Below are 288358 nucleotides of genomic sequence, written 5' to 3'. Positions count from 1 at the left end.
TATGCTACGTTGCGTTGTTAGTTGATCAGTCATAGCTGTAGCTACGGATGTGCCTGCACATACCATAGTATATAAGGGCCGTCAAGGTAAAAGAAATATCCATTTTCTAAGATACTATATTTTGCGATATAAGGATTTAAAAGGTTTTTTTTATTTCTTCAATAATCATGAATCCTAAAATGTTACTTATAATTTTTCAATTCATTGAAATAACATTTTATTTGATTTTTAATAAACTAAAAACCTTATAAAACGAACACAACAGAATGTTACGACGAGATAGTGATTAGGATCTAATTATCATTATGCATTCTCGAATGGAAATTTCTGGCCACGTCTATGTGATCAGTTTGTTAGTAAAGGTTTTCGTATATAATAATAGTCTTACATCCTGTAATATAATCTCTTCTATTTGCAATGCTTCTACGGGTTAGTCCATACAAATCAAATTTAAGTAATCAATTAGACAATGACTCTGAATATTCTTTGTTTCAGGAAATGTTTAAAAGCTTGTATCATACATCATTGTCGCATCTGAACCTAGTAGCGTATTGTTAGATTAGGTAAGGTATTTCCCTTTCAGGGTGGATATATTCAATATGTGTATAAGATAGCCTTAACACTAGGATCCTGTGAGCCGCTCGCGTGAGCTGCACCTGCTAGCTTTATATTGTCTTAAGTGTACGCCTTCACACATGCGCTTCGATGCGAGCGAACCGCGCTCTGAGCTGCTTATGAAATCACCCCACCAGTAGTTTTCTCGAGCGGGCTGCAGGCGGGGAAGAAAATAACATGTTGTCTTATAAGAGCCCTTCACACGTGCGCGTGAACTTAGTTGGAATAGAAAAAAGTATTCAAATATTTGTTATTTTAATAACACCTCTCAATTACACAGGCCTTTCTTCTCACAACCATATACTCCCAGTGATTACAGCAATATCATTTTCTGAAGATGATTGAAGTAGGGCTGTTCCGATAATCGAGTAATCGATAACAATTCGATAAAATTTCAAAACCGTTTCATCGATAAAGAATTTTAATTTTATCGAATTATCGAACTTTCGAGACTCCCGAAATGTTTGAGACTCTCGAAATGATCGAGACTCCCGAAATATTCGAGACTCTCGAAATGATCGAGACTCCCGAAATGTTCGAGACTCTCGAAATGATTGAGACTCTCGAAATGATTGAGACTCCCGAAATGTTCGGGACTCTCGAAGTGTTCGAGGCACTCGAAATGTAAGAAACATTAGACAACTTCGAGACACTCGAACTGTTCGAGAATCTCGAATTGTTTGAAAGCAGAAAATACAGAAATATATCACTATGATCGCATTTGTCGAGTCGCTTGAATATTTACAAAAGTTTGGGATTATCGGAGTGTTCGAAAGAAACGATGTATTCGAGGTTATCATAGTTGTATATAATATGTATTGCATATATTCAGAGTGTTCATTTTAAAACTTCTCTCCTTAGCAATGTAGTGAAGGAAAGGTTTTTTCCCCACAGATCTGTACAAGGTTTAAGCAGTCTGTCAGAAGAGAGAAAGAGGAAGAGAAAACATGCATCACCCGAATGGAATTGGAATCCAAGACAACATTAGTCTACTAATAGTCACTTTGCCGATTGCGCCAATAAGGGGGAAGGCAGAAAAATAATTTTACATGTGATTTCGACAATAGCAACTTTGCAATAACTTATCAGATGAAAAAAGTTGTTTGACTAGTTTGGCTGCAAGAAGAAATCATTGGAGAGGTGAAGGAACCGAACTGTTCATCACTACTTTTGATAATACCCGAAATTTCGATAATACTCGAAATGTCGATAATACCCGAAACTTCGATAATACTCGAAATGTTGATAATACCCGAAACTTCGATAATACTCGGAATGTCGATAATACCCGAAACTTCGATAATACTCGAAATTTCGATAAAACCCGAAACTTCGATAATACTCGAAATTTCGATAATACCCGAAACTTCGATAATATTCGAAATTTCGATAATACCCGAAACTTCGATAATTTCAAATACTCGAACGGTTTCGAGTAACCGATGACAACTCGATAAATTTTCACTCCCGAAGTTCGATAGGTCTTCAGCCTTATCGAACACCCCTAGATTGAAGTCCATCATTAGCGTTAACCGATACAAACAGTATACTAGATTTGACATAAACCTTTCCTTCTTGAAAACGACAAATGATATATTTGTGTCATCTGTAATCAGCAAAATACTGTTTTGAAAATGTGTTTCTAATAAATATTATAAATATCCTATTTGTATTCTTACTTTAACGTCACAGCTAGTCTCTCTATTGCAGGAATACATTTTCTCATTTTGGTGTCACTTTGATGAAATGCACATTTTATACTGTTATACAGTTTGTCAAACGAAAATATACAGTAGAGATCCTGAAGTAATTGAAAAATTTACTTTCATCTTCTCTCAGTTTAGGAAAGAGACTGTAAAAAGAACCTTCTTCCAGATTTGATCGATCTATACGACGAATCCACATTGTTCTATATCTTTTTCTGGCAATTTATCGCCAAGATTAAAACTGCAGCTTCTTTGGCTCCAGCATGACTGCTATTTTGGTATCACGATCTTTTGAGCGGCTCAGATATGTTCATTCCTTCACACTACAAGTTCGCATGAGCGGCTCACAAGATCCTAGTGTGAAGGCAGCCTAAGTCAACTGTATATTTCAAACATTGTGTCCATCTAAATTTAATTTAAACAAAACCATAATTTTTTCAAAAAAAAAAAAAAAAACTAGACTTCTTACATACAACCTGCGACATAAAACTATATTTCAGAAATTAATAATAAATTTATTAATATTATTATTAATAATAATAAAGCAAGTTTAAGGATATTAAGCCACATCTCCCACAACAAAATACGAACGATAATGTCTTACCTTACACTTAAGTTTAAACAATTTTTTATTAATCTCGAGTTTTTACTCCTTAATATTGATTAATACTTTTATTAATCATTCTTTGAGGTTTTCCTGAAAATAAGGCTTAACCACAAAATAAGATGTGTAATTTTTCAGATTACACGTAATCTAAACCCAATCCTTAAAATAGTTCCAGTAGTTGCAAGAGTCGAAATGAGAAACTTTATTGTAACTTAATTATATTTTTATATCTGCAGTTACTTGAATGTTACATTTATCATCTATACATTATTCTTACACTTTTTAAAATATGGTACGTTAATATTGATATCAATGGCGAAGTGTTATCAGACAAGTAGGGTAGGCTCGATGAACTAATAACTCAAATAACATGTAATGTATCATAAAATGTTTAAAATTATAGTCACAATTCTATTTTCCTTATTGAGTTAAACAAAAGAAACTACCAAATCTATTTTTTAAAGAACTTTCTTAACTGTATTTCTAACACTGTTTAGTTAAATTTATGTGCATGTATACATAGTAGTTTTATTTATATAAGCAAAGGTAGACGGAAAGTAATCTATTATTATTATTATTATTAGTATTCAACAAATATTTACGTGGAGGAAAACACGCAATGTGTGTTAATGGAATATTCTTATTTACCTCCACTGATACCTCCCAACATGTCAGGTATCATGTTGCGGTAAAATTCGAATCATCCTATATAATATAAAATTAGGACTGTAGGTAGAAGTGCATTTTCTGGTGTAATTTTTGATTTTGTCGTATTTAGTGTCAAGAAAAAAATGGTGTATCTTGGTTAGGTTAGGTTAGTTCGTAGAATTGTAGTATATTAATTTCTGTGTCAACATTGTATGTTTTCCTGTGTTTTATGATTTTCTTGTGGTAAATATTCGTATTTCAGTAATTTTCATTTCTTCAGAACATTTTCCTATCGAATTTTGCATTTAGAAGTCATCTATAAGAATTTTATAATTTTCTTCGTAAATTTTTGTATTTTAATTTCTAAATTCTATATTTTGGGGCATCTTAACATAAATTCTCACAAATTCCTGTAGATCGAACATTGCTTTCCTCTACATGCATCATCTGACGTAAAAGAAGAATTATCAGGTGTCAAAAGTTAATTGGTCAGTACTTTTCATCTTAAATCACGATTTGCTCATCTTATTGTTGTCGAGATTTATCAGCCAATCCCTGTAATCTTCTTTGTGAGCAAGTCATGTAAAGCAGCATCCATAGTGTATGACAGAGCTTTATCGTTGTGAATATTTTTCGGCGAAACATAAAAGCTTTTGGATTATTTAAATAGAAGAACTAGTTTAGAAAGGGAGCCAAAGTAGTGAACGTTGAAATTAGTTATAAAAAAGCATAAAAACCGAGTGACGCAACAAAACAAGGGTAAAATTGAAAAGTGTATTTCAACGTATTGCACAACAAGGCGCAATGGTAGTTTGAGGTCGTATGCATACAATGGCATTGGTGTGTGTGTGTGTGTGATTATCGTAACTCTTCACGACGAAGAGTGGTACAATTTTTTGTAAATGATGCGGTGATGGAGTTGAGTCGATTTTGAGTTTAACGTCCCGTTCAGCAGCGAGGCTATATGAGACGTGGACTTACTGATTAACGTGGAATCCGAACCACATGAGCTCCCGCCGGGAATCGAACCCAGGCCTCCAAAGGCGCGTACGCTAGCCGTTTAGCCACGGAGGAGCTCGATGCGGTGATGGAAGTAAGAAAGGAAACCAGATGTGTGTAACCAATATATATGAAATTTTAAATCCTGAACTGGTAAGTGAAGTTACGATTTCGTCCGTCCCTTGACAGATTCTGATGTCCAAAGGCAATCGAAGTAATGGCGTACGAATAAGTTCTAGCTCTACAGATCCTCCCTTCAAAATCTGGAGTTAGTAAGTATGGTGAATGTTTTGAAGATGCTCGAGTCAGGTTAGTGATCAAAAGTGATTTCCTTGCACATTACAATTTGGGTGACATTTTACGATTGAGGAGTGAAAATGTTAGCGATGGCATCAATTTGCACTATACCTGAGTAATTTCTTCGTTCCCTATAGAGCTGCTTTTCCGGGCATGCACATGTAAACAAACAGTTTCTCTTTGGAAAAGAGGTTATCCAAAATTACGTATCATATACGAATTTAGTAATATCTTTCGTCTCAGTATGCGATGTAGAAGGTAAATAAATCCATATAGTTTTAAAATTCCTATACCACATTTTAGGCTTGCATAACATTAGATTTTTTTAAAAATAAGAAGTACGTACCAAATTAACCATATAGTACAATAATACATACAAATTAAAATGAGACTTCGGTAGTAACGTATTCTGAAATGCTATAGTTCAATTTTTTAAATTATTATTTTAGACGTTATCAAAAGAAATGAGATATGTAGTCGTGTGTACAGTTGCACCAGTTCACTGAGGGTACTGGGCTCGCATCCCGTCTCTGGTATTCAATTTTTTTAAATCAAAGTTTTGCTGTTCACCTTAAGAAAAATTTAAAAGCTAAATTAGAGAAAGTAATCAAAGTTAGGCCAGAGTAAATATGCTCGTTCACTTTTTCCGAGACGTCCTCACCAGCTAATAATGTGCTGATATATAATGTGATTTTTTTGTTTTGTTTATGTATGTACTTGTGCGTAGGTTAAGTTAGGGTAAGAATATAATGTTGATGTGTGCTGATACGTAATAAATATTTGTGTAGCAGTTGAGTATTCCTGCTTAATAAATTTGTTCTGAGTAAAATATAATTTGTGTAAAAGAAGCAATGTAGCACACAAAATCAATGAGTAGGATGTCTAATTCCCTGCATTAAAAATATACTGAGAGTTTGTTGCTGATGCGTAATAATTTGTAATGAAAGTAATTAGTGGTGACGATGTAGTGGCAAGGTAGATCGGTTGAAATATAAGTAAACATTCGTTGTGATGAACGCATTGAAATCACAAAATTTTTCACAGTAAAATATATTTGTAAGATTGAATACACTAAATGCAATGCCAAAAGAGATGATGAACATGCAGTATATAATACCAAAGAAATGTAGCCTAACTGTACACATTATTATTTAAAAAAAAATCTTCTTGAAACACCAATTAAATGAATAAGAATCGGAACCTATTTTATTTCAAACAAATACAGAGAAAAACCAGTAATTTAGGGAAATCTAGATACGTTTGAACAGAAGTGGTACAAGGGTAGATTCAGTAACAATGATCTGTAATGATTACAGAGCAAAGGTCAACAGAAAGTGAAATGGTACAGATAACGTTTGAGGGGAACCCAAAAGTAGACATAACAACCTTTCTAAATTTTTATTTTTTTTTTCTTTCGGTCGTTGCGCAGAATTATTCAAAATTTTCACACACCACCCCCTTTTGAGTTCAGCGTTCCCACATGATAGTGGAGTGCACGAATGTTTTGTAAGTTGCCAGACGCACTTCTGTGGGGGCCCAAACAGACCCTTGACTGGTTAAACTTGCAATGCATTTGGGCACACCTCAATCCCGGGAAGGTGAACGTCATACAATACACAAGTCAGATGCATAATTACATTATTTATTTGGGTAGTTACACCACTACAAATATTTTAAAGTGCAGTTCATATTCTCTTCTGTCTGGGATTTGCAGGGGGATGAGGGGAATTTCCTCCTCACTTGCTACTTTCATTTCCTGCATATTTGAAAATGGAGGGAGAGAATGTCAAATTTCTTGGATAAGCGTTTGTTACTTGCATCTCTCACTTTAAGTAAGTACAATACTGCGTTTACTTAATGTATCACGTGATAATGACTTCACTAGAAATGTTAATGCTCAGAAGGAACTTACTTTGAATCAGATATTTAATATTGTGTTGTATGGAGTGACATATTTAAGGGGATGGCTTCCGAGCTTAAGCACTCACCGAAATTTTATCGCAAGTTTTTATTGTTTTATAGTACATATTACAGAATTTTCACATTTTCAGGAATAAAGTTAGCAAAGCCCCTTGCGAAACAAGGGAAGCCTCCCGAAACAAAATCGCAAATACTCCACTGATTCTATGAATTGAAAACTCAACTAAAATTACACATAAATATTATTTTATCCTGTACGGTAGCGTTTGGTAAATTTATATATATGTATTAGACTTTATCAGACTTATATTCTACAAGCTATTATGGTCCGGGCTCCATGTAGGAAGAAAAACAGCTATTCTGAATAGCTCCTGAGAGTATGTACCTAACTTAAGCAAATTATCACTAAGAGAAACATTATCACTATGCACATAATTGTACATAGAAACTTCTTACTCTGTGTTAAGAAAATCATTTTATAACATATTAGCATTGAAAGATGCCTTCAACGCTAAAGCTAAACTCCCACAGGCGAGCCTTCGCGTCTTTCCAACAATACGTGCAATCACCAGTGATAATAGATTCGCTTCCTGAGCAGCATTGCCCGTGAGCCCGTCTAGCGAGTTTGTGAGGCTCAGACGGAAGGGTCTCCAAGTATTTCCAACCTACTATTTTGTTACCGAAAAAAACAGAAATGTTGAAGTATTGACTTTATTTTATAAGAAACCAAAGATAAAGAAAATATATGGTAGAAAACAGGGTAGGCCCGGCCTTAGAGCCTCACAGAACGCTTCGCCACTGATTGTTATTAGCCCAACAAAATTTATTTTGAGCATTTCTCGTAATAATCAGAGAGCGCATTAGTAACGGTTACGCTCCGAGTCTAGTTTTGCTAGATATACAGCATTTTGCAGATTTTGCAGCATTTTGCAGATATACAGCATTTTGCATTTGCTAGATATACAGAAGTCTGTGCTCCACGTTGAGTGATATTCTCTGATACACAACCTGAAAATAAACATTAATACACTTTATTTTCTGGGAAATACGGTGTTAAAACAGCATAAATGTCAGCTAGTATGTTCATGTTCCTTTAAGTATTTCTATTGTATTACAACAATAAAATTTATTCCTAGATTTTATGCTTATAATGTTTACCTTTTCTTAACAATGTTCGGCCTTTCACAAGAATTTGATACTGTTCTTGTCTGTTGACCTGTTCGTTGAAACTGTACATGTCTCTCTGGATTTAGCGCCTTTTCAAAATCAGTTTCCGATGATTGTGGAAAATGATGAACTTTGTTATCTCGGCAACAGGTCTTTGAAGGAACTACAATATATGCTCGGAATATTTTCGCAAAGGATTTGAGACATTTCCACAAAAAATCCAGTAGTTTAAATGTGAAGAAAGCAATTACTTCAATTCCGGATATTAAACTGCAGCCAAGAAAGAGACTTACAGTTCCTCCAAATGAAGCTAGAAGAAGCAATATACAATTTAGTATTAATAACTAGTTGAATATTGTCTGATATTTGCAGATAAACATAAACTCACTTTGATGTTAATGAGATATGTTTCAGCAGAAGGAGATTGGGCCAAAGGGAAAGAAATGATGACATACTAAAGCTATTACGTGTACATCTTAAGTGAGGAAGTATATCCTAGACTCTTAGAGACTATACTCCACGTCACCCGAATTGGCGTATTTGCGTCAGCCAATAAGCTCGCAGTGTGCTGTTACTAAATATTAAGGAGGAATGGTTACATTCCTTCCTGAAGGTTTGGTAACAGCGGACTGTGAGCTTATTGGCTGACGCCATACGCCAATCCGAGTGACGCGGAGTATAGTATCGCAGCAAAAGGAAAATATAGTAGGTATGTGCTTTCTCTCTTTAGAATCAGAAACTTAAAACGGAAAATCCATTTCCTACACATTATTTTTCTTGGGTCCTGAAAGTAGGGTTATATACGTACCTAGATATATACGGTGTTCCTAGACTTGTCACGTTAAGGTGTTCTGGAGTCACAAATATTCTGCATGTGTTTTGTGTTCTTTCATTGAAATGTAATAATAATAATCTACATTAATCCGACAACTACTCCATGTGCCCATTATAAATGTATGCTAGACGTGTCAATAGATAAAAATAACTTGCCGTATTGCTAAAATGTTAAATCAAGCTATTAAACTGTTTTCCTAAATATACGTATCACCTGCAGTTTCTTGCATGGATGGCAAAGAAACTCAACTGATGATGGAAGAGTAATGGCCTAATTGGCAATAGCTACTAATAGTGGTTTGGGATCAACACACAGACCGTCTATATATCTTCATCAGTGACATGCTAACCAATAAAAGTCTTATTTATGCAGTAAAATGTCATACATGCTTTTAAATCGTAATTTGATGTACTTTGTTTTTAGCATGAATTAATTTCGGGTATGGGATATATGTGACCACACTCCGTACACTGTGGTACTGTAGAGAGTTCTACGGGTGATCAGTGTCAATATCAGTTCTCCGGGAAATTGAGACTTCGATGCAGAGTTGCTTTTACTATTGCAGAAAGAAACAAAATGCCTAATAGCACTAAGGAAATCAGCTCTATAAATCCTTCTGTAGTAAAGTATTGCTTCAAACTACCACTTCCTCATTTAGTAGTAGAACAGTACAGTTTTGAATGTGTACAACCTCTGCATTGTAGATCAAAGAACAAAATGACGAATTCACTGGAATTCCTGATCTATTGTCTCAGAAATGCACTTCAATATATATTTTTTTCAGAGTTTAGATCTACCTAAATCGCTGCTTGACACTCGAAAGCAGTAAATGCATCTTTTGTCATGGAAATCGTTAAGAATATTGTTGCCTCTGCGGAGCAAATTTTCCTAAACGTGTTCATAGTAAGTAACTCTTCCTAAGTGAATCGCTTTTCCGCATAAATCTGTAATATTAGGTAATTTATTGGAAACCATTAAGCAAAAATAAATTATATACACCTTGCTTTACTTTTACGCTAAGCTTAATGTGAAAACTACAATTAGCCTGGGATCTCAATGGTGAACATATTAGTGAAAATTTCACTAAAACCGATGCAGTACTTTTTCCATTAAATGAATAGGCACATTTGATTCTGAGTTGGTACTAGGGGAATTAGGAGAATCGGTTAAGAGATTATTTTATTTTCGAAGCATGTGTTATTTTATCACGACGTGACGTTTCTCTGACGAATTTAAGTGTATTGTTAATAACCAGAGAGCAACAGCATTGCACGGTTCTGATGAACTCTATGTCACGTGATTGCATTCCTACTAGTTGCCTTCTAGTCAGAGGATTATTATACACCATCATAAACGTATATATACATTAGGGATGGCCAATTCCGGAATTTTTACTTTTCGGAATCCGGAAAGTAAAACCGGAAAATTCCGGAATTCGGAAAAATTCCGGAATTCAGAAAAATTCCGGAATTCGGAAAAAATCCGGATTTCGGAAAAATTCCGGAATTCTGAAAAATTCTGGAATTCGGAAAAAATCCGGAATTCTGAAAAATTCCGGAATTCGGAAAAAATATTTTTTCTTTTTGTAATCCTAAGAATTTTGTTCAAATGCAAACGAACAAATTTCCTTTTTGTAATCCTAAGAATGTATGATGCAAGTTAAGCTGAAACTTACATCCTAAAGTATATACTACTCAATCTTCCCATGGTTAATGAGATGTAGTCCAAAAGTACGATGTACTCCTAATATTTAATTTTTGTTTTACTGTGATATTGTCCAGAGGTAAGACATATATCACACTGAGATAAACAACTTGACATAATGAAGATGTTATCATACGTAGTTTTCCAGAAAATCGTGAGAAACGATTTTTTATGAAGTTAAAATATGCGTCGCTTGTTGCCAGTGTGATGCAATTGATAACTTTTATGCTGGAATAATCTTATTATTATTATTATTATTATTATTATTATTATTATTATTATTATTATTATTATTATTATTATTATTATTATTATTATTATTATTATTATTATTAATCGTTTATGTACTGAAAAAGAAAAATATGAACCGTTAAGTAGTAGATTTTATCTGTTGTTTTTTGATATCTTCTAACAGTAATAACAAACTGCTTGTAAATACGCAATGATTATCAAGGACAATGGCATATTAATGTAAGGACTACTCTGCAGACTAGCAATAAACAATAAACAATAACAGATAAACAATAGTTGCAAAAAAAAAAAGTAACTAACTTGGACATGTCAGAATGTTCGCGAGAATATAGGGACGCATTGAGACTCTAGCAAAGAGCGTTGTGTTATTATTACTCAAAGGGTCGTACGATGGAGGCATTAACGCTAATGTTAATGGCACTAATGAGCACTTACTTGCTCTAACGGTTAACCTCATTTTTGAGATGATTCTTAGAAGTGGGCGTGTTGGCATGCAGTTAGAAGACATATCCATTATTTAAAAAGCACACGTTATCTGTGGAGTACTAACGATTTGCGTCACTATCGAACACTAACATAGCACTAGCGACGTTTAAAGTCGAAATTGGAGTCTGACATAAGTGGCTTGTCAACTTCACGGACATTATATTTTCCTTGAATGCGAGAATTTTGCGCCCGGGAAATTTGCGCCCTACCATAAAAATAGGAAAAAATGCGCTCGCAATATATTTGCACTGGGATATTTGCGCCCTACCGCAAAAAGAGGGGAAAATGCGCCGGCTAAATATTTGCACTGGGATGTTAGCGCCCTACAATTCAACTTATTTTTGTATTGTGTAAAGTAACTTCCACTCACATTTGAACTAGGCTTGCCTCTCATCGTCTCAGTGAGTTACTCCATCCGTTATAATATTCCGAACAAATGAAAAAAATACAATTTTAGTTCACTAAAGGGCAATCCATACAAATACAATTTTTCATTATACTACAAAATTTACAATAAAAGTATAAATGACTGATATATAATTATTTATTAATATAATCAAAGAGTACAATTTAATCTATAAAAGGCTGTTTGGCTCTACCCAGATATCTCTGTTCACAATCCTTGAGAGTTGTTTGGCTTTTCAGGACACAAAATATAGAAAAGAAAATGTAAAGTGAATGTAAAATCAGTTCACTAATATTATCAAGAAAACTATGTACAGTGTGTTTACTTGCTGGAATTACACTTCAAACACACAATTGCGTTCAGTCGTTCTTTCAGAAAAAATGTTCCGGGGGGCACACTTAGTATTCCGCAGGGGGGGGGGTCACTGCTGGTACTATTCTATTTATTATTATATTATAGACGTATTATTTTGGTCTCCTCCGAGGGGGCACTCTGAGAGCTCTGGGGAGGCCAGTGTTCCCCCAAAATCATCTCTGGAAGAAGCAGTGATTGCGTTGATCCGTTGTGTTCTTTTGGCTTATATTGAAGTTTCTTGTCCCCTTATATAGCCACAATGAAAATAAATCACAAATGGCATGGTTGTAGGGGGAGGATTGTTTATGCTGTAATGTCAGCCCCCCCGAGCAAGTGCGTAAGCTCCAATAGGTTCTTTTATTTCGCAAGGCTCAAACTTCCTGGTGGAGGTACATCGCAGACGCAATTTTCCCTGTTATTGAGGTAGGGCGCAAATTTCCCAGACGCAAAATTCTCGACACCGTTCGAATGACCTCGGAAGACTATATCTTTTTCAATACTTTTTTATATTTTTTACTCGAGATTTCTTCATAGCTTCTTATTAAAATACTAATATATCCTCATTTTATTGTCCTAACCAATCAATATGGGTATGTTGTCAGTAAAATATTTAGATTGATCGAGCCTCTGGTGTGTAACCACAGTATTTCATATCATCCCTCCATTAGAAATCTTGGCTAAACGAACCAATATATGTAGCCAATAAAATAGTTTAGAATGATAGAGCCCCTGGAAATAACCACAGTATTTCGTGACAGACCCCCCCTTCCTATTACCACATTCTAGCTACGTGCCTGACTCAGCTAATTCTCTACATTCTTTACCAAGCACACATTTTCTAAAGCGGAAAATACTCTCTAAATACCTAAGCTCATTATTTCCAGCAGATGCACAAATTGGGTAACATTCTGTCTACATGAATGTTATATATGTCGACTACTGGAAACCGCTTCTCGCTATCTATTACCATATTTACTATATAATGATTAACGTTAAAACCGGAAATGGTTGATTTGTACCGCTTCCGGTTTGAATATTACATTCATCAGGGAACTCGATTCTTAACTATTGACTGTGTACATCGTGGCCAAAATTGATTGGTAATCCATCAGATAGTTCTTCAGACTGTTTGTTCCACTGACGGACAGAATGTATATATGGCTATAGAGTTTTGATAAACTAAATTCGTTAATGAGTGATGATGGAACAAATATAAGAAAGGGAACCAAGAGTAGGCCTACCACCGGAAAAATTTTCGAACACAAAATTAGCCATCGAAAACCCACATGTCCTGGGTTAGAATACCATAGATGAAAACTCTACCACTGAGTCATCAATCACCCGCTTATTAGTTTTATTAATTATTATATTAATATAAATTAATGAATGCCTGCTTATGTTAATTATTGAACAATTACATTGTATACTTCGTAAAGTCAAAAATTATAAATTTGTATTTACTGTACATACAGTGAGCGCAGAAAGTGTTCGTACACCTATGCTATTGAAACTAGAATGCCTGCGAAAAAGAAACAGAAAATTTAAGAAGTGTAATAACACACACAATATGAATAATGAAAACTAAGCTTTATGAATATATCAATAAAGAACCACAAAGACAAGTTTAATGGTCAGAAAGTAAATAAATTCCGTAGAAAGTGTATAGAGTAGACGCAAAAAGAGATCGTACACCTGACGTACGAATACGAAACAAAGATACCACAACTGGGGTTCACTAGTATTCACCTGAGTATACACCTCTGTATAGCTTGACGAATAACAGAATGAGTTTAGTTGTGAATAGGAGTGAAAAAACTGCACGGTGGGCTGTCAAAATGGGAAGCAACCGAACAGAAACAAATGAAGAGACAAGAAAAGTAATTATTAAATTGCATAAGAAAGGTACGTATTTGAGAAAGATAGCAAACCTTGCAGACAGGCCTCGTTCAACAGTACAAACAATAATTGCGATGTATAATGTTTCTATCACTGTGCGAAAAAAAAAAAAAAACTGGAAGACCAAGAGTGTTGAGTGAACAAGATAAACGTTACATTATTAGGGAAAGAAAAAAGGTTCCGAAAAGTAGTGCTGTGCAATTGGCAACGGATCTGGAAACACGCGGTGTTAAAGTATCAGCCAGTACAGTGCGGAATATTTGCAGGGTATCATGGTCGGATAGCCAGGAAAATGTTATGGGTGAACAAGACAAATCGTATAAAGAGACTAAAGTTTGAAAAAGAGTATAAAGATAAGGGATCAGGCTTCTTTCTGGAATAGGGTCATATTTTCGGACGAAAGTAAATTTAATCTTATCGAATCCAATGGGAGGCGTATGGTATGGCGCAAGGTGAATACAGAGATGAATACTCAAAATCTCGTCCCTAAAGTAAGACACGGAGGAGGGTCCGTGCTCGTCTGGGGTTGTATGAGTGCCTCAGGAGTGGGCCGTCTCCACTTTATCGATGGAGTGATGATCCACAAAGTGTATATTAACATATTAAAGGAAAATCTCCATAATAGTGCGCAGAAAACAATTTATTGTTCAGCAAGGCAACAACTCCAAACATACAGCGGAAAATACTCGATTGTGGCTACTCTATAATACCTTGAAACAGCTTCGCACACCTCCCCAATCCCCAGACATGAACCCCATAGAACATCTATGGTCTGTTCTGGAGACAAGAATCAGAAGTCACAGCTTCTCTACTAAAGAAGGCCTGAGAAAAGCTATTTAAGAAGAATGGAACATAATCAGTCCCGAAGCTACAGAACTACGAACTACTACAGGTGAAATCAATGCCACGAAGACTACAGACAATCATTAACGCACAGGGTAATCCCACAAAATATTAAATAACGTAATATACTTCATAAGCATTAATTCAAGCATAAGTGTACGATGACTTTTTGCGTTTACAAAAAAGGAATTCTCTCTTTCTTCTGAACAAAACAGTGATTGTCTTTGTTTGGCCTTTCTCTTGTATATAGAAATAAAATGTATGAATGTGTAGTCTTAATTCTGGTTATATATATATTTTCCACCTCCCGTTCTCATGCTAGCTGTTTCCAATATAAAGTATGCACGGTGTACGAACACTTTCTGCGCTCACTGTAGGTATGTTGACAATAAGCGAATGTTATTAGAATATTTGTTGAGATTTCTTTTCCTTCACTGCCTTTCGCCTGGTTAAAAAGTAGTTTGCAGTGCTTTGGAGCAGCTGCAGGTGGGAACGCGATAATGTTTGAGACATACCGGCGACTTTTTTTGTGTGAAAATAAGACCTTCCTCATAAAGCAGTAAATAACTGCAATAGCAATTGTCTACGTAAGTGATAAAGACATATTCAACTATAAGAAACTAATACAGTATATATATTCATTATTGTGTTTCTCTTTTAACAGCTACTAGCTAGGGATGGCCAATTCCAGAATTTTTACTCTCCGGAATCCGAAAAGTAAAATCGGAAAAATTCCGAATTTTTTCTAAATTCAGGATTTTTTCCGAATGTCGGAATTTATCTGAATTCCGGAATTTTTCCGAATTCCGGATATTTCCGAAATCCGGAATTTTTCTGAATTCCGGAATTTTTCCGAATTCCGGAAAGTAAATTTTCCGATTCCGGAAAACAAAATTTCCGGAATCCAGATTCCGGAAAAATTTGGCCATCCCTAATATACATACAATATTAACGTGTTATGGGGACAAACTTCGGGGGATGATTCTGCAAGTGGAAAGAAGACAAAAAGATCCCTATCAGTCCGTGAACGGTAGTGAGCGGTTTAGGAGTGACAGGCTTCCTAGCGCGTGGGAAATGAGTTTTCGAGCTAAATATTCAGAATATATATGCCCGTCTTAGTCTCATAACCTGCTCTTCTCAAAGATTGGCGTTTGCGAAATGTCCAATAGCGCTGCAAGGTATTCCTCACAAGGTGGAAGAGATTCTGGTCATATTGGGGTGTAAATGTGTACCATATAAGGGCAATGGATAATGGCCCACTTTCGTGTGAATGTATGTACGCTACTATTTGAACGCAATTCCCAAAGCGATGGCTCGCTCTTGAGGACCTGTAGTATGACTCTCGATTCTAGGGTCTCAATACCGTTACCTTTGGAGACATCTTAACATAGTTACAAACCTGTGCAACTGAAATTATCGTACATACTATTTAAAATTATCGATTTTCTAGTACAATTATCGTACTTCTTATTTTCAGCCACACTAACGAACATCGCTGTGTTATTACAATAATAATAGTAATGGATTATGTGCAAGTATGCAGTTTAATAAAGCTGCATATAAGATTAAATGTGAAAACTTACATACCTCAAGTGACTAGTACTTTTGTGGTTGAAAAGCTAACGAGCGTGTTTTTATGTGTCTGGTCTTGAGTTTGATTCTCAGAGCGGATATTTGCGTGAGATACAAACACTAGAAATGGTTTATCTCTCACTTTAAACAGTGTATCATGCCCCATACAGCGTAACTGTTAAAAAGTGGTGTTAAATTCTAATAAACCAACTAACTAAGCACCTAGTGGCGTGTGTAGGAGAATTTTGATATCCGTAGAAATATTAAAAGCATAATATTAAATTTATTTTATGATTTTAAAATGATGAACGTAAACCGTAATATTTTCAATATTCAGAGATATTAAAGATGATCCGAAATTAATGCTTCTTATTTTTTGTGTTGACTTTGTATGCCGAGCCAAATGTTGTTGGTGTGATGCTAATGCTTGAACCTTCCTCTTTTATTTGCAGCTGGTCCCGTTGTTCTGCGATAGTTGGTACCAGCATAGGAGTGTTCCAAAATGGAACCTAATATGGACGTGCGTATAAAACAATGATAGTTGATTGAATTCCTCACTACAGAAGGAATTGCACCGATTGAAATCCACCGACGCTTGGTAAAGACGATGCAGTAGACGTGAGCAATGTGAGGCGATGGGTACGGCATTTTGAGGGTGGTGAAAAGTGTGTTCATCAGAAGCCGGTCGACCCTGCACAGTTCTCATCCCTCACAATGAAGAGTGTCTTGCTCAACTCATCCGTGCTGACCGTCGGATAACGACCAGAGAATTTTGTACAAACCTGAATGTGGCGAACATTTTCAAAACTCGGAAGCTGTTGTCAAAGTTGTAAGCAAGTGGTTAGCGTCAGCTGGTTCCGATTTTTACATGTTGCATGGGATCCCGGGTTCAAACCCTGCTCCCGCCAAGTGAACTTTGTGGTGGACAAACACCGTGTGCGTGGGTTTTCTCGGGGTTCTCCCGTTTCCTCCCACTTTCTTCATTCCACCATTTCATTCATTTCTCATAATCACCGTCTCCTTTAGCCTAACAGGCATAACCGTGGGACGTAAAACTAAAGATTTCATTTCATTTTCCGATTTTTACAAGCGCGGCATGCAGGCTCTACGATGGGTTCCTCATTGATTTATAAAGTATTAATGATTGTACATACCTAAAAGATCAATCCAGCTAAAGAGCACGTCCCGTACGTATCTTGTTATAGGAAATGTTTGAATCTGGGCTTTGTACCAAGTATCTCTTTCCCTGGAAGGAAATATTAGGTAATTTATCTACTGAAAACGTAATTATTCATTACTTTCACTCTACTTACATGAAAAATGTACGTACATTTTTAGATAAACGTATGCATAATGCTTTATTACTAGTGTAGATACTCGTATTATAAGATAACTGTAAGTCATGTTTAGCTTCTGCAATTACATCAGACTCACAAAATGTCACCATTATTTTGTAGTAGACAGACTTGTGAGTTTTCGGCGAACTACTGCATGGACAATAGTAATTACAAGTTCCACAGGGATGTTCTGCACGACATTTTGATTTTTCCTCGTAATGTAATCAATATGGCTGCTTTTATACAATTCACATTTTAGAGTCTCCATTGTCATTAGTCGTCACAACGCTTCTTAAATTTCCAATACCACATAGTACATCTTCTTGGAAAAGTGTCATATTGTTATGTTGTTTGTATGCGCTTTTCGAAAAGATTTAAACTTTTTCTCCATCCCTACGAAGAATAGGGTGGATGGGAAAAAGCTGGAACCTGTACTGTTCAATAGCAACATCCGTCACCGATCATACAAGAAACTGATGAACACAGCTACATTTATAAGACAAATCGTGTTTATTACACGCATTCTGCTACACGCCACATATGAAGAAAATTCTAGGATTATCAGACAAGGCATTGGTCAAAGACGCCACCGCTAAACATGCTACTGGTCAGACAAACCACATTTACGCAGTAGTACCAGATTGTTTTACATGCATACCATTGCTAGTAGTTTGTCAGATATCCCCGAGATTGAGAATTACAGATTTTATTATGGTTATAATCTTATTGTTATTACTTTCGGATTTGTGAATTTTTGTATAGATAAATTAGATTGCATTAATTAGGAAGAGACCAATTCCTTGTCTTTGATGTAGAGCTATGATAGTTTTGTTAAGTTTTTAAAATAGAGTAAAACAACACCAGCATTTAGAAACTTTCCAGCTCAAACTGAATACTTGGTATCCAAAGATACAGTATATTTATAAGGAACGAACATCTGTAAGCAACGGAAATAAACATGAAAACAAAAAAAAAAAAAAAAAAAAGATAAGTTAGTCTATATAATAACTCCAACTATCCATTAAAGTTAATGAATGTTCAAAGCTTAAAATATTCTTATTAATTATCTTCGTTTTCTTTTGAAAAAAGTCTGAACAACAGGGCGTTTTGCCTATTTAGTACAGAGTTCTAATTAGGTTAGGGTGTAGGGTTTAGGTTTCTGGGCTTTCGGCATATATGGTCATGTTAGCCCGTCACGTCTGAGGGATGACGTCCCTCGGCGAGCACACTATCCGGAGAAAGGGAAGAAAGAAAGAATTGGGAAGAAATGAAGTGGTCTGGGTTCCATATGTTAGGTACCATCCCGACATTTGCCTGGTGTGAATGAGAAAATCCCAGGGAAACCTCGTTGAGGATGGCTGACCTGAAAAAGCTTTTTACACTTTTTCGACCGATAGTGTACACCGGTAATTTTTAATGGAAGAATTTTAATATGTGAACAATTATTTCTTATGACCTACTTAAACTTAATCCCTACAGTCATTCGTTAAAACAAAAAAGATACGTGGGGGTATCCAACACACATGGCTATGAAATCCTGTAACATTGATCATAACATTGATGTTAAGAAGGCTTCTAAAATACTTACATCGGGTATAGAGTGCCCTACAATGCCCTATAGTATTTGTTAATATGTCACGTAATTTAAAAATATAATTTGTTTTTATTTCTTATGAAAGTTCACATTCCCTGTATCATATTGCATGATCACTTATATACTAATGAATTAATGAATAGAACTTTATTTCCTGCGAGTAACATTATAACAACTGATATTATGGTGGCAACACAATAGTCTCTTCTCTTGACTTTCGAGGCTTGTACAATTGTTTCAAAGTCTAATTTCTATGCAACTGAACAAGTGATAATAATAAAACCACGATCACAGAATATTTTCTTATGATTGCGAAGATTGACAAACTAATAACTATCGTAATCGTGAAAAACAGCCTAGTACTACGCACAAACGTGAGTTGTATTACCATTGATCTATTTGACTGAAGGCGCTTATGACCAGACGCTTGTCTGATCAACCTTAAACCTTCTGCATGATGTGACGTGTTTGCCATGTGACAGCTATGACCGAATGTGTATGTGTCTTGTATGTCCGATTTTTTTATAAATATGGCTACGTTGACCAGCAGCTTATATGACCAATAATGTGCATGACAGGTGGTGAGTATGTCCAGTAACTTCTCTGACCATTTTTGAGATGTGGCGTGTTTGCCATGTAATGTCTGTAATCTGCTCCCAAAATTTAAAGATCAAAGATGACATCAAGTAAACTATTGAAATTTGACACCTACACAATAATAATACGAAGAACAACGGTTAAATACTTTCATGGTCTCAGACAGGTTAAGAAGGATATCTGCAGCTTCGGATACTTGTGCGACAGTTGTTCATTAAAATTCTTAACATTCAGAAACATGTAATACCCTTTTATTTGCAAGAAGACCCATTTATTATTTTTAGTGATACCATTCATGTAAAATAAACTTTGAATATTGCATTCCTATTTCAGAATTATTGATTTAAAAACATATAGATAGAAATAGAACATGTAGTTTTATGTTTCCTTCAAAATAAGAATGTCGCACGAATATTATCGTCGTTAGTATGAGTCGTTTATGTATGTTATTTTTCATTTCACATTCAGCTACAAATCTTATATTTTGCCCTGGGGTAATGGAATTGACATGTAGTATACAAGTCATAACTAACTAACGAAATTTTCAGAATCTCGAATAGATTCATCATATATTTCTGGAATTGTCTGTTTCTAGTTGTACTCTCACTTTAATGCACGATGATATGCGCAATTTAACTTAAATGAACTACCTTAATTTGTGAATTCGATAGATTGGAAACATAGTTATATATTTGAGTTTGTCCATTATAGATAGCTTTCCTCGATAACAGATAAGATTGAAAATTTGATGGAGATTTACCTTGCTGGTAATTATCCTTAAAAATGCCTGTAGATTTGGAGTATGTTGTACTATCTTGAGCAAATGGTGAATTGTTAAATGAATGATTAAATACGTCTAAATTCAATTAACTTCGTTGAAAACCAATCAAACTTATCAAATAACTGTTTGTAGAATTTAATATTAAATTAATATATTAATATTAACATTGATGTTAAATTAATATTATATATACAATATATATAATACTAATTTCATATTATATTGTATACATTATTAAGTATATTGTATAATTTAATATTTAATATTAATTTTGTACCGAAATAACGGTTCGTGGAGGATTTCAAACACCAAGAAATTCCTAATTTTCTGCATAGGATGGACTATATATTTTCAAATGTTCTCGCAACTTTAAAACTAATTGTTAAAAATCGTCAAAATTTTGTAACAGGCAAATATCGACAAGGGAACATTGTGTGAATATTTACAATGACACAAGCTCAGGAGCGTTGCCAATCCAACACAAAGTTGTTTGTACCTTCCTAAATGGCTACATCAGGTTATTGCATGCTTCAAATCTACATATGAAACGAAAATACACGATTTTGCATTTACTATTCAGTGTTATAAACTAAGGACCGTACAGTACCACAAACCTTCGTAATCGTCCAAAATTTGGAGGCTTCTACAACAGTAATAAGAGAACTGAGACGGACGTGTTAATATACAGGGTGTCCGAGAAGTCCTTCCCTGATTATAGAAATTGATAACTCAGGCTAGAAATACGATAGAAATATGAAACTGGTGTTGAATTGTTTACAAACTATAAACGTTTTGGTCACATCAGTACACTTCCACATGAGCACCCTTGGTAGCACGTAGCACATCTAGGCGATATTCAATTTCCATCCACACATTAGCCAACATCACTGGAGGGATCCATGCAACGACTGTGGTTATTCGTTGCTGCAGAGTTTCAAGATCTGGTACACGTGTTCGGTAGACCTCATCCTTGACATAACCCCATAAAAAGAAGTCTAATGGGGTTATGTCAGGAGAGCGTGGAGGCCAGCTGTTGGTCCATCACGACCAATCCATCGCCCAGGAAATGTCCTATCGAGATAGGCACGGACGTCCAAACCCCAATGAGGTGGTGCATCGTCTTGCTGAAAAACGACATCGGGGCGAAACTGAAGCAGCTGAGGAACAGCATACAGCTGCAACATATCCAGGCACACTGCAGATGTGATGGTATCCTCAGCGAAGAAGAATGGCCCGATAATTCGATCGTGCAATAACGCGCACCAAACATTCACCTTTGGACTGCCTCTGATGAACTCCCTGACCTCCCTGGGGGGTTCTGAACCCCAAATGCGTACATTATGGCGATTCACTACTCCACTGACAAAGAATGTCGCTTCGTCGGAAAAGGCAATTCGTCTGAGATAAGCATTATCATCCTCAATACGTGATAGCATTTCGACCGCAAAGTCATATCGACGTGTACCGTCGTTGGGCAACAAGGCCTGAACGAGTTGCACTTTGTAAGCACGAAACAATAAACGTTTGTGTAAAATGTCATGATAGAGCTTTTTAGCATCTGTAATTCACGTGAGGCTCTGCGCACTGATTTCTTAGGACTTCTCAGAAAAGACTGCCGCACAGCCTCCACCGTGTCTGCTGAGGTTCTTGGTCGACCAGACCTCGGAAGGTCAGCAACCGACCCTGTGTTCTTGAACTTCTCATACCAGGCTTTAATGCTCTTGACATCAGGTGGAGTCCTCCCAAATGTTGTCTGGAACTGTCTCTGCACCGTGGTTGGTGATCGTGTCTCATGGTACCACAGGACACACTGTGCCTTCTCCTGGTTGGTTGGCATGGCTTCTTGGGCTTCTTACTTACGTACTACAAACCTAAAACAAACAAAATTGAGACTTGGTAAAACAGAACAAACCTAACACAGACAAAAACTTGTATAGTTTTTAAACAATTCAACACCAGTTTCATATTTCTAATTAATTTCTAGCCTGAGTTATCAATTTCTGTAATCAGGGAAGGACTTCTCGGACACCCTGTACACTGAAAGTAACTTAGTGTACAATACTATGATTATGATATGATGGATTTTAACAAGTACGAATAAAGTTGCAAGGGTTTGGAAATTTTATTTTGTTTGAAAGTCTTTATTGCAAAAATGATTATGATTTTACCAAGACGATTCTATAAGTTTAACACTGGCTTCCTGGTACATATAACGATCACATGTTGGAGAGCAGAAACAGCCACTTCTTGATGCCTTAGTGTTGAGGATTTGATCTGAAATGTTCAGTAGTTTGTTAGTATCTAGTTCAGAAAGTTACATTAGTAAACATTTTAAAAAGATCTTGAAATTTTCATAAAGTCATAGCGAGTCATTGCATACGCTAGTCTTCAAAAGGTGATTTCTTAATAGGGATGCGCACGAGACAAGATTTGTGGCTGTCTCGTCTTGAAAATATGCTGTAAAAGTGATGTCTCGACTCGAAAAATGTATATTTCTCTATTAGAAGAACCGTGTCTCGACTCGAATTTTGTCAGGAAAATCCTGTCTCGACTCGTCTCGTGCGCATCCCTATTTCTTAAACTTTCAAAGGTTCAGTGTAAAGTTGAGATCGGTGTTATCGCATTTAGAATAATGATGCATCACTTTAACAGTTGAGAGATATGAGTAATAACATTGTTGTTAGACTCATTACTGCGTCGAAGCCTTCGGCCCACTGTTCAGTATAGGTTAATATCGTTTATGTATAATTAAAAGCTCTAATTAATTATATTTAACTTTTGTTTTGGTTTGCACACTAACCAACATGCGGTTGTACAAAATATAAATGCTCAAGTCTAAATATACTCACCTCCTTGTTCTAATAATAAACAGTAAACATTTTTTTTTATATAATCGCTCTAATTATATTTTGATACTAGCTGAACCTGTGCGCACTACACAGTACATCATTTCCATATGAGCATGAATCTCCTTGCAATTTCTCACAACATTTGTACATATTCCTTTACAGACACAAGTGAAGGACGTCTTGGTAAATATCAGCAAGGGGTGCCATAAAGGGGACTTTTTTTTCGATTATTTTTTCAATATCTTGCACCGTTTTCAAGATTGAGCCTACTTCTGGTTGGAGCTTCTAATTCATGTATGATCAGTGTTTTCTTTCTTCTTGCATACAATATGTAATAAGTAAATACATTACATACAGAATTAATTATAATGTCAGTGATATATGGTGTTCATTGGGCAAAACAGTCCAAACAATAAAGATTCATCTTAGACTGGAGAAATGGTTATCCTTCGTTTTTTATTATCATTTAGCCTTAAAACAAACGCCTGAGAGATATATAATCCTTGTATACAAATATGTGGTATTGGGAGGTATAACCCGTAGGATACGATACTTTTATTTCTTTAAAATTTCAACACTTCCAGTGTACTCTTAAAAATGTAATAAATAAATAACGGCTATTGTATTTAAAAAAAACAATTAGAAGTAAACAATCTACACAAAATTTGCAATCGATGAGTAAAAATGGTATCTTTCTAGAGCTTGTGGTTTCCGAGAACTCACTGTCGAAAGTATTGTCCACAAACATACAAACTTCCACAAACATATACATTTTTTTTACCACAAACATATAAACCCAACATTTTAATATATTATACAGTATTACTGTAAAAAAATACAAATATTTCTGTTCAAATTAGATATAGTTACGGCCCTTGTCAGTTTTGAAATAATTAAATCGAAACAATAAAGTTTTAAAGATGCAATTGCATGATCAATATAGGGGTAAATTAGCAAGTTGCCTGCACGCCGACATCTATTGGTATCAGGCATCACAACTAACGACACATATTAATGCGACTCTTTACTATTAGAAACATGGCGCACACAATGAAGGACTGAGGCATTTCCCTTTAGAATAGGTTCTTATTTCTAATAATTTTAACTCCAAGGCACAAATGTTGGGTGCAAATAGCCAACAAAGATCACACTTAAAATAATTGTCAATATTTGCGTAGTATAATTGCGTAGGTGTAAATAAATCAAATATTTTTTTATTGCATCAAGTAGTTATACATTTAAAAAAAAACTACACCTAACATAATTTGCCATATTTTGCGCTGAGAGTGTTTTCTTGTTTTTAAATCACTCTTAGTCAAAGTCATCCTTTCTCGTTAGTCTGGCCCTCAATATGTTTTTTGTTTTCCGCATAGATTGTCGTTGTCACTAAAAGATCATGAAATTGTGTGATTAACCGTGCTTCAACGAAGATTTTCACAATAATAATAATAATAATAATAATAATAATAATAATAATAATAATAATAATAATAATAATAATAATAATAATAATAATAATAATAAACAAGTAGCAGTGTTAGTGTACACCACGCGAAGGAGTTTGGTTTGTATTGCATGATTTTTCTCAATTAATATTCGAACCGGAAGCAGTAGTAAATTTCAGTTTTAGTAGAGAGATTATAGTGGAGAAGGATTATATTCCTCGGAGGCTTAATTGATTACAGAAAACAGATCTTCTGTGTCTCTTACAGTTTTTACTCTGTAACGATCACCGATAAAACCAGAAAGTTGACTTTCTGCCATTTGTTTTAATAACGATATTTGAATAGAGATGGAGTATATTTTTCAAACAATTGATTGCAGAAAACGGCTTTTCGTTACCTGTTACCATTTTAACTCTATAACGGTCAACGTTCAAACCTGAAGTTGTTACTTTCTGCTACTTCCGGTTTTATAAATAAATTAGAGTAGACATGTGAATATATTGATTATATATATTGACGGTTTATTGATTACTGCTACACTACTTATTACGTTTCTATTCTATGGCGATCAACGTTAAAACCGGAAGTGACTGATTTCTAACACTTCCGGTTTGAATAAAGGGCTTAAGAGAGAAGATGGTACCTACCCATAAAACGTTAAATCGATTCCAAAAGCCTATTTCTCTCTATCTCTGATCAATTTTGCTCTATATAGATAAATATTTAAATCGGAAGTTGTAATAGATTTCTACTATTTCCGGTTTCAGTAGAGAGTTAAGAATAGAGTTGAAAACGCGTTGTTTGGACGCTTAATCGATTGCAGAAAACACTTTCTCGGTATCTATCACCACTTCTGCTCTATAACGATCAACGGGAAAACCATATATGGTTTATTTCTACCACATCCGGTTTGAATATAGCCTCCATCAGAGAACTAGATTCATAAAATTTGACTTTCTACATTCTGATCAAATTTGGTGGTGACCAGTCAAGTAGTTCTCGAGATTTTTGCCTCCCGGGAGGACAGACGGACACACGGACAGTGTAAATATATATAAAGGAGTTTTGAAAAAAATAGTGATATGTTTCGAAAACTCATTCTAGGAAAGCATTCAAAATTTTATGGTACTGTATTATACAGATTTTTGTGTCAATTTGTATTATTGTATATGACAATTGTGACCAAATCTGTGCTATATACTAATGTGTATTATATTGTACTTCAAGTTCAAGTAAATAAAGGCATATGATATACTGTAATATAAATATTTTGTATTGACGTACTGTAATAAATACCTAGATATATCATTTAAGTTTTCCGAATATTATGCTATTTTCCCTATTTTGCCCGCTCTGTGAAAAAAAAATGCCAGATTTGTGAAAGTATATTCTAGTATACAAGAAGCTATGCATACAAGAAGCTCGGGTTAGATTTCGGGTGAGAATAGTGTTGATTTGGAACACAAGTTAAATTGTAGGTCAACAATATTGAAAAGAGAACTTGATATATTTCAAATAGAATGATTTGTCAATATATTTTGGTTAACATTACCTAGCGTTATATGAATTTAGGTGCTATAATAATGATGTATTGCAACACCGAGGAAAATATCAAATTTTTGGTTTCGAATCTGTACATTTCGTTACCTATATATATATATATATATATATATATAAACATAGTTGTTGTTATTTTTGATCCAGTGATACTGGGCATAGAGATGTTTAATATTTACTTTCTTTAAATACTCAAATACTAAATTTCACATTTGAAACATTTTAAATTTAATGTAGGGTTTTTCCGAGTTGTGTATTATTCTTGTTCTAATTAAGCGTGAAAGATATTGTTTTCTTATCAGAATATAAAATATTGATTGAATTGGGCAAGTTATACATACCTTTGAATCTATTGACACAACTTAATCCTGTAACATCACATATGGGTTTGTCTGCAAGAAGACAAAATATTTTCATATTAATAGATTCAGTATGTCGAAGTTCAGAAAAACATTAAATTATGGAAAATAAGTTATTGTACTATTTTGTATTTAATTTTTAACTGTAATCACCAAATCATTTAAGTTGTTTCGTTAAATGAAAAACGAATAGTATGTATGTACTTGCATGGGTCGCGAAAATGAAATATCTAAATGATAGGCCGTGATGCTGTCCAAATAACCTACCCACCTATACGTAAGATTCATGATATATAATTTACGCATGATACAATATTGTCTATTGGGAGATCCCTTAAGGTTAACCCCTTACAACATGCCATGCCATATATGGCACATACCATTTTTTTCACTTTAGCTTTTTTGTGATTTATCAAAGGCACCAAATGACTGTTTTCTCTGCTGTGTGAGATATTGACGTCTATGAATTTGGTGTTATGTGGCATGTTCTTTGTGAGTTGTAAGTGTGTTATATATGGCACTTACTTATTTCTCGTCGGAATTAAGTGAAAAATCTAAAATTCAAGTTTTAATTCATTTTTCAAGTTCCCATATGATGATTTCCAATACTAATTTATTTCGCTAAAAGAAAAAAAAATCATGCAGAAAGGGGTTTATTATCTTTTTCTAGTCATCTTATTTTGAGTTGTAGGATTGGGCGAAAAAAAACGGTTTGAAGATGATAATGGCGCTTGTTGGGGAATCTGAAGAGAAAATCAATAGGATCTTAGAAAGTTTGAGGAGCGGCTGTCAATAATATGGGATGAAAATAAATATTAAAAGAAGAAAAGCCATTGTAATTGGAACCAAGCGGTCGGTGTCAAATATAGAAGTAGGATGGGACAAAATAGAATAGGTCATTAGTTTTCGATATCTGGGTGATGATATGAATTGCGAACGTGAAATAAAAGCAAGGATAGGAATGGTGAAAGGAATCATTAGGAGGAAGAAAAGTCTATTTTCTGAGGCTTTGAAATGAAATGAAATGAAATTTTGAGTTTTACGTCCCACGGTTATGCCGGTTAGGCTAAAGGAGATGGTGATAATGAGTAATGAAGGAAAATGGTGGAATGAAGAAAGTGGGAGGAAACGGGAGAACCCCGAGAAAACACACGCACACGGTGTTTGTCCACCACAACTGCTGAGGCTTTGAATAAAGAGTTGAGAAAAAGACACATAAATTACTTAGTGTGGAATATTATACTGTATGGGACAGAAACATGGACATTATGCAAGAGTGATTAAAAACGACTGGAAATTTTGGAAATATGAGTGTGGAGAGGAATGGAGAGAATTAGTTTAATCGAGCGGAAAACGAATGAGAGAATGTTAGAAATGGTGGAGAAAAGAACAATTTTAAAGGTAATGGAAAAAAGGAGGAGAAACTAGTTGGTACATTGGCTGAGGAGGAACTGAATCATCAGCGACATGCTAGAGGGTATGGTGGCTGGAAAGAAAAGGAAGGGCGAAAGAGGTTATAATTGGTGAATTGATGGGCGATATTAAAACAGAAAAATCATACGTAAAGACGAAGAGGTTAGCTGAAGTCCGTGGAGAGTGGAAGTTTCTCAGTTGCGGCAAATGATCTGCCAATAATGACAGAATACCTATGATGATGATGATGATTTACCTTGTTCCGGAAACATATGTAGAGTGCAATTGCATAACTTCTTAACTGCATTTTTTCTACATTGCATCAAACATGCATTGTAGCCATAGAATGGGGAAACATCAAAGTGTTTTTCATCCTTAAAAATACACCTTCTCTGAGGAATGGAAAGGGATTTCACATCTGGCGTACTACGGATTTCGTTCACTATCACTTTTGATTCTATATTTCTTCTTATACCACTTGTTTTCATAGCAGCCGCATCGTCAATTGAGGGGACATCGTCCGCTTCATAAAGATATGCCTGGAACTACACAAAGGCACATAAATTATGAATACTATCACATATATTCAATTAAACAAAATATTCCAAGATATTCATTAATATTGCTTAGATACTAAAATTTGTTTGTTGGGTTAAATGACTTACTTTCAAATATTGTTAGATCTGATCTACAATGAAACATTATTTTGTATGAACTTAGGTGTTTCTTATAGTTCTCATGCTCCTAAAAACGATTTTGAACTTAGGTTTTGTCTACTACTTGCCAATTTAGAAATAATGTCAGAAATATTACTCCTTTGAAAATAATGGTTTTCTAATAGGAATTTTAGACTTTCAGTTAGAAAGATTCTGTTTTATTATAATTTCCTTAGATTCATTATTAGCACACAATTATTGTAATGATTCGTGTTTTCGGTTATATCATATGATGGTACCTCACGATCCACAAGTTTGGGGGAAACAGGGAAAATTCGAAAAATGTCCCAGAAAAATATACTTTTTAGCAAATCGGTGTCCCTGGAGGGGTTCCGTGGGAAGTATCTACTCCAAATATACCCAAATGTTGTTTCATATTTTGACTATACTTCTGAAAAGCTTCATTTAAGTACAGTTGGAAGGTGTGAAGGTAGGAAAAGTATTCGAAATATATAGTTTGAAAGCACGGATGATTACAAAGTTAATGATGTAGTAACCATGACTCTAAGTTAATTAATATGAGATACTAAAGTTTCTGCTTATAAGAAACGTTAGCTTTAAAGGATGAATTGAAATTTTATATTGATATTTTGAAATTGGATGGTGCATGACAGAAACTAAGTTCAGATTCGTTTCCAGAACCTTAAAAGAAATTTACAGCAACATATAGTTTCATGCAAAAAATATTTTAATGTTGAATTTTGTTGACTACTGTAATTTAATAATGCATTTGCCCAACTGTGGTCTCCAAGGGGCTAAAAATCATATAGAAACAATATAAAGAAGATTAATGTTCGATATTCTCTATCCTTACTGCCATTTCATCTATGTTCGCCGAGATTGTCATTTGTTTCCAGGTTGAGTCATATATATTATTTTTGTCGGCGCCACATGATCATGCGCGGTGAGCCATAGAAACAAGGCGAAGCGGAGCACAGTGGTTTTTCACTGTTAGATAATATTGAAGGTATTGCTCAACACATAGGAAAGTATTAATTCAAACTAGTGAATTTCACATTCCATCAATTTGTTTTTTATATTCTTCATACTTTGATAATACACAGAAAAACGCACATTGAAATTAAGGGGATCAGGATTCAACTGAATATCGCCAGAGAGAAGTCGTAGCAGTAGGCGACGGAAGTTTATTTTTCCTGATACATAGGTGGCTAAGCATTAGATCAGGGATGCAAATAAGCAACAAAATTTTACTAGCCCAAGAAAAAAGCTACTAGCCCACATCCCACAATAGAAATCATTTAATTATCTTTGGTATTATATTAAATACTCGCTCGCACCGATGAACCACTCGCCCCGGGCGAGTCGTTATTTGCATCCCTGCATTAGATGATCTTTAAAAAATTATCTGATGAAGAAAGAGTAATAAAAAATAAACTCTATGTCTCATGTTCCATTCTGTTACAAGTTCTGCACGACAGATTGAAGGGGAGCCTATATAAAAGAGAACGGTGACCAAATACCACTGTTATTTGCAGAAACAATGATAAAAACATAATCGGAAGCGTTTCCCACTTCGTGGTACAGTGAAAGATTATAACGAGATAACGAAAAACATAAATCTCTTGCATAGCTTATTATTTCATAGTTCATTTCAGAATCAATATAGGTATACATTTATTGTAAGCTTGTAGTATTTTTAACTGAAGATCTCTAAAACCGTTATTTTCTATAGACTAATCATTATCTATGATTAGTGAAGTTGGTATTAATATTTATATTCTATTTTTTGAGTATTGCATTTTTATTTGCATCCTGTCCTTAATACATTTTCATCCATTTTTGAATATTACATTTTCATAATTTAGATTACTTTCCTTATATGCACCTAGAGTGGACCATAATTGCTTGTATTTTCTTTCTCATAATTTGATATATTTTGCCAATCAGCTTGGTGTTACAAGAATTTATTGGATATTAAATATTTAGGATATTATGACCACTCAAGAACTAAATATATCATATTTATTTACCTGAAGATTGGCATTTAATTGAATTTGCATCGCGTGATCCATTTCCAAGCAAGATATGTTTTCTGTTCTCTGCAATTCGGGAAGTTTGTTCATAAAATATTTTTCTCTGTAAAGAAAAGATTATTAGAGTACTGCTGCCAAGTTTAAATTAAAAATAAAACTGCAAATGTGCCATTCTTTCCTGATAATTGTGATATATATATAAAAGCTAAACAAACAGCAATTTAGGTGATAGGATTTTCTCGTAGCTATTTTTGAAGTAAAATTAGAATTTAGAGTCACAATACTACTTGTAGGCCCTATTTGCAAAAGCCGAAACTAGTGCGAAATAGCTGAACTTATATATATATATATATATATATATATATATATATATATATATATATATATATATATATATATATATATATATATATATAGATAGATAGATAGATAGATAGATAGTGGCGGATGCAAGGGGGCTATAGGGACTACAGCCCCCCTTGACGCTGAGGTATATAGTGGATAAAATGGGCTTAAATCCTGCTTTACACTGGATAAAACGGCAAAATATGGTTTAGCCCCTCCCTTGATCATATCCCGAATCCGCCTCTGTATATATATATATATATATATATATATATATATATATATATATATATATATATAAAATCTAATATTTTAAGGTTTATTAATCCAGGCCTGGACAATTATTTAAATATATATGTTTATAGTTTATAGGGAGTTCTAATACTTACTTAATTTGTATATTTTATCTGTATATTTTTTATAATAATTTTCTTTTTACTGATTTATCTTACATATAACTTTAAAGAAAATATTTCTTAAGCTTTAACTCTTAGCTAGATACAGTGTGCCATTTGCTTTCTTAGTTAAGAACCGGATGCGTATTGATGAACTGAGAAAACTTCAAGGGGGAGGTCGGTTAGCGTCGGTTTTTTTCAAATTCTTAACGATCTTTATTTTAGCTGGGGATCTTTTCGTTCATGGATTCTGCCACGTGTGAGCAGAATCGTATTTAAGCGAGAGTGTTTGCTTGGTAGAGGTTCTTCTGACACTGGACCACATGGTTATGTTCAACCGAAGGTCCTAAGGTATGTCGCCACTATTGGATCAACCATTTTTTTTTAAAGCTATGCTGTTTAAGGCTAGCAGGTTAGGATGGTCAGTAGTAATGACCGTGGATAGGGAATAGGAACCTTTGTAGATATGTTAACGTAATCATTTTCTGAGAAGATTTTATTTTGTTTGTTAGGTTTTTGACTTTTCTCCTACCGAGAACATAGAGACATGAATTTACGAGTAGTAGGATTGAATTTTTGTAATGTGTTTTAACCTTTTGGATAGTTTAATTAAAGTTTTTTATTTGAACTCAAATGGTTTTGGGTTCGAGTCCCCTCTTGTCCGAGAGCTTGGTTTCTCGATTTTAAATTATTTGTTTTTTGTTTTCCCTGATCCAAACCTATGTTAGTGATTATCCCTTGTAAAAGAGATAAGTTTCTGGTCTCTTTTCAGAGCGAGACCTTTTTTTAGAACAGGGCGTAATTATTGGTAGCCAGTTTATTATCTCGTAGAGAGAGAGACTGTTGTTTAGGACAAGATCTATTTTATGGGTCAGTTTATAGTCTCAGAAAGAGGGGCTTTTATTTTCCCAGAATCTTACCTCTCACCTTGTAATGTTATTAGTTAGGTATCCTTATCACAGTTCTCTTATTTTCTGGAGTTCTGTGTAGATAGGCATTCAGTGAGCGTCAGTGTAGGATCCAGAAGCAAATTTCTACATAATGGAGGGTACATATGTGGAATAATAGTCACATAAATTATGCCTCCTTACTCAACCTCCTTTGAAATAAATAGTTTGTATATGTGTATGCAGCTGTGCTGACGAAGTCGGTAAGGCTTACACCTGCGAACTGGGAGGTCCAGACTCGATTTCCGTTGAGGAGGGAACTTTTCTTAGTTATATCATCGCTATCTGGTAATGTCGCCAAAGCGTTTACCTGTTTTCCTAAAATGAGTACCTGGTGAAAACTGAGAGCAAGATCGTATATTACATTTTTGGCCCCCCAGGCCATTAAAATATGCCGCCATTAAAAGATGCTGCGTAAGCCTCTCAGCATCTCCACCATGTGATTTTTTAAAATTAAAATTGATAGGATATAATTATGTAATTTAGATTTTATTTGTTAGTATTTGGAACTAACAGTACCTTGTATTGCACTTAAGATGTGTATGCGAGAGGTTTAACGATTTTGGGGATGTTTATTATTGCTTCTTTGTAATGGTTAAACAGAATTGTGATCAAATTAAAAACAATTTATTTAATTTATAAACGTGTATTTATGTTAAAGATAAATTTAGTGTAAATTATGTTGTTGTGTAGCCTGTCTGAAAGATATTAATTTGGCTGTGTATGTTACTTTTAATTTTATGTGGAGAGATTCGTGGTTGATAGGTAGATACATACCTTTATGCCGTGTAAGATTATTTGATGACGAAAACAATGTATTTAGGCCCAGCTTTTTTAGAGTATTTTTAAATTTTTATGTTAATTTTATTAATTATTAATTGAAGGTTTTGATGTATTATCGTTGTTCTTTGGTTTTTATTTTATACTATTAATTTTACTTCTTTTAAGGAAGTAATTTGAGACATATATTATTGGAAAGTGTTTAATTGCTATAATACAATTTTTATAATTTGGCTAAAATTTTACACGTGCTTTCAAATTTTTAAATGAAATTTTGATTAATCAAATTTTTTTAACATTATTTATTTTAACATCATATCAAAATAAAATATTTTTAACATGCTGTTTAATGGTTGTATTATTGTTTACAAACAAATTATACAATTTATTTACAATTACGTAACATAATTTTTTTTACATTAACATACATTTTTAAAAATACTGTTATAACACACAAATACATAACAAAAAAATTAAAAGCATTATAAAATATATCAACGCTTTGTTTTCTCAAACTTCTTAACATTATTAAATTTAAAAAAAAACTATAACTTCATAGAGAGCAAGATCGTATATTACATTTTTGGCCCCCCAGGCCATTAAAAAATGCCGCCCCCTCATCAATAAATACAAGTCTAGAAAATTTAAGGAAATATTTAGTTGTAAGTGGAAGAAAATAAAATATATACTATAAATATTTTAAAACACATTTTTCTGACTAGAACAAAATGAATTATTTAATAACTATACGATTTTTGTTACAGTTTCAAGGACCTAACGTCCTTTTCATCAGACATTGAGGAAAAAAGACATTGAGACATTTTTTTTCTCAATGTCTGATGAAGAAGACATTAGGTCCTTGAAACTGTAACAAAAATCGTATAGTTATTAAATAATTCATTTGTTCTGGTCAGAAAAATGCGTTTTAAAATGTTATTGTGATTATCCAGAACTATGGAATATATATACTATAAATAATAATTAATTTTTAGTTTCAGCCAATAAAATTGATTACTCGCCCATATATGAGGTAACTGCTGAAAAAGTTTCCTTTGCACTTTCTCTTGAGCACAAGTGTAATCATATCATGATAATGTTGTTCAAAATATTACTTTTGACCCAAACAAGAGAAGAGTGATATATTTAGAAATATAAATATCCAGTGCCATAGTATTGATTCATGTGTATGTGCATACTGTATTTCTCAAATGTTCAAAAGTGAAAAGAATGAAATGATTTTTTTAGTTTTATATTCAACTATAATACAAGTATTGATATTTAAGAGTTATTTGCAAAGGTCATTTTGTAAATTAGATTAGGCATAGTTTTAAGTACAGCACGGATTTATATGCAAAATGCATGTTTATAGTAACATGCAGAAACGTATGGAAAATGTTTTCTTCTTTCCGACAGACTTGCAAGGATTCGTTTGAGACGTATGTGTTCATGCATATAAGTGCATATTTTGAATGAATTTTGATGTGCTTGCATATTTCGTAAACTTTGCAGGATATTGCATATTTCCGAATTTTATGGCTGCATACTAGCATATTTTAGAGTATATCACAAGAAAGTAGATTATATTTAGAGGAACTGACTCACTTTGTAAGCGCAGATGTAGAATAAAATGTATAGAATAATAGAAGATTCTATACAACTACTTTTTAAATAGCATTATTATTTAGTTTTAATAACTGTATATTGAAACTATTTTGTTTATTACAAACTAAATACAACTATTATTTAAAAATTAATTCACAGGAAACCAGTTGAGTTTCTTCCCCTAGTCACTGCCTTAACTTAGATTTTAGAGGCGTTGTTACTCTGGCAACACTGTAATTTCTATGGATGGCAACACTGAACATCCTTCAGGTTCATATTTTCTATTGTAGAATAACATTTTCAATGATTGTGGTCAGTTGCATTTCATTATCTCTTTTCACTTATGAAAAAAAAAAACAAGCAAATGAAAAATGATAAATTTTGTATTATTTTTAGTAAGGCAGGCTCTTAATGGTGAAAAGATGGAACTTGAAGAGAACACAGGAACACTTTGGTGTTTTTCACATGTATCAGTAACTTCTGCTGATGTAGAAAGAATTGTTTTGACCCACAAAATGTTTCTTACTGATAAACATAGAGGGTTGACAAAAGAAAACCTAAGGAAGATAGTTTATTGCAACAGAGATCATTAAGATAAGATATTTTTGTGAGAAACTGACATTTTATTTTCTTAGTGTATATTTCAGTGCATATGTTAATTTTTTAAATCCATATTTTAGAGCATATTTTTGATATTTTTCGTGCACTTTTGCATGCATATTTTTGGGTTTGTTTGTGCATGGAAATCTGGGCTCTAGTTATAAGATATGAATAGGCTTCGGATTTTTAGGTCCCAAAAAATTCAAATTAGGATTTTAAAAAGTGCATTTTAGGATTTTATAGGTTTTTAAAAACACCGTTTAGGATTTTTAGCGTTATATTACTGAAAACGGAATATTACTACACTTTAAACACTTTGTTAGCTATTTCATACTTAAATGGTAACCTTAATTTAGTAAGCTTTATGCTAACCAGTCTTCTGCGTAATAAAAATAATAAAACTCTTCTTACCTTGGACTTTTTTGATAGCTGAAATATAGTTTAACATATGTATGGCCTGTCGTACTACAGTAGTAGTAGTAATAGTTTTTTTTACAAAGACACATGCAATGAAACAAATTACAAAAGACGCAAATTACCAAGAAGACGCAAATTACAAAGAAACATGTGTGAAGGAAACCTTGTTATTGCATTGTTGAAAACTGGTTGACTACGTGTTTGCAAGTATTTTTCAACTTAAAAATAACTATAAAGAATCATTTAGGACGTTATAGGTTCTAAAAGCTAATTAGGATTTTTTAGGTTCTAACCCCCCAATTAGGACATTTTAGGTCCTATAAAACTAATATAGTTCTACTTATAGCAACTTGAAATGTAAAGAAAACACGAATTTTTTGCATTCACCGTACACGAATAAAATAGGTTCGAACCTAAGAATCCGGAGCCTAGATATGAATGTATATGGTGTCAACAGGGCGGAAAGGGAATTGGCGATTGTTTTCTGTTTTATATTCTGGTTTTTGACTGAAGGGGATTGGGATTGAAGCAGGCTATGGTAACCAATCAGCATTTATTTATTTTTTCTCTGTCTCATATATAATATAAGCCACTGCCTGTTTATTCATAGTGTCTGATAAAGCCAAGTGCATAGTTGGCGAAGCTGTTACCCGCCAATAATTTTCATAATAAACGTATTGTTTTGCTGAAAAAGTAGTTTAATCAGATTTAAGCAAGGAAAGTTACTGTTCTCGATCTATATATAAACCTTTAGAAACGTGTGTGGCATGTAAACGCAACCAATCATTCCATTGGACGGTGTGGTATATGGACACAACATTTGGACACATAGGATGGATGTGGTTTACAAGCCTAATTTGTCAAATAAATCATTCTATGTATTGTAATGTATATTAACCCCTTACCGTATGCCGTGCCACATATGGCACATACCCTTTTTTCACTTTAGCTTTCTTTGTGATTTATCAAAAGCATGAAATGACTGTTTTGTCTGCTGTGCGATATATTGACGTGTATGAATAAGAGATTTTGGTGTCATCTGGCATGTTCTTTGTGAGTTGTAAGTGTGTCATATATGGCACTTACTTATTTGTCGTTGGAATTAAGTGAAAAATCTAAAATTCAAGTTTTAATTCATTTTTCAAGTTCCCATATGAGAATTTCCAATACTGATTTTTTGTCACTAAAAGAAAAAAAATATGCAGGAAGGGATTAAACATTTAGTTTTAAAAAATGTTTATTTTCATTACTTCTTCCGTCCCTAAAAAAAAGAGTGGTTTAAAATACACGTTCGTCCCTAAATGATTAAAACAGTCGCATGGGATCTAAATTGAATATTCCCAATGCGTAACTTTCCAAATTAAGTAATAATGAATTACGAAACAAACATTTTAAAATAAAGCTTTCTAATTGATTGTATCGAACTACGAAATTTAATGTTCTATACTTACTTTCCAAAATACTGTCCCACTGCTGAATTGAAAACATAGCAATAGCCAATATCAGAGTAAAATCGTTTGATTCTACACATTTCTTGTCTGTACTCTGAACCCCTTTGACCATATATATTATGGTATTCTACAGTAACCTGAAACAAGACAGAAAGTTCTTATTATAAGGTGAGTTTAAAGATACACTAGCCACGAACAGACGGGAGCGCGTATCCATCTTTCCACTGCATTCCACAGACCGACAATATTCATAAAGATGAATATTCAAACTTTTTGTAACAACATTCAAACGTTATTTGAAGAAAAATTGAATTAATAATCTATATAAATAAAAATGAAAATGGCTATGTTTTTGGACTTTTGAACCACTTTGAACTTTTGCACCACCCAATCGATCTCGATCAAATTTTCAACATAGATGATGTTCAGGCCTGGGATCGATTTTACTTTGACGATCCAACTTAAGGGAGGAGGACGAGAGAACTATACAAATATGATAAAAAAAAGATTGATATTAGTGCCGACTCCATAGTTTTTGAAGTCGCTGAGATGAATAGTGATACTTTCGATGCCCTTTAAATCCAAATTCAGCAATCAATAACAATATTTAAGTTTTATTTGTGTAGTTTACTTATTCTTTTCTGATTTTTCATTATACTGTTTTTGTTTTTTTCGATTTGAAAGCGCTTCAGTAATAGTAAAAAGTGACTGACTAACGGAACATATTAATTTTTCTTCTTAGCGTAAAGTGGGTAACTGATGCTAATTAGGGAATAAGCACCACTTTCGAGATATTTGCCTTTTGTTGTTAATGTCGGAAGCAAGATTCGAAAGAGTAAAAGAGTAAAATTACCTACCTTTTATATTGAATAAAGAAAATAATAATAATAAAAAAATGTACGGATTATTTTTTAATTGATTCCGTGATTGTAGTATGCGGGCAGACTACTAAATATTTTTCAAAAGCTAACAATTTTTCTTCTGCCTGTTTTTCGTAAGTGAAAAGAGATAATGAAATGTAACTTACCATAATAATAGATAAAGTTATTCTACACCCGAAAATACGAATCGGATGATAATCCAAGCTTTCAAGTCTCCTAAATTTTTGTAAATAACTATAAAAATGATCCTAAATTTCCAAATAAGTCAGATAATAACGATCACTGAAGTTCATAATTGAATTTTTGAGAACACGCTGATCCTAATTGATATATCTCATGACTACCTTTCCATTTCAAAAAATGTCACAGATTTCAAAATGGCAGATTTCAAGATGGCGGCGGAGGTTCGTAATCCACTCTGCGCATTCTTCTTTTACCAATATGCGAAACTACCACCGTTTGCATTGTCTATCTTTCATTATTTTTACGACTCAACAGTTTATTTGATATATTTCTATAACATAACAAAGCTCTTCTCCCACCAACTTTGACCCCATTCCCCTCCGTTTCTTATGGCGCTCAGTCGCTATAATTTAGCACATACACACATTTTCATATTATCTATCAGGCGCACTGTGTCTCATCCCGCAACTCTATTCATCCATTTGGATTCTTTACTTGTAAGATATGTTGAAGATCTTCTTATCATCAGAAAAAGTCTTATTGGACACAACTATCGAATTATGACCGTTTGGTCACTACAGGTCCAGATTTTTTAAAACAGCCGGGTATAACGATATTTTTTTTATTTCGGTGTAAATGAATGAAACTCTGATATGTAGTAGATCTCGTGATCCTGAGAAAAGTTGTCTAGGGCTTTCCAGGGTTTTCCTTTGTCCCGCAAGATGAACATGTGAATGTTGTCTATACTTATATGATGTTAGCCTCTACTTTCCCCATCCCTTTTCCCCTTGTGGGATCGGACTTTTCAGGGTTTCATACAATTCTACCAAAATTCCAGAGTATTCTTATCTTCTGCTGTTTTTTTTTTTTTAATAGGCACTGTAGTTGCTAAATGGTCACTGATTGGTGTTTGTATCCATTGAGATTTTTTCTCCGGATCACAATATCTACAACATATCACAGTTGGAAACAATTCCACCGAAATCCAGAATAACTTTACCTCCTGCTCGTTAAAAAAGTGGCCCTATAGTGGCCAAACGGTCAGTGATTGGTAGTTGTGCCTCTTCAGACTTTTTCTCAGGATAACAATATCTACAACATATCACGGTTTCAACCAATTCCACCGAAATCCAGAATGTTGTTATCTTCGGCTGTTTTCAAAAAAGGGACTTTGTAGTGGCCAGCCAAACGGTCAGTGATTTGTGGTTGTGCACATAGAGACTTTTTCTTAGGAACACCATATCTGCCACATGTCACGGTTTTAAGCAATTTCAACCAACGCCATTTTCCATAAGGATTGTGTGGGGTCCTTTGTCATTTTGTAGAGGGGGCATTGCCCCTGCAACCCTTTTCTCGCAAAAACGACAAAACCCGTATTTCCTACTTTGAAGTCATCTTTGGATCGGCAGAGTTTCTTTTTTATTAAGTGGCCCTTTTAATCAAGAGGACCCTTTTTTGAAAAGGGACCCTTTGCCCTCTCAACCTATTTTCCGAAAGAAACAAAAAATTCGTGTCCATTTATTTTCGGTCTAGTATATATGTTCCAAATTTTAAAAAAAATCGCATGAAGAGATACCCTTGTGAAGTTGTCTCCTCTACACTTTCACTTGTTGGACTTGACGGGTTTTTGTCCCAAAGTCTTCAATTGGAACGGAATAGAAAGATATGCACACCGTACACGACGCGGAATTCGACAAACGTGCAAGAGGTCTTCTTTTGTACGAATCACCTGTCGAAATATGTGCACTTCTCTCCGTTTCATTCCAATTGTCACGATTAGAGTTTGGATTCCAAGTTGGCATCCTTGTCACTCGTACATGACGCAAAATTAGACAACATGCAAGAGGACTTTTTGTCTTTGTTTGATGTTACGAATCACTTTCCGAAGTTTGTGCACATCTTTCAGATTCACTCTGTATATTCCGATACCAGCGCCCTTACCTATGATTGGTGAGATTCATTAACCCACAGCTTACAGCAGCACTTACTTCTATACTAAATGGTAAGATTTACTCGTCCACATGCTCAGCATTGCCTTTAAACACAAGGCAACTCCCTTTCCTATTATACAACAGTGGCACTTCTATGCGATAAGGAAGTGAAAGTATGGCGAGTATTAGGGAGAGCTGTTCATATTACAACAGACGAAATGCCTGATGTAATACTTCTACACTAGAGTCAACTAGTTTGTATAACTATCGGCGCAAATCTGTCTTCAACATTGGTGGTGTTGGGGGTGGGGAGGCGTAGGACCGTTCTCATAACATTTTTTAAGGGATGTTCAAAATAGTTATGAAGTTGAGAAACAATGCTGTGGAGGATGAGAGAGCAGAGTTGTCTTCAACATTGGTAACGGACAGATTTGAGGCTTATTCTCGGGGGGGGGGGGGAGATGAGTCTCATATTACAGTACATAAATCTGATTTCTGAGGTGAATCTGTTGTATATTATAGAGCAAGGGACATCAATTTTATGGCACTTTCCATTATGCGGGGGGACCAGTCCCCCCAATTCCAAGATTGGAGGTACATGTCCCCCTCATGCCCCCGGGATTTGCGTCAGTGTGTATAAACAATAGAAAGTAAGAGAATTCTTTCTCTTGACCATATAGGGATATGCAAACTCAATTAGGGAAGTTAACATTTAAATAATTTACGATAGCTTTCTAGTATTGATTGTATCGTATTAGGATAGGGAAGTATGAGGAGTGTATTGTTGGTGGGGTTGATCATTAATTGAGCCCTTCAGACGCCAAACCGATCAATTCCATCAAACGAGATTTTTCAGTAGTGAGTATTTTAGTAACTGAGATACAATCGTTCGTTGTATTCAAAGTCGTTCTGACTCGTGACTAGTGTCATACTAATATATTTCATGAAGTAGTCAGACCCTTAGTATAACGCTAATAACACGAGAAAATGACTCTGAATACGGCCCTATGTATTCAAATATGAGTGATCAGAACGTTTACGCATTCTAGTGGTAAATTGTTGAATTATGGACTTAATAGATTTTGACTCTAGAAAGAGTGTATCTTTTTCAAGTCAAAAATGTGTAGAATAAAATTTAAAAAAAAAAAATGGAGTTAATAGGTTTGGCTTCTAAACGCCTCAATTGTGTTTTACTCATTAAGAGGTTCTCATACACAGAGCAACGCTCTTAGGTAGAGGCAATCACCCCGGAAATTTGCAGATATCTACAATCATGCCAGAGTGATCAAGAAGTGATTTCTATCTCTCTTTAGATGTTTTATTAGTATTTTACTATTACATTATTCCTTTTAAGCCAGTCACACCCTAAGAGAGCTCAAATAGCTTTTTATTTATTTACTTATTTATTTTAACATTTTAGGGAAATTTACATATATTTGACGGATGACTATTCATACCTCTACAACACTCGACCTCAAGTAGAGTTGTTATTATCTGTTGGTACTGACAATAATGCTCAATTAAGCAAGGATTAAGCAAGGATCAATTTATTCAACTAGCAGAGTATCTTCCTTTAAGCTAACTAGGCTTCCTCTTTCTTTAACATCAAATTTTCAATATCTGAAGTCCTATGTTCGATTAATACATTTATATTTTTATTTTATTATTATTCTATCTCTATTTTTATCTTATACTGAGGTTATTTACGAGTATTTACGAATTCCGGGCACATACAAATTGGAATATCCGCTAAAAGCTGTTTCACAACAATTTATTTCAAAGCTTGTGTTTCACGTCCCACAGTATCTTGCAAACAAGCTGCCGTACCGGTTCTGGTATAATTTAAAATATAATAAAACACTGTTAAAAGTTTTCACACAAAAATAAATCTTTGTAATGACTTATGAAATTTGTTTATACTGCCATAATTTACGAAGTTCATTAATTTAATTGATAAATATTTACAGAAAACTTACCTCCGGCCAGAATTTTGCAATGTCTATATGCCTAATCTTTTCATCTTGGGAATATTTGGTAAAAGTGTCCAAGTTATTGTAAGAAAACATAAAGGCACTCTCTATTAACGTCTTCAGAATTGTCTTCTCTGTATCACTATAATGAGTGAAGTTCCTGTAATGTATGAGATATCAAAGCATTAGCAATAACACTGTAGCTTTTGATCCTTATTAAAAAAAAAAAAAAATACTATGCCAAATTAGACTTACCAAAGAGCGCACCCTAGGCCAGTTATACGTCAATAAATAACAATGCTAGAAAAAGCTTTTATAAATATTGTTAACTTTCGACGTTTATCTAGACTGCGTGGGAAAAACTGTCAGAAATTGGCAAAAATGAGATAAGTCAAAATTGGAGATTTATGCGACATGCTCCACTTCCGGTTAACTTGGTATAAGTCAATTCTAAACGTGAGTTAAATAATAGCTTGTTGGTGCTGTTGGTGTCAGTGATTCATACTTATTCTTGGTTAAATAAAAAATCGCCTCCTGAAAACCTGTTTTTTGACTTACAGATTTCTTACGCGCAGTCTAGACATATCCAACACTTAATAGTCAATGTACCACAAATCTAGGTCGTTAATTAATTTCTAGTAGTTTTGTTGAGCAAAGACTTGGCTGCATAGATTCATGCTGACACACAATCATAGTCAACGTCTGGCGAATAAAATCAGAAAATTAAACACACTGCTGAACAAGACTGCACTTATTTAATATAAAAACATATTTACACGTAACGTTTCGATCTTCTAGCCAAGATCCTCATCAGACTACGTTTAGCGGTCTTGTTCAGCAGTGTGTTTAATTTTATAGATTCATGATATATTAGACATGAATCTGCAGTTTAACTTTTGGATTTATTATTTATTTTCGAATAACACAACAGGCTACTGTTTAATTATAATATTCAATAGCAAATGTACTCTATATATTAGCGTACTAATGTATTCTACAGGAGAAAAAGGCACATACACATAATAAAATACGAATTATATCAAACCGGAATATAATTTGTCCAATTATATTTTGAAGGCATATTTATCAACATAAAAAAGCTATTAATGATCCAAAATTATGGCCCTTAATTACATAAGATGCAAGTCCTTTGTGCCCTCATCGATATGGTCCGACTTGTAATTAACCATATAGAAAGTACGTATGGTCACTCTGTTAATAGGGATATTCATGATTGATGTTTATATCAAGCTAATTCGAGATTGCAATGGGATAAAGTGCTTGCTCACACAGAAGTCTCACGTGCTTCCTCATACAGAAAGCTGCTTCCCTCGAAACCATTGATTACTTGGACAAAATGTACTAATTTCTTCATTTTCGTGCCAAATATGCCAGCAAATTATTCAACCTTATTAAAGTAAGCAATCTTGTTGCTCATATTGATTAAAAAAGGAAAGAAACTGCATTGAGTGGCAACTCTTGAGAAAAGTTTGACATCGGTGAGAATTAAAATGCTATCGCAGCAAACTAACGCTTCATACTGACCTTGCGATTATAGCCATCTAATGGTCTATTTGTAGTGCTAATCTTTGCTAGGCTATTTGTTCGTTCCATTAGTTAGATCTTAGAACTTGCGGAGGATTCTCTTCAAGAATCGACATCGGCCTCACTGTCCGAGCCGCACACTGTCTTAGGTAGGGCTTTTTTCTAACTTTGGTTGCCCAGTCCGCTCAAACCTGTACGGGGCGCTGCACTTTTAGTGTTTGCGACACGTCAGCCATTTACTAACTCCCTTAGTTGGTGAGGCAACACTTCGGTGTTAGCACACTCGCCTATCTATTACTCATCATGCCGGGACCTCCTAATCCCGCAGATAATACATCCGGGCGTCATACTCTCCCTGCAACTGTGATGGGGCCACCTCAGGATCGTCGCCCACGGCCACGAGAACGAGAACGCACCTCCTCTGGGGCTTCTTCTGTCTCTCCTGGTTCTCCTGTTCGAGATAGAGATCGTTCCCGATCACCGACTCACATCAAGAAGCTCAAATATACTGAGACTCTACTCAGTCCACCCAAGCCTAAACCCACACAACCATCAGTCACATCTGCCTCTACCTCATCCACTGAGGAGCCTATCATCATCGACAAACCATCTACTACTATCTTCACCATCCTCTTTACCAATTTAAAACCAGAATACTTCAACGTGAAACAAATGTACCTCCAGCTGACGTGCTACTGTACTCGTCTCGATCTTCAGCAACTTATAAAAACTCAAAATGGCATCCTACTGAAAACCACCAATCCTGGATTATATGACCACCTTATTTACAAAGTCGGACCAGCCATGTTTGGAACTAATGCTAAGATCGCCCTTCTGAAAACGCCCAATCAGAAAACTCCACCGCCACCACGCCGTACGCCAAAATTATCCGTGGTCATTCGTGGGGTCGATCCCACCCTAACAGAAAAAGAGATCTTGGAGGAACTGAAAGAGGACGGCTACCACCCAACAAGAGCTCTCCGTATTAAAAATGCCAATGGTCCAACTTATATGGTGCGTCTCCTCACGGACGACCAGACTCTCATTGATGAATTGCTACAAAATGGTGTCTATATATATCGCTGCCACCATCGGGTGGAAGCGTCACGCACTCCCCCGCCGCTTTCCTTACGCTGCGAAAATTGTCTAGCTTATAGTGCACATCCTACCAACAAATGCACCTCTCCATCAGTGTGAACATTGTAAAGGCGCCCATAAGCTCAAGACTTGCCCTAATCTCCAACAACCTGCTAACTGTAACACCTGTGGTGGGCCTCACCCTACTTACTCTTATTAATGCCCTCAGAAACCGAAGCCTTTACCCGACAAACCGGAAACCGTAGTGCCTCTCCGTATTCATCCGGCAACCCAGGTCTCTACTGGGACCCAAACTTTACTTCTACCGCCACCTACAGTTGAAACCATGCTGCAATTTATAACTCTCGTTCTCCAGAATAACTTTCCCTGTCAACGGGAAGCTATTCTCATTCATGCCACGAAAGCAGCACATGACATCTTCCATCTCCATATGGCTGCTACATACTCTGGTCTTTCAACTTACTTTCATTTCCATTCTGATACTCCACCATGAATACGCACACCCAGGGGAAACGGCCAATCAAATTACTATTTTCAAACATCTTGATCATTACGGACCAATCGAGTCCTTTTAGAAACCATGGCTGCTGCACATAACGTTGATTGTATCCTACTCAACGAAACTTTCTTAAAGTCCAGCGAACGTTACTATTTCTCCCACTATCATCTTACACGCGCAGATCTATCGAACCATCCAGCTCGCGGGGGAGAAGCTATAGCGGTTAAACACTCTCTTCCACGGCGTCATATTCTACCCCCTAATCCACAACGCTACTCTGAGCATGTGATCCAAACCATCTACTTTCCATCTACAAACCATCTATTATATTCACAGTTGCCACTATTTACGTCCGTTCTACCCAGCCGTTACCGTACCATTTTCTCACTTATCTTGACTTGAACTTCCGTACCTATATTCTTCTGGCAGATATTAATTACGCCTCTCGCACTGCGGAGCAGCGACAGCGATTTACTGATTTCCTAGCAACTACCCATAGCACTATTCTTCCCCTACCTCAACACACTCGACCAGCTAGCAATACCACCCCTGATGTAGCCATGGTATCCAATAATCTTTTATCTCGGACGTCCGTGGAAATTCTTGGTTCTGTGGGCAGTGAGCATCTACCGATCCTTCTGACTCTCACACAGACTATACCAAAAACTGATGACATCACTTCAAATCCTAAATATAACTTTACTGCAGCAAACTGGGATCGTTATCAAGAGATTATCACCAACGACCTCGGCAACCTCACTCCTACACTGGACTCCATTGCCAACGTCGATCAACTTTGCACTACACTTGAGACCGCAATCATCCACAGTACTGCATGTTCCGTTCCAAAATACAATCTAAGAGTCGTCCAAATCTCCCTTCTGGAGTATTAGATATCCTAGCACGATCCGATCAGTATTTGACCGAATATCACCGCACCCATGATCGTCACTTCTTACACTTACATCGTCAATTCCAGCGCATGGCAAAACATTATATTATTGCACGGAAGAGACTGAACTGGCGACTATCATGTAACCAGCTACGTGATGAGCGCAACCCAACTCGATTCTGGAACCTCTTCAAACGACTAACATTTCAGAAGCATAGACCACAATATCCGTTACTTACTAATGGCACTGCCCCTACTACAGACTTGGAGAAAGCCACTCTATTTGCAAACCATTTCGAAGCGGTTTTTACCACAAACTCTTCCCCTATCTTCACTCATCCTAGTGATCGGCACATAACTGCAGTCAGTGATCCCGAACAAGCACGATTTGCGCCAAACTTCATTCAACTCCCTCAACCCGACGATCCACTACTGGCACCCGTTACTTCCACCGAAATCCTAGAAGTCCTCAAATACCGCCGCAATACAGCCCCAGATAATGACAATATCTCCTATCGTCAACTTCTCCATGCGCCTGCAGTATTTCTGCTCTTACTCGCTCATCTGTACTCCACAATACTTGCGACTGGCTATTTTCCAACGGCGTGGAAGCTTGCTAAGATAGTGGTCTTTTTAAAACCGCAAAAAGACCCCTCCTCAGTGGCATCATATCGACCGATCAGTCTCACGAATGCTTTTAGCAAAACATTCGAACGTATTCTTATGAAGCGTCTGCAGCCATACATTACAGAAAGGGCGATCATTCCACCTACTAAAGCTGGTTTCCGACCTTCCTTTGGCATTAGCGATCAACTTGTCAAACTTTCCTCCTTACTGGTCAACCATTTTAACAAACGCCTCCCATCCGTCCTCGTATCACTTGATATCGAAAAGGCTTTCGACACTGTTTGGCACGCTGGACTAATCTACAAACTTACCTCTCTTCTGCCGTTTCCCTACGTGCGGATCATAGCTCAGTTTCTCCACCATAGACTAGCTTATATCCAGATTAATAATACCAAATCTCCAACCTTCATACTTCGTGCTGGCGTTCCCTAAGGTTCCGTGCTATCACCCCTCTTATATTTACTCTATGTCGCTGATATGCCTCAACCTCCGCCTCCAGTCCATATGCTCCAATTTGCCGATGATACGGCGTATCTCGCACTTGGGTCTTCCGTTGACCAAATTAATCACCTCCTTCAACGTGCGCTGGATAATCTTGTTGCCTGGAGCCTCAAATGGAAGCTTAAACTAAATCCAACGAAAACGCAGATGACCTTATTTGGCCTCAAGAGGAACAAGTTTTGCCCTACTCGCAATCCCGAGCGCCTCACGATTACCCTCTTGGACTCTCGTCTTCCGGTTCAGGATACTTTAAAATATCTTGGTGTCACGTTCGATAAACACCTAACATGGAATGCCCACCTTCGTACCTTGGAAGCCAACATCCGCTGACGCCTTAACCTCCTTCGACATCTAAAAGGCACTACGTGGGGTCTTAACGCCAAATTGCTTCTGTACACCTACAAGGTCTTCGTCCGACCAGCACTGACGCACGGTCATCTCGCCTGGCTATCAGCGACTACCAACTTTTATGCACGCATTCAAATCCTTGAACGCCATGCTCTCCGCATTGCATATTCTCTACCGCAGCAAACACCTACTGCAGAGGTCTACCGAAGCACCACTATCCCTACAATTCTTCCTCATCTCCGACACCTTCGCAGCCGCTACATCTTTCAGCGCATTACCAACGCCCATCCTCTACTTGACGAACTCTTGGAGCAAACACCTACGCAACCCAGGTACGCATACTCGCCTATCGATCATCTACTAGTCATTTACGAACAGGACAACTCCTCCGAGACACACAACCCACTTCGCCGTATCTATCACCACTATGACCACATCCACCATCCATGAACCCACACATGGATCTCTCTACAGTTAAGCTTCCACCGTCTGAACTCGACCACATTCCCATTCTATGCACCACTCCATGCTCATCTCTCATCGACTTTGCTTCTGCCACTCTATATTTGATGACCTATCTGCTTCTTAATATTGCATAATAGCCTGAGAACCATCTGATATTAGTTCGCCCAACTTTCTCTTATATCACTGGCCATAGAGAAGGCATAACCTTCTGCGGCCCGCCCATCTCATGATGGGAATGAAAGACGATACAAAAAAAACTAACGCTTGTAAGGGAAGTAAGTTGCAAGTTTGTAAGTTTGTCTGATGTACTATTGTGTATACAATGTTGGACAAGTCACTTGTAAAAATGTAACGCGTTACAAGTTACTTTACTTTCCCTTAAAATGTAACACGTTACTTGCCTCCAAAAGTAACTGTTGCCCTACTTCGAAAGTAACGCGTTACTTTTAGGTCCGAAACTTTGAATATGTAAAAAAATTCTTATTACTTCAATTTTTCATATTATTATTATTATTATTATTATTATTATTGCACATTTTGATTTTCCCTCATCATCGTAAATGTTTAGAACTGTAGGTTGTTAATAGTAGCGCTGCTATATCCTTTCATGCTTATATATACTTTATTAGAAATTGGATGTGCTTCGCTGACTTTATAAACGCAATATTGCGCGTTTTGAATCGTTTTATGTACATGCAAGAACAAATTCTTACATGACAGCTATATGAACATTTTCATATAATGTAACACTGACTAAAATGATATACTGTGTTAGAAAAAATGGCTCCTTATTATTATCCTGCTAAACTAATTATATAATAATATTATTGTTATGTAAAATTAAAAATACAGAATATAGAGAAACATTACACTACAACTAATAAAATGAAAACACATGAACATATGAACACTGGTGAATCAACCCTTGTCAGTAACTCTAAAATTGATACATGCTTTTTAAAGCTAGTTGTTTCAAACTCTATAACCAACGAGACTCTAGGATACGCAAACTGATCTGAAAGAACTCCAATATTACATACCATCAATAAACTATTTTCTACTAATAAAGTAGGCCAGCACATCAGAACACAGTTTATTCATATTAACCACTTAATGTATATCGTTAATTATAGCACTCTTGCTGTTGATAATTATTTTCCGCCGGGGTACTTCAGACACTTTACTTTTAAATTCTGTCCACCATCATCCTGAGCTTTTAAATAAAAGTATTCGTTTAAATGTTCGAACGGTAAAATATTTTCGTTCTCCATCTTTATAAAAATAACACCAATCAAAGTAAAATAGACTGCCATTGCATTCGTAGTTCTTTCACTGAATGTATAAATTTGGAGCTGGCAAAATCTTCCGGGTGCTTGCAATCAGTACAAGATTTCCCTGAGGTTATACTCATCTTCCAAAAACAGCAAGCGTCACTAAGACCTTATCTGTTTCTTTGTGTGTCGGTGACTGCCTGTCGGTCACTGACAGAACATGCTCCATTGTTCCATTCTGATAAATTTACTACAGGAAAACATTAGTTTCCAAAAAAAAAAAAAAAAAAAAAAATACATACATATTATAGTCAGGTCCGTATTTATAAATTGTGCGCCCCTGTTCTCTAAATAATTTCCACCCCACCTCCCCCCGCACAAACTTAGGTCTCAAACAAGGAAACAAGCCGTGATTTTGCAAACATACCAGCTCTTGTTGAGTAGCAGTTTAGGTATTACAAGTTACAAAAGTTAAAACGTAATTTCAAATGGCCTAATTCTCTCAATGATGATTATGTTATGGTGGTCTATCCGAAGGTCCCTGTGCTAGATGAACCCATGGTAGTATGGCATTGCCTTCCATGGGGTGATGATGACGTATTGAAAGTAAGACCTAGAGCCTAACTTGGGATACATAATATTTGTTTGCACCAGGAATAGAACCCGGGACCCTTGATTACAAGACAACGACCTTAACCACTTGTCCATTGGAGAAGCATTCTCTCAAACTCGTTCTCTAGAGAGTCATAATAGATAGTAAATGAAATTTTAATATGTTTTAAAGCTCTCAGAGAAATGATCCAATTGATCTGTTCCAGGTCCCTAGGTTACACGTGAGCTGAGACATGAGGGTGCAAAGTCCCCATAAAAATAACATGGGGGCATTTTAAAAATAATCAAAAACAACCAATATTAGAGTTGAATTCATAATTTTTGGGGCCGCTGAGATGAACAGTGACAGTTTTAATACAACTCAACTTCAAGGTCATAATCCATTCCTCAGGGAGGGAGCGAGATTTTAAAAGTAATTGTAAACGACAGATATTAGTGTTGAATTCATAGTTTTCGAGGTCACAAGTTTAAGAGGCCTCTTCCCGGCGAAATTAAAATACCGCTAATTTTACAGTAATTATGTGATATCTTCAAATAGATAAAATATGATCGAAATATGGAACAAGAGAGCCCTAGACAATATCATTTTACACGAGATACCGTTATCACGACTCACTTATCTGCTCTCGATTTCGAGCCATTTTGAAAATCGGCATTTATTTTCACGTTTGTAAACGGCTGAAACGGAAAGCCACTAGCTGACTTGTGATAACGGTACCTCCCGCAAAATAATATTGTCTAGGGTGCTCTTGTTCCACATTTCAATTATCTTTTATCTATTTCAAGGTATCACATAATTACTGTAAAATTAGCGGTATTTTAATTTTGCCGGGATGAGGCCTCTTAACGATATCAGTTTTCATGATGTTCAAGTTCATTAAGTTCTTGGGGTGGGAGTGGGAGACAATGACTTTTTAAAAATAATCAAATAAGCTAGCTAATTAGTAACTACTGTAATTTTACCGAATTTAAACACATTCACATATTTTCTCGCGCTTACGCGGGAGTCTACGGGTTGCTACTTGCTAGTTTTAAATATAAGTAGCAAGTAGCTTTATTGTGAATCTTTAAAAAATCCAAAATTTTGCCGCCCCCTATGTTCTGCCGCTCTGTGCTCGAGCACAGAATAGTACTTACCTAAATACGGGCCTGATTATAGTTATTCATTCGAAATGTAACGCAAACTAGGTACGTTACTAGGAAACGTTACTTAACAATTAACGCGTTACTTCCGTTACGTTACTTCCCATGACTGATTATATATATATATATATATATATATATATATATATATATATATATATATATATATATATATATATATATATATATATATATATATATATTCTTCCCTTAGTTAGTAGCAACAAAAGATTCACCTTCACATTATGGCTTCCCCTAAGAGCCTTCACTGTTTGCATTACAAACTATGAAAGGTTATAGCTCGCGATACACCTTTTATTTGAGTGATGTATCGTCAGGACATGGATTTCTTCTTGTTATTTATTAAAATTATTTTCCTGACCGAACTGCCTTAATTCATTTAGATTCTCAATTAGATTCCCAATTCCGTCACTATGTTGGATCAACGCCGACAATTGTATGGTGCAATGGGAGTTGAACCCGGTACCACAAGCTACCCTTTCCACTTCGTAAAAGATCAAAATATCATTTACCTGTTTATAATGTTATTGATCTTTGGAGAATCAAAATGGTCATGAGGACACACTGCCAATGCTGGTAAATCTATTTCCCAATCTCGTGGGTTCTTTTCAATATAGATATAAGTGGGATTGTTCTCGAATGTTTGCCACGAGGAAAGCGTTATCACTAAGGCACCAAAAGCACTTATGGAGACGGATATTATCCAGAATAATCTGAAATCAAACATTTGTAAAGAAAATAAGTAGACGACACAAATAATACATGAATATGTTACTTAATAAACAACTAAATGGAACTCTACTTATATAAAAATATACGTCTGTGGTAACATTAATATCCTGGAATGTTATGCAACCGTGCTTAAGAGATGTGTAACGTTGGTTCTAGAAACACAGGGTGAAAAAAATAAAATGAAATCTTTACGTCCCGCGGTTATGCTGGTTAGGCTAAAGGAGACGGTGATGATGAGTAATGAATGAAAATGGTGGAATGAAGAAAGTGGGAGGAAACGGGAGAACCCCGAGAAAACCCACGCACACGGTTAGAAACACAGGGTGTACAACGATAATTCCTTATAATAAATGCAAACGTCTATTTCACGCTAATATCCTAATAGTAAAGTTTTACGACAAGAGATGTCGCCACATGAACTATTACTAACCTGCCCGATTCTAATAGATGTCGTCATTTGCGGAATTGTACCTAAGATTTTCTTGTCTTGTCTCGATTCACGGAAAGTTTCTCTCATCTTGTCCCGATACTTTCCTAGTCTAGTATTTTCATTTCTTTTTTACTTTCTCTGTCTTTAACTGTATCTTATTGTAACCTACTAATGTATTTAAATTTTGTTATATTACAGCATTATGGATTTCCACTGTCTGTTGAATGAATGTTGCGGATTTGGAAGTTCAGAGTAATAACGTAGGTTATTGTATATTTCCTTCTTAAAAATATATTCTGTTCTTTTTTTAATTTTTTTTTAAGTAAAGATATCTTTCTTTGGAGAATTTTTGATTTGTGTGGAAAAATAATGTTGAAATTTTGAAACTTTTTCTGTTTCCTTTACAAAAATAGGTTTTGGAAATGTTCGCAACCTACTCTTTGAGTAATTAAGATCACTGGAAAATGATAAAACATATTGATTCCAAACTCAAAATCTGTGCTGCTTAAAACATTTTAGAAATACCTCATAATCAGAGAATGCATTTGCCCTTCATTTGTATTATTCCGTGTATACGGCTGTAACTATGGCTATCTAAGAATAATAGTTCAATCATCTTGTATGTAACGTAACAGCGCACGAATTTTGAGTAATTTTTTTGGTCAATATTCGAGATGAAACCGAGACTTTTGAGGCTGGGCATAGTCTCGTCTCGGTATCATTTTAAGGTGTAAGTTTCCGTCTCGATCTCGGCCTCATCTCGAGTAAGTCTTGATATGTTGACTCTTGGTCCTCGTCTCGTTTTACAAACGGCAGTCTAGATTTGGGTCTTGTCTGAAATTTCGAGACCGAGAGTAGTCTTGGTCTCGGCACCATTCCCAATCTCGTGAGAAGCACTAGTTGTATATAACGAAGTCCTAGAATAATTGCATAATAAATGCGGCATATAGTTTGGAGTGGTTGGTGTTGGTCAAATTTTAAAAAATATGAACAACTAAATTTGTTAAATGCAAACAACTAGAAGTTTTAATTAATTTCGATTTCAACCTATAGAGCATCGTTTCCCAACCTTTTTCAACTTGTGGCACACTACAGGTCTAACTTGAATTATCGCAGGGCACACTCATATATTATTATTATTATTATTATTATTATTATTATTATTATTATTATTATTATTATTATTATTATTATTATTATTAGTCTATTATTCGTAAATATAAAATACCCTGGTAATTTTTTTTTCTGTGATTACTGATATCCTTTTCAAAAAGAAGAAAGCTCGATTACTGGTTTTTTCCCGTGGTAAATCATTATGCTTATTTTTCATTTTAATTTAAAAATAGAAAACAATTACAATGAAATATAGGACTCAGGTTTTTAAAAATACAGTTTCTTTTTCGAAAAACTGTATCGAACCTTTCACTAAGAAGGAAGATCACTAAATAATAACCCACGAACAAATAAATCTCTTGTGCTTTTAAAAGACAAATGTAGGTAATTTGTATGCATGTTTGATTTGTCGAAGGGATTGAATGATATTTTAAAATTTCAAGTTACGAAATAGTCTGCAACAATAAAAAAGTAATAATGGTGATAACAATGATAAGAAATACTTTTTTAACATTAAAAATATACAGAATATTAACAGAGTATGAAACTTAAAATTGTAGATTCATAGTAGAGGTTCATAGTAATGTGAATACAAATATAATTTTTCCCAATGTCTTGCAATTTGATTGCAATAGAATTAATAATTTTGTTTCAAGTTCCTCGCGGCACACCAGCGGCCCATTCGCGGCACACCGGTTGGGAAACGCTGCTATAGAGTATAGTATTTTAACCTATAAGACCGAAGGCTTGGCCACAACAACTAACATCTTTGGGTATAAATACTGAAACTTTATCGAGATTATGTTTAATACGAAAAATTATAAATTAGTCCATCAATTCTCTATCTTCATGATAGAAATATGTAAATCCATCTAAATATGAAGTTCTGTCAAGACTGACTATACTTATGTAATATATTCCTTTCAGTTCGGCAATTTTCTCAAACCTTTGTGTTGCACTTGCCCTTATTCCTCCCTTGCAGTCATGATTTCAGGTGCTGGCCCCGGAGAGAAATTCCCACCAGAGCTACGAATTTGCCCCCAGGACCATATTTCGTATTATAGTGAATGGAGATTCCCAGTATTTTCGTAGTTACTTATTAACCACAATGTATTCAAAGTCCTTCTGGGAGAAATCTAAATATCATCACTACCCCAAATTTGTCTATATATTTTTTTACCATCAGTAATGCCACAAGTGACTTGAGTTTTGGTTCCCACCCAGTTGGAGTAAAGTCCAGGTGGTTGGGTTTCATGTTATGAAGTATACGCCCTTATCACATAGCTTCGCTGTTAAAAATGGCCTCTATACTCGTAACAACTGACCAACTTATGTAATAGGCATAGATACTCTCTTATACGTACGAGTATACTTGTAATTTCTTTGGCATTAGATAACACTATAAAAATTATTATTCGTAGTAATAACATATATCTATTGTAGCCATACATCTAATGGCTGTTAGCTAACAGTTATTTGATAAATTCGTGTTCTAACTTCACATCAATACAATTGATATTTTAAAGAATTTTTAAAATTAAAAAAATGTAAATAATACAATAAGAATTATGCATAATTAACAGTATTATAATTCACAGTACTATAATAATATTGTTGTGTCATATTCTTAAATATGAAATTTATACAAATTTGACTAAAATTGTTCTGCATATGGATACAAACTTAAATTCTAATTGAAAGAAGGTACATATTTTCATTACACTAATTGTATAGGTACAACATATGTAATCTTCTGAGTATTTGATATGATAATTACAGCTTTTTCTGAATGAGATAAATATATTTTTGAAAATGATTAAACTAACCAGGAGTGAGTAAAATTGTCTGTATTATCGGATTTGTTTGGAACACAATGTAACATTGCAGCATCAAGGCTATAAAGACCTGTGCCTAAAGTTTGATGTGGGATTCACAGCTATACCACTTCAGCACGGAAAGCAAGAACTATAGACTAATTATGTAGTTAAGGCAGGCACGTAGCCAGGATTTCGTAATAACGGGGGGATCCGTGACGAAATACTGTGGTTATCACACCAGGGGCTCGATCAATCTAAACTATTTTGTTGGCAACATACGAGGGTCACTACGAAAGTTTTGAGATACGCATTGTTGTGGCACAGTACTTGAATTCCAACAATTGCGTTCGGTAGTGGTATTCAGAGCGAAGAAGCGTAGCAAGTTTCAACTCGCCTCGCTTATCGGCGTGGCCGTATCGCCTTCACTTGTTTGTTGATGTGAGCAGTATTTGGCTGTCTAGAATGGAGCTCGAAAGGGAACATTTTCGAACAATGATCATTTACGATTTCAAAAGTGGTTTGAACGAGACACAAAGCCTTGACCGTTTGCAGGGGGCATTTGGGGACCTTGCTCCTTCCCGTGCTACAATTTTTCGGTGGTTTGGTGGCTTCAGAAGAGGCCGGACATCGCTTAAAGATGAAGAGAGAGCTGGACGTCCGGCAACAGCTGTGTCAGATGAAAACATTGCCGCTGTGAAACAAATGATTTGAGAAAATCCTCGAACAACTTTCAAGGACATTGAATCTACAGTGAAAATTGGATCGCCAGCAGTAACAAAAATTCTTCATGACCATCTTCGGCTCAGGAAGGTATCATCTCGTTGGGTGCCTCACACTTTGACTGAACAGCAGAGGCGCATGCGTGTGGAATGGTGTGAAGAAATGCTTGCAAGATTTGATGGAGACAATTCTCGACGCGTCTCTAACATTGTTACTGGTGATGAGACTTGGATCTATCAATTTGACCCTGAAAATAAACGCCAGTCTACAGTTTGGATCTTTCCAGACGAAAATCCACCCACGAAAGTGAAGCGACCGCGAAGTATGGGGAAGAAGAAGGTCGCAACTTTCTTCTCCAAATCTGGCCATGTTGCAACTGTTCCACTTGAAGAACAAAGAACTGTTACTGCTCAGTGGTACACCACTGTTTGCCTAACAAAAGTGTTCCAGAAGCTTCGGGAACGGCGTCCAAGAACTGGATTGCGTGGGATCCTGCTTCATCATGACAACGCGTCCGCACGCATGTAGCAGAACTTAATATAGTTGTATACATATTATTCTCGTACATGTAATTTTTATTTTCAACATAATGCATATAGGTAAAGTTTGTAGCTTATATTCATTAATGTAAGTAAGATCTAACACATGGAAACTATTGAACACTGTGCTTGATATAAACCTGTAGTGTACCATGGAAAAATATTGTAATAATTTTTTAAAAATTTTTTAAGAGTTTGCTTTCAATTGATATAAAGAATAAGGTTAAAAATATTGAAGAATCATTAACATATAATAATTACAAGTACTGGAAAACGTGGTGTCCGCATTGGACAATTCACCATAGGGGACCTATGCACTCTCTGAGAGTGGTAGAATATTCAACAAAGTTTCCCTAAGATATTTCTTTGTTAAAAAAGTTAACATTAATGTACATTACAATAAGATCGCAGTTCAGTGTTTTTTTTAACCTAAATTTGTTAGGCTGTTAAGGCTCATATTCCAGTTCTATTAATCAATTTTCCAGTTGGAACAAATGAGTACAACTATTACATTGCAGTGTGTTCTCATACAATGATATACTTCCTCCAGTAAAATCCGTGATACAGCATACATATACATGAATTATAATTTTTCAATAATAAACAAATCAGTAAATGAATAACTTATTTGTAATTTTTAAACTTTATTCTTCTTTTTCTATCCGGTGTATCAAATAGCGATCAATGCTACATAGTTCTATAAGCTTTACAACTATGTATGTCATGACACTGTGGTAATTAGGATGGTCGCAGGGTATTCTCATATAATGGTCTCCATTGAAATATAATGGTATTACCTCCATTGAAATCGGAAATTCTCCATTGATACAACCCATAAAGGGTGTCCCATATTGGGACATTTTCCTCGGCCTAGGTCTCAGTGGCTGTTGCACATCTTACACACAAATGTGTAAGGTATGAAATAACGAATTTTTTGTTGCGCTGCCGTACACACAGTGTTGCCAAAGATGGAATATTTTTGGAAAACATAATTTTTTGTGATTTTTAACATTTCTTCTTCTTCTTCTTCTTCTTCTTTTTCTTCTAGTCGGTGGACAAAGTGGGGAACAATGTTACATCGTTGAAATCTGCGTTCCATAAGCTTTACAAAGATGTATTACTCATTGCTCTATGTTGTTTGGGAGGAGCACAGAAGGCGCGCAAGTGAAACAATGCGAATAATAGTAGCGCGTGGCTGCCATGTTCGAAAATTCTCTATAGCGGCCTAACCCCACCTCGGAGAATGGTAGACTTTTTGCCATCGTTTTCCTAAGGTATTTTTAGACAAGAACCCTTTAACAAAAATTGTATTGCAATTTGTTCCCGGTTCAGCAACCTTTTGACCTAACTTTCCTAATCTACAGTAGAATACGAAAAGGTTAGTACAAGTAGTAATTTTGAAGATGTGTTTTGTGTGTTCAATTAGTTGTTAAACATTATCCCATAGTATTATAGCAAACATACAAATCCTATTTTAAAATTATTAGAATGGATATAAGATTTTTCTTACCTTTCGAAACGTGTGATTCCAGGATGAACGAAATATTGGAAACCATGTACAGTAGATGAACGAAGAAAAGATTTAATTATTTCCATTATTCATAAGAAGTTTTATTCTACTAAGAACGTGAAAGAAAACAGGCATATAGCAATAACAATCAATAGTTGTTCGTTTTCTTTTGCAGAAAAATCATGACTAATACATACATATAGGTACCAGTGTAACAAGAACAGTGAATACTAATAAAATGATACATGAATTAATTTAAACAAACAAATTAGAATTGGGAAAATATGCTAACGCATACAATATGTAACATTGAATTCGACGAGTCATCCACTTTCATAAAAGTTGTTAGGTTTCCTCCAAATGAGTTTTACCAAATTTATGCCTATTTATTCTCAGTGACAATCGTCAATTTCGAAGATTTAGTAATGATCGAGTCAGCTACTTCGTCTTTTAGCTGAACATGAACGTCTATTATAAGACCTAGTTCGTTTTATCTTTTAGTTTAGCATAGTTTGCATTCAGTTAAGTGTTGCCACATAAGTTCAGTTAAGTTTTTTGTCAAATGCTAAGCTTGAAATTAAGTGTTCTCTTTACAATTGAATGAAATTTGTTAATCTCGATTAAAAATTACTGTAATGTAAAACAAAAAATGAAACAAATGCTTTACAGACAGTCAGAACTTGAGTGAAGTGCTCAGGAAGAGTGAATGTGTTAAAATTCCTACCCCGTACCTCTCTTTTCATTCATGTTAGAATGTCTTAAATGCGTACTGTGAAGATAATTCCAGTTTCTTGCACTCGGGTCATTTTGGGTTACTCGGATTATAAAAAGTATTTGATTATTGAGTTTTGAATTATCGAAACTTCATTGTATTGATGGTTTTAAGTACTGCTATTGTTTCAGAAATATTAATATTTTTCATATCTCTCTTCAATATTTCTATGATTTGAGATGTTCATTTGAAAAGTATCCGCTCCATACTGATTGAACTAAATTAGTCAGTACCATACCTGCTTCATCCCAAACTTTTTTTTATTATTCTGCCTAATTTCTTTCCGTGATAATAACAAGATTGAAAGCTTACATCAATGATGCATCACAACGATGATCCGAAATATTTGGAATATAGTTGGAATATTTCACGATAAGATCTGGAATATTCCCTCTAAAGTTTGAAACTGAATCATCAAGTACTTTTTTTCTATTATTGATTTTATTAAGGTTTTAGTAGAATAATAAAAAGACTTCGAGACAAAAATTTGACTAATAAATAAATAAAATACGAACAATATATCGTGTGACATATGTACTTGTCACCAAGGAATTCAACAAAATAATGATGATATGTAATTGGCTGTTTCCTTGCTGAGATACACTCACATACATTTTACGGTTTCAAATTGTTAGGAAATCAAAATCACACAGGAAAAGAGAGAGAGAAAAAGAAAACAATTTATAATACGTCACCTTTCAGCCACCGTTCATGTCCAGTTACACAAGCTTATTAAATTTACTGAAAGTTTTACAATTCCGCATATTACTAAACAATTCTTTTCAGTAAGAAATAAAATAAAATAAAGAGGATTTTGAGTTTATACTGTAGCCTTAATTACCTAATTTTATGTTTTGCATTGTTTACATTCAAATAATCTTTTTAAAATGTTTTTCTTTAGAATTCATAAAATATATATTTTCTTTGGGGAGAAAGACGGAGAGGAAATATTTCACTCCAAATTGTCAAAGAAAATGTCACAAATAATAAAACATTAATTTAAATGGAGATTTCTTTTTCATTCAGCGTGACTAAATATTGTTTGCTTTTGACACATTTATGGATGAGTTTGTTCTAATTCTTTGGAAATGAGTTTTGACCGTTATAGCTAACTTCGGAATATTAAAATATGATGAACTGAACGAGGAAACAACAATTAGTACCATTAACCCTTTAGATACAAATGTGGCATATAAACACAAACGATCGTTTCGTCGAGAATGGATGTGGTGTATAAACAAAACATCTCTTTGAAAAGGACTGATATCATTTATAAGCCTCATTTGCGTTAGGTTTGTCAAATACGGCATTCAATACCCAATCATAGGCTTAGATGGAGTTTAGGGTGCTCGCATTTCTTACGTCTCGGAAGAAAGACTGAAGGCTGTCCCTAAACCCTTTAGATACAGATATGGCTTATAAACACAGAGCCAATCATTCCGTTGAGTCCTGTTGAGGTATATAAACACAAAATCAGGACAGAGAGAACGGGTGTTGTTTATAAGCCTTATTTGTGTTTAGTTTGCCAAATAACCAATTCAATATCCAGTCAAAGGCTTGGGTGGCTTCTAAGGCATCCGTGCTTTTCACGGCTCTGAAGAAAGACTGAAAGCTGTCCCTAAACCTTTAGAAACGGATGTGGCTTATAAACACGCAGCCAATCATTCCGTTGATTGCTGGTGGAATATATAAACTCAAAATGAGGACTGAGAGGCCGGGTGTTGTTTATAAGCATCACTTGCATTTGGTTTGTCAAGTCCTTCAATATCAAATCATGGCTTTAGGACGTCCAATTTTTGGTCTTTGAAGACTTAAGAACGGCATCCTATTTGACCTTTTAGTGAACTTCCTACGATACATATTATTCCGGCTACATATGGAGTATTTATTGGAACTAAACACAAAAGTTATTCATAAGCATGAATTAACGGAATTCAGTACCTAGACCATACTTATTTTTTTTACATCGGGAATTCACGTTCTGTTTTCTCTGAAATAGGCATGTTTTTTCTAAATGTTTTAATTTTGCTGAATTGTTCTTTAAGCTTAGGTGAATTCTGCTTGCTTTACCGCAATGAAATTACATTATAAATAAATCTTATATGTCAAATTAAACTCTATTATTAAATATGAGCTGAAATGCTCGTTCTTCGTACGACGAGAATAGGTCTATGGAAAAATATTTGAACTCCCTTTTCTCTTAGGATAAGGATTTCAATGGAAGTGTAATTTATTTTTTAAAAAGACATAAGATACCATATTTCTGATTTTGAGCTGCTCTATTCCCTTAGGATACGCTTGTTAATCAATACGACATGGTAAAAGAAACTTGATATAGTTATAGGTAAGCGTATACGTTCCAAAATTCATTTCAAATAGGTAAGAAGGTTTTCATGACGTGATTGCAAACAACTGACAACGTTAATCTTAATATGGGGGAAATAGATATTGCTTTCATCATTTGAAATTGAAATTTTTGGGAAACCCTGGGTCAAATAAACGCTTACAGGTTATGAGTTTATATACAGAATTTCTTTGTAACTTGAGGAGCTCGTCAAAATGCTCAATTTTCCGATATAATTCAGAACCCTTTACCGCTAACGATGTAACCTTTACTGAAAGTGATGTTTGAAACCCACCTCGAGATATGTACTAAGTATTTTCGAAAATTAATTTCAGTGTTTTGAGCTGTCTTCCCGTGATGCGACCGCAAATAACAGATAAAGTCGCTGTAAATTCAGAGAAAAAAATTACAAAATTCCCGTAACCTTAAAATAAGATTTAATAAAAAAAGGCTTGGACGCCTCTGTTTGTTTTTAATGAAGAGTTTGTATACCGCGTTTCATCTCCAACTTTAGTGATTCATGTGGTAATCTTATTCTTAGCAAAACTCTTGAATCCTCATTACTTCCTTTAGCATACAATTTAAGAAATCATTTCTTATTCATTATTCTCCTAACAAAAAGAACTTTCTGCCTAAATCTCATCTTCCTACATATCTTAGTATGGACTGACCGTCAAGTGGTGATCATTTTCAATCTTTCTTATAATAGTACAGATTGCTCCCTTTTTCCCTTTCAGGACCAGAATTTAAAAAAAAATGCTAAAAATAAGTATTCATTAGTTTTAAATAAAAGTTTATACAACTAATTTTATATCTTCAACGCAAGCAAATCAAATCCTTGCATTAATCGTTTTCTCAATAAATAATGGGATATTATATAATGGGATATGAAAATTACCAACCTTTTCTCCTTTAGAAACGGGATTTTTGCAAATGCTGAAATACGTATTCCCTTATTATTATTTAAGAGTTTAGCCATATACCGATTTTCACACCTCCAACTTTAATGAATCATAACATTGGGCACTTTCTCAATCAATAAAAGAAAATTTGATTATTGTAGAAATGCCCCTCCTTTTTTAACCTTTTCACATACACAAGTGAACCATATAGTATTCTTTTGACATGTTTAGTATGTATTGTAGATTTTGAAATAAATAATAATTTTTACAATATTTTACTGTTAAATGTGGAAAATCGGCGGGGACATATTTTTTCCAATGTATTTCATAGGTACCCAATTGTACAGATTTGTGAGAAAATGGATACCTAATTTCAACTATAAATTTGCCTGAAAACCATTACGACCCACTACAAAACATAGAGGAAAACTGCACATTGAACACATATTGTTAGTGCGACTTTCAATTTTTTTAAGCACAATTTGGACAGTGCTTTCGTTTCTGCGTTTTCATCAAGCAGTACCTTAGTTCTTTTGGTGGAACTACACTTTCACGTCTTCTTCTTGTGTTTGCAGTTTCAGCGAATCTCCGTTTCCTACTGGAATACTGGTCAATCAGTCCAAACGGAGTAAATATCACCTCTTTTCATGTCTTAGTTAGCTGGAAAGATCTTGGGCATATTTTTCCTGCTCTTACGTAGTGTTCCACATCCTTTTACCTTCTTTTTTGCTAATATATATTATGGAGCAGGTGTATTGAAATTATCAACATACACTTCGCAACCTAAGCCCCAGGTTGATTTTGATAGTTACAGAACAACTGATTCACCAAGATCTACCTCTGGATTACATCATGTTTCTTCCCTGTGTACAAATCATATTCAAAGAGGTAATCAGTTTTTGAATCACACCTACACTACATTTTGAAGCTCCATTTTATAGGCTTGTTTTTATATATTGCTTCATAATGCTATGACGCTTAAATTTAACCACGCTTTCATCTATGATCTGAGTTTTAGTTAGATTCATAGCATGTTGGAAACTTTTATTTAGATGAGTTATTATAGGCCTGGTTTTTAGCACAATCATACGATGCTGTTTTCTGTTTTCCAGCTGAGTTTCGTTATTATAAAAATGTTGTTTTCGAATTTCTTCAAATCGATGTAGTGGCATTACCTAAGCAACATAGGAATAAGAAAATCAGGCTCACTCAACCAATAGTTCTAATTATTGGCAGAACATTATAACTCATTAGAACGTTTATTCCAAGAAAGGCTTTCAACTCAGAACTGTTTACGCTAAATACCACACCATATTGTTGAGTGTATCTCACATTTTCTTCAACTATAAGTTCAAACAAAATTTTAAAATTCATGATTTACAAGAAAATATCAATAAGTCTGGGACACAGCGACTCTCTTCTACATCGAAAATTAGATTTTCTCCAAAATCGAAATTGTTACCGGAGAAATGTCTAGGCTTATACTGACGTTTCCACTTGACTTTTAGCATCTGAGGTATTTGACCATTTCTCCGCTGGGGTAAGTAGACTTGTTGCTTTCACCTTCGAGATGGGACCTAAGTAAGGGATATCAGAATCTTTTATAATAATATGTATCACTGCTTCAGTAACTTTTGCCAGGAACAATCTATCCTCTTCGTAGAGGCGAAAAATGTCTTCATCGTCACTACTCTCAGCATGTGAAACTTGATGTCCTTATCCCCTACAAGAAACTCACGTAATCTTGACATCCCTGAAAGGAGATAAAAAAAAAAAAAATGTGAACTTGGGACATATTCAAGTTCAAACTGGAGATCCTGGAGAAATCACTATTTAAAGTAGAGTTTAGGACAAGATAAATATTCTGGGCAGAATGATGGTTCATTTTTCAAAAGTAAAGAACGTAAGAAGCATAAAATATCATAGCGACGTACCCTTGAAGTACATAGGGACACGGATGTCCCAACATAGTTTTTACTCTATAGTTTTTACATTTTTCATGAATTTGATGAAATGCCACATAAACATATTAAATAATTATTAATAATCTTAAATCCACTTACCGGTCCTAGAAAAAAGTTACTGGAAACCAGAAACAAATTCGAGATACGAGGCCAGAAGAACGCCATGGAAAGTTAGGATTTTCAATTGTATGGAAAACAATATAACTTCAATTCTGCCGACACAATTCTTGCTATTTACCAGTTTCGTCCTTGATAATTACAAAATGTTACTAGGAATGATCATTTAAGTACTATAAGAGACCTATAATAAAATTTGTAAATGGGGCAAATATGTCTCATGTACATGAAGGAGTTAACATTAGGATAAGAATTTTCAAAAAATCATTCATTATTTATTTATTTTGTGTTGTATGTTCCATTATTTTTATATAAGAGTTTTGATTACGAATTTCACATCTCCTAAGAGATCTTTGGTGGCGCTTTTGGCGAGGGAGACTTGGGTTCAATTCCCGGTAGGATCTCATGTGTTCGGAGCCTATTCGTATATGTTAAAGCTGTAGATCCACGTAATCTCACTGCTGAAATGGAAGCTAAACTCAAGCAAAAAAATAAAAAAATAATAAAAAAAAAAACATTCACTCATCTCCAACTTAAGAAAATCGCCACATTCAACGCTTTGTGAATAAATAGTGGAAAATTTCAACATTATAGAAATTTCAATTTCAGTTTAACGTTCCAATTTCCAGTTTTGGAGCGGAATTAAAACAAGAACGTTTAAACACGTGTTCTCTTATTTAAAATTAAGAATTTATACACCAACTCTCACATCTTCAACTTTAACTCAATCCTCACATTGGGTACTTCATCAATAATGAAAGACAAATTCGAATCTTATACAAATGGACCCTTATTCTTCCTTAAGGATGGGATTTTCGAAAACGATTAAATACATGTTCCCTTATTTTTATCTAGGGGTTTATGTACCGAATTTCACGTGTCCAACTTAAGTGAATCTCTACAATTTTCACGTTGAAAATAAATGGAAAATTCAATATTATAGAAAGTATTTCCTTTTCTTCTTTAGGAACGAAATTGGCAGAAACGCTGAAATGTGTTCCTTTATTTTTAATTAAAAGTCTATATGTCGAATTTTTACATCTCCAACTTAATCCTTATATTCGATCATTTTTGATGAAACAAAAGTAAATTTTGAACATTTTAGAAATGTCCCTGTTTACCACTTAGAAGCGAAGTTTTGAAAAACCCTGAAAGGCGTATTGACTTGTTCTTAATAAAGAGTAAATGCTGAACTTCAGAGATTTATGATATACACGATTCTTAGTGAAAAATTTAAACATCCTTTACCTCCCTTAGGATAAATATTTATAAAAATCTTCCTTATTATTTGTTTTTCTTACAAACAGAGTATTCTGTCTAATATAGGTATGGCCTGTGTGATAATCAATCACACCTGTGTGATAATCAATCACAATTTCTACTCTTTTATACAGGGTTAGCCTAAATGATACATCGGGTTTCAAAGCACTGTTTATTTACATGTATACGACGTGCAAAGACGGTGATACATTACAAGATAGATACATTCACCTAGTTTAAAAAGTCTGCCTTGTGACACGTGTGAACACTAGATGGCAGGCCTGTGACGATACTCTACAAGATAGCGGCAAGACGGGAAAAGAGTTTGTGTTAGACTTCAGTTGAGTTGATTTGGAGTTTAACGTCCCTTTCAGCAGCGATACTATATGAAATGGAACCTAATGATTAATGTGGAATCCGAACCGCGTGAGCTCCCGAACTGAACCTGGGTCTCTCTTTTGTGTATTAGAATACAGTATGTGAAGTGTTTGTCGGTTGCGAGCGTTATCAATATAGCTTCAAATCCTTTTCAAGTTATTTTATTTTCAAAGCAATCGTGAAGAATCAAAGAGTGACTTCTCATACTAAATGAACAATTCTTAAGAAAGTGGACGCAAACACTTGTATCATGATAGAGACGTTTACGCATGTTAATTGGGAAAGAGCAAGGAAATTACTAAGACATTCGATACACTTCGTTCATCTGCAGTATACACTTTTTAATTTATCGTTCTAAGGAAGAAACACTACACCATTTGTTATTGTTAAACTAACTTTGGCTAGCGCAATCGGTGGAATATGATGGTCTCTGTAATAGGCACATTTCTGAAGAAGTTTGCCTATTGTAGAGACTCACATGTGTGAAATTCGGAAAAAATTCGTTTTATCGATCACCGCCCTCTGATTCATACCCCTGATTAGATATACTTGCTTCCTCATTTTCATTGTATCACTTCTTTAATAAATGTCAGTGGAATTTTTACCAAGTTTTCACTTAACATCTCAAACGGGTAATACACTCTCTTTTACCACCTCTCACGTGCTGTATGCATTATTAAAAATCATTCTACTTGTAGTGGATTCGAACTTACGTCCTTCGTATTTTCAATCTAGCGTCTTAGCCACTACATTCCTCCATTCTAACCATCTAGAATATGAGAACTAAATCAATACAGGGAAAGCGGAGAAAAAGAAAGTAGAAATTGTCGAAGTGGGAACATAAAATACAAATGCGAACATATATTCCAACAGCTAAACGTTTACCAAGCAACGATCTTCGTGTAGTGATTAAGGCGCTAGATTACAAATCCAAAGGACGCCGATTCGAATTGCTGCAAGGAATATATATTTTTTTAGGTTTTTAAAAATAATGCATAGAGCACATGCAAGGTGGTGAAAGAGAACGTATTATACGTTTAATACGTTAAGTGTAAAAGAGTTAAAAATTTCGGTGAAATTTATTAGAGAAGTAAAACAATGAAAACGAGGAAGCAGGTATATTTAATCAGGGGTATGTATCAGAGGGTGGTAATCTCACAAACTGCAAATTTTCCCGAATTTCGCACATGTGACTCTCTGCGATAGGCAAATTTCTTCAGAAATGTGCCTATTGCAGAGACCATCATGCCAGAAATTCCGTAAAATTTCTATGCAATTTTGCCCTTTTGTCTATCATCACCTCTGAAACGGAAAGAGAGAGATGTTCCCGGAACTGAGAGTGAGGTGCTTCCATTCAAATCAACAAGTTGACAAATAGACGCTTACATAATGAGAATGCGGAATACAAACAACTTTAAAACATCAAAGTGATAACTGCAAGCATTATCACCTAAGGTTCCGGAACCGTGACGGTCAATGAAACATGATCCAATGTCGGACGTCGAGAAATAATTTGATAAGAAATTATTATGATGCACTAGACACAACATGACTGCCTGTTTCTTCTCCTCATGTTAAATTGTCTCATTTTAGCGATGATACGAAACGAAGCCTGTGTCTCGTCTCGTGGTTATCCCAGTGTCATCTCGTTTTTCCGAAACGAGAGAAATTGTTATCTCGTCTCCTTTCGTCTAATTTTCTTTCGTAAACCTCATAATAATAGAAGTAAAATTGGAAGCCATGCGACTTTGAAATGTAACGAAGTTTACAAGTTAGAATTGATAATTGGACAAGAGAGGGCTATGGAATGGTTTCGAGACATTTAAAACGCAATGAGTCCAGACAAGGACATGTCACGTCTGGTGTCGGAAAATGAGACAAGACAGACGCTTTGTCTCGTCTCGTCTCGGATTTAACAAAGCCTATATTGTCTCGCCCATGCTGAATTGGAAACCTCTCACCAGAATTGAAGTGGGTCTTGAGTCAAGTGAGACATGTGGGTCAAGATGTGTAAGTCGGTTAGTGGGTCAACAGGATGTGATCCACTGCAATCCACCACCCACCGTGACCTACCATAAACAAGCGATCCACCATAACCTACAGACTCACTACGACCCGCCGACACACTCTGTTTAGTGCATTGTATGTAGCAATCTCTGAACAGTGGTGAATATGTCTACATTTTACTTTTATGGTCTCTATTTTCTTTTTTTTCTTTTGTTTCAATTTACTTACCTGAGATGACAATATCTTACAAAGGAAAAGCAGACTTTGTTAAATGAAGTTTCGCGAGGTAGTAGTGCATATTTAAAGTGTTAATATTACAAACTGGGAAAGCGCAATAACCAGAAATAGCCTAGAAAATGCGTCTTGAAGTTTCGACTCGCCGTATATATGATACGACGCCTAAAATTCCCAAGTGACGGTGTGGCAGAGTGTGGAGCATTCACGATTCACGCGTAAAGGATCGCGAGTTCGATTTCCGCTCGAGTCAATTTGTTTTTGCTTTTACAATAAAGTAGTCATTTATAACTACAAGTAAAATATTAATTCACCGTATGTTTATAATGCATGAAACAATAGGAATTTTTAAATCAGTTGTAAAACTTTTCAATGTTTCATGTGAACTAGATACAAATATAACCTATTTTCGTAAAGTCGTTAAATGAAAAATTTTCTTGACGATTCGTGTCTATATCTGTGGACAGAGTGCGAATTGCAAAGGGGATAATTCGGAAATCCCCTTTGGCTATAGCATTCATCCAGTATTCCCTAGCGAATTTCCCCCCATCTCTCTTGCAATTCGCACTGTCTACATATATAGACACGGAACTTCGGACATAACGACTGTGGTAACCGTAATACAGCTAGTGATATCAAAATATTTATGAAATAGGTTATATTTTGTATTTAGTTCACAAAGAAGATTCAAAAGTTTTACAACTGATTTGAAAATTCCTATCGTTTAGAAAATATATGAACATATAGTAAATTAATATTTTACTTGTAGTTATAAATGACTACTTTATTGGTAAAAAGCAAAAACAAGGTGACTCGAGCGGGAATCGAACGCTGGACCTTTCACACGAGAGTCGTGAATGCTCCACACTCTGCCACACCACCACTTGATAATTTTAGGCGTCGTATATATGCACGGCGAGTCGAAACTTTAAGACGCTTTTTCTAGACTATTTCTGGCTATTGCGCTCTCCCAGTTTAAATGTGCACTACTACCTCGCGAAAGATGGTTCCTAAGTTCATTTAACAAAGTCTGCCTTGTCGTTGTTAGATATACTCATCTCAGATAAGTAAATAGAAACAAATGCAAAAGAAGAAGGAGAAGAAAATGGAGATCTTAAAAATAAAATGTACACACATTCACCACTCTTCAGAGGGTGCTATATACAATGCAATAAGCAGAGTGTGTCGGTAGGTCGTAGTGGGTATGTAGGTTATGGTGGGCATGGCGGATGGTGGGTTGCAGTGGGTCACGTCCTGTTGACCCACAGCCCACGATCTACTTCATCTCTGGTGAGAGGCTTCCAATCCAGCATGGGCGAGACAATATAGGCTTTGTTAAATCCGAGATGAGACGTGACAGGTCCTTGTCTGGACTCGTCGTGTTTTAAATGTCTCGAAAGCATTCCATAGCCCTCTCTTGTCCGATTATCAATTCTAACTTGTAAACTTCGTTACATTTCGAAGCCGCATGGCTTCCAATTTTACTTCTATTATTATGAGGTTTACGAAAGAAAATTAGACGAAAGGAGACTAGATAACAATTTGTCTCTTTTCGGAAACACAAGATGACACCGGGATAGCCACGAAACCAGTGGCGTATCTAGAAGGTAAAAACTGGGGGTTGCCTGAATTTAAACTATGATAAGTATATCATGACCTTACCATAAATTTTCAAAACTATGTAAATAATAGCTTAAATTATTTTCATCAATCTGAAAGTGGGGGCCTAGGCCCCCCGCCCCTGAGCTAGATCCGCCACTGCACAAGACGAAACACAGTATTTTTCTCGCCTCTCTAAAACGAGACTTTTTCACATGACGAGACGTTACAGGCAACCATGTTGTGTCTAGCGCATCATAACAATTCCTTTTATAAAATTCTGTTTTCATCTCATTATCAAGTTATTTTTCGAAATCCGACCTCGGATCATCTTCCTTTCATTGACTGTCATTGTTTCCTTCATTAGCTTGTGTTCATAATTGTAATTTAAAAAAAATCATTCTATTTTCTACAGTTTTCATTCCACGGTCAGTTTACGGTTTTCATTCTACCACTTGTGAAGTGGAATTAACATATGATAGGTTATAATGGTGTTGTGAATGTTTGTTATGTGTCTAATTGTTTGAAACTAGTGTATATTTAGACAATCGATATTTTGTGGGGTTAATTGCATTCATCTATTACTACTTAACTGCTATGTATGGTATATCTATAAGTGTAGTGTTCTACGTTTTCCTTCGTAGAACAAAGTTGTTTGAAGGCTCTGGATTAAGTGTAATGGAACTGTATAATAGTCTAGGCATGTAACTTTCATGGGGAAATGGAAGTTAAAACTACAACATGAAGTGTGGAAAGAGGGTTCTTTCTTTTTTTCTCTTGAAATGTCTGTAATGCATTGCTTGTTCCATTCACTGTATCGCTATCTGTCCTCGCTGCTTCCTTCAGGCGTTATTCAGCGTGCCTCGATGGCTAGCCTCTGCATAGCAAAACTCACGAGTGTAATATGCATGATTCACTGTATAACGCAGTGTTGCAATAACTTCGCTTTGTCGTTAACAAATATAGTGCTTTTGCTGTCTTGAATATCAATAAAACTGGTTGTGGAAAAAAATAACTGAATACGAATCTGCTAAAAGTCTACTTATATAGTTTAATATTGTAGTCTCAATATGGTCCCTTATCCCAAAACTTGTGATTGTTTTCACAGGACACATTTGGGGAGAGGGGGAGTTGTGTAAGTCACAATATTTTGGCATTCGGGATATTAGTGATATGTTGTTCGGATCTTGGAATATTAGGTGATAACGCTTGCAATTATTCCTTTGCTGTTTTATGTTTTTTTTTTTTTTTTTGTATTCGGCATTCTCATTATGTAAGCGTCTATTTGTCATCTCGTTGATTTGAATGGAAGCAGCACACTCTCAGTTCCGGGAGCATTTCTCTCTCTCTACCTCCCTCCCTCCCCCCTCTTTCTCTCTGTGCGCAATTCGCACATTTGTGAAGAAATTTGCCTATCGTAGAGACTCACATGGGCGAAATTTTGGGAAATTTCCAGTTTTTCCGGTCACTACCCTCTGATACAACCCCTGATTAAATATACTTGCTTCCCCATTTTCATTGTCTCTCTTCTTTAATAAATATCACCGAAATTTTAAACTCGTTTTCACTTAACATATTAAACGGGTTATACGCTCTCTTTTATCACCTTTTATGTGCTGTATGCATTATTTAAAAATATAAATATATACTACTTGGAACAGATTCGTACCGCCGTTCTTTGGATTTGTAATCTAGCGTCTTAACCACTACATCAAGATCGTTGCTTGATAAACACTTAGTTGTTGGCATATTTGTTGAATTTGTATTTTATGTTCCCACTTCGACAATTTTTACTCTTTCTTCTCCGTTTAGCAGCTGTATCTGGCTTTCTCTTTCGGTGTCGTCCTTTATTTACACTATGCACTATTCGTATTCACAGCTTGTGCCCCTCTGCAATGTCTTATTCAGATTAGAGTTTTCTTTTTGCCCCTCAGTAAACATTTGATTAATTTAATCTCATACTCTCCATGGGTGGAGCACAGGAATGCCAGACTCAAAAAAACAGGTGTACATTTACTTTCCTGACAGATAATACCTCATAATAACGTCTTTTTTTTAAAAAAATCTCTCTTTTCTATCAGGAAGTTACTAAATGCGAGTGGTATTATATATATATATATATATATATATATATATATATATATATATATATATATATATATATATATATATATGAACAATTATATTTGGAACAAACCATAAAAATAGTACAAAATCTCACACTTTCTCTTCTAAGAACTACGCTTTGACAGTCACGTTTTCCAAAGTTTTACGAAAGACTACTCTTAGTCAGTTTCGTTTGTCTCCGTCACTTTGCTTCGAATTTGAATATTGCATTCAACATTTTCTTCTGCTGGAAACTATGACAAAGTAATTATGTCTTTTCTCATTCTCATATGACAAAGAATAGGCTACGAAAGGATAAGTTTTACAATGTTCTTGGACTGTTTAAACTTCAAACGTTACTATTGCTTGTCTCATGTAGTACGGGACATTATAAAATAAATCTTATATTAATAAAAGTACAGCCCATTAATGATTAAGAGCATTACGAGCATTAATGATTAAGAGAACATATATATGTAGTATATGTATGTATGTACAGGGTGACCCAAAAGTAGGTATACACTCCTGCATTGATCAAGTATAAAGTTATAGTTTATGGTTTTATTTCTTTCGGCTGTTCCGAACTTAAGGTATAAAAAATGCATTAAGAACAAATAATAAAGAAACTAAGTCTACCTGATGGATAACAATAAGAAATGATATAAAATGCATTAAGCTGATCAGTACGGTACTGTATACCTACTTTTGGGCCACCCTGTATAATAAGTCCCGGATATATATTGTACTTGAACTACAAGTTATAAGTATAAAAGTGAACTAATTCTAAATTTAAAACTCTGCTACTTACGCGGCAGCCATGTTATCCCAATCTCTAATGTATTAGTTATAGAAAGAATCGAAAGTGTATATCTAAGACAACTTAACTTGGCAACAATTGAGCATACAAATATCGGTTTGAAATATTACGAAGCTCGTTTTAGCTAAATTGTTAGCATTTTGGCTTCCTGTGCGGGAAATGCAGGTTTAATTTCCTCTGTGAGTATCTGACATTCAGATTCAACATTTAACTGTAAATCCATGTCTCATAATAGTCTTGATCTCGGTCCTAAATAGGATATTAAACAATAGATAAAGAAACAAGTGACCAATTACACAAAAACTATTAGCAGTTGGGATTGAACCCTGCACAACGATGTTTATATGTGAAAGTGAGGTATGAGGTATAACTTTCAGTTAGTCGCCGTATGCCATTTAGAACTCTGAAGGTTGATCGATGGAACTGTCAACTTATAGATTAAGCGGTGCAACTTTATTCAATATAAAATAAACACATCCAGTGGCGTACACAGAATATCATCTAGAAGGGAAATTCAAGCACCCAAGTACATGTCACTTCAGGAATTGCGTGGTAATCTAGTAATATCTTGCTATGGGAAATTTATGTTTTTTGTCGTATCTGGTAAAAGGAGTGGGGGTTTAAAAAACCGTAACCTTTCTGCGTACAAGGGCGCCGATTTCTCTGTAAATTTGGGGGAGGGGGTTTATCCAGATGCAGAAGGTATATACTGTATGTGAGGATTTTGAGACAAATTACATTCAAGTTATGCCAAATATTGTATATTCATAAATACAATAGGGTGGCCCACACGAGTTTTGGAGGGGAACGGACCTCCCAGAATCGGCGCCCTTGTCTGCGTATATCATAAACAGTCGTTCTTTCAGAAAAAAAGTTCCGGGGGCACACGCAGTATTTCGGGGGCACTGCTGGTACTATTTTATTTATTATTATATTACCTACGTATTATTTTGGTCTCGTCCGGAGGGCACTCTCAGAGCTCCCGGGGGCAGTGCCCCCCAAAAAAACATGTCTGGAGGAAACACTGGTCATAAACATATCATTGATCACGTACAACCTTGTACGTGCTTGCTCCTTTCTGTAGCATTCAATGGACGAGTAAGTAGTTCGTCACTTCAGCTTTCAATTTAAGTGCAAGGGTTACTCACATTTTCTGTTCTAAACAATACGTCTGCTAGATAAAGAACATATGCCGGTGTATGTTCCATTTTATTTTCATGTAATTACGTTCTTCTCCCTTAGGCTACTTATTTCGGATCTATTTGCTCTTTGGAAACTTTAACAAAAATTGCAGTTCTCTCTTTCATTATAATATCTTGTAACTCAATGCAAAACATAACTATTATAAGTTTTATATGCAGCTCATGACTTTGAAACAAATGAATAACAAATATTAGCCGAAATACGACATGCTTAAACTGTCCTCGTCCTCTAACACTTCCACCTACACCTCTTTGTTCCCAGGCTTCTGTGCAGGGATGGAAATATTTAACATTGCATAAACGGGATACGGACAAAATCTCGTTGCCGAAACATCGCCACCCAAAACCTCGCGTGGCCAAAACCTCGCCGCCCAAAACCCCGCGAGCCAAAATCTCGCCTGGTCCAAACTTCGCCGTCCAAAACCTCGCGGACCAAAATCTCGCCTGGCCAAAAATTTGCGGAATGAAATCTTCCCTTAAAATTTACCCAATGAGTTTCTTAATATGCAATTCCATATTACAAATAATAATAATAATAATAATAATAATAATAATAATAATAATAATAATAATAATAATAATAATAATAATAATATACAAAACATCATGTGTGGAGGCTTTCTTGGGGTTTTATCGTTTTTTACCACTTTCTTCATTTCAACCTACAGGACATAATCGAGGGACGTAAAAACTCAGATATTATTTCATACTTTCATAAATATTATTCGATTTTGTTAGAATTTCCTAAGGTCACCGTCAATGTGAAATAAAAACCATCCCAGGCTCACACTTCATCTATATTGAAAATTTGATCGAGATCGGTCGGGTGGCTCAAGAGGTATGATGCGACAAACATAGTAATTTTCATTTTTATATATACAGATTTTCAAAGCACGCGTTAGAATATTTTCTTGTTTATTATGTGTTATTATGTGTTATTAGAAAATATATACATATAGCAATATATAGAGCATTCTACATCGAAGAAATCGTCGTGACGAGGTTTTATACTGACGACATTTCTTCCCAGGCAAGATTACGTCCCGGGATTACGTAGTTTAGACTAGGCGAGACTCTGTGTCCAGAGATCAGGACCGTGAGATTTTGGGCAGACGAGGTTTTGGCCCGGTGAGATTTTAACCCGCGAGGTTTTGGGCAGCGAGGTTTTGGACAGGCGAGTTTTTTGGCCTGGCGAGATTTTATCCCCCGAGGTTTTGGTCGGCGAGGTTGTCACCGCGAAGTTTTGTATCCAAACCTGCGAAAACAGTACAGGAGCATAAAAATTATCGTATTTCAGATAGAACTACCGTATATTTCATATTATTATTATTATTATTATTATTATTATTATTATTATTATTATTATTATTATTATTATTATTATTATTATTATTATTATTATAAAATGCTTAGTAATGCCTAAATCATAACGGGCAACGAGGAGGTCTAAGTAGCTCAGCGATAGAATGCTTACCTCTAGTGCAAGGGATTCATTCTTTGATCCTAGGGAATATGAGTTTGTGATAGGCAATATCGTGTCTGTGGAATTTTTCGGGGTTCTCCCATTTTCTTCCACGTTGACATTCCACCAATTATTTCATAATCGTTTAATTAATTATCCGTCTCCTCCAGCATAAAAGACATAATCGTGAGACGTAAAACTAAAAAATTCAATAACTAACTAGTTCATATTAACTTGGCTGTCTTAAATAGCTTACTATTCAAGCTATTTAGGTTTTCTCCAAAACCGGTTCGGTTTTTCACCTGATCCGGTTTCGGTTTTCTTCAAAACTGATTCCGGTCTTTTTCAAAATTTGTTCTATTTCTGACCAGAATGGTGTTTCGTTGTTCTCCGGAAACCGAATCCATTTCCACAGAAATAGTCTTATGTATTTTCGAAAAGTTTTCACCGAAACCAGTTCCGGTGAAAACCGAACCGGTTTTGGAGAAGACCGAAACCGGTTCCGGTGAAAAAACCGAACCGGTTTCAGTGAAAAACCGAACCGGTTTTGGAGAAAACCGAAATGTCGGTTTTTCGGGTTTCGGTTTTTATAGAAACCGGTTTTCGGTTTTTATAAAAAACCGGTTTTGCCCTTCCCTAGTATGGATCCAGAGAAAGGAATGTCAGATGAAGCCAATATGTAGGGTTACCATATGTCCGTATTTTGTACGGACTGTTTGTATTTTTGGACCCGTGTCCATGTCCGTATCGTACAAAGCATGAAATAAGAAAATATCCGTATTTGACAGGTTTGGAGCTACCCGAAAATTTCCGAGTCGGGAATCGCTAAAATCTTGGGCGAAAAGAACTGTGTTTCATCACATAAATTATATTTAGTCACTATTAATAAAGTAGGTTATGTTTTTAAAAAGTGTCTCAATTTTCCGTTCTAGAGTTCTTTTGGTTAGATTTAATATACGTAATTTAATGACATGATTTATTATATTTGTGTTATTGAAAAAAATGATAAAACATATTAATTTCCAATAGTGTTTTAAGTATTACAGTAAACAACTGTGTGATAAACTATAAAGGATTTCTAGGTAAGAAATTTCAAAATATTTGTTCTGTGTTTGGGCACCTACCTATGATGGGTCGTCATTTTAAGACTTGTCCGTATTTTGGATCTAAAAATTATGGCAACCCTACCAATATGTTCAGTTAGTAGGTGAAACTGTTACATAGTTATTGTTGTAAAATAAACGTTGCTTTGATGAGTGATTTGTATTTCTAGTTTGTTAGAAAATCCAATTCATTTTATTTTGAAACTACTAATTTGAAACCATTTTGTTCTTGCAAACAGAACCTACAATTTATAACAATCTCAACCACATTTGCTCTACTAACAATAAATATATGCGTACCTGAGACTTCTTTAGGTTCTTCAGCCACGAAACAAGAGGAAAAGTTTGTGTTGTCTAAACGTTTCTATGAAATAGCCTTGTTTGTGCTACTTTTACTTTACGACGCAATCCTTCATGGATAATCTATGGTACCATTAAACTTAAATTATATCGGACAGCTGAAGGAATGTAATTTGTTAACAATACAGTACTTATAGTTTGAATTGTGTTAAATTAATCTCCGGGGACGTATATTCAGTGACTTATGTATAAAAAAGCAATGAAGACAGAAAAAGACTAGAATTTGCCCGATGAAAAGTCAGAAAGAAAAACTTATGTCGAAAAGTATCAATCTACAATACAAAATAGACGAGTTCAAAATAATACGTTTAACTTCAAAGGTACAATAATGATAATATATCGTCTTTTGACATGTTTTTATGAAAGAGAAAGACGTTAAGTTGCACTTAGTTTGATCCAAAAAGTTTTTAATTCACTACATGTCACAACAGCTACAGCAGACATGGCAATATAAAAATAACTCTAACAACTTCTTAATTTCATAAATGTAACATGAGCGTGCAACATAAGAATTACTCCTCATAACAATCATTCGACGTCTTTTTCTATTACGGTTGCTGTAAATATAAGGGCTAAGAATGCTATTTTAATCCGAGATCCCTATCACAATATTTGAGTAACAAAATAGCTGAAAATTCTTCACAATGACAAATGAACACCAAACACATTTTACACAACAAAAAGTGTAAAATAAGTTTAATAACTAAAGTAACTATGAAATAGTTACTTAAGAAATATACACGGTTTACTTTTCAAATATTTAACAAGGTTATAGAGACAGTCCGCAAAGCCAATTTGCCTACAATCAAGGGCGCCCATGTTGTGGTTTCCAAGGGGGGCAAGTATAAGCGACGTTTCAAATATAGTTTCAAGTTTTGCTGTAATTAATGTAAAAATTCTATTGGGTTTTCAATATTCCCAAGTACAATTTCCTCTTCGGGAAGCAGCGCTCCACCTTGCCCCCCCTGATGGGCGCCCTTGCCTACAATTATTAACTATCAATGACAATAGCAAAGACTAAAAGGAAGTTGGCCAGGCCCCATATTAAAGTTGTAGTCTCGGGATTCGCCTGGTGGAAATGAGATAAAATTCCGTAAGAAAAACTCACTCGAAATAGCGAGCTACCAGATTTAACCTCGGGATCGTCGAATACTCCAGTACGAGGACGGCCAAAAAATTTTAAGCCCGACCATAATTGCACTTAATCTATCGAATTTGGAAATGTTACTTTTCCATATAGTCTCGTTTGGGGGTAGTCCAGTGTTTCTACCTAGAAAACCTTCGGAGTAGAAGCGAAGAAGACAGTCTAGCATAATTAATGTTCGGTCGTTCAGAGGAACTGACTGTGACAGTGATTACTGCCTAGTAGCAGTGGTAATAAGAGAGAGATGATCGTTGAATAAAGGAAGTCAGCGCCGTAACTTAGATTTTTTCTGGTGGGAAGAATTAATACGCGTATTTGGGCCTCCTAGAAAAAGTTGTTTTTCTAATTTTTGAACTTCCTCTTTAAATCTTTCTCTTACTGCCTATGGAACCCCTGGAGTCTGTGGGCCCTCCAGCACGGCAAGGTCTGCGGGGCCGTTAGTTACGCCCCTGGGCCCGTTGCATACATGACAAATTAATTAAGGGGACAATATTGACAGATCTCAAAGCCATACGAAAAATATTATTTCTTGGGTCGCTTGGGTCGGTAAAGACGTCTTTTTTACTGAAATGGGCCCAAGATCCATTTTTGTTTTATTTACCTTTTGTGTGCTGTTTTGTTTATATAATGTAGTTAACCTTTTTGATGCTTCATTTATAATTTAATGTTAGTGTCGTACATGTAGTAAGAAAATTTTGTCTTAAAATGGCCCCTCTCGAACGGCAGGGAGCTTCCCTAGGGAGCAGTTGCCCTTCCTGCCTCCCACAAGTTTCGGCCCTGAAGGAAGTGTTCAACATCTAAAAAGGGAAAGGTTTAATTTAAAGAAATTAGAAGAAAGGTGTGAGGGAATACTGTAGATTGAAGTGTCAAATACAGTCTCGGTTTCAGAAGTTTTGAAGTGCACTAATGTTGAAGTTACTTGTGTTGATGTTAGGGACAGCATTAAAATTTGAGCAAAAAGAAAAATAGGGGCATGTAGAAATACATAATAACAAACTAGGAATGCACTAAACCAGCGGAGAAGAGAAAATAGTCAAAATTCGATGGTTACAAAACCCGAAAGATACAACTACACAAAATTTCATTGACATCAGAGGGGAAACTTTCAAAACTTTCAGAACAAAGAAAGGCGATTTTTTGCAGGCTAAAGTTAATAAGATACTAGTAAAAACAAGCATGTTTGGGACAAGTATAAGGGTATCAACGAATTTAAGAAAGGTTATCAACCTTGCCGCAGTTTTCACTGATACATATATCATCTTGAATAGATGAAAACATTTCTTAGACGATTTATTTAACACGCAGCCAAAAACTGATGTTTCTGGAAAGAGGGAAACACACAGCAGAACCATATATTTAAAATCCTAACCAAACAGAAGCAGAAATCGCTATAAAGAACTCAAAAAACAAAACTCCGGGTGTAGACGAAATTCTGGCTGAGTTAATTTTAGCTGAAGTGAATCAATCATTGTTCCAATTCACTAGAAAGCCGACAAAACTGATTGTAATAATTATCAAGGCATTTCTCTTCTGTTAACGTTCTATAAAATCCTGTCAAACATCCTATTAGTAAGATTGATCCCATAAGCAGATGAAATTATTGCAGATTCAGTGCGGATTTAGAAGAAATCGATCAACTATGGACCAGATATTTACCATTCAACAAATGCTTGAAAAGAAATGGGAATACAATATGCCAGTACATCAATTACTTATTGATTTTGGAAAGGCCTCCAACTCGGTTGGGAGAAAAACATTATACAACATTCTAACATAATTTGGGATACGGAGAATGTTAGATTAGTTAAGATGTTTTTAAATGAATCCTAAAGTAAAGTCCGAGTAGGAAAATTCTTGTCCACGAGATTTCAAGTCAAGAATGATCTGAAACAAGGAGATCTGTCGTCGCCATTATTATTCAACTTTGTCTGAAGTACGTTATAAGGAAAATTAAAGACAGCAACCAGGACCTAGAGCTGAATGGTAATCACCAGGTTATTGGATATGCTGATCATGTAAATATAATAAGAGATGATAGGATAACAATAGAAAGAAATGCAGAGGTCTTATTAAACGCTTGGAGGGACATGAGTTTAGAAGTAAATGAAGATAATACTAAATACATGGAAGTTCGCCGGTATCGTGAAACTGCAAATTATAAATGCGGCAAAATATCAAATAATAAATTCGACAAAGTAGGTACTTTCAAATATCTCGGATTAATATTAACAGACCAAAACCATATGCAGGAAGAAATTAAATGTCAAATGAAAGCAGGACATTCGTGTTATTATTCAGTTCTAAATCTTTTGTCGTCGTTCAAAATCTTCTGTCGAGGAATTTGAAACTTAAAATATATAAAACGATAATCCTGCGTATTGGGCTGTATGGCTACGAAATATGTTCGCTTACTCACAAGGAAGAACGCAGACGCAGGGTATTTGAGAATAAAATCCTGAGACGAATACCAGGACCCAAGAGCAATGAGAGTGTTGAACGGCAGAAACTTCATAACAAGGAACTGCATAGTTCATATCGTTTACCAAACATTGTGAGGATCATTAAGTGTAGGAGGCTCAGGTGGGCAGGTTATGTAGCCAGAATGAAAGACAGTAGGAATGCTTTCACAGTTTTAACTAGAAATCCAATCGGAATATGATCATTAAAACACCTAGACACAGTTGGGAGGACAATATTATTATGGATCTTGCATAAATACGAATACAAAGTAGAAATTGGATCCATTTGGCTAAGAACAGAAGTCAATGGAGAGATTTTGTGAATGCGGCATTGAACCTCCGGGTTTCATACGCTATAGAGTTAGATAGTTAGTTATGTTCTTCTCGCGACCTCAATATTCGAAAAATTGTAATGCCAAAAGATGGACGTCATCACTTGCGCAGTAGATTACCTACTTTTGCCCTCTTTGGTATCGGAGAAGAGGCATACTTTCACTGCATGGGATATTGTTTGTACTATGGCCTGTACACGTTTCATTTATAGCTACATATCTATCATAGAAACGTTCAGAAATACACTTGAAGCAGCTGCAAATTCTGGTAGTATGACCCTAGTCATGCTTGTTTTGTGATCTGGAAGCCCATCACGATGACATCTAGTTCATCTCCAAAATTATACATCTTCAAGATTCTACTTAACCTAGGAGATACTGAACGCGTTCCTGGGGATATCAAAAGTCAGCTATTGTTCGGGTTATGAGTTGTCAATCATCCATTGCCATAGTGGAAGTGCTTGGTTGTCTACTGGAAGAATCATTTCTTGTAATTAGATATAAATTTCTCAATTCCTGACAGTGGTGCCACATTCCCTAACGTCTTCATGTAGTTCCTTCAGACTCATCTCTTTATCATGGAGGCAGCGAATCACAGCACAAACACCCCGCATAGTTCTGCATAATGCAGAACTGGGATAACCAGTTATCTGCAATCAACTAAAAAGCATTAACTACGGTATTATGGTACTACGACGATACACATACTAAAGTTGGACAATGACATGAGGTAAATTTTATCACTCTACCTCATCACTTTATGTTTATTCTCAGAACTTTTCAGTTTGTCCTCGTATTTTTCTCGTTCTCTAATTTCGTTCCACTGTATCGTTCTGCATATTATAGCATAGCCACTATCATTCATTTGCGAGTCTGTTAGCAGTCATCTTGTTTAACGCAAAGTGCATCACAATCAATTAATATTAGAATATCAAATATTTCTAACATTAGATGAACTAATGACACAAACCCAACTAAATAATTTTACATATTTATATTATCATTTTGTTAGAAACGAAATGCTAACTGTCGAGTGCTAATAACACATATTACAACTGTAATCAAGCAGAAGCCGTAAGCAAACGTCATATTCTTATACATATAAAATTTTCCTCTCAAAGACAATGATAGAAACATACTTCGCTTATAAACAAAACGAAATGTTGAAAGAAGTTTCTGTAAACTTTTACAATATTGACATTTCTCATATCTCTTATGACACAGTTAATCGGTATAACAAAACTTTTCTAAAATATTTTGGTTTACACATTCTTGAACTCTTTAACGCACAGACACTGTAGATAAATGTGGGTTTTCAGAAGATCTTAGAGTATACTTGGCTGTAATGAATTCAAAATTATTTATAAATTCTGAAAATAACACATGATAGATTAGTTGGTCAAATATCAACAATGGACAGAGCTTTTATTGTTATTGTCTCTTGCTTCATCGTCACAATCTTACTGACTGAGGTTAGATTTCGTTGAAATGTTTAGTTTTATACTCGCTATATGTTTCATCATATTATTTTCAGCTTGTTGTTACATTATGATAAGACAAAGTATAACATTTCGTATTTTTTGTAGCATAACAGTTATATTTTAAACAAAGATGGTACAGTATGCACATTGAAAAATGGTAATAATTCTTATCTTTCCATCCAATTTAGTATAATTTCATGTACTATGAATATTTCAACACACGCTGGTTCATCCTGAAAAATGATGTTTCATTACAGACGGAGTTATGTAATGAGATATTGATAGTGAAGAAGACACCAGCGTGTGCTGAAATATATGCAAGATAAAACTATGGTTAATTGATTACAAAGCTAAAAAAATCTTTTCATATTTAATAATAATTAATATGCGTAGAAGCAATAAATATCCATTTCATTGTAACTTAATATATATTTTTCCATTTTGTCTCCAGGTTGTAACAGTTCAATACTTGGCATGTGGTAAGTTATTTAAGTTACCTTTCTTTCAATATTGCAGCTAAGAAAACAGTAAAGACATCAACATAATATATTTTGAACTTAAAACTTCAGATAACAATTAGTTCATTTTATGGCACATTATTGGGTATCACGTCGTGTTATTATCATTTTCACACCGACAACCGTATTTTCATACAAGGTGAACATATTAATTTCATCACGCCAATGCCTTACAAACAAAATATACTAACAACCATTACGATACTAAATATCAATAGTGGAGAAATAGAAACACACCATTTTATCCAAATATCATTAGAATAAAACAAATTATGATATCCACAGTGAAATATTGAAACAACGCTAACACACACACTTCACATTGTAATCAGACCTGAAGTTCAACGAGAATTTAACACTTTAGTGTAAGAACGGTGTTTGAACTATGTTTAATATGCTACATAATCGGTGGCGAATTATGCTACAAGGTTTCCTCCCATTCCACAAGATAAGACGGAATAAATTTGCTGTATTAAGGTATGAATATGAACTTGCACACATCCCCAAAGTAGTATTAACTTAGGTGCGTGCTTAAACCTCTTCTTGATGACATTTTATGATTTACATTTTATACTTACAACCCTTGGAATACGGAAATCACATCTTTAAAAATTATTGCTACAAGCCACCACTGATCCTTTGCACTACTTTTACTAACTTTTTCCAAGCGGAATCAGTTTTTCTTTAAATTATGAAATTAATATTTTATTTTTAAAACAAATTATTTTTGTATGATGAAGAACATATTTTAGAAGGGAAGAATCATGATCATCTTCACCAGGACCACAGGTATTCTCTCATTATTCGCAGTGCAAACAGGTATACGTGGTATGTAAGAAAAGTAATGAGATTGGCTACACTGTGCACGAGCCTGCAACGCTGGTGACGTGGGACTTGGAGAATAAGTGAATGAATATGTAATGCAACATCAGTGTAAGTGGGAACTCGCTAGTGTCAAGTTCATTGTCTGTATCAACTGTTTTAATGAAGAAGGTTTAGCTTGTGTGTTCTGACAATGACTGAAATGAATATTGAGTAACGGCATGCGATATGCGATCAGGCCTTGCTTCAGACTTGGACACAGTGTTACGAAAATTTCGGTAAAACTTCACCAAGCGTACGGAGACATTGTTCTGTCAACGGCGTAGGAGTTTCGTTGCTTTAAGGCATTTGCAGAAGGAAGATAATCAATTGAAGATGAACCTCGCAACAAAAGGTCTTCGGTTGCAAGAACTTATGCAAATGTCAAAGGAGTCCGGTAGCTTGTGCATTCAGATCATCGATTGACAGAATGATTGAGGCAGAGTGGATTTGAATCACCACCGTTCATAAGCTGTTTACAAATGAATTGGGAATGTGAGAAATCTGCTTCACTGCTCCAAACTCGTTGCAAAAATCCTCACGCAGGAGCAAAAAGGCATTCTGAGGAACAGGTGCAGCGATTTTTTGGTTTCGATTGCGAATGATCCCCATTTCTTTGGAACGTGTCATGGTTCATCTTCAATTCACTCTCTTCCTTCTACAAATCCCTTAAACCAACGAAATACCTGAGCCCTTGACAGAACACTGTATCCGTAGGCTTTGCTAAGTTTTGCCAAAGTTTCCGTTGTACTGTGCCCAAGTCTGAGGCAAGACCTTAAACCATATCGCGTTCGTGTCACTCATTGTCAGAACGCACAAGCAAACCCTGGTTCACTAAAACAACGCTAGGACAACCAACGTAACGATAGCGAGTTCCCACTTACACTAATAGTGTATCACGTATTCATTCATCTCTCCTCCAAGTCCCAGGTCAGCAGAATTGCAGGTTCATTGTACAGTGTAGTCAGTCTCAAAACATTATTTACACACCACGTATATAACATTTTACATATATTTTCTTCTCTTTTAAAATATATTCTTCGCAATACAAAAGAAATGCCTTCTAAAATATCATAGTTAATCATTATCAATCCAGAGCTGGATGAAGACCTCTCCAACTCTTCTCCACAACCATTATTTTGAACATATCTTTTTCAGGTTAGATGGTAGTGGTTCTTCACTTGTGCTCATTTCGTTACATAGCCTGTATAGGTCGTTTCCCAGGTTATTTCTGTATCTTGGTATCCTGTCAACAATTGAAGCATTCCACCGAATAACGCTGTATGGCACATTTCAGTGAATTCGATAGAAAGCGAGGAAACCTGTATTATATTCCTGAACTACAAGGGATAAACAAATAAAACATTATCCAAGCACATTACCAAGGGTTGAGCAACATCTTACCTTATGACTAGCTAGTTCGAATGTCAGCCATGTTTCATTCAATTAGATTGCCATAAAATGAGGTTTAATAGTAGTCTTAAGTTACTAAGTATGTTGTTGGATTTTCATTTCCTAACATGTAAAAGTAGCTAGCTGCTAAATGTTTATCTCCACGATTTCTGTCTTTTTGAATCTTTATATTTGCACTAGATTTCTGCTTTTGTTTCAGAATGTGGCAAAGGCTCTGTTGACCCAGAGGTAGTATTAAATGGCTCCAAAAACTACGAACGTGAAATCGCCGAAGGCCAACAGGAAGGTGCTTCTCAGCCGTGGCTTGCTCTGATACTACACGATGATAATTACGTTTGCATTGGGACTGTTATCAGCAATATGCACGTTATAACTTCTGGGCAATGTGTACCACCGTAAGTATAAGAAAGCATTATGTATAACAAACTGATTTAAGTAGAGTAATAACTTTAATGTTGAAGCAGTTGAAAGTTGTTGTCTGCTTACATTGAACATTTGTCAAAATAAACAAACAAATAAATAAATAAAATTCAAGTAAGTTTCGGATGACACATTATAGTTGGGAGTCTCAAACAGATTTTGTAAATTACAAAGCAAGCGTCCCTCATGTCTTCTTCCTGACTGACATTTTATGAAAGTTTTAACCTTACCTACTTTATAAATTATTCTTGATCATTCTCATTTGTAATATATATATATATATATATATATATATATATATATATATATATATATATATATATATATATATATATATATATATACAGGGTGGTAGGTAACTCCACCGATAAGCTTTGGGAGGCTGTTCCCTATACGAAATGAAACAAAAAAGTTCTAATAAACATGAGCCGAAAAATGCCTCCTTTCAGAGTTATGATCCATTGAAAATTCGAAAAAAAAAAACATTTTTCAAAACTCCCTAACTTAGAAACTATAGGACCTATCCCAAGCGGTTTAAGGAATTACACAGGAACTAGTATGTTCTCAATCCAAATATCCATGTTTTACCATCTTCCGTTATCGGTGAAAGGAACTGTGAAAAGGAAGTTGAGGTATAAGGATACTCCTTTAAGTACTAATGGTGCGTTCGTTTCGCTGGTACCGGTGAATTCTGAAACATGGATATTTAGATAAAGCGTATACCAGTTCCTGTGTAATTCCTTAAACCGCTTGGGATAGGCACTATAGTTTCTAAGCCAGGATGTTTTGAAAAGTGATATTTCGTATTTTCGGTAGTTCATAATTCTGAAAGGAGACGTTTTTCGATCCATGTTTATTAGAACTTTTTTCTTTCATTTCGTATAAGGAACAGCCTCCAAAAGTTTTTCGGTGAAGTTACCCATCACCCTGTATATATATAACGGGTAGCGCACGAAAAACCGGCCCGGCACGCCACGAGCGTATACAAAAGTACATACAAATCACGAAGGTTTGGTTAGTGAAATGTACTTATTTTACTTACTTTATTTACTAAAGTGATATTGTGATCTCGTCTTGCCTTTTACAGTAGATGCTGAACGTGACTTTTTGCGACAATTTCCGTGTCGACTTCTTTGGAATTCGGATCATTCGTGCTTGAATATCCACGATCACAGCGGGTGTACGAACAGCCGGAGCTCGATTCTTTTCTTCGTTCCACATGGCACCTGTAGTACATCAATGCTTCACCAAATCCTGTATACTGCTTTTTACCGGTACGGAAATCCAGGAAACTTCCATGAAAAAAATGTTCTGTCCTTCCTTAAATGAACCGGTAGACACGTACGCCTCCACTATTGCAATACATCTCGCTGAGATTTGCTTCATACGTCTTAACGAAGTCTTCACGGCTTTTGTATTGAAAACTGGAAACTGACAACACACTATAGAAACGTTGTCGCAGCAATAGACGATAACGCGCAGTGGTGGGCCAATTTTTCGTGCACCACCTTATATATATATATAGTTTTGTAACTTTAAAAACTATGGATTTTCTTATAAAATAATGATAGAGAATAAAGTTTAAAGTTTGATACATAATTTCTTAAATTATAATGTTAATATTCAAAATATGGAAACATTTTACTTTTGAGAGAAAGATAAAATAAATTGTAAATTTCTCGGTAGTAAAAGAATTTAGGTGAGATGCATCTATCTATTTATATTATATACATGATGTTATATTCAGTGGTCGAAGTGAGACGGTGTGCGGTGGTATGCCATACCGCCTCTGGTTTTTCAGTGGTGAAGACATACCACCTGTGGCTTTTAAGTTATGAATACATACCACCTCTGTTTTTTAAGTGGTGAAGACATACCGTCACTGGACAATAGATGAAAATTCTTTTAATAAATCTATTTTTATACACAGTAATTGACGAATAGTTGTGCATACGAAAATATTTTATTTCTTATGTAGCCTACCTTTTGTTTTTAAATGATGTGTCTTCAAAGAAGTTCATCTAGTTTATATTTTGATGGGGGCCGCGGTGGCTCAATGGTAGAGCGTTCACCTCTGGTGCATGGGGCCCTGCTCCCGCCAAGTGAACTTTGTGGTGGACAAACATCGTGTGCGTGGGTTTTCTCGGGGTTCTCCCGTTTCCTCCCACTTTCTTCATTCCACCATTTCATTCATTTCTCATCTTCACCGTCTCCTTTAGCCTAGCCGGCATAACCGTGGGACGTAAAACTCAAAAATTTCATTTCATTTTCATTTTTATATTTTGATGGGCCATATCGTGTGGATTGTTTCTTTTTTATATATGTGCGTGTGTCTTCTAGTTTTAATGCATATAAATGTCATGTTTTGAGCATGGGCGGATTTTGGAGTTGTCTGATATGGGGGACGGACCTTCCAGGGGTTTGGAGCAGTGTTGGGTAAGTTACTTGTAAAAATGTAACGCGTTACAAGTTACTTTACTTTCTCTTAAAATATAACGCGTTAGTAACGCGTTACTTGCAACAAAAAAGCAACTGTTACTTTACTTCGAAAGTAACGCGTTACTTTTAGGTCCAAAACTTTAAAAATATTAAAAAAAAATATGACTTCAATTCACAATACTACTATTACTACCGCTATTATTATTATTATTATTATTATTATTATTATTATTATTATTATTATTGCACGTTCTGAATCGCTTTATGTAAATGCAAGGACAAATTTTTGCTTGATATATGAACATTTACATATAATGTGACATTGATAAAATGCCATACTGCGTTACTCGTTGGGATGGACTCGAGCGAGTTTTCTTCGAAACTCGAATCGACTAGAAACAGACATCTTTGAGTTGGAACCGAGAACTAGGCTCGAAAAATTTCCTCCAATTCGACTCCAATTGGGGTCGAGTTTCCAGTCGAGTCGAGCCAAATCCGGTGTGTAGTTTCGAGTACATTCTTCAAGTGTATTACATAGACAATATAATTATCATCAATGACACTACTACTACTACAACTTATATTATTATTATTATTATTATTATTATTATTATTATTAATTATAACAACAGTGTATATAAACATGAAAGATAGGTGGTTTGTATTTGAATACTAGAAAAGTAATTGATTGCCAACATTGGTAGTCGTAAAGTCTTGGATTTAAGGACATTATTCACTAACTTCTGAATTTGGGTTGAGGGTCTAGGTTGAGTATTCGGACTCGAGCCAAACACTGTTAAAAGTTATAGGGCACTGGCCAAATATCTTCAAAATTTCTCGGTCCGGGTTTAGAATTGTCAACGACTCGAGCAGCTCGGCTCACAGCTCATTCACTATCGACCCGAACCGGGACGTGAGCCGAGCCAACAGCTCACCCAACCGACTCGGCTAGAGCCCTCGGTTCATTCAGTTGAGCCGAACCGAGCAGATGGCTCAGCCCTACCAAGCCAGCTCAGTTGAGCCGAGCCGAGCTGAGCTTGTTATAAAAAATCTCTTGTGGTCTCGCTATCGGGACGAGACGACATGCGAGCAGTGTCCCCTCTCGTGAGCAACACTAAAAGTATTCCAGATTACTGTTTAGCTTACATTTCTCGTGGCTTTCGTTTTCCAGTGTAATCTGGCCATGATTTCGAGACGAGTTAAAACGAAAAAGGCATTTATGAAACTCGACTGGACTCGAAACTCGACGCGAAAAACTGAATCGGCTCGGAACTCGACTCGAGGATATTACCTTTGACTTGACTCGAAACTCGACTTGAATCCGAGTCGTGTCGAGTTTTAGCTTGACTCGTGCTCATCCCTATGCGTTAGAAAAATTGGTTGTTTATTATTGTTCTGCTAAACCAATTATATAATAGTAACAATGTTGTTATGTAAAATTAAAAATACAGAATATAGAGGAACATTACACTACAACTAATAAAATGAGAACACTTAAACTGGGAGTGAATCAAAACTTGCCAGTAACTAAAATCGATATATGCTTTTTAAAGCTAGTTTCAAACTCTATAATCAACGGGACTCTAGGATAAGCAAACTGATCTGAACGAACTCCAATATTACATACCATCAGCAAACTATTTTCTACTAATAAAGTAGGCCTGCTCATCAGAACACAGTTTATTCATATTAACCCCTTAGTGTAAATCGTTAATTATGGCACTCTGGTTGTTGATAAATATTTTCCACCGGGGCACTTCACACACTTTACTTTTAAATTCTGTCCACCATCAACCTCAGTTCTTAAGAAAAAAGTATTCTTTCAAATGTTCGAACGGTAAAATATTTTCGTTCTCCATCTTTATAAAAATAAAACTAATCAAAGTAAAACAGACTACCGGTATCATTTCACTCAGTTCACTCACTGAATGTATTGATTTGGAGCTGTCAAAATCTAAGACAAAATCTTCCAGGTGCTTGCAATCAGTACACGTGATTTCCCTAAGGCTGTCCTCATCTTCCGAAAACAGCAAGTGGCATTACGAACTTATCTGTTTCTCTGTGTGTCTGTGACTGTCGGTCACTGATATACGTAGTTCATGCTCGATTGTTTCATTCTGAGAAATTCACTTACAGGAAAGAAACATTTGTTTCCGAAAAAATATACATATATTGTAGTTACTTATCCGAAATGTAACGCTAAAAAAGTAACGCAAACTAGGTACGTTACTTAAAAATTTGTAACGCGTTACCGTTACAGTCACTTTGGAAAAAATGTAACGCGTTACTAGGAAACGTTACTTGCGTTACGTTACTTTCCAAGACTGGTTTGGAGTACACCTCAGTCGGGTGGGGGTCCGGGAATTTTTCAGCTAAAAGGCGTTAATATAAAAACTCGGCTTTTGAGCGTATATATAAAAAAAATTCAGAAAGTTTTTGCGGAGAATCAAAGTTTCTCCAAGCCTTTCCCCCGTAACTAAAACAAGCTCTCCAATGGTTTTCAGTCTCTATGTAAATAGAAATGCAACTTTTTTGCCAACATACCCTCACTGTATTTCAACATTTAGATAGCCGGTATGTCGAGTCAAAATCATAATAAAACATACCTCCTCTGCTTTTTTCCCACTTCGAACACTGGTTAGATTGAATTAATGTAAGCTATTCATACAATAAATTTACAGAATTTTGAATTGAATAGATCAAGCCTGTCAAGGTGGAAGAGTGTCAAGGTGCACTATGAAGTTCTTATGCTGTTCTTTACATAATTGAATTAAAAGTTCTACTTATAGAATAATTGATGGTTTCAACGAACTGTAGACCATTTTTATAATTTAGAATCTGGTTGTCAACCAATTTGACTATGCTGATAGATACAGGTACTGACCGTTTTGACTCTGTTTATTTCTTGGTCAGCTTATATATTTTTGTTTTGGCCTTTCACCTGTTTGAGTTTCTTGTATTTTTGTACTTTACGCTTTGTATTTTTGACATTGTCACTTTCATTTTCCTGTTTTCAGTTTCTTGAAATTGAATCTTTTAGTTTACAGAAACTTAACTCGTTTCCTTTTATGTTTAATAACAAAATTTTTAATATAGATTTATGTATTTTTTGAGAATTATATTACAATTTCTAATATAAAGAGTTTGTCTGTGAGTGTGTCTGTGTCTGTCTACCTGTGTGTCTGTCTGTGTGAGGCCTAGAGTCCAGACGAGTTGACCAAGAGTTACCAAATTTTGGTCAAGGGGACCTTGGTCCAGGCCCCAGACTAAGACGAAGCGTTTTTTTAAAAATTTCGAAACAGGGGGTTTAAGGAGGGGCCGTTTACCGGGAGCGGCTTGGGGACCAGACGAGTGGATCGAAAGTTACCAAATATTGGTCACGAGTACCTTGGTCCAGGCTCCAGACCAAGACGGAGCGTTCTTTTCAAAATTCGAATCAGGGGGTCTAAGAGGGGTGTTTACCAAGACATGTAAAAGTAGTAGAAAGTGACTGATGTTACTGTCAAATTCATAGTTTTCGCGATCGCTGAGATCAATGGTGAAACTCTGATCGCATTCATCCCATTCGGCTGCGGACCAGGGGTCACCGGGGAGGAGGGGGGTGCCGAGACATGTAAAAATAATCCAAAGTGACCGATGTTAGTGTCAAATCCATAGTTTTTGCGGTCGCTGAGAACAATAGTGACACCAGTGTTGCCAATCGTCCCGATTCTGCCGGGACTGTACCGTTTTCTGATTTATTTGTCCCGCGTCCCGACCGGACAGTCGTCGGGATGCATATTGTCCCGATTTATCGATTTTCAAAGTTAATTAATATTTTACTGGGCTATTTTTACAAAGGAATAATATACTCTTTTATATGCACAATTTTATATATACAGTAGAGCCAATTTAACAAATTTGTGTTTGAATTTGACTCATGAAGAAATAGCACCTCGTCTTTAATTTATAGTTATTACCTAATTGTTTTGAGTTGATAATCCAGCCGACGATGATAGTATATTATGTGCAGCGTTAAAAATATTGTTTTTGCAACCTCTATATAAAAGCAATTTTTATCGCAGTGGCAATAACACTAGTGCTCATCCAATATGTTAATATATAGGAAAAGTCTGGAATAAACCCTTCTTACTTTAAAGCGGCTGAAGGGAAAGGGAAAATCTTGGATACAGGGATTGGAAGTAATCCACATCTGACACTGAGAAATAGCGGTCCTGATGGCGGCCATTTTGAAGTCCGCAATTTTGTATTCGGACCCAAAATTTTAAATGGAAATGATGTTTTGTGACATCGTTTTTGGGTAACTTTTCATTATAAAAATATATCTTCTTATATTTTCAACTTATCTCTGGTCATTTCATTCTTTTTAGCTTTGAAATAATAGTTTATTATCTTTCAATGTTGTTTTTTCTTTATAGGTTACTGAAATATTAATAAACTATTACATACATGTAACAGGGAAATAATTATATATGTTGTTATATAATTACATCCCGTCGAAATACACACCAGCCTATATTGAGATTATTTATATGAAATGAAATTACATTAATAATATAATGGATGTTTAAAATGATAATAAAAGAAAGCTGGATAACTAGCCAAATTCTACTGCATCATTAAGCCAATTTTTGTAGCATCTGGATACTTTTTTCTGTGTTCACTGACTCTGCAATATGTATTGTTTCTCTTTTTCGTCCTTTGTTAAAATGTTCCCGTATTCTTTTATCAGTTTCACACCTCTCTCTGCAACTTCATTCACCATCACAATGTTTTTCAATATATTCAACCCACGTTGAAAGTTCACATCTTCTTTCCAAGTAGATGGGCATGTTTGCAGAAAATGTGTATTTATCGAAAATCTTGAGAAACATGTCTTCGAATCTCCGGAAACGAAGTCTGAGAATTCTTTTTCTCTGAAGCTGTTGAGCTCTGCACTATTTATAGAGTATCGCTTTATTTGGTTTTGTGCATCACATTCTTCTGTACTCCCTTGTATATTAAGAACCATTTTTTCTTTCACATGTTGTGGCACTTCATCATCAAAGAATGCAAATGCCATAGTTTCTGGGTTAAAATTTTATGCCTGAATCCAAGATGGTGGACGTAAAGATATGCCGCATCTCGGTCACTCCTCAGTATCAGGTATGGATCATGTTAAACAGAAGAAAAACTATATGTGTTTAAACATTTCAATGTACTGAACAGTTCAATACAGGAAGTGACCATCAACTGGTAAGTTATGCACTGCACCTGCTTGCAAAAGGACTGGAACTATAGAAAAGAAGATTTTTCAAGAGCGATGTAACGTATTTCATCTGGAACTGAAAAATCTTATCTCTCTCAAGGAAGACATGGATATTTCAGAAGTTAACACGGAGATAACAAAAATGCTGATGGATATATCTACAAAGATAGCAAGTATTATTTATAAGACGAATTAGAAGACCATATGTGAAGAAACATGAAGTCTGACGAACAAATGACAATTAACAATAACAACATCCAAAGTACAATAAGTAGAACTTTACAAGACAATACCAAAGAAGATTGAACTATTCTACAGCAAGTAATATTAAAGTGACGAACTGGAAGTGAAAGAAACCGAAGATTCTGGGATTACATTTCTGGGTTTTCAGCATCTATGGCCATGTTAGCTCGTCACGTGTGAGGGATGACGTCCCTCGGCGATCACCCTATAAGAGAAAAAGAAAGTAAGTAAGCTGCCTAGGACCTTATGTTAGGTACCATCCCGGCAATTGCCTGGTGTGATTGAGGAAAATCCATTCAATATAAAACTGCTAGGTAGTGAGGGATGACTTGCTGGGAAAAGTTTTTACACTTTCTCTACCAAATGTTCCCACCGGAAATCAAACCCAGGACCACTCACATCAAAGACTAGAGCGTTTACGAGTACACTACGCGGGGCCATATGAAAACTTAAAGTATTAATACTGTTTTTGAAAGTTGTGTTTGGCATGAGTGAGGTGGAATGTTGTGTTTGAAAACAATATTTAGACTGTGTTAGGCACATACTGTGAAATAACCTAGTTATAAAGTTGTTTTTTCACATCAAAAGTGCAACAGAAATTGTGAAGAAAACCCGAAAAAGCTACATTCACAAGTGAGGTTAAAACTCTGTATATATTTGGCATTTAATCGGATGATAACACTTGAAATTATACGAAGAATTGCTATGTTGTACAATCCATTATAGAATGCATTGATTTATTATTAATATACATTAAAGTGGAACATACGTAAGTCCAAGGATAATAGTGAGGGAGGACGGTGGACGACGCCGTTACCCCACTTCCAAAAATATATGGTGTCCCCCTAGTTCCTAAAAAAATTACAATGGGTAAAGATAGGCACGGGGCACTACGTGACGTCATCCATTCCCCTACCTTTCCAGATCTACGTTTACCCCTGCGTAAGTCACAATCTGGTCAAATGGAAGAAGTTTTATCATATTTAGTTTGTTTCACACATTCTTCAAGAGCATATGAGTACCAAATGTGGCAGATATATGCTTTCAGTATGATTTCCTGTTCGTACTATGTCGCACAAACCTTGATAAGCATGCTTTAAATTTCTGGGTGTAATTGAGAGGACCTCGAATTTTTGCTTACACTCCGGTAAATTTTCTTTATTTTTTAAATTGGGATTTTGACTTACGTAAATTTGCTGCGATTCGTACTCGGATTTTTGCCAAATTTCATGAAAATCGCTAAAACAACTTTCAAATTTTATTTGAAGCCCCTTGAAGTACGAGGATCTTCCAGAAAGTAAAGAACGATAGCGCCGACCCCCCACCACCGCGATCGCGTGCGCGGCAGTTAGTTCCTTCCTTTACCTCAGTGTGAGCCGAGTCTCAATGCTGTGCGGTCACGTTACTAGTTTTTGTAGCGATTCAAAATGGCGGCGCCAATTAAAAATCCCGCCAAATGTGAAGTAGGGAGTGTCATTTGTTTTCTGAACGTGCAAAAAAGTTAAACCTATTGAAATCTATAGGCAAATAGGGAATGTTTATGGTCAGGCACGTAGCCAGGATTTCGTGAAGGGGGGGGTCCGTGACATGAAATACTTTGGTCATCATAACAGAGGCTCGATCATTCTAAACTATTTTACTGGAACATATGTTGGTTTGTTCAGCCAGGATTTCGTAACGGGGGGGGGGGGGCGTGACATGAAATTCTGAATGCCCAGGAGCTCGATCAATCTAGACTACTTTACTATCAACATATATTGGTTTGTTAGGACAATAAAATGAGGATATGTTGGTAAGTATTTTAGTAACAAACTATAAGAAATCTCGAGTAAAATAATAATAATAATAATAATAATAATAATAATAATAATAATAATAATAATAATAATAATAATAATAATAATAATAATAATAATAATAATAATAAACGTGCTGATAAAGATTTCACAATATTTACATCCTTCCTCTGTTCATTCAAATAAAACAATTTTCCTTTCATTACGACCCCAACTTTTATAAAAAGTACATATTCACTATTATAAAAAGTACATACTCAATAATATCTTGTAAAATATTTTACAATATCTGCGTTTCTTTCTCTGTTGAATCAAATGTTAACAGAACTTTCTTTCCATGTAAATTTTTGAGTTAAGTTGATTTTGAGTTTAACGTCCCTTTTCAGCAGCGCGGCTATATGAGACGTGGACCTACTGATTAACGTGAAATCCGAACCACATGAGCTCCCGCCGGGAGTCGAATCCTATATATATATATATATTTTATTCTGTCAACTACTGTCTGTTCCAATGACAGGTTAAAGGAGCAGTAGAAAATTGTTTTTGAAATAACATGTTTGATACTGCAAGAATGCGATGACGAAAATTTATGACAAAAAATGTCCACGTTGTTACACAACGGTACTATACTTTCGCAAGCTTGAAATCTCCCTTGAAATCCCCTTGACTAGTAACAGAAATTCTGAGAATTCCGTTACTTTTCTAGAAATTTCAAATTCCCTGACTCTTCCAGGATATCTCTCTCACCTCGCCACCATGTATTTGAAGTAATACAAATCTCCTCATAAGAAAGAGCAACCAAAAGCTTCCTGATTTTTTAAAAATTTTTAACGCGATCCTTCTTTTTCTCATTTCATTTTTTCATCCTTCCTTATTTTTTTCATTTCTGGTCTCGAAGGGGGGGGGGTCCGGACCCCCCGGACCCCCCCTTGGCTACGTGCCTGTTATGGTGATAGTGCAATGAACGAGTCTTCAGTGGGGAAATGGTTCATTGTGTTTAATTAAGAGAGGACCAGCGTGGATGATGAAGATCGGAGTGAGAGGCCGTCACTTGTTACAGAAGAACTGAAGAGAAAAGTCGAGGAAACCTTCAGAAAAACCGACGTTTCAGTTTGAGCACGTTACACGAATTTTGGATGGAAAACAGTTTGCAAACAGTGAGGAACTCAAGCAAGCAGTGACAGCCTGGCTCAAATCTTTTGCGACAGATGAGTATAATATCGGCATTGAAAAACTTGTTCCACGTTATAACAAGTGTATTGATAACTATGGCGATTACATACAAAAGTAGAGTATAGTCCTGTGACTTTGTATATAAAGTTTTATACTGATATCTTTTATTTTTATTTAATCATACCAAAACATTCTTTACTTTCTGGACGACCCTCGTAGTTTTTCTATAGCTGACCCTAAATAAGTTCTCTCAAAGATATTACTTGAACAAATCATTTTAGTGTGCTTAAGTTTTCAACAAATTTTATCAATTGCTGGAGCCGTTTTCTGGAATTTAGACAACCCAATTTCTTTCTATAGATAATTTGGGGTTGCGTACGAGGAAAGAGTTGAGATTGTCTCGTCTCGAAAAAAAGTCTCGTGCAAGTGATGACTCGATTCGGGAAGTATATCCTGTTTCTATTAGAAGAATTTTGCTTCGTGACGAAAATTCTGCCTCGTCGACAATCCTAAATGAGTTTTCCCAAAATTGATACATACTTACATCGCTTTCTTATACTTAAAGGCGGCTCGTGAGGGAAGTCAGCGTTAAAAGTTATAATTTTCTCGCTACAAGCTAAGGGAAGAAAAACTACTTTAATATCCAAATTCTTGTACGATATATTCAAAATTCATTCATTCAATCTAGAACTGCTAGATTTAGATTAGACAGCAGTTTTAAATAATAATAATAATAATAATAATAATAATAATAATAATAATAATAATAATAATAATAATAATAATAATAATAATAATAATAATAATAATAATAATAATAATAGTTGTAGTAGTAAAATTAGTAGCTGAATAGAAAACTTTAAATTTCTCTACTTCAATTCTGTTTTTATACTCTTATACAGCATGAGTGTGAAAGAGACTGCAATAGCTCAGTTGTAGAGTGCTTACTTTGGTGTGTGGGACCAGTAGTTGGATCTCAGGTTCCACCGAATAAACTTTGTGGTATACATACATCCTGTGCGTGCGTTTTCTCCCGTTTCCTCCTACTTTCATTTTTCCATTATTATTACTCATCTTATCCACGCACCACGCCTCTTAGCTTCAGTGCATAATCGTGGAAACTAAAAGAAGTTCATTTTGTACGTTTATATTTCCTGAACATCCATATTCATATGTGAATGATCTAGTTACATCATAAGTGAATGATTTGCCTATAAATCATATGCGAATGGTCTATATTATGTTTCAAAAAAAGAGGTACTAAATTTTGAAATTCCGCCACTAGGTTCGGGAAATATATAGACTATGAAACTGAATGCATACTTCTTAATCACACTATATAATAATTATGCTCTTTTGATTATTGTACAATACAAAGTTACTCACCTCAACATTTTAAACTTGAGTATCCTGCAAAGATTTCAGCGTGAATTCTAAAGCTCACTTTCTTTAATCGATTCTTTACGTGTTCGAGCTTTTGGTAATTTAAAAGCTGTCGATTTCTGAGGATTAATAGCGATAGTCTGAATCAGTGGCGGCGATTGGACGTTAGTGAGGGGGCAAGACATGATCTGAATATTTGTATATCAATGTTAATTTTCCTGGTTGTTTCTAACATATTTTGACGAAAGGTTGTATAACTAATAGGATACTATTTTTTCAGTTAAAATACCATATATCGGATTTTTATATTTTATTAAGTAAATTGACAAGAGCAAGGCAAGTGGATACTAGCCGTTTGTACTCTAAAACAACGAAAGTGTAAGATGAAAATTAATTCCTTGTTCATGAAGATCTTTAAATTCTGGCTGAAAGATTGTGTTATCAGATTATTTAATAACTAATTGCAAAACAAATAAATAGAAAAGATAATATTAATCATAGTAATGAATAATGAGGCGTGTTTTGCAAAAGTTATATTGAAACTGGAGATAAATGAACAACTTACCACACGTGCCATTTTTTAATACCACACATTCCATTAAATGTATGTTATTACTCGTAGAAAATGAAAGTAAATACTACAAGCATATGCAACGACATTTAAAGAAATACTCAATTGCAATATTAGTTGCTTTGGATTGCAATTAAAACGCAATTTCTGCAGCTTTCGTAACTCCACAGGAAGTCAAATAACCAATACGTACTCATGCAATGGCAAATATTATATGGCACCATTTTTTCTGTGAACCAGTAATACATACAAAAACTTTACATTTCCAAGTGAAACTATATACATTAAGTGGTAACTTCAAAAAAGTGCGGGGGCAACTGCCCCCTCTTACCCCCCAATCGCCGCCCATGGTCTGAATTATATTCAATTATACTTTTCTTGTATAGAGGAAGAAAGTGGAGCATTTTATCCAGTTAAGAATAAAGTGAAATCATGTAGACTCCTGTAAATTGTTCGCTGTAGACTAAGACTCGGATGACAAATGAAAGTGAAAGACTGTGAAATGAGAGATTGGGGAAAAAAACAACAGACACGATGTTAAGAAGACGCTCGCTTTGAGCAAATTAATGACTGATCGTGACCACATCTCTACCTCGTGTTTCCAAAAATTAAACATAACTGATTCGCCTACAATCCTTAGTTACCTGGCTCCTTTTAAGTTTGATATTCCTTGTGATCCCTCTTGGTCCTATCCTTTTCTTCTTTTCTTTATCGTTAACGAAGTAGAAAAGGAAACGACAACATAAACATAGAGAACAGTTAAATTCCTTCATGCTCTTCAATGGGACTCGAACGAATTACGAATTGCGCCTTTCAGTTTGCAACTAAACACCTCAGATCACCAGCGTAGGAAACCATATTATTGATTATTTAAATTGGTTGATGAGATCGAAATGTCCAACTAATATGTGCTACTTTCAAAGGCTAAGAGAATGAATATTACAGTATGCGGCAAAACAAACAGTACTGAAATTTACGTACGGGTGGCGCTCAGATGCTATGTGGTATGAGCTGTGAGTGCCAAATGTGTGCTCATTTGTGTGTAGACTAGCGTAGTGTGCAGTTGGTGCGAAGATAATGTTACTCGCAACAGATGAGGAGGTACTTATTGTCGAGCAATATTTCCGCTCACACGGTGTGGGGCAGCATCTCACTGCAGGCGATTAGCGTGGGCGTGTACTGTATTGCTCCGGAGTCTTAGCTATGGCATATGAAAATGAAGATTTCGTCAGTAACGTATGGTTCAGTGATGAAAAGCCACGTGTACTTTGATCGCCACATCAATCGACAGTTGATTATTGACCCTGTCTTGCATGATTTGTGTGGCTTTTACCGCACGAAAAATCTGTCATTATAACAACAATGGATGCAGCAAGACGGAGCTATTGCCCACACTGCAAGAGAGTCTCTTACCTTCCTGCTCACAAGAGTTCGGACATCGCTTGATTTCCTGTGGAATGGATTTTCCATATCCTTCCCACTCCCCTCACCTCATGACTCCAGATTCCTACATACGGGGTATGCTGAAGGAAGCAATTTTCCGAGCAGATAACTTCCTACTACTATACTGGAGTTAAGAGAAAAGATTCGGTCATTTGCTTTGTCATTCCAGCAAACCGTGTTCACTAACATGCTCATCGATCTACAGGACCACTATGAAGAATATGTGCGACATAATGTTCAACATTTTGAACACATGATGTACAGGAATGATTCCTTGTAAATTTACAATATGTGTTGAATAACATTAAGTTGACATCCATTTGACCTTTCTTATGTTTCGTTATGTTGTACAGCAAATAAATACATGTCAACGATGTGATTTCAGTACTGTTTGTTTTGCCGCATACTGTACAATGCCTGGTTACTCAAAGTAGTTTCCAAATGTAGTTACATAACGTTTGTCATTGATAATCAACGATTGGATTCCATGACGAAGTAAATCTTTAGTCTACGAAGCGAATAAATCCTCAATCGTACAGTGCACCGCCCTGTCATCAGAGAAGTTCTTTCCTGCCAAGAAGTAATCGAGATGTCGGAAGATGTTGTACTCAGTGGGACAGGTCTTAGCAGAACAATATGGATGAGGAAGGATTTTTTAGAGCAACCTATGGTGAGTCCACACCGTGCTTTTAGCAGCATTGTGAACACTGCAATGTGAGGAGATCATTTCTGTTAACCATTGCTGTGTATTTGTAGACAAGTACATGATGCATTTATGAAAGTCAACACTGTAGCTTTCCACAGTGATGGTTTCGCCTCGACGGAGAAAGACATAATTGATAGACACCATACCAGTAAGAACAACTTTTCAAATTCTGATAATTGTCTTGGACACTGATCACGATCCATCCATTGTCCTGACAGTTTATGGTTGTCTTTCATTAGAAGAGACAATTCAATTTAGGACACATTCCCGAGAGAAAACTGCACACTTCAGTCTGTTATTCTTGTTGGCCGATGCGGCACCCATAAATCCAACTTTTTCACCTCACCGATTATAGCAAGACACCAAATAAGTGATAAGGTATATCCGTAAATCGCAGGAGCTCTGTCCTGAGGGTCTGCCTCCACATGTGTCTGCTATTGGTCATAGCTGCGAGAATTATTTTTCAATGTTGTGTCACCGGTACAAAATTTCACAAACCAACAGCATGAGTTGCAGTCATTCACCATTCCTTCTGCAGTGTAGAAGTTTATTGGTCTAAACATGTAGGAAGTCCTAGTTTTAATACATAAAGAAAGAATCACTTGCAATTATATGTTCATCATGATTCACTTTAACACGAACACGATCATATTTAACAACATAATGGTTCCAAACTGACTGGAAATCCCAGTCTGTTTTCTGAATACGTACGGAATTCGTCTTTTATGTCAGCTTGACTCTGGTCCGTTATTGCATTACAGAGGATGGTTTTCCATCAGACATAAAAGTTACCGTTTCAATCACATCAAGCCAATAATTAAAGATATTCATTAGTTCGTCAGCAATATACGAAAATTATTTTTTATTGAAAAGTAGTAAAATCAGCTACAATAATATGAATTTAAACTATTCTAACAAAGATATTCCTTAATTTCAGTGACAGATCTACAGAGATTATTGTAATTCTAGGAGCAGATAAATTTCGTGATGGTGTTCAAACTGGGACAGTTAAACGAGCTGACTATTGGATGCGGAAGAAAGCCAGTGTGTCTGACCAAAATTTTGGAGTAGCTCTTCTCCAACTGGAAAGTCCGATACAATTTACGCCAGAAATCAGACCACTATGTATTACAACGAAAGAAGACAGTAAGTTAACACAGGAGTTCAGAAAATACAAAATAATGTAAACATGCACTTTTGCGTTGTTAGATTATATTAAATCAGTAGGAGCTATAGGTCGTTAACGAAATTTTTCTCTAACAAACGAACGCTAAAATAAGAAGAAATTTGTACGATAATAACAAAAATAAATAAATAAATACATAATAAATAACTGTCAAGGCAAGCTAAAACAATAGACAATATTCTATAATAAATGGGATTTGTTTCCCCATGTAAAATTACGATAGACTTTCAAACTACGGGGATTTATTATTGGTTTCAATACAGGGATAAGGTCAGGGATAAGGGAGAAGATGAAACTTGTTTCTGGGACACTGAATCCACATCAAAAGCAGTTTTTCGTTATCTATTAATAGTTTTTGCTCTACATGGGAATCAAGATATCTACCACTTACTGTTCGAATAAAAGTTTAAGACACATATAGAATTTATTCTTGGGATTTTGAATACATAATGTCAAATAACCATTTCTTGCTACCAACTCTCATTTCTTCTCTAAACGATTCATATTGAAACCGGCAGTGGTAAGATGTTTTTTACATTTCACGGGTTTAGTAGAGATGGAAACTTATTCTTAAAATGCAAAATTCATACCAAAAAGTCGTTTCTCGTCGCTTATTACATTTTTTGCTCTTTGGCTAGCGCCTTAATTTGGAACTTCACCTGGAGGGGCAAGCATTAATATTTGCTAACCTAGAAAAATATGAAATATAAAAGTTGAGCTCTGCTAGATTTCAAACCTTAATAAACACTTCTATTGTTTCTAGGGTTCCCAATTAGCGTTTTACTGAAGCAAGACGCAGTTTACATTTATGCCTTATATTAAGGGGGCAGACTACTAAATATTTATGAAAAGCTAACAAAGTTTCTTTTGCCCATTTTTCGCAAGTGAAAAGAGATAATGAAATGTAACTTACCACAATAATATATAATGTTATTCTACATCCGAAAATACGAATAGGAAGAATTATCAGTGTTGCCATCCATAGAAATTTCAGTGTGTCCAAAATTTGAATTACCCAAAAATCTAGGTTAAGGCAGCGACTAGAAAAATGAACTCAACGCCAGTTGATTACTTATGTTGTCTTCGTTCCTTGTTTACTACTTTTTAAATATTGTTTGTATTTATTTTGTAATAACTAACAGAAGTTATTGCAAAATAAATAAGTTATTCCAAAATAAATACAAACATTATTTAAAAAGTAGTAAACAAGGAACAAAGATAACATTATAATTAATCAACTGGCGTTGAGTTCATTTTTCTAGTCGCTGCCTTAACCTAGATTTTTGGGTAATTCAAATTTTGGACACACTGAAATTTCTATGGATGGCAACACTGATAATTCTTCCTATTCGTATTTTCGGATGTAGAATAACATTATATATTATTGTGGTAAGTTACATTTCATTATCTCTTTTCACTTGCGAAAAACGGGCAAAAGAAACTTTGTTAGCTTTTCAAAAATATTTAGTAGTCTGCCCCCTTAATGACATATATTTTGTTGATCTGGCAAGAGGAACACCTTAGTTTCTTCAGTTTTGTTAGAACTGGCAATGTGGACCCATTCCATGCTTCACAAGTTAAATTGAGGATACAATATTTGAAATATATATTTTTCTAGGAACCTTATTAGCGAATATTTTACTGAAATGGGCCCATATTACATTTTCGTTTAAGTTTTTCCTTTACGTGGGGAACTCATTCTATGCTTTAATTTTACCCTCATTCTAGTATCCAAACATATGGAGTAAGAAAATTTATCTTGAAGTGAGCTCTCTTCAAGCAGTAATGATTTTAAACGAGTCAGTTGCTCTCCCTAATCCCTACAAGTTATGGGCTGTCTGTGGCGATCACAGTGGTGAAACCTGAAATGGTAGACTTTTACAATTTCCAACTTGAATACGAGGGTAATTTTTCTTTTAACCTTCAGAGGATAACAACGTGAGATGACGAAGCAGTAAAAAGACAAGACCGTTCATTGGATATTGTCCACCCTCCCACACAGTTAGCCGATTTTGCCATTCAATCGTGGAGTAGCGAGCTTGAAAACATGTATAAGTATATTTCTCCATGTGAAAGATCATAATACATCCGCAGTTCGTCGTTGAATAAGCAGAGTTTACGGCTTGAATTCTATAATTGACGCCTGTATGCATTTACTGTTGCACACAAGGAACACTGAGAGTGAATTTTTTTTTTTTTTTTTTGGAGGCAAATGATCTAACTGAGGATGTGAATCCTATTATTTATGAACGGCATGTTTTGCGACTTTTGAATTGTCTTCTGAATTTCCTGAAATTTTAAGATCAGCTCCTCGTGAAATCGAATTAAATCATATATTTTATGTTTGGAAGAGACTTCTTTCAAGCTCGCTACTTCACAAATATTGAACGACAGTCTGTTTAAAAATGTGAAGATGAGCAACGTTCCATGAACAGCTTTGTGTTATCCTCGTTTCGTCATCTCAGGTGATACATTCATGGTTTAGTGCAGGTTGAAATAAATAGCCCTCGTAGAAAGGTAAAAGTGGAAATGGAGCATAGGTTCTGCACAAAAGAAATTCGTAACCATTTTACCTTGATTTTTCTCCACAGACAGATAGATGAATATACCCATTCAGTAAGAGTTTCCATATCTCTGCATACCATAGATTGAAAAAAATTATTATAGGTGATATAAAAGAGAGTTGCATTATCAAGCGGATCAGGATCATATTTGGCGTGATAAGATCATCAGCTGCGAGATTTTATTATCAAAACAAATCACTGAAAAGTTAATCCTTAAGGCGAAAGACGAAGAATTACATATTTCACAATTTAGCATATGTTTCTTTAGAACTGCTGCGTATAAAGGCATGAGATTCTTGTGTGTAATGGACAAAATACGAAATCTTATTCAGTGACACGAATTTTAAGGATAGCGGAATAGGAGGGTAGCAAAAGCAACACCAATAAATGCGTTAGCAAATTGCGTTACTATACAAAACTTTTTTGTAGATTGCATTTGTTTGGTATCATGACAGGTCGTCACTTTCATTAATAGAACGTAAGGATGATAGAAGAAAGAATTCCAGTTAGAAAAAAACAACTTACATTTGTGGCATTCTTGAAATTAAAGAAAGCGTTTGATATTTACAAATCATTTAAATATGCAAGGTTCTGAAGGACTCAGGAATAAATTCTAAGGATCGAGAATCAATATATAACTTGTAGAAAGAACAGAAAGCAGTAATTGATTTAGGAGAGAGAGAGGAAAAGCTCCATTTCTAAAGAAGTTAGGCAAGGATGCTCACTGTTGTCAATTTTGATTAATATTTCCATCGAATAAGCAATATGGAGGAAATCAAGGAGTATAAAATCAGGTGATGTATGGACCCATAGATTAAAAATAAACCAATAACAAATCTATATTAAAAGTAAGAGGATTTGATTTGATTTCTGAGTTTAATGTCCCTTTCAGCAGCCTGGCTATATGAGACGGGACCTACTGATTAACGTGGAATCCGAATGACATGAGGTCCCGCCGGGAATCGAACACGACAAAGGCGTGTACACTAATCGCTTAGAAAAGTAAGAGATGTTAAGCATCAAATTAATATAAGGATCAACTAGAATACGGGAATACGTTACTTAGGGAGTAAAGTAATGATGGATGATACATGCAGATACGACGTAAAATCTAGAAGAGCTGAAGCAAAAGATCAGAGAATGGAAGCCTTAAAGTATGGTGCAACAGAAGAATGTTGATGTTGTATTAAATGAAAAGGATGATGGAAAAGGTAGGATAAAAAACCAGTATACTGAAGACTATTTTGAAAAGAAGAAAGGATGATTGGACACATTATCAGACATAGAATAATCATGCTATTAGCTACGGATGGAATTGCAGAAGCAAAATACCTAGAGGAAGGTCGCATTTGAAATGTACGGACCAAATAAAAAATAAATAGGAATGAGACATTACAAGAAATTGAAAAGTTTGGTTCAGAATAGAGAATAATGGAGGTTGTAACCAATCGAAACATTACTGACCGAAGAAGAAGACAGAACATCAATTAGGAAGGGTTTTCATGATTCCGAAATAGGAAAATCTGGAATTTTACATCTATCTAGATATCACATATTTTATTTGAATTATTGTATATAAGATTGCAATATATAGTGCATTTCCCACTAGATTGTGTAAAATTTATTTGAAGGATGTACAGGAAGTGACACAGGGGAAATAGGAAACCAAACCTTTGCCATTATAGCTAATTGTCATTGAACGCAACATCCCCGACTTGAAGCCCATCACATTTTTTTCCTGGGTGTAAGGCTGTTTGATTATTTGTAAAGAAACACAGGAATTTCCATTATACTTCTTCCTTCTTTAAAATTCAATGCTATTGACACTGAACCTAAGTTAGAAAAAGATTGACAAATTCTATTTTCTTAGGTAGTTTCGAAATTAATCGAGGATTTTGAATAAAAACTTTAAACTATCATTACTCCCTGGAGCTAAACAGATTTAATCGAAATAAATATCAACATTACAAAGACAGTTTTGTCTATACATTCCGAGTATTATACATTTCAAGGAATTCTGAGTATTTTCTTGATTGCTGATCCTATAAAAACATATTCAAATGGTGGAAAAGGTGGATTGAGGTCTAGTGAAGATGGTTTATAAGGGAGCGTCTCCTATCGCAATCGTGTAACTTCTGCAGCTGAATTTATATCAAGTGTTGTTGTATAACATGATTAAATCTTTTCTGTTGTCCAACGCCGGACATGAACGTTGCAATATTTGAGTTCATTCTGTCAATTTTCTGAATACTTGTCCGCTGTGATGGAATCAATCAAATTGAGTAAGTTGTAGTTGATCACTGCAGCAAGGAAGCATATGGCCTTTATGATAAACTTCTTTGAGTGTATCAACTTTGGAAGGTGTTCAGAAGTCGAAGCGATATCCAACTATTGGTAGACCTCATCAGTTGCCGAACAAGATTCAATTCTTCTTGTATGTGAGAATATGGTTGAGAAAAGGACTGTTTTTGTAGTGCAGGAGCAGCATAAATCATAATTCGAAATAGCAATTTGTGTTGGTTTCGGTTAAATCGAATGGGATATGTTTATTCCTCCAATTTACCTTTTTTTTAATTTAACCAAATACCATGTTGCAGTCGAATGATCTATATTGAATTTTTCCGCAACCCCTCGTGTTGTTTTCCATGAATATATTTCGGTAATCGACCTGTCCGTGATTTTCCTTTCTTGCAAGTTTGCTTGTACGACAGAATGGTTTGTAACTAACATTTCACTGTATAGTCATTCACATTGCTTTCCTTTATCCCCATTCTTTTGTGGATGATGATAATTAACGATTAATAATTAGATCTGTTTACACAGCTCTGTGAGCTCTGTGCTGAAGCTTAACTTCATTGAAAAACATTTCGAAAATCAAGTTTTGACGACCTATCGAAAGCGAAAATGAATCAAAGTTTCAATTGTTTTAAATTTACTGCAGGATCTTAATTGCCTAGTTTAACTATTAGGAGCTGAAAATCAATATATATCATTGGAGGAAATTTAGAGTTGAGTTTGATGGCCAAAAGGTATAGTCCTGGTAGTAAATCAAAATGATTCTTGATGCAGAAATAAAACATTTTAACATTTTAGGTTTCCTTAATATACACAATTATAATGTACTTTTTCACACATACACTGCTGAAAAATGCATATTATATATATATATATATATATATATATATATATATATATATATATATATATATATATATATATATATAAAATCAAATTCGAGAGAATCATTCTTTGTATAGGGTAGTACATCCAGTTTTAACATATGAAGAACACAATGCAAAGCCACAACTTCAGAGTAAAATAGTAACTTGTATGTCATCGAGAAATTATTAAGATTATAAAAAAAACTGAATATTTAGTTTATTCAGGTCAAAATTTCAATGATAGTCCTTCTTTAGGAAACCTTTGTATTATTTATCTCACTAAATGCATAATATAAAGTTCTCTTATTTGTTATTTCTTTTCTCTTTCGAATTTAGATCAGTTTACCTTGGATAAAGATGACCTATTAGTAGTAGCATCTTGGGATTCGGAGGATGCCGTAAGTACTAGTCCCCATGACAGAGTTATAACTAAAAATGTGAGGTTTATAAAACACAACTCATGTCCCGGAGAAAATTTTCTGGATGTCCCTAAAGGAGTGCTCTGCATCAATGGAAGAGTGGATTCTTATCTTTCATTTCTCACAAAGGTAAAGGATTTTATAATATATCTGTCTATCTACCTATATATATTTCTTAACGATTCACGTAATTATAAGAAAACACTATTATAGTTGTAAAGTATAAAACCAAAGTGGATCGTTTCTATGGAAATGTATAAGCATTAAAAATCGTCTTCGTATAAGTGACAATATATTGATAATTATATAGATTAATAGTTATATTTGTAAAGATGTATTTAAAGAAAATCCAAAATAAAGTCTAAGTACGGAAGTACTTGACCACGAGATTTCATGCCGCGAATAGCCTGAAACAAGGAGATGCATTGTCACCATTACTATTCAATGTTGGTTGCGAATACACTATGAGAAAAATTAACAATACTCTGTTAAATATATATATATATTTAAATTTGATAAACCTCTTCTTATCTATGCACCGAGACAATTGTCTTCCGAGATAATGGAAGGTGAATTCGACAAATGCATATACAACTATTGCTTGTTTTGATGAAATATTTCATATCATTGGCTTTCCTAAAGGGTTGTTTCGGACAATGGACTTCTGTATCATAGTTATGACTCTAATACATATTGCAGGAGAAGAGACATATAACCAGTTATTCTTTCCACCATCGGTCTCTATCCAACAACGGAATAGTGAAAAGAGAAGTGCAGACAGTTACGAAACTACTAAAAAGAGGTTCTTACAAAATGGTAGCAAAGTAAATAATCAGTTATTATATAAATGGATACTAGAAAACAATTATGCTCTGTTACACATATGTAATAAGACCTCAGGTACTGCATATAGCTTTGTTCCTTTCTCTTTCAAACCATATACGTTGTACAATATACTTTCACAAGAGCAGATACATGAAAACATAAAGATCGCCAAGAGATAAGACAAACACATAGGGAAATCGTATTGTATGGGTACGAAACCACAGATCAGCAGAATTTAAATTAATTTTGGGCTTTTTGTAAAGAGAATTGGCGCTAATAGTTTCGAAATGTTAGTAGATATGAAACTAGATTCATAAGGGATAATATTGAACATGTTAAGACAGAGGAATCCAAAGCAACATCAATGTCCTCAACATAAGGCGTTAATGGTCGGTCAAAGAGGTACCTGATCGGTCGTACAAGGGGACAAGGGGCCACTCGAGAAGGGTCCAAAGTTAATGGGAGGGACTTTTGAAGGGAATGTTTACGATATTCTCCCAATTTTCCATGTTCAAGTACGTTATAGGCCCCAATACACAACACCTCTGGAAAGCTTCTTTTGTGCTGAAGAGAATGAACTATAAATCACGTCTTTCCAATGAACGGTACTGATGCATAGTTATTTCACTGCGAGTCTACTATTTTATTTATACTAACAGGGTTAATGTGTCCCATGAACTTACACCCTTATCCATGGCACCTATTTTTTTTGCATGAACATATACTTGTTATGTTTATCGAATGGACTAGGTTTGATTCGGATGTCTAGATGACATGTCCATGTCCGTTCCTTGTTAATAAACTATATACCATGTTGAGTCACCTGATTTGAAGTGAAATTAAAAAAAAGTAGAGAAGGGTCAAATAATGATCAGGAGAGGAGTACAAGTACTAACATGCAAGCAGTGAAACGGTTCCAATTTAGGAGATCCTCAAGAATTGGAAGACCTCCAAATAGATTGGGATACCAGAAAAGACAATTTGCTAGGTGATACCGAGAAGTTGTAAATTATTGGGCCTAGTGTTGTTTCTAATAGTTATTGTCTTCTGAGGTTGATTTATGGGATGAAATATTCGAAGTCATTTTCATGCACAGATGTTACCTATGTTCATTAGTTGGAAGAAAATAGTTGTTTAAGAGTCTTCATCCCGGCGAAATTAAAATACCGCTAATTTTACAGTAATTATGCGATATCTTCAAATAGATGAAAGATAATTGAAATATGGAACAAGAGCGCCCTAGACAATATTATTTTGCGTGAGGTACCGTTACCACAAGTCACCTAGTACCTTCCCGTTTTCAGCCGTTTAGAAACGCGAAAATAAATGCCGATTTTCAAAATGGCTCGAAATCGAAAGCAGATAAGTGAGTCGTGAGTCGTGACAACGATAAAATAATATTGTCTAGGGCGCTCTTGTTCCACATTTCGATTATCTTTTATCTATTTGAAGATATCACATAATTACTGTAAAATTAGCGGTATTTTAATTTCGCCGGGATGAAGACTCTTAAGGAAAACTTAGTAACAGATGGGCATGTGGCCTAATTGCATAAAGAAGTAGCATTATTGCATAATTGTGAATTTGATAAGCCTAAATCATTAAGCTATTTACCTGAAATAAGCTGTCACTGATGATTTCGATCTGATAAATAGTTATACGGTGTATGAGTAGAATAGAAAAAATGCAGAAGTATTGTTAAATGCCTGCAAGTAAATGCAGAGAAAGCTAAATACACGAAATTCATTATGACCATAATACTGCAAATTAAAATATTAGTTAATACTTTCAACAAAGAGGACAATTTCAAATATCTAGAATCAACATTAACGAGCAAAATCAATATCCTCCAAGAAATTTAATGTAGACTGACAACATGGAATTCGTGTTATTATTCAGTCCTAACTCTTTTGTTTTCTCGAATTATCCCGATGAATTTGAATCTTAAAATACATAAAACGATACTTGTGCCTATGAGATGTCTGGCTACAAAAAATGGTCACTTACTGCAAGGGGAAAACGCAAACTGAAGGTATTTTAATCCTGAGGCCTACCTAAGAGGAATGGAAGTCTGGAATGGTGCTAACAAGGAACTGAATAATTTATACCGTTTACCTAATTTTGTTAGGGTCATGAAGTCTAGGATGCTCAGATAAACAGATCATATAACCAGAAAGGAAGAAAGTGGGAATACTTTCAAAATTTTAATCGGAAAAGTACCATTAGAAAGATTTGGGAACAAATTAGAAACAATATTATAATGGATCTTGCAGCGACATCAATATAAAGTAGAAACTGGACCTTTTATTCTCAGAACGACCCTGATGCCACGTGAAATGAAATTATTGTAGGGGTCGTGAATTATAGCAAGTGGAATATTACACCACTCTGCGTGCAAAGTATCACTCAGTTCCTTGAGAGAGAATGAAGGCGAAAAACTACGCCCAATTTGTGCCTTCAAAATGGATTACAGATGTTCAATTATGTTCAGGTCTTGGGGTTGGGCGGGGCATGGTGCGAATAAGGTGTTTAGCATCATCTCGATGTTCCTCAAACCACTCTAATATAACAGCTTTAGTTATGTGAATAGGCGTATATAACGTCCTGGTATATAACGTCATCATAGCAGGAAAAAATGTTGGTACAAATAAGAATGACAATTAAGATTTTTCTTATCTTTCTTTTCCTATTTCTCACTTCGAGCCTAAAAAGAGACTAAGCGTTCAAAGGGCAGGTATGTTGACATTTAGTTTGTGCAAAGATAAATATTTGAATAATAAGCACATGCCGATTTTCATTAAAAGTAGATAAATTTTATGAACAAGTAAACAGCTATATTTGTGGTCTGTCAAATCATGAACAAATATCATTGTTGTCAAATCACGACCAAACGAGATTGCGGTCACGCAATGCTCAAATAGGGTCGTCTTAAAATCAGGAACAAATGTATTTGACGTACTGTATTCAATCACAGGTACTAATAAGCAAAGAAACGAATAAAGAGAGCGAATACATGAGACGGTTTAAAGCGGATGGTATTTAAAATATTCAAATGAATTAGGATGAGGTACATATTCACTACAAATGATTAAACTCTGCACTACACGTGACAACGTGGCAATAGCGGAACAGAACTGGCGATGGCCAATAGCCTATGGCGCCTCCCTGGGAGAGTCGAAACGGGGGCAACACGGCTAAGCATCGAGAAATGAGCCTTTAGACGTCCCCTTGGAGTATGGCAAATCACGCAAGCTCGGCATGGCAGCAGCTCATAAACTACAGACGGCAGAGTTTGGAGGTTTTAAGAGACATAGTGCAACCATCGACTTGACCTTTTCAGTTAGCGAGAGACAGGGGAACTCACCGTATAAGGAAGCAGAGGAACATAATATCTAACCATAATGTACACTCATGTCCAAAATTACTGTCGCATGTTCATAAATATGTTTTTGTAGGAATATAATTTGATAACGAATTCGCCCGGTATTTCTTATAATGTTAGTATGTGTATAATTGGCTAAGACATGTATGTGGCAAATTTCATGTTAAAAGAGCAGTAAATAAGAACAATTAAACGAAAATAAGACTTTCTTGTCCATTTAGCAACATTTTGTTTTATTCATTCTAATCTTCGCATTTATAATTCTTTTCCTTTGAAATTTACCACAAATATACACTTTCTGATTATACACATAGTATCAATATTAAAAGTACCCTGCAAAATCATTATCAAATTATATTCTTACAAGGTGATGGTTATAGATGTGCGACAATCATTTTGGACATGAGGATACATGCAACCTGAGGTCGTCGCGTTATCTTGCTAAAATATATTCCTCAGCAGGGCTTGCCCTAAGAGAACCACGTGTGGGCACGATATCCAGCTGAACTCCGGTTCATAACTGGCAGATAGGCATGGGAATCGCCCGTTTTAGTGCCACATTAACACCGAACACGAACTAGACAGAAGCGGGATTGGCTGGATAACAGGATGAATTGCCATTCGCCTCTCCATACCCGATTTTCCAACGCCATTTCAATTCCTCATATCTATGCTGTCAAATAAGCGAAAGCCATAACAATGACCACCGCGTAAATACCACACTGAGCCGACGACGTAAAACTGTTCATGAGGACGCAGAACTCTGTGCAACAGCCTCCAGTGCTTGTGTTTGTGTGCGGATAGTAACTGTCCGATTCGCGAGAGCCATAATCACAAGCCATTTGTCTTCGCGGCCCGTAGCATAGCGCGTTGCTTGGAATCCAACATGTCGCTCCGCAGGCCCTTCGTGAAGCAATTGAGCTTATATGTGCTGCACTGTAAAGACATTCTATCCAATACCAGAGAAGAATAAACCTCCCTTCCGACACCTTACTTTTCCATTGCTATCAGAGGCCGAAACCTACTAGTAATACTATTGCATTTGACGACGAGACATTTTTTGACCATATATGGTCAGCCACATCAATCTTCGTCTATCAGTAAATTATGGATCTCTGGCCAGCCTCTGCGTGTTGTCAGTACATGGCATAGCCAGCACCTCTGTTGCGTCATTGTTGTAGTAATTTATTGTTTATCCTTCCATGCTCTACATATGTATTCTGCAAATTCAGACTTCCTACGATGTCTTCTTGTTGCAGTCACATTTTTAATGGCGAGAAGTGTATATTATTTCATTATACCAATAGTCACCTCTACACACAATTAGTTATTCTTTTTGTTTTAAAAATTAAGGCAATATGATTTCTAATAGTTTCAACAAAACCAGTTTTTGATAGATTTACATAAAAAGATAATTCAGTCTGTAACAACAAAGCATTGAATTAATTCCCTCAGGATTAGGCTATGATTTATTTAAAGTGGCATTTGTGCTTTCACCTGATGCCATTAACTAAAAGAAATAACTAAATACAAGTCCCAAAGTATGATTCGATTTCGTTAGATAAGATGTTAGTGTTACTACCGTCTATAGTTTACACGATGCACAATGTTTCTTGCAAACCCTACGATACAGTACATAATTGTCCATATACATATAATAATAATAATACAACTTATGACAAATTTATATATAACTTGTAATTCTCATTACAGGCAGACATTGGTGCTCCTATTATGTATAATAATGGCAAACAATTTGTACAAATTGGTAAGTTACACTTTTAAGGACCTTTTGGCATGAGAAATGCAAATGACGTAACTGGACCAGAGAAAAGATAACACAAAATTCCTCAATAATTCAAAATCATTTAAGACAGGGATGCAAATAATCACTCACCTACTCGCTCAGAGCGAGTGGTTCATCGGCAAGTTTTTAATATCACTATTATATATTTCAAAGGTAAGTAAATGATTTCTATTCTGGGATGTGGGCTAGTAGCTTTTTTCCTTGGGCTAGTAAAATTTTAATGATTATTTGCATCCCTGATTTAAGAACTTCAAAATTTGCATTTTTATTAACACTATGAATCTATTTTCTGTCATAGACATTTGTTTACCGAATGTAGAAATATGTACTTTAACTACAGACGTTTCCAAATTATTACACTCAGCATTCAGTTTCTGAATATTTTGCTGTTCTTACGATATTACGTGAGAAAATACGTTCGAACTTAGTCCAAATTACTACTTTGTAACTCTGTCCTAATTTCTATTGGGTATGGCATATGCTTTTAATTATCAATAAAACAAATGCGTACATAACATTCAAATCTAATTACTATGAAGTGTGTACGCGTATATCCAAATTGGGAACAAAAGTGAAATTGAATACTTACAAGAAAATTCTCTCTCACACAAAGATTAATATTTCTTATGAAATACCTTATTCTTTATTAAGTCTTTTATTCTTTGTAGCATCCTATGTACGAGTTTAGGACATTTTGCCTTCAAGTCAGCATCGTGATACCGTAAATTGTCGATCTTCTTGATCAATTGAAGTTTGGTTCTAATGGGCTTCTTCTCTAGCTTTTCTTTCGTAAAGTCCCAAACGTTTTCAATCGTGTTCATACCAGGACTAGTGCCTGGCCACGAAAGAACACTAATTTCGTTGTCCTCGAAGAATTTTGTCACAGCTTTGGCCGGGTGACATGGGGCTCCATCATGCATAAATATGAGTTGTATGTCATTAAACCAGAGTGCAGTCTGGGAAAGCAGTTCTTCTTGAAGAATTTGTAGGTATTGGTCGTGCTTCATTGTCCTCTCTACTATATACAGTCTTCCAGACCCGAAGACAGAGATCACACCCCACACCATGACTGAAGTAGGATGCTTCACGGTTTATAAAAAGACATTCCAACTTGAATTCCTTCCCAGGTCAACGTCGCACATATTGCGAACATTCATCAGACACAAAGATACATGATTCATCACTGAAACACACTATTCTTCAATCGTCAGATATTCTAGACATCGTGCCAATTCCAGGCGCTTCTTTGTCACGATTGGAGTAGACTCTAATTTTTGTTTTCTTTCTTGACCGTGTGCTTTTATTCCCTCAGCACAAAGAATCCTTCGAACACTTTCAGGCCAAATGTCTGCGCCATACTCAGTTGCATTTCTGTTTCCGAGAGCCAGTCTTTTTAGTTTTCTGATACCTCTTAGCGATATCTTTGGTTTTTGCCCACACTTCACAACCCTATTTTGGCTCTCGTTCACTTCAACAGAGATTCTATCACAGATTTTTGTTCTATCCCAACTCCACTAGCAATGTATTGCCGTGTATATTTTATTTCCACCAGAATTATTTTGTTAACTTCCATTTTACGCCGAGAAAGGTCTTTTGCTTTTCCCATTATGCTGCAATTACAGGACTAAACAAAATAAAAGATTGATACACGAAACATGTCACGATCATTTTAAAGTGGCCCATTCGAATTGCTGTTCGATTTGAATGTCGTTAACTGTTTACGACAGCAACCACAACACTTTAGACTGTAACTTGTTGATAGGAACCACACTAGCTATCTACAACTGAAACACCACTTTCAGAATCTCCCCCCCCTGCTGTTCAACGATGATATCACCACTTCAACTGTACAGTAAACAAATGAAGGATCCTATATTGGTGGTTTAACCATTAAATTAAATGTTCTAGAACTCTGAAATTAGGACTCCTACGTCAATTTTGCATTTTGTCGAGCGTGAGTCTAATAATTTGAAAACGTCTGTATGTATGCAATTATTTTGCAGCTAGCTCGATTTTGACTAAAATTGCGGATTTTCGGATTTCATGTATTTATATTATCTTGAAATATTTGAATATACATGACATATATAATGTATACAGGGTGATCAAAAAGTCGTGCAACCAATTCATGTATTACAAGAGATCTTGAAAATGGCCACCATTTGGTTCTTCATGCATATGCACCATTCTGATCAAGTTTCTGTTACACTGGAGTTTTGCACTCGAAATGTTGTCCACAATTCTTGTAAAGTACAAGGCTGTAGATGCTTGGAACTATTTTAAAAATAATGATATTGCAGTGAAAAACACTTTAAATTGTGCGATAATCTGTATTTTTTGGTTGGACACAATATCAGAATAATGAGAGTGGCAACACTGGTGACAACAAAGGTCATGAAAATGGCAACGGTATAAGAGAAAACACAGAATGTGTTTTGGTATGCAGAACTGCAATCAGGTGTGTTGGTGCATCGAAACTTCAGACTAGTAGGACAAAAAGGTACCTCTTGGTGTCAGAAGTATAAAGAGTTGGCAAGTTTCTGGCTACCAAGAGTGTTTGTGATATGCAAAGAAGTGGTCGGCCACCAGTGAGTCCAAACACGGTGCGAAGAGTTGCTGACAGCCTGGAGAGACGTCTAAGAAAATCGATTCGGACTAAGGAAATATTCAATGTACGAAAACGGAGAGATTTAATTTAAAGAAGTTAGAAGAAAACCAGGTAAGAGAGGAATACCAGATTAAAGTTTCGAATAGATTCTCGGCTTCAAAAGATTCGGAGTGCACAAGTGTTGAGGATATTTAGATTGAAATCAGAGATAGCATTAAAACTTCAACAAAAGGAAAATTGAGAGACGCGGAAATACGTGGTAAGAAACCATAGTTCGACCAGGAATGCATTAAACTAGCACAGAAAAGAAAACAGGCAAAATTACATTGGCTACAATATCCGAATGAAATAACTACACAAAATTTCGTAGACATCAGGCGAAGAACTTCCAAAACTTTTAGAACAAAGAAACGCGATGTTTTCAAAGTTAAAATTAAGGAACTTGAAGGTAATAGTAGAAATAAAATCATTCGGGACATGTATAAAGGGATCAAGGAATTTAAGAAAGGCTATCAGCCTCGTGCTTATATAGGACCTATTATAGAAAGCTGGCGGAACAGTTCTCACTGATACGGATAGCATCTTAAATAGATGGAAAGATTTCTTTGACGATTTGCTTAACACGCAGCCAAAAAGTAGTGTTCGTGGGGAAAAGGAGATACACACCACAGAATTGTATATTCCAGAACCTAACCGAATAGAAGTAGAAACTGCTATAAAGAAATTAAAGAAACACAAATCTCCGGGTGTAGACGAAATTCCGGCTCAATTACTTTTAGCTGGAGGCGAAAAATTGTGGAAAAAGATACACAAACTCATTCTCCTTATCTACAACAAGGAAGAATTGCCACAAGAGTGGAAAGAATCAATCATTGTTCCAATTCACAAGAAAGGCGACAAAACACTAATAATTATCGAGGCATTTCTCTTCTGTCAACATCCAATAAAATCCTTTCAAACATTCTATTAACAAGATTTACCCCATACGTAGATGAAATTATTGGAGATTGTAACTGTGGATTTAGACGAAATCGATCAACTATCGACTAAATATTTATCATTCGCCAAATACTCAAAAAGAAGTGAGGGTATAATACCCTCGTACAGCTACTATTTATTGATTTTAGAAAGGCTTTCGAATCTGTTAGGAGAGAAACATTATACGTTTTTACAGAACTTGGAATACCGAGAAAGGTAATTGGATTAATTAAGATATGTTTAAATGAATCCCAAAGTAAAGTCCGGGTAGGAAATTTTTTGTCCACGAGCTTTCCCGTCGAAAATGGCCTGAGACAAGATGCGTTGTCGTAATTATTATTTAACTTTGCTCTGGAATACGCTATAGGGAAAATCAAAGATAGCAACCAGGGCCTAGAGTTGAACGGTATTTACCAGGTTATGGCAGATGCTGATGATGTAAATTTAATAGGAGATGATAGGAGTACAATATAAATAAATGCAGAGATCTTATTAAACGCTTGCAGGAACATGGATTTAGATGTAAATGCAGAGAAAACTAAATACATGGAAGTGCATCGGGACCGTAATACGGCAAATTATGGATGCGTTAAAATATTAAATAATACTTTTAATAAAATGGGTACTTTCAAATATCTAGGATCACTTTTAGACGAAAATCATATTTACAAAGAAATTAAATGTCGACTAAAAGCAGCGAATTCGTGTTATTATTCAGTTCAAAATCTCTTGTCGTCGCGAATTCTGTCGAGGAATTTGAAGCTTAAAATATATACAACGATAATCATGCCCGTTGTTCTGTATGGTTGCGAAACATGGTTGCTTACTCTGAGCAAAACACATAGACTGAAAGTATTTGAGAACAAGATCCTGAGACCAATTTTCGCATCCAAGAGGAACGGGAATGGGGAATGGCGGAAACTTCATATCGAGGAACTACATAATTTATACGGTTTACCAAACATCGTTAGGGTCATCAAGTCTAGGAGACTTAGATGGCCAGGTCATGTAGAAAGGCTAGAAGAAAGTAGAAACGCTTTTAAAGTCTTGACTGGAAGACCAATCGGAAAACGACTATTAGGAAGACCTAGGCGCAGATGGGAGCACAATACTAAGATGGATCTCACAGAGATAGGAATACAAAGTAGAAACTCGATCCAGTTGGCTGAGCATAAAAATCAATGGAGAGGTTTGTGAACGCGGCATATAACTTCTGGGTTTCATAGGCCATAGAGTTAGTTAGTTAGCCACCAGCAATAAAGAAAAAAGAATATTAAATATTTGCCTTAATTTTTAATCACTCTTTGGAATGAATCATCTTGTATGTACAATTTAAGGCTAAGCATAAAAATCAATGGAGAGCTTTTGTGAACGCGGCATAGAACTTCTTGTGTTTCATAGGCCATAGAGTTAGTTAGTTAGTTAGCCACCAGCAATAAAGAAAAAAGAATATTAAATATTTGCCTTAATTTTTAATCACTCTTTGGAATGAATCATCTTGTATGTACAATTTAAGGCTAAGCATAAAAATCAATGGAGAGCTTTTGTGAACGCGGCATAGAACTTCTGGGTTTCATAGGCCATAGAGTTAGTTAGTTAGTTAGCCACCAGCAATAAAGAAAAAAGAATATTAAATATTTGCGTTAATTTTTAATCACTCTTTGGAATGAATCATCTTGTATGTACAATTTAAGGCTAAGCACAAAAATCAATGGAGAGCTTTTGTGAACGCGGCATAGAACTTCTGGATTTCATAGGCCATAGAGTTAGCTAGTTAGTTAGCCACCAGCAATAAAGAAAAAAGAATGTTAAATATTTGCCTTAATTTTTAATCACTCTTTGGAATGAATCATCTTGTATGTACAATTTAATACTTTCCAGTAATATTGTATAAGAACCAGTGGTCGTGTATATTGAACCCTATTACAGCAAATGCATCCATTATCTCTTAATAGAAAAGTATTTTAACAGGAAGTGAGTGTGTAAGTAAATGGAAAATATGTTCGGGTGATTTGTTTTATGACTAAAATAATTTAGCACCGACGCCATATGAGGCGTGGACTTTAATCGTAACGTGGGATCCAAACCACATGAGCTTCCGCAAAGAATCGAACCAGGGCCTCCTGCTTAAAAAATGTACGTTAAGCTGAAATATTGTGGATACTAATTTTAGGACATAGTACACTCAATTTAAAATGTTTATTGAAATATATATAATACATGTTACTGAAGTTTATTTGTGTAACAGATCATTTACATAATTATAATCTTATTTAGCTTATTTCTAATAATTTATACTAACAGAGTTTTAGTAATAATGTAAATACCAAAATGGTAAATCACATTTCGTTTTACTGAGCCGTGAATATACAATTCTGGACTATTAAAACTTGATTGTAGATACTTAGGTTTGCACGTGTTTCATATATTTAAATTCAAGTTCAGGCATGATTTAGGGCACATTAAGTATCAAGCCTCCTTTTTAATAGTCTTGGATTGTAGAGATTGATAAAGCACAATCAATAGATTGGTTGCAGCACATAAATAATAATACAAGTTCTATTCTTTCTAACCTTCGTTAAGCCATCAGAGGAGAACCAAGAAGATGAGGAAGCGTGGATAAGAGACATTTGTTCATTGGACGTCGCCCACCACCAATCGATAGACTTTGCCATTCAGTCATTATGGATTAGCAAGTAAGAAAACATATCAAGTGCAATCGAAGATCTTTCACGAACCACATGATTCATAGGTTTATCAAGGTCGTCCGTCGCCATGATTTCCGCCCTTGGTTACTCTCGTGTACGTCGTAATTCTTTAAGCTTTCTTGTACATAGCCATCAGTTGCCAATTTTCCACCATAATCGTTATTCATTCGACAATTAATGCTACTGTATTACATGGCCTTCCGCCTGGAAGCATCGGGTCATATCACGTAGGTGACCCTTTAGCAGGTGATTCTACTGCATTTGATAACTTTCCATGCTCGCTACATCACAGACTCTATCTGTGTGGGAGATGGGAAACGGCCAATGCACAATTAGTCTTATCCACGTTTCGTCGTCTCACATGGTTTTATCCTGGTGGCTTAAGAGGGTTGAACAAATAGTCCTCGTGCTTGGTTAGTCCACTCATATACAGTGGCTCAAAAAAAGTATTGGTCTGTCAAGATACATAACATGTCACAGTGTGAAATGGAAGGAAAATACAATAATAAACGAACATTCGCTGTACTTCCAGCTTATATATTATCCCATGTAACATGTAAGAAGAGAGAAACAAAGCAGTAGCCATGTCAAGAGAACAAAACTAAAAAAATAAAATAAACTTATCACAATTGCCACCAAAAAAGTATTGGTCAGTCAAGAATGATTACAATTTTTTCTAACATTGTTAACCTTAGTACTTGGTAGGTCCTCCGTTACTTCCGACGATTGTACACAACCTCTTCGGCATCGAACACACCAAGCTGTCTTAGGTCTCACGAGAAATTTTACCCCATTCTGCTAGTAGTACACTTTCAGGTCCATTTTGTTAGAGATGTTATGTTTCCGAATGTTTTGTTCCATGCAGTGCCATAAATTCTAGATTGGGTTAATATCGGATGATTGTGTTGGCGTTTCCATCCAACGAGGTATGTTATATAACAAGCAGAGCCGGATATTTAGAGCTGTATGCTTAGAGTCATTATCCTGTGTGAAGACATATTGGGGAGAGAGACCGAATTTTTTTCAACACTTGGAGGAAGATGTGTTCAGAATGTTGATGTAAGACTTGTGGTCCATTTTCTCTTGAATAAAGCATAAATCACCCACACCATTTGCGCTCATACAACCCCATACCATAACCGAACCTCCTCCATGTTTCATAGTGGCTGTCAGATTTTTCTCATCTAGTTCTGCATTCTTCTTCCTCTATACTATCACACGTCCATCTGACCTGAAGATATTAAATTTGCTCTCATCGGTAAAAATGATTTTTTTCAGAACTCATAACCGTAATTTTTGCGCTCTTTCGCGTACCTCAGTTTCTTTCCCTTGTTTGCCTTGCTTATATAGGGCTTTCAACGGACTGTTCTCCCCTACATTCGCTATCACGAAGAACATTTCTGATGGTTGCAGCACGCACACTCCCATATCATGTTCCACTTCACTGGTAACTTAGGCGCACTTAATCTCGGAAATTTGGCCAGTTGACGCATAATGTTTCGTTTCGCTGTCACTGAAAGCTTTGACGGGCGGCCGCTTCTCGGTACAATTATCTCCTCTTTTTTTTCCTTATACAAGTAAACAATATTTTGAACCGTTGTTCTTGGCTTTTGAATAGTTTAGTTGATTTTCGCAAACGATTTTCCGTTCCGAAACAGCTCCACTACAATCTTCCTTTCTTCCTCCGTTGTTTCCTTTGCTTTTCTTCCCATTGCTGCTTCACGACAAGCACGACGTTACTGCTGTCCACTTTCCTACAACTAGAGTATCTTGTGTACAAAGCGAAGACATGTACATCACAAAGACATGTACATGAATGTCGTTCATAAGTATTACAATCACACGTAACATAGTTGTTCTACTATTCCTACTTTTGTCTCACACCTCTTTTCCGACCAATCCTTTTTTAGCCCTGTACGTATGCAGTAACGGAAATTAATTTTGAATGGGTTCACTCCATTTTCTGAGAAGAATTAACTTCAATGATTTTAAGTTTATATTTTCCTTAACTAGACGAGCAGTTATAACAATAATAGTTTACTAAGCTAAGGTTTACCCTGCACTAATGTTGTATACTTTTATAGTAAATGCTTATTATCAATTGATATCAAATTTATTTTCCACTCATTTCAGGAATCGTTGCAACAACCACCCTGCCCGTAACGAATCGGTATAGTTATGCAGTTGATTTAGAAAATTTCAAACATTGGATTTTGGATAGAACAAAACACGCGCTGTATTGCTTTTAGATGTTTTAGGGTAGACCTATGCTCCATAACTTACCATGTAAAGTAGAATGTGGGAAAATAAAAATGTTTCAGGGAGCAAGTTTCTCATTTAAAATGAATTAATGTTTCCTTAAGTAAAGAAAGTATACACTGCTGTCCGAAACTTAAGTATAATGATTGTTCAATAAAACATAGAGCACGGGAATGTAAAGAATTAACACAAAATGAAGCCACCAGACATATGTTACGAGAGCAAGTCACACTTGCAAGAAACCATGGTAGCAGGCATTACACAACACAAATGCAAAAAATGGATCATAACACGCATGCCACAAAAACAATGAAATACACTGGCGGCACCGAAAAAAGGTAAATATGGAGTATGTTCACCCCTAATATCACATACATATCTGGATCCAATACGCCTCCCTAATGTGTCCCAATCATGTTCAATCGGACTTTGGCTATACACTCGATCCATTGGATTTCTTTCTCACTAGAAAGTCATCTACCAGGTTGGCTCGATGGAGACGGGAATTGTCATCCACGAGCAGAAACCGTAGGCTGACGCCGCTCCTGAAAACCCATACATGGTAATGCATTACCTCGTCTCTGTACCTCTGAGCAGTTACAGATCTAGCGCCGAGGATCTACAAACCCGTATGACCACTCACCATAATGCTTACCCAGACGAGTACTCAATCAGCATTCCGATACCTTTCCATAAAGTTCATGGGATGAAAGAGGGTTTTCTGTCCACGCCAAATCAGTGTACAATGGGAATCACTCTGGGAACTATTTTCGGATTTACCTGCAAAAAGCACCTGACTCCATTCATTGTGGGTCCAATCCTGGTGTTTTAGAAAGCAATATAATGGGGCCCTTCTGTGTGCTACAGTCCACATTGCTTTGTCATCAGGCATACATACTACTGTCATCCAGTCTCCGACACACAGGTTGGAGCGATGCCATCTCCCCTGTGGTGGCCACATGTTCCGGTGATAGTTGTCTTGCAAACATGGTCCAGTTGCGACACGTAGTTATTGTCAGACCGGTCATGTCGCGGAGTTGTCACAGATGGACGACTTCCACTGGGCACATGGGCGACGCCTCCTGTGTCAATAAACTGTTTCCATAACCTGAATAAAACACTGATGTTTTGTGACACATATGACACATTGATGGCTCATGATTTTACTGTTTGTATGTTGCCTTCTTCCAAATGCTAACGAACCCAGAATATAGGTTTCAAGTGCAAGTGTTCTATTTCTTTCCATAGATGGCAAGGCTGTCACTTGCTACGTCCTCGTCACGGGACAAATAACCTGGCTACTAACATCCCCATTAATCTTTAATCAATCAATCAAATAATCTTGCCACACCTCATTGCACTTCACAAGGAATACACGCCGGCCGGGCCGCCACATTTCCTATGCTCACGACACTCTTCCCAGTCCTTACATGCACTTTCTCGCATTATGCTTATATTTTCGACACTAGTGTATATTTATAGTAATGTTACTTACATACACTAATACAGAAAACACCATTTCTGTTTCCAGTCTAACCAGCTGATTATAAACAAAGGAGATCTCTGTGACTTATATAAATTTGATATGTGTGATTACATATTTGTCAATTAAAAGTATAAATTTACATTATTAGATATATAAGAAAAAATAAGGACAAAATGTCTTAAGATACTTGAGAAGGTATAAAAGTATTAAGAGTAAAACATAAGGAATACTAATACATGTTTTGTTACATCAGTGGACAGGAAGAGACTGAAAACTATGTCGTTTTGCATTTACGCGCAATCATAATAGTTTGCGAGGAAACTGTAAATGCAATGTAATCAAAACCATTTTTAAATGCAGCCACTTTTAATGGAAATCAATTTAAATTTATTAACAATTTGTGCTAACAAAGTAAAATCTCCTGTCTACCTGTATGGAATTATCTTATCATCAGTTATTGTTTAGCACCAGTTATAAGTGTTTACAGTAATCTATAGGTGCGGATAAAGCACACGGAGTCACTTTTTGAAACTTTTACAAGAAAAATATCTATTAATTTACAAAGGAAGGGTAAGCAATGTGTAAGGAACTTACTAATGTAGTCGTCAAACATATAAGTAATTGGTAAACATAAAAATAGCGTCAAGAGACATGGTTTATTGCAATGGAATTGTAGTGCAAAGCTAGTTAGTATGATTACTAACACATTTTGGTCGTGATTTTCATACTTACGTTTCTTCACTTACACATATACTGTCAGTAGCAGAACTCTCTCTTTGCACGTACACTCATGTCCAAAATGATTGTCGCATATCTATAACTGTATTCTTGTAAGAATACCGTATAATTTGATAATGATATTACAGAGTACTTTTAATACTGATACTATGTGTGTAATCGGGAAATGTATATTTGTGATAAATTTCATAGGAAAATAATTATAAATACGAAAATTAGAATGAGTAAAACAAAATGTTGCTAAATGAACAACAAAGTTTTATTGTTCTTATTTACAGCTCTTCTGACATGAAATTTGCCACATACATGTCTTTGCCGATTATATACATACTAACATTGTAAGAAATACCGGGCGAACTCGTTATCAAATTATATTCATACAATATATTTATGAACATGCGACAATAATTTTGGACATGAGTGTACCTCAACGCAGGTCTTTAGCTTCGTTCTGCTCTGAACCACAATATATGGCAAGCTATCTTATAGTGATAACCTACCACAGGTAAGTGTATATCTCTCTCGCACCTGTCTTCTTTTCCATGCATACGCTGTTGTTAACGGTGGTGAGAAAACAGATGTAGTAATTAACGGAATGCCCGTTTTCCGCACAAGAATAAATTCTATGCAAAATACTTAAATATATATTTGAGCCTCTTCCCCCTTAGGATATGTATCCCCCTAGTAAGAGTATAATGTGATACATGAAAGAAAGTACAAAACTCGAACACCTAGACTGACAGCAAATTGAATCCAAGATTTTAACTTGACAACAGTTGCTGTCTTTTACGTGAAAACAGTATACTGTTCGTAATTGTTCCAATAGTTTTTCATGGTATTGCTATGTAAATATATACTTACTGTTCTACGTATACCTAGTTATTTATAGTGCACATTGGAAATAAGTTCTTCTGAAATGGCCGTAGAATACATAGCTACAAGAGGCTGTCTGATTAGTGGAGGCTTAAGAAATAACATAAACAGGAAACTGACTACCTCAGTGGTTGTTGAATGATGAATCACTGATTCATCGGAAATACTGTACCTCATCATTCAATTATTATATCCTGTAGCACAGAATTTGACTGCAAGATTGTAATGTGAGCTAATGATGGTCTAGTAGGAAGTGTCGCAGGGACCCTAGTCCAATCCAGGCAGAGCTATGACTTTGTAATGGGTGATAATAATTATGACTACGAGGTTTCTTTCAATAATTTGTTTTCTCCCACTGCAACACTCTACTAATATACATATTTCTCGGATGATTTATTACTTGGTATTTCACATCCGTCTTGATAGCCTAAAACTATAACCATATAGATAAAACCAATTTAATCTTATTTCACTCCATTTCGCAACCGTAAAACCATATTTTATCCTAAGTAATCTGATTTAATACAATTGAGATTTCTACTATTTTTGATGCCTTGGGGGTTTGCAATGAGTCAGCAGTACAGCGTTCACCTCTGGTTCGTGAGGTCCGTGGTTTGTTCCCAACTCTCGCCGAGTGAGCTTTGTAGTGAACAAACACCATCTGTGTTGATTTCGGGGTTCTTTTATTTCCTCCTATTTTATCATTCTACCATTATTTTATGGCATAATCAGCCAATTTAATTAAGCGGGCGTCCTTTTCATCATACAGTGCAAACTGTGGGACATAAACTTTAAAATTTAATTTTATTTCCAAACCTACAGCATGTGCTTTTCTTGTTGTTAGTTTTACGTAGTTACTGTTCATCATACAGTTTGAATAGAAACAATCATTATCAGATACAAATCCAGACAAAATGTGCACTTGTAACATTGATTTATAGAAGATGTTTGATATTACGATCTCCAACCTTATTACACAACTGACATCGCCCTAAGTACATTGTCGGGCTCGCTTGAAAATTCTAGATGTTCTTTGAATGGTTATAGATCCCTCGGAAATGCGAGCCACAAGACTCATTTCATATTTTACAGGCGTTTGATAAACAATGCTATTCATATATATATTTTCCTTCACAAAAATTCAATGGTGGTGAATCAGTTGATCTTGGAGGCCACGCTACAGGTTCATTTTCTCCCTAGCGTCCACTAAACTCGGCGATAGGGTATTCATTTACACGCGGTGAGTAATGTACTGGAGTTTTGTTGTGCTGAAAACGTATATTTCTGCGTATTGCTAGAGGGACATGTTTTAATAATTCTGGTAAAACTTCTGTAAGGAACACATAATAATTGTCTGCATTCAAAGCATCAAATAGGACACAAGAAGGTAATTGTCCACAATACCAACCTATACATAAATAGTGAAGCGCTGCTGATAACAATGTACAAATAAAGTATGAGGCAATTTCTATTTTTTCCTCCATATGTAGAAATCACTTCGAGATTGTCTGTCTCATCATCACGGAAGAAAAGTGGACCATTTGAACTGAATTTTTGAACATACATGAACTTGGGTTCACATCGATTTTTATCATTTGACTTTGATTGAAATACAGTAAAATCTGTCTTTAATGGACTCTTTATTAAACTGAAATACTTCACGGTTCTATGAATTTACTGGCGAAAACCGTGTTAAATTTATTTCATTAAACAGAAACTGTGCCCCGTTAAATAAACCTCTTAACAGAATATTTTAAGTTTCGCAGAACACTATTTAGATTTTTTTTTAGATATCCTATAAGAGGTTAGATGTAATTACAATATAAACTACTTTATCAGCAAAATAGACAGTGATGTGCAAACCGAAATAGACCCAACGGATAGACGTGATTTAAAAGAGAATTACACAGAAAGTCGGAAAAGAGAAGAGGAAGTGGAGGAAGAAGATAGCAGTGGCATTGAGTTGGAAGATCGAAAAGAAGAAGAAGTGGAGAACGAAGAGAACTATGGCATTGAGTTGGAAGAAGAGTAGCCTAAGATTTATCAAGATACTGGCAACAGTGTAAAGGAACTGCAACAATTTGTTTTATGTCGTAATGTCACCAACATGCTTAATGTGGTTTCTCAGGCGTTTGTGAAAAGTTGGGCAGCCAAGACTGATGTGTACATAAAATTCTCCTTGACTATTAGAAAAATAAGTTAATTGTGTCAATATTTTTTCTATTCATTGTGAGTTTTATGTATTAATTCGTAGCAAAAATAAATTTTGAAAAATGACTAAGGTACGTACAGTATCTTACTTTATATGACCATTGTATGCTTGATTTTTTTCATTTTTTGCAAAGGTCTACCTCTGTTAAGCAGAAACCTGTCTCTAACGGATCTTTTGACGGTCCGGTTTAATTCTGATAATGATAAGTTTCACTGTACATATTTTAAGCAGGATTAGGTTTAAATTTTTCGCAAAGTACCATATCATAAACGTATTCTCCCCGTGCAAAGAACGGGTATTTCAGCTCATTAAATGATAACTCAACACTCACCGAAATTTACATGTCACGACTGATGTTTGAGACTGGCTTTTTTCATCATTATTATGATACTTCACTGAGTTTTTTTTTTTAAGTTTCCCATCCTTGGAACTGGTCATAGAACTCTGAATACGAAACAAAACTGTAATATGTCTGTAGAGTAAATATTGATTGAAGAGTGTGCATTTTGAACCTGTTTTCACTAGCTGTCCAAATGGAATTAAAATATGAAAAACCCTCTCTATCGAGGCATTCGAATCTGGCATGGTAAGGAGTTCAATTTCTTTACAGCAGATATTTTCTTCCTTGAAGTGAGAAAATGTTTCACTCCATCTGTCAGGTATGCTTTTGTTTAAAATGTTCCATTCTCTCCTTTTGTGTTCATTTGAATACATTTTAACGTGGTTAACATCATCAGAAAGTTCTTCACATTTCTATACTTTAAGAACAATTTTCTCGACTTCACCAGCACGGTTTTTAACAGCAACCCAGTTGTATGACAAAGACGTTAACGAAATCCACTCCATTTTTTAAAATGCACAAAATGCTTGTCGTGTCCATTCCTTAATGTAATCTGCTGCTGTTGAGTAGAAGCTTACAACATTTTGTCTAAAAGAGGTCTCGAAAAGTTCTTCATCTAGATTGAGTTCATCAGCAAGTACTTTACTTGTTATAAATTCCTCTTATCATGCTCTCAGCATCAACAGAAGATAGTCTATTGCATTTTCTCTCATCAACAGTTGAGACACATTCACTTATAATTTTCAACATAGACTCAGAAAACATTTTCATTTGGCTCTTCATGAAAATCAGGAAAAAATTCTCTTACTTGGAAAAGTCGTAAAGCATTCTTGAGTATTCCTCTTTGCTTACAGGAACGATCTAAGAGCTTTATAGATTTCCGTTAAACAATTCAAAAATGGCTTGAAAGAGATGTACACTTGTGTGTTTCAAAAAAATCACAGAAAGATTTTAGGTTCCCTACTATAACAGTCAACAAGTGAAAATACTGAAATGCCTTCCAAATGACAGACTGAATATCAATGGACAAAATGTCTACAGCAGTCTGAATTACATTGTTGAATTATGATAAATTATGATTATGTTCTAGTCTACACAAAAGACGTCGAAGTAGCAGATTGTCTGTCACAATCGTCTTAAGAACAAGAAATCGGCGACCAAGACAAGTCACAGGAATTCATGGTACAAATCGAGATAGACTAAACCCCCTACATAATGCAAATTAAACACAGGGGCGGATCCAGGACGGACTTCTGAGGGGTTATAATACTGCTACTTAGACCTACTTTTAAGAGCTCTAAACTCTGGGATGGGTTTAATTTATATATAAAGTAATAGTTTCCTCTTCTGGGTGGGGGATCGCCCAGATCGCTCCCCTGGATCAGCCCCTGATTAAACATGTAACAGATCAAGACGAAACCTTAACGAATCTAAAACCATGGATAAAGAAGGTTGGCTAAAAGCAATACCGAAAGTTAATGAGAAAGATGAGATTAAGGTGTATAATCTCAAACGTTATGAGTTACACAGTATGATTGAGGTTCGCGAGATCACCGGTGTTAAATAACTCGCCAGCAGATCTCCTATACAGTTATTGTCCAGGAAATAGATACAATTACCTGTTCCATAGCGCAAATTAAAGGGTGTGGGTAAAAAGTTATCCTAGAAAATTGCCGAAATTCGTACGGAACAAGTAGTGAACCTTTAGGGTCTACGACGTTACTGTAAAGAATCAAAAGAGGAAATACACTATGTTCAATTCCGATCAAGAGCTGATTATGAGAAACCGAGCAATAATTATCATAATCTGGAAGATAATTTCAGAAATGAAATGAAATCTTTGAGTTTTACGTCCTACGTTTATGCCAGATACGGAGATGGAGATGGAAGAAATGGAGATAGAGATGATGAGAAATGAATGAAGGAAGGGGAGGAAATGAAAGAACCTCGAGGAAACCCACGCACACGGTGTTTGTCCACTACAAAGTTCATTTTGCATGAGCTGGGCTCGTACCAGGGATCCATAGACAATCTAGCTAATCCGATAGGTTCTTCGAATTATTTGGGGCAAGAATACTCTTCATGGTGAGTTATTGGAGATGGAAATCATTGTACAGACACTCAGGATCTAGTCTTCACAAAAAAGAAGAGAAGCAGTCTCAGAAGATATATCTGACAGAGAAGAGAGGCTGATAGGTTCACTTAACACATAAATAAATAAATAAATAAATAATGGAGAAAATTTTGGAAAGTATAAAGGTACATTATAAGTTGGGCGAAAATTGCGATATAGTACACTGTCCCTTAATAGGTTTACAAACAATAATTGGAAAATGTATGTGATTTGTATTTTGAGTGTACATGTTATAGCGATTAATTTAGACTGTTATTTGACAATGCTTTCATTCGGGACAGATATGTTTTAGTCTGTTCGGTTAACAAGATTGAATGTAAGTTTCTGTTGTAACGTATACTCATAATTATGTCCGGCCTCTTTGGTTGCTAAATTCATTCTGTAACAGATCACATAGCCTATAGCACGGCCAACAAGAGATGGTCTCTGACGTTTCTTACCACATGCGGTGGGACATTGCAGCCCCTACTTTGATACCAGTGTTACCAACCACGGTCACTCTGTCGTATACCATTAATTAAATTGCCAGTACAGTTGCTCCGAAGAAAACCTTGACACGCGAGTAGTGGCAATGTCACTGCGAGCTGTCAGAGACGTTCTCTTACTGGACGCACTATAACGGTATTAATTTCGGTTTGCCTGTTAACAGAGACAATAGAAACTGATTTGAGAAATCATTTGTACATTGTTGAAACATAAACAAACGTATATTGTTGATTATTGCTTTGGAAATATTCAACAGTTATTAACAAAACAAAACTGTGCAGAGCAATGAATATATTAAGTTTCCGCAATGTAACACAAGAGTTGTTAGTATATTAAAAGCTTTGGTCCGTTTTGTTTTATTAATAACTGATAAACAAGCGATTTTAAAAATATGACAGGAAGATTTTTTTTTTTAAATAAGGATTGCCATACTCGCCTATGAGTATAGTGGTCGTCTCGGAATCAAAGAATAATTTTCGAATACTACAGAAACTTTTCAGGAGTGTTCTCAAATAATAATAAAAAATGAGAGTTCCAGAGCTGGTAAATCAATAATCCATTGATTGTCTTAGCTTTGCTGCAAAAGTGTCAGCTTCGAGGTAAGCATTTTTAAGTTGTCCTTTTTATAATAGAAGATATTTAGCACTTGATCTTGGTGTTACAGAAAGAAAGTATAAGGTTCCAAGGATAAACAAAAACTGGTGATGTGCGGTACCTTCACATTCCACTCACAAACACTATTTTTGTTTTTCCTTATGATTTTTAAATAATAATGTTTCCACATAGTAGTAACTGCAGTACTTGGGCGAAATGTTATACCCTTAGTCCCTGGTCCAAGAGCCATGGTTTCTACCCAGTGACCACGACCAGTGTTGCTCTAAATTTTCGCAGGGCTACCTTGGTCAAATCCTTAAATTTTGAATGGATACCTAGGACCACGCCCCTTGAATTTTGGAAATTGCCAAATTTAAAAATTTGTTATTGTAGCACAGGACTAGGATATGTACCTCGTTTTGAGAGTTCATCTGGTTCCTTTTCATGGGTTAAAAAAATTGCCAAAAATGTAAAATTTGAATGATCTTGATCTAATTTATCCTCTTTCATGAGCTCTTATTAACTTATATGGTTATATGAGTGTGTACAAGGGTCCATTCCCTTTCATAAGACATGGCTACATTGGTGCTCCTCTCTTAAAATTTAGGAGGAGTACACCCAAGTTTGGACCACCCCTTAAATTTAGAAAGTGTTAAAAAAAAAACAGTATTTGGTAAATATGTTCTACTTTCCATGTGGGAAAAGGGCGCAAAGCGCTAAAAATTACCTTAGTAACAAAAAGGATATTATGTAAAAATATCCCTGATACGTTCCTAATTATCGTAGAATGATAATTCATACGTCGTTTTGTTCAGAATCGAGTAGGATTCAGAAAGTACCACTCAGATGGCCCTATCATGTACCCGAGCGGAGCAATAATCACGGAAGTGGGATTTTTGGTCAAGAAAAATTCCTTTTTTACCCTTTAGCCCCTCTGAACCTCCTTCTGTGTTGAAGAGATCCGAAAAAATTCAGATAAAAACTAAAGGGTCCACTGGTTGTTTGTGTAAAACTTCAGAAATCTAGCGTTAAAGAGAAGCTCACCAAAAAAAATATTAAAGTTAGACTTCACTAAAAAAAATGAGAGAATTTGTAAAGTGATGTCGTCATATCCTCCTATGTTCCGATGCTCGGAAGCGTATAGATCCTTCCAAGGCTTTCTTCAATGCCTTCTCTCTTGTAAAATAAAAAAAAAAAAAAAAAAACGGAACTAAATAGCTTTTTTAGTTCTCTTTTAATCGAATTTTGAAGACACTATCATTTCGTAGTAAAAACTACGATATATCTTAAAAGGGTTAAATAATTTCATAGGCCGCGGTGTTTCAGTGGTAGAGCGTTCACCTCTGGTACATGGGCTCCTTGGTTCGATTCCAGCTCGCGCCAAGTTAACCTTGTGCTGGACAAACACCGTGTGCGTGGGTTTCCTCGGGGTTTTCCCGTTTTCTCCCACTTTCTTCATTCGACCATTTCTGTCATTTCTCATCATCATTGTTTCCTTTAGCCCAGCCGGCATATTCGTGGGACGTAAAACTTAAAGATTTCCTTTCAAATAATTTCAATGAAAAAACAGTTGCAGGAAGTATGTAATTTCGAATAAAACAAACTAGTATATAAAATTCTGAGTATATTGTTTTTTAATGAAATTCTCGCGAACCCTATTTCTAAATCGAAGGGTAAGAAGACTAAATTCACCCTCTTATTATTATAGATCCATTTCAATTGAAGCAGTTGAAATAGTTGGAAAAATTAAAAAGCCATACCCTATTTCCAGTGTGCCACAATGGGTATAACGCGGCACACTGGTGTGTCCAGCAAAGTGAACAGTGTGACGCAAATTTTTCCTATTATTTGCAAGAATATTTGTCGAGTTTCTGTTATTTATTATTATTATTATTATTATTATTATTATTATTATTATTATTAATAATAATAATAATAATATTATTATTAATCAATCATTCCTCCATGGATCAGCTGTCTGTATACGGCTAAGCAACCACAAGTATCACATCGATGGAATGAATATAATTATTTACTTTAATAGTAATAGAAAAGTCTATTTGCTTGTATATTCTACGGGAATAACTGCATCCGGCCTAGAAAGATAGGAATGTTCTGATCACACACCACCTTAAAGTCGTGAGTGCCACAAGTTCTCTTCTACGCCTTTGCATAATAAGGGCTGTTGCGTTCAGGGAGAGAGAGAAACAACTTAATTCCATTGCAGTTATATGCTTTAATACATGTTAACTTAGGTTTATAAATTACGTAAGTGATTGTATCATTTTCTGATATAATAATAATAATAATAATAATAATAATAATAATAATAATAATAATAATAATAATAATAATAATAATAATAATAATAATAATAATAATAATTATTATTATTATTATTATTATTATTATTATTATTATTATTCATTTCTTAACACGTTGATTGTAATGTGTATGGAATTCCGTACACACGGCTCTCCCGTGCAGCGCCGCGTGATGATTTTCCATACACAAACAATATAGATATTCCAAGTTCGTTGTATTCGTTCTATAGATCTGTATGTAATTAGATATATATGGCGTAGAAATCAAAATTTATTGTGCACGTCACGTATATGGAAAACCATACACAAAGAAATTTATTCACAAAAACATTGAGTTTGAATTTAACATCTCGTTCAGCAACGAAGTTATATGAAACTCGACCTACTGATTAACATGGACTCCGAACCACGAGAGCTCTCGCCGGGAATCGAACCCGGGTCTCCCATGCCAAAGGCGCGTACACTAACCGCTTAGCCACGAAGGAGCTCATGAACAAAGCCATTTATGGGCTAAAACAAAGGAGAAAACAAAGAATTACTGGCGGATTGTTGTCCTTGATGCACAGGTGATAACAGTTAACAGTTTTAAATTTAAACAAATATAGTTTTAATTAAGCACCAAGTTAACTTATAGTGTACAGTGGGGAAGGCTCAGGAGTTCGCTAGGATCGTTACAATATCGAACCGCGTCAAATATATTGCAATCCTGTCAGCAAGTCCCTAGCAATTTTAAACAGAAATTGTATTTTAATGTTCATTTCAATGCAACCTATGTAGGCCTACGGACTTCAATACTCGCTCTCAAACGAAGGTGCAAACTATCCATGATTTGTAGTATTAAACTCTCTCTCTCACCCTCTGTATTCTCCCTGCGATTAAAACATTTTTTGGTATCTCAATCACTTCTTAGTAAGATAGCTTTATCAAGACGCCACAGATTAACCTGGCATTGTATTTTCACTTTTTTACCTTTGGAATTGGCAATCATCGTTTCTACATTTCAGTCGCACCTACCTAATATTAACAACGTCTCTTCGATAATTTCGTAACATTATATTATTTTGTTGTATTATTGATTAGCTTGGTTAGGCTTATTTAAACACTTTTTTTTCTTTGCACCAACGTGTTGCATCTCTTGGACGAAAATGCACTAGCTCACTGGAAATCAAATCCAGAACCAATGCGCTTGAACCATTTGACCACAACAAGGCACATTTAAAAAGAAGTTTCGATTTTGTTCAGAAAATTGTGATTAGGAAACATGTAAATATATTTAAGAAAGGGTACGGAGCAAACGTACTGTACTTTCTCGCTTGAATTTCTTACACTGACTCATGTTAAGCTGCAGCTATTATTGAAACATTTATTTGGGAAATTGCGAATAAAATCATGTGTTTTGGAAAACTTTGCTAGAAGAAACTTTAGGCCCAAAAGTAAAGTAGCCATTGATCATATTTTCGTTACAAATAACTTAAGCCATGTATTAGAATTATTAAGGATATAATTTATGTGAACTATAAGCAAAGGCGTCTGAGTAATTCCTGAGAAAATCATGAAAAAAGTCTGAATAAATACGCCATCAGAGAAAACTAAAAGTTATTTCCTTATTATATTGTTTTGGTTCTTATTCACATAAAATTATACACTTTCAATAATGTTTTGTAAAGGAAAAAAGATGGAGGGGATGGGATTCGATCTGGTGTCAAAACAGTATAAGAATTACCAGTCCGCCACTCTACCCACTTTACCATAGAGACTACCTTTCGTTGAATGTCTTTTTCTTAACAAGTAAATATTCATGACTATAGAGCATGTCACTTCCAAATGTAAGACAACAGTTTTCTTCTTTGTTTCTATATTTCCGTACAACATCTTACATCTTACATATTACAGAAGCTAATTTATATTTGACAGACAATTTACAGCTTAGGTTTAAACCAATAAATGCAACATTTTATTCCACTTTCTGGTTCCTTGATTCAACTTCTGGATACTACGATACTACCAATCGTGAAATTTCCTCTGCAATCGTGCTCTGCTACTGCAAAAATCTCTCGAACTCATTACTGCCAGTATACCCAAAACCGAGCATAATTTTGTTTTTTTTTTCTTATATTTTTATTATTTTATTATGTTTTTTTGGAAATACCTTCTTAGGTGGATTGCTTTCTGTTATCTCCACTTACTAATAAATGAATTTTACCCATAAACGTATGGAAAAGGGAATAATTGCGAAAAATTTCAGGTTACAGTATACAAGCGATTTTTTTTTTTTTTTTTTTTGAGCATGAGGGTACATGACATACCTAAAACAACTCTCACTAGTGTTGGCGTGATAGGCTAACTAACTAGTATTTTCTCTTGTAAATTAGGACACATTTGAGAAAGATAAATAATGCCAATGAATTTGACACTCCTACATAAGGATAAACTTGATTGATACTACAAATTATAGTCGAGATACCATACTTTCAAAGAAGAACGAAAAACAGAAAACCTAAAAGTTCAATCCAGGACAATATTCGATATAGTTCGATTTATAACTCAAAAGTATAATAAGAAGATATGTGTAAGATTTACTTCTTTTCTTTCCATTTTCTTGTTCTTTTCTAAAACATAGATTGAACAACTCCCTTTTAGAATTATTCAGAAATTTATATTTGTTTATGAAACAAAGTACATGCAAAAAGGTGTAAAAGAAATAAATATTACTAGTATATGAGTATTGTGTTGATGTTTTGAGAATCTAAACATGAATTAGAAAAGCTTCGTACCAGCTTCTAAAATATAAATATAAAACAATAGTTATTGTGAAGTAAGTAGTTGGTTTCCAAACAGACAACTTCTCGATAAAACGTTAGCAAATATATATATAGAAGCATGTTGTTCAGTTGACATACAATGCAACTATAAAGGTTTTCTTAGTTACATTAGAGAACAACATAATGACTATCTCGTTCACTCTGCGCTGTACCATTTTTCTCGCCACATTCACATTGTTCTCCCTTCAGGTATGTGAATATAACAATGTAGAGAATATAATGTAAAGTAGAAAATATCCAGGGAGTTGCAACAAATGAGAGAAATTAACCAACTTACAGAATTTCAATTTACTTCTATATTGTCCCTTATTATTATTATATTGGTTAGTTATTATAATTGGATCAATGATGATAAAAGGATCAATTATAAAGCATTGTATGTCTTACATTAGTTAAAGTAAGAAAGCTTATAGTTACAATTTGAGGTATGTATTAAATAACATGTTAGGGTATGGTTATAGCGAAGTTTCCCCTTTTTAATTCTTTCCTTTCTAATTTTCCTATCTTGAATCGTCTTTCATCTTTCATATAACAGAGCATTTATACCGAGTTCACCGATCAATTTAATTTAATTTAATTTAATTTCGACTTCATAACAGGGTTGTTTTGTTTAAAACAAATGAGTAAAACTTGTTTTAAACAATTGATTTTGTTTAAAACAAAATTTATATGTTTTAAACATTTTGTTTTAAACACATGAATTATTTAAGGCTTGTTTTAAACATATTTTTATTTTTATTTTATTTTATTTTTGTAAAAAAAATCAACCAGAGAAAAAAATTGTCAAAAAGTGTTTCCCATTCAGAACATTTCTTCCCGTGTGAATGTTTTGATTTCTCTTGGCTTCAGGAGGTCAATGTGATGATCTACAATTTATTTTGTCTCTTTTTTCCCCTTGTTTTCAGCGTTTATTGTAGTGTTTAAATGCTTCAGTTAGCTTGCTAGAAAGTGTCATAGTCGAAGGTTATGCTACTTGCAAGAAATTATATTAAAAATAAATAAAAGAATTATCTTGGAAACAAGTTTTTGTGTTGTATTCAGAAAAAAACTCTGATACTTATTGTCACATCATTGCCGAACGTTATTGAGGCTCCTGGGACGACTTGATCTACATTTGTTCGTCTGTCGATATATATGTATCATGCTACAGAGCAAAATTTTCGGTCTTTTAACATTAAATTTTGAGGGTAGAGACACGAGATGTCTGAAATTTGTTGTATAGATTTTGTCTGCGATCCTACGTAAAATTTCAAAATTAGTGGTTCGGATCCCCTTTAAATGAGTTGATTTTGAGTGTACCATCCCTTCGGCAACGAGGCTATTGAAAAAGGACCTATTGATTAGCGTGGAATCCGAACCACATGAGCTCCTGCCGGATATCGATCCCGAGTCTCCAACGCCCTACTTTAAACAATAAGCTCTGTCTCATATAGCCGTGCTACCAGTGGTGGTATTCAGCCGGTTAGCACAGGTTCCCTAGAACCGGTTGTTAAAATATTTCGAGTTCGCACAACCGTTTGTTATACCCAGACACAAACACACACATGCATGACCTGATCAAGAATGAAACAGGGGCGGATCCAGGGGGCGATCGTCCCAACAAGAAAAAAACTTTCATATTTTATATATAAATAAAACCCATCCCAGAGTTCATAGCTCTTAAAAATAGCTCAAAGTAGCAGCATTACAACACACCGCCCCCCCAGAAGTCCGCCAGTGGAGTGAGAGAAAGAAGCCAAACAAAATAGTGAAAACAGCTGTGTACTTTTTCCGCTCGCTTCTATTGTTGTGAACACAAACAACTTTGAATTGTTTCAATTCAATGGGGAGACAGAAATTTGAATGGGCAGATAGAAATTTCAATATGAATTCTGCGATTTTGTCCGGGATCTGTGAGTGGAATGAATTTGTTACTATCTAAGGGGTCGTCCACATATTACGTAACGTGGCAAAGAGGGAGAGGGGTTTCGGCCTTGCGTTATGAAGTATGACACGAGGGAGAAAGAGGTTAACGTCTTCGTTACGTCACGTGTTTTTTCTGTAATTTTTATTTTTATTCTCAAGTTTATATGCAATCTTTTAAACAAATAATTTTATTAAGTTCTTTTGATTTTTATAAATAAATATTTATATTGTTTCGGAAAATTGAGAACATACAGCTTGTATAAATTGAATCATGCAGAAGGGATTTGAAGACGCTACTATACACCAGCATGACTGGTGACGAATCCTGGGTATATTACAATACAATAAAGCTCTGTTTTGTATCTATTGCCGGAATGCATTTACGGTACACGCTTTTCTGGAATTAGTTGTTAGCGATCGTAACTACCGCTTGAAAATGCCCTCGGAGTTCCCGCTCGTATCGCTATTTCTGAGAATAGATTTAAAACTTTTGATCTGAATCATTACCCACTCTATTCTTCCAAGGGGTTTCGCATGTGAAACAGAAGAAACTATTTTTGGTGAAAATCATCTCATACTGAATTTTTTATCTTTAAATTTGAATTTTCCAAGAGAAATCAAGTTTATTCGCATTCTGACACTGATTTAAGACAAAAATAATTTGAAAAAGGTAAACTGAAGTCGAAAGATGATTTCCGAAAGCTTGTTCACAAACGAGATGTCCCTGCTCCTTTACGTGTGCAGCCACGTCGAATCTGTGATCTACGGGGAAGAGAACTTCTTTGTATCGTCGACAGTTGTAAACTTCAAATACAGGAAGCATCCTGGATTACAGAAAAAAAGAGGTTAAAATCAATTCTGTAGATCCTGTTTTACCTGCGTCTTCCTACAGCACTTCCTCCTTGCCAATTATCGGTGACCTATATATCGAGAGAGAGAGATTAGATAGTACCACTGCTCGTACTGATACAAAACTGTATTTAATCAAAACAAACAAACTGATTTTATGCGTTTCGAACAAACTTGTGTTGCAAGATAAATTTTGTTCCAATTTAGTTTTTCTTTTTAGATATGGCATGTTCAGAGCACAAATCCAAGTCCATTTTCGAAAAGGTTCATTTTTGCTCAGCAAACATAGTATCTTTGTAGCCAAGAGTTCGATATAAATGAAACAAAAACCGCGTGAAAGAATGTAGTGTGAGTTAGAGATTTATAGGGCGTTTCTGGAACAGGGAAACAGGAGGACTAATTCCCCCCTCCCTGCTTATAACTTCAAGATATTAACATTATATTGTGTACACTGCAGCATGGGAAAGAAGAACAAGTCAAGCTCCGAATGACATAGTCAGTGATTTAAATTACATTAAATAAATGCAGGGTATAAAAAAAAAATACACAGACGAAAACGCCACATCTTCGCAACCACGAACCCGAAACGAAAGAAAGAAAATCTACGTGACAAGGTGCACTCTAGAGCTTTGTGCGATTACCACTAAAGAGGGGTGTCCACCTAGAGTTCATCAGCCCCCTATCCTTAATTTTAGATTTTAAGGGCAGTAATGCAGATTTAGAAACCTTTTGCTGAACAAAGTCCAATAGAAAAAATTGAAGTCCTTACACCGAATAAATACGGATTTTGATTAGTTATAATCCATTTCCAGTGGCCACAAAGAGATATAGAAATATATTGCTCTTTTGTATTTCTTTTCCCAAGGATTCCAAAGGTGGCTCTACGTTTTTGCTTAAAATTTTCGAAATTGGGCGTAAGCAAGTTTCCAGTTTTGATCATCTGTATTTCCTCTGTATTTATCCGGTGTAAGGACCTCAAACTTGTTCTGTTGGACTTTCCTTATCAAAAGATTTCTAAATCTGCCATACTGCCCCCCAAAATCTGAAATTCAGGGTGGGGTTGAGGGCGGCTGCCTTCCTGCCCCCACTGACGCACCTGTCTATCGTCTATCATATGAAACTAGACCACACCCTTTCATGTGGTTTTAGTTTCATTCATTTCGGACTCTTGACTGCGAAGATATTACATTTTGAAATAGAATTCATTTGCTGAATAACACTGAACCTTATTGAACATCGATTTGGATCCATGTGCTCTGAATGCTCCAAATATTATTTTTTTCAATACAATTATTGACTTAATGAAGCAACCAATTCATAGGCTTTTTAGAAAATATTCTAAAGTAAGCACAATATAAAGTGTGCTTCAAACATTACTTTTCGAAAATTTATTATTTTATAATAATATTATTAGCATCAGTGTTCTGAAATAGCAATCAAATTTAGAACTAAAATTTCACCCACCTCCAGATGAATAATTGAGTAAGAGTTATGAACACGTATGTACAACTGCGATAACAATACAATTATGTGAGCCAAATGCTCCAAAGAATGCCATGTTAAATCCAATGGTCATTCGAAAGTCATTTTTCAAACCACTGGTGTTACACAAAGAAGTGAGGGGAAAAAAAAAAAAGCGCGTTATCAGTTATAGCTTACGGAAATAGAAAGTCAGCATTTAAATCCGATATGGACAGTCAAAAATAATTTTCAAAACCGCTGGTGCTACAAAAACGAAATTCGGTACTAAATTAAGATGCATTATCACTACGAAAATAATATTTTTGTTTTTAGAAAATCACCTTGAATCCAATATGGCCAACAAAATTCATTAAAAACCTTTCTAAAAGTCATTTTTTGGCCAAAACATTTTATTTCTGTTATGAATATTGTTCTAAGCGATATATACGGGATGATCGGTAATACGAGTTGCAAGTAAAGAGCAAAAAATCTTAACAAATAAGTTATTACACGATTTTGAAATATATGTTTAAAATCATGTTTTAAACTGTTCAAAATGTTTAAATCATGTTTTTTTCGTATTTTAAACATGTTTAAAACATTTTGAACACTTTTTCTTTTTTTAATTCATGTTTTGTACTTTTGTTGAAAAAACTTTTTTTTTTTTTCAAACCTGCTTTATAATCATACATATTGCACGAATTCGTGCGTATGCAGAAAACTCGTCAAGATATAAAGATACATAAACATACATAGTTGTGACATATACCTACCGATTAGATTAAGATACAAGGCAAAATCTACGCTAAAAAGAAAAAAAATTCCAATACCATCAGTAAACAAATTCATTTACTCATCTGGGAATTCATGCACGGAATAAAAGCATGTAACAGATGCTGTAACTGATAGGTTTTCAATAATCTCCTGAATTTTCCTCTTTGTTCTGTCACTCGAATATATTTAGGAAGTTTCTTATATAATATGGTACCCATATACGTTGGATTCTTTTCGTATAACTTTGTGAAATGATGTTTGCTGGGGATTTTATCTTTAGGCCTGATATAATATTTATGGGTTGCTGGTGTATCAAATAGGTCCAAGTTTGTTTTAACGAAGAGCAACATGCCAAATACGTACAGAGAGGACAAAGGCAATATTTTAAGTTCCCTGAATATTGGCATACGCGAATCATTTATCTTAGCCCCTGTTATAGTTCTTAAAACACTTTTTTAAATCACGAAGAACATATTACTCTCTTGGGAATTTCTTCAGAATATTATGCCATATGTGAGTAAGGCCTGAAAGAGTCTGAAATAAAAGTTACAAATTGTATCTAGTTATAAAACATGTTTGATTGATTTTAATGCATAAAACATTTTATTGAGCTGATGAGCAAGTGAGGATATGAGTGTTTCCAAAGAAAGATTGTGATTTAGCCAAAAGAAATTTTGTTGAGTTAGAGTACATTATTTTTTGATTATTTAATCTGATTTCAATATCTGCGCAATGCTTATTTTGAATGTGATGAATATTTGGAAGTGTCGATTTGTCTGTTTTAATTTCAGTTTGTTTTGGCCAAACCAGTTTTTTAAACTACGGGTTGTCTCGTCAATTTTATTGCAGATAATATCATAACTTGTACCTGTTATAGTTAAACTTGTATTATCAGCATACATAGTGGTATTTGGTAACGTTACATTCTTTGGCAAATCTTTTACATATAACAGAAATAATATGGGTTCTAGTATCAATCCCTGAGGAACACCACTAGAAATGCTTTTAAGATTTAGATTTATAAGTTGCTGATTCAGCTATTTTTGACATAAATAATATTTCAACAGCTTGATCACGATTTTCTAAATAAGATTTAACCCAATAGTTAAGAACTCCTCTTAAACCGTAAGTGTTAAGTTTATGGATAAGAATGTTATAAGAGAGAGAGTTAAAAGCTTTGGATAATTCTAGATACATTCCCATGCATCTTTTGCCTTTGTCCAGGGCTTCCGCGACCTCATTGATATAATTACAGATAGCAATTTCAGTTGATTTGTGTTTTCCAAAACCAAACTGCGTACATGAAATTACAATATGCTTAGATAAGAATGATACAATTTGGTTGAGAATGGATATTTTATGACTTGTAAAAAAGAGACAATAAGGAAATTGGTTTGAAACTTTCGACTTTTGTTTGGGCCCCTTTCTTATATAACGGTTTGACCTTAGCTTATTTTAACTTCTCAAGAAATATACCTGTGTGAAAAGACATGTTAATGAGGTAGAACAAAAGTTCCGAGATATGAATGCTACATTGTTTGATAATGACCATTGGTATTTCATTCAGACCAGAAGATAATTTTGATTTCAAAGCCATTATTATATTATGTACTTCTCTGGCTGAAGTTTGACGTAGAAAAATGGAACCGATAGTTGAGTTTATCTTGCAAATGTTTGGGTGTGATCAAAGGAAATCAGAGTTGGCAGCAAAAATGATATATTTAACATTTGGATACAAAAATTGTGAGATACAAACTGCTTCGAAAATGAAATCCTAAGAACTAAGCACACCCCAGAAAAATATTAAATACACCACTACCTTTACCTAGTGAGAGTTTCAGAATCTCTGTGTGTACATTCTCCTGTAATATTTTTGAGTGAAGACTGGGAATAGGTCAAGTTAAAAAATAATTTTGTTTCACTTTTATGGCTTTAGATTGGGTTAGTAGAGTAGGGTGTTAAGTTTAACTTAGTAGAGTAGGTTAGGTTAGTTGAATAGATAAATTTAGGTCAGTAGAGTAGGTTACTTAATAGAGTAGGTTAGGTTGTTAATAGGGTAGGTTATGTTAGTAGAATAGTTATGTGGTACTGATTAAGAATAGCCCATCATACAAGTAGTAATTTTACGATTAAAATGAATGAGTGTATATGAAAGAGGATTGTGTAGACTATTAAATTCAATTATCCGAGGAATCTTTCACAAAGTTGGAAACGAGTATTTCATTATTACAAATGGAAGGAAGATGGGGAAATGGCGGCCACCGAAGGCAAAAAAGAAAAATAAAACGTTAAATAAGCGATATCTTTCTAATGGCTATAGTAGTCTTTCTACTAGATATAGCACTGAATAGTCACAAGCACGTATCTAATCGATTTATACGATTAAAGAAGTTGGGATATCTATTAACCGGAAATTCCCACACATGTTTAGAATGACAATCAGTCAGCTGTGTAGGAAACGTGCCTGAAGTTGGCCACCCCACCTCTCCCAAATTATACCAAATGTTGCACATCGTTGGTGCATCGTTATTGCACGTTACTGCACTCAGAACTAACGTTAGTGTTATAAGCGTTTACGAGATATTGAAGATTTTTGGTAGGGGGACAACTTCATATGAAGTTAGCCCCCCACCCATCTTTATGCAGACAGATTTTCACAAAACTTATCGCATCGTTAGTGCACTTAAACACACTAAACACTACCGTTAGTGCTACCATTTTTTGGGATTTATTCAAGATTTTAGGTGGGGGGGGGGGCAACTTCAGAAATATCAAATTCTATACAAATAGAGGTACAAACATAGTGTTAACGGCAATCCTTAGTGCATCGTTAGTGCACTTAACGCACTAAGGACTTATGTCAGTTCTACAATATTTTGGGATTTATTCAAGATCTTTGGTGGAAATATCAAATTTTAGAAATATCAAATTTTATACAAATAGAGGTAGAAACATGGAGTTAACGGCAATCGTTAGAGCATCATTAGTGCACTTAAATGCACTAAGCACTAACGTTAGTGCTACCACATTTTGGGATTTATTCAAAATTTTTGGTGGGGACCAACTTCAGAAATATCATATTCCATACAACGTGTCAGTATTTTCAGGAAGCACTAACGAATGCACTAATAACTTTGTTAGTGTATGAAGTGGACGCAAATTCACGCTGACCACCAAAGATATTTTACTTGCAGCACCTACACTAATTAAGCACTAACGTTAGGAGTTGGTGCACGAAGAAGCACTAACGATGCACTAAGGATTGTACTAGAAGTGATCATTAGTGCTTTTTAATTTGGCAGAAATTTGACACAGTGAAAAGCTCCCCTTAAATTTCTTATGTGAGTTTCCTGAGATGTAACTGGCCATAACTACACTAATAGTGAAGCATCTAGAAACATGAACGATGCACTAACGAACGGCTCTAAGTTTTTCGTTATTGGTTGAAGTGGGGGCGCCAAGTTCATGAAGGCTTCCAAAGATTTTTTTTTAGTTGTAGGACTTACATTAATGAAGAACTAATGTTAGGTGTTAGTGCACTATGAAGCACTAACGATTTCAGTAGAAGAGGTCATTAGTCATTTGATTTTGGCAGAAATTTGACGCAATGAAAAATTCCCCATGAATTTCTTATTGGACTTTCATGGCATATAATTGACCATATCTACATCAATAGTTAAGCATTAACGGAACTATGAGTGTTTTGCAGAAGCGCTAACGATACATTAACGAATGGACTTATTTTTCGTTAGTGCTTGAAGTGGGAACCAAGTTCACGCTGGCCCGCAAAGGTTTTTTACTTGTAGCACCTACACTAATGAAGCACTAACGAAAAACTAAACTTAGGTGTTGGTACACTAGGAAGCACTAATGTTACAAGTAAAGAAAACTTTCGAAATTACCGTGAACTTAGCCCCCACTACAAGCACTAACGAAAACAATGGTTTTATTCGTTAGTGCATTGTTAGTACCTCTACAAGTAGTTTCGTTAGTGTTTCACCATTAGTGTAGATGTGGCCAATTATAAGCCCCAAAACTCCCATAAGAAGCACATGGGGAATTATTCATTGTATTTAATTCCAATCACATTCAAAAGCACTAATTACCTCTGTTAGTGCAATTGTTAGTGCATCGTAAGTGTTTCTTAGAGCAAAAACATCTAACGTTAGTGCTTCATTAGTGTAGGTGTAAAAAAACCTTTGGGGGAGTCAGCGTGAACTTCGCACCCACACTTTAAGCACTAACGGAAAAATAGTGCCATTCATTAGTGCTTCTACAAAGCACTAACAATCTCGTTAGTGCTTCACTATTAGTGTAGTTATGGCCAATTACATATCACGAGACTCACAATAAATTTTTGGCAAATTTTTCATTGAATCAAATTTCCACCAAATTCAAAAGCACTAATGATCTATTCTAGAGCAATCATTAGTGCATTGTTAGTGCTTCTTAATGCATCTACACCTAAGGTTAGTGCTTCATTATTATAGGTGCTAAAATTAAAATACCTTTTGAGGCTAGAGTGAACTTAGCGCCCCCACTTCAAGCACTAACTAAAAACTTAGTGCCTTTCGTTAGTGCATTGTTAGTGCTTTTAGAAAACACTAACAGTTTTGTTAGTACTTTACTATTAGTTTAGTTATGGCCAATTACATGTCACGAAACTCACATAATAAAATGGAGAAATTTTTCATTGCATCAAATTTCCGCCAAATTCAAGAGCACTAATGATCTCTTCTAGTGCAATCGTTACTGCATCGTTAGTGCTTCTAGAAAACACTAACAGTTTCGTTAGTACTTCAATATTAGTGTAGTTATGGACAATTACATGTTACGAAACTCCCATAAGAAATCTATTGGGAATTGGGAATATATTGCTAATACAATACACAACAGTAATAATATTCCTACCCCGTCCTCAGCTTGTTACTGACCCTATACGCTTTTGTCCTTTAAATGCAACACGATTAAGTTCCTGCACTGTTTCCATGCCTGTTTCATCCATATTATAAATTTTGCTAGGGAAAAGTATACCTGATAATCACTTTCTCCAAGTTATTGAAACAGCTAGTCCTTCTACTTTATTAAATCTTTTAATTCTGTTTACATTGATTGCATCAAGCTTTTTTTTTTTTTTTTTTTTTTTTTTTTTTTTTTTTTTTTTTACGGAAAGGCTGGGATCTCCCTTCAGAAAAACTTGTAACCAATCTCTTTCAGCCATTCGGTTCGAGTTGTGCTTAATGTTATTTCTTTCAGCGAATACAAATGAACACCCGAAATGCTAAAATCCAAATGCCAAAACTCTAAAATAGTGTTTTGTCACTGATATATGATCTACGTCCCCATGCCTAGCCTTGCTATGAGATCTAACGAGGAAGGTCCATAAACCGTGAGAGTTGAATTTTGATGAAAATTTGTGACAAGATTCAGTTCAAGTTGCTAAGTAACGTAGTAATAGTCACTCGATGCGCAAATGCTTCGTTGAGCTGCTACACCGACGCCATCTTGAAATCCAGTAGGCAATGTCCAAGAATACCCTTTTGGCACAAAAATGAAAAAGCTATTGATAGATCTGACTTCAGTATTGTAATCCAAGCTAGACCACCTATATGTGGGAGTACTTCCAGTGCATGATCGTCATCTTGAAAGGCGCCATATTGAATCGACGTCAAATGTGATAAATAGCAAGGGGGTCATGTGGGGTATCAAATAGCACTGGAATTTACTCCTGAATCCATTTCCGTAACCAAAGTTTACATATCTGTTTTCACTTCAGAGTTAAGAGGTCTCTTACCCACAGGAATATATCAAAAATGTGCTAGTTAGACTTGTGTTATGAAACACATTCGTGGGAGCACTTAAAGGATTTTAACTAATGCAGTATAATAGCTACTATAGCAATCAAATCTTGAGACTAGTGAGAGAAATCGTTAATTAAATTGAAATGTCTGTAGTGAAAAAATGGAATAGCAGCATGCTACAAGTTATACCTATTTCAAAGTGCGATGGAATAGACTGCTGGTCGATGAAACACACGCCTAATAGTGCTGACGGGCAGAGAATACCAAAGGGATTGTTCGGATACATATTAGAAAAATGATATGGACTGGTGCATATTATTTGAACGACCAAAATGGTTCGGATTTTACTATAATCAGTAGGTCCACGTCTCCTTTAGCGTAGCAGGTATAAGTGTGGGACGTTGAACTGTATCAAACCAAAAATCTATTTTAGGCAATTTTACATGGTCCATTACAGTGTGTTAAATTTTCTTCTCCAATCTTGATATCTTACGCAAAGACCATAATTGTTGCATAATATTGCATTCTTTTCCAATACTCATACTTGACAACCAATAATTTACCGTGTATATTACGAAGGTGAAATACTTTAATGTATTTATTGCCAGTTTGTCTAAATACAATCGATTTATTGCTGCCGCATTGAACAATGAAGTGGATTTAAATTATCAGTTCACAGTCAATTCTTAGAAGAAGATAGACCTGGAAACTTAGAATTCACTTTTCATGTGTCTGTTCTGCTATTAGTGATAAGAGAATACACACCTGTTAAAATAGATGGCAATAAATATTACAAGATTCAATACCAAGTTGCAATCCATAAAAAGATTTTCTTCTTGCTTTTTCCTACAACATTAAATAATTAAATATCTACCTTTAACGATAAAACACTTGCTTATAATAAGGGCAAGACTAGTTTTCATATCAAAACTGTGATAAATAACTAATTGTAGCAGGGGTTCACTTGTTCGGTGTACAAGTTATATATATGGCAGAATGTCCATAAAGAAAATGCATTCTGTAGTGTATCGTCAATTTTGTGCGCCAGTCCTAAAGGACATGCTTGCATATGCATGGCAGAAATGTGGGTACGTAACAGGAGCAATAGTTAATTCATTTATAAATGTTCTGGAGACTAGTAAAAAATAGTGTCTGTGATCATGAAGATTGTGACGAAATTGCATTTGTTAAGTGTTCGCACTGCTCCATGATGCTGTGTGCTAATCACTTCGTTTTGGATCTCCATCATCACAGATGAAGAGCAAAAGGTTAGTAGGTTAATATTTGCTTATGTGCACCAGTTAATATTATTTTTCTAATAATTTTTCTATAAATTTTCTAATAACCTCAAGACATATTCTTGTAAAGTCATATGTGCCGTTGCAACTAACTGATATTACAACATTTAAATGCTATGCATAATCGCAACACACATATACTCATATATATAGCGCACTTTGGAATAGGTATAACTTGTAGCATGCTGCTATTCCATTTTTCACTACAGACATTTCAATTTAATTAACGATTTCTCTCACTAGTCTCAAGATTTGATTGCTATAGTAGCTATTATACTGCATTAGTTAAAATCCTTTAAGTGCTCTCACGAATGTGTTTCATAACACAAGTCAAACTAGCACATTTTTTATATATTCCTGTGGGTAAGAGACCTCTTAACTCTGAAGTGAAAACAGATATGTAAACTTTGGTTACGGAAATGGATTCAGGAGTAAATTCCAGTGCTATTTGATACCCTACATGACCCCTTGCTATTTATCACATTTGGCGTCGATTCAATATGGCGCCTTTCAAGATGGCGATCATGCACTGGAAGTACTCCCACATATAGGTGGTCTAGCTTGGATTACAATACTGAAGTCAGATCTATCAATAGCTTTTTCATTTTTGTGCCAAAAGGGTATTCTTGGACATTGCCTACTGGATTTCAAGATGGCGTCGGTGTAGCAGCTCAACGAAGCATTTGCGCATCGAGTGACTATTACTACGTTACTTAGCAACTTGAACTGAAGCTTGTCACAAATTTTCATCAAAATTCAACTCTCACGGTTTATGGACCTTCCTCGTAAGTGCAAATACGGCTCTAAGTATTTGTAAAAACTGCTTACAGAATGCGCAGTTCACATTAAATTTTTCATATTGTGAAAGTAGCAATGTTTTTCTTAGTTTCCTCGAACACCAGTTTTTGGCACTTAGATCATTTAACATTTCAGATCTGCAAATGCTGACCGGTGCAGATAATTTGGAGTTAGAATATATTTTCTAATAATTTCAGTCGTTCTGCAATTAACTTTTTCTCATCTTTCGTGAACATTGAATGTCTCCCGAAAGTAGCTACTCCCTTTCTTTTTTTCATTTCTCTTGCAACGTGCTGAAAGGCATTCCTGTAGCTTTATAAGTAACACGAAGTGATGTTTCCATCATTATATTTTGTAATGCACACTCCAACTCCTTCTGCATCCATGACGCTTTCATAGTAATCCTTTTTGTAGTTTCGGACTATTTGGAAAGATACAGGTTATTGTTTGTGTTAGTAAAGTTCTCCCCTGCTGTATCAAAAGAAAAAGAAACTGATAAAATTTCAATGTGAGGAATGTCGGTCATGCGAAGCTTTTATGTTGATATGCGCTGGTCCTTTTGATTTTATCGCTTTTTCAATAATACTCCATGCTTGCTTTATGAATATTGCCATTGTCCCAAGCTATATCGTCGAAGATATTACACATTTTTTTTATCTAGAAACAAACACTGCAAGGAAATAACATAAACATAAAATTAATCTGAGATTATAACACGAATCTAACCTTACAAATTCTGATTACATATATTAACTACGCTTACCCAGCTTCTAATTCTTTCCATTAATAATAAGAAATACAACGTAAATAAAAATTCACCTCCTACTTCCTCACGTGCCAACAAAGAAATGGTGCGCATAATAGTAAAAGTTATTCTGTCTAGCGGGAGAATGCAGCACCTATCATGAAGCCTCCACACTAACTGCCATTTCCTACCGACCACCATTGCTCCCTCCTCCCCTAATGTTCGAAGTGTAAAGCCATTACAAGAGATATACTAGAGTTAAAATAAGTGAGTGCATATCCAAGACGACTGTCTAACATATAATAATAATAATAATAATAATAATAATAATAATAATAATAATAATAATAATAATAATAATAATAATAATAATAATAATAATATCTAATACAGTCCTCTTTAGTATGAAGTCAGTCATTTTAACCATAAATCCACCATTTGTATGACGACTTATTCTTAACCTGTAGGTGTTTTCAATACACTTGCACCTGTACATATATTTTTCGTATCTGCACTTGTTCACTATCAATTTTCTTCCATACGTTCCTTAGCATCACCCTATGTGGTGATTTTTATGCTGCTTAGGTCGTATTATGGGATAATTATTGACCAAAGATATTAATTTATCCTTCATGTAATGAATTTTCAGACCACAGCGATTGCATCAGTTCCAGTAAAGAAACTACAGCAGCAAATTACCTTGTGTAACTTGTAGTAATGAGAACGCCTACAACCCTATTTTCTTAAATGTCACTGAGCAAACAGAACTAGTGAGTGTGTGAGTAGCCAATCACCATTCTTATTCTGACTGTGCATTTGATCGTCCACTGGAAAAAATAGACACGTTTGCTCCTTGAGAAAGGAAAGCAGACATGTGGCTTGATTCAGCATTCGATATAACCAGGTTCCATTTAAAACAATGTGTTTCTTTTGCTTTTTTTCCTTTCTCTATGACCTTTCCAAGAAATTACTCTATGACCGTTGCCTTAGAAACATAACACTGAAAATTTTAAAAGCGACAGTGCGATTAATATGGTATATTAATCACAGTGCAGTAATTAGTAAACGAGAATGATTTTTTTTTTTTTTTTTTTTTTTTTTTTTTTTTTTTTTTTGCAGGAATGCTAGTTGTAGCACGGGAAGTTTCCATTGTGGTGAATCTTGGTTGTGATCTTGGAAACACGTGCAAAAATTTTCAGCTCAGTAGGTCTCCAGTGTGACGCGTGACGCAGCTAAATATACACTGGTGTTGTGATACCTCGTCACCGTTTCAACTATGTTACAGAGAGTGAATTTGCTGTGCACTCTTGGGGAAAATTAAAATGTAAACATTTGAAGGTAACAAGTAAGAAGGGCGAAATGTAACTTTTTGGCTGATACTGATTTATAGATATCAGTGCGTATGCCTTGAGAAGTAGAATTTCCTATCCTAATATTATAGACAAATAGTGCACACGTTAATCACAGTCAACATTGTTTTTTGTTCCTGCTATGAACTACCGGTAAGTAGGCTGTGGTTCCAAAGTTTAAAATTTTATTTCATCAACTTTTGCCTTCCTTCCCTGTGATTTACATTCGAAATGTACAAATAGGTTTATAGGAGCACCAATCACGTTTATTGTCGCTGCCTTTTTAGGTTTAGTGTTGAAAGGGAGTCTGTGGAAGATGAACACGCATGTCCAAGCATGTCGGTAGAACAACTAAAATAATTGACGGAGTTTAGGATATCATTTTGAATGACTGAATTGCAAACCTTAGTATAATACAACACTTCATGGACGAGAGTAAAGAAACATTGCGAGATAATAATGGAAGATTTAAAGAAATGGATGGTGTATGCACTAGGGATGGCCAGAACCGGTTCCTGGTGGAACCGGTTTTCGGGTCTGAACGGATCCGGTTCTAGAAGATCCGGTTCCGGAACCGGTTTTTCGGATCCAGGTCTAGAACCGGTTCTTCGGATCCAGGTCTAGAACCGGTTCTTCGGATCCAGATCTGGAACCGCTTCTTCGGATCCAGATCTGGAACCGGTTCTGAAAACAGAACCGGTTCCTCGCGGAACCGGTTCCGCTGGAACCGAAACTTTGTGACCATCCCTACGCTAAACCCGAGCTGCTGGCAAGCTGTGAACAGTATGCTAGATGAAATGGTGGAAGCGACAGGCAGGCACCCAGGCAGCGGCAGCTTCTCTCATTTGGCTAAATAAACTGGGTAACTGGCAAACTCATTGGTTAAACAAGCAAACTGGCCAACTTATTTGGCTAAACACCCACTGGTGGACCAAATTTTTTTTTCTGGGGGCACAAGCGGGTCTGGGCGGGGAAGGCACAAGCGCATGGTCCTCTTTGCATTATTTTTGAAGGTGAACTTTATCCCTCCTTTACGGGTCTTTGGGGGCTTTCGGATCCAGGTCTGGAACCGGTTCCTAAGATCCGGTTCTGGAACCGGGTTTTCAGATCCAGATCTGGAACCGGTTCGTAAGATCTGGTTCTGGAACCGGGTTTTCAGATCCAGATCTGGAACCGGTTCCTAAGATCCGGTTCTGGAACCGGGTTTTCAGATCCAGATCTGGAACCGGTTCTTAAGATCCGGTTCTGGAACCGGGTTTTCATATCCAGGTCTGGAACCGGTTCCTAAGATCCGGTTCTAGAACCGGGTTTTCGGATCCAGGTCCGGAACCGGTTCCAGAAGCGGTTCTGAAAACCAGATCTCCGAGAACCGGTTCCTCGCGGAACCGGTTCCGCCGGAACCGGAACTTTGTGGCCATCCCTAGTATGCACGTTTGTTTCTCATTTGTTAACAGAGTGGTAGAAACTAAAACGATGTTGAGGTGTGGTATTGGTGGACTTTTGGCCTAAAAAAAATTGTGTTACCACAACCTACACTCGCCAAACCTGTAATAACTTTCATTCCAAAAATTAAAAACACCACTGATGAAATGTTTTCTTGAGGATGTTATCACCATGCAAAAAGCAATAGCGTGGGCCTTGAATACAATTACGGTTCAAAAGCCATTCAATGACCTACTAGATCCTGCAGTGCTGTCTGTGAACAAAGAAGGATCCTACTTTGAATAAATCGAGATAAGTTTATTCCACCCATTATTTATTTATGTTTCTCAGACCCAATCTCGTTTCCTAGTTGTCCCACTGTGTAAGTGGCAGTAAATGAGCATAAGTGGCACTCATGTTCAAAAATCATGATTTTGATTTTGTTACACTTACTCATAATGAGATTACTCCAAACTTGTAATACATTTACCTTTTTGAACCCATTATTACAAATGTAAAAGATACTGTGTGTATGATGAAGTAACTTTATTATGATAAAAAAAAAAAAAAAAATGAAATGAAATCTTTGAGTTTTAAGTCCCGCCGGTTATGCCGGCAATTTGTTATGATAAAGTAGAAGAATTTGATAAAAATGGTAAGTCGTTAGATTTATTCAACCATTGCTGGAATTTTATGATTTTATGATGCTAAAAGAATATGACCTTCAGCTTATATAGAATTACAACTTGATGTAACCAGTGAGCTTTTTGTGAGAAGAATACTTATTTATTCTTTTGCAGGTAACAAAAGGGCAGGACAAATGTGGTAAGAGTAATGATATAAATATATATGTATAGTTATACCATATGTATTATACTCATGTGTCAGAAACCATAGAGTAAATATGCAGTATTTCACTATTTAACTTATCGAAGTGCAGAGACATTTCTTCCCAAGATATATCGTGATGAGCTATTCCTTCTACGTTATCTTATATAGAGAGGGAAGACGTGCCGACGAAAATATCTGTCAGTAACCGATGTCATTACCGTGTAACGAGATTTGGTACGATCAGAAGGGTTGGAACAACTAAAACAGCTCTCATTTAAACTCTAAAGACATAATTAAGTATTTAAGTGAGTAACCCCTAATGGAAGAAGCATAAACAAGAGTGTGAGAGAAGACTCCCGACTGATTAGGACATTTAATACACCAATCGACTTTTAAGACACTCACATACTGTAAATTCTTCGAAAGAACTCAAATTCATAGTTTAGGGAACTTAAACGATCAGCAAATGGCAGTACAATGTGAATTAAGTTGCTTTGCTTACTCACGTGCATCGCTGTATTCTGTTCTGCGGTCTAGTAAATAGAACAAGTACACAAACAAACTGAATTCGTTAAACACTGTCATGATCCAAACTTCAACGGTTCACAATTCGAGTCTCTGTTGCACCGATAATGTCCGTAAAGTTAGGCATCCATATGCTGGCAAAAGAGCTGAAATGGGTCGGTCGGTTCTTCTCTGTAGCCTGACATCGAGTTGTAATGTGCGATGAATCAGTGTCACTACATAAGAGAGTTTACCATGGCCATCAAGAGAGTAGTGTTCAAAATTCCAAGTTTCAACCGAAGGACTCCTAACATCCTGGAGGTTGTTAACGAAAATAGTTCTACATACATTGTGATATCGAGTGGACTTGAAAGCACCAACGAAAGAGAGAATGGTTATAGAACTGTGCAGAGAAATTCTCTCGTCCTATACGTTGATGATAACCGATGATCTGGTAGATTCTTTTTGATCCATCAGTTTTATTCAGCCGCATGGATTTGCACAGCATATGGACACCAAAACTGATCGTATTTCCTATCGGTACTAGAGCTTGAATTGGGCATTGGTCTGATTGATTTAACAGAATTTTCCGTTGTTATTAGTTTGTGTTGCCGAGAAGATAATTAAAATTACCGAGTTTAGCTTGCTGTTCACTGTTGAAAATTTTCCGTTAGAAAAAATGAAATGACGGAATGAGTGGAAAGCAAACGATAAATTTTTATTTTGTCCACGTGTTGCTCCATTTCAATGTGTTTTACCTTTAGTTTATTTTCATTTTTTCAAAATTGAAGAATTTCTTCTAAGTATTTTTTAAAATTGGAGTCTTTTATCACAATATTGAGCACTTCAATATGAACAGCTATCCGCAGAACCTGGAAGTTCGTAGGTGCATTACTTCTGGGTCATTGGATCTCTCTTTATGTCATATAAATGCTGGATTGTTTTTTTTTTTTTTTTTTTTTTTTTTAACAAAAGTAGTAGTACTGCAAATAGTTGAAATAATTTGCATCACGCAACTTAGGGCACATATAGAATTTTTTTAAAAAAGCTATTTTTGCTGTTGTTTTTTCACTTTTGATTCTTTGAAATAATACTTACCCTAAGTACAATTTGAAGGTTGTTTGGACGAGTAAATGTACTATGTTCTAAGTATAGCATTGACAGTACAGTGTAACCTGTTAATGTTAGTCATTATCGCATTATCGGATCTATTGAAAAGTGGCCGACGAAGACAGATGACCAACTTACAGAAAATAAATGTCTTTTTTGAAGCAAAATCTATTATAAAACTGTAATGTAACAGCTTCTAGTGAGATAGCTAATTATCTATGTAGTATATATATATATATATATATATATATATATATATATATATATATATATATATATATATATATATATATAAGGTGTTTTTAAAAATTGCTTACAATGCTTGGGAGGTGATTCCTCACACTAAACCAAACAAAAAATTTATTTGCAAGTTTTACGACTGTGACTTCGCTTCCGAGATAAGAGCCTCTCAAGACGTAACAAAGCAAACGTTACACCTCACTGAGACGAATACTATCACAGATAGAAAGGCGGTTCCAAGGAGATCATAAGGGAGTCATATGTACACCGTCCGGAAGTCACTATGAAAAGTTCATTGCACGTATTTGCAATGGAATCTTCAAAGGAATAGGGATTTCCAACAAGAACAAAGTATGAAAAAGGGGTCGAACGCAGCATTGAGAACCACGACAAGCAGAAACGATTGAATTACAACACATCGCGACAGCTGACATGAAAACATGAACACGAAACACAAAATCCAAAACGTTGAGCACGGTTGCATACCTCCGTTGCAGACTCCTACATTTGTTCAATCTAGGGCCTCGCACCTTTCATATCCTTAACATGTCTCTAATCTTAAGGGATTTCGAGATATGAACATCTTATTATAACAATTACAACCTCCACCCTTTTCTTCTGTCTAAGGAAAGTATAAAAGAATGACGAAACATATATCCGATTATTTTAAATAGCAAGCCATATACCAAATTTCATGTCTCTACTCTTCAGAAATTCACCGATATGGAAATTTTACAATAATAATTGACCATTTGCCCTTCTTCGTCTAATTACAAAAATCCTTCCTTAGTGGTACCTTATGTTACAAATCCTATGCACTGTCAAATTTACATATTTCTAGCTTAAGCGTTTTGCCCTGAGCGTTGATCAGTCGGTCAGGACTTCTTTCATATAAAAGTAGAAATTATTTACACATCATAAGAACAACGTATGTAATAGGTAGGATTATTAGTTTTTTATTCGCACATCAAGTTTTAAATTTTGTTACTTCAGCTTAATAATGAGTTACTAAACAATACGCTACCTTCTTTACTCTTTTCTTTCTTCCACCTGTGGCAGTAGGTTTAGATATGTCGTCAGTACCACAAAATACTCAAAGCACACATACTGTCTCACTACTTTTATTAGCAAAATACCATAAGCGACCCTGTTGTGCATTTGGAAACAGCTGTTAACATGTGTTGATCAGCAGGTACTGGAACGAAGAAAGAAGTATCCTGTTGTCCTAACTTTCTTTCTTTTTAACACTTTAAACATGAAACCGATCGTTATTTGATGTCAGTTTCTTGCAACCACCCCGGACGGTAAGTTCCTTTCTTGTACTATTTTTTGCTAATTTCAGGTATATAATTTATAGAAAACCAATGCAGAGATACTCGTAATAATTATTGTGTTTTTATTTTTTATTTGAAATTTTAGAAACTTCCAAAAAGTACTTTGATATTAAAATGAATTTTGTTTTCTTCACTACACATTATTGTTTGAAATGTTAAAAGCTGTAAGTACGGTATGTAGAAATATAATGTGGTTGCATTTTTCAATACTGCTTTATTATAATTTTAAGAACTCCAAATTGTTAATATAAGTTAGACCCTTAAATGAAAATACATTTTAAACAATAAGTTTCTCATTAATATGATTACAAAAACATGGGTGGCAAAATTTCAAATTTTATTCCCATTTTCTGGAAAACTACATTAAAAACTAATCTCAGCACACACCAAACACCATTTTGTTTTCTATTTGATTTTAGTGACAATTTTTCATACTTGTCTAAGAAGATTTGTTTTAGAGAAAACGGTTGAGTTGAGTTGATTGTGAGTTTAATGTATCGTTCAGCAGCGAGGCTATATGAGACGTGAACCTACTGATTAATGTGGATTCCGAACCATATGAGCTCCCGCCAGGAATCGAACCCGGGCCTTCCACGCCAACGGCACATACGCTAACCTCTTAGCCACGAAGGAACTATTAGTTAGAGAAAACGGCTACTCATGAAATTTTTATAAAAGAAATACAGTTTTTTATTTACAAATCTAGGCATATATGAAGGTATATAAAGATTTAAATTTGAATGAAGTCATCTCAGATTTTCAATTACGGTCATTTAAAATGGATGCCTCTGAAAAAAATTATGTGCTCCTTTTTTATTGCTATTTGATAATGTTAATCGTGTATTAATGTGATTTTGCATGAACCGTTGCTATAAGTATGTGTGCATATCAGCATTATATTTTCATGATATTATATTTTTTTAGGTATGGTAAGCGATAAGGAGAAAAATAAGATGAAACTATGGATTTGGTGCATAAGCTGATGGTTTCTTTCAATACTATACATGTTGACAAAAAGTAGAAACAGTATGGAACAAGCGTTTTATCTATGTCAAGAAAAAAATGAGGTTCTTCGTTATTCAGTAAACAGTAAACGTGAAGAAAAGGGAACTGGTTACAAGACAATTTCTAATTTACTTGTGAGGTTTAGTGATGTAGGGTGTTTACCAATAAATCCGTCAAGTTTGGCTGATGCAAGTGACAAGGCAACATTGGTACGACATAAAGCTCGCTTTGTCGAATGATGTAGATTGCAATTCAATAAAACACTCAAACTTTGAAGGGCTCAGAAAAGGAAGAAAGAACCAGCGGATAATGAAAATAGTTCTAGGAAATTCAACCACCTTACTTGTTGTTGGAAATAGTTTTTTTTCTTTTTTCTTTTCTTTTCTCTTTTTTGTGAACAGCCAGCCCAAGCTGAAAGTTCATTATGTACTGCATCTACATTCAGCATAGGTGCTCGTGTTCGTCATTGTGCTCGTGCTTCTGCTTGGGAAATTGAGTGTTGGTGATCTTATTGAATTAGATGCAATGTACCATGTTGAATGTCATGTACCATGTCGTTTCAACGAAAATAAATAAATAAATAAATAAATAAATAAATAAATAAATAAAAGAAGGGAACGAAAAGAAACTAAAATAGAATAAATTAACCATGGTTTTATATTTGCTGAACTTATATATCAAAGATAATCGTAGCAGCAATGAAATCACATCCATATTTAAACTTGTTTATCTATGCAAACTGTACAGCATGTGGATGAAAAAACTAGACAGAAAGTTTTCCGAGCACATACATTCCACAAAACTAGAGCACAGAGTATTTGCATATTTCCCGGAGATGGAAGGACAAACAAGGTCAAGAAGTGATGTTAATACGTAAAAATTATGTTGGATAAGCTCTAAAGAAAGTTTGTGAATACGATGCAGAAAACGATCTGCTCATCTTGCTAAATCAGCAAATAGCAAAATACATCTTCACATCTTAACCAAGCTTATCTTCCAGCACTGTCAAAGTTGAGAAGTCTAAGAACCGGAACAAAGTCTGATTTATTGAGACGAGTTGAAGGACTTACACTTACAAGCATTACCAAACCAACAGCAGATATTATCATCATTAAAATCTACAATTGTCGACATACTGGAATTAGGACTGGCCAACAAATAAAGATAATGCTATTCCTACCTACATCAAATTTCAGCTTCAACATGTAAGAAGGTCAAATGTCATCTAGGACGTGTACATAACTAACAGCTTGCAGAGTGACATACGCAGCAAACGGGGAAAAGGAGTTCGAAAACGCGTTGAACCAAGAAGTCCATTTTCTAAAAATTGGGAGAAGTTTCTCCAGGTTGATGAAAATAAGACTAAATTGTACTTCTTGCCTAGAACCTTAGCAACTATTGACATGGACAAAGAGTTATTACTACAAATGGTGTTTAAAGAAAAACTACAACAATTACTTGCCACGATTTTAACAATTTGGTTTACCGTCACCAAGTTACATTTAATAGAAGCACATACAAATATTCAGAAGAAGCCATTTTTAATGTTCGTAATTAATGCAATAGATGAAATTTGAGATGGACTTATATCTAAAATTAAATCCTCATGTATGTACTATATCTGACTTAAGTTGTATGCTTCTATCACTAAAGACATAATTATTTCACCTATTTGCTCCACTACTATAGATAGTCATTACACCATTTATTGGAATTGTCCAGAATGATCCTTGCAGAGGATGATTCTTGATTGTTTGGCCTGATGATAGGGTGCATTATTTTTCTGGTCTACCCTATCGTTGTTCGAGTATTTAAAAAAAACTGCAAGTGATGAAGCAGTTCAAAGTAGGTTTTACCGATCAAGTTATATGTAGGTGGGTCATCAGATCCAATTATGTCATGTGAATACTTTTCATAGTACGAAGTTGGTACCTGCATGGTTGATAATTGAAGTCCATGGTTTCATAGAGTCTGCTCCATACTTGAACGTCCCTGACTTATCAGGTAACAAAATACTTGACCAATCAAGCAGAGTGCAAACATTGTTTACTATCGTATTAGAAGATACTCTGGCGGAAGCTTTTGTATTTGAAGGAAGTCCGAATGCTGCGCATTTTTCTTTATTATGTATAAACACAATAACGTAGTAAGTTATCCAGGATTTTTCTCTGTCCAAGGTCAGACTTACCGTAAAATATAATTTTGAATAAATGCAAAGTATAACATGTTCTATACTTGAACCTTTATTTATTTTATATCCACTTTCAGAAAGGAGATTTAAGTGCTCTGAACTTTGTCTTAAATACACGTTTAATGGCAAATATGCTATTTTTAAAATTTCAGTTTTTCTTTTAAAAGATAGTGATACCGATTATTTTCAATGGAAATCTAAAATTTTTCCTTCATTTAAATGCAGAGGTGACCTAACTCGCTGGCATCCATATCAATTTATGACATACGCCAATATATGTACTATGCGTCAAACAATTATTTGCATGTTTTCCGCGGGATAGTATCTTACTCCTTGCTGCTATCAAAATAAAATACTACACATTATCCCACTTCATCTCGCCAGTAGCTTCCTATTTGCTGATCAGTTAAAACAATATTCCTGGACACCGTAGCGAAAAATGTATTTATTTTTTCATGCATTATACGAAAAACACAAAGCGTGAACGCAATTAAAACAAAACAAGAAATAAATACAATGTGATGTAAAATGCTTTGACTTTTTCGACAAATCACTCAATGTATTGCTTTCATTGTAAGCAAGTTGTGAAGAGCATGACATAGGTGGGAGGTGCATCATAATACCCATCTCATCCTTTCACACAGGAATGTAAGACATATACAAAATATATGTAAATGTGAATAATTAACAAATTTAGATTAGCCAAAATTAAAAGATAAAAATAATTTAGTGTCGGTAGAGCCAAAATTACAAATAAATTTAGAATTTACATTCCTTCAAACATGGGTTCTATTTTAACGTCCCATTGCCTCGTTAGGAACAGTAATGTTGCTTGAAGTTCTGACTTGTGGTCAGATATAATCTTAGTATTAAGAAAATGCGAATTTATCATCTAATTGAATCAGCTATATCCGACAACACAAGAAATCACGGAATGTCTGAAAAGTAAATAATAATAATAATAATAATAATAATAATAATAATAATAATAATAATAATAATAATAATAATAATAATAATAATAATAATAATAATAATAATAATATTTCGTACTTACCCTGCGACTAAGTATATTCAATGAAAACTCCACACACACTTACTAGAAAATACACACATATTTACTTTTAATTTCACTAATTATCAACAGACACAATATACGTATATATGATATATTCGATAATTAAATTTCTTTGTATTCAAGGAACTTTGATTTTTTTATGCAACTAAAATATTTAAAACAATTGTATTTCTTTTTTATCTTCACTGTCACATCATAGTTAAACAACTATATTCGACATTCGTCACTCTGATCACATTTCACTACACATGACTCTCCTGGAAAAGTTCGATTATCCTTCTTCTTTGAGAGTCAATGTCTTTAGATATCTTCTTTTGGAATTAAAATTCCATTTTTAGGGAAACTGCTGAAAACACATAGGCATCTTTAACTCAGTCTTATCCCTTGTGTCTAATAAAATAACATTTTACTGATGTCAAACTGAAGCTCACTAATCAAAACATTATAGTATCTTCGCTTTTTTATACTAAACTGATATTCGTTTACTTTTCCTATATTTTTTTAGCTATAAATTTATGTCAATAAAGATTACACACTTTAACACCAAATAAAATTTGGTTCTTCAGAATAAATATCTTATTTTTATAACAGATATCCAAATAACAATGTGTTATATTATTCAGTGTTGAAGCTATGTATATATCAGCTATATGACTTTAAATCTCAATTTTTCAAAGTGATATCTGATATTGGGGACAGTGGATCTTCAACTAAACGAGATTCTAACATTCTAATATCATTTGCTTCTGTTGCACTAGCTTTCACCAAAACTCGCCTCTTTCGCGGGGCTTCAAAAGTCTTTTTTTTTTTTAATTGTCAGAAGCTAGCTCCACAATAGGGGTTGTTTGCTAGAGGCCTGACTGGAGTATCCCTCTAGCGGTTAGTGTTATCTTTTCTGAATATAAACAACCTCTCTCAGTGACGAATATGCTTTGCTGTTTACATTTATAATTAATGATATTACAGATTAATAAATTACAATTTACATCTAACAAAGATTAAAAAAAAACAATATTTCAATATCCTATTTTCCATTTGTACACTTAGATGGAGTTGTCATTAAAATACAAAATAACTTGTTAGTGGTAGACAGCTGTCTTCTGCAACCCTTCACCACACTCCAAGGCATGCTGGGTATGCAAGACTCAACATACTGAGTTTAAAATTAACTAAAGAATAGCAAACTGCCAAAATAGTTATTCTATAAAGAATATACGGGTGAGGATCGCTATTCTATATACTAATATAACTATATCGGATCTATCCAAGAATTGTTTATAGGTTAGAATTTATACCTAAAAATATATTTCATATTCCAGTACGTTCTGGTAACCCAGGAACAACATCAAAATTGAATTTGTGAAGGTTCGCTGACTAGGCAGCCAGAACCGTTGAACCATCCCCACCGGAGAGGTAGCGGTTCCATTAAAAGTGTGAATATCGTGGTCAGTAGAATAATTTCTCACTTATTGTATTTGAAAATTCGTATCTAGGTGTGTAATGTTAAACAAAAGATTGTTCAGCGACTTTCTGTCGACAATTTTATTTTGTCCATCCTTATTATTTCTTTTTTTTTTTATTCTTACAATATATTGTTACAATAGCTATAATAGAGCAAAAGAATCTTGGTTACAGTATTTCCTAGTTACTATAAGATAGCAATCTTTGATGCTGTAGAGGTCACTAACCTCTATGTTCCTCAAGTTTCAAAAATCATATGGAACTTTTCAACAAATATACCGAAGATAAAGCAGTATTCTGTTCTGCAAATAAACTTGAAAATAAAATAAAATAATATTAGGATGATTAACTTGAAATCTAGTGTATTAAAAGTAAGTACACTAATTATATATATATATATATATATATATATATATATATATATATATATATATAATCTGAATATAAAATTCAGATTACATATGTAAATTTTACGAATAATCATAGAAAATAAATACAAATATCTCTGTTAAGCTTGAACTTGACCAAATCTTGATGGCGTAATAGGTAACAACATAGACTCAAGTTCCTGGGGTCCTGAGATCGATACCCCTGAGAACATGTGTTTTATTCTCTTTACAACAATATAAGTTTTTTAAACTATCCACTCATACGAGAAAAGGAAAATGTGTAGACACACAATATTTCACTTTGGTATTCACATTATCGCGAAGAAAAATTATCATTTCTTGCAATTCAAACCGCGGCCAATAAGTTAGTGAATAACGTTTTTCGGTCTTTTTATAAACAATGTCCAGTGTGTTGTTGTCGGCAAAGCTCTACACTGTAGATCAAGTCTCAATTTTCTGACGAAAAAAGTATATTTATTATTATTATTACATTACTATTATTATTATTATTATTACTACAATGACAAAAGAAGGAAAGAAAAGGCCACATAGTCAAACCTATTGATAGCAACAGAAGAGATATTATATTCTTTATGTCAGATGTCTCTTAGGTTTACACATAAACGTAATAATATTATTACATTTACGGATTGACAGATTGAACTATTATTTTACGACAGGAAGAAATAGAGTATAAATATTTGTTATCTGTAGCACTAATGAATTTTGTTTCGCCCTTCATCTAGATTTAGGTTGAGTTGATTTTGAGTTTAACGACCATTTCAGCAACGAGGCTATGTGAGACGGAACATAGTGATTAACGTGGAATCTGAACCACATGAGCTCCCACCGAGAAACCAACTCAGATCTTCTTCGAGATAGGAAGGTGAGGTGACACCTTGAATAGAATCGTTTTTGTGACTAGAGTTGTAAGTTTGATCACTATTTCTAATTTGTGTCATTCCATTAATTCTTTATGAATTGTGCATGTAGTGTTAAAGCTAATAATAACTTCTTGGCAAAATTACGAGTAAAATTAGAAGACCAAGTCAATTGTGTTAATTTGGACACGGATCAAACTAACCAAGCTAAAGTAATAGCGCATGTCTGTTGAACAAATAATTCTGTTTCTCTGCTCTGGCCATTGTCCCCCGTAGAGTATTCGATAGCAATGTAATCTGAAAAACTTGTGGTTCATGGATCGATTCCCGCGCACGCCGAACCACTTTTATTTTTTGAACACAAGTAGAAAATATAAAAAAGGAAAACACATGAAGTCTAAAGCTAACAAGTAAGACCGAACCAAAGGTATGGGTCATTACGTGGCTTGTTTAAAGAAACAATAAAATTGAGGAAATATGTGTTGTTTGTGTCTAGGAATGAAATGTTAATAAAAGAAGAAACTACATTAGCTAAGTCCTGTTGGAAAACAAGAGAATTGCGCTCGCTCTTAATAGAAAAAGGTATGAAAAAATACATTTACCAAAAAGTAAAAACTTTTAATTTGTGTGTGTGTGAGAATTGTTCTCTCGCGTTTAGAAACATAAACAGAAAATAATGAAATAAACTAAGGCGTCCCTCTTTGAGATATTGAGGCAATAGTTATTTAACTATTAAAATATCATGACAACACATAAATGAAAAATATGTAAAGGAATATTTTCTATATAAAAAGAACAACAAAAGATATTACTTCAATCCTACCAGAATTTATAGTGGAATTTATAGTAATAAGCATAACAAAGAATTTAATTTGCCTTAGAGCTTCAAAAGAATCAAGATAAAGAAGAAAAATAAACGAAATAAAATTTTCACATACTACTACAATTGCAAACTTTACTTTAGCTCTCCACAGTTGTGCTGGGTAGGGTACAGAGGCGATGAAAGATCATGTAAATAATTTATGACAGAATTGGTTTAATATATAATGAGGGAGGAATCGGGAGAACCCCGAGAAAACACGGTGTTGTCCACTACAAACTCACATAATAGGACCCTTGGAACCAGATGTAAGCGCTCTACCACTGAGACATCCTGTGACTGTCCCGAAAAGGGAAAGAAGTATATAAGTCACGTTATGTTTGTATGGAGATACTAAAACTTGGTAAATCACTATTTGGGGCAAGGACATCAGACAGGCGTTTCCTCATGTTGGCTACAGATTGAAACACATTGTCGGCTGTACTCGGAAGTGATCCCACAATTCTATCCCGTGAGCCTAAAGAAGTTCCTAGTCCCGGTCCTGTCGACGTATTTCCTATTCTTGAACAATAGAACCCCATGAAGATCAGGAGACTTAGGGGGCCAGTCTATGCAGATCATCTCAGGATGATCATCTAACCATTCCGTCTTCTGTCTTGATGCATGAACATCACTATTGTCGTGCATAAAAATGAATTCCTCCTGTTCCGGACCCGCAGCTGTCATATAACCACAAAATTGAGCTAAGACTCGGTCAGAATACGAAGTTTGAACTACGTGCTCCAAGTGATATCATGTTCCACGTAATCAGTATAATATTACTTTTCCGTGTATTTCGGGACGGAATACCTTCTCGTCGGACCAGATGACAGGTCCCAATATGCTTGGGAAGTATTCACATGCAACTGAGCCCATTCCAGACGCCTTGCCTTGTACTCTTCTCTTACAATAGTTTTCTTTGCGGGACGTACATGGTTGATTCCAGCAGAATTGAGTTGTCGTCTTATCGTTTCGTGAGAAGCACCCATATTCCACTGCTTTATCCCTCAAAATAGATCAAAGACGCAGGGGCTGATTTCGCACCTCGGTAATAAGGTTGAAAAGATTTTACTGCACCTGTTGAAAAGATTTTACTCACGGAAGCCTCTTTGACGTCTTGACTTTGCCCAATCAATATCTTTTTGCTCTGCATAACGATTCAGCAGCTTGGAAAATTTTTCGCTATATTTTTCCGGAAAATTTTCTGTTCTAAAAAAATATTAGTAATCAAGTAACAATTCCTCAGTAATCATAAAATTGATTGAATTCATGTATAGAAATGTTAAAAAGTGAAAGATCGTTTAAAGAATCTGAAAATTTTCAATTTTCAGTACTATGTAGAAACAAGAGAAACAATTTATCATGAATCGAAATATTTTCTGTCTTGTATGGAAAAATTGAACAACTTTTGACGAGTCGGAAAATTTTCATTATTTTGAAGCAAAAAGTAAAACAACTTTTTGTGAATCGGAAGGTTTTATTGCTTTGTAGAAAAAAGTGAAAGGAATTTTCATGGATCGGAAAATTTTAATTACAATGTAGAAACAAATGAATAACACTTTTCATAATCCGGAAAATTTTGAATATTATGTAGAGTGATGTTAGGTGGAAAACTTTCTACTATATTTAACTGCACATTGAGCTACAAAATTCAATTTCTGTAGAGGAAAATTAGTCAGCAACAAATTACAATTTTCCAATTAGCTTTCGGACCCGGAAAATTTTCTAATATTTCAAGTTGGGAAGTAAAAATTTACAGTGTTTCTCTCTATCTCTCTCTCTGCGAGCTCCGTTGCTAAGCAGTTAGCATACGCGCCTTTGGAAGGGGAGACCTGGCTTCGATTACTGGTGGGAGCTCATGTAGTTCGGATTCCACGTTAGTCAGTTGATCCAGTCTCATATAGCTTTGCTGCAGAACGGAATGTTAAATTTAAAATTAACTCAATTCAGCTCTCCCTCTCTCTCTCTCTCTTACTCTGTGTGTGTGTGTGTGTTTCCGTCTGTAAAGTGCAGAGAACATACATCGAGTTCGTAGAATACAAATATCCCATTCTATTATTTAAAATTTAAATTTATTAAAAGTGATTAATATTTTCCGATTCATAAAAACATACTCCACTTATTCCAACATCGTTGTTTAGCAGTAAAATTTATTGGTAATAAATATTGTTTTAAAACGTTTCATGAAATGGAATTCATTTCTTCAAAAATGTTTCAAAAACTTCAATGCGTTCTTCACTCAGAATTCACCTTTGATCTCACAAAATTATATTTCGTCAGTTTAATATGCGTAAGACGAAGTTTTGTCATAGCTTTACTACTTTTCTAGATTTACATACTGCAACATTTATAAATAAGTAGAGATAATATAAATCATATATATACTTGTATGTATATATGACAGAACATATATATATATGTTTTAGCAAATCGTAGTTATTTCCAATACATTTTTATACATAATAATGATAATTTTATAATACAAATATCTGCTCTAAGATGTTGGTTATACAAAATTCCAATATTGAAATTATGATCTACGAGTGTTAAACACAATAAAATCAAAGCATTTCTTCTTATTTTCTGTTACAAAAATGACCTTCATGAACAACTTTCATGTAGTTATTTCATTACATAGACAGGTCTATATGTGAAGAAATAGTAGAATTTTCTGTTTTTGGAAATAATTGATAAATTCACAAAGGTATCTTTTCGATTTCTTGTTACATTTTAAATATTGGAATGGGATATTTGTTCTCTACGAACTCGATGTATATTCCCTGCACTTTACACACATCACACACACACACACACATACACACACACACACACAGAGAGAGAGAGAGAGAGAGAGAGAGAGAGACTATGTAATTATAATTTGTTGCTGTCTAACTTCCTCTGCAGGAATTGAATTTTATAGCTAAATGTGCAGTTAAATATAGGGGAAAATTTTCCAAGTAACATCATCATACATAACATCCAAAATTATCCGGCTTATGAAAAGTTTTATTCATTTATTTCTACATCGAATGAAAATTTTCCGATCCTTGAAAATTCCTTTCACTTGTTTCTACAGAGCAATAAAACTTTCAGATTCACAAAAAGTTGTTTTACTTTCTGCTTCAAAATGATGAAAATTTTCCGACTCATAAAAAGTTCAATTTTTCCATAGAAGACAAAATATTTCGAAATATGAAAAATTATTTCTCTTGTTTCTACATAGTACTGAAAATTGTCTGAGCCGTGAAAATTTTCAGATTCCTTAAACGATCTTTCCCTTTTTAACATTTGTATACATGAATTCACTCAATTGTATGATTACTGAGGAATTGTTACTTGATCACTGATATTTTTTAGAACGGAAAATTTTCCGGAAAAACATAGAAAATTTTCCACCTCACATCACGGCTGAACAACGATATAGGAATAAGTGGAGTATATTTTTATGTATCGGAAAACTTTCCGTTTCAAAATTTTCCGGAAAATTTTAATCACTGGTCAAGAGGTATTCCTAAAGTTAAACAGTTTAAGCACAAAAATAAAAACACTACATATAACAACAAATCGCGACCACTTCGACATTTCTAATAAAGAAAACCTTGTCGATATATGAATATGGCTTCTCTAAATGGCAGTCTGCCCCCTTTCAAATTTCTGTGAACTTGCCCCCTTTCAAATTTCAACTCAAAACTAAAAACAATCGTTTATATTCGTTGGTTATTGATTGCTTTGAAACAAAAAGAGTTTGTTTCGAAAAACTTCAAGAGATATTTACAAAATAAAGTTGAGGGGCCAACTTCACACTTTTGTTGTTTTTATATAGAAATTTTTAACGTATTTTCTGTTCATGTGTTATTATCATATTTTAATAGTTAAGTCACTATTGCCTCAATATCTCAAAGAGGGACGCCTTAGTTTATTTCATTATTTTCTGTTTATGTTTCTAAACGCGAGAGAGAAAAAATCTCACTCTTACACAAATTCAAAGTTTTTACTTTTGGTAAATGTATTTTATTATTTTATACCTCTTTCTATTAAAAGTGAGCGCAATTCTCTTGTTTTTCAACAGAACACATCCAACATAGTTTCTTCTTTTATTAACACTTCATTCCTAGACACAGACAACAAATATTTCCTCAATTTTATTGTTTCTTTAAACAAGTCACGTAATGACCCATACCTTTGGTTCGGTCTTACTTGTTAGCTTTAGACTTCATGTGTCTCAATTCGTTTTTCTTTTTTATCTTTTCTACTTGTGTTCAAAAAATAAAAGTGGTTCGGTGTGCGCGGGAATCGATCCATGAACCACAAGTTTTTCAGATTACCTTGCTATCGAATACTCTACGAGGGACGATGGCTAAACCAGAGAAAGTTATTTTGTTTGTTCAACAGACATACGCTATTACTTTGGCTTGGTTAGTTTGATCCGTCTCCAATTAACACAATTAACTCGGTCTTCTAATTTTACTCGTAATTTCGCCAATAAGTTATTATTAATTTTAACACTACATGCACAATTCATAAAGAATTAATGGAATGTCACAAATTACAAATAGTGATCAAGCTTACAACTCTAGTCACAAACACGATTCTATTCAAGGTGTCACCTCACCTTCCTATCTCGATCAAGATCCGGGTTGGATTTCCTGCGGGAGCTCATGTGATTCAGATTCCACTTTAATCAGTATGTTCCGTCTCATATAGCCTCGCTGCTGAAAGGGTCGTTAAACTCAAAATCAATTCAACCTAAATCTAGATGAAGGGCGAAACAAAATTCATTAGTGCTACAGCTAAGAAATATTTATACTCCATTTCTTCCTGTCGTAAAATAATAATATTATTATGTTTATATGTAAACCTAAGAGACATCTGACATAAAGAATATAATATCTCTTCTGTTGCTAACAATAGATTTGACTACGTGGCTTTTTGTTTCCTTCTTTTGTCGTTGTAATAATAATAATAATAATAATAATAATAATAATAATAATAATAATAATAATAATAATAATAATAATAATAATAATAATAATAATAATAATAATAATAAAAAGAAGAAGAAGAAGAAGAAGAAGAAAATAAATAGACTTTTTCGTCAGAAACTTGCGACTTTAAGATCTACAGTGTAGAGCTCTGCCGACGACAACACGCCTGAAATTGTTTATAAAAAAAAAAATAAACAGTTAATCACTAACTTGTTGTCCACTGTTTGAATTGGAAGAAATGACAATATTTCTTTGCGATAATGTGAACACCAACGTGAAATGTGTTTCTACACAATTTCTTTTTCTCGTGACTGGATAATTAAAAGACTTCTATTGTTGTAAAGATAATGAAACACATGTTTTCAGGGGAAGTCGATCAGAAAACCTTTGAACTTGAGTCCATGTTCTTACCTATACGCCATCAAGACCTGCTTACAAGAAAAGCGATACATTGAGTGATATGTCGAAAGAGTCAAAGCACTTTACATCATATTGTATTTTTTCTTTGTTTCGTTTTTATGGCATTGTCTCCTTGTGTTTTTCGTACAATAGATGAAAAAACAAGTATATTTTTCGCTGCGGTGTCCAGGAATACTGTTTTAACTGATCAGCAAATAGGTAGCTACTGGCGAAGTGAAGCAGGGTAATATGTAGTATTTTATTTTCGTAGCAGCAAGGGACAAGATACTATCCCGCGGAAAATATGCATATAATATGTTTGACACATAGTACAAATGTATTGCGGAACGTAGAATATCTCAGAAATGTTAATTTCATTTATGTTTTTGCGTGGTCCAAATTCCATCATGATCCTAGGCAAAACCACATTATAAATACGTATCTTTTAAGAATACAGACTTAGAACACAAATTAATTTGTTGCATTTTATCCTAATATTGCTGAAAAATGGACTACCTGATTCCGAGGGAAAAAGAAACACACTAGTCCATATAATGTTCCCAACGTTAGGTTACCTACGAGCCAAGATGAGACAGAATTTTTCGGACGAGACACGAGACTAAACATAGCTCTTCCAATAAAAATTAGTTCTCTTTCCGAGACGAGACATCAATTTTACGATAGTTTTCGCGACGAGACAACGTCAATTCTCATCTCATGGGCAGCTCTATCCAAGTAACCGCCGGGAATTCAATACTGTGTTATCATTAAAACTATTAAAGATAATGTTTTGTGTGCTTCTTATAAATTATTATAACTCAACCATTGTAACTTGATTGCTGATATAGTTGAGTATTAATGTAAAATTCCATAATAAGGAGATGCGTGATCAAATGGAGTAGACATTAGAGAGGAATGATTAATTCTATACAAACTGTTGGAATTACTTACAAATGGAATCTCGTGTCTTCATATAAATTCCTGTTATTTCAGTATATTGGACATTAAGTCATTGTAGACGGATTTTGTAATAATAAAGTGCATGTATTCAAAATATTATATCAAGCCCAAACAGCCTCAAATATAACTTTTAGTATTATTTGTTATATTTCGTATGTGTCTCTTCCAAGACTTACAGTCAGTTGTGTCTTCGAGCTGGTTTCCCCGAACTGACTGTTAAAGTTTCCCAAGTTCTCAAAACTGGTTGTTATAAATATCTCTCAATCCTAGATTCAGTACTTACGAATCAAAAATAACACTCTAGGATGGCCACCTGCAGCAGGGGACAAGGATGGGTAGTTGCCTCCACTTGGATTTTTAAAAGGTATTCAGCTGTTAGAAACCAATGTCAAAACCTATTTATTTGTCTCATGTACTATAGTTCAGTTGATTTTGAGTTTTACGTCCCGTTCAGCAGCGAGGCGTTCCTACTGATTAACGTGGAATCCGAACCACATGAGCTCCCGCCGGGAATCCAACCCGGGTCTCATGTACTATAGTACTTAATATACAGGGTGTTACAGAAATTTGTCATAATATTTTGGGAATAAATTTTTCACATCAAAATAAGAAAAAAGTTCATATTCACCTTTGGTTAGAAGTTATAGGGTGCCTAAAACATAAAAAAAAAAAAAAAACTAACTTTAAAGCTGCATAGTTTCACTACTATAGGACCGATCGTAGTTGGGTGAAAACATCACTCAGGAACTACTGTGTGAACTCTCCAAATATCCATCTTTAAGAACCTCTGCACAATCATTTTTAGAGAGGCTATTGGAGAGTACTTGATCATTCTCCATCTACCTTTCTAAAAATTGGTATGCAAGTACTGGAGTATTCGCAAAATGAATATTTAGATAGTTCACATACCAGCTCGTCGGTGATATCTTGACCCGATTACGATAGGCCCCATAGTAGTGGAGCTATGAACTTTTAAAGTTCACTTGTTTCACGTTTTCGGCACCCTGTAACTCCGAAACAATCCACTTTTGAGCACAGGCCCACATGAACATTTTTCTTATTTTGATGTGGGGAATCTGTTTCCAAAATCTTGTAACACACTTTGTAACACCCTGTATTTATATTAAATGTTATAGTACTCCAGTTCATTAGCTGTAGTTAATAAGAATATGTGCTTTGAAAATGATTTAAATGATGTATTATGTGTGCATGTGTATCAAAGTGTGCGTATATTCATAACTGTAAATATGTGTTAGCCTTCTGTTCCCTTAGAATAAGTCTTTTGCCAGTGGGTGTCTCTGTTCTCTAGTGCTACTTTTGAGAATCAATATGCGAAGTGTCAATGTAAGCATAGGAAATGAATAATTCTAATTTCTGTTAATAATATTATAGGGATAAATAATTATAACATAGACATACATTAGTACTAAGTAAACTTACTATACTAATCATAGAACCGGTTGTTAAATTATTTGAACGACACTAATATTTTTGCTGAGAGATAGTTAAAATATGGTCCTATTGTTTCCAGAATGTGGAATGGGACGAACCAAAGGAGCAGTAGGTGGCCATGGAAAAATATTTGATGTCACGCTGAAAGATCTACGAAAAGCATATTTACCTTGGCTCGCCTTGATCTTCAAAGATGACTCTTACACTGGTGTTGGATCTTTGCTTAGCAGTAGACATGTTCTCACTACTTCTAAAGTTCTTATTAAGTGAGTATATACAGGTACAATAACATGGCAAAGATATTAAATAGTTCTGTATATGTGAATATTAGTTAAGGTAATGTTATATACAATTGACTAAGCACTGTGAATTAGTTGAAGGGTTGGATTCTTTAAATCAGAATTTATGAATTAATTTTATATCATGATCTTCTTTTATCACATCCTTTTGCCAACGACCCTATAAGTAAAGAATTTTCAGTTTGTAATAAACTTTTGGATATTGCTCCAAACTAGTATGAACATGAAAATATTCCTACCAAAATAATAAATTTAGAATAATCCTTAAAATATATTCTCTGCTAGCAAAACTTTTTTTTTTTTTACCTCACTTCGCGACAATCATGTAGTGAGGGAAGATAGCTCAGTGTTCACTTCTGGTGAGTGAGATCCATATTTTGATTCCCGGCCAAGTAAGTTTGTGGTGGACATAGTTGTGTCCGTGGGTGTTCTCAGGGTGCTCCCGTTTCCTCCTACATCCTCATTCCACCGATTTTTATCATAATTTACTGCTTTAATTGTCCGTCTCCCTTACCATATCTGGCATAATCGTGGGACGTTACACTAAATACATTTCATTTAATTTGCGTCTATCATGTATTTCTCTAGAGACCCCCTAGGGGTCGCCACCCGTAAGTTGAGAACCTCCCTAGAGAATCAAGACATGTTAAAATTAACTGCATATTCGAATATGGAGTTAAAAGCTCAGAATTTTCTGAAGGATTGAATTCTTTACAGAATCGGGATGTTAAAATTCAGTGCATATTCGAAGTCTTGTATTTGCTGTTTTGCATTACTTGAAGCCATGGATTCTTTATGTAATTGAGGATGTTAAATTTTAGGGCATATTCAAAGTATGAGACTTGTAGCTTTCAACTTATTGAAGAACTAGATTCTTCTTACAATCAGTGGATGTTAAAATTGAGTGAATATTCAAACTGTGAGATTTTTTTTTAGCTTTCAGCTCTTAGAAGTATGATTCTTTAGAGAATTGAGTGATGCTAATATTTAGTGTATTACGAACTATGGGATTTATAGGTTTTAAGTCGTTGAAGGATTGGATTCTTTAGAGAATTGGAGACGTTAAAAGTGAGTGTATATACCAACTGTGAAATTTCTACATTTCCCCTCGTTAAAGAACAGTCGGTGAATGTTAAAATTGAATGCATATTGTAAAATTCTTTCAGTTTATGTAAGGTACAGCAATTATCGTACACGGCAATTTGGACTTTCCCATCACCTTTTATTGTAAAAGATCTTTTTAAATACAGAAATATATCACAACAAGTAGTTCCTCTAATAATTGTAGGTAAGAAAGTGGAAGGATCCCAATGACCAGGCGTCGTAGGGCTTTTGTAGGTGAAGTTCCTCTCTTTGACCGGGCGTCGTGAAAGGGGATAAGTTTTGTGTGATTTCGTCTGCGTTGTATTTGTTTACTGTCAACACGTGTAGTACACACACGGTTATCGCATGATGTGAAGACATGCAGAACCTTACAATATTCAAACTGTTGAATTTTCAGCTTTCACTTTATTGAAGGACACCATTCTTTAGAGAATAGGGGTATATTAAAATCGACTGCTTGTTGGAATTGTGGGATTTGTAGCTTTGAAGTTTTGGATTTGTAGATTTGCAGCTTTGGATTTGTGAGATTTAGTTAAAGAACTAAATTCTTTAGGGAATCGATGGATGTTAAAATTGAGTGCATATTCAAACTGTGGGATTTTTTTAGCTTTCAACTTGTTGAAGGACTGGATTCTTTGGAGATTTGAGAGATTTTGAAGTAGTGTAGTGTAGGAAAGACCTAACTTTCAACTTGCTGAAGGAAATAATTCTTTAGAGAATCTATGGATGTTAAAATTGAGTGTATATTCAAAATGTTGGATTTCATTAGCTTTCAACTTGTTGAATTACTGGATCCTTTAGAAATTCGGAAGATGTTAAAATTAAGTGCGTATTCGAAATGGGGATTTGCAGCTTTCAGTTCGTTGAAAAACTGGATTCTTTAAAGAATCAGGGATATTAAAATTTAATCTATATTCAAATTGTGGGATTTGAAGCCGGCAATTCATTGTAGAATTGAATTCTTAAGAAAATTAGATGTTAAAATTTAATACATATGTAAAGTATTGGGCTTGTAGCTTCCAATTAGTTGAAAGATTGGATTTTTTGTTTTTTTGTTTTTAGAAAATCGTTAGTTAGTGATGCGTGCCGGCGATATCTCAATAGACCGAATATTTGTTAGGACAGCAGTAAACGTTGAACATTATTAACCATTCTTATTGGGTAACAGGTCCTAGTTTGTTTGTACACGCGGAAAAGAAAGTATTTGACAGTTGACAAATTTTCTTTTGCCAATAACTCAGGAACAGTGAATTAATTTGGATCTTTTTGTTGTTATTCTTAGAATGGTGACAATTTGATAACTTGCCAAAATCGGTTACTCTAATATGTTAATTTATTGTTGAGTTATTAGGGAAAGAAATTTTGTCAACTGAAAAATACTTTCTTTCGTGACTGTACAAATATAGCAATATGAGGTATAGTTTTAAGGTTAGAGTTTCTGTTGACGTGAAACATTATTTTTCATTATAAATGTGTTATTTAGCCGAAGAGATTAGTTGTTGTGCTGCAACAACGAAAGCATTACTATATATTGAGGTAACTAAGAAAGTTCTTTCGCTTTTTCACCCACCACCTTCGAGCATCCATATGTCACCTAAGACGTATCTGCAAGATAAAAAATAGTCCCCATCAGCATCGACAACCTTCTGCCAACGTTCTGGAAGGCTATGGATTCCATTACGGTAGAACTTGTTGAGCCGTGAAGCAAAGAAGGTATCAAGTGCATTTTGCACTTCTACTAGAGATTTGAACTGGCGTCCTCTAAAGTGAGTGTCCAAGGAATGGAACAGGTGATAATCGGACGGTGCAATGTCCGGGCAGTATGGTGGATGCAATAGTGTTCCCTTCCAAGGCCTACAATGGTGTCCCGGGTCATTCTAGCCACGTGGGGCTTAGTACTTCTGTAATAGTAAGACCCCTTTGCGATTCAGAAGTGCTGGCTCCAGAGTTTTGAGTTTTTCTTGAATACGGCTTAACTGCTGATAGTACAGAGTTGTATTGATGCTCGGACCAGCTGGTAGCAGTTCCCAATGCACGACGCCGCGAGCAGTCTACCAAACACATAGAAGGGCCTTCTTCTGGTGCAGTGCTGGTTTTGGCTGTTTTGGAACCGGTTCATGGTATGCTAACAATGATGACGGTGCCGTGGAGATTCGTAAAGGACCCAGTTCTCACCATACGTTAACACCCTGCCCAGAATTGGCTCATTCCTCAGACGAGATAGTAAAGAAAAACAGGTGTCTGCTCGCGCTGCTTCTGGCCCGGAGTGAAATCATGTGTGACCCATTGACCCAACTCGTAGTGCTTCCCAAGTTGATGGAAGTGCTACCGAAAGGTTTCTTCATTCACACTGAATTGTAGTCCCAGTTCCTTACATGTCTGGCCACTGTTCGCTTCAGTTGCTGCCTAAAACTTGTTAAACCACTGTTGCACTGTCCACGTAGTCACGACACCTTCATCAAACGCCTGGCATATCTTTCGCCCCGCAACAGCGGCGTTTCACCCCAGTTTAAATACGTACAGCATACACGAACTTATAACGCTCTGTGGAGGTCCCATGTTCACTCTGTCCTTACGCAAGTTCAAGATGTAACTGAACTGCCACAACCAGGTAGTATGTTGGATATACTCACACCAACTACTGACCTTCGCCTTATCTCCATTCGCATTCAACTCACGGTGCGAAGACCAATTGAACACAGACTTCCACAAAAAGCGACAGAACTTCCTTAGTTACCTTTATATATATATATATATATATATATATATATATATATGGCCGGATCCAGAATCGTTTGAGGGGGGTGCACCAATAATTTACAAAATAGCCAATCACACTGAAACTCAGTGTGATTTGTTCAGTGGTAGAGCGTTCACCTCTGGTGATTGGGGTCCCGGGTTCGATCCCAGCTCCTGCCAAATGAACTTTGTGGTGGACAAACACCGTGTGCGTGGGTTTCCTCGGGGTTTTCCTGTTTCCTCCCACTTTCTTCATTCCACCATTTCATTCATCACTCATCATCACCGTCTCCTTTAGCCAAACCGGCATAATCGTGGGACGTAAAACTCAAAGATTTCATTTCATTTTTCCTTTTCCCTCAACTTTTTAAAAATCGATTTAAATTATTAGTTTTGCAAAGCTCTGGTTTCTTTCAAGCTTCAAACGGCAACATGACGGCAGAAAGTTTCGAAAAGAGTTCCTATTTTCACTGCTAGCTTCTCATTTTAGGTAGTGTATATTTACGACGAAGGGAGGTGCACCTGCACCGGTGCACCCCCTAAATCCGGCCCTATATATACGAGAGAGGACCCAAAAGAAACCGGACTTCCGTTCTAAAAAAATAATTTATTACATTTTTTTTACAAAATTCTTTCAGTCTCCTTCAAAGTACTCTCCATTAAATGCGATTCATTTCTGCCATCTTCTTTCCCACTGTTGAAGCACCTTTGGAACTCTGGAACTTTTATACCGTCCAATGCGCTCTGCGAAGTTCTTTTTACAGCCTCTACACCATCAAAACCTTTTCCTTTTAGACTTTGTTTAACTCTCGGAAAATGTCACCATGTTAGTCAAAAAGTTTGGATCACTTTCAATCTGATTTTTCAAGCCCTGGCTCAAATTCAGATGAATGATTTGATCCTGTGTGAGTAGGGGAGAACCAAACTTAACGGCAACATATCTCATTTGCAAAACCTCACGCTGGCACGAGCCCCAACTCACTCCTGCCTGTTTTGAAATATCATTGATCATGAAACGACGATCCTCGAGGATTTTGGGGCAGATTTGTTCGATGTTTTCGTCGTTTCGAAATGATGAAGAGCACCCAGAACGAGCATGATCTTCAACACTCATCTCACCACACTTAAAGCGCCCAAACCACTCAAAAAACTGTGTGCGGTTCATAATATCCTTCTTGAAAGCCTGTTGAAGCATTTGGTAAGCCTTCGTTTCCGATTTTCCAAGTAGGAAGCAAACACCCTTGTTCCTTTGAATCTGCCATAACGATTTCGCAGGCGGCAAACGAGAACAGTTGAGAAAAATAATAATACGATCAAACGTTAACCTCCTACGCAGACGCCGCTTGGCCAACTGATCTGGGCTGGGAAGGCCTCTACTAGACCCACCTAGCAGGAGAATTCTCTACTACGCCTAAGAACGGCAGCGCTCTTTCAATCCGGTTTTTTTAAGGTCCCCCCATATATATATATATATATATATATATATATATATATATATATATATATATATATATATATATATATGTGTGTGTGTGTGTGTGAGAGAGAGAGAGTGTGTGTGTGTGTGTATGTGTCAATGTAACTTGAGAGTATTTTACGTATTGACATTTACTTACCCAGCAGTCTTTCATGACATATGTGATATCAGTTTACTTAGATTTTAAGAGTTAGAACATTCTAGTCGACAAGTATTCAGTTAGATAGACGAAGTTTAGAATCTACTCATTTTAAGCAGATCAATTGATTTTTGAATTTTAATGCCTCTTTTCAGAAGCAAAGTTATGTGAGAGAGAACGTAACTTTTAGACAGTTTCTCGGACTTGGATCTGACGCCAAATGTATTCACATGGCTCTCCCCTCACAAAACTGGTCTTAATCATCAATAATATTCGTAAGAAATCAATCATGAGCAAATCAAATAGATATCCCTACCTTCTTTAATGTAAACAACAGCAAGCAATGCTTATGAAATGGAAATAAGTATTTGGACCTGTATCCGAGGCTAATCGTGCATAATAAGCACAAATTCTACACCGCTATTGAAATATAAAACTCTAAGTAATCATATATACAGTAATAAAGGAACATGAGTAATGTTAGACGAATATATATATATATATATATATATATATATTCGTTGCGCCTGAATGTTATACTGGAATTACAAACTAACTTTTCTTATAACTAGCATTTTTTCAAAAGAGCAGTAAGAAGCATGCGTGGACTATTAGTCTAATGATACCTGAAAGGTAGCCCCCCGTCACTACACCAGAGAGCACAACAAAGATTCACACGGTATTCCCTCAAATAACGTCACTCGTCAAACATGATTTTCGAGACAAAAGAGAAATCAGTTTGATTTATGGTCAAACTACATGTGACGAAATCCAAGCTCCTACGCAAGAGTATATTAACTTAGGTAGCAACGTAATCTCGAAACCTGAGCTGTATACATGAATTCAATGCTAAAGAATTCATATGGCTTACAAAATACGCAAGTTTATTGTTAGGGTTTAAGCTTGATGTTGAGTTTTGCGTCCATTTCAGCAGCTAGGCTATATGAGACGTGAACCTACAGCTTAATATGGGATCCGAACCACATGACCTCCTGGGTCTCCCACGCCAAAGGCGCGTATGCTAACCATTTAGACACACGGGAGCTGGAAAGTTTATTGCCACGGAAGCAATAAACTATCCTTGGATTATCTTCGTGTGCGAATCCAATAGAATCAAGATTGTTGATAACCATCTCTCTATAAGATTCTGTGTTGTTATCCTCTTGTCTTCTTGTCGGCTATACCAAGGGTTCCCTCTCCAACTGAAGTTCTGTCTGTACACGTACGTACTTCTAACACGAGTGAGCTTATAAGGAAACAGCAATAGCAGTTTACAGAACATTGTCCCAAGTTGATTCCTCACCTCTCCTATGTCGAACAAACGCTAACTGGCCCGACCTCATTCTCTAATGTTTTCAAAACTTTTGGATTTCGAATACACTTTAATAAACGCTACTTAAAATGCCACTAAAATATTTTAAGAAGAAATGTTTTTTTTTTTTTTGTATTCAGGAAATAAAAACACAGGTTATTTAAACAAAAAATTAAATTTTTAAATGTACGAAAGGTACAGCATGAATATTCATCATCATCATAGGTATTCTGCCTTTATTGACAGGTCACTTGCCGCAGCTGAGAAGCTTCCATGCTCCACGGTCATCCGCTAGCCTCTTCGTCTTCGCGTATGATCTTTCCGTTTCTATATCATCCATTAATTGTAGTCTCCTTCGCCCCCTCCCTCTCTTTCCCGCCACCATACCTCTAAGACGTCCCTCATGATACAATCTCTTCTTAGGCAATGTCCCAAACAGTTTCTCTTCCTCTTCCTAATAATATCTAAAAGTGTTCTTTTCTCACCCACCATTTCCAACACTCTCTCATTCGTTTTCCGCTCGACCCAACTAATTCTTTCCATTCTTCTCCACACCCACATTTCGAAGGCTTCCAGTCGATTTTCGTCACCTTTTCGTAATGTCCACGTTTCCGCCCCATGCAGTACAACCTACAACACTCCACATGAAACATTTTATGAGTCTTTTTCTCAATTGTTAATACATATTATGCATGAATATTGTTAATACATAAATAAGGTTTTCGATAAGGTAAATTTCCGCAGTTTTACACTGACATATTATAATGTTATAATCAGAATACTGGAGAAGCAAGTTACAACAAAAGAAAAATTTAGGATGGTGAGTACGTGCGTCAACTTCAATTTTTCAGCCCAATGAATTATACAGAGAAATATTCTTTTTCCTTTGAAATGTTCCGGAATTTAATCATATAATTTTACTTATTTCTCTTCAAGTCCCTTGCTTTGTCATAATAAATTTACATGATACATTATTTTAATATTACTGGAGTTTTTTGTTTGTTTACAAATATCAACATTAAACATCACATAAACTTATTTTCACAAAGTACATTAAGTTTAAACAAATTTGGACAAGAAATCAATAAAATAATTATAATTACGAGGGCATTTCCAGAAATTTCTTGCTTGACACTGAAATTTCGCGCTACTGGTAATAAACCGTTTATTGCTTATAGTGCCATCTATGGAAGAAATAATGCATAAGTTTCAACTGTCCAGCTGCGTGAATTCGTCGGAGCTGGTTATTTCATCAGTCGCTGTATGTTGAGCTTGCATAGTGCAAAACAATGCTGCATTGCTATTTGTGCTATAGGCGTAGCCACAGGGTGTGTCGGGTGTGCCCAGGGACACCCCAAATGGGCTGCTTTAGCAAAGAGAACTAAAGATAGAATAATTCAATAAGAAAAAAAAAATAAGCAGCATCTTTCTTTTTCCAGAACAAAATTATTAAAAATTACAATTATTCGAAATATCGAACTCGCTGATTATACCCCAAATTTCACCTTCCTTCCTCAATATTAGTTTAAAACTTACCTATATTATGGAAAATTTGGAATCATTATTTTCTTTACTGAACGCTTGGAATTAGAAACTGATATACAGATGGTGATCAGAAAAATGGAAACACCTGAACAAAATTGCAACTTACCAGATTAATATGGTGTCGGGCCACCTTTCGCCTTCACAACAGCCTTGATGCGACGTGGGATGGAGGCATAGAGGTCGTGAATGGTAGCAAGTGGAATTTTACACCATTCCTCGTGCAGGGCATCGGCCAGTTCTGTGAGAGAGGATGGAGGTTGAAATCGTCGCTGGAGTCGTGTTTCCAAGACGGACCACAGATGTTCAATTATGTTGAGATCTAGGGATTGGGCGGGCCAAGGGAGGTGTTGAACTTCATCCCGATGTTCCTCAAACCACGCTGCAACAACGCCAGCTGTGTGAACGGGTGCATTATCACCCTGGAAGATGGTGTCATTGTCCGGGAACAACATCCGGACCATAGGATGCAAGTGGTCTCCTAAAATTGCGACATAATCGTTGGCAGTGATTCGTCCGCTAAGTGTGACCACAGGACCCAATGAAAACCATGATATGGCGGCCCACAGCATCACCGAGCCGCCGCCATGTTTCACAGTTGGGCGGAGACACTGCAGATCATAAGCTTCTTTGGGCGTTCTCCACACATAAACACGGCCCGTGGTTGGGAATAGGGTGAAGGATGACTCGTCCGACCATATCACACGTTTCCAGTCCTCAACGGTCGCGGCACCATTTGCGGCGTGTGAAAGCGTTATGGTCCCTGATGAGCGGTTTGGCCCGTGCAACACGACCCCGTTAGTTCATGTCATGTAATTCACGGCGGACTGTGATTGTCGAAACAGGCTGGGGGAGGTGCTGATTGAGTTTCTCCGTCACTTGCTCCGCAGTGGCACGACGGTTCTACGTGACAATGCGCTTTAATACCCGGCGTGACCTGTCACTCATGATTTTCTTCCGCCCACTGTTCCGCTTCCCCGATGTGGTTTTCCCGTGTATTGTGTAGGCCGTCATCACCTTCGACACTGTCCCACGCGACACACCTAACACAGTAGCCACTGCCGTCACACTCACTCCACATAACCGCGCACCAACAATTTGCCCTCTTTGAAAATCTGAGAGGTCTCCCATTTTACACTACCTCCGTCTGCTGCAGCCTTTGGACACTGCTGTTCCACTGCGCCTGACGTAGTATGGAGACCGACCTAACACACCACCAGCAGCGGTCCGGCGCTGCGGGTTCCACGACACCACTGACAACCCATAAATCTGACGTTTTGGCAACTACAGGTGTTTCCATTTTTCTGATCACCATCTGTACCTAGTACAAGAAAACAATACCGTAATTGCGGGCTACTTGGACCCTTAAGGGGCTACTTGGACCCATACCAAAAACTCGTTTAAAGTCACATATGCAATGCAATAATGAGTGAGTTCAGAGTTAGATCCGTTAGATGGGATCATAATGCAGGCGTACACACATTGAAACTAGTTCTGTGGTAGACTACGATTGAGCAGCATTGGTGAGAAAGGTCGTTGACGAAAAGAGTGTATTTATTGAGCGCCAAACTTTTATGTGTGGACACTATTTGCAAGGAAGTGGAACCAATGCTAAGTAAACACAGAAGTAGTTAAATGTAGGTTAATGAAACTGACATGGTAAACTTTCTCATATACAATAAGATATGTGCGTAATTGCATTATACAGTATATAAAGTGTGTACATATGACCTGGAAAACATGGATATTTTGTCCCACATCTTTTGTTATCTTTATCCCACCCCATCCTTTGTTATCTTTATCAATGAAAAATAAAGGTCTGTTGTCACGTGTCACACAAGTAAGGACTTTTCATTGTTTCCTTAAGGATACCGGTACAAAATGGTAAATCAATATAAAAGATTGCCTGCAGGTCGAAAATATGCTGATTTTTCATAACAGCTTGAAGATGGTTCCCAGCAATTCACTCGGGGAAAATGTCGCGAAAAGAAACAGAAGCTCACTTCAAGATAAGTCGTTCCACCATAGAAAGAAGATTAAAGAATAGGTCAAGACAGAATCCGGGCCATCTGAAAGTGTTCACTGAAGAAGAAGAATTAGCCTTCGCTAGTCATCTTGATAAAGTTTGTGATTTCGGATTCCTCGTTAACTTGATTTCAGATTTATTGTGAAGTCCTATTTTGCCATGCATGGGAGAACTGTCATTGCTTTCTAAGACAATCTTCCCAGTCGAGATTGAGTGAAGTTATTTCAGAAAATGCACCTCCAGTCAACGACTAGATTCGCTGCAAATATAGATAGGGCTCGTGCAGCTGCAGAAGAAAACGTAATCAGCTATTACAATCATTATATTTGATAGTACCTCTTAACATGTTCTCTTTGTGGTTTGCAGTAAATAAAAAGTGTTGTTCTTTGAACACCTACGTCTTACTTAGTCTCAGAGCAGATTTCAATGGTTTTCTGTAGGAAAATATGGGGGTGGGTTCAAGTAGCCCGAAGGCGAGTCTTACTTGGACCCATTTTTTACAATAATCGCCTGTGCTTTGTTTTCAATATATGTAACTAAAACTGTCCTCGATATGTGCAATAAAGCCTGTAGTTCCACTTAATATGGGTTATGACAATAACTTTCAAGTTTTCGTGGATGAAAATAGGCCGAAAGAACGAATTTGTTGTAAAATTGGGTCCAAGTAGCCCGCATCTGCGGTACGTATAACCACACCAACAATGTTTACAGTAACATATTTGCTGCCAGCAATCGCCTTCACTTCCATTCTTATAATTAACTAATATTGTTTTTTTTTTCTGAGAGGCAGAAAACTTATCAGTAAACATTTTGACAACGCACTCTATTTGGAAGTTATTTATGAATGTCACAGGTGGCTTGTATTTTAATATCTGCAGCGGCTAGTTTACTTCGTTGTAACAGTTGTTACACTTATTTTTTCGTGTTATGTTGCAAGTTCATATTTGGGAATGATCGAAGGAGCCATTATATAATGAAAATTGCCACTTGTTGGACATGATATTTCCTTTGTGTACACTTACCGTAAATTATCCATTGCAGCTTTGGAAAATTCAAGATTGCTACTAAAACTCCAATCACCCAAGCAATATACGGTATAGCCTATGTATATTAAGAGTAGGCCTATTGTATATTTGTGTATAGTATACGTATATGTTTTTATGTATAGTATAGTACATATAGACATGGCATATAGTATGAGTTAATATATATATATATATATATATATATATATACAGTATAACCTCGTTAACACGAACTCGCTTAAGCCGAACACTCGGTTAGGACGAACAAAATTTCGGTCCCGGCATCGCTGTACGTTATCTTATAGGAAGTTCTATCGGTTAACACGAATTTCGGTTAGCACGAATTACGAACTAATTTTTAGTCCCTTGAGTCTGTAAATGTTTTCATTTAACACGAACTTTCAATCCTTAGTTTTTTTTCCAGAGCATTTTTCTTATTTTAGATTTCACTCCAGATCAGTTTTTGTCATACAATATTTATACAGACGAAAATTTTCTTGTAAATAAGAGAAAAACCAGAAACGGGAATCTTTCCTCTCTTATGAGGTGTTGATTCTGTCCTCCGTTAAGCGCTGAACATGCAGGTGCTTGGCAGACGAGCTGGTGACAGCTCGAGACAAAACGTCTTCTCTCCCCTGTAACTCCAAACTGGTGACAGCAGTCATAAATACCTTTCCGTTACTAGTGTTATGTCAATTTTATAACTTGATTTTCTGCGTGGAAACTTTTTTTTTTTTTTTTTTTAATCTTCGAAGATAGGATAATAAGCTTACTGTAGTGTTTTCACTTTTCAGAGGACGGTACCGAGACCGAAACTAGTCTCGATCTCGATCTTAACTCGAATTTGAAACCGAGCCGTGCTTTTCGAAATCGAGACGAGACCGAAACTCTCAGTCTCGTCTCGGTACAATTTTGTGGATGGTATCAAGACGGAGAATAGTCTTGGTCTCGTCTCGATACCATCTCTAGTGTTTTCTATGACATACATAATATACTGTAGTGGTATGTATAGTCTGTATACTGTAGTGCGTATGTATGGAGAAAATGTATTCGAATAATAAAATTTGGGTCCCCGGTTAACACGAATTTTTTTAACACGAACTCCTGATTTTTCAGTCCCTTGGAATTCGTGTTAACGAGGGTTTACTGTATATATCTATATATCTATATCTATATATATATATATATATATATATATATATATATATATATATATATATATATATATATATATATATATATATATATGTAGCTTTGGTCAGTTGGAGTGTTACTAGTAAACTTACGTACTTTTTCTTAAATAGTGAGTTTATCCTTTAAAAGAAAATTGACTGTTTTGTCGTGAAACTAAAAACAAACGAAGATGACCCCGATCAAAAGCAGACAGTTGGAAGTTCAAACCCCTGTGATACTGCCAGTTTCGATACCTTGACGCTGAACAAACACCAAGTAGCCTGTTGACATCTCAGCACATGCTCGTGACCCTGTGAATGCATTACCACATAACAAAACAGAATTAGATGTAAGGGTGAAATTAGGACCGTAACAACCAAAACCTGGTCGTTTTCCCTAGAAGTAAAATAGATAAGAAAGAAAAGCGCTTTTCAATCTAGCTGGTTTCAAAGTTACAAATAATTGGAATATAGTATAGCTGTTGATTCTGCATTTCGTTTTTAGTGCGACATTTTTGCTTGAAACAATGCATATGTGAGAGGAAAACTGATCAAGCATTCATTACACGAAAATTGTAGAAACAGGCATAAAGCAAACGAATGCTTTCGAAGTCATGAAAAATCCAAAGGACACCATCAAAACTTAAGTTATTGGTCAAACTACATAAAAAATCAATCAATTGACGTCCAATTAGATGAGTGTAAGAACAAGCAAGAACAAACAAGACTGAAAAATCGACAAATCGTGGACAGACTAATAAACATAATTCTTTGTCTTACAGAAGGAGGCCTACTATTGAGAGGTCATACTGAGAATAAAGAAGCATACGACAGGGAGTTATTTCTAGATGTCCTTGATTTAATTTCCAAATATGACACCGTTTTGAAGCAACACATAACTAACGAGCCAAAAAAATGCACTTAATCCTACACTTAATTGCACTTTTGTCTCAATCCTACATCCAATTCTTCAAATGATCGTGAAGGTTAGCAAGTTACTCCAAAGTCCAGATGTAAATCTACTTTCAGCTGTATCTAGTCTCAGATCACTTTTCAATGCTGTACAATCCGTGAGAAACTCTTCTCAATTCATGGAACTTTACAATAAAGCTATTAAGATCTGTGGAGATTTCAATTCCTCCAATGAAGAGGCGCAAAATTGTAAAGAGTCTTGACAAATTAGTCAACTCGCAGTATTTGTACGAAACAAACGAAGAGGAGATGAGAATTTATTATTGTTATCCTTTTTTTAGACTCAGTTGTTTGTGGTATTGATGAGAGATTTAGTCAAGATACTATTGGGGTCATCAGTTCCGTGGGAATCTGGTTGACTTAAATGTAAAGAATGAAGAAATAACCCTCTTAGCTAAAACATTCAAATTGTTAGGCGACGAGTTGACAACAGAAGTAATACGTCTCAAAGGGAAATCGTCTGAACCTAAGGGAAGTTCTGTTACGTTATTGATGAATGTAAGAACATTTTGCTTTTGACAGATATATCTTGTTATAGATTATGTGCATTTTGATGTATTTGTTTGTAACATTTATGAACACTTCGTGTGTGTGTAATTTCTATGCAATTTGATTTTTTCTACTACATAGCAATGTCCAGAAATTCTCAATATTCTCATTTAGTGAATATATTCCTTTAAAAACATTAGTGCAGTTAAAGAGCCAAATGATTGTATAGCAAAGCTACAAAGGTATTAAAAAGGCACAAGTCCTAATTTGTTTTCTTTGTGCACACCCAAATATAAAGTTCTAGCTACGTCTATGATTTGTGCAATAGGATGGGTGCTCAATATGATTGAAGTAACAGTTTCACTGTTGCATTGACAACAACAGCCGTGTGGACTGGAGCACTGTCATGAAATATGCAAGATAAACGCACAGCGATAAATTCAAATAACTGCCTCCAACGAAGTGACGCAATTAGACAGTTGAAATTAATACGTTATTTCTTTCGTAAATGACACTATATTGCATGAACGGCTTATTACCAGTGGCACGATTTTTCAGTGTCAGACCAGAAACGTTCAGATACTTTCGTAAAATTTCAGTTCATTTCTAAAAAGAAGAAAAGGGAACTTTTCCATATAGATCAATTCATTAAGAAGCAAATATTTAACAGGTACTCAAAATAACTGTAATAGGTGTAATTTTCTAAGCTCTTGAAAATAATTTATTTATGAATTTCAGTGCAAGTAATTCTCAGATGAAAGTGGTACTTGGAGCCCGCAATCTCAATAACAAAAACAACACCTCAGATATTCAAGTGTTCTTAGTGAAGAAGTTTATTCGTCCAAGTGAAGGAAGGTCCAATTTGAAACATGACATCGTTATACTTGTACTTGACCACGATGTTCAATTTTCAGAGAGCAAACACATTTCTCCAGTGTGCATACAAGAGATAGGTAACCATTTTTAATTTCTATGTAAGTTACTTGTGAGAATAAATTTAAAATACATATACAATTTCTGTATTTACAAATATAGGAAACAATGTTGCCTATATTTGACTCATAACATTTGCGTCTTAATATAATGAGCTAATGAAAGTACTACTACAAAATTACTGTAACTCTCGTTGAACACGATTTGAGATATGCCTCCGGGGGAAATTTCCTCCCCGGACCACCTTCTCAAATTATCACTAGCTACAGGTCTGGGTTCTTTCTATTTATTTATTTATTTATTTATTTATTTATTTATTTATTTATTTATTTGTTAGAATTTCAAATCATTTCAGTTAATATTGGAGTGGGAGCATAGTTTATGGTACTTATCCCTTAGCGAGGACGCGTTCTTCCTCTTATGTTTATTAGACATTTCTCTCTATTTGGCATAATGATTGCCTCCTAAATTTTAATATCAGATTACAGAAACACCTTATATATATACCTATAACTGCTTGTTATAAGATGCTAGCTTTTGAGTAGAAAAGATTTATCATTCACTTCCCAGAGCATGAAGATAGCATTCACTTCGAAAGAAAAACTTAGCAAGAAAATCAAGCTAAAATATCGTAGGAAATCTCGTGGTGAAACATTTCGGTGTTTCCTCATGATCGGTATGTTGCGGTTGTCAAAAATGGCGTTAAATTCAACTTAAAAAATGCCTAGTCCTCTGTGATTCAAGATACAATAATTGAAGGAAATCATGCAAGGCGTCATGACTTTTTTTTTTTTTGAATCGAAAGATCCAATATTTTTCAATAAAAAAAATCTTCTAGGCCTTATATCTGGAGAACGACATATGCTGTAGCCAAACCAAACTTTCTCCCTGAAATACTGTGGTTCCAGTCTCATCACATTTGAAAATCCTATGTGGAGCAAATTTCAGGAGTTTTGCTTCATCTCTCATTTTAAGAAAAATATCTACTTTTTTTTAGTGAAACCGTTTGCTCTGGCAACGGACTGATTTTCTGGTATCCAGAAAGTGAGATCAGGATGTCGATTCAGAAAACCTCTCAGCCATTTTCTCCTAGCGGCAGCTTTGTTCTCACTAAAAGGATTAGATACTTTGTTTCGTGGTGCAAGTTGGAACGCAATTCGCCTTATGCAGAGTCATTTTGGTGTATGTTTAGCGTCACACTAAAGGCCTGACTATTACAGGAAACTTATGTTAGTCGAACTCTTTAGTATGGCACTAATCACGCGTCAAAACGACTCTGCATAAGGCTCAATGTGTCTAATGTCGTTGGTATGGAGGCCATAGTACTTTTCATCCATGACTTTTCAGAAGAAATGGAAAATGAATTAGCACATTACTGTAAAGACTGGTTCTCGTACCAATGCTCTGATTCACAATTTTGTTTACACTTATTTTTGTTTTCCTACATTTTTTGACGTAGTCCTCCAAGTAGTTTGCGGCATATTAACGTTTTAGCTGCTTTAAAATAGCCCATTTCCTTATTCAAGACAACACCAACTGCTGTTCATTGCATCATTATTCCAGACAGGTCTCTTCTTTGACGACATTCTGAAAAGAAACACAAGAAAATTCATTGTAGTAACGGTAACCAAATTTCTTGTACCCAAAATTTGGAAGTACCTTACCACCCGATATTAAGACACGCCACTTCTTTCTCTCGTAAGGCACGCTGCATTTAACTGGCCTCTTTGTGGCGTTCGAAACACTTATGCGTATGAGAGCATACTACATACTAATGTATTAACTTTCGATATTTCACTTACCTTTCATCTGCACTGAGAAATACCCTCAAAACTTGTGTTCTGAAAAAAGTCCTGTCCAGCGAATATTACACTCACTCAGATGACGCATCATTCCTGCACAGGAATGAAACCAAACTCATATAATTTTGGATTATATCTCATTAACACATTGTCGTCTTGCTAGTGTTATCATGAAGAGCTTCATGAGGGTATACTTGAATAGGTGACGTGATCATTGCTCACCATCGGTTTTCATGTTTACAAAGTAAGTTTTGATTTTCTCATGTTTTTCGAAAAGTACGCGTGAGATTTTACATTGATGCATATCATTTAGTTGTACTTAGCAGGATTTATCGTTTGGTATATGTGTAATCTTTGAACAATTTTCTTTTCCGATAAACGCTAACAATATTATTGAAATATGCTTTCTAATCGGTAAGGAACTGTGATATTCCTAGTACTATTCAACTTTTTGAAGTAAAGGTGGTAAATACTTTCACAGAGTATGAAATAATCAATAACGTAAGCACTATAAATGATTCTAATGCAATTTCTCAGTTTCGATACAGACATAAACAGTAGTATTTGCTCCAACACATTTAGAGTCGTCTAGCTATATCATAGGTAAATTGGATTCTTTTCGGAAATTTCTACTATCTACTGATATTTAATAGATATAAAATTTAGACGATCTTAGGCGATAAAAAACATAGTAACAGAGTTAGGGAATTCGCCGGTCTAACAACATGTTCTGGTTCACTTCTAGTAAGACAAATATGACCCAGATTTTCACGAGCACCAGCTGTTAAGTAAACAAAAGTTTATATCATGCTGAGCTTACCTGTTTGACAAATATTTATGAAGAATCTGCAGTATAGAACCCTGCGATTCAGGATTGCTATTTCAGTTTGAAACTAAGTCGAGCATCTCTTTCATTTTTGATAAAGGGAAATGTCATCAAGGTATTCATACGGAGTCTGAGCGAATAACGTATTTTCTCATGGCTGACCTTATGACAGACAAACGGGAAATTCTATTCCTGATTGTGATCATTCACTATAAAATTATAAACTCTTAAGCATACTTTTACTTTTTTTTTTACTCTATTATTTTTTAGCTGACCAAAATTACTGTAAAGAGCATAGAGTCAATTCTCCTAAGGTAGAGAAACTGTGTTAGACGTTGAGTTGGTGGACGCGGGTGATGGCGTTGGACAGGTCCAGGTCCCCTGATCATAGTGGTTATGTCAGAAGTCGGGCTCTGGCCCGGGCCCTGAAGCCTCAGAAATTGAGACTTTTATGGAAATCTTGGGCTCGGGTTTCTTCTATTTGTCTATTAAACATGGAGTTCTAGGACGCAGATGCTGGCCTTGGAAAGGTCTTGGTCTCTTGAGTACAGTGGTGATATCAGAAATCAGGACTTTTAACTTAGCAGAACGGAATTATTCCTGTGGCTTAATCTCAATACGTGGTTGCGTAAGATAAAACCATATATATAGCTGAATTGATGGTTTTATCTCGCGCAATTAGGCATTGAGATTAAAGCGCAGCAAAAGTTTACAACACAACCCAAAACTTCGGAGTCCGGACCTGATTTCTGACATCACCGCAGTGCTCAAGGGACCTTTCAAACGCCACAACCTGTGTCCAAAAACTTCTTGTTTAATAGGCGAATAGAATGGTTCCGAGCAGGGGTAAAAAGTGAATCTGAAAAGGTAAGGAGACGGTAGGTAGCGGCAGGACTTCAAGCTGTCCTCCTGCCTATCTTTGCCCATTGTAAGTTTCTAGGAACTGGGGGAACGCCGTGCATATTTTTCGAGGACGGCGTCCCCCGCATTCCCCTAACTTTTACCCCTGGTCCCGAGCCCAAAATTTCGGGACCTCATTTCCGGAGCTTCTAGGACAGGGCACGATTTCTGACAGTACCGCTGTGCTCAGACGACCCGAACCTTTCCAACACCACCACCATCGTACAAGAACTCCATGTTTAATAAGCATATAAGAAGGGATCCGTAAAAAAATTCCGGGCCCCATTTCTGGGCCTCCATGGCCGGGGCCTGATTTCTGACATTACCACTGTGCTCAGGGAACCTGGACCTTTCCAATATCATCACCCATGTTCAACAACTCCATGTTTAACAGAGTTTCCCTATCGTAGGAGGATTTTAATCGTATTTTCTCCGCGCTCTTTGTCCATTTCTTCTTACTCATTTTTGATATTTTTTAATTAAATGATAATGTAATTTTACAAGATTGACATGAATTAATAAGTGCAACACAAGCAAATTATCTGTTTATATAGTTCATAAATTATATTTTCTGAACGGTGTCAACAGTTTAGTAAATCATTAATCAATAATATCCAGCTTTTAAAAATAAAATTCTAACTCTATTTACAGATATATTTCCACCATTATACTTAAGAACACTCTTCCAAAAGAAATCCATTTCTTATACACTGACTAAGGACGACAGATTGATAGTCGGCACATGGGTATCTTCATCAAAACAGAGTAAACAACCAACTAAGTTTACAACAGCAACAAACGTCTTGTTTGTTAAGCATGGTAGCTGTCCTGATGGAATGTATAAATCAGCTCCAGATACTGTATTCTGTGTGTCAGGACAACTTGGAGGTTTCGGAAGTTTTTTCACACAGGTTAAGTTTCAAAATTATTTTTTCAATTATAGAAATGACTTTTTTAGAAAATTGTAAATAAAGTAATTTAGGTAGAATATTATATTTATGGTTTAGGACTATTGTAAGTTGAAATGGATGATGACGTAATAATGAATAAATGAAGGTCCTGAAATACTTTGCTCAATATTCGTAAACTTTATTTGCTTAGCTTATTTAATATCGGTTCCTGTCACCACTGGATAGCGAAGTTTCACGTTCAGGGTCGAGGGTAAGCCTCTAGATATTGAGGTTAGTTGCGAATATGTTGAAAAGCAATCACAGACAGATGATAAGGGGTGGTCCTCCAGCTTGGGAGTTTGGTATGAGACTAACAACCTCATCCTGTACAAAAGACACTCGTTCAGAAACACTCACAGAAGTCTCGGACCGGGCTGATAACTTAGCAGGACCTGAGCAAAGTAAAATGGATATGAAATTTGGAACATGAAATATAAGAAGATTATATAAGAAAAGGCATTAAAATCTGTAACGAGTGAGTTACAGAAATATAGGATGAATTTGGTAGGAGTTCAGGAAGTTAGATGGGAAGGATAGGAAGCTGCAGACCAAGAATTTTACATTTCTTTATGGGGAAGGAAATAAGAATCGTTAAGTAGTAACAAAATTTCGTTCACAAACGAATAATATAATCAATTCAAGGAATTGAATTTGTTAATGATAGACTTTCTTTTATTACTCTTAAGGGTCGGTGCTCCAATATTATTATTCTAAATGCACATGACCCAACAGAAGAAAGGACGACGATATAAAGGACGGTTTCTCCGAAGAAGGAAAAAAGTGTATTTAACCAATTCCAGCAATACGACATGAAAATTCTATTACAGAATTTCAATGCGGAGATAGAACAAGAAGATATTTTCAAACCGATTATTATTGAGAATTGACAGCATAATTGATATTCGGTCGTTTAGAGGCGTTGAGTGTGGTCCTGGCCTAGTCTGACCCAAACAAACCTGACAGGCCTAGTGACCCGGAGTTCCAAAAAGAATCGATGATCTGGACAAACCCGGTGAACCGAATAGACCCGGCCACCCAGAAGCAGTAGAAATATCAGCTGTACAATATTACTGTTGAATTTTATAGTGGATTAATGATATCCACTACTGAAGTTCGAACATTCATTAGTTTGACTTCCAGTGTGACACTTCTTAATCAAGATACTACTTCTTGAATATTTCAAGTTATAATTACATGTTTATTCGTCTTCCCATGCAAATAATACAGTGTTTTTGAATACTCGGTGGCAATTTTTGTGTGCTAAATGACAGTTTTACATGTTCTCTCGATTAAATTTGACGATCTCTCTTAAGAAAAATCGTAACTTATTTTCTATAATTTTCACGCGTTTATTCTCTGATAAACCTTGTAGTTATTTTTCAGACATACATGTGCATACATACAGATGCAAACAACAAGCGAGAAAGAAAATTAGAGAAGATACACACACACAAAGAGAGATAGAGGGGGAAATCGTGTTTATTCGAATTACATTAGGAGTCTCACACTTTCTCCCTGTGTGTATGACGATGTTTCGTTGTCTCCAGCTCAGACCAGGTCATTCCAAGTCATAGGTTTATCCTGGTCATATTGGGTCACTCCGGGTCACGTTCGGTCACTTCGGATCATGGGTGTGACTATTTCTGAGTTTTTTGGGTCACGGGTCATGAACTTCGTGACGCATTTCATCAGTGTTATCTACATTTCTATCTGTTTTATTATAATAAATAAAAGATTTGATATAAAAAAAGCATGTAAGTTCTATTTACATACGCATCCTATATTTAGAGAAAACAGTTTTCTAATGACGAAGTTTCTAGAAATAAGATTTGATAGTTTCTATAACTACTTTGTTTTTATTATTGTTAATATTGTAGAAGTGTTACGTCCTTGAGTCAGCATTGAGGTAAAAAGACTACAGTTTAACTTTTCCAGCAGAAGAACTTCAACAACTTGACTATTATTTTACACGTATTTTTCTTTCAGGCTGACATCGGCGCACCAGTAATGGTTCATAAAAACGGAAGATTCATTCAAATAGGTAAGATGATGCTTTAGTAGCACTTTCTAATTTTATCAAGTTTGATAATAATCTTAAATTATATGTATCATATCGAGTGTTCTTTATTTTATCTGTGATTAAGAGATTATTGAACCTAAAAGAAAACATTTGAACAGCGTCTTATAAAACTCCTGTCCAATAAATATCCGACCTTATTGTATACATTTTTATTAATAGTAGGATGACACCATTATACACACAGGCAGTGGCGTATCTACGATTTTGTTTCGGGAGGGGCTTTGCTAACTTTCGGGGGGGAGGGGCTTTGCCTGAAAATGTGAAAATTCTGCAACATATTTCATATACTTTACTTAAGTAAGTAAGATTTCGGGGGAGGGCTTAAGCCCGGAAGCCACCCCCCTAAATACGCCACTGCACACAGGTAAGGGGATCTGTTAGACAAATATCCGGCAATTCGCATGTTTTAGTGTCTAGTACACAGTCGGAGTGATGTGTGCTGTGGTCATGTACGTATGCTGTTTTTCCAGAGATGACGCAACAACATGTAGAACAACGATACTGCATCACGTTATGGATGCGTAATTTTCTTCTCTAACTATGGTATCTTATATTCTCTCTTAATTTTCCCTTTCTACAACTAAGTAAATCATTACCTGAACGATGCGAGAGATGCTATATATCAAAGTTGTAATCAGGGGCGTCATTTAGGGGGACAGGGAGGGGCAATTGCCCCCCCTGAGTTGGAGATTTATATAGATATTATGAATTGAATAGTAGTAAATCAGTGAAAAACGCGAAATTTTACTTATATCAAGGGGTCTTGCCCCCCCAAGCAAAATCTGAATGTTTACATAGACTTTGTAAATAAATCAGAAGAAAAATCAATGTCATATTTGATATATTTTTAGTAGTTTTATTTATATTGTATTGGTTGTTACATTAATATGTTCTGAAGGTAATGACAATAAAATAATTACATAGTCTTCCTAAAGAGGAAAGAAAAATAGAATAGGGTCACGACATAATTTTTTATACCTATATTATCTTTAAAGGCGGATTTTCATGCCCGCGTTAGAACGGAAGCATCACATGTAGCGTATTCACCGTAAATTATTTTCGTTTTCATACATCCGTGCGTGTATTGCGCCAAATTACTACTCCCTATCTAATGCGCATGCGTAAAATAGAAAGTTTGCGACTTCCGCCATGTTAGTCAGTGAATACAATAGTGTACGCGCGCTGCTTCCGTCAGAATTGAACAAATTTCTACTCTGACGCGAGTGTAGCGCGCCATCTCCGATGCGTGATTTCATTGGCTGTTTAGCACAATTGCCCCCCCCTGAGTTGGAGATTTATATAGATATTATGAATTGAATAGTAGTAAATCAGTGAAAAACGCGAAATTTTACTTATATCAAGGGGTCTTGCCCCCCCAAGCAAAATCTGAATGTTTACATAGACTTTGTAAATAAATCAGAAGAAAAATCAATGTCATATTTGATATATTTTTAGTAGTTTTATTTATATTGTATTGGTTGTTACATTAATATGTTCTGAAGGTAATGACAATAAAATAATTACATAGTCTTCCTAAAGAGGAAAGAAAAATAGAATAGGGTCACGACATAATTTTTTATACCTATATTATCTTTAAAGGCGGATTTTCATGCCCGCGTTAGAACGGAAGCATCACATGTAGCGTATTCACCGTAAATTATTTTCGTTTTCATACATCCGTGCGTGTATTGCGCCAAATTACTACTCCCTATCTAATGCGCATGCGTAAAATAGAAAGTTTGCGACTTCCGCCATGTTAGTCAGTGAATACAATAGTGTACGCGCGCTGCTTCCGTCAGAATTGAACAAATTTCTACTCTGACGCGAGTGTAGCGCGCCATCTCCGATGCGTGATTTCATTGGCTGTTTAGCACAATCGCTCGCAACTCACGGAGGTAAAGGACACATGAAAATCCGCCTTAAACATATTAGCCCTTATGCAGAGTCGTTCTGACGGTTTGATTAGTGCCGTACTAAAGAGTTCGACTAACATATATTTCCTGCAGTAGTCAGGCCTTTAGTATGATGCTAATCATACACCAAAATGACTCTGCATAAGGCAGATTAGTTTTTATGTAACTATACAATGAGGACAAGGTATATATTTGTTATTCCTTTTCATGTGGGGCAGTGGCGTCATTTAGGGAGGGCAGGAGGGGGCAATTGCCCCCCCAAGAGTTTGAGGGATACATATACTTTAATCAACTTTATACTAATATACTACTACAAAACGTGAAAATCTTGTCAGTGATGCTCTTGCCCCCCTCAAGCGAAGTCTGAAATGACGCCCGTGATGTGGGTGCACTCAGTCGAAAAAGTGTAAAAAAAACTGTTCTGGCGAGAGTAGTATAAAAAGGGGCGTTCTGCGCCACTGACCCTGTACCCACTTTCCCGGTCCCGCCTGAAGCAGACAACGAGTTTCCCAGTGCCGCCTGACACACTATGCCGGGGGACATATGGGGGATACGAGAAATCGAGCATCGTACACCGTGAGCCCACGGTCTTTTACGACCTCCATTTTAGGGGTGAATTCGTTCCCTTTTATGACCACATTTTAGGGGGTGTACTCGTTCCCTTTTATGACCTCCATTTTAGGGGTGAACTCGTTCCCTTTTATGAGCATATTTTTCAACCCTTATTTTAACATAGCAGAAATTACACTGAGACTATGAACATACAGCAGAACAGATAACACAAAAGAGTACGTAACATAACAAGGGTATACTCGTTCTCTTTTATGAGCATATTTTTCAACCCCTACGAACACGTAGAAGAGAAGATAACACATAACACTACGTAACACACAGCAGAACAGATAACACAAAAGAGTACGTAACATAACAAGGGTGTATTCGTTCTCTTTTATGAGCATATTTTTCAACCCCTATTTTAACATAGGAGATAACACATAAGATTACGAACACACAGAAGAGCTGATAACACATAGCACTATTTTAACATAGCAGAACATAAGACTACGTAACATAGCAAGGGTGTACTTGTTCCCTTTTATGAGCATATTTTTTCAACCCTTATTTTAACATAGCAGAAATTACAGTGAGAACACATAGCACAGCATAAGACTACGTAACACACAACAACCTCCATTTTAGGGGTGGACTCGTTTTCCAACCCCTACGAACACATAGCAAAGCAAGGGTGAACTCGTTTTCAACCCCTTAGCATAAGAGTATATAACAAAGCAGTTACGAACACATAGCACAGCAGATAATAAACACAACAACCTCCATTCTAGGGGGATGTAATCATTCCCTTTTATGAGCATATTTTCCAACCCTTATTTTACCATAACAGAGACTACGAAACATAGCACAGGGGGTGTATTCATTTTCTCCACCCCTAATTGAACATAGCAGAAATTACACTGAGACTACGAACACACAGCAGACCAGAGAATACATAAAATTCATTCCCTTTTATGAGTACATTTTAAGGGGTGTACTCCTTCTCTTTTATAATTACTTTTCCAACCCCTATTTTACCATAGCAGTAATTAAATAAGATTTTTCAACCTCTATTTTAAGACAATGAATACCTATGTAACATAGCGATTCGATACGCTCTTTGAACCGATTTGGATGAAACTCGGCATATGGGGGTTTTCGACCATGCTGAGTACGAATATCACTTATTTTTACCTGGGTCCTATAGTTTATGTGGCATACGCCCTTTGTATGACACTTAAAACCCAATAACTCGAAAACGAAGCAACGTATTGAGGTGCTGTTTCCACATTTAGTAATGGGTCATCAGGTACTACAAGTTCCAAAATAATGACCATTGAAGTCAAAGGTCAACATACTTAAAACCTAATAACTCGAAAACGGATCCACATATTGAGATGGTGTTTCCAAATTTAGTAATTGGTCAACAGGTACTACAAGTTCCAAAATAATGACCATCGAGGTCAAAGGTCAAAATACTTAAAACCTAATAACTCGAAAATGGATCCACATACTCAGATGCTGTTTCCACAGTTAGTAATTGGTCATCAGGTACCACAAGTTCCAAAAATAATGACCATCGAGGACAAAGGTCAAAATACTTAAAACCTAATAACTCGAAAACGGAGCCAAATATCGAAGTGGTGTTTCCATATTTAGTAATTGGTCATCAGGTACCACAAGTTCCAAAAATAGTGGTCATCGAGGACAAAGGTCAAAATACTTAAAACCTAATAACTCGAAAACGGATCCACTTATTGAGATGGTGTTTCCAAATCTAGTAATTGGTCATCAGGTACCACAAGTTCCAAAATAGTGACCATCGAGGTCAAAGGTCAAAGTACTTAAAACCCAATAACTCGGAAACGGAGCCAAGTATTGAGGTGCTGTTTCCAAATCTGGTAATTGGTCATCAACTAGTACAAGTTCCAAAATAGTGACCATTGAGGTCAAAGGTCAAAATACTTAAAACCTAATAACTCGAAAACGGATCCACTTATTGAGATGGTGTTTCCAAATCTAGTAATTGGTCATCAGGTACCACAAGTTCCAAAATTAGTGGTCATCGAGGTCAAAGGTCAAAATACTTAAAACCCAATAACTCGAAAACGAAGCAACGTATTGAGGTGATGTTTCCCCATTTAGTAATTGGTCATCAGGTACCACAAGTTACAAAAATAATGACCATCGAGGTCAAAGGTCAACATACTTAAAACCTAATAACTCGAAAACGGAGCCAAATATTGAGGTGCTGTTTCCAAATCTAGTAATAGGTCATCAACTAGTACAAGTTCCGAAATAGTGACCATCGAGGTCAAAGGTCAAAGTACTTAAAACCCAATAACTCGGAAACGGAGCCAAGTATTGAGGTGCTGTTTCCAAATCTGGTAATTGGTCATCAACTAGTACAAGTTCCAAAATAATGACCATCGAGGTCAAAGGTCAAAAACTCGAAAATGGATCCACATACTGAGGTGCTGTTTCCACATTTAGTAATTGGTCATCAGGTACCACAAGCTTAAAAAATAATGGTCATCGAGGTCAAAGGTCAAAAACTCGAAAGCGGAGCCAAGTATTGAGGTGTTGTTTCTACATTTAGTAGTTGGTTATCAACTACTACAAGTTCCAAAATAATGACCATCGAGGTCAAAGGTCAAATATTAAAACGCAAATAACCCTTAAACAGAGCAACGTATTGAGGTGCTGTTTCCACATTTAGTAATTGGTTATCAACTACTACAAGTTCCAAAATAATGACCATCGAGGTCAAAGGTCAAATATTAAAACGCAAATAACCCTTAAACAGAGCAACGTATTGAGGTGCTGTTTCCAAATCTAGTAATACGTCATCAACTATTACATGTTCCGAAAGTATTGACTATCGAGGTCAATGGTCAAATATTTAACCCTTAATAACTTTAAACAAAGCCTGTGTGATCTATTCAATTTTGTACAAGTGAAGAAGGAATAAATTTGAGTGGCTTATTTACTTTTGTATTAATGAGAAAGAAATCCAATTTTAACTAGCGCAGAATTTCTGTACCTTTTTAGGCTATTCAAATGGATTAACAAGAAAGCAAGCAAAGATATGCCATATTAACTAGCTGAGAATTATATGTCATCTTGTATTATTTAAGCAAAACGAAGAAAGCGAACATGGACCATTTTACTCAAATTTGGATGGAGTATTTATCTTTGTATGAACCAGAAAAAAATGAAAAAGGTCCGTTTTAACTAGTTCAATATTTCTGTACAATTTTGTACTACTCAAATAAACGAAATTTTATTTTTGTATCAATCACAAGAAAATCAAAGAAGGGTCATTTTATACCTTTTTTGTGCTATTCACATAATAGAGGGAACAAATTTCAGTGGTCTATTTTATTTTTTGTACCAATCAGAAGAAAAGCAAAGATATGCCATTTTAACTATTTAAACAAAAGAAAGGATAAATTTGAGTGACCTACTCAATTTTGTACCAACGAGAAATACCATTTTATACTACTCCAATAAACGAAGGAATACCAATAAAAAAAGAAGCGAAGATTAGGTGAATTATTTTCTTTTGTACCAACTGGAAAAGAGAAGAAGAGCTACTTTAACTAGCTCAGAATTTATATACATTTTCTACTAATCAAATATACGAAAGAATAAATTTAAGTGACCTATTCAATTTTGTACCAATGAGAAAAGTCATTTAACTGGCTCAGAATTTTACTACTCAAATAAACAATGGAGTATTTAGTTTTGCACCATTTTGGAGTATTCAAATAAACAAAGGACTTATAATTTGTGTCAACACAAAATCAATTAAACGAAGTAATGCATTTGAGTGAGGTATTTAATTTGAAAAACCGAAGCAGGATCATCTTATACCATTTTGTATTATTTCAACAAACAAAGGAATAAATTTATATTAACCAGAAAAAGCAAAAAAGGACCATTTGAAACTAGTCTAATAAACGAAGGCATAAATATGAGTGAGCTATTTAGCTCTGTACGAAAAAGAAAAAAGTGAAGAAGGTTAATTTTATACCTTTTGGTGTTATTCAAATAATCGAGGGAATAAATTTGGGTGGTCTATTTTATTTTTGTACTCATTCGAAAAAAAGCGAAGAAGGACCATTTTATACATTTTTTACCATTCCTATTTCCTTTTGTTCCAACGAGAACCATTTATAACAGGCTTAGATTTTTATGCCTTTTTGTAATATTTCTACCAAACAGAAAAAAGTTACCCAAATAAACAAAGGAATAAATTTGTAATAACCACAAAAAGCAAAGAAATGACATTTTTAACTAGCTCAGAATTTCTAGACCATGTTGTACTATTTAAACAAACAAAGGGATAAATTTGAGTGGTTATTCAATTTTGTAGCAAGAAGAAAAAAGGAATGAACTAACATTTTGTACTAATCAAATAAATGAAGGAATATTTAGTTTTGTACCAAGCAAAATAAGAAAAAGCAGTGAAGAACAAATAAAATTTGGATGGACTATTTTCTTATGTACCAACAAAAAAGAGAAACCGAAGGAGGAATAAATAAAACCGAGAATGGCCATTTTATTTAATTTTGTAGTACTCAAATATACAAAGGTATAAATCTGTGTAACCCATTCAGTTTTGTACTAAGCAGAAAATTTGTTGGCTTTGTTTAGAAAGACCATTTTATCTTTTGTATTCAGATTTTCCGGCTACTTTTTGCGCTCTACAAATAGAGATCATTTTATGTGCCTTTCGTAACGAAGGAACAAATTTGAAGGAGGCTCATTTTAACTAATCCTACTTCGAGTAGATCAATGTGGTATTAATGCGACTTTCATTTTCGAATACATACGGATTAAACAAGAGGACCAACAATTAGAAACCCACTAGTACAGGGCATCGATTCAGTAAAAGGCCGTTATGCTTTCTTCTACGGTCTTCTTCGGCATGCAAGATTAATATTCGATACTTGGAACTTGACCCAATAAGCATCTGTTAACTTTATCCATATCTTAGAATTTATGATGTTACAGCTAGTAAAAGAAAACGAATAGATAATTTTGAGACAGTTCCATATGGGTAAATACTGTAGTAGTAGAAACGATAGTTTTTTTTAATTAAGTAGAGATAAAGAGAGAGTATGAAAAAATGGATAATTAAATTTTAAATCATTATTATTATCATTTTAGAGGTCAAACGGAAGAATAAATGAATTTGAGTGGCATATGTACGAACAAGATATGCCATTTTATTATATTAGCTTGTGCTGTTTAAACAAATATATGGAAATGCACTACTCAAATAAACGAAGGAATTTAGTTTTGTACCAGGCAAAACAAAGGAGTGAAGAATGGAATATTTTCTTTTGTACCAGCTGGGAAAATTGAAGGAATTTAGTTTTGTACCATTGTAACAAACTGAGTATTTTGTACTATTTACTACCACCGAGGATAAAAATCATTCAAATAAATGAAGGTATAGAATATTTAGTTTTGTACCAAGGCTTGTTTACTTTTGTATTAACGACTAAATACTTTAACACATACTTGGTTGTGTGAGTTACTGTTTTTTCATTTCCCTGTGGTACAACGTAATGGTCTACAATTAGATATTTTCGGTTACATAATGGTATACAGCCATGTTTTGTTGAGCATAATGCACACTATGACGATGTCGTAGACAATTATTTGATGGATAGATATTATCGTTTCTTTCGCTATGGGAGAACACAGGACACTTTGGATGAGATACTACAGTTTTGGAATCATGGGTGCGAGTTCAGGCCATGTATCCAGATTGTAGATTTACTTGGTTGCTTTACACGATGTGGTAAAACTGGTCTTTTTGCGGTATCTCCTGGTACCTATCTGTTGGACCTCGCGGTATTTGGAAACTTGGTGATAAAGAATAACAAATGGTTTTTCTCACAATAAAGCTATACATACAGAATAATCCATTATGGCAAAAAAAATACTACTTTCTCCTTATGCTTAGTTGGAGTAGACTTCGATAACAATAATTCCCCGATTATTAGTAGGTTTTACAAGAACGATACATTGTGTAAAAAATTCCAATTAATAGCGGTATTGCACTGTACTTATAATAGTCTGTCATTGTGCAGTTTATTTTTCGAATGAGAATAGATTTTAAAGGTGTATTGTAGTCTACCAGCAATAATGATCTCTAAGAGAGTTATTAGGTAAAGATAACAATTTGCTAGTGGCGAACCAATTACACCGCCATTCTGCGAACACATTTATACAATCCAATTTCTCAGATCTAAGGCTAAATTAAATGGGCAAGAGATGTACAGTATTTGGGAGATATAACTAAGAAGTACTAGGATGTGCCAATAGAAAAATTTCAGAACTTCTTGTAATAACGATGATTCCGTGGGTGTAGATTGTCTTAGATAGAATACAGGTAATTCTTCCTTTAAAATTTACAAGTATCTAATTGATTTTGTTCATTGTTCAGACAAGCCTTTACAGGGTATTACGAGATGGGAAGCAATTATCTTTAACTACTATACTGATGAGTGAATCCAATTTTACACACCAAAGAATATTTTACGGATATGGATAAAGTTAACAGATGCTTATTGGGTCAAGTTCCAAGTATCGAATATTAATCTTGCATGCCGAAGAAGACCGTAGAAGAAAGCATAACGGCCTTTTACTGAATCGATGCCCTGTACTAGTTGGTTTCTAATTGTTGGTCCTCTTGTTTAATCCGTATGTATTCGAAAATGAAAGTCGCATTAATGCCACATTGATCTACTCGAAGCAGGATTAGTTAAAATGAGCCTCCTTCAAATTTGTTCCTTCGTTAAGAAAGGCACATAAAATGATCTCTATTTGTAGAGCGCAAAAAGTAGCCGGAAAATCTGAATACAAAAGATAAAATGGTCTTTCTAAACAAAGCCAACAAATTTTCTGCTTAGTACAAAACTGAATGGGTTACACAGATTTATACCTTTGTATATTTGAGTACTACAAAATTAAATAAAATGGCCATTCTCGGTTTTATTTATTCCTCCTTCGGTTTCTCTTTTTTGTTGGTACATAAGAAAATAGTCCATCCAAATTTTATTTGTTCTTCACTGCTTTTTCTTATTTTGCTTGGTACAAAACTAAATATTCCTTCATTTATTTGATTAGTACAAAATGTTAGTTCATTCCTTTTTTCTTCTTGCTACAAAATTGAATAACCACTCAAATTTATCCCTTTGTTTGTTTAAATAGTACAACATGGTCTAGAAATTCTGAGCTAGTTAAAAATGTCATTTCTTTGCTTTTTGTGGTTATTACAAATTTATTCCTTTGTTTATTTGGGTAACTTTTTTCTGTTTGGTAGAAATATTACAAAAAGGCATAAAAATCTAAGCCTGTTATAAATGGTTCTCGTTGGAACAAAAGGAAATAGGAATGGTAAAAAATGTATAAAATGGTCCTTCTTCGCTTTTTTTCGAATGAGTACAAAAATAAAATAGACCACCCAAATTTATTCCCTCGATTATTTGAATAACACCAAAAGGTATAAAATTAACCTTCTTCACTTTTTTCTTTTTCGTACAGAGCTAAATAGCTCACTCATATTTATGCCTTCGTTTATTAGACTAGTTTCAAATGGTCCTTTTTTGCTTTTTCTGGTTAATATAAATTTATTCCTTTGTTTGTTGAAATAATACAAAATGGTATAAGATGATCCTGCTTCGGTTTTTCAAATTAAATACCTCACTCAAATGCATTACTTCGTTTAATTGATTTTGTGTTGACACAAATTATAAGTCCTTTGTTTATTTGAATACTCCAAAATGGTGCAAAACTAAATACTCCATTGTTTATTTGAGTAGTAAAATTCTGAGCCAGTTAAATGACTTTTCTCATTGGTACAAAATTGAATAGGTCACTTAAATTTATTCTTTCGTATATTTGATTAGTAGAAAATGTATATAAATTCTGAGCTAGTTAAAGTAGCTCTTCTTCTCTTTTCCAGTTGGTACAAAAGAAAATAATTCACCTAATCTTCGCTTCTTTTTTTATTGGTATTCCTTCGTTTATTGGAGTAGTATAAAATGGTATTTCTCGTTGGTACAAAATTGAGTAGGTCACTCAAATTTATCCTTTCTTTTGTTTAAATAGTTAAAATGGCATATCTTTGCTTTTCTTCTGATTGGTACAAAAAATAAAATAGACCACTGAAATTTGTTCCCTCTATTATGTGAATAGCACAAAAAAGGTATAAAATGACCCTTCTTTGATTTTCTTGTGATTGATACAAAAATAAAATTTCGTTTATTTGAGTAGTACAAAGTTGTACAGAAATATTGAACTAGTTAAAACGGACCTTCTTCATTTTTTTCTGGTTCATACAAAGATAAATACTCCATCCAAATTTGAGTAAAATGGTCCATGTTCGCTTTCTTCGTTTTGCTTAAATAATACAAGATGACATATAATTCTCAGCTAGTTAATATGGCATATCTTTGCTTGCTTTCTTGTTAATCCATTTGAATAGCCTAAAAAGGTACAGAAATTCTGCGCTAGTTAAAATTGGATTTCTTTCTCATTAATACAAAAGTAAATAAGCCACTCAAATTTATTCCTTCTTCACTTGTACAAAATTGAATAGATCACACAGGCTTTGTTTAAAGTTATTAAGGGTTAAATATTTGACCATTGACCTCGATAGTCAATACTTTTGGAACATGTAATAGTTGATGACGTATTACTAGATTTGGAAACAGCACCTCAATACGTTGCTCTGTTTAAGGGTTATTTGCGTTTTAATATTTGACCTTTGACCTCGATGGTCATTATTTTGGAACTTGTAGTAGTTGATAACCAATTACTAAATGTGGAAACAGCACCTCAATACGTTGCTCTGTTTAAGGGTTATTTGCGTTTTAATATTTGACCTTTGACCTCGATGGTCATTATTTTGGAACTTGTAGTAGTTGATAACCAATTACTAAATGTAGAAAGAACACCTCAATACTTGGCTCCGCTTTCGAGTTTTTGACCTTTGACCTCGATGACCATTATTTTTTAAGCTTGTGGTACCTGATGACCAATTACTAAATGTGGAAACAGCACCTCAGTATGTGGATCCATTTTCGAGTTTTTGACCTTTGACCTCGATGGTCATTATTTTGGAACTTGTACTAGTTGATGACCAATTACCAGATTTGGAAACAGCACCTCAATACTTGGCTCCGTTTCCGAGTTATTGGGTTTTAAGTACTTTGACCTTTGACCTCGATGGTCACTATTTCGGAACTTGTACTAGTTGATGACCTATTACTAGATTTGGAAACAGCACCTCAATATTTGGCTCCGTTTTCGAGTTATTAGGTTTTAAGTATGTTGACCTTTGACCTCGATGGTCATTATTTTTGTAACTTGTGGTACCTGATGACCAATTACTAAATGGGGAAACAGCACCTGAGTATGTGGCTCCGTTTTCGAGATATTAGGTTTTAAGTATTTTGACCTTTGACCTCGATGACCACTAATTTTGGAACTTGTGGTACCTGATGACCAATTACTAAATGTGGCTCTGTTTTCGAGTTTTAATTTTTGACCTTGATGGTCAGTACTTTTTTGATGACCAATTGCTAAATGTGGAAACAGCACCTCGATATGTTGTTTCGTTTTCGAGTTTGACCTTTGTTCACGATGGTCAGTAGTTTGAGGACATGCTTATGTCATTTCTGCTATGTTAAAATGTTCAAATAGGGGTTGAAAAAGTAATCATAAAAGGGAACGAGTTCACCCCCTAAAAAGTGTTCATAAAAGGGAACGAATCTTATGTATTATCTGCTCTCCTATGTAATTTCATTAGGGGTGGGAAAAAGGGTCATCAAAGCACCCTCTAAAATGATTATCTGTAGACCGTGGGTGTTCTATTGTAATCTTTGCTAGTTATGTGGAATGAGTTATGTAATCTTATGTCATTTCTCTTATGTTAATATAGGGGTTGAAAAATATGCTCATAAAAGAGAACGAGTTCACCCCTAAAATGGAGGCCTGCTATGTTATGTAGTCTTCTGCTCTTATATGTGTTCGTAATCTTATGTTACCTACTATGTTAAAATAGTGCTGTGTGTTATCTACTTTGCTGTGTGTTCATAGTCTCAGTGTAATTTCTGCTATGTTAAAATAGGGGTTGAAAACGAGTACACCCTTGTTAGGTTATCTGCTCTGCTGTGTGTTTCATATTCTTATCTGTTATCTTATCTTCTGTGTGTTCGTAATTAAAATAGGGGTTGGAAACGAGTACACCCTTGTTATGTTATGTACTCTTATGTGTTCTCTAATCTGCTGTGTGTTACGTACTCTTATGTGTTATCTTCTCTTCTATGTGTTCGTAATCTTATGTGTTATCTCCTATGTTAAAATAGGGGTTGAAAAATATGCTCATAAAAGAGAACGAGTTCACCCCTAAAATGGAGGTCATAAAAGGGAACGAGTCTTATGTATTATCTCTTCTGCTGTATGTTCATAGTCTCAGTGTAATTTCTGCTATGTTAAAATAAGGGTTGAAAAATATGCTCATAAAAGAGAACGAGTTCACCCCTAAAATGGAGGCCTGCTATGTTATGTAGTCTTCTGCTCTTATATGTGTTCGTAATCTTATGTTACCTACTATGTTAAAATAGTGCTGTGTGTTATCTACTTTGCTGTGTGTTCATAGTCTCAGTGTAATTTCTGCTATGTTAAAATAGGGGTTGAAAACGAGTACACCCTTGTTAGGTTATCTGCTCTGCTGTGTGTTTCATATTCTTATCTGTTATCTTATCTTCTATGTGTTCGTAATTAAAATAGGGGTTGGAAACGAGTACACCCTTGTTATGTTATGTACTCTTATGTGTTCTCTAATCTGCTGTGTGTTACGTACTCTTATGTGTTATCTTCTCTTCTATGTGTTCGTAATCTTATGTGTTATCTCCTATGTTAAAATAGGGGTTGAAAAATATGCTCATAAAAGAGAACGAGTTCACCCCTAAAATGGAGGTCATAAAAGGGAATGAGTCTTATGTATTATCTCTTCTGCTGTATGTTCATAGTCTCAGTGTAATTTCTGCTATGTTAAAATAAGGGTTGGAAAATATGCCATGCTCTTTTATTAGCTGTGATTTCTGCTATGTTCAAATAGGGGTTGAAAAATATGCTCATAAAAGGGAACGAGTTCACCCATGAAAGAGTGCTCATAAAAGGGAACGAGTTCAATCTGCTCTGCTGTATGTTCGTTATGTTACGTAGTCTGTTGTATGTTCATAGGGGTTGAAAAATATGCTCATAAAAGGGAACGAGTTCACCCCCTAAAATGTGCTCGTAAAAGGGAACGAATACACCCCCTAAAATGTGGTCATAAAAGGGAACAAATTCACCCCTAAAATGGAGGTCGTAAAAGACCGTGGGCTCACGGTGTACGATGCTCGATTTCTCGTATCCCCCATATGTCCCCCGGCATAGTGTGTCAGGCGGCACTGGGAAACTCGTTGTCTGCTTCAGGCGGGACCGGGAAAGTGGGTACAGGGTCAGTGGCGCAGAACGCCCCTTTTTCTACTACTGGCGAGTCTTGAAGGAAAGCCCCCTCAGCCCAAGGCAGCTTCGTGAGGCTTGGTTGTAGTGAGGATCCCTAGTCCAATGCAACCTCGGGTTAGGGAGAGGTGTACCCCTAATCCAATGCGACCTCGGAGCAGGTGTTGGTTAGTTGATCAGTTGGTCGACTAATCCCAGGTCCCTCCGTAGTTGCGCTTTTATGTGTCCTCTTCGGGTCCTTTCGTGAGGTCCTTTACCTTTCGGCTTCTTACGGTGTCTTTCGTGTCGGCTTCTCGTCTGCTTCATTGTTTACAATCAATAACACGTGTTGTATTGACATATGCTTCTGTTATGTTGTGGGGACTCTTACAATATATATACAGCTTTTTATTTCTAAAAATAAAGGTGCCGATACGCTGAACTGGACTAGTTAATAATGGTTAAAAGTTACATATCTTTCAGGGTAATAATAATAATAATAATAATAATAATAATAATAATAATAATAATAATAATAATAATAATAATAATAATAATAATGCCCAGAGCATATCACTGCAGTCTTGTAACTAATACTCTTAAGTACATAAAGATGCTTTAAAAATGTCTTACATATTAATTTTATAATACAATAAACATAATGATAATCAATATTATCGTATTGTTTGTTTTCAAAGGCATCAAGAGTTCCACAAAAACTGAATTTCAATAAAGACACAAATACAAGACAAAGGCAAAGGCAAGGCTTGTTCTGCAAAGACTTCCTTGCAGAGAAAGTTCAGACGTGCAACAGAATTTTTGTACTAGCTTTCAGTTTAATCGAACTTTAGAGACAGACAAATTTGTTAGGATTATTTCGTTGTGGGAAGTCAGTCTTTCAAAAAAAAAAAAAAAAAAAAAAAAAAAAAAATCTGATCGGTTCAGAGCCTTTATGGTTCATATTACCGTGCGAAAAAGGAATGGAAAAAGGGAGGCTCCAGGATTTGCCAGTGGGCGACAGACTGAAGGGCCAAAATATTTCTAGTTCTTGCATATAATTAACTGACATCAAGAAGGAACAAAGATTTACAAATATTTCTCTAGAAAGAAAGAAAAGGGAAAGGAAAACAATATAAACTCTGATTTTCAATAAAACTATATGTTTATTATTTGGTATTTAGGAAGTTTCTAGTCAACCAAACTCTTTTTAAGATAAGATGAAATTTTCAGTTTTCATTAAAAAAGGTGTCGGTTCGATGTGCCGCTGCGTACCGACAGAAATAAAACTATAAAACTACACCCCCCCGCATATATATATATATATATATATATATATATATATATATATATATATATATATATATATATAGGTAATTCTCAAATTAGCGGCGAAATTGAGGAATAAAAGTGCTAAAAATATATACTTTTAAATACCATTCATTTTCTTTCAGTAAGTTCAGATACAGTTTAGAAGTATGTTTTGATACTAAGCAGAGCTTAATCTGCTTAACTTTAGTTTTTAAAAAATATTATTTGTTTTCACGTGAAATATTAATCCGTGCTAATCACATTTTTCGATGCTAATGACAAAGTACACACAATAGCCGATAGAAAGTGGTGTGCTATGGGATTTTGCAAATAGTAATAGTTAGAAATCTACTCTTTGGTTAATTACGGTCGTAGGTGTCAATTTGTGTTGTAATTTTTATTTTTCTTTGCTGAAGTTTAAGTTAAAAATTACATCAAAAATTCACACCCATAACCGAAATCAATTAGAAACTGTATTTCTTACTACGACTATTTGCAAAATCAGAAATAAATAAAGTTTGATATTAAGGCGTAAAAAATATACGGGGAGATACTTGATCTAAAAACAAGGAAACAAACTTTGCCCAAAATCTCATAGTTTTGAAGTTAGAGGCTGCCTGAAGCATGGGAAAATGTATGTCAGAGACCTATGTTTTAAACACTATCAAACATACGGAGTGCTGATTAATAAATCACTTAGGAAGCCATACCAATTCGACTTAAAAATGGATTTTTCAACTGTGCGATGTGTGCGCAAGGGATTTCCTAAAGGGATGATGAACCAACAGTATTTAATTATTGGTTATTGTTGCAGGAACCTCTTGCACACGCGTCGAACAGTTTTGAAACATGCATTTTTAAATATAACCTGTCCTAAGTGTTTATTAAGACGCACTCATCATGTTGGATATTTGTTTAACAAAGGGGTCTCTAAAATTCATTTTTTGATGTTTTCGGCAGCCCAAATCTCCGAAAGTATGAGCTTTTGGCCAAAGTTCCAGAGACATTCTTCTTTTAGCATCATGTATTTGCCCTTATTTTGTTTGTACACATTAATCTAATACGCTATGTATTTTTAAACATATATCATCACTGTATTATCTATTAAAGTTTTATCAGAAAGTGGAAGATTAGTGTTAAAGGTTCTTCGATTAATAAAACTTGCTATAAACGTTCAAAATTCACATTGGCATTCATCAGTATTATTTTGTCGGAACACGCTCTTTTATACTTTTTGGTTTGTATTTCTCATTTTGGCTTTTAACTATGGCTTTTACTGTTCATTTTTTTAGAAGTCAAGTTGTCATGTAGCGAAATTTCTTAGGAACAGTCATTGTATCGGTCATAATTTATTATTTTGTTTTTCTTACTGTCACTTCGGTAATTATTTCTTGCTGTCTGCAAGACTATGATATTCAATAAATGTACAAGGGTATGGTACACAAATGTATTTTTATAATTCTTTGGACTCGAAGCTATGTTTGAAGCTCAGTAAAGCTGAACATCGCCTAAAAGTTCTTGCTTAATATCAAAGGAGTACGGATACAAACAGCTACTTTATAAGAACAAAAAACCGTGAAAATGTAGTTGGTTACAGCCATGCTATTGACAGTCTCCATTTACTTTTAAATTTCGTACCGAGCTATTTTCTACAAATAGTATATTTTGAGGAAGAAATGTACATGATATTATTGAAGGAGCTGAATTACACATATATTTCAATTTTTGAGCAATTAGTGTCATTTTTTCCTTATTTTGAGAATTACCCATATATATATATATATAACATACATGTATATATTATGTATGTATAACGATTCATATATATGATTTTAATTTTCTCTATATTTCCTTTAGGTATTTTGTGTAGTTCAACAGAACCCAAACATCCAAGATATAGTCTGGCTCTAGATCTTGATGAATACAAAGATTGGATTATGCAAGTTACACGAAGTGGACAGCGATGTGAGTGATTTGGAACACTTTCCTCTGTAAGATCCTGCATTGAAGATGGACTCTTACGCTTTAGATGCTATTTATGAAACATCTATAGAGTTTATTGAAAAGAATGCTATATTTAATAAAGATGTCAAAAAGGACACATTATTCGTTGTTTTTTTTTTTTTTAATAATTTTCTTGTTCTTTGTAAATCAAACAGAGCATGGTACTTAGTAAGTTGTTTGGATTAAATATATTACAGACTAAATAGAGTTTTCATTTTCAAGGAGGAAAAATCATGATTTTTTTGCAAGTAGTGTAAAAATTTCAATTATTTAAACAGAAAAATGTAGATTATGGATACAAGAGAAAAACAATCGACATTCAGATAGCGAAAAGAAACTTTGAATTCTAATTTTTGAAATAATTTTAAGGTAAGATCATCAATAACTTATCACTTCATTACTACCGTGCTTATGGTTGTTTAAAACAGTTGAATGATTGAAATATAACATTTTACATCATGACCTGCACCCTTCAAACATAGTTATTGTTCTCTATAGGTTTTCCTAAGAGTCTCCATACCTCTAGGTAGGGAACAATGTCAATGTAATTTTGATTGGTTGTTTTATTAGTAACATTATTTTCATGGTCACAGACAACACTGTCTGGTATCCCTGTGTTCAAGGTCACATGGAACATTTCAGTTATGAAGCTGTGGCTGATGTGAGTGGTTGGGTATGGTTCTTCAACCTTTCCATTCTCGTTGTAATGGTCTCCACGAAGTCCGGGCCTTACCAGAGAACTAATTGTGGGTAATAAGAAAGTCACATGTCTCTTGTCGTAGGTACAGGACAGATGAACAATGGGGTGAAAGTGTGAAAGAAGCCTTTAGAGAGATAACTCCCCAATGCTCCACAACATATTAAGGAGGACATAGAGACACATACATCTGTGTGTGTAGCACGTTGGACCACATGCAGGTTGCAGGTCGACTGCATATATGGTTCGTATACGTGCTAAACTATAGCATGTTACTAAATAAATAAACTAAAATTACACGTTCCGGAACTTCTTGGACATCCAGTACATAATTTAAAGGTAACTCATGTGCAGTAATTTTAATTGGAGCTAAGGATGCTATATATATAATGTATAAGAAAGAGTAGGTATAAAATATAGAAGAGTGGTGTAAAAATGTATAAGAGTGGATCTAAAAGGGATAAGTTTAACTTCACACTAATAAGTATAACGATCTTTGGTTTACACTAGCTGCATTTCTTCTCTATAAAAATCTAGTTGAAACTAGTCGAATTGCTCTGTTGTTTTAATCAGTACCAAAATAACAACAAAGTATTGAAAATGCAGAAGCATTATTAACCCATTTGCCCCTCCTGAGATCAAGACACAATTTCCCACTCTGGATTTTCCAAAATGAATTCGTATTTTACATATTTAGCCTACGAATTTGAATGAAATAAAAATCACAATTAAATTATAAATTTCGATATGTGGTTGGATTATTGTAATGCTACACAATACGGTTTCTGGGAACTGCAATTATTGATGCTTACCTATGCAACAGAAAGGGAACCTAAGTCCTAATAAGGATTTGTTTTACATCTGTTATAAACTAGGTTTACAATGAATACATCTGTTAGGAAGACCATAGACGCACACATTTGCATGACCAACATACATGAAAGATTTGTTTCATCGTGCATGTTGGAAGAATTTTTTGATCACACACGTACCAACTTGCTGTCCAACGTACTAGAAGAATGAATCGGAGGGAAGAGTCGCGTGATTTCTTTTGCTGTCGTGATGATGGACCTAAATATAAAACAACCAACTTGCATGAACGAACACATACACGGTAAATATGCATGAAGAACGGGAAAACCTTCATGCAAGTTTACAGAAGATTTTGAAAACTTTCAGCATGCATGAAAAAGGCAATACACGATCAACTTGTCTGTGGGTTTATCATTTTTCACGCATGTTGGAAGGTTTCTTCATGCGTCTGTGTGTATGGGTACCTTTACTGATTCAATACATTTAAATTTATTGATAAAAAGCTAAGTTGTAGGGTTTAGATCCATTGTTTATGGAGGTGACACATACATTGTTTATGGAGGTTTATTAGAAATTACATTCTTGTCATTGAACCAAATTTATTCTTCACGAAGTTTTCTCTGACATTTTACAATTTATTTTACATTATCGCGTGAATATTAGGTCAGCTGAATAGTGGGATTGGATACTGATAAACATGAAAAACAAAATGAAATGAAATCTTTAAGTTTTACGTCCAACGATTATGCCGGCTAGGCTAAAGGAGACGCAGATGAAACATGAATGAAATTGCAGAATGAAGAAAATGGGGGAAACGAGAGAACCCCGAGAAAACCGTGTTTGTTGACCACTAAGCGCGAGCTGGGATCGAACCAAAAAAAAAACTCCATGTACCAGAGGTGAACGCTCTACCACTGAGCCACCGTAGCCTCGCTGATAAACATGAACTACAGGCATAAATTATACCAGGGAGTGTGTAATTGGATTGAGGTCTCGCGGTAAATCTTACTTTTATTTGAAACTGCATTCCTCAAAACATTTAATTATCCAAGTTGGTAAGTTAGATGTAGATTATTCCAGATTTGTCAAACAATATAACGAATCTGCAAATATTTCCAGGCCTTACATTGAATTTCGACATTTACATTCTAATTTTTCTTAAAATATGATGCTTAACCCCTTGGGGATCCTATGGTACAATTTGTACCATGCGCGTTTTTCATGGTACATTGCATTATTTCTCTTCTATTTGAACTTTTTCGTCCGGTTTTTTTTTTTTTTTTTTTTTGTTTTCCAAGTCCAGAGGCCTTGTAGAAGACATTACGTATGGGTTCAGACCGTCCTGCGTCCAGACATAGGAGGTGATGACGTCATAAGACAAAAATTTATTTTCTCATTTACTAAGCTTATGTTCAATATTTTTTGGCTGGCTTATTTTTCCACGTAGAAGATTGAAACTTTGCACAAACATTCAGTCCACCAAGTAATATTTACCAGATTTTTTGTTCCGATGTCAGTGCTAAAACAGGGGGTGGGGACCAGAGGGGCAAAAGGGTGAAAAAAAGGGATATTTTTACCCCCAAAATCCCGTTTTTCGTCATTTTCCCGCCTCACATACATGATGGGGACACGCGAGTCATACCGTCAGAAAGGCAGTTCCATTCTGAAGGGAATGACGGTCGAATCGTTATCCTAGGGTAATTAGGGACGTCTCAGGGATTTTTTGAAAAATATACTTCTATATAGGGAAAAATGGGACATGGTGGGTATATTTTTTTTGGCGGGCTATCTTTTGCACCTAGAAGATTGAAATTGTGCAGAAACATTCAGTCCACCTAGTAGTATTTCTCAGATTTTTTCAGATATCTGCATTAAAACAGGGGGGTCCAGAGGGGAAAAATATTGAAAAAAAGGATTTTTAGACCAAAAAATCTCGTTTTTCGTCATTTTCCCGCCTCACATACATGATGGAGACACGCGAATCATACCATCTGAAAGGCAGTTCCATTCTGAAGAGAATGACGGTCGAATTATTATTCTAGGGTAATTAGAGACGTCTCAGTGATTTTTTCAAAATATACTTCTAGTATAGGGTAACATGGGGAAATTTCTGATTTTTTCTGGCGGGCTTATTTTTGCACCTAGAAAATTGAAATTGTGCACAAATATTCAGTCCACCCAGTAGAATTTAACAGATTTTGTTTCAGATTTCTGCGTTAAAACAGGGGGGTCCAGAGGGGCTAAAAGTTGAAAAAAGGGAAATTTAGACCACAAAAATCCCTTTCTTCTGGTATTTCCCGCCTTAGATACATGATGGAGACATGTGAATGGTACCGCCTCAAAGGCAGTTCTATTCAGAAAAGAATATGGTGGACACATGTCCCTAGGGTAATTAGGGATGTCCCAGGAAATTTTTTCCCTGAGATCATAGTGTTTTGTGGTAATTTGGGGCATTGTGAGAATTTTTGATAAAATTTCTCCCGCCCTTACTATTCAAGACAGAAACTTGAAATTTGGCACACACATTCAGAATACCAAGTACTATTTATCAGATTTTTTTTAGATGGCTACGTTCACACAGGGAGGGTCCAGGGAGGGCCAAAGTTTGAGAAAAATTTTTTCCCTCCGAAATTTTCACTTTGACATTTTTTCCCCGCTTCTGGTATATGGTATGAGCATGCAAGTAGTACCATTTGAAAGCCAGCTCTATTCTGAAGAGAATGAGGTATGAACAATGATACTAGGATAAATAGTGACGATACAGTAGCTGCTTGACTGAAAGTCTAAAAAATAGCCCAAAAAGCCCGGATCCGGAAAGGGTTAAATGTGCATATAAGTTTAATTGTGTTCATTTTCTTACTTCTATGAGGCACTAGCTGAACCTGCGCTCTCTACACAGCGCATCATTCACATATAAGCATGAATCTCCTTGTCATTCCTCACAGTATCTGTACATGTCCCTTTACAGACACAAGTGAAAGACGTCTTGATAAAAATTGGCAAGAGGTACCATATTTCGATTATTTTTTCAATATCTCGCACCGTTTGCAAGATTTGAACTACTACTGGTTAGACTTTCTAATTCATGTATGATTAGTGTTTTCTTTCTTCTTGCATGAAGCATGTAATAAACAAATACATTACATACATAATTATTTATAATGTCAGTGATATAAACTAAAACTAACTCTATGGCCTATGGAACCCGGAGGTTCAGTGCCGCGTTCACAAAAGCTCTCCACTGACTTCTATCCTTAGCTAATTGCATCCAGTTTCTACTTTGTATTCCTATCTCTGCGAGATCCATCTTAATATTGTCCTCCCATCTGCGCCTAGGTCTTCCTAATGGTCGTTTTCCTATGGGTCTACCAGTCAAGACTTTGAAAGCGTTTCTACTTTCTTCCATTCTAGCTACTAGTCAGTGATATATGGTGTTCATTTGGCAAAACATTCCAAACAATAAAGATTCATCGTCGACTGGAGAAATGGTTATCCTTCGTTTTTCATTATCATTTGCCCATGAAACAAACGCCTGAGAAATATACAATCCCTGTACACAACTGTGTGGTGTTGGGATGTATAACTCATATGATATGATGCTTGATTTTTTAAAAAATTGTAACACTTCCAGTGTACCCCTAAAAATGCAGTAAAGAAATTATGGCCATTTTTTTTAAATATTCAATTAGAACTGAATACTCTACACAAAATTTGGAATCGATCAGTGAAAACGGCACGTTTTTGAGATCTCATTGCCGAAAAGATCGGAGACAAACATATAAACTTTTCTTTGGAGACAAACATATAAACCTAGCATTTTAATACATAGATGGTCAAGCTTCCTAATTATTTTCATTTACTTTTTCTGCCTTTCCCTTCTTCACTAATTCAAAAAATGAATATTTCAGAGACTTTTTCAGATAAGTTATGTTTTTCCTTTGAAATTAGAATAATCAAGAGCATAAAAAGTTAACGATTGAAATTGAATAGTTTTTTCTTCTTCTAAAAGTTTTGCATCAGACATCTTTGTAGGAAATATGCTTTACAAAAGATCAATTCTAAACACTTTCCGTTTGTTTCAATATTTTTTTCTCACAAGTTCATCATTATTGTGTTCTTGTTTTATATAATCGTTTGTTAGCCTTCAAAAATCGCTGAGATCCACATTTTCTGGTTTTACGTGGTTTTTTTCTTCCCAGAGAAAAATCCTGCGGACGCTCATGTCCTGGCTGTATATTGTTTACTTCATTGATAAAATTCTGTCGGCAGCCCAGAACAGAACTAATATTTTAGAGTTTATAAGCAATTATTTCATATTAACTCACTTCATTATATCACTTACTTCCTTATTATACTCGTAGTTTGATGACAGGAGGATAAAAAATGTTTATGAGGCAAATAGTTATATTTGTTCATTTCGTACTGTTAAGGAGCAAGAAGAAAATATTGACTTCCAGGACCCATAAAGATAGAAGAAATGGAATGTTCTCTTCAACTTGGTGTTATCTGTGAAACACTATTACCATTTACAATAATCTGTGATTTTCATATATAAGTGAAGCAGTCCTAACTGACTGATTGGTCAACGACCAGGCCAAACCACTTAAGTTGAAATTTGAAATTGAAATTTGAACTTGAAATTTGGACAGGGTATAGGATTTGTTATGTAAAGACCGACTGAAGATGGATTTTTGGAAATTAGAGATAGAAGGGGAAACGGCAATTATTATCTTAAAATATTCATACCTCGAAAACTCTGAATGTTACAGACAAGAAATTTAGTATATGGATTTGATTTAAAATAATAGAAACATATTTCAGTTTTTTTTTAAATATATGACCTAGGAAATAAGAAAAGCAGTGAGAAGTAAAAAAGAATGATTGCATTGATTATTACTCTTTTGGGTTAAAAAAATAGTTAAAAGTCCAACTTCCGAGTATCTTCGGAAACAGTAAAATAAAGATGCCAGGTTTTCGCTGCAGTCATCCTTTCCAAAGGGAAAAACTGTGCTGATGTCTATTTTCTTCTTTCAAGTCTAATATCTGTTGAAATGTTATTAAGTGAAGAAAAAAGTAACATTGGTTGAAATACTTAACGATACATTATTTCGAAACTATGTATACACCTATGAGTAAATGCTGGTTTTATGATTTAGACTTCCATAAGTATAAAGAACATTTACAATGGAAAGAAAGACAGTGAACATAAGGTACTTTTCGCACCCATAGTAGAATAAAAAAGGAAAAGGAGAAAAACCCAATGGCATTTGCAAGATGAATGCCATTGTCTTGGAAATTCAGTTATATTTCTTCAGAAGGAGCTTGGCAGGAGTGCTCATGCGAGCAAAGAACTATGAAGTTTTTAATAGTAAAGTCGTGAGTTCAGTTCCCGTTTGAGTCAAGCTTTTTGATCCATAATGATATATTCCTCAATGCATGAATATATCATATATATATATATATATATATATATATATATATATATATATATATATATATATATATATATATATATATATATATATATATATATATATATATATGCATTTATGATAATGATATATATGAATTTAGTCAAAAAGTGGGGTTGACTGCAAAAGACTCCGGTACCATTGCTACGGTATTTAAAAAGCAGATTTAATTTTAAAAAAAATAAAATAATAAAAGTTGTTTTACTAATAACATTAGCTGAAGTGGTAACTAGTCAAGTTCATATTAAGCAATGGGTGTTTATTAAATTTGGTAGAATTAATTACACTAGACTATCGCTAATCCGACCCTCAGTAGTCACGCCTCTCAGTAATCAGGCGCACAACCAACCAAAAACACATGCACAATGAATTATCGTGCGCATGCGCAACAATGCTTAGTTAAACAATGCTTTATATATTGTACATAGGTTATTCGAAATTGTAGCATTCTTTACACTTCGGAATCATGTTTTCTAAAAGGAAACACGTTACGCTAGACCTCAAGCAGAAACTCGAAATTTTAGATAAGTTAAATCGAGGTTCTTCGCAGAAAGCCATTGCTGCTGAGTTCAATGTTGGACGAGCAACTATTTATGACATCAAAAAGAAAGATGTTATTCGACACTACTGAACACAAATGGATAGTAAGTTGGGAAGAATCAAATACATATAAGGCAATGAAAAATCCGGCACCCATATGTGCCATAAATGGCCGGATTAGCGGGAGTCTAGTGTATATTATTTCCTACATACGTACATGTATTAAAAAAATAGTCTCCTTCCGTAACGGTATGCATCAACGGGATGCAAAATCTAGGTTTTCTTTGCAATAATAGGTGTAGCAGTTATAACTAATTCTTCAAGTTTTGCGTTACATTACACTCTGCAAGTTTTGCTAATACTTGACGTAATTTAAGACAGTTAGTTATGTAAGTATCGATTACTTCGAGTAGCTTGCCGTAATTTTAATATTTGTAATGTGAATAACTGGATTGATAATTTTGATCAGTGTTGCCACACTTGGTACAATTGTACCAAATTCAGCCCTTTTTGTCTTTAATTGGCCCGTTGGTACCCCGCTGGCATTTTCCTCCCCTTTTGTGAAAAAGTTGGTACAATTCTACCCAATTCAGCACCATTTAACAAATGCTTGTCATATTTTCTAAAGTGTCAGTTAGATTTTTGCTATATCTCGCGTTACTTACTGTATACTGTGTGTTGGACTCTTAAAAAATGCTGTTGAACTTTCATTCTGTGACGTTGCACCGCTTAACACTAGGAACTTTGTGTCTAAAATTCGTAATTCTAATTATACTGGGACACAAATGACGTTAGATGGGCGTTTCGGCACCGCGCTTGTAGGAGACGAGAAGGAAGCAGTGTGGTGGAAATATTATTGGGCCTTATGCAGGGTCGTTTTGACGTGTGATTAGAAACATACTAAAGAGTTCGACTAACATATGTTTCCTGCAGTAGTCAGACTTTAGTATGACACTAAACATATTTCAAAACGACTCTGCATAAGGCGGATTATCTTTAAATTTTGAAAAAAAAAAAAAAAAAAAAAGTGCGTTGAATATTCTGAAGAGCAGCGTGTGCTCAAGTAAGTGTATAATTTATGTCTGCAAAGATTCTACACCAAAAGATAATAGTACGAAAAATACATTGACATAATTGCTGACGTAGCGGGCTAAGTTGTTTACTAATGACGCTATATTGACGAATGTAAAGATATCCCAACATTTCCGCATTTTATAGATCTATATCGACACGTTTATTTGGACTCTTGAAAGAGAGGGGTTGTTCTAGAACATTACCTCTTTCAGTTTCGTGTTATAAAGCCGTGCATTACACTGATATAAAATTCAGCCCTTTTTGTTTCAATTTGGTACTATTTTTCAGCCCACTTCAGAGCTACGATTGTGGTAACACTGATTTTGATCGTGGTCGTGGCAACGCTGCTGTGTAGTCTGCTGTTGAATTTCGGTCAATGTTTTTGCTGTGTAATTAGAAGGAAAAGTAGGAATAGAAAATACTCGAATGTGCTAAATAGTCTGTGTTACAAGAATTTTGAAATGGAAATTATGTTGCAGTCAGCTGTTGGATGTTGTAGATTAAGTTGGAGATCTTGTCATGGACGACTTCATATTATAGGAAGAAATACAAGGAAAATTTCAGTAAATGGTCATTGTCAAGTTCGATGGTGCACAGATTCGGTTGAGTTAGAAGATACATTTTATAATGAACAGCAGAGAGAAATACAACGATCAGTGAGACATGTGTGTAAGCAAGAAGCCAATCTAATGCTTATTTTAAAAATAATTATATATGATTAAATGAGTGATCCACACCAATTTAATTTTGTATGGTAGTGCAAAGGGGAAAAATTGTTCGTTATTGCTCTGTGTGTTTATTGACGTATAATTGTTCGTTCAGGTTTACAGTAGATCGTCAAATTTTTCGCTTCACTTTTTGTGCTTCAAATGATTTCCTAAGACATTGTGCACTGCTATTTTCTTGACACACCCAAATTATTGCATACAGATTGAGACTATGCGTCAGGGTTGTGAAAACTCCCAAGTTAAAAAAAAAAAAAAAAGCCCAGTGGGTTTTATTGGTCAAAATTGGGCTTTATTCGGTAATATTGGGCTTTATTTTGTAGGTATAATTAAAGCCATATTCCTACTTAATATACCACTTAAGCATGTATATTCTACTGTACACACGAAACTATGAAATTCCCGTGTGAGACTGCGGTAGTTCACGTCTGGCGCGGGTTCCTAGTTCGATCCCAGCTTCCGCCAAGTGCGTTTGGTGGTGGACGAACAATGTGTGCATGGGTTTCTCGGGCTGGTTTCGCCATGCCATCATTCTTATCCATATCATCACAGTCTCCGTTAGCCGCGGCGCATAATCATGAGACATTGAACTAAACATAGAAATGACTAACAATAATAATAATGCACAAGGAATCCGTGAAGTCCCAGACGCGTTTCGTGGGACTTTGCACATTGACACTCGCTTATATTTCAATTTCTAGAAAGAAGGAAGTGCATAATTTTCTAGAGTAAGAAAGAGGTCGATAGTTTTACGTAATACAGAATAGGAATAAAATCTCCTCTTACCGCCGTCATGAGTGTCAGTTAAAACGCGGGGCAAATACTGGGATAGTACCTCAAGTTCAGGAGCCAGAGATGAAAAATGACTTTATTTAATGGATGTTGTTTTTCTAAAAGAAATAAAAAAAAGTTTTTTTAAGAACTGAAGTGTTGAATTTTTTCACATTTTCAGTTGCCAATTTGGTTTATTTCAGTATATTTTACGATTAAAGAGGTTTTGTGGCATACAATAATTGTACTGTGCTTCACATACTCCATCAGATACGCAAGAAGAATTAAGGAGTTCCATGATCTGATTGCCATTTGTGTTGAGAAGATAGAGGTGTATCTTTAGTAATTTCCTTTTTCAAGTGAAGCGTTCTCGATTTGTAATTAACTGACACATGGAGAAAGACATTTTATCTGTTTATATTAATACCCAAGCATATAACAAAAACAAAGGAAATGTAGCCGCATTACTTTTGATTCCATACTAGCTGAAGTGCCCGTTCTTTGTACGGGGAGAATTATGCTCAAGTAAAATGTTTGAGCCTCGTTACCCCCTTAGGATACGCATATCAATTGAAGTGTAGTAAGATATTCTGTTTCTGGCATGAAGTTTAACTCTTTTTTTTTTTTCTTTATGAAAGTTACTTTGCCCTTTCCTTAACGCCCTTTAAGGAAAGTTACATAATAATATCCCAGTTTGAGGTAGGATCTTCTAAAACTCATTTCAAACTGTTCAAGCATTTTCCGTAACGCGATCACAAACAACAGACATCGTCGATTTCAATGTGAAGAAAGAAAGAAAGAAATTATCGAAAACACCCTCTTTCTTCCCTTAAAATTGAAATTTTCAAAAACAGTCAAAGTAATACAATAAATAAATAATAATAATGAACTATGTACCAAAAGTCATTTCAAATTATTCAACCGTTTCCACGTGATGCGATCGCAAACAACAGACAACATTGCTTTCAATGTGAGCAAAGGAATCATGGAAAATCACCCCCTCCCCTTAAAACGAAGATTTTCAGAAACATTACACCACATGCCAGGTTATTTTTAATGAAAAGTTTATAGCTATACCGAGATTCTAACTTGGCGAGCTCGTGACATACTTTTTTTTTTTTTTTTTTTTTTTTAACATGAATTTTGAACTTCCTCTACTCCTCGTAGAATGCGCCCTTGAATCAAAGTAATATAAAAATCGCAGCTCAGGGTAGCTACTAACTACTGTATGTTCAAAAATTCATTTTAAGTTGCTTAACCGTTTCCCCGTATGATGCGATCAGAAACAACAGGTAAAATCGCTTTCAAATTATAGAAAATGCTTCCTTTCCCCACTTAAAATGGAAACTTTCAAAAATACAGGGACACGGGTCCACTTACTTTTAGTGGGAAGTTTACATAAAAAAATGTCAGCTTGCTAACTTGACAGAATCGTGAGCTAGTAAGGTTTTCGCATAAATTTTGACCATCCGCTCCCCCCACAGAACACACATTTTAACCCGCGAGCAGTCGCGCCTTATGGAATAACGCCATCGGTCGCGTGTATAGATTTTTTCTAACACACCATTTTATCTTTAATGCAAACAAGAAATCCATTCATGTACAGCTATCCCATTCCTTTCTGGATGCACCGATACAACAATGTAGGAGTAGGGAAGGTATTTTAAAAATAACTTGAAAAAAAAAAGAAGAAGAAAAAGTTATAGCTAAAAATGTATTGTTAGATTTTTCCTAACGGCGGGACCGATCGCGGGTTAATCAAAGTAACCTGATTAAACGCCTAGTTCGAAGTACGTGATAGCTGCATCTAAAAATTCATTCCAAACAATTTAACCGTTTTCCCGTGTTGCGCGCGAAAACAAAATTCTTTTCATTTTTATATAATAGATTACAATTTCAGTGTTACAGCGAATTTGATCGAGCGCAAATAAAATTCATTATGAATGATTCCCAAACCTTTTCTGTTTTCAATGGTGTTTTGTGCTGTTCTGGTTGTAAATACATATTTTAAACCAATTTTGAATCTAGTCATACACTAAGAAATACAATTAAAAGAAAGTAACTATAATCATATGATTATTATTTCAATCCAAGTTTTGAAGTGTATTTTTTGAGGTGGGCTTTTTTGGGTTTTATTGTTTTTTAAGTGGGTTTTACCCAATAAAAACCCACTGGGGAATTTTGGGCTGGGGAAAATTCCAACAACCCTGCTATGCGTACAGCTTAAGTGACATAAAAATGATTACGTACTATCCCATTACCTAGTATTATGTGAAATCATTTCATTAGGAAATTCTCTCGCAGTGCCTTATATTTTTTAATTGTAGAAGTTGCATTCATGGGTCCAGATTCACTTTATATTTTTTAAGGGTAGAAGATGCATTCATGGGTCCAGATTCACTTTATGACAAGTTCCCTTATGGGTGTAATTACACGCCCAGACGTACGACATAAAAACGACTGTACAAAAATCAGTAACTAGTGCTAAGTGTCTACTAAAAGCGAGAATGCTATCTAACGGAATCAGGCGAGAACAGCAGCAGGGAGATCTGTGGGGTGGTGAGTCCGTAGGAAGGAAGAGCGTGAGCGACGAAGGGTCTGCGCATAAACGAGGATAATGGAAGACACTTTATATCGCTTGAAATCAATGCATTTGTATAGGTTACAGTACTTGTCATGATTTGACGCTAGTAACTCTATACTTGTAAACATAAAAATACACGTTCCCTACATTGTGCAGAAATACTCCGCCGGTGGAATGTAATATGTTACACAATCGTTACCGGCTTCATTTCTCATGCGTACATCACCCTTCATCCTCATGTTCTCGCATGCCCTCTCTCTCAGCCGCGAATTCCACTACAGGACACGCGGGAGTGGTTGGTGGGAGTCTTGGGAAATGGATGGTATGTGCACATCTTCCTCCATCTGAGGACGTGCACCCATCCCAGACTGCTGTTGTGTGCGTCCAGTGTTCGTGTTGTCTGGTGCCGTGTCTTTGAAAATATCAAAAGTACAATAATAATAATAATAATAAAAGCATAAAAAGATATAAAATCCATACCTTTGTTATCTTGTGCGCTGGTGTGGATCTATATTTTGGTTCGACAGGTTCTTTCTTTAAGTTCAATCGACAGGATTTTTTTTTCCACCCCCATTCCCCTTGTCAACTGCACGCTGATCCTACTGTGTAGAAAGGGATAGCCAGAGGAGTGACGTAAGTTCTCGCAAGCGTCCTGGTATGAGGTTACGGTGTTAACACAGATTATGTATTGGTAAATATATATTTAATACCAACTTCTTATGGGTATCAAAGCTATAAAATCGGATCCCGGCTCACTTAGCCCAAACCAAACGAGAGCGAGTTGAATTCTCAAGTTTTCGATAGTGTGGAAAAGGCAAGTATTGTGATGCTTGCAGTTCGATATCTTGTAGTTAAAAACGCTGGTAGTACCATTTCCTGAAACTAACTGTCCGAGTACTATTAGTGATTTGTCCCCTTTCCTTATTAATAAAGTTAGCTATTACTTATGACGCCGGTATTGGTGGAAACAGTCCACGAGAAGCAAACAGCGAAGCTACTTACATTGACTACCATTGGACCAGTGAACGTACCGGTAGAACCCCATTGTTTACTGAATGTCTCTCGAGGTGTGATATCATGTTGGGACCTCCTAAATGTCACTGAGAAGAAGATTGAATCGTAGCTGGCTGACCAACATATTGTAGAGGTAGCCCGCATCAATAGAAGCTAGGTTGCTACTCAGTCAGTGATTCTTACTTTGAGTGTGTATACACTTCCAGATTCCATGAAGGTTGGTTATTATCAACTTAAGATCCGTCCTTATGTTCTTAGTCCCCTGCGTTGTTTCAAATGTGAACGCTTTGGACACACTAGCACGTCGTGTAATGAGAGTGCTGCTCTGTGCAAATTGTATCCAGAATAGTCATGGTGGGGAACCCTGTACAGCTACCAAGCCTTTTTATGTTAATTGCAAAAGCGAGCATTCTGCTTGGTCTCTGAACTATCCAGCCTTTCAACGTGAGAAACATATCCGAGTGCTGATGGTTGTTGAGAAGATCTCTGCTGCCGATGTTAAGCCTCACTTAAACGAAAGCATTTCTTCCTCGTATTATTCTGTGGCATTTGCTGCTGTCACAGCTATTTCTCGTAAATCTGTGGCAACCCAAACGTCTGACATTTCCATGCAAACAGATCTTGTCCTCGACAAAAGTCCAGAAATTCAGACCCCAGTCGCATCGACTAGCGAACTCTAGCTCATCGCCGTTCACCTTATATTATAGGCCTATAACTTAGCCAGCATATACGCCGGCTTAATGGTATGATTGTTTCACCGAAAAGAACAAAATCTATATCTGTTCATAAGCCACCTGCAGTTTCTTTGAAATCTGACATGGTGGAAGACGACCTGATGGATACTGGATGAGTGATACTTGGCCCACGTCGAAATGTTCGCCTCAAACGTTTATCTTTCCAATTATAGCGGAACCTCAATGGCTCCAATGGTTCCAATTCAGTGGAACCTCAATGGCTTGAGTAGTTACCTTGAAAAATTGACACAATTCTCTCAGACCACTCACTAGTCCTTATCTGTTTGCAGGAAACTCATTTCAAGCCTGCCCAGTACTCTCTTAATCCTGCCGATGTCTACCGATATAATAAAACTGGTGCTGGCTGCGTGGACACAGGTGTCTCCAATTCTCTTCATTCTCGGCAGATACACATAGTTTCCCGACTGCAAGCAGTTGCGGTGCGAGTTTCTTTCCCTCACCCGCTTACTATTTATTATTCCTTATACATTTCACAATCTGAAACCCTTACGAACGCCGATCTGCTTCAGCTCTCCCATCAGTTTGAACCGCAAGTCTTGCTTATTGGAGATCTTAATGCCTATCACCATCTGTTATTCTAACTTTATATTTACTATTTGTGTTATTATTACGTATTTCCTCTGTTGTTAAAATATTAGAACTATTTGTGGCCCCACTTAGCGTAGTCACTAACGCTCTTGCTTTCGGTGCGAGCGGTCCCGGGTTCGATTCCCGGTGGGGGCACTCGGTCGAAAAAGTGTAAAAAACTTTCAGCTCAGCCACTATGAATGAATTTTTCGTGGGTTTTCCTCATTCACACCAGACAAATACCGGGGCGGTACCAGGTTGTTAAATATATAATTAGCTTGTAGTTTGTTTGTTGTATATTGTTTGTTTAATCACAATACATAGTACTCAAAATTTTAATCTCACGTGCAATTCTTAGCCGTAATCGCTCGTAGCTTTACAGTGTGTTGTAACGGTTTATAGATTGTTTTAATTTGTTTTATTCATTAATCTTTACGCAAGCACTCTTCTCTTCCCCGATATCTTTCCAGCGGTCGGTGGAGACGGGGACTGCTTGTTTGGTTTATGATGACCTTTTGTGGGTGCTGGAAGCCATGAAGCCAGAGTTTGGAACAAGCGAAACAAAAGAGAGAGAGATATAAGTCGTCTGTTAGCAATCCAGAATCAGAATAAGTCGTCCTATTCCAGGGTTTGAAAAAACCCGGTTTTTTCGGGTTTAATTGGGTTTTTTCGAAATATTTCAACGTCTTTGGGGTAAAAGTGTTAAAATGTGATTTATATTTCAAGATTATCATTGTCACAACTTGCAACAACTTTCTATTCACTGCAGTTTCGAAAAAACGGCCGCCATTTTTAAATTTTACGCTGGATCGCTGCCAAAGTATATACAGCTAATTTAGAGTGTCTCGTGCTTCTACTCTGAACATGTCAACTTAAAAGACCAAAAATTGCACTTTGTAGCGTCGATATCCGCTATTTTGAGAAAAGAATGGCCGCCATTTTGAAATTTTACGTTGGTATGCCGCCAAAATCTATACTGGAAATTTGATGTGTCTCGTGCTTGTGTCCTGAAAATTTAAACTTAAAACATCGAAGGTGGTACCCTGTAGTATGTGTGGTACAGGCAGACGAACGAACAGTAGATCGAATCATCCCAGAAGCCTCAGTGACGTTTGCCAAATATGAACACCAAATATATTAATTTAACAGCGTAAAGTAAATTGTTTTATTTGAAGGTCACTTTCGATATTTTGTGCGTTCAATTAGATGAAATTCCCGAGCATTTGTTGCAAGACGTTTCTTTCCAGAAAATTAATTTAAAACAATTAACAAAGATATAATTCATATTTTATAAAGTAAATGTTTCAAAATGTCTTAAATGAAATTAAATATCTTCCAGCGTAAAATAAATAGTTTTATTGTTGAAATATTCAGTTCCGCTGCTTTGCGCGTTCAATTGCGGGAATTTCCCGAGCATTTCTTTCACGATTCCCCGCCCCCCCCTCGAAAATGCAGGTTTCTTTACTGTACATCGAAACTTACACTAGTACGGAAGTTTGAATTCAGCACTTGAAGTAGTAAATGTTACGTAGTTTTCGGAACTCTGAGCATTAAGCTTCTTAAATTTGACAAGAATTTTTACGCTGTTGTTGGTGTTGATTCTAAAGAATGCTTATTTGAAGAGTACCAACAAATAACTGAACTAAACTGTTATTGTTGGAAAACTAAATTTTACTGAAGAATACTTGTGCTACCATCAAAGGTAAGAAATAATACTAATAGTTTTACTAATGCACTACATATTTACTTGTAGTACCGGCACATATGGCTTTAAACACGTCAAACGTAGGGGAGACCGGGGCATGTTGTCACAGTAGCAATTCTGAAAAAAGCGAAAACATTAGCGCGCCGGTGCTGTTTTCTTGTTTACTTACTATATGTCACTACTAACTGTACTCGTTTGGAGATGCGCGGGAACAACGGTGCTGCGTCAGTTGAACTTTGTCTATTTTCAGTGCTGGAATGTAAATTTTCCGAGTCCTGAAATTACTGTTTTGTGTGTTAGTGAAAGCTGTAGAAGCAAATATTTTTGTGTGTGTTATGTAGGCTACAAATAGAGCTTCATAATGTGCTACTTTGAATGCGCCTAATCTTGTCGTTTGGTATAGATATTTTGTAAAAAGAGTAATGGCGACGCGTGGGGCAAGTTGTCACAAGTAAGACGGGGCATGTTGTCACTGTGACAATGTGCCCCACTGTGTGTTATGTATAATACAAACGATAGGATTATCTCGGTTTCGCAGACAGTGAGAATATATAAAAGAAAGACAGAGAGGAAAGCACCACCAGTGGAAGATCTACTGGTTGCAGCAAGAGCTATGAAAAGAAATAACAACCCCATATCGATATGTAGGGCTAAAGCTGCTAAACAATTTCATGTCCACAACAGAACATTGGCAAGATTTTGTGCACGTGTTACAGATGGCGAACTACAGTTCGGCCAATGCTTATTTACATTAGGTTACTCTTCGTAATACTAATACTAGGAAGAATTACTAGTATCATACCAAAACAAGCTTCGCACATATAATTTGGACTCACTACAAAAGAGGTTCGCGATTTGGCTTACAACTATGCAAAAGCGCTAGGATTGAAATGCCCAGAGTCGTGGAATGAAAAGGCCATTGCTGGCCCAGACTGGTATCCGGTATTTCTGAAAAGACATGGTGATCTTGCTATAAGAACTCCCCAAGCAAATAGTTTTGCACCTATAAACAATGTCAACGGAGGTCCAAAGAAGATTACGATTCTTCCTCAGAGGACGACGATACATTGTGTTTAGTTTATGGCGATCCATACAGTGCGAGTACATGTAGCGAGAAGAGGATTCAGTGCATTCGATGTACGGAATCAGCCTATGAAAACTGAGGGAAGCAGAACTTGTTTTACGTGTGTATTAACTGTGACTCTGACGATGATCTCCAGGTATGGTACTTTGTAGAAGCAAAAGGATAAACATTTTCGAACTAGTTTGCGGTGCGTACTAATAAAACGTAACTAAACTTCGTAATAATATTTACTCCTCTTCTAGCTATCAGAGGAATTCGTTGCAATTCATAAACTACAATCAGAAACAACTTAAATGCAATTGGCTAATTTTGTGTTGGCCTATTGGAGATGTAGGCTATGATTTGATAACTTCGTCATTTTGTTATGACCTTTCAGTTTGTAGTTTTGATTCCTTAGCTATGAGTTAGTTCTGTTTTCATGACAGTTTTGGTTTTCCTACAAAGCTTGATATAACAATAAATCTCTTAGGTTGAGAAAATATAAGCTACAGGTTCCCCTACTTTCTTTCCTATTTAACTAATATAGCTTCCCCTTTCATTTAAATGTTTTGATTCTCTTTCAGACGCTAAGTATTTAATGCTGGTAACATTTACAGTCTTTTTGCATTAGTAATAGTTGCATTAATAATATCTACCAATTTCTGGAAAGTGCCACAAGAATAATGTGACAATTTGCCCCATATATTGTGACAACTTACCCCGAATATGGGGTACATTGTCACAACTGTATTGATCATAAAACATAGTACATAAGTCCAGTTCAGAGCGAGTTACATTGGACAGAGAAATATATGTTATGCACAAGATAACAAAGTATGTGCATACTAAAAATTGTAATTTTCGGCCTTACATGAGCATCACAAGAAAATAAAACGTGAAAATTGTGACAATGTGTCCCGGTCTCCCCTATGAGGGATAACGTCCCTCAGCATAGCCGAGTCGGCGAGCACACTATTTACGGAAAGTATTTTCTAAAATATAAAATTGCTTTTTTTTTTCAAATAGGCTATAAGCATAATCAGTACATTAATTTGTTATATAATTATCTGAAGCTAAGGTAAGGTTTTTTCATTTATTCGGTGCATTCAGAACTTTATAAAGGTCTTATATAGAATGTTGTTGTATACCTTAACGTGAAAGCATTTAATTCGCCCGAGGAAAGTCCAAAATTTGATAAAAATCACTTTCAATGTGATCAACTTAGTTGTAGCAATAATATATTAACAAAAAGCTCAAAAACCCAGGTGGGTTTTTTCAGGTGGGTCCAACCCGAAAAAACCCGGTGGTTTTTTTCGGGCTGGGCCCACTTGGGCAAACCCTGTCCTATCCGCGATAAACCCACAAAGGTCGGTCATATGCTCAAACACGTCCTGCCATAAATACAATTTAAAAACGAATACCGTATATAAATATAAGAAACAAAATACTGCTGCAAAATAGAAATAAAAACTTAAAAGAAGAGATAAAATAATGATATATGAGAATAACCAACCTAAACAATGAATAGTAATAATAGATACATAACAATCTATATTGAAAGTGACTATGTTGGTGACTTAATTTCTTGAACCGCCCGACCGATCTCGATCAAATTTTTGACGTAGAAGCAGATCTGGCCTTGGAAGTGTTTTAGCTATTCGTTTTGACGGCAGAACTTAAGGAAGGGGAAGGAGGGGGTATTATAAAAAGAAAATAAATAAAACTTAATAAATCTTGAACCGTACGATCGATCTCGATCAAACTTTCAACATAGATGAAGTTCGGGCCTGGGATGCTTTTTTATCATTTTCTTTTGACGGAACAACGTAGGGGAGGGCGAACAGGGGAATATATACAGAAATTAATATGTATAAGAATAAAAGTAACTATGTTCGTGAGTTATTAACTCTTGAACTACCCGATCGATCTGAATCAAATTTTCGACATAGATGTGGTTCGAACCTGGGAAGATTTTGTCATTTCACTTTGACGGAACAACGTAGGGAAGGGGGACGGGAGGAGGGCAAATATATGGAAATGAATAATACTCCACCAATTTTTCCGTTATCATTCATTTACCTGAATCTCCCTTATCCTAAAGAGCATAATCGAAGAATGTTAAACTGAAATATTTCATTTTAATTTTCTCAAAATATGTATCCAAATTTATAGGGCCACTGGTACTGAACGAATGGAAAATCTAACTCGTGGACAATTATTTTGACGATATTTTGAAGGGTTTAAAGCTAATCTAGAATAACTGTCCACTAAGGAACTTATGGATATTTCAAACCAAGATAAATTAGGGGAGAGTTGCCTAAATTGCAGTAGTTCTTAGATCGCACTATTAGCATACTGATAAATATATTGGACGTCAGTGCCATATCCCCAAATTTTGGATACGTACAACCACCCATTAATTTTTTAGTTTATGTTTACACGTGTTTTAAAGGAAACAAGAGTTTTTGGTAGGATCTTTTGCAGTTCCTTACAAAGTTATTTAGAGAAAACTCGTGTTAAAAGTGGACAATTTTTCGTTTGTCAATTCTCTTAACAATTTTGTGTCTCGTAGATAGGTTATTTCAGTTTGTCTGCATTTTCATAAGTTCTTTGTTTCAGATAATCAACGATGAAATCAATCCATTTGTTGAAGAATGGGAGGCTCAAGGCGCGTTTCCTGCCCATGAGATATTCAAGAAGCTCGGATCAGGAGGCTTTCTGGGGATCAACAAACCTGCAGGTATGTTACAGTAACTATATTCAATTAAATTTGAGAATAACAGCTAGAGGGGTTAACATAAGAAAGTTACAGGGTGAACGTGTTATATGAAAATGAAAGACCAGAAGTCCCATTGTTGAATATGAATAAGTTTAAGAGCTCTTTCAAATAAAATTTTAGTTTCTGAAGAAAGAGAAAAGAAAGAAGGGGAAAAAGAGAAGAATTTAAACAAGAATGCGATGTGAGAAAAAGTAAACAGTATTCGTCAAAAATTGCGCGCCTCATAAAGGAATTTTAGAACTGGCTAGGTAATAAAACCCACTGGTGAATGAAAGCAGGTAAGGAAAATAACTTTACCATCACTTATAGGAATGAGTGTCAACAGAAGCTATTGTAAAAAATAAATAAGTAAATAAAATAGTACAAGATTTACTTCAAAAAGAGTTAATACGGTTAATACGGAGTTAATAAAGAGAGAGAGTTAATATGGTGATTACTGAGTCATGATTGTTTGATGACGTAACTGCTAAATGTTTTAACGTTGATGTATCTGCAAACCTATAACTTATAGTTTGCCGAAACTATGTAAGGAAGGTGTCCCAATGAAGCCTCTTATTTCAGAAAAGAACCATCGAACTTTCTTATTGTCAGAATGTATGTATAAGTACATTGTAGATAACACTACTAAGTTTAAGTATGCAGTTATTAATACGAAATCCTCTGTAGGTACGAACTCTAACCCAAAGAGTGAAAAAGCGACCGACTTGAACCATGGACCTCTAGCATACCGTGCCGATGCGGAAACCACTACACCACTCAAAACAGCCACTCACTCTTTAGATCGGTGCTCTCATCTCGGACCACGTGGGTTGTACCACAGACTCCTGCTGTAATAGGGTAATCCTGTGTCCATATACCGAGCACCGTATGACGGTTGTGATTTCATATATACTAGTGAAAGCAGGAAACCGATTCCTCCTTTCATTAGTAGTTATTAATAGTTTTGAAGTGAAAACGATATGTCTTCCTTACTGAATGCAGACAAAATAAAAATAGCCTCTATCGAGATTGTAATATGTTAAGTTCGATATTCATAAGTTTCGCAATTATATGCACGCAATCTTGGCTTAGACACAATAAATTAAACAAATTGGGAATATATGAACTTACTAAAGTAATGGAAATTTGTTGGGGTTCAGTGATAGTGTTCACGTCTGGTGCGAGAGGTCCCTGATTCTGTCCCAGGCTTGATGAGTTTGTGTTGGAAAACATCGTGTGGATTTTCTCTAGGTTTTCCTGGTTCCTCTCGCATTATCATTCCACTAATCGTTTTACAATCATTCACTTTCATTAATCATCCGTCTCCTTTAGTCTAAAGGGCACAAACGCAGAACATTAAATTATAAATTTAATTTCACTTTTGGAAGTTTATTGTTTATAATGTTACTATTTTAAATTTGGAGATAACATTTTTCTTATTGGCAGAAAGATGGACTAGCAATGGAGAGTTCTTTATCTTCTTTGTTAGCAAATAATCATCAGTCACTTTCAAATTGACATGTTGGAAAAAGAGACCCCCTCCCCCCAAAAAACTCTTTCTTTGAAGATACTTTAGTTATCCATAAATCGGATACTTAACTACAAACATTTCTTGCGGAGCTGGAGAAAATTGATTCTAAAATAAAATGTAGAGTTGAATATGAAAATAAGTAAATAAATAAAATGATGCAGTAAACTTTTGGGATTTCACCTTTCACCGACGTAATAATGAGTTTCTTTCAATTACTCTTAAAAAACCAACTGCTGACAACATATTCAGATACACACAAACATATACATGCACAAAACCTATTCTCGAATGGTAAAAACCAATATATGGATCATTATGTTTCTCCGAGCATATCGATAGGTTGATAGGTATCTTAACAAGATTTACAGAAATAATGAAAATTAATTTTTCAAATAGGAAAATCCAATGGTTGCAATATGCTTGCTGTGGAAAGTAGGCATCAGTAACCATTTGATACTTTCAAAGGAACCAAAGGACAAAAATTGATTTTCTTTCCGTTGCTCCATTGCTTCCATATTGATTATTTGAGATAGAAAGTTAAAGTGAGTTCTGGTCTCAAAGAAACACTGAACAGAGTTTCACTAATTATAAGAATTATTTAGCTGAGCAAATTTCATTAACTGGAGTGTGCCAAATTAGCTTTGTAACTGATAATACTTATATTATTATGGAAAAAAAATCTTTATAAGACTAAGGGAGCATTAAGGGAATTTAAAGAAGATGTTAAAAATCAGTATCTGTCTGTCTAAACATTTAACAAATGCTAAGCATGCAATTCAATACATAAAAATGTGCACAGTCCCCCGCCCCTCTAATTGAAGGGACTGTATTTAAAGCTTACTACATAAAAAAAAAAGAAAAAGAAAAAACAGTACTGAGAAAAGTAATTTGGATAAGGGTTGGATAGTAGAATTACAAATTATTACTAAAAATCAAAGGTAAAATCCCAGCTTTATTTTCTTTTGATATACATTTATTTGTTTATCTAAAATTCTTATGTCATTCGAACATTACTAAAATAAAATTTCACCAGAATTGCAAAATTAAGCAAATATGAGACTGCAATACACAAACAAGACAGATAGCGGACCTGGAGTCTGAGTGGATGTATCCATACTTTAAGATTTAGAACTCATCTTGCATCACTCTCTTGTTCTCTTATCTTTAAAGTTCAATATTTCTTAATATTTTGGCTTTCGCTGTAGCATTAACGATAGTAGTTTTGAATGCAAGCTGTATACTATAACATACTACAGTAAGTATGTTCGTACTTTATTTAAAATACAAAATATAGGTGTTCGTATAGCTGAAAATCTACAAAATAGGAATTCCAGCAAGATTTATATAGTATAACAGTTTGAGTATATCGAATTATAAAGATGGACCTAGAATAAGAAAACGTTCATTAGTATATATTGGCAAGTGACATTATCAAGTTAATATTTTCAAGTACTCGCGTGTTAATAGTTTTCAAAAGTTTCTTATATTACATTTGTTTCACAAGATATTATTTGCAACTAAAAAATGTAAGAAATTACCAATACATGAATAAGTAAAGCCATGTCTGTTCAAAAAAGAAAAACCGTGTGTTGTTTATCGAAATATCCGAAACCATAATATACCTACCTGACTTCAAGAAAAATAGAGAAGACTAAGTTTAATTTATCCAGTGAGTGTTCCTATTGTAAAAAAAGAAAACTCTCTCTTTGTTGATTTTAGCAAATGTTTATCATAAGTACATAAGACCCGTAAATTTTGTTTTTTGATATGTTTTCGTTAATTTTTGGCGTAGCTAATTAATCAAAATTAATTAATTTCTGCGAAAGCGCCTGCCACCTGACGTTGTGACGATGGATAAATAAGAAAGATTTACATCATTTTTTTTAGTGGTTTTGTTTCCTCCCACTTTCTTCATTCCACCATTTCATTCATTTCTCATAATCACCGTCTCCTTTAGCCTAACCGGCATAACTGTGGGACGTAAAACTCACAGATTTCATTTTTTTTCATTTTTTTTAATGGTTCAAATTAAGTTCAATAAATTTATTTTTAGCATTTGTAAACAGCAATTAGTAAAACGCCAACTTTGATGGTGCATAACTCGGAAACTAAATGTCTGTACAGGAAAATATTTTACGTGCGGACTATACAGTTTAAAGGCTATGTCTATGCTAAGTCAGTCAAGATGGTTGAGATATGATATCGAGTACAACATATGTAATCCTTATGATTTTGTTTATTTTTATATAAGAAAAGTCAAACGAAGAACGAGAATAATAAAAGAGAAAACCGTTTACCTATTGGAAAACAGTGTTCTGGAAATGTGAAAGAACTACTAAATTCTATGATAAAATTTTCGGCAAAGTTGCCGGTTTTGTTTTACATTATTTTGCAAGTCCTGTTACAACGTTTAGTAGGCAACTCTAATTAAAATACGTAGAATGAAATATTGTATAGTACTACAATTAATGCATTATATTATTATATATAAATGTAATCCTAAGCAGATTATAAAACAATGCTTTATCCTTATTCAAGTACAGGATAATTGTTGGATTGCAGCTTTTTTAGTAATCCTGCAGAATCTCTTTCTTTGTTCGATCCTAAGTATCTTCCTTTGTTAGGTCTTTCCATGTGGTGACTTCGTGATTGATATCAACATTTTATTTATAACTTGATATGAATCACAAGTTCTTGCCATTGCTGTGATTCAACAATCTTGCTGGTTCTTCTATTGACATTTGAATAATAGTTTCTTGATTCGTGACACTAGTTTGACGAGAACAATTCGTAGTTGTTTATGAGGTGACTTTTGCAAGTTTTATTCAGCACTTGACTAGCATTGATTAGCATGCTGATATCCAGAATTTTCAAGAATAACTTGCCATCAGTAGAAATGCTTGAAGTAATAACCTTGCCATTAATAATAATAATAATAATAATAATAATAAATAAATAAATAAAAGTATTGCTAATATAGCAGCCACTTTGAATTTCCTTGGAAAGCTAGAACAATAATACAATATTTCTGTAAGTCATAAAATTGTGTCTTCGAATGCAAGCTTCGCAAATTCGAACTAAATATACAGTTTGATCAAACGTTTATATAATAATTTAACGGAACATACTTTCGTTCGTATTATTCAAGTTCGAACTAGTTGAAGTTTACTATATTTGGTTTACATTTAGTTAATTATTTTTAATTGTAAATTAATTTTTCCAATTTTCAAATTGGAAATAATTTCATCTGTCACCTTGTAAGTTATAATAAATCTCAATATGTCTTTTTTCTTCCTTACAATTGAACCTTTTTTTCCACCCTGCAGAATATGGAGGTATGGGGTTGAGCTACAAATACCATGTTGCAATGTTGGAAGAACTTGGTAATATTAACTGTGGTGGAATCCCTATGGCCATTGGAGTTCAAACAGATATAACGACTCCAGCATTAGTAAGGTAAATATCTAGTTGTTACTAAGATTTCTAAAATATTTTATATATGTATAGTTACATAGAGGGCACAGATATAAATCACAATTAACTGTTTAACCATGCCTGTCTATTATTTAGATCCAAAATTAGAGGCGGAAATAAACGTTATAAATACCATTTAAAATTTAAATTAGTTTCTTTTTGGACTTAAAGTTTCCCATCTTTAGAAACGTCTCACACATAATACTTCTTAATAAATAAACTTGAAGACAGCAGCAGAATCAGTTGGATACTTGCTGTATATAATATCAACAGGATAGAAAGAAAGTTATTAATTTAAATAATTGCTTGTTTATATATTAAAAGGAAAAGACATGAAAATTCCCTCCAGTATATTCTAGATGTTTGAGAGTGTATTGATAGAAAGGATTTTGTGTATGATAATATTTCAAAATAACTTGTATAACCTAATATCGTAAGTCATTCATCAAAGAGAAGATATGAATACAGCGAACTTTGTTGCTAAATGAGAATAGTAAAGTGTCTAGATCTACTTTATAAGTTCGTATCAATACTTAATCAGTACGTAATTGTTACAGCATTTGTGATTTATTCCAAGAATTCGAACTTATCTTAAATTATAATTCTTGAAATCAATCTAAAAATTGATTCCAAATATTTATGTTCCTGAAGTTCCTAAGCTTTGTAAACAGAAAGCTCCGTTCTTCATATGCAAAAAGTCAATTGAGGTTGAGACCGAAACAGAAGCGACTTGTTCTGCTGGATACGTGAGTCGCTTGCGTTTCAGAATTCCTCGAAACGAAAATGAGGTATTAAGTATTTACTGCTAATACTTATATTCAGTGATCAATTTCATTATTCTGAAAGAACAACGCTTGAAGATATTAAGAGTTAAGATTAAGTGTTCGTGATTAAGAGTTTCAAAATTGAATTTGGTGCTTGTATACCTCTGGCTTAAATAATTACGTCTAAGCAAACAGGTTTCAAACAAAAAAATTGTAAACGCACCACACATTTGAATTGGTTTCGAAACAAAGGTATGCCATGCCAATGCTACTTTTTGTGCTTATTTAAATACAAGATTAACATTATTTAAGTATATGAAGTATTTAAGACTATGAAGTATATATTATGCAATATAGTTATATCATTTTATCTTCTTATTGTCCTTGGAGTGATATCTTTGTTTAGTATGAATAGTTTTATAATATAATTACCACCTCTGACAATGAACTATTTTAAGGATGAGTTCATCTGTAGAATCAGCACAAATTACCATGCTGTGGTTACATGTGACCTTATTTACCGATTCGAACCCGGCTCCCAGACTCGGACAAAATTTAGGCTGCGTAGGCAGGAGTCTACCGTTAGGAGGCCTGCGATTTATGACACTTCTGGATCATGACTCCCATAGTGAATTCACCATATTGGATCGACATAAACTTTTTCAAATGGAAAGAGATTCATGCGACGTATCAGACAACAATGGATTTTTCCGAACAATGTAATACACTAGTTAGTTGTTTCATATCTAGAATGTTTTATAACTTACAGCACCTAGAAAGTTCATAAATTAGATATTTGCAACAGATAATAGACGATGACACTGATAAGGAATATCTCTCCACAAAGATAGCATTCTTACCGGGCAAAATAACGTTAGTGGGCGAGGTACAAATCGTCATCATCCATAAAATGATCCTGTTGCCACAACTTCACCGATGCATTTGCAAATTGAAACTGCGGTTGTAGGTGGAAGGAGGGGGGGGGGGAGGCACGATGTGAGAACAGAAATATTGACTGCTAATGGTGTTCTTGATCTTAGTAGCGACAATGCCAGTTTGGAGCGTGACGCGAAGCGTGTACTGTTGGAGAGAGCAAAATGTTAAAACAAAAAGTTCCAAGAGATGCATAATCTTTCGTAAGGTGTATTTATTGTGTTGAGTGTGTTGGTAATTCCATAAAGTGTGTGAGTATGCGCGTGTTTGTGTGTGTGAGTGAGTGTGTATGCAGGCAACAAAGATAGACTTAAAACAACGTGGAATAGCGTTAAATAAGGGAAGCATTGTCACGTACTTGTTGCAACAGTTGCTGACGTTATGGTTCAAACAAAAAGCAATGAATATCACAAAACAAGACAAAAGCAGGTGCAGGTGACATAATTAGGTTTCTAGCTTATTAAGAGCTGAAATTTAAAATAGAATACTCTCAGGATGTTCTAGAATAGACACATTATGAGATAACCAAGAAGCGAGTATGGAAGCAGAAGGGGGTAGTCACACAACATAATCCAATAATGTTGATATAACATCAAGAGTCCAAGGGGATACATCAGACGCATCAGTTCCATCACCAGTAAAATACAACAAAGGTGCTGCATTCTCGGTTGACAGGACGAGTGAAATTATTTACTACGTGATACAACATTCAAACAACGGCAAAAAGATAATATGTAACCGATATCATATTAATGAATGTTAAGAAAAATAATAAAGGACCATCATTCGAACACAAGATTTCCCTTTCCCTTTTACGGATCGTATATAGTCATTTTATACATGTACATAAAATACTTTTGCATAGAATGATCTGCAACCAATAGCATGCTAGTTCCTCATGATTTTGGGTATGAACAGTTTAAACCCTCGGAGTCCTGGCTAGTGAACTTCAAACGACTTTATAATATTGGACTATTGAAAGTGACAACATTTAAAACAAGACTTTATCATGAGCTCCAGACGCACGTGGTCACACAAGACCACAGATGTAACCTAATTTGGAATTCAGATATGTCTGTAGTGCTGACTAAAGTGACTTTCAATTTGAAATTCGTCGCCCGAGGGAAAAAATAAAATCAAGGCTATTGCAAGGAACATAAATGCTTTGATGCATTCCTTCACAGTCATGTCTTTAATTTATTTAAAGGGTGGAATTATCTGATAAGCTGTTCATCGTTCTCCACGAAAAGAATGAGTAGTGCCTGTAACATTACAGACTGAATTTAATATCGTATTTGCGCGAATATAGGTCGTACCTAAACTTTTGACACAAGATTATAGAAAAAATAAATCTCGACTATATGCCTCAGTACTAAATTTAGGGAAAAGTTCAATTAGACAGTACTTTGAGTTGCATCTCTCTCCTTCTTCAACTCTCGCATAACTAAGGGTGACTCATCACCAACAGGACAGGTTTTCCGTATTGGGAGGACTGGTGACGTGACTAATTTAAGCGACAGTGTAAGGAAGTTCAAATTAGATTTATTCGAGAACATTTGTTTCTGAGTGACGATGGGAAAGAAGCGTACTAGTTATACACCGAACACTGAAAGCAGGAAGCTGGACAGAGATTTGATGTTGATGAAAAAAAAAAAAAAAAAAAAAAAAAAAAAAAAAATCATTGGTGGCGTGCAAGTAAAGAAAAACTTAAATACTTTGAAAAGTCGGTGTTTATTCCGAGGGCAAAAGTGCAAATATCCAGATGTGGAAAATGATTTGCTTGATTTTGTAATTTAAAACTGAAAATCTGGATATGCTGTTACAACTGAAATGATTCAAATTGAAGGCTGCAAGATAATACGTGTACATGTCATTTTCAAACTGGTGATTTATGATCTGAGGGGGAAAATCTCGATTATAGGCTGCACCATGATGTTTCAAGCCAAAATTTAGGGAAAAAAAAGTGCGGCCTATATTTGTGTAAATACGGTAGATTAGTGCAGAAATCTGACAATCTGCGTATGATAGTATTAATATTTGGTAAAATGATATTACTTGAACTGCAAGAATGTGAATTGCTATTGTAGGGTTCCGACTGACTTGAAAAACCTGGAAAAGCCAAGGAATTCAGTTTACTTGTAAAAAGTCCTGGAAAGGTCAAAGAATTTCAGGAATAACTGAAAAAGCCTCTAAAAGTAAGGGAATTTTAAGTAAGGATTTTTACTTTTCAAAACTTTTTTTTTTTTTTTTTCATTACCTGTCTGTTTGGTAGGGAATATCTTATAAAACAAATTAATTTGTTTTGTAAAACTTCTCTACTCTCATGCACACACTGTATACGTATATATGCATAGTAGATTAGGAACCCGCTGGAGGGGAAAAATATAGTTGCTATTTTACATTATGTATAGGACTTAAAATTTGTAAATCGTGACCTGGGAAACCTGGAAAAGTCTAATTCGTGCTTGCCAAATAAATGGCAATCCTGTATTAGCAAAATGCAGGTGCAAGAATTTACTTCTGGTGGATAGCTGGACATTATTTAATAATCAAGAGCGGCTTGAAAAACCGTGGAAGTGCAACGGATTCCAAAAGGAACTTCCGGTATAATTCAACTTTTGGACTATTATTTTTCCGCCATATAAACATATTGGTGTACCGTATGTGAATATCCAATAAGGAACAAAAATCTTTCTTCAAAACTATGTGACAGAGATACCATTGTCACTTTGCATTCATTTGTGTACAATCAGTTTTCAGTTTCCTCGCTTCACAGAAATGCTTCAGTATACATTTTGTAAATAAGCTTACATTGATGATCTGATTGATTGGTTTGAGGAACCAAAAAAGTACGCTTTTAACATGCCCGGCATTCACTTTTGTGACATTTTTTACGCTTCATTCTATATTGGGTGCTCATCGTTCAATACAAAATTTTGTTTTGAGCATTTTACGAATGCTGATGACTTCCACGTTTCGTATTGGCGTAATTTTTGAATGCTATGCAATGGAGATACCCTTGTTGGTATCGTCACCTGTTATCTTTTACAAACAGCAAATTTGTCAACTTTCGAAGTACTGCCAGTTGTAAACTGTTCCAGATATGAACAAATTAGCTAATGTATTACATTGCTCGGAGAGTTCGTTGTTTGATAGCTCACATTATCCATTTTTATGTTTGAAAAAGTTGGCTCGGAGAGTTCGTTGTTTGATAGCTCACATTATCCATTTTTATGTTTGAAAAAGTTGGTGTTGATCCAATGATGGATTATTTCAAGAAGAGGTGGGAGTCATGATCTGGAAATGCCATAAAAACACAGACTTCCTAACGTGATTTACATAGTTGACGTCAGAACTGTTGTACTCTCATCTGTTTCGAAAAAAAGTGGGTCTTGGAATTAATGCAAGACACTGTACATCAGTTTCTTACATTCACAATTCCATTTGCTTTTTTCATGTTTCTGGTGCTTATTAGCAGCTAAAATTTGTATCAATATGTTATATTCATCCCTACTATATGAGGTGTATTAGAAAAGTAATGAGACTAATTTTCTCCTAACTATGAATTTTATTATTTTTACAAATCAAGGGTAGCCCCTTGGGCAACTACGTAGCAATGGAGACATTGTTTGCGTTCTTTGTAGTAGTGCTGGAAGGCTGCTAAAATGTCTTTCAGCTTGTCGGATACACTTTTCTGGATATTATCCAAAGTACCAAAAAAGATGCCTTTTCAAGTGATTTTTGAGTAAAGTGAATAAAGGGAAGTCGCAGGGACTGAGATCCGGCGAATTGGAGGACTGAAAAACCACGGCTTTTTTTCTTTCGATTCACCTTTGCTCAGTCGTGAGATTGGAAACATCTTGGTACGTACTTCTCTTATGTCCAAATCGTATGTTAAAATGTGGTGGACGGTAGACATGTTCAGATTTACTCACTACTGATCATTCTCACCGTCAACGAGGATCTGACTTTACTCTTTCCACTTTGTCTTTCGTTTTTAAGGCTGAAGGTCTTCCCGCGCGACATTCGTCTTCCACTTGTTCTCGACCTTCTAAAAACTTGTGCCGTGGATAGGGAATGTTCTTCGTAAACCCTTCATAATTTTTCGTAAGTTACAGTAGCGGATTCGCAAAGCTGTACACGAAATTTTATGTCATGACGTTGCTTAAACTTTTGCCGGTCTATTTTCGTAACGCACCTTATAAACTCATCTTTACTTCAGATGCTCTCAGCAATTGTGTAACAACTGGAGCAAATTCAAACTTGTATTGAACCGGCGGTAAGGGTTAACTTAACTGCCGTGTGCAGGTGGAGATAGCAGCGTTGTCGGTTCATGCACAATGTTGCGTCTCATTACTTTTTAAATACTTTATGTCAGTAGTTGTATTTTGCTAACGCACTGGTGAAGTGGTATGGGGTCTACTTGTAAGGAGGTGAAAAAGGTAAGAGTTATAGATCATATTTCGTAAATCTTAACCTTTGTCCTTGCTTTTTTTTAAAAATCGAATTTCTTTGTAAGTGGTAACTTATATTTTAGAGCGTCTTTCATCGCTCTAAACGAATGATTTATAATTGGTTTTTAATACAAGTACATTTCTTGATAGGTTTGGTAGTGACAAATTAAAACGTGAATATCTAGCACCTACAATTGCTGGAGATGTTGTTTCGTGTCTTGGTGTTAGTGAACCTGGTGCTGGTTCTGATGTTGCAAATATTAAGGTGGGCGACTTTTTTTTCTTTTGCTCGTTACACCTAAGACTAAATAATATAAGGATATAATGTTAATTTTCTGCCACCTCCAACTTAATTTACTATAACTGATATTTAATTAATTTATTTGATTCAGTAATATAGACTATAGTTTATTGCTCGATAAACGTGATTATATCCGCAAATAGGTTTGTGTGGGCTATTTAATCTTTTCATTGCAAGTCATGTGCAGTCATCGACGAAAGACAATAACATACTTTATGTGCCATTTGTAAATGAAGTATGGAACTTTCTTCTGTTGTCGATTGTGAGAAAAAATAAAAATACTTTCCACTATTTTTATAATGCATATTTCATTTTGACCCATTTGTCATGAGATTTGTCATTGAACAACTAGTAGGTAAAGAGTTGATGGGAGTCTTTTAAATCGTACTTTACAATCACGTTCAGTAATAGAGCTCCATCGTAGCGTTAAACTGTAAACAAATGTACGTAAATCTTCTGTGTTTTAGAAGTCTTGTGTCCTAAAGTATGATTTAGAAGATACAGGATAAAAGATATTATGAGACAAAGCATAAGTATCCTTAAATTTTGTAATTTTATTTAAATTTATAGTGAAAGAATCGAAAGTTAAATGAAGATTACAAAAATGTATATCGTATTTATTTATTTGTTTGTTTCTGAATATTACCGGTATCTATGGCCTTAAACCTGTCACATATGAGGGACGACTCCCCCCGCAAGTACAATATCCGGGGAAGGGAGGAAGCAGCCTGGAACCTATATGTTAGATATTATTCCGATATTTGCGTAATGTGAATGAGGAAACCCAGGGTAAACATCACTCAGGGTGGCTGGCCTTTAAAAAAAATTAAAAAGAAAAGTTACATCTTTTCGACCGAGTATTCCCATAGAATAATTTTTTACTGACTACACCACACAACGATGTAAATTACCTTTTTCGTTCCTCATATACTTTATCTGAAATCCAATCTATGAAAACTTCCGATCTGTAAGTTGAGTTTAAACAAAATTAATTTCATTGTAGATCATTCTTCCTGATGTTACTTTGGAAGTTTTAACAGTTCACGGTATTTGCAAAATATTAGACCCAATATGAATTTCTCTAACATATTTATATTGCAGAATAACTTTAGAAGCTCAGTTTGATCCACTGATAGGTGACTCACTTTTGATAACTTTAATCAGTATATTTGCCATATTTTAGGGAAGATTTCTGTGGTTTCTGCAAAATCTGTGTTGTGATTTATATTTCGATAAGTTACTCGATCAATCACTACCTTTTGTTACAATATTTTGACGCATGTTCGTTTTATTATATCCTGCGTAAAGTTGGTGTTTGCTGAATTTTTAAAGCAAAGCAATGAAAATTAATAAAAAGAGTAACAACTAACTACATTTTAACGAAATTCAATCGTCATTATCATTATAGTTATTCTTTCGTCATTGCCAGTTTACGTGCGCAAATCATGCATTCCAGTCCTCCGCTTATCCTTTTGACGCGACACTAAAGTTATCCATTTTTATTGTCAGTCAGTGGTAGTCGTTTCCCTCCCTCTAATCCTTTTCTTCATATCTTTTAACATGTCCCTCAGAATACATTTTCTTCTTAAACTGTCATTGCTATAATAACTAATTGATAAGATGGGATACACATTTATTACGAGTAAATAAAGACTCTTATATGTTAAAATATTTAAAAATCTTAAAATCTGCGAACGTTTTCGCGGCATTTCTCACCTCTTCCTCAGCACATCTTAATAAAACTTGTCGTTGCATAAAAGGGCATGTTTTCTCGGTCGTCCTGTAGAATAAAAGTGATGTTTTTAGTTCGATAGTAATATTCTTCCTCTTTCTAACTTATAAGTAATGAGAAGTCTTTGGTAAGTATTTGTACGTAAGATCACAAATTACAATTACTTAATTGACGATTTAAATTAACATTCAATTAACGATCTTGAACTGCGATTCATTCAGCAAACTAATAATGTAATGTACGTCGACATTTTTTTTTTTTTTTTTATTATTTTTAATTTGAATCTTTTATGCACATTCAAGGAGTACTTTCTGTGTTATAAGATAAAAACATATCGTGTCACTTTCATTTTACAGTATAGATAAGTGTAAAATTTTCTGTCGTACCTTTTCTGTAGCGATAAATTTTCTTTAAATGCACTGAGTAAAAGGTAAGGAGTGGTTCGAAACCGTGTGTTTTAAAGCATAGCCATTTTTATTTACTGTTAGTTATCCTTACTGGTTATCCTTACTAGTTTTTTAATTATCTCGAATTTGTTCTTATGTGTTCCACTTTTTTCAACATTTCTCTATTGACGAGTTAATTTTCTCCATAGGAAACCGCAAATACTGATATACTGTTGTCAAATGCAACCAAATATGTACGACAATTCATTCGAAACAGATATATATATATATATACAAGACAATCGAAGCCTGATAAAGTTCTGTTACTGTTACCAATTTTTGCTGTTCCGTCTGTTATCTTTTATTTAACTTTCTGCCGAACGCACATAGTGTGAACCACGGAGTAATAACCAAAATAAAGGTCCATCAGACTTACAACAGCCTAGCCGAAACTAAAATGGTGGTTCATCGAAATGTAATACTGCAACACATGTTTCTTGCAGCTTCTCCAAAGTAAGCCGAAGAAGGGACACAGTTAATGTCTGTAAAGGGATATATCTCAGGCATTAATTGTCGGATTAAATTATATGTTACAGAAAGTTGTGTCGAGTTTAACAACTTTTTCATCACCTATTTAAATGGTAAATTTAAACTCAGTGAATAATTAAAAACTTACCTTTAGGCGTCGTAAAAACTTCTAGAAAGCTACGAACTCTTTCGTCGAAACACTGTTAACTTCAATAATTGAAAAAACAACTGATAACAGAAGGGAATCGGGCAGAGATTCCATGAAACCATTTGCAGCTTTCTACAAATTTTCAGGACGTTTATAGGTGATTTTTTTTTTTTTTTTTATTTATTTAAGATACGTTCAGTAGTATCTTTAAGTCAGTGAGTAATTATTAACTTGGTGAATCACTATAGGTTTAATTTTCTTTTCTTTTCTTCTTTTAGACATCTGCGTTGAGGCGAGGAGATGACTTAATTATTAACGGTCAAAAGATGTGGATAACCAACGGACATCAAGCAGACTGGATTTGTCTATTAGTCAACACGAATAAAGGAGCACCTCATAAGAATAAGTCTCTGGTGTGTGTCGACATGAAAACCAAAGGTATCTTACAGTATGTATTACAGAAAAATCCAAAGCATATGTGATCATCACACCAATACATTACAGGGTGCGAGGATTACAGGAGGATACTATACAATTTTTGCAGTAATACTATTTATTAGTCGAATGATTACATCTGTTATACTTGTACGTATGAGTGGAATCATCGTCTCAGTTGAAGAGCACTCACCTTGATGCAAGGAATTCGCGATAAATAACACTGGACCAACGGTTTTCTGGGATTTCTACCACGTCATCTACCTTTATCATTGTTTTGAATTTATATCAACTTGTTTGGCGTATAAATCATTATCCTTAGAAGTTATACGTGGTCTTCTTAAAATTCATTTTTCTGTATCTGTAACTGCATTCAGTTCTCCGTGTGGCACTGAGACACTTTTTACTTGGTTTGATTCTCAGTGTTTAACACCCTTAACTTTTCAGTCAGTCTCCCCCTCACCACGCGGAAATGCGCAGGTTGGGACCAATATTACTTTCTTTTCCCTTGCTTTGTAAGCAGTGTGGTTATGAGTGCTGGAATTGTGTATGATATGAGCGCTAGAATTGTGTATAAAAATGCACTTTGAAAGCATACAGAGTGGTAGTCATTTGTATAGCCAAAGGTAAATTAATCTATCATAAACGTAGAAAGTAATTCGGATATTTTATACATTATTGATTAATTTTCGAAGCAAGTACTGTAAGTCCTCTTCTTTCCGTGATTTCCGAACAGAAAAATTTGCCATGATCACGAGTCAGTTACATGAAAATCATCGGAAGCGTTATAATCAACACTTCCAGTGTTAGTTGTAATTCAATAATACAGTAAAATATGAAAAGAAACAAGATATGCAGAATGTTTTCCTATTAAGAGAAAATTGTGTCTGATATCAGCGGTTGCAAAATAATTTTGAAACATGTATGAGAACTGTAGATATTACATGTACCGGTAACGATATGTTTATATTTAATGGTGTTAAATTATTATTTTCCAATATCCTATTGATTTGTAACATTTTTATGAATTTTTTTATTTTATTTAAAACTGTGTTTGCTAACAAACAATAGTTTGGATAACAGCTATTTTGATATATCAGTAGCAGTTTATTTCCTTTCGATTCATAGATTTGTGTCGCGAGACATGTTTACGCGTGTGACTAAATATTATTTATTCAATTTTGATATACACATGATTTTATTCTGACTTCGTTGATGTTTCACTAAACTAAATCATTTCAAACACATACACAACATAGAAAGAAAGTTGATTTAGTATGCACAGTTCCGAGACTATCAAGTAGCGGACATATATACAGGATTCACACTGACCTTAAAAGTCAGGAAAGATTAGGGAAATTAAAATGAGTCAGGGAAATGCTTCCAAATATGCTGAAAGCCACTGAAATTGCTATATTTCATAAGTGAGTAAATTTTTAAAATATTTTTTAGCTGGCCACAAAACAACGAGGAACACTTCAAAGAATCAAGGTAAATTCAGAGGCACTTGAGAAGCGCTGCAAGGTGTTAAGACATCAAATTTTGAAAGTTGAAGCACACATTAAATAGTAAATTCAAGTGCTACAAAAAAAAAAAAAAAAAAAAAAAAAAAAAAAAAAAAAAAAAAAAAAAAAGTTCGTTGGTTTTAGTTAATCAAAGATAAACGAAATTATATGTTTACTTCTTTATGAGTGTATTCAGAATGCGAGATATTAAAGATATCGTTATGTATAATTATTGTTTGGTATTAAGTGTTTTATATTTTAAATACAGGAATTTTGACTCTTAATTGTTATTTACAGTAAGAATGTAAGCTTAAATTGCATTTTTAAAAATAAAAAGTAGAGCGTTGGTAATGATGGAGGATGATTAAGAAAATGATTTTTTTCTAAGCCTAACCATAAATGGCAGTGTTTGCAGTGTCATGAGTCAGGGAAAACTTACGCACTTAGTCATGGAAATCGAGTAAAAGCAGGGGCGTCATTTAGGGAGGGCAGGAGGGGGCAATTCCCCCCCCCCCAGGAATACATATACTTTAACAGATTGTGTACTAATATGCTAGTACAAAACGTGAAATTCTTATGTAAGTGGTGCTCCCCCCCAGCAAAGTGTGAAATGACGCCCTTGAGTGAAAGTCAGGGAACTCAATATCAGAATTTCACAGTAAACCCTGATATAGTAATAAACAATATGCAGATAATTAGTTAATTAGCGCAAGATATTTTTGTGCAGAAGAAACACTGGATAAACTTCAAAATATACAGATAATTACCAAAATAAAAATAATACGGAAACACCCATATATTATAGCACGTAAGCTTTGTGAGTTAGTAGTATTAATGAAATTAGCCTGTCTTGTGTTACTGCTGCATTGGGTAGAAGCGGGTTGAACATAAGGCGTAAAATACGAATTTTTGAGTGCAGTAGGCCAGACATTAGTGGTGCAAAATAGAGGATCACTCTGCTTTTTAAAAAGGGCAAATTGTGCATGCGCGGTTAGTATACTCAGGACTGCCAGTGTATTAGGTATATCGAGACCAGTACTATCAGCAGTATCCAAGGTATTGACGGCATATCGAACCCGTGGCAAGGCATCAGGAATGGAGGACGGAAAGCAAGCTTAGGTGAAAAGGATAAATTATTGCCAGTATAGTATTGATGTTCTTACTCAACCACGACGCAGTCTTCCAAGATGACAAAGCGTCAATACACACCAATAAACCTATTCAGACATGTATATTAATGAAAGGAGGAAACAACCGATTTATTTTACACACCACAATCCTCTGTAGGTGCGAATTAAACAACTCACAAAGAGCGAAAAACTGGATATATGGACACTTGATTGTCCAAGCACAACAGCTTAGGCTGTGGTACAAGCCATGTGGTCTGAGTGGAGAGCACCGACTGCAGGAGTGAGAGAGTGTTTGGCTGTTCTGGGAAGCGGACTGGGTGGCGTAGTGGTTAACGCATGGGCACGGTATGTCGGAGATCCCGGGTTCGAGTTCCGGTCCACTCAAACCACTTTTTCACTCTTTGTAAGTTGTTCTATTCAGACATGGTTTGAGGAGCTTCAGATGAACTTTAACATCTCTTCTGGCCCGCTTAATACTCGGACTTAAATGTTATTGAACACTTAAGGCCATTTTTTTAAAATTATGTGTTGCCTTGCATTAAACAATTTCCTGTTATTTCTCGGTAAGTTTTTTTTTACCTTTTTTGTACCGTCTCTGTTTTTCTTTTATAGCTTTCACAATTACTACATAATGTTGTATATCGCGATATATATATATAAATTTTAAACCAGTGATTCTCAAACTTTCCGATAGCACGGACCCCCTGTTAAGTCAGGAAGTGATCTGCGGACCCCCTTGCAATGCTATCTAAAACTTCACATGGTATTAAAAAATATACTAATTAGAATTACCACTGAGAAGAAAAAGATTAAGAAATATAATGCAATAAGCAATTTATTCTAAAGATACATAATTGTTTCCTAGTGAACGAAATTTCAATTGAAAATACAGTAACTTTCAAGACTGAAAGTCACTTTTTTTTCTTTTTTCTTTTTTTAATGAATTCCACTTGACAACGTTCCACTTGATAGGAGGAATGAAATTCTTTTTGTTTTTCCATAGTTGTATTGAAATCTGGAATAATTTTTGTCAGCAGCAATCTTAGGTTTGATTCCACATTAAGACGATATCGCTTTAAAGTTTTAATATTGCAAAGAACAAAAAAGGTCTGCTCACATAGGTAAGTGGTAAGAAAAGGCACCAAATGTTGCAATGCCTTTTTAGACAACTCTTCTTACTCACAGCACACACGCAAACCAATTTGGGTTAACAGTTATTTGCAGTGGCGGATCTTGGAACATATTTTGGGAGGGGTTTCTCATTTTTTTTTCAGAAATACCCGAATGGGGGAGGCATGATGTTCATAAGCATAGGAATGACTAACATTGACTTCTTTTTTATTTTAAAAAATCTGGAATTGGTGGTACTGGTGAGAGCTTTCCGCCACTTGAAAATGAAATCCATGCAATTCCGAGGCGTTATGCAGTTGGTGTACAACTGCTTTTGAAAAAGTGCCCTAACAAAGAAAGAATTTCTCTCACTTGAAGTAGTATTATATAACGGATGACCGATTTCAGGCCAGAAATTTAGTAAAGTAGGAAAACATTTAAATTTACAAACGTAGGTATAATTTCTAATTGCTTCCTTCTTAGTAACTGAAAAAGTACTTCTTTCATAACAGCTATGAGTTCCATTTTATTACAACACATTTCAATTTTTAGACGTCGCAGACTCCATTCTGAGAGCCACTGTTTTAAAGTATTAAACGATGAACTATTAGCGGACAGTATTGTAGAGAACACTTTACCGAGAACAGCTTTTTTCTACCGGATCGAAAAGGGAGCTGAGAGAGTTTAATTCTGATACTTCCTTGTTTCTGTACAGGGTTGTTTGTTTATTTGATTATTATTTCTTATTTGTAAACTCTTAATGAGAATGTAATATATAGGGATAGGGATTTCATTTTTGAAATAAAAATGAAGAAAGTTTCACGAGTTATATACTTCAATTTCGCAATTAATGCAACCTATACTATAGCCTAAAAGCGTACCGACGCCGTATTAATAAAGTAGGTATCATTTTGTTAAGGAATTCTCATCATTTCGATAACTGTATGTATGTCGTACGGAAAATTGGAGGTATCTGCGAAGAAAAGCGAAATTATATAGGTGGTGAGGTTACTATGTTCTGCTGTAATGTCTGGAGTTACACTGTATTTGTATTGAATAAGATGTTCGTACGAATTGAAAATAAACATAGGCATCTTTACTTATATAAAAATCAACTTTTAGGTGGTTAATGATTATGTTTCAGATTGTTATTAATTAATTAATTAATTTTCAGGTGTACATCTTGTGAAAAAATTAGATAAACTAGGAATGAGGTCATCGGATACGGCACAAATATTTTTTGAAGATGTTCGAGTGCCCGTCACCAATATTATAGGAGATGAAGGAATGGGATTTATATATCAGATGTTACAAGTAAGTGATTTTAATATAGAAATCAAATGATTTAACAATTTTATTTACATAAGGTCGATTTTACTTCCATATTTATTGCATAATAATGTAAACACCAAAAGAGGTCAACGTATATATTAGAAACTAAAGATATTAAAGTACTAATTAAAATTGAAAAAAAAATTGCAGTGGATGAACAAAGTAAATTACCATGTGCATTTGAATATGATATTTGTGTCTTAAAATTGTCAAGATTTTGCAGTAGATACGCGAAAATAATGTATGGCAAGGTGATTCCTTAGTTGAGGCAAATTGGGCAGTTGACTCAAGCGCCCGCGCTGAAGAACTCTGCGAATTGTAATAAAAAACTAGACCTTTCAGAAAAAGTAGCAAGTTTACTGTTAATGTCGCGAAGTGCACTATCATCGATATGAAAACGTCGAAGTTGGCGAAAAATAATTTACTCATGTTGGATTTCAAAAATCTAACATCATTGGCCCCGCAATTTACTTTTCTTCCAGGCCCTACAAGCTGAGAGAGGACTCTGAAGGATGGACTATATTTTGTAATATAATTAGTGCAAACAGAAGTTTTGATTCAAATGTTCGTTTTAGGTCTCAGAAGAAAGAGAAATTATGGAAATATACTGTTTAGTGTGCGTATTTCCTGTACTGCACGAGAATCAAGAACTTGTTATTCAAAAGGTCTACCTTGCGTAGTCACACAGGCCCGTGAGTATTGCTGTCTTGTCAATTGTACTGTACCAAAGAAAAATTGTACCCTTCTCTCTCCAGGACATTTTTCAGGGAAGCAATGTTAGTGTTCCTTGCAGGAGAGTTTGGCTTCCAAGTTGGACAACGAAGCATAATCCAAATTATTAATCCTCCGATATGAGAAACTTTGGGATATTTTTCCGAGCCCGGTGTTGTACCTCATTATATCTGCACCAAACAATCATGAGAATTAGCATATTGAAATAAGAACGTTGTGATAAATACTACAACTGCGCTACCCATAGCGATCAACTTTAACAAAATGGCTGTACAAGGAGAGTGCATGAGACACAAATGAACCTGGGTTGTTGTCAGATATTGAATAACTATTTAAAATAGCCTGCTGCCTTTAGGATTGCCAACTGCAGAATTTCTGAACTAATTTCTGTAAAATACAATTAGCTTCATACGTTTTTGTTGACGCAGCCAGATTTTAAGTAAAAAGAAAAAAAAAGTCACACTTGAAATGTATCTGAAGTACGCAAAACATTTTTAAACTTCAATGGATCCTTCATTTTCCTGAGTGTTCCAACGGTAAATGTTTCATTCTTGACATTTTCCGAACTCAGAGGGAGGAAGACTACAAATACAGTTGTCACCTCATGGTCGTTCGCTAAAATTTTTAGGATACACTAATATGACCACTAGAACATTTCTTTCAAAGGCTCCGTTGCTTGATCTAGATATTTCTTCAAAATCAAATTATATCTTTCATAAAATGTGCAAAGAGGATAGAAGACGGCGGCTACAAAGTATCATCACCATATAACTTGTATATCATTGAACGGGGTCACGGTGGTTCAGTAGTAGAGCACTTATTTGTTAAACGTCCCTCGTTCGATCCCACATTTTCATTCCACTATTTCATTCATAATCATTCATTTTCAGTAACCAGATATCTCATTTAATCTAAAGGGGTTAATCGTGGATTATTAACGATTTAATTTTCATTTTTCTCTACTTGATTGAAGTACAATTTTTTTTAAAGTAACGTTTTTTAGTTTAACGTCCCACTATTAAGTATTGAGGCTAAGGAGACGATGATGATGATAATGAACGAAACGATGCAGTGAACAAAGTGAGAGGAAACGCGAGAACTTCAAGAAAATCCACGCATACGATATTTGCCCATTACAGAACCCACGTGGCGGAACTGGGATCAAACCAGTGACTCCACGCACCAGAGGTGAATGTTCTATCGCTGAGCCACCTTGGTCCCCCTATTTATTTGATGTAACGTTAAAGTCTTTCTCTTGTTTCGGCTTTCACGCGTGTGACTGTAAGAAACATACTATCGGTCTGTACAACTCGGAGAAAATCTCTGTCCAGGAAAAACAAGGAAACATTGATAACCCATGAAAGGGACCAGCTCCAGATCTACTCGTACTTTCTTAAACAAAATCTTACTTTGCACCATAGACGTTGTTCCTTCATTTTCACAATAATTCGATCATCTCTAGGACCATAATCCCGTATATATGCGATTTAAGCAGAAACTATCACTTTAATGTCATTGATATGTGTTTCTTTTCCTGTAAAAGAAACAAAGAAATGAAAAAAAAAAAGGCGAAGTACTCGAGAAAAGACACTCTTTATCAGTTATATTCATCAGTTGTAGGTATTAATCCAATCATTACGTTGAACTTAAAACTCCTTTTCGGGAGAAGTTATAATAAGGGGTTCAGTATCACTTACCCGAAAATTCCACCCTGAAAAATTCCGTAGTTCTTTTTGGCGGTTATTCCTTGTGTATTAAGAAACGTGATCACACACGGGGCGGCAAAATGCCGTCGGCCTATGATACTATGTTAATAAATGGAACAAAACACGAACCCGTGGCACAGCGTTCAATAGTCCTTAATGGGAGCCAACACACGGGAAAGAAAACTCAAGCGGCTGCAGACAGAATGGGAAGGAATTACTGTGTCACCTCTGATTAAATTACTTTTGACACTTTACACATTACCAGAATGAACTTGAACTTTTATAGAGAAAATCAATGATCCTCATACTTAGCATAGTTTATTGTTTTTGAGAAGGAACCAAGGAGGGAAGGGCTGAAGTTAATCAAGATTTGTATTTAAATATATGAATAATTTATATTTTTTGAAAAATCATTTTAACAAAACAATTCAACTACTTTGGAGAGACAATTGTTATAGTACACTGCTACTGGAGATTACAACATACAGTTCCATCACTAACGAGGGAAGGGCGTGATATCACTCAGAGATAATTGCACCAAACTTGTTGTAGGAGTAAATAATGGGAATAGAAAAGGACGTGTGGAAGCATTCGTTTGCAAGTGTTCAGAATCAGAAATAATAGACCCTACAGTTCAGGAGAAGTAGTGACTGTCAATCAGATATTGATGGGACGTAGGCTTTGCTTGTTCTTGCGATCAATGCGGAAGTAGTTAAATAAAGTAGAATGAAAACAGGGAAGATGAGCTGAACAGAAAATGCGCCAAAGTCCACCCTCAGTCCCACCAGGCGAATGTCGGGATACTAAATCTATCAACTGCCCTGCCTTTGCTGATACCAATTAGGTACGCATCACCAGTTAGCTTAATGAAATTGTATTAAAAAATAATGAAAATATATATACAGAAATTAATCATGGGCGTCAGCAGAAGTTTTCTAGGGAAGGGGTCGAAATGAATTTGCTGTATTTTTTCACACTATAAGATACTGTCAGTACGCAAGTATTAAATTTTTGAACCCACCAATATTAACTGATTTCATTCGTACGCGGTGTTTGATATCTACGACGTGGCGCCCGCCAAAATTAAAGTATTGTGTGTTTGTGAGGCGAATTTAAATATATATATTTTGGTATTAGTGATGTTTAAAATGGAAACGACTGTGGACGGCCGTAACAAAAGTAACCGTTCGAATACATACAGGACTGTTCATTAACACAACTATGTTAACGCAAAGGATAAAAGAAATATTTAAATTTGGTCTACTCACCACTATAAAACAGTAAAATGTATTGGACAGAAACACCCGCTTAACAACTGCGCTCACGACTCCACTCACTCATGCATGTTTCACAATACAGCTCACGCATGTTTCACAAACACTGCACTTTAATAGTGTGAACACAAAATGAACATGAGCGTTTCATTTCTGTTGTCTATCATACATGGGACAGAACGGCTTCACTGTCTTCTACACACATGCCATGTTCGTAAAGTTAGCTTCCAAATTGGTCTCAACAAGATTAGAAAATACCATAGTTAACTTTAATATACCGTACAGTGTTAATATATACTTTTTTTGACAATGAAATAGTTGTTAACAAAAGCATTAATAAATATAACAAGGCACACACAGTATCAGGGACTGTATTTAAAAAAATAAATATGCTAAAACAAAACCAACACACGTTCAGTCTAAAACAGATGAAATTGCTTTTTTAAAAATTTATTTCAGTTTCTATTTATAGAGATAAGGTAGGTAATGGCAAGGGAAGTTGATGATTTAGTATCCCGGTATGAGCCTGGTGGGACCGAGGGTGGAAATTGGCGCATTTTCTGTTTAGCTTATCTTTTCTGTTTTTGTTCTACTTTATTTAACTTTTTCTGCATTGGTCGCAACAGCGAGCAAAGCCTACGTCTCATCAATATCTGATTGACAATCCATACTTCTCCAGAACTATAGAGCCCATTATTTCTGATTCCGAGCTCCTGCAAAACGAATGCTTCCACACGCTCTTTTCTATTCCCATTATCTACTCCTACACCAAATTTGATGCAATTATCTCCGAGTGACATCGCACCCTTCCCTCATAAGTAGAATGAAAATATAATTACTATAGGTTTCAAGTCTGTTTATGTTTAAAATAAATGTAATGTAGAGATTACGTTTAAGAGCGCTACTAGAAATTATTAATCAAATATGAAACTTCCTTCACAGAGCGCTACTAGAAATTATTTATCAAATATGAAACTTCCTTCACTACTCATCCTTCTATCGTGTCATTGGACGACATGACATTACACCTATCCGCCATAGATGAAGTTGAGGGGACGTCACAAATATTAGTATTCAGAAAAGCTGGAACAAAGATATACCATTATAAAGGGGGTGAGTGAAAATAATTAATTGCTATTTTCTTGGGCTCTCCTACCAATAGCGTGCGGATTTACAGCATGGGTAGTTGCTGAGATTTTATTAAAACTAATTCTGCAATATTTACTGTACACTTTTGCTACATACATTTTCACAAAAATTCCCTGACAGCGGGGAGAGTGACAAAGAATAGCACTAAAGGTGAAGGCAAAAAGGTATCTGATTGGCTATTTTTGACTGTCGTAACGGATTTGTTATCTCTCAGTTGTACATTTATTAAAGGTGTGAATGGTAGAACTTTGTCACTTTCGGTTACAATAAGGGTGTCAAAGGCTAGATTCAACCTATTCTTGGCATACGTGTCGCGCCCCAAAGTCGGCCACTAAATATAGTAATCTTTATCCCTTAGCACCAAACTTTGTTCAGATACATCCAGTAGCTATCGAGAAATAAAGCACCATTCCAAGCCAACCTAAGCCGAGCCGATCCTAGCTGTTCCTACCCGAGCTTGGCCAGCAAATATAACGATCTTTATTTCTTAGATTATGAGTTACTTCCTAACCAAATTTGGTTCAAATGCTCTCAATAGTTACCGAGAAGTAAAGTACCACGTGCAAGTCGAGCCAAACCGAGCCTGTCTCTGGCTGAGTTCGGCCACCAGATATAGCAAACTTTATTTCTTAGACAATGCGCTACATGTTCACTGTATTTCGTTCAGATCCGGCCAGTATTTAATGAGAAATAAAATACCACATACTAGGCGAGTCGAGCGTAGTTTGTCTGTGGCTACGAAAATATAACGATCGTTATTCCTTAGACCATGAGCTACTTGCCCACCAAATTTGGTTTAGATTCGGGTGGTAGTTACCGGGAACTGAAGTACCTCCCCCCGCGTACATCGGGAGGTAATACCCTATTTCAAAGCGCACTAAAAATAGAAAATAAAATGGAACATTCTTTTAGAAAAACAATATTAACCGACTTCAACTAAAGCGAAAAAAAAAAAAAAAAAAGAAAAAACAGAAAATAATAATAAAGCATTTAAAAGTAGAAAATAATTTATTACTATTATCTATTAAAAAAAAGTCTGTGCCAAGCCAAATAAATTAACGGCTAATGTAAAATAAGTTTGGATGGTAATTTTATGATGCATTAATTTGTTAGCTTCGCACAAACGCCAAAAATTTTTTATAGATAATAGCAAAGAATTATTTTTTTGCTTTTAAGTGCTTTATTATTATAATTGTAAAATAGCATTTATATTCCCTATAAGTAAGTTGATAAAGCCGCAGATAAATTATGATTCCTATATCGTTTGTGTCAGTTAGTCTAATTATGTAATTATATATACCACTACTCTTTCTTTCTCAGTTCCAGGAGGAGCGATTAGCGTGTATAATGGGATTAAGAGCTCTTGACAAATGCCTCAAAATGACCATTGATTACACGAAGCAAAGACAGGCATTTGGAAAGTCAATTTTAGATCACCAATACGTACACTTCCGATTAGCTGAGTTGGCCACTGAGTTGGAGTGTTTACGTAGTCTTATGTATAGAACTGTAGGTAAGCATGATTTCTTTTTAACGTTCCGTTTTGATTAAAAAAAAGAAAAAAAAAAGTGGTAGTAATGGTAATGAAATCAATTAACTCATCGTAATTTCCTTTATTTTATACAAATAATGATAGTATTTAAACTTTACTTCTCATTTGAAAACGTATTAAGACAACCAAGTTTAGTATTTATTTGGAATATATTGTGTAGCGGTAATACAATATTTTTCATAGAAAAAAAAAAAGAAAAGAAAAAAGAACGGTACCAAGGAAGACCACAGATTCATTACATACCTGTACAAAAATTATCGTAGTTTCAGAATCTTTCAATATCTTCAACTTAAACAGATCAGTATGGTGTGAAACCCCATGTGCTGCGATCCAAATCAAGGCTCCATACATCGATCGACTGAAAGAGGTGTTGGATTGTTCCCGAGGAATAAACTGCTACACTGCTTGTATGTGAATGTACAAAATAACAATACTATCTGATTTGCTGCATGCCATAACGAACAAAATAACCAATCATATCCCACACATGTTCAATGGACTATACGTCAGGCGATTATACATACCACGAGAGGAACCGTACTCTGCGTTCCTCGAAGAATAGGTGCACATTCCGGAATACGTATAGCTGAGTATTGTTGTTCTAAAAAATGGCACCTGGAATTATTTGAAAGATAATACCTCAGCTCTCACTGGCACGGTTGCTCTTAATGCATATCAACCAAGATTGCCTGTTGTACTTAATGGCGTTTCACTTTACACCTACCGTTCGTCCATCAAACACCGTGCTCGTGGGTTTTCTCGAAGTTCTCCCGTTTCCTCCCGCTTTCGTCATTCCATTCTCATCATCACCGTCTCCTTTAGCCTAACTGGCATAACCGTGGGATGTAAAACTTACAGATTTCATTTTCATTTTCTACCGTTCGTCCACTTCATGTTCGACAATGCACGGTACCAGATTGGGTTTCCACAATAACATCTGACGTGTAGAATTGTAGGACAAGTTGAAGCGTAGGACCGAAAATACGACCTTCTTCCATTTAGCACACCATTGAAGGTGTTTACGCATCTATTGAAACCTAAAGCATTTGTGTTTCTGCGTCAATGAAAGTCTAACAGACGTCGTTGAACCATCGATGTAGAAAGTCTGCACTCCTTCTCGTGCTCCAGCAGTGAGGTAACACTGCGGACGTCACTGTATGATTTGTCACATCCATGCGGATAAGATGTCTCTCGTCCTGGGATGTTGTCACATAACGCGATCGATTGTCAGATCACCGCTACATTTTCTTTGTTCGTTCATTGCTTGCATAGATGCATCATTGTCGTGTTAGCATACCTTTTACACCCATCAATTTTGCAGTACGACAAAGTCGATAAAGTAGCTCGAATTAAGCACAGTCATGAGTTTATATACCCCCTTTGAAATCAGTGAAGTATAGTAACGCTTACCCAGACGTTTCCTGCTTGCTTGGCCTACAGTATACTGCCTGAGTGTTTTTTAAATTTTCCTCTCGTGATTTTACTTCGGGCATCGAGGTGAGAGTGCTACTGAGCCTACGGATGTTCCGCTGAAATTTAATGTTTCGTATGTCATACCCTGCTTTACAAATCTAGTGAATTTGAGCACTTTTCTTTCATTTCTTCTTTGTGTTACAGGTTTTACAAATAGCAGTGTATTCAGGGTTAAATATTAATTACAGCTTTTTAATTTAGATGAAAGTAAATTATTTCTAACATAGAGAATCTGACTTTTTAGATTTTTCATAAATGTAAACATACACATTTAAATGTTAAATAAATCTTATTTACGAACAAATGACCAGTGCAGATGCAGAAGGTTAAATTTTCAGGTGCTTCATGTTCCAGTTTTCTTGTAAGCCTGTGCTACGATAGGTTCGAAATTAAGTTTTGGGTTAGATTGAATATGGAATGACTCAAACCTTAACAACTGAATTTGAAAATAAATTTTATTCGTAAGACGCTGCTGCTTATTTCTATTGTAATAATTCTGAAATTCTCATTTTCTTTTTATTTTGATGAAATAATCAGTCAATTTCTACATTGATCCACTTCAGTTTCTTAAACTAAATCATGTTGTGCTATATTGTTTACTGAAACACTTAATGGACAAAATTATATTGGAAATACGGACAAAATTATATATTTTCGGGACTCTTGATTCGAAAAAAACTCAGCTCCGAAAGTAAACTATCGTTTGTGGATTTTATTATGAGGAATGACGTATCTGTGTTAAGGTTATTAATGAAATATTTGTTTATTTCAACATCAAATGAAAGCTGTATTTGTGGAAATTGAAAAAAAAAAAAAAAAAAAAAAAAAAAAAAGTGATATTTGATTGCGCAATAGTGTATGGTTATTGATTAAAATCGTCTGAGTCGTTTGCAAAAATCATCCAGAAAAGAAACCCCTCCAACACCAAAATACCCCTTGTGGATTTATTCAAAAGAAATGTCTTAACCACTATTGTACGGTTATTAATGAAACATTTATTTATGAAATATGAAGAAAATCGCCGGAATCGTTTTTGAGAAGATCGTCTAAGAAAAACTCATCCCCAAGAGTAAATACCCCCTGCATATTTTCCCTAGAAATACAACACACCATATAGGGTTAATGAAACGTTAATTTATGAAATATGAACAAAATCGTTGGAGCAGTTTTGAAGAAAATGACATATTTTGATCTTTACCCTTCAGCAAAGTACCCTTATCTTTGGTAGGAGAAAAAATTCGAAAAATTCCCCTGGAGAATGTTATAAAATCCTTAGTTTAAAATTTAGTCTCGATCTGTTGATCGGTACGGATTCTAGGCGAATGAACATATTTATATCAGAACGGACGAATAAACAGTTTTTCGGCATTTAAAAGTCATGAAACATGTAAATAAGGTGAAATCATGCACCATACTTTAATCTCCCTATCGTCGCTCGAAAGTAAAAGGAAATTACTAAAGATCTAATTCTCTCATAAGTACACTTGAATAATGACACACACAAAAACTAAAAAGAGTTTCATTAGAAAGAGGATCGGGAGACTCCCTAATTTATTTTGGTATCTGGTGGACTATATGACGATTATAATACTATTATCTTTGTAACAAATGTCCTTTAATCATAAAATCCATTGTGAAAAAGCAAATTGACAATTGAAAATGAAATTTAAAAAAAAAAAAAATGTTTTCCACAATTCAATTCCCTCAAAAGAAGCAGGCTTTTTTCTTTTTTTTTTCTTTTTTAAAAAAAAAGACCAATTGTAAGGTAACTGAGAAAGTTCTTACCGTTTTTGACGTCTCATTAATGATGATCTTACAGAGAGGAAACAGGTTGACGCACGTGCCTGTCAAGCGATCAGAAGTTAGTCTGATCATCAAACTTCAGGCATGTTGCGCACATACAGCAGTCATAGCTCGTTCAGTGTCGGAGAGTAATGAAGCTATCGAAGCTTGTTCGTGTGTATTTGTTGTACGCAGGGTTCCCACTCGTCCTGGAAAACCTGGAAATGTCCTTGAATTGATTTTGAGCTGGAAACATCCTGGACATGTCCTTGAAAATGAATATCTGTCCTTGAAATTTACAGAAATACTGAATGGTATATTTTTCATAATCATAATGAAGATTGATGATCAATTCGGCCTAATTCGCAACCAAATTCGCTCTTCAAAATGTTAGAAAATTTTATGATTTGGTAAAGAAAAGGTCACGAAAAAGTCACGAAATTCCATTTTGGGAGTTTAGTAGACACCCTGTAATAGTAGTAGCAGTGGTAGCAATAGTGGAATTAGCACTAGTATTCGTAATCGTAATAGTAATAGTAATATTAGCAGTAGTAGTTGTAGTATTAGTATTATATACGGTGTAGCAGTTTCACGTATCTTCTCTGTTACTCGTAACGTACTAATGAGTGTAGTATAAGGCTTTTACGCCCATGAGCTGTATATAATAAACATAACTGGACAGAACAAGCACAGATAACAAATAGACAGACATAATAAGGGTATAGAAAGCAAACCTTGGGTAACCTTTCACACGCTTTTCTCATTCGAGAATCACAAATAGACATTGCAATGTTATGACGACACATTTCTCATTTTCCATTGTATATTGAAGGAATGACTTGACTTATCAGACTTGGTTGTTCTTAGGCCGGTTACGCCCGGCCTGTTTGTGCCTGGTCAGTTTAGGGTCAGCTCGGAGAGATTCCGACTCGAGATTCGACCCGACCCGGGCACAGAATATAGATCCAGCCTGGGGTTTCAGGGCTCTGATCGGAAGTGTCACTGTTCATCTCAGCGACCCCAAAAACTGTGGATTCGTCAGAAATATCTGTCAGTTTCGATCATTTTTAAATATCTCCCCCTTCCCTAAGTTGCACCGTCAAAGTGAAATGATAAAAACACTCCCAGGTCCGAACCTCATCTATCGAAATCGGTCGGGTGTATCATAAACGTAGTCACTTTCATTTTTATATATATAGATTGTATATATTGTATTATTCTTTTGTTAATATACACATTATTTTGGTTGTTCGGATCTAACATGTGTTAAATGCCTGCTTGTATAATCAGACTTGTAAGTTAATTGAAGTTATAAAGGGATTCTTTGACATATCACAAATCACCATTTTGTTTTGAACCTATTTTGATATTAATTAATTCTATCGTTATGATGTTCAGAAAATCAGAAAATTGGACTTGGTATTCAACAAATTGTCAACGTCAACTCCCAACGTTAAGCTGGTAACTTCGCTTTACCGTAATAAAAGTACAATTTTGAGCAGATCACTTTGATCATAGAGGCTTTCTTGAATTTATTCTTTAACGGTTCTTTTGATAGTGAGCCACTCTTCCTTATCCGTTTTTTAATGTGTGTATATCCTAACTCTTATTTTCCGAGGACGAATCCTGAAGAAATTGGAAATATGTTAAGAATTTAGTTTTCTGTTGTTTTGCGCTTTTTTTTTCTTTCTTTTTTTCTCTCCTGACTTTTCATGTTCGTAGAAATGGGTCGCCACCACGTTTATGATAAAATGTGGAAAATTTTGTTTTAGATCCAAATTCTTCGACTTCGGAAGTAAGTAATCATAAAGATTTGTTCGGTCACATTGCACGGTATGATAGAATTTAAACTGTGACTCACTCTAAAAATGTATGAACTGTATATGTACAGTATGAAGTAAGATTTTGATCTATAGAACTATAGTTAAATTTATAGTTAGCAAGAATCAATTTCTAACCACAATGAAGAATGTATATCATAATTCGGAAGTAACGTGTTTATAAGGAATCTGTATATGAGATAGTCTATATAACATTATAGGAACATAGATCGCAGGTGTGCATAACTGAGTTTATATAAACGTATACATGGATATATAACAACATGCTTCATAAGCTAGTCTACATTATTAATTAGGAATTGTTCATTTTATATAATTACACCATTTCAGAGCAGCATAGATATATAGTCAACGTTTAAGTATGGATCAGCATTATTAAGAATCAAAGCTTCATCAAAGGCAAGCACACGTAATAAATACATTCACAATACATAAAATACATCTATTTAGTTCCTCGTAACGAAGGCATTTATACTTTTACAATATATATATCATTAATTTCATTATTTCATCATCATTTTGATTTGAATCTTAACCTTTGATTATTTAAACTTATACATATATGTTGTTCATTAACATTTCACGATTGACTGTAACATATCTATCTGACTCGATACTCGGTGAGACACATTGACTGGTATAATCCACATGAAGTATGTACCACATTTAACACTGGGCTCAGAAATATTATCGTATACTATGTTATTTATATATTTTATCATTGATGTATTCGAAGAATGTCAAATTATACCAATCCAATTATCTTTTATTATCATGAGAAAGGGGGCACGGTGGCTCAGTGGTAGAGCGTTCACCTCCGGTGCTTGGGATTCCTGGTTCGATCCCAGCCCGCGCCGTTTGGACTTTGTAGTGGACAAACACCGTACTCGTGGGTTTTCTCGGGGTTCTCCTGTTTCCTCCCACTTTCTTCATTCCATCATTTCATTCATTTCTCATCATCACCGTCTCCTTTAGCCTAACCGGCATAACCGTGGGACGTAAAACTCAAGGATTTTTATCATGAGAAAAATTTCGAGAAGATGACATTTCTAAAACAAATTCAGACAGGTTACTAAAAATTTTGATGTCACTTTCATTATTAAATTATCATTTCCATTATTATTTGTTATTATGGTGGCGTAACAGTCCAGAAGAATAAGGACCTAAACCCCGGAAGAATATTTGTTTAGCTGGTCATTTTATTATATACTTGCCACCGTGTAAAACCTTATTAATATGTATAATGATTTATCAAATAACAGATTAAACTATAAGGTTACCAATTTTATCTTTTATCTCCTCTCCTGGTCTTGTTATTTAATTAATTAATCTACATTTCAGCAAATCTATATCAGTAATTCAAATTATATCTTATTTATATCTTCATAACTCATTTATTCTGTTTTAACAAATTATAATTAAGTTTAAATTATAAACTCATCTTTCTTCTTCTTTTATTATATAATAAAATTTAGTTTAAAGATTAACTCTGGGTACAGATTGAAAAACATGTTAATCTATAACAAAACATATAACAAATAAAATCTTCGTAACAAGAATACAAACAAGAATAATTGTGGGACATAACATTGTATGTGAAGAAAGCGTCCGAAGCAAGATGTTTTATTATCGATTATATTTCTTTTTCGTGTATTAACACGATATAATAAATAAATATACTTTTTGTAGATTCTATTGAATAAGGTTTTAGCGCGTTTCATTTTCATAATTATTATTGATGTGTATAATTTGGATTCTATTTTATCATAATTTGTTGTCAGTACTAATGAATTATTAATAGCCAGTACTAGAGAGCTATTGTAAATAATCGTCCCAGATTTACAGTTCAATAACTGATGTTTATTTATTCACAATGGCATGCACCTCTTTTTAAATGAAAGAAACTTGTTACCCACGTCAAAGATGTTCAATATGAGAGCTTTTTCTAAATCCAGACATATCTATTCGATAGTCTAATTCTTGCCACACTTTTCAACATTTCAGAGGGAATAGATATAACTGCTTCTTGAATGCGTACTGAAGGTAAATTGTTAGGTAGGGGTGACTGATACACTTGGTTTTTAACATAACTCTACAAAGAAAGTCTCACAATGTGATATCAGGGGCCCGGGAAGGAGGGGGAGGGCAAGGGAAGAGATGTGACCCTCATGACTACCTCGTCCTATCCATTGATTTGGTAAGCTTCTGGTAAGTTCCCTCCTGACATCCCAGTGTCAATGTGGGGTTCCGCGTCCTTCTGGTAAGTAAAATTTTCCATGTCTTCTTCCGTCTATGGGAAGAGCCGGTCTGCAGTATGTAAAGGTAGGAATGTCCACTTACAATATCTTCCTCGAAAAACAGGGCCATACACTTTTCAACGGGTGACAGTACAAAACCACGTTTACCTGGGAGGAATCATGGATATTCATAACCATGGGAGATTTTCCAAAACCCAGGTCCTCAGATTTTGTTTGTTTCTGCCTACGTTTCCTGCCATATTGATTTACTATCACCATAGCGACGGAATCCGCAACTAAACATCATCTTTGCCAGCCTGTAAAACATTTTCAGGTTTTCTTTCATTAAATATAAGTTGCATATCATTGTGAATAAATAAAACATAAAGTTTTCGGGATCGGGTTCAGGAAGATCATTTATAATAGCCCTGTATAATCGTATCCGATTCGTATATGACAGAATAATAAATTACTTATTCATTTCCTTTTTTTTTTTTTTTTTTTTGGTAAGTTATAAGAAACACGATCGCAGCGTTGTACTATAAGGCACATTGAGGTCAGTTCTCCCCTCTCCTATTTCTTTATCTATCTCTGTTATCTTACCGGAACTCTTTAAATAATATCCTCTGGAGAACCTGGAAATAAATTAAATATATACAGCGTGGTTTCCAATATATTCCAGTTATTTATGCAGCAATCATTATCAGGGTAAAAAGATAAGGAAAATAGATGTAAAACCTGAGTATAGGATTCTGGGCAAGATTAAACATCTATATAATGTGGAAATAAAAGTGCCTCCTACACAAGATATTTTAAAATCAAGACTTGTCTCTTAGCAGGAAAAAAAGATGTTTCAAACTTCTTAATGTAATCTTTCTGAACGAAAATTTCGGTCTTGACGGTTTTGAAAACATCAAATTATGCCAAACTTCATACTAAAACCATGCCCTTTGTGTAGCCATATTTGTTTTAATAAGAACTGTCCGTAAAAATTGACTTTATTTTGAATATTTTAATCACTAAAGGAATTTTACCTTTTGGATATGGTGTTGATTTTTTCTTTATTCTGTTAGGCCAATATAGTTCTCATTGCACTCATATTAATTCGTACATATGAAGACATTTCATGATCTGTGCATAAACTTGCATAATCTGTCAGCGAGTTGCCAATAGTTGTGAATAGAACCGGAGTTGGAGAATTTATTATTTGTGAAAAACAGATCTCAAAGTGTAGTTATCTGAGCTTGAAACGGTAGCATTTCTTATACTAATTTGAGACAAAATACGCATTTTTTTGTTTGTCTGTTTCAATTGGCGTCCGTATGCACATAATTAAATAGAAATGCGTGTTTCTTTTTAAAAGGTTGTCATTTATAGTTACATTTCCTTCCTTTTGTTTCAGAACTATATGATCAAGGTCATGGAGTGACAAGACTAGCATCCATGTGTAAACTGAAAGTTGGTCGTTTAGCTCGAGAAATAACAGATACGTGCCTACAGTTTTGGGGTGGAATGGGCTATACAAATGACGTTCTGATCAGTAGATATTTTCGAGACATGCGACTCTTTTCCATTGGAGGAGGAGCAGATGAAGTGATGCTGTCCATTATATGCAAGTTAATGGGTATTCTACCCAAGACCACCCATGGCAAGAAATCGGATGATCAGCCTCAATTGAGTTAGGAGGGGTAGAAACTAGCAATATCAAAAATAAAATTGTACAGGTGTTTCTTGGAATAAGTTTAAATTTTAAAATGCCGAACAGATGTATTGGACAATATCGTAGGACATTTTCATTCAGTTATTTAAATATTCAAATGTCTTCAGACGCTAAAAAATCTTGGCTCTAATGTAGTAACAGTAGTACCAAAAGTTTCACATGCATTTTTTCCCAGAAAGGAGATTACATCTATGATATTGTAGTTTGTAATTAATATTGCATTTTTTTCTTTTCGAATCGGGTGGGATTTTATGAAGTTTTGACTCATCTCTCATGATACGAGAAAGATTTTGAGATGTTTTTAAAAATACTTTTTAGGTAGGTTTTTAAATGAAGAGATGCCTTTTTAAAAATATGGCTGTTTCTGCAAATCCTTGAATAAAAGCTTTAGGTTATAAAGTTAGTAAGCCACATTTTTTTCCTTTGTATTTCTATTCTCTGTAATATGATCGTGTTTCTTCCACACAGTGGCAATAAATTAATATGAAACAAAAGACTGCTGATCTCTGTATCTCTCTCTCTTTTCTTTCTATTTTTTTTAAATGAAAATATGAAAAATGTATATTTTGTAAACAAAAAGTGTACATGTTGCGTAATGACAATTACTAGTTTTTATATTTTTTAGTGTTTTTGTATAATTTTTGTTGGTATGTTTCAAAGTAAATCAAGTTTACCATTATCTCTTTAACTTTTGCTTTACTATTTTGTATCCTAGTTTCCAACATTTTAACGTTTAAACATGAATGGTTAGTGCTAAATGACACGCTCGTAAATTTAGCTTTTTTTGTGATATGTAGTTGTAATCAGGAAAATAATATTAAGAGAAAATAGCATTTCCAATTGCTGTTAGTGAAAATAATGTTATCGACTTCGATCACAAATTTGGATATTTAATACGTAGTGACCAAGTGATTTCTCAGCAATATGTTGCGTAAACCTCACTGTGAAATGCGTGATTCACTGATAAGAAAACGACATAATTTCAATATTCCATGTACAAAATTGTAAAATAAAGAATTAACAGTTTTTAAAATGTATATTAGACAAGCTGTCTTTTTCACTTTGTTGCAAACATATTCTGAGTTTTGTTTATGGTTATGACGAAGATTTCCTTTGTAAACCTAGTTATGTATCCACGAGGAGGGCAGAAGCCGAACGTCCTCCCAGGTTTTGTCTTCTTCATCTATTATTATTATTATTATTATTATTATTATTATTATTATTATTATTATTATTATTATTATTATTATTATTATTATTATTATTATTATTATTATTATCAGCAGCAGCAGCAGCAACGGCAACATTAAACATTAGGAAACTGAAATATGTCGTATGTTTGATTGATCTAGTACCAAAACAGTGATATTTACGCAGGCTTACCATTGGAACTGGATATTTGTGTGTTAGAGTTTTTTCGGGCCAGTCACGATAAGGTAAAAGGAGCGAAGTGTATTATTCATCCTTTGTACGAAGAACTGTAGGAAGGAGAGTCAGGTGGTTCGAACCGTTTGAACTAAATATTTATATTATATTCTTGGGTTACATAAAAGGAATTGGAATGAGGTTCGGGGTCCGAAACATAAGATGCGCAATTCTTTCACCTTGATATGTATATATATATATATATACATATGGGCAGTAGAGTCTTTAGCGCTACTTACCGGAAAGCTCACCGAATCTGGAACTTTTGCGTTGATTGATTGAATTGTACTCGTATTTACATTCTTAGTCAGTAGTGGCGTTTTATAGGACAAGACCTACAGTTTAATACATAAACGCTATCAAGAATACATATATGTATGTATGTATGTTATATTGTTTCTATTTATAGTATTGTTTCTATTTATGCGTGTAACATCCCGCGATTAATGTCGCAGCTAGCGACAATTATTAGAAGCATGACAGACAGACTAAGAAAATCCCTTTTTAATTATCTCCAACTAGTTGTTTCCCTCCACCCACCCGTCAAACTTTGGACTCGTCTGCAAATTGCCTGCACCCTAGCTTCATCTCTTGCCGTCAAGTAGGAGGCAGTGTAGCTAGATAGAAATATTAGCAACGTGACTGACAGCCTCAGACGTCTTGGTTTCATAAGAAAGGTTACTTTATCCGTCTGTTATCCCAAATATTCCTTATTAGCTTACTGGTTATCACACCAGTCTGCTAGTTTCTTAATTTTTCTCAACATTCAGTTTTCGAGAACTAGTTCTCTTAAAAAAAAAAAAAAAAAAAAAAAAAAAAAAAAAAAAAAAAAAAAAAAAAAAGAAAACTGTATCTGTATAATCTATTAGGTATCTCTGATTATCAAAGAGAGGCTTCCATGGGCCTCCAAATTTGCGTTTTAATTTGAGATCATCTGCAACGTTGTGTTGCGAACTGCAAATGGTGCGAAGACTGATACGGAAGAAGATCTTAGATCTATCTTTTTTTTTTTGTTGTTGTTGTTGTTGTTGTTGTTGTTGTTGAACAACATGCTTCGTATAGTCATAGGACTCTGTCTCCTCAAGTTCAGAAATTTCCGTCTCCTTTCTCTTTATATCTCCAAAGCCACATTTTCCTATCATATCACTTCCTTCATAATATAGAGGGTTGCTTTTCATTTTAGCAAAAGAATGCATACATCTCATTAAAGTTATCACGCCAACCCCTATCAGTCTATGATCGATTCTATTTTCTGGCAACTTTCTTCCACTAAAATTAAATTATTAGTTTCGATGTGTAGGAAATATTGAAAATTAAGAAAAAAGTGGTTACAGAATACTGTAGATTGGAAGAACTAATTACCATTGTACCACTTGATACGTAATAATAAACATTGTGTTGTTGGCTACATCGAAGTTGTTATACAATTAAAAGTGATAAAGAAGAAAGCAGGAATTTTAGTTTTGCTGTTAGGGAGATGAAATAGTTCTTTAGGGAGATGAAATATCGAGTTTTATAGTTTCATATACAATAGCTACACAACGCGATACTTCTACTTAACGGGGGTTGTGGTGACTCAGTGATAGAGCATTCAGTTCTGGCGTGTGAAGTCCTTGGTTCGATCCTAACTCCTGCCAAGATGGCTTTGTGATGGACAAACTCCTTGTGTGTTGGTTTCCTTGATATTCTTCCTTTCTTTCTACTTTCATCATTCCACCATCATCACCTCCTCCTCAACCTCCGTGCATTTCCATATTTCCATGAGACGTGAAGCTAAAAAAAAAATATATATATATATATTTAAAATAGATACAACATTGATTTGTTCGTCTTATTTCTTTACTACTTCTATATAGGTACTTTCAGGCTTGATTCATTTAATCTCGTACACATGAAATACTGGTGGAACATGTCTCACCTACCCGTACCAGAGACAGCCAACCTCATTTTTTTTAAAGGGGGTAGAAATTAATACTGAGGGAGCAATGACAGATTTCAAGGAACCCCGCAAACCAATTTCTTATATGGGATTTGTAACTGCTGTAAATCCTTTTCAGCTTACATTCTTGATTTTGTTTATTCGTTTATTTATCTAAACAACTGAAAACTTCAAGCTGGCTGTAGGTGGCCGCAGTGGGTGGTGAACATACTTTCCAGCGTACGTGCGAGCTCTACAGTTTATGTTCTCAGTTAACGTGGTAGTTCGATGTAACTATTCCTTTGTTTCCATCCCTTTGATTCTTGTCATGGTGCAATAATAGGATACCAGAGTTTGATATTATTAGATAGAGAAAAAGGCAATGGGAGATGCATACTGCATAAAAGCAAGAAGTGTATATATGATTTTACACAGAAATGAGTAAAATAAATTGAATTTAACTTGATAAATAAAATTGCAAGAATTTCGTATCTAGTTTTGCTTCAATTTAAAAATTCTGTTCAGCATTTTGTTAAGAGGGAAGAAAATAATTTAGGACGGGCATAACCCGCTCTAGCCTCTCCCTGTTTACGGACGTGTTTTTATATGAATTAATTTTTAATAGAACGGTTTTGTCTAATATCAGGCCTTTGGAAGTCAAAATTGAGAATACAATAGCAATGTGAAAATAAATTCATGAAACCACATATGCACCATGTAATTCGATGATCTGCTTAAGCTCTTCGTAGGTAAGCGGTTAGCATACGCACCTTTGAAGTGAAAGACCCAGGTTCGATTCCCAGCGGGAGCTCATGTTCGGATTCCACGATAATCAATAGGTCCACCTCCCATATAGCCTTACTGCTGAACGGGACGTTAAACTCAACTCATCTGGAGGATCTGCCATTTTTCCGGCAACACGGTAATCCTATCATTATAGAACTTCTCAAGTGATAGTTTTCACAGGAAAAAAAAAATCAGGGAGTTCTGCACAGAACGAAATACATGATGGTGCCAGGTTAGGGCTATATGGTGGATATATTTAAAACTTTCCAACCGAGTTCTTTCAATTTTTAACGAGACGTTAAAAGTTGTATGCAGTCTGATATTGTCAGAGTGGTATACAACACCCTTTCTGTTGACAAATTCTGGCCGTTTCTTTTGCATTGCTAGGTGTATTCGCGCTATAATTGTCGACAGAACAGTCCTAGTGTATTGTTTTGCCCGGCAGCAGAAGCTCGTGATGCACGATACCCTTCCAATTTCACTAAACACACAGCATAACTTTCTTGGGAGTTAGTGTGGTTTTTGCCGCAGACTATGGTACTACTTCTTGCTTCGACCAAGATCTTTTTCTCACATTGTTATCGTAAGTTATCCATTTTTTAAAAATCACTCATTATAAACTGTTTCAGAAATGGCTTGAGTTCATTACGTTTCACTAGAGATTCGGAGTAGAAATTCGATCGATTACATGTTTTGGAGTCGGATCAAATGACACCCAAATGTCAGGTTTAAATACACCTTATTTCGGTATTTGTAGACTAGCAGCGTTCACCCCGCTTCGCTGCGGTCACCCCGGAACGCAATAAACTTTGTTACTTAGATAATTTTTACTTTTTCGCTTTCAAGTGATATGATAAAAACCATAGAAGATTGCAGTAAATCTTAACATTATATCGCCTGTCATTTATGTTAACCCGCCCCGCTTCGCTGCGGTCATCCCGGTGCTGGCATATTGTAAAAGTGTCTGTAAAAATAAGCAAATCAATTAAAAAATTTTAAACAGAAGATTCAAGCTATTTTCCGCTGTATATCGCCTGTCATTTATGTTAACCCGCCGAGTGACACGGTCATGCGGGTTGCATATAAATACGTTTATTTTTACCTATGATGAACTAATAACAAAGGATTTGTACGTTATGGACACTTGAATGGTCAATTATCTCAAGACACTGGTAATTAAAAATTAAAGTGATATGATAAAAACCATCTAGGGTCCAAATCCTAATAACCCCCCAAAAATGAAAGAAATTGGTTCAGCCGTATTAGCGTGATGAGCGGACAAAGAATTGTACGTTCTCTTTTATATATATAGATGTTGGTTAATTCAAGATCATTCACAATTCCACTATCCACATACAATCTTAAGGGTGTCTATACGTAAGTACCATCATTCAAATATATATATCGGAACGTCCAATATCTCGCGAAATATACAGATCAGCAAAACAAAAATAACACGTGCTAAATAGTTTTGAAAAAGCTATCGAATGATACCAAACGCAAACCCCTATCCCCACCTCCTTCGGGACGGTGGTAACTTTAAAATTTAAAATGGAAATTCCCAATTTTTATTGCACATTTGGATTCTCCAGAAAAAGTGAGTTATTTGACCCAAAATTGAAAACAACGTCCTCGCAGATGGCGGTTGAATCGACGCATAGAAAAAGCGGTGCAGCAAAACGTTATGAAAATGTGGCCTCTTAGTATCGTACTCTGTGGCCACATGGTTAGCGTAGTGGACTGCGGAACCAGAGGTTGTGAGTTCAATTCCCGCGCATAGTAACATTTTTGTTGATTTTTTAATACACAAATACTGAATTCATAAATTTTAATTTCGATAAAAATAATTTATTTGTCCATATTAATTTGCAAGAAAATACAAATGGCGACAAAAATGTTTTATTTTTGTTGTAAATAACCCTGTGAACTATAACACTGTGAACTATAACTATAACACTACTTCATGAAGCTAATTTGCAAAATAATTATCGAAATTTGTATTGTATGTAACTTCAAAAAAGTACTAATTGAAATTAAAACGTATTAAATTTATTTGGAGAAATGAAAGATTACCTTGAACGGGGATCGAACTCCGCAATCTAATACGCTAACCGTACGGCCACAAAGCACGGGACTGACAATTCGCATTTTCGTAACGTTTTGCTGCACTGCCTTTTTTGTGTGTGTTGGTTAAGCGCCATTTGTGAAGACTGTTTTCAATTTTGGGTCAAATCACTGTCACTTTTTCTGGGGAATCAAAATGTACAATAAGAAATAGGGGTTTCCATTTAAAATTTTAAAGTAACCCCCTACCCCCGAAGGGGGCGTGGATAGGGATTGGTATCATTCGATAGCTTTCTCAAAACTATTTAACACGTGCTATTTTTGTTTTGCTGATCTGTATATTTCGCAAGATATTGGACCGTTCCGGGACTTTTTCCACACCCTATATATATATATGTGGCTTGGGTCTAAAAGGGTCAGTGTCACTTTTTGGAAAAAATGAGATGTTCATCAAATTTTAACGCCTATAAATACGACCCGCTCGGGAGAGTAATACTTCCGGAAGTACTTTTTTTGCGTACTACCCTAGCCAGCTGTTGTAAGTTGGTCATAAAATTTATATTATGGGGATCAAGGTGGAACAAAACGAGCCCTGCGGGGCTTCTAAGCCGTTCCTACTCCTCCTCCTATTACTACTACTTATCTGCACAGAAGCAAGTAAATCACGTTTGTGAGTATTATTTTCATTTTATTTTAATGAAAAAAGTGTTTTGAAAAAATTTAAGAAAATAAAAAAATCTTTCCTTTAGCCGGGTTTGAACCCACGTCAAAAGCGATTTCCGTTACTAGAACGTAGTGTTAGTAAACTCGGCCACCAGCGCCGAGAGCCGCAAGCATTTGATTTCTGCTATATAAATGCTATCTGGTAAGAAACGGATAACACCAACCAATCAGAACTTCGTTCTTGCTTCCGGGAGCATTACTCTCCCGAGCTAGTCCTCTATAAATGGATATTTTCTTGTGCAAGAAAAGCAAATATTAATATGAATGGTATATATTTCAAAGTACGAGAAAACTCCGATTTATACATGTTAAAATTGAAGAGTATCTCGTGGCATTGGTCCTTTTCGACCCAAGCCACAAATATATATATACTGTAACTTCCACATTTTCATTAATGAATTCCACATTTTTGAGAAAAAGTAAAGCAAAATAAGAAAATTCTAAACAACAAGCCTTTATTGTTATGCAACCGCAGTGTGTCAAATCATTCTACAAATAATGTTCCACGAGAAATAGAGCGAAAATGACTCGACAGATGCACTGTATTTCTACAATGAGCATACAATTCACAGTTCATGCTCAGTTTCAACATGCAAAATCAATCAATATCTTTAAAGGTAAAATTAGTAAAAAAGACAGAAAAGGGTTATTTAAAACTCCAAGTGTGAACCTGCGCTTGGAGCGATTCTATTAGCAATATTACAACGCATTCTCGTATAAGTTGTCTTCGTCATCAAGCGGGTTTAGTAATGCTGTTGAAATTCTAGAATCAAAATGCGGCTGTTCAAGCTTGACTGCGTAAGATCCTTTTTATTTCAAAGTAGGGAGACTTTTTTTTTTTTTTTTTTAATGAAGTTCTATTTTGAAGGGCGTCCAAAGGGACCAGGCGTGTCAGTAATGGTGGGTATACGTGTAAGCGAGCGGGAGTAGTGAAAACACGTGGATTTTAGCAATGATACCAGTTCCAATAGCACTTGTAATAATTTCATACTAGTAACGCTTCACTTGTAAACAATAAATACAGCTTTAGTGTACTGTGCAGAAATATTCCGCTAGTGGTAAATAGTATTCAAGGCAGACATCTTTCATATTCACTCACGCATTTTAACCGTTGTAGAGGACTTGTAATGATTTTACACGAGTAACCTTACACTTGTAAACTTAAAATACAGCTGTATTAACTAGTATTTAATTCCATCACTTAATTTTATTTGTAATTTTGCAAAATATTGCGTGCCTAATCTTGACCTTTTTTTCAGCTGTAGAATAACACCCGTTCAATACTACATAAACATAATGTCTAGTATTACTGGAAATCCCCAAGTCTTGGACCCCACCCAACAAAAAATTCTGAGTATGTGTCTGTCCCAATGAATCTCTTTTATATTTTGATTTAGTTCTGGTGCAGTTTTGGCGCACAATATTTTGGAAGATGTAATGTACAAGTCAATACTTGCATGAAATCTTGCATATCTACAGGCGAGAGAATTAAATACAAAGTAATACAGCTGTATTTATGCTAACAAATGCAAGGGTGCTAGTATGAAACGATGACAAGTGGTATTGAAACTCATATCATTGCCTTGCTCACGCGCCTGATGGGCTCAGCAGCTTCGCCCTGCCCTGACTCGGCAAAATAGCATTCGTGCTTTTGTGGCCACCTAGTACAAGTTGGTTTGAAATTTTTGTACGGTAGTTTTTATGCCATACATTCGGAAACCGTATTTATCAAGGGTGTTATAAAATAACATCCTTGGTATTTATAAGCAAATTGTAAAAGAATTGTAAGTTTTCAACAATTACCTCTGGTAACTCCCTTGAATTGTATCTGTGCCAAGTGAGATATTTTCATGTCATCTAGTAGAAACCTTTTAGGGTAAAATAGGAAGGACATTAGTGAAAGAATTATAATTTTTCAACAATTCATTCTAGTTACGTCGAAAGTAAATCAGTACGTTATTTCCTTTCCTGGAAAACAATTTATAGAGGAAAGCCTGTGTGGGACATTTTTATTTCCGTTTCAGTGTTTGAATAAAAATAGATATGCTGAAGTAGGGAGCAGGAAAATTCGGTGGAAATTTCGGTGTAGGAAAATTCGGTGTAAGAAAACTCGGTGTAGGAAAATTCGGTGTACGGAAAACTCGGTGTAGGGAATGTTCGGTGTAAAGAAAGATTCGTTGTAGTAGACATTAGTATTTATTAAAAACTTAACTTTGAGCATAAATGAGCGTATAGTTTTAAGTTCAAACTTTGTGTAGAACGTACTTTTACTGTCTGCTATACCAAATTTTGAAAAATTGTGATCGTGAAATAATTTGAATTCTAGATTTCGACGGATTTTAGCATTTCATGGACCTTACATGACGAGAAATTTGTTTATTGATGTCCGTTTGTGTGATTTAGCGAAGCGATCATCGATACCAATCGACATTTCATTTAAAACTTAAGTTTTTATGCTGTTTTGGAGGATGTCTCCTAGAATTTTATATTTAAAAAAAAAAAAAAAAAAAAAAGTAGGTTACTAGACGGGTAAAGTTGAAAATTGTAGATTTTTCAAAAATGTTCTGACGATTTTATGTATATTTTATAAATAAATTTTTACAAAAAAAAATAATAAATTATATATATAAATAATAATAAAATGAATTGACTTAATTTGTGTTTTCTGTGTTTTGTATGATGTTCCCTTTCCTTGAGATGACATGCTATGTTGAATGTATCACCGACTAGTGACACCGAACCTACTGGGCCCGTATGGGCTCGTCATCAGCAGTCACTGATACACTCACCAAGCCAATCATCTACGGAAAATAGAACTCAAATTTGGCCCGAAATATAAAGCTTCCAAACTCTCTTCCATCTCGACTCACAGTCCGATATCCAGGCCTGCAGCTCATCATCCACATCCCATCCGGAAATAGGCTGTGAACCACGACTACAGACACAGGACACCGACCTCCGAGTGGAGCTGGCACTGAGCACAAAGAAGATCTTGATGTTGTCTGTGAAAGCCCTATCTGAATTTTTTTAAAAAAAAATCTTGAAACAGAATTTTGTAAATAAAAAAAAAAAATCCAAACCAAAATTTTGATCGAAACTGATAAAATGAGAAATTTCTACAGATTCGGTTGTTTTCAACTCGGTCACACTAAGGAAAGTCTTTCCCCTGAATTTCACAGCTATTTCATTTCCCCAGTAAACTTATTCTGTACATACTGCTCTCTATTCTGATCATGCTTCGCATGCGTCCCCAAACATTGACTACATATTTCTATGACTTCTTAAAATTATAAGCTAATTAGTTTTAATATTCGAAAAGAAAGATGCGTTCACGGCTAGTAAGTTTTATTCTTTAAAATATTCATGAAAGTATTATTGGACAAAATATTCATTAACGGGAAAATATTTTACATTGAACTGACATACCCATCTAAATAAAATTAATAAAATCGATTTCTATACTTTTCAGAGCCGAAACATTCTTTACTTTTGCTCATATTCTCGAAACATTCATATTCTTTAATATTCATTTAATATTCTTGTCTTCTAGAACATTGACATTGTATCGACACGCAAAAACAAAACAAAAGGACACAATAGAAAATACAAAACACTACCGAAAATAATAACTTCACTGCCTACATGTTGTGGTTAGCTTATTTTTGTTTCTGTTTACATTTTCTTTGGTGCTTACACTCCTCTGTGCGTCGAGATTGTGGTCGGCGTAGAGGATTTACGCTCTTCGCGACCTCTCTTCAGCTCGGACCCACATGACAATCTAGCACAGGCAAAACATTCATGTACATATTGACATCACACTTAAACCTAAAGCCCTAATCTAACTATACTAACTTAACCTAAACAAGCATATATTTATAAAAAAAAAAAAAAAAATCACACATATATTTCATAAAGCACCACACTTGTTTTGCATTTATATTTTGTTTCGTATCCGCTACCACTTTCCTACCGAAGACGCAGTGGTCAATTTTGCATCAGTGTCGCTCTGAATGTATATTGAGATTATTAAAAAAAAAAAAAAGGCATTTACTAGTAATTATTAAGAAAACTGCAATTTCTAACTTGATGGGTATCAGAATTTTAAAATATTACGTAGGTTTAACCTATTGATGAAAGTTTTCAGTTATCGGTACGCAAAATGCATGTACCCTTGCACTTGACAGTAGCCGTGAATCTGACACTTGTTTACATCTTCAACATTCGTAATTATTCTATTTCAAAACCAAAGAAAACATGCCAAAATAACTAGAAGTTGAATTTTGAGCAGAATTACCGAAATGAATACTTTCTAGATTTTGGGGAATGTAAAACATCTTTTATCACTGGGGAAAATGTGTGTGTGGTACACACATTTTCTTGAGATTACAACAATCGCTCTGTGCTGAGATTCTAGCTTTCTTTTCCCCCCCATCGAATGAAAACACGATGTCACATTACCTGAATCTACATGTGTGCGGCGTTGAGGGAAACTTGACGAACTTAATGCTTCATATTACGAATATTACACGTACACCAGAAAAATATATTCACACATGTTTGTCAGAACAAGGAAATTTTGACGCCCAAATACCTGGATTGAGTTTCACTTTCACTATTCCCTACTTACTTGAATCCTCTTCTTACACAGACTGAACGGATATATTAATAACAAAAAGGAAGTTTTCTGACGACTTTTCCACCCGAGATTCCTGGGAACCTCGGAAAACGTGGTCTCAAAACAGTTTTAGGATACTAACTCCTACAGCACCTATCCAGACAAAACCATCGAGCGTGGCTTGACTTCTTCTTCCTCGATGTCTGCACCACTACTCAACGTTCTCTCTCCTTCACCGTCTCCTCTGGCTTCTCTTAGGACTAGCTCGGGAGAGTAATGCTCCCGGAAGTAGAAACGAGAAACACAGTTCTGATTGGTTGGCGTTATCCACTTCTTGCCACGTTGCATTCAAATAGCAGACAACAAACGCTTCCTGTTGTCGGCCTCAGTGGCCGAGTGGGCTGACGCTATATGCTAGTAATAAAATCATCTTTTGGCGCGAGTTCAAACCCCGCCCGAGGAAGGATTTTTTTTTTACATTTTTATAACACTTATTAAATTAAAATAATATGAAAATAATACTTAAAAAAGTGATTTATTTATTTTCATGCAGATAAGTAGTTGTAGTACTTATGCCCTTGTACTCCATGATATAGGGTCGTTTTGTTCCCCTTGTACTTCATGATATAAATTTTGTGACCAACTTAAAACAACTGGCTAGGATAGCGCGTAAATCAGCTGTCTAGAGTAGCGCGCGGAAAAACGAACTTCCGGGAGTATTACTCTCCCGAGCGGGTCGTCTTCTCTTAGGCTCTCTGGCTGATCGAGAACGCAAAATTTGCTAAGGAGCTCATTCCATACCACTAGGCATCTACATGCTAATATCCATTATGTTATACCAAATCACTTCACAATTGGACTATTTCTGGATTAATAAACTGTTGAAAACACCAAACACCGTACGTTTATCTCCTATGACAATTTCCAATATTCGCCAGAACGAAGAATTTAACACAATTTAACGTGATCACAAATTATTCCACTTTTCTGCAGACGCTAAACACTGCACGTCTGACTCTTGAAATGGCTGACGCCGTAAGACAAAGAGTTACAAGAAGATGATCCCTAATTGGAAGATAATCATGACGTAATGATCGGATGATAGGCTTCTGTGTGAAGATCAAAGAAAACCGAAATCTCAGCCGCAGCTGTGATTGTGGATTATCCAATCAGATAATTTTACTTCGAAACAAAGAGATGCACCAAGAAGAAATTATGGCTGACTTTATTAATTTGGAATTTTGAAGAAGATTTTACGAAATAAAAATTTTTAGCTTTCTTGTGAAGATTCCCTATGCCGAAACATGGATAGAAATAAACTGAAAACCATTGAAAAAGCTGAAATATACACTTATTTGTCTAAAATAATAATATATTCATGAATAAATGCGTAAAATATATAAAATACAATTAATAATCATGTAATCTTCATATAACATCTATCGAAACGCTCTGTTGTACTAAAATTACGCACAATTCTCGATCTACGGTTTCCTACTATAAAATAAAAGTTTCTCTTAACATTCTAAATAAATTTTAAAATTTTCCTACCAACATACAAGGTGCTCAAAAGCATCGGGCCATGTTACGTTATGCTGGGCATAAGGTAACATCCTCCGGGAGCTTCGGAGAAAAAAAAAAAATCTGAACTTATGAGTTCTTCTTAAGTTGAGTTTTTTTTTGTTACTACTAAATTACTAGACTATACAAGATAAAACATCCTTTTTTTTTCTCTCTCTCAATTCTAATTACAACTATACATTCTAATCAATCCTAACCTAACCTTAACCTATAAACTAAGTTTTTTTTTTTTCATCCTTCTAATAATTCTTTTCTTTTCTCTTCTGAGCAGCGAAACAGTTTCAGATTGTCAAAACTCTGAACTCCTATGTTTTCTCCCTGCAGAGTCTGCAATCTCGCCGAATTTCGAGATACAGATACCACTTGGTAAGGTCCGACGTATGTGCGCATGAATTTAGCAAACACCTTTTTGGGTATTGACGATATATGATGAGTTTTCACCATCACCAAAGAACCTTCTGTGACGATGTCTTGTTGTTTCCGCAGCTTTCTCTCCTTCTTCGGTTCTGCTGCCGGAACAGAAACTACAAATTTCTTGTCTTCATTCACTTGCACCGTCTCTTTGGGCCAAATGAAGTTTTTCTTGAAGCTCTTGGATGCCGAATACGTTAAGAAACGCTCCGCTGGAGTACATCCGAGAGCATCACACCAAGAGTGATTGCACAAATCTTGGGCTGCTTTTAGAAAATTACTCCATTTGGACTGGTTCTCACTACAATTGAGAATCCTTCCAGATGGCATGTAGTTTTCTACAATCCCCGAATTTTGGAAGCTGCCAAATCATTGAATTTTGAATTTGGAGCGTTAGTATTAAAATCGAACGAGGTTGTTACCAAATTGGAATTTTGACTACTCGCTAACCGATCTTGTTCTTTCTGGGGAGTTGAGGAATCCACATCGCAGTCCACACTCTCCCCTAATGAGGGCTGCGGTATGCATTTCCCAAACTATTCCCGTTCGTTTCTGGTGGCTGAGCCATCGTAGGTACGAATGTCGTATATTGCGGAGGGCATCCAGTGGACATCGCCATGTTCACTCCTGGGGAAGAAGTGGACGTGGGAGCCGCCACTCCCCCTCCAGGAAGTAAATTCGGCGCGTATCCCGGATAGGCTTGCGCTCCTGCTGAGTTCATCGCGTTTGGCGCGCATGTCTGAGATGTACCCCGCGGATACCCGTAACTCATCGCTGCTGGATAGTAGCGTTGGTTGTACCCATACGGAGCATTCCGATTTCCATTACTATCTCTTACCCAATTCGGTCTTCCTTGATTGGGCCATGGTCTTCGAGACTGAAAATTCCTTCTTCGACCCCGGTTTCCGGAAAATCGGTCATCTCCTCTGCCATTGGAACTTCCTTCCTTCCTCTTGCTTTCATCTTCCTCCGTCTGAGACGAAGTATCTTTGGTGGCTTGTTTCCCTGACTTTTCTGTCTTTTTGACGACTTTTGCCTGACGTACCTGAAAGCGTCTAAACTTCTTGTCCGTGACCGGTTCACTAGGCTCTGGATGTCCCTCTATCTCAGCTATTTTCACCATAAGGTGTTGAATATTCTTTGGCTCAACAGCCCTCAACAACTTGGCATCACCAGCTGGTAGGCAATCCAAGACTATCTCAATCAGTTCGGTTCCATCCGGGTGTTGTGCCACAGCATAATATTCTGCTACAATTTTCCACGCAAAGTCCGTTAATCGGCTGTACTTCGCTCGATCGTATTTCATCCCCTGAATGAACTTCTTTTGCAACCTTTCCATTCTCGCAGAGAAATAGTGTTCTCGGAACAGACGCACAAAATCCGCATAACTATTAATGTCTTGACATACAGTCTGAAACCATGTCTTGGCCCCAGCTGTTAAGCAACAAGGTACCAAGGTTAGACGTTCGTGTTCTGATGCCGAAATTACCTTAAAAGTCTGTTCCAAATTTTCTAGAAATGTTCTAGCCAAACCGTATTCACCAGAAAACGTGGGTAAGTGATTTAATTCAGAAAGTCTTAAATTTAGAGTTCGCTTGCCAAAGCCTTCCTCGCTTCTACTGGGGTTCACGGGAGAATCGTGGCCAACGACGGGGCTCTTTGCACCCAAGTGATTTTGACCGAAAATGGAATAGTGTTGGAATTTTGTCCAGAAATTAAGTTGTCTGGCATTGATACCACCGCGTGACCACATATTCCCTCCTGAACTCCAGCACACGAAGGAGTCATGTCTGCTACACTACTAGAGGACACCACATGGTTCAACCGACAACTAGGATTGGAAAATCCTGACACCTGAGGCGAAACTAACAATGGATTCGCCCTCCTGGACAACGCCTGACAACCTATTGTCTCAACACAGGACGTATGTGACTTGTTTGAGTTCAACGTACGGGAAGATAATTCAAAGGGAAGGACATTTGTGCCGTGAATGTTGGTCGGCTGACAGACAGAGACAGTCACCGTGGGAATAGTACGAGTCTCCCCAACTGAAGAGACCGGTACATCCACTTGGATGTCCGACTCGGTCCCGTCAGACTCGATTTCATCACCGACAACAAAGTCTCGCGCTCGTTTACGACTACACCGTTTATCTTTTCTTTGGTTTTGTTTTCCCTCTAACGTCTGAATCCTGGCTTCAAGTGCCTGACACGACCTTTGGGTACTTAGTTCGAGATGTGAGAACTCCTTAGTCAAGTCGTCACATCGTCGATTCTGCGCTTCAACCGATAACCGGAGACCCTCCTCAACGGCATCTACCCGCGCGTCTATTTTACTCTGATAGTTCCCAACAGAGGTATATAAATCGCGAACTTCCGACCTAACAGCCTCTACGTCTTCGTTCACATGGGCTACTTTTTCATTAATTGTTTGTAACAATTCAAATTTTACATTATCGAATTTTTCATTCATTGCCTGAAAATTACTATTAATGTCTTGGAATTTCCCGTCAACCTTTTCGAATTTTTCATTTAGGGTTACAGTTAAAGTTTGACTGAAGCGTTCCATCATGGCCGCAAAGTCCGTTAATTGCACATTTGGACCGGAAGCTACGTTTCCTCGACTTCCTTCCTCCTTATCAGAATCATTCGGGCTACCCCGCGTTACACGTTCGCCTTCATCACTCTCAGTTTCCGGAGATTTCGGCAGTGGCAACACTGTCACCCGCTTCGCCAAGCAAGGCTTACATAACCACGGCTCACTGCTTTTGTCTAACTCCTGCACTTGTTCCTCTGACAAACCATAACACTGGGCATGTACCCATCTAAAACAACTGTCACAATAAACACTAAACCCTGCAATTTCATCAGAACAGCATATGTATTCACTCGGATGACGAGATTCGTTACTTGATCTGCTACCCACAGACATTTCCACTTTCATGAAGGTTGTTTCCCACAACATCACGCACATACAGATTCAGAAGTGACCATGTTTCATTCAATGTAGCGATTGTCGTAATGATCCCCATTACAAATACTCTGCTGTGATCGTTTGTTTTCTTTAGCGCTCGCGTAGGATTGAAACAACAGAAATCCTGGATAAGGGGTCGCCATTTTTACAAAAAAAAAATAAAATAATAAATTATATATATAAATAATAATAAAATGAATTGACTTAATTTGTGTTTTCTGTGTTTTGTATGATGTTCCCTTTCCTTGAGATGACATGCTATGTTGAATGTATCACCGACTAGTGACACCGAACCTACTGGGCCCGTATGGGCTCGTCATCAGCAGTCACTGATACACTCACCAAGCCAATCATCTACGGAAAATAGAACTCAAATTTGGCCCGAAATATAAAGCTTCCAAACTCTCTTCCATCTCGACTCACAGTCCGATATCCAGGCCTGCAGCTCATCATCCACATCCCATCCGGAAATAGGCTGTGAACCACGACTACAGACACAGGACACCGACCTCCGAGTGGAGCTGGCACTGAGCACAAAGAAGATCTTGATGTTGTCTGTGAAAGCCCTATCTGAATTTTAAAAAAAAAATCTTGAAACAGAATTTTGTAAATAAAAAAAAAAAATCCAAACCGAGACTTTGATCGAAACTGATAAAATGAGAAATTTCTACAGATTCGGTTGTTTTCAACTCGGTCACACTAAGGAAAGTCTTTCCCCTGAATTTCACAGCTATTTCATTTCCCCAGTAAACTTATTCTGTACATACTGCTCTCTATTCTGATCATGCTTCGCATGCGTCCCCAAACATTGACTACATATTTCTATGACTTCTTAAAATTATAAGCTAATTAGTTTTAATATTCGAAAAGAAAGATGCGTTCACGGCTAGTAAGTTTTATTCTTTAAAATATTCATGAAAGTATTATTGGACAAAATATTCATTAACGGGAAAATATTTTTCATTGAACTGACATACCCATCTAAATAAAATTAATAAAATCGATTTCTATACTTTTCAGAGCCGAAACATTCTTTACTTTTGCTCATATTCTCGAAATATTCATATTCTTTAATATTCATTTAATATTCTTGTCTTCTAGAACATTGACATTGTATCGACACGCAAAAACAAAACAAAAGGACACAATAGAAAATACAAAACACTACCGAAAATAATAACTTCACTGCCTACATGTTGTGGTTAGCTTATTTTTGTTTCTGTTTACATTTTCTTTGGTGCTTACACTCCTCTGTGCGTCGAGATTGTGGTCGGCGTAGAGGATTTACGCTCTTCGCGACCTCTCTTCAGCTCGGACCCACATGACAATCTAGCACAGGCAAAACATTCATGTACATATTGACATCACACTTAAACCTAAAGCCCTAATCTAACTATACTAACTTAACCTAAACAAGCATATATTTATAAAAAAAAAAAAATCACACATATATTTCATAAAGCACCACACTTGTTTTGCATTTATATTTTGTTTCGTATCCGCTACCACTTTCCTACCGAAGACGCAGTGGTCAATTTTGCATCAGTGTCGCTCTGAATGTATATTGAGATTATTAAAAAAAAAAAGGCATTTACTAGTAATTATTAAGAAAACTGCAATTTCTAACTTGATGGGTATCAGAATTTTAAAATATTACGTAGGTTTAACCTATTGATGAAAGTTTTCAGTTATCGGTACGCAAAATGCATGTACCCTTGCACTTGACAGTAGCCGTGAATCTGACACTTGTTTACATCTTCAACATTCGTAATTATTCTATTTCAAAACCAAAGAAAACATGCCAAAATAACTAGAAGTTGAATTTTGAGCAGAATTACCGAAATGAATACTTTCTAGATTTTGGGGAATGTAAAACATCTTTTATCACTGGGGAAAATGTGTGTGTGGTACACACATTTTCTTGAGATTACAACAATCGCTCTGTGCTGAGATTCTAGCTTTCTTTTCCCCCCCATCGAATGAAAACACGATGTCACATTACCTGAATCTACATGTGTGCGGCGTTGAGGGAAACTTTACGAACTTAATGCTTCATATTACGAATATTACACGTACACCAGAAAAATATATTCACACATGTTTGTCAGAACAAGGAAATTTTGACGCCCAAATACCTGGATTGAGTTTCACTTTCACTATTCCCTACTTACTTGAATCCTCTTCTTACACAGACTGAACGGATATATTAATAACAAAAAGGAAGTTTTCTGACGACTTTTCCACCCGAGATTCCTGGGAACCTCGGAAAACGTGGTCTCAAAACAGTTTTAGGATACTAACTCCTACAGCACCTATCCAGACAAAACCATCGAGCGTGGCTTGACTTCTTCTTCCTCGATGTCTGCACCACTACTCAACGTTCTCTCTCCTTCACCGTCTCCTCTGGCTTCTCTTAGGCTCTCTGGCTGATCGAGAACGCAAAATTTGCTAAGGAGCTCATTCCATACCACTAGGCATCTACATGCTAATATCCATTATGTTATACCAAATCACTTCACAATTGGACTATTTCTGGATTAATAAACTGTTGAAAACACCAAACACCGTACGTTTATCTCCTATGACACTTTCCAATATTCGCCAGAACGAAGAATTTAACACAATTTAACGTGATCACAAATTATTCCACTTTTCTGCAGACGCTAAACACTGCACGTCTGACTCTTGAAATGGCTGACGCCGTAAGACAAAGAGTTACAAGAAGATGATCCCTAATTGGAAGATAATCATGACGTAATGATCGGATGATAGGCTTCTGTGTGAAGATCAAAGAAAACCGAAATCTCAGCCGCAGCTGTGATTGTGGATTATCCAATCAGATAATTTTACTTCGAAACAAAGAGATGCACCAAGAAGAAATTATGGCTGACTTTATTAATTTGGAATTTTGAAGAAGATTTTACGAAATAAAAATTTTTAGCTTTCTTGTGAAGATTCCCTATGCCGAAACATGGATAGAAATAAACTGAAAACCATTGAAAAAGCTGAAATATACACTTATTTGTCTAAAATAATAATATATTCATGAATAAATGCGTAAAATATATAAAATACAATTAATAATCATGTAATCTTCATATAACATCTATCGAAACGCTCTGTTGTACTAAAATTACGCACAATTCTCGATCTACGGTTTCCTACTATAAAATAAAAGTTTCTCTTAACATTCTAAATAAATTTTAAAATTTTCCTACCAACATACAAGGTGCTCAAAAGCATCGGGCCATGTTACGTTATGCTGGGCATAAGGTAACAAAATATTTAAATTTAAATTCTTCAAAAACGACATAGTTTATTTATGTTACTCAAAGGTGTAAAAATAAATGCCTCAACTAAAGTATCTACGCCTGATTGGAGGAGAAGTCAATAAGGAGTCAATAGGGTTGCAGTACTTGTTTACTTTAACTTAAGGCAAACAAACTAAAGTGTCTGATTGGAGGAGAATTAAACTATTTGTACAAATATTATATGATAAAACCATCCTGCTTTATATTGCCCTTTCCACTAAGACTTTTCTGATCAATATATTTTTGCATCTTACATATGTATATGCAGAGTGATACTCCCGGATTCATTGGGCTCTAGAATTTCCAACTAAAGTCCGGTTTTCATGCGGTTTGTTGCAAATTATCAAGGGAGAATGGGAGGTTTATGGGACTATGTTTACTGGTTTAAATTCATCCGGGGTAATATCGAGCAGGCCGCAAGAAAAACAGCAAATATTCGCCATTGTACGTTACAGTTCGAATGAGATATTGGATATTTGAAGCGAAATTGAAGAATACAAATTAAGTGTTAGTGAGAATACAAATTAAGTGTTAGTGAAATGAAATGAAATCTTTAAGTTTTATGTCCAACAACATCCGCCAGCGGTGTCCGATGCTTCCCTGCCTTACTCAGAAGAGATCCTGTTTCCTGCAATTTATTCACTAGCGACCATATTATGTTCCTGTTTGGGGCAGAACGTGAGGCAAAGTTGCGTGTAGCTGCCCTTTGCGTAGCAACAACAGATCCCGGCCTCTAAAATCTTTTTAACAATAAAATCACGTTTCTCCAAAGAGTACATTATTGTAACTGCGTCCTGATCATATTGGTACAGTAGCACAGCATAATTCTCAATACGAAGGCCCAGTTTCCTGTTTCTTATTGACCGTCGCGAGGTTACCATCTAACGAAGAAACTCAAATCCCCATACCGCACCTCACCTAATTCCAATTCGGTACAGTGGCGAATATTTGCTACTTTTCTAGAGGCGCGGCCTATATTACCCCAAATGAATGTAAACCAGTAAGCATAGTTCCATAAATCTTCCAACGTTCCTTGATCATTTGCCACAAACCGCATGAAAATCGGACTTCAGTTAGAAAATCTAGACCCCCAAATGAAATCCGTGAGTTTTAAAAGAATCACCTTGTA

General features: G+C 35.4%; 4 protein-coding genes across 5 annotated transcripts; 3 read left to right on the top strand and 1 right to left on the bottom strand.

Annotated features, from left to right (window-relative positions):
* Positions 1 to 28472: 28472 nt before the first annotated feature.
* LOC145679482 (sodium channel protein Nach-like) lies at positions 28473 to 31046 on the bottom strand. Its single transcript, XM_081750061.1, has 2 exons — positions 30947 to 31046; positions 28473 to 28784 (listed from the first exon to the last, which is right to left on the bottom strand). The coding sequence occupies exons 1-2, from the start codon at positions 31037 to 31039 to the stop codon at positions 28473 to 28475; spliced, it is 405 nt and encodes a 134-aa protein (XP_081606187.1). The 5' UTR covers positions 31040 to 31046.
* Positions 31047 to 82150: 51104 nt separating this feature from the next.
* LOC145678621 (venom prothrombin activator nigrarin-D-like) lies at positions 82151 to 122553 on the top strand. Its single transcript, XM_081748974.1, has 7 exons — positions 82151 to 82368; positions 82829 to 82856; positions 85369 to 85564; positions 101529 to 101737; positions 107839 to 108050; positions 113842 to 113896; positions 122363 to 122553. Exons 1-7 carry the CDS (start codon positions 82309 to 82311, stop codon positions 122476 to 122478), a joined length of 876 nt encoding a protein of 291 aa, XP_081605100.1. The 5' UTR covers positions 82151 to 82308; the 3' UTR covers positions 122479 to 122553.
* Positions 122554 to 136528: 13975 nt separating this feature from the next.
* Positions 136529 to 211758, top strand: LOC145678620 (venom protease-like). Its single transcript, XM_081748973.1, has 7 exons — positions 136529 to 136686; positions 153700 to 153724; positions 172658 to 172844; positions 187613 to 187827; positions 191987 to 192246; positions 194272 to 194326; positions 211510 to 211758. The coding sequence occupies exons 1-7, from the start codon at positions 136621 to 136623 to the stop codon at positions 211623 to 211625; spliced, it is 924 nt and encodes a 307-aa protein (XP_081605099.1). The 5' UTR covers positions 136529 to 136620; the 3' UTR covers positions 211626 to 211758.
* Positions 211759 to 220578: 8820 nt separating this feature from the next.
* On the top strand, positions 220579 to 268459 carry LOC145678619 (putative acyl-CoA dehydrogenase 6). 2 transcript variants are annotated; one of them, XM_081748971.1, is made up of 8 exons: positions 220579 to 220916; positions 232055 to 232175; positions 237051 to 237180; positions 243500 to 243614; positions 246723 to 246882; positions 251799 to 251938; positions 258138 to 258330; positions 267105 to 268459. In XM_081748971.1, the coding sequence occupies exons 1-8, from the start codon at positions 220713 to 220715 to the stop codon at positions 267383 to 267385; spliced, it is 1344 nt and encodes a 447-aa protein (XP_081605097.1). In that variant the 5' UTR covers positions 220579 to 220712; the 3' UTR covers positions 267386 to 268459. The 2 variants fall into 2 exon arrangements, with proteins under 2 accessions (XP_081605097.1, XP_081605098.1); XM_081748972.1 differs by having other exon boundaries at positions 220782 to 220920.
* Positions 268460 to 288358: the final 19899 nt, after the last annotated feature.

The sequence above is a fragment of the Thermobia domestica genome, chromosome 2 (genome assembly GCF_964235325.1).
Source record: "Thermobia domestica chromosome 2, izTheDome1.hap1.1, whole genome shotgun sequence".
Classification (NCBI taxonomy): domain Eukaryota; kingdom Metazoa; phylum Arthropoda; class Insecta; order Zygentoma; family Lepismatidae; genus Thermobia; species Thermobia domestica.
The sequence above is the reverse complement of the archived record's forward strand: the minus strand, read 5'-3'. Positions and strand labels throughout refer to the sequence as shown.

Excerpts from the sequence above, each read along its gene's own strand:
- LOC145679482 (XM_081750061.1), bottom strand. The coding sequence starts at position 31,039 with ATGAACAAACTTCCCGAATTGCAGAGAACAGAAAACATATCTTGCTTG. Across the intron at positions 28,785-30,946 it reads AATTAAATGCCAATCTTCAG|TTCCAGGCATATCTTTATGA; the intron begins GTAAATAAATAT and ends GCCTTTGTGTAG.
- LOC145678621 (XM_081748974.1), top strand. The coding sequence starts at position 82,309 with ATGGACAGAGCTTTTATTGTTATTGTCTCTTGCTTCATCGTCACAATC. Across the intron at positions 82,369-82,828 it reads TCACAATCTTACTGACTGAG|GTTGTAACAGTTCAATACTT; the intron begins GTTAGATTTCGT and ends TTTTGTCTCCAG. Across the intron at positions 108,051-113,841 it reads ATCTTTCATTTCTCACAAAG|GCAGACATTGGTGCTCCTAT; the intron begins GTAAAGGATTTT and ends TTCTCATTACAG.
- LOC145678620 (XM_081748973.1), top strand. The coding sequence starts at position 136,621 with ATGACTATCTCGTTCACTCTGCGCTGTACCATTTTTCTCGCCACATTC. Across the intron at positions 172,845-187,612 it reads ACTTCTAAAGTTCTTATTAA|TGCAAGTAATTCTCAGATGA; the intron begins GTGAGTATATAC and ends TATGAATTTCAG. Across the intron at positions 187,828-191,986 it reads AGTGTGCATACAAGAGATAG|ATATATTTCCACCATTATAC; the intron begins GTAACCATTTTT and ends CTCTATTTACAG.
- LOC145678619 (XM_081748971.1), top strand. The coding sequence starts at position 220,713 with ATGGAAATTATGTTGCAGTCAGCTGTTGGATGTTGTAGATTAAGTTGG. Across the intron at positions 251,939-258,137 it reads TTATATATCAGATGTTACAA|TTCCAGGAGGAGCGATTAGC; the intron begins GTAAGTGATTTT and ends TTTCTTTCTCAG. Across the intron at positions 258,331-267,104 it reads TCTTATGTATAGAACTGTAG|AACTATATGATCAAGGTCAT; the intron begins GTAAGCATGATT and ends CTTTTGTTTCAG.